A 284,647-nucleotide genomic window follows, 5' to 3' on the forward strand; every position below is an offset into this window, starting at 1 on the left:
GGGTTATTTGCATTTTAATGACCAGGGAAAAAACCACTTCAGTCCAAGGGGTGATGCAGATGGGGTGAGACAGTAAGCCCTTGTGTGAGGCTCTTTAGGTGTTTAGAGAGAGGGTCTCTGGGTAAGGAGGACTTGATAGTTGATGTCCCACTGGCAGGTTTGTGGGCCATACAGCTTCACTCCCCACCCCCTATTCCCAACATGTACTGTTCCAGAAACGTTCTTTATTTCCAGAATGGAGCTGGATTCTCCATGGTGGGCATCATGGCAGCTTTTCCTAACCCAGCTGCAGGCTCCCCTTTCCTTGCCTTCCCCAGGCGAGGAGGGTTCCTCTACCTGCCCAGGCCACCCAGCCTGGCTGGAAGCACCCCATTCAGCTCCTCCCAGAGATGTACTCCTGCATAGGGTCTGCAGCTTTTGCAGAGATGGGACTGGAACAGCCAGGCTGCTGCGAAGCCAGAAGTGGGTTTGCAGCAGCCCCCAGCCCCTCCGTGTAATTAGGCAGGCACTGTTGGGAAGGAGGAGGGGAGCGAGAGCAGACAAGCGGCACCAGGCACCAGAAAAACAATCGCATGAAGTGCCTGCGGCTTCTCAATTTAAACAGTCTCCCAGAAGGCCCAGATGGCTATCAGTGACCCCACAGAGAACCTTGGGGTGGGGAGAGGGTGGGTGGAGGTGGGTTGAGAGGAAAGGGGCCTTTTCCCAGCCAACCCCGGGTGGGGAAATGGTCTCCCAGGAAAGCAGACCCACTTTTGCCTAAGTGGCTGGTCTGGGTAGCACATTCATCCGGTATTCATGAGCCTGGCATTAACTCTAATGGCAAGGCACCATGGGCTCTGGCTGTGATACTCAGCGTGGCCTTGTCGCTCCCTTCTTCAGCCACTCTGTGATTTCCATTAGTGAAATGCATACACAGAACTCAGATGACAGTAGTCTGGACTTCCAGACATGGACACACACACACACACACACACACACACGCACACATGTCTGCACATGCACGCACACTGGCCTGACTTCTGACCCCATGCCTGGATGAGGGTGGCTGGAAAGGCACCTCCAAACCCAGCTAAACATCCTCAAGGACCTGCTCAGGACCTGCTGCGTCCCAGAAAGCTAGAGTACCACACACGGAGAGCACCGGACCTGAAGTCAAGAGAACGGGGTTCAAGTCCCAGCTAAGAGCTAAGATTTGCCGAGTATTTCTCTACCCCTAGCGCTATGCCGTGTGCAAGGTGTGCCTTATCTCCTCAAATTCTCGAGACAACTGCTCGAGTAGCTACCATTTTCCCCTTCTACAGATGAGGCAACTGGGATCAAGTAACTTGCTTGACCTCCCACAGCCAAGAGGCAAAGCTGGAATTCAAATCCAATCTGTCAGATGCCAGTGCCACGCAAGCTGGTGCTGTCACTTGGCTGCTTACTCACCGACGACACTCTTCCTGGAGTCCCCAGTTCCCTCATCTGCAAAACAGAGGCTCACACCTCTCCTGCTTCCTGCGCAGGATTGTTACGAAGCTCGCAGGTTACACACATCCCTACATACTCACCGAGATCTTTAAGCCTCTCGATGCACGTTGAATTCTAGGCCAGACATTCAGCCTGTCTGAGATAGCGGAGAGCATTTTTACGATGAAAGCCCTACTCTAATGATTCGAGAAATGTCCTTTTCCTCGTGAAAAACAATGGAACTGACGTGTTGTGGGAGAAGGACCCCGAGCCAGACTTGGCAATGGCTGAGAAGACCCAAGGTGATGAATTTCTGTGAACTTGCACTTTGGCCTCTCCGAGTCATTGTCCTGAGGGCAGAAGAAAGGGCCGGTGGGAGGGGGTCTGAGGCAGCTGACCCTTCAGCACCCCCGCCCCCGCTCTTGCCCACAGAGAAAGTAGAGGAACCACCCCAACCTTCCTGCGTCTAGTCACCTTTGTCTTGTGCTGTCCCCCAGGCCGGTTTTCCCAGACCCTAGAGCAAAGGATGTTTACTCTGTTCCTACCTGAATCCGCGACCATCAAGGAAGCATGAGTGGGCTTTCCGGGGAGGGGGACTGGACAGCCAGCGGGCTGATTTTCCTGTGTCTTGGAGAGCTAGACACATGATGGCTGAGGCCACCGGGTCTAGGTTGACCTGCTAAGACTGAGGCAGCAGAATCCGTTCCAAACAGCAGGCTTCTCCTTCCATCATCCTAAGCATGAGCAAAGCCACCACCACCTACATGGTGGAGTTGGAGGGGCGCCCAGCTTGCCAGTCTGGCACCTCCACACTGAAATGTCCCAGTTATAGGCACACGAGACACACACATTCCAAGTGAGAAAGGCACTGGGAGACACTGTCGTGTGATGAAGCCGCTCTTCTGGGTTCTTTGGACCAGAACCAGGGGAGGCCACAGGCACGGTGAGTGCGGGGCCTTGGAGAAAGATGAGGTCGCTGGGAGCCATCGCCTGCTGGCTGCTCCCTTAGCTTTTTCTGTTCAGGCCCCAGAGCCGAGACAGGAGTCTCCTTCCCTCCCTTCATCCGCAAGCCTCTTCTCACCTCGCTTTGCAAGAGATTCTGCCCCAGACACTCATCTGGCCACATCTGGTTGTATGAGTCATTGTACACTTATGAAGACGTGTGGATCCGTATCTGTATGTGCGTGTGTGTATACGCACGTGTGGGCATGTTGATGTGTACATAACACAGCGTGTGTGTGCGCGCACGCACGAGGGTTTCATAAAAGCACAAACCCGTGTGTTTGCCCGTGTATGTGCATTCTCAGCCCGCCTGCCTCCAGATTCTTTTCCCTGCCTGGGTAACGGTACCTCCGGGCTGCTTCTCTACTGAGTCTATACTCGTATAGGGATTTCATTCTGATTCATAGCTTCTTTTCTTCCCCCGTGAGGATAAAACTCTCAGATCTATACCTCCAACCTCCGATCTCTTTTCCAGGCTCTAAAGCTTTGTTTCTGATGGATCACTTGTGTGCCTCTCAAACCCGATGGTCCCAAATTGTCCCTTATCACCCCTTTCCCCAAACCCGTTTTCCCTCCAGCCCTAAGTATGCTAGAGACTGGTATGGCTGCCCTCCCAGCCTCCTTCACCCCTCACACCTTGTGACAGTGGCTTGTGGCTCCTTCCTGTGAAATGTCGCCTTCTGTTTTCACCACCGCCATCCTCGGCCAAGGCTTTATCGCCACACACCTGTTCCACTCATGAGCCCCTAACTGGTCTCCCGGGATCCAGGCTCTCTGGCCCCGGCTCACCCAGTCCTGGGAGAGTGGAGCCCTTTCTAAAAGCATGAGCTAGATCTCATCACTTCCTATTAAAAACCTTTTTGCTGGGTTCCTGTGGCCTTCAAAGTCAGCTCTACCAGAACCTAAATATACCCTCTGATGCTTGCTACCTATGAGACCCTGTCCACGTTACCAGGCCTCTCTGAAACCACACTACGGTTTTCAGAGTTATGGCCCAAACTAAGCAAGGCAACACGTGGAAGTCCTGCAAAATGTCTTTTCTGTAATATATATGCTATATAAATGTGCTTATATATGTATACAGTATAAATATGTGTGAGTATTGTATGAAATATGTATTTTCTTAATTCTAGTTCCTTGGTTTGGGGGGAGAGGTTGTGTGTGTGTGTGTGTGTGTGTGTGTGTGTCCATGTGTCAGTTTGCAAATATGTTAGAAAACGAAGGTTGTATATAACTACATGCACAGAAATGCTTTTATTTGTCTATCTTGTCATTCATTCATTCATTCATTCATTCAGCATGCAAGCAAGCAAACGTTTGTTGACCCTACTATGTACCATGCATTGTAGAAAGACCTACGTTCTAGGCCTTAAGGATTTGGCTTCATATCTGAACTTCCTCTCAAGTCATATGCCCTGAGCAAAGTCCAGATTCATCTGTCAAATCCTACTTCCCTTGTCGAGTCCGAGCTCACGGAGGTGTGATGATCTTTTCAGGGAGGGCTGGCTGGCCCTGTCTCTCCATCTCTGAAGGCCCCTCACCTGGAATTATTTGTCTTGGAAACCGCCAGGCTCCACGGAGCCCTTCTGCATCGTGGCAGGCCTGTCTTCTGCCCTGCTTTGCTCTGCCGAGCAGGAGGCCCTGGGCAGTGCAGGCGGTGGCCTGTGCAGAGGGGCAGAGGGCGGGCGAGGCCCCTGAAAACCCTTCCTGGGAAAGCCATGCTTGCCTTTGTGGGGGGCAGGGAGGTGGAGGTCGGCCAGACTCCATCAAACGGAAGGCTCTCCAATTTACTTTCAGGAAGGAGCTCCATTAACGCGAGCGTTTGGGGAAAAAAACAAAAACACTAATCACCATCCGAAATGTACATGCTATTTCCCATCTGGTGTGCGGAATTGGATCGTCTCGGGAGTCTCGGGAAAATGCAGCAGATGGGCTGGGTTTGGAGCCCGTCTCCCCACAGGCAGTGGGGAGAGGAGGAAGAGGCTTGGCACAGGCAAGCCAGCCTGCGTGAGGAATGGTGGGCCCCGCCGGGTCCCCATCAACCGGGTCCTGGAGGAGCCCTCCCCGCCATCAGATGCCTGATGCAGCCAGAGCAGCTGTGTTGGCTGCCCCTGTGGCTCCTGGTCCGTTCTGGGAAGCGGTGGCTCATGCTCTCAGTTTGCAGGAACTCTACAGCAGCTCAGGCTGCAGTGGTGCCAGGGAAAGATTTGAGGGGCTCAGACGCTGGCTGGGACTACCCCTTGGCTGTGCAGTATGGGGCCAGTCTCTCACCAAGGCTCATGGTCAGTGTCTCCCAGAGCGGCCGAGAGGCTCAATGAGGCCAGTGGGAAACACCTCCCACGGTGCCTGTGCACCTGATCACTTGGTTGGGATGCCCCCAGGCAGGGGATTTAGGGGTGCTCCAGAGAGGATGGGGGCATAATGATAGACCTCTGCTGTGGAGGAGGCCTCACCCGCGAGCTCACGGTCAGGCCGAGGGAAGAGGTGCCCAGGCCCCCCCACTGTACCACGGCAAAGGGGTGCGTGTGTCACAGACAACAGCTCATCCTGTGACCTCCGAGTAGAGTCAGGAGGGACAGGGGCATGTGCGGGCAGAAGACTGGAACAGCTCCCAGCAGGTGGACAGAGAGAAACTGGAAGAGAAAGAGTGGGGCGGGAAAACAGAGCTCCTGCAGAGGACGAGGGAGACACGGCAAAGAGTAAACAATGCATGATGGCCGTCCCTTCTGGAGATGGGATGCCCCCCACCTCCATCTGACCCCCACCGATGACTGCTGTCCTATCAGGTGGCAGGATGCTGCCAACACCTTTCTTGTCTGCAGTGACTTTCAGACCCCCTCCCTGGGGCACCCCTCCCCTCCACATCTAATTAAAGGGAGGAAAGTAATTAAGGAAGGGCATGTAACATTCCTTGTTACACTGAACTTAATAACACCCCCCCGCCCCTCCCCCACCTCCGATCCATAAATATGACACGCAGAACAACTCACTGCAACACCAAATTGTTTATTGCTTGCTAAGCTGGAAAGCACTTGAATTAACCTCCTGCATAAGAGGAGTTAGGAAAGATCCAGGCATCTTGAAATGGAAAGAGGACATGAGCCAGACAGAGTCCTTGTCTGGGAACCCAGAGGATGAGGCTTCACTCACTCTCTCACGCACGCACTCTTTCATACAAGCATTTGAGTGCCCACCGTGTAATAGAGCATTTGGTAGTGCTCAGGACAGAGAGGAGGCTAAGCCAGCATCGCCTCTGCAGTTTGACACGCGTTGTCCTTTGCAGCTTTAAAAGGGGCGGCTCTGAGCCAGTGAGGGGAGGGCCTGTTGCATCGGGGAGAGGACCCTCCTCAGGCTGGGGCTGAACGGAGATGGTGGGACAGCTGCTCGGTCCTGGCTGGGCCATTGCTGTTCACCGGGCCCTCCCTTCACATACGCAGGCGCAGTGGGGTTATGGAGATGAAGCAGCCACTGCGCCCCCCCCCCCCCCCCCCCGCTCCGGCCCTAGAGAAGCTCACAGTCAAGTTGGGGAGAGGGACGGGGACACAGCACGAGTCGCAGCATTAAGAGTGCCAGTCCTTAATTGAGATGTGTACCAAGTGCAGGGAAAACACGGGCGGCAGCCATCAACTTTGTCTGGGGGAACACTAGAAAGGATCACAGAGGAGCTGACACTGAAGGCGGGTTTTGAAGCGTAACTGGGAATTCCCAGTGGAGAGAAGGGTACGGGAAGATCTAGGTATGAGAAAAGCTTGTGCGGAGACTCAAAGGCATGAAAGGGGAGGTGGCCTGCTTGGGCTGGAGTAGGGAGGGGTGGGGACCGGTGGGGGAGCGGGAAGGCATGGGGGTAATCTCAGGGAGGAAGATACTCTCTTCTATGAAGAGCAGTGTGATACGGTCTAACGGGTGAGCTGCCTGGATTCAAAACCTGGTTCCACCACCTCCTAACCGTGTCCCAGTCTCCTCATCAGCAGAGTGGAAAGAACAGCAGCACCCACTTTATAGGGGAATTGTGTGGATTAAGGGCGTTAACACTTGCAAAGTGCCAGGAGCCGTGCCTGGCACGTAGCGTGCACAGATAATGCCTGGGATTACTATCTGTTTCTTGTCACCACTCCACCCTGGCACGCTGGTCTAGGAGCCATCGGAGGGCTCTCTTTGCGTGTTGCATTTTGGAAAGGTCCCTCCAGCGGTGGTTTAGATTCAATATGTCCCCGAACGTCCCTGTCCCAGAATCCCCTAGGAAACTTGTTCAAACATACATTCCCAGACCCTGCCCCAGAATGACTGAGTCAAAGCCCCTCAGATGAATGGGCATCAGGAACATTTGGGGGTGATGGAAATGTTCTAAAATTAGATTGTAGTGATGGCTGCATGACCCTGTACATTTAGTAAAAGTCATGGAATTGTACACTTAAAATGGATGAAGTTTATGGTATGTAAATGACACCTCAATAAAGGCATTACGAAGTTTTCCCCAGGTGATTCTGTAAGCCGGCTCTGCCTTGAAGGTAGGGGCAGGCCGGTGGGGGGACTCAGAGCCTGACTGCAGGCTTGATGGGCAAGGTGGGGGGAAGGGACAGGGAGGTCACAGAAATCCTGCTGGCGATTTGTGCAGGGCTCGCCTGGATTTGAGGCTGCTTCGCTGGGTTTAAATGCTCTCTCATCTTTACCAGGGAAGCCATTGGATTTCGCCCAGGGCTCTCTCTCCTCAGGGCTCCTACAGCACCAGCGTCTGGCGGCCTGCCATTAGCAAGTGGCCCCACCCGCGGGATGCTCGGCGTCCAGGCTGGCTCCCCACCAGTCCTGGGAGCTCCTCAAGGGCAGGTCCACAGGGGCTCAGAGTAGGTGGTTTCCTAGCACACAGTGGGCCTCTGTGCACTCACCACTCCTGGCTTCCTCTGCGCGGGTGTGGATGGGGCTTCAGAACCTAGGAGGAGCAGGTGTTCAACTTGGCCTTCAAGGCCTGGTTGCTCAGAAGCCACCTTGAGATGATATGTCTTCATCTTTTCCTCCTCCTCTGGCCATCAGCTTCATCTGTGGCTTTTCTGTTCTTCAAGGCTGAGAGCTCCTTATAGGGGTGATTTGTCCTCTTGGGTTCCCAACTTTGTCCCCTCCGGGTTTCCCTGGGCCGTCACGACTCCTACCTGTCTTTCTCCAACTCTCGCCTGGGTTCCAAGACTTTGGATGTGACTACTTTGGATATGACCCCCTCGTTTGTCCCTCTGTCCCCCCTGTGGGCTCTCAAGTTCTCATCCGTCCCCTCAAACTCTCCAAATGTTACCCTTGTCCATTTCTGTGACCCCACGCCCCCTACCTGCCTCCTTCCTGTCACTATCTGTGCCCCTTGGCCTCTGCCATTTATCCCCATGGATCCCCCCTGTGACCCTATGGCCCTCCCCATGTCACCTCAGCCCTTCCTGGTCTCCCTATGACAGCGGGTCGCCAGGGAAAAAGAATAAAGGCATGGATGAGGGGAACAGCTGGGCAGGTATTGGAACGAGCTGCAAGTACGGTTGGCATAAAAGTCTTTTCCCTTGAATTATCTGGAAAGTTGTTTCTATTTTTTGCTCAGTGGTATGTATGTTGATGCAGGCATGGGCCTCAATGCCACACCATGGGCTGTGGAACTTGTGTCCATGCCCCCTGCCCTTCAGTCCTGACCGTTAAAGACCCAAGTCCCCTGACCCAACACATAGGGACCCTTTTGCACTTGACATGGAGATCCCGCGGGCCATGTCAGATGCCCTCATAGCCCAGGAGAACGGGCATCAGAACCTTGTTCTCTGGTTCCCATCTGTCCTCAAGCTGCTCGGAGTTTCTCTGGGCTTCTCTGGGTATCTCTGAGCATCCTGGTTCTTGCAAGGGACACGCGTGCCTGCTTGAGAGCAAAGGGACCCGGCAGGCAGAGTCCACAGAATGACATAAAGCCAAAGCGGAGAAATGAGGCTGTGGCCACTGGCACCTGTTCCTGCCCAGCCTGTCTATTCAACCCAACCAAACCCAGGCGGAGGGTGGGAGACTGGGATTAACTGATTGGCAGAACCCAGCTCTCCATCACACAGACCTCCTGGTGCCTCGAGATAACACAGAGCAGGAGGCTGGCTCCTGCAGCCAGCACCCCCTCCCCATCCCAGGTCCAGGCTACTGCCCAAATCTGCCTGCCGCCTCCCTTAGCTGCATCCCTTTTCCTCTGGGAGGCACAGCAGCATTAGCAGCTAGGCCACTAGGCTTCGGGGTTTTTGAGACAGCCTGGGGACCCGAGCCCTCCCTGACGCTTCCGAAGGCTCCCAGCTTCTGATGGGGAGGGAGGGGCAGGTGTTCTCTTCCCAGATAGGATTTCCTGAACTGTTTAATCCTGCAACAACCTTGCACGGCAGATGGTATGATTATCTCCATTTTACAGACAGGAAAGCGAGGCAAAGAAAATTTGGTAAATGGCCAGCAGCACTCAGCTGGTAAGAGACAGGGCAGATGTGAAGTCAGTCTGCCTGGTTCCAGAGTTCGTACTTTCCAGAGAAGCAGGCCTGCCCAGCTCTGTTCAATGAAATCTTGAGGAATCTGTCTCTTCTCCTTCCCCCAGAGAAGCCTGCGGCTCTCCTCTGCCCAGGCTGCCTCTGCCTCTGCCCAGCTCCCCGAGGCTGGTGCTCACCACCTCTGCGCCCTTGCGGTCCATGGACGAGGCATCAGGAACAGCAACAAAGCCAAGGCACGCTTGAGCCCTGACAGCTTGGATGTGGGGTGGGTTTGATTTCTAGCACCTGCCTGCGGCTGGAATTTGGGCCACCCCCAGCCCTACTTGGGACACAGACACCAATCAATATTTCTTCCACATTAGGCAGTTGCTAGAGGAACATGTCTCGCTAGAACCAGGTGGAGTAGGGACCATATTACTGGGGGATCTCCTGCACCAAGAGGCGGGGGCTGGGAGTGTCCGCATCAGAGCCGAGGTCTGGCATCATGGAGAGGTGAGGACCACTCCCCTCTGGACCTGAAGCAGGGAGGCAGCATCGCATTCCCACAGCCTGTTGTCCCCATCTCCCTCTGGGTCCTCCCCACGAGTGTGAGGGCACGTGCTCCTCTCCGCTCCCAGCCTGGCTGCCTGCCGCCTTGTCTGTCTTGCGGGCAGAGAAGTGCCATACCTGTGTGCCAAAGAGACACAGGTGTGCCTGCGACGCTCACACAGTGCACCACCTGCTGGAATCTTGGCGGAGGGTGGACCTGGGACGGGATCCATGCGAGAGACAGTCTGCGGCATAATTAAGAGGGAGCAAAACACAAAACAAAACAATGTTTTCCTGCCTCTCTCTTTTCTACCACTTGCTCTAATTATTTTCCCACTTTAAAATTCTACATCAACTTTAATTAAGCTGGCCTCGGGCAGGGAAGTCTGGCAAACTTGGAGAAGTTCACTTGTTTATTTTCTTATCACTCAGTGATTGGATTTTCGCGGCTCTCTCTCTCTCTCTCTCTCTCTTTTTAAGGAAGGATGATGGCAGCCTCCTGCCCGTGGGAGGGACAGGTGCAGACAAGAATGGCTCCGTGCAGCCTCTGAGGGACACACTCCTCCAGAAAACTCTACTTCGTGCTCTGCGTTTGCCTCACCTCCCCCTCCAGCCCCTGCCTCTTGCTATACCCTGCAAGGTCAAGGTGTGGTAGAGGGGAGCAATTGTTAAACAAGGGAGAGAGCACTGGGCTTGGAGTCCAGAAATTTGGGTCAGAAGCTTAGTTTAGCCTCTTATTTGTTGGGCGCACGTCATTCATTCATGCATTCATTTGCTCATTCTCTCATTTATTCGTTCATACACACGTCCACTCCCTCATGTATCATTTAGTTTCTCATTCATCCCTCTCTCCCTATCACATTGAGCCAAGGCACATGCTTGCTTCTGCCATCCGTGCCCCCAGCAAGTTATTCATGGGAAAGTTATTTGACCCCTCGAAGCCCATTTCCTCCCGCTGGGTTGTTTCAGGGACAAAGAGATCATGCAAATGGAAGCCAAGGTGGCTCCTGGCACAGTGTGGTGGCACCAAATGGCACCTCTAATATTACGTCCATCATCAGCCCTGGGCTCTGAGTCTCTGTGGGCCTTTGATTTGCTAGCACGTCAACTGCCCAGACCATCTCCAGGGTCAGAGGCGAGAGCTGAATTCTGAAGGTGGCTGAATTTCGTGATCCAGTGAAAGAAATGAGCACTGGGGGGCTCTGAAGGGGCCACGAAGCCTGGGGAGCTGACTGGGGACTCAGCACACTGCTGGGGTACACTGGGCTGTACCATGAGGTTGGACGGTGTCTGAGGCTCCGCCTGCAAAGTGGCCGAGGACAGGAGAAGCAAGCAGGTGTCTGCCAGCTCTGGTGGGGGCCCAGTGCGTGAATGACTGAGTGATGGAGGGAATGAGTGTGGATGTGGATGCGAGTAACGGAGCGAGGGGGTGACGGAGCAATGGGCTGAATACGTGAGTGAATGTGCGGACAGCTGACTGTTTGAAGCAAAGGGTAGATGACTAAGTAAATGAATGAGTGAATGTCTAAGTGAGTCATTAGTGATGGAATGAATGAATGAATGGGGAATGGCTGAATGGATGGATGAGTGGATGAATGGGTAAAGAACTGCGTAAGTAAATTAATGAATGGGCCAATGACTGAGAGCATAAATAAATTAGGGAATGACTGAGTGACTTCAGTGAGCGAGTGAATCTCATCTGCACACCCAGAACCAGGCCCACGGGACCCAGGAGGTGACAGTTTCCTGTGGGCAGTTGTCCCCTCCTCCCCTCTCCCTCTAGCAGCAGAACCCCATGGGCACCCAGCCCAGAAGCGGGGCCACTCCGTTATGTATAAATACAAACAGGATCCCCGTGTGTCATTTACCCTCTGCCACAACTGCATCCCGACTACTGAAATGCACACGTCAGTAAAATAACATATCTCTGGTGGCTTGTCTACCTGTCTCCCTCACTGCTGAGAAATAACTCGCAGCAGCGGGTTAAGCTGACAATAAACACAGGAATTGACTTCACTGGGAATGAACTTGCTTGACTGTTGACAAAAATCTAAGGTGATACAACCTTTGCGGGGCTTGTGGCTTGCTCAGGGGGCTCGGGTAGCTGCTGTGCTCCTTCCTTCTTGGGATAGGGATGAAGGATGCAGGCCCCAGGGTGGTGAGAGGGTCTTCTGTCCCTGGGCCCAGAGGCAAGTCTCCGTGTCCCTTGAAGGGCTTTTGTGGTCTCACCAACTTTGCCGTGGAGAGAATGCTGCGAAGTAAAGACCGGGTATAAGGAAGGCATCTCCCTCCTCCTCCCTGCTCTAGCGGTCGGCAAAGATCAGGGGAGGCTGGCAGTGACCAGCTAATGGTCCAGGCCCCCTCCAGGGTGAGATGGTGGGAGGTAGCCCGTCCCCTCACGCTCACCAAGGCACCCAGGCTGCCGGTGCAGGTCTGCACAGCCGCGGGGGGGGGGGGGGGGGCCGGTAGTGGGAACTTGGAGGAGGGGCTGGAGCCCGGGCTTCAGCAACCAGCACCCCCCCCCCCCACCCCCAGCCGGCAGCCTGCCCGCCGCTGGGCAGCCTGAAGGGAGATGAAGGTAGGCAGGCTTCAGCAGAGGGCACTCCAGTGCTAGGAATCTGTACTCAGCAACCACAAGCCTGTGCTCCGTGGTTTCCCTGGGAAGCGGAGATCATGAATCTCGGTAACTCGAGCCCAGGGCCTCATCACTCACCGTGATTGTGGGGGGATTGAGGGCTGGAGTGGATCGGTCTAAACAAAATGCTCACACAGGGGACTCGTCCAAATGAGCCCGCCTGGCCACCCCTGGGAGGCTCCTCCCGCCCCGGCAGAAGCGGGGAGGGGCCGGGAGGGGCCGGAGGTCTGGGGTTTCTTCCTTCCCAACCCCCACCTGGGAGCCAGTGGGAGACATGAATCTCGCTGGCAGCGACTTGGGCCAGCTCAGCCATTTTCGGGGATGTTAATGAAATGCGGGAGCACTTGTCCTTTCAGACAGCGGCCCCTTTTATTTTGGAATGAAAAGCTGCATTAGTCTGAATGAGGTTTGGAGGCCTCATAAATCCGGCGCTGGCTGCCTCGTGGGGGAGTGAGGAGCCGAGGCCTGGCTGGTGGGTAGACTTGTTTACCAACAATTCGAAAAGCCTGGATTGGCGGCTCCCAATCCCAGGAGATGCAGCTTGAGATCCTGCCAGCTCTGGTGCCTGCTGGTGGCAGGACAGCCTGGAGAGGCGCCCCACCACGGGGAGAGAGGGCTGCAGGTTTGGGGGCGCCACGGTTTGCTCTAGTAAAGGGCCCCGATCCTATTCTACTCTTAGCCTTTCTACAAGCAGCCGGAAGCCCCAGTGGGCCTCCAGCAGAGGTGATGAGGACCTTTTGCTAGAGCCTATCCCCTGCTGAGTCCAAGCAGGACAGGATAAGGGTCGAGCCTGCAAGCTTAAGAGGCAGATAGGACTGTGTGGAAGCCCCAGTGGGCCTCCAGCAGAGGTGATGAGGACCTTTTGCTAGAGCCTATCCCCTGCTGAGTCCAAGCAGGACAGGATAAGGGTCGAGCCTGCAAGCTTAAGAGGCAGATAGGACTGTGTGCGGATCCTGGGTCCTCACCCACAGTGCCTGGCAGTGATGGCCAACAAGTATTACAGGAAGGAAGGAAGACGGAGGCAAGGAGGAAGGAAAGAAGGGAAGGAAGAAGGAAGGAGGAACGAAGGGAGGGAGGGAAGGAGGAAAAGAGGAGGGAGGGAGGAGGGAGGAAGGAAGGAGGGAAGGAAGGGGGAAGAGAGGAAGAGAAGAGGAAGGAGGGAGGAAGGCAGGGAGGAGGGAAGAGGGGAAAGGAGGAAAGGAAGGAGGGAGGAAGGGAGGGAGGAGGGAAAGGAGGAAGGAGGGAGCAGAGGAGGAGGAAGAGGAAGGGGAGAGAAAAGGAAAAGGAAAGGAGGGAAGGAGGAAGGGAGGAGGGAAAAAGAGGAATGGAGGAGGGAGGAAGGGGGAAGGAGGAAGGTCACACACTAGCTTTGTGACTTTGAACCTCTTAACCTCCCCGAGGCTCAGAGTCTTTACGGTAAAATGTAAAAATCCCAGGGATCCTATCCTGGCAGGCTGTGGAGAGGGCTAGAGGAAGTGATGCATGTAAGGTACATTGAGTAAGTACATCGTCTGGAATATAGAAAACATGTAATAAATACTAGCAGTCATTATTATCATTGCTGTTGGTTTTGTTGACGTAATGCGTCCCACCCTTCCCCAGCCTGGAAGGGAGCGGGCTCCTGTCAGTTTGGGGAGACCTCTGTGGTACAAAATGGCTTGCAGCGAGGTCCAGAATAAGGCCCAGTTCTGGGCTCGCGTCAGCCCGCTTCCCTCTGACCCCGGGGGCTCCCGAGGGGCTGCGGGCCCGGTGACCTGAGCCCCACAGCCTCTGCAGCTGGGGGCTGTTTTCCACCGCAGCCAACGTGGCAGCAGAGGGAAGCCTCCTTCTGCAGCGCTGGCTAACACCCGCCCACTCTGGGATGCGGCAGGAAGCCTGGCCCAGCTTGTGCTGCTTCCCTGGACCTGGCCAGGGGGCTGCAGGGGACAGGGCCACAGCGTGCCCTGGGGGCCTCAGATTCCCCCTCCACCTTCATCCATTCACTTCTCTAGTACCTCTCCTCTTGTGCTGGCTTTCTTGAAGGCTACTCCTTCTTCTCCTGCCCCCCATCTTTCATGCCTCACTCTCACTGTCCCGGCATAGGGTTCTGGTCTAGGGTCCAGATCTGCTCATCCCCTGGAGTCGTACCTCTTCCCTTCTGCTTCCGCAGTTTCCTTGCCAGGCCATTTGTTCCCTGAACCCTACCCCTCTCCTGGCAAGAGGCTGCCTGCAGGATAACCAGACAGAATTAGCATCCAGGCTCTTGCCTCCTCCCCCACCTCCCAACCATGCTTGGGCACTGTTGGCGAGGCTTTTTTAGCCCTGCATCCATTGCCTTGAGTTCAGGTCCTGCCAACCCCCTTTCCGTTCCCCATCTGGGCACCGGAATTTCCTTTCTTAGAGACCGGTCCTGGGCTTTCTGGCCTCTTGGAGCAACTAAACCAGGGGACAGGGACGGGTGTCCACCTTCATCCTGGAGGGTGGGGCCTCTGGCTCCCCTCTCCCGCGCTTCCTCCTTGCTGGTGCCCACTGGGGCCCATTGCTCTCTATCAAGAGGTGGCAGTTGCTGTCTCTTTGGCTCTGGTCTGCATGTCCTTCCCTCTGGTCTCTTGGGCAACATTTTCCAGTGGCTGCTGGGGAAACCAGCCGCTGCTGCGCACGGGTGAGGAAGGCCGAAGTTCGGGCAAAGACGGAAGCCGGTAACCTCTCTTTGCTGTTGGGTCTTTGAGGATGGCACACCTCTTCCCCTTCTTAGAAGAAGAGCCCTGGGAATCCTCCTCCCTGCTCCCTGGCTGCCTTCCCTTCAGGTGGGAGGGAGTCCCCTTCCAAGTGGCACGATTGGCCACGCTGCAGTGTCACATCTCCACACAATGCCAACGTGCCCTACTCCCAGAACGGAAGGGAAAGAAAAGCCAGGGAAATTAACGGGCTGGATAGAACTGGACTCATAGTCTATTTGTAAGAAAATCAAAGATTTGCTTTTCAGATGTTGGGGGCCATGCTCTTACCAGACAGCTGGCAAATGGGAGGTATTGGGAATGATGGAATAGATCAAGTTATTTAAATGAGAAAAATAAATTCACACACAGCCTAGCCGCTGCCCGGTGACAGATCCGTTTATTTATCTACTGTATCGGCACCGCTTTGTCTCTGTCAAAAAGGTCATTAAACTCGCCTAACTGCGTAATTCCCAGCCTCCTGCTCTAGACTCGCTCCACAGCCCTTCCTTTCCCTCGACACCCAGCGCCACTTGAAAAAAAATTTATTATTGCTAATAAACAAGGTTTTTTTTTTTAACCCTTTCTAGCTTGTCCCCCCCCATGGGTCTCGCTGTATCCCACAGAAAATGACAGTTTCTCTTTATTCGTTCTCAGGAGGAAAGGGGAAGGGAACTAGCCCCTCCTGCACGGTTGGGGAGTTGGGGGAAGACGGGTGGGAAGTAGGTACCAGGGTGCATCTCAGATGCCCTCCGAGTCTAAGGATTTAGCCATCTGCCTCCGAAACCCCTGTGGTTGCCGGGCGTCGTCAAGTCCTGCCTTCCAAGGCACAGGGTCTGGCATGGGCCGTCCCACCGCCACCAGCTCCCGCTGCTCCCCTAGCCCAGCGTGGTCGATTCTGTCTTCCCGGAGCCCCAGCCCCAACTCTGCCTCCCCGAGACATGGGCTTAGGGAGGGAAACCGGTTCCCGGGTCCGTCTCCCGCCGCCGCCGTCCAGCCTGCGCCCGCTGCGTGGGAGCTGGAAGGCGAGACTCCGCAGACGGCGGGCTCCGCGTCCCTCTGCTCCGGCGGGCGCGTCTCCTCCAGCTGGTCGGGCCGCTAGGCTGCCGCCGTCGCCCAGCTCGCGGTGCCAGCTCCCTTGCTCCACGCCCGGCTCCCAGGCTCCGTGCCCTCGCAGTTGAAGGGACTGGGGGCGGCAGGGCGGATGGGGACATCTGGGAAGCGAGGAGAATCCTCGTTCTCCGGGCGTCCCCCTAAACCGGGTCCAGGGTCCCCTTCCCCGCCCCCTGCGCAGGTGTGAGAGCGCGAGTGTACGCCTCGGCGGGCGTGAGTGTGAAGTGTGTGTGCGCGGGGGAGTGCGCGGAGGGAGCGCGGGCGGCGGGCGGCGCGGGAGGCGGGAGGCAGGGCGCGGGGAGGGGGCTGGGAGGGAGTGTGTGCGCGCGTGCAACTCCACTCCGGGGCTTTGTGCGAGCCCGGGCGATAGCATTGGCGGCGGCTGGAGGAGGAGCGGCCGGAGACGCGTGCAGCCCGCCCGCCAGCGCCCGGCAGCCGGGGCAGGTGGGAGCCCGCGCGGGAGCCGAGCCGACGCGAGCCGGAGCGGAGTCCGAGCGGAGCCCGAGCGCAGCCCGGGCGGAGCCCAGGAGCCTCGCTCGCGGGCGACCCGTGGGCGGCAGCCGGGCGGGGCGGGCGCCGGCGGGGCGGCCCCCCAGTAAGATGTGCGCGGCGCCGCGGGGCGCCCCCCACTCGCAGCGGCGCTCAGGAGCCGGGCAGCTGGGCCAGGCGGCGCCTCGGGGGCTGCTGCGCGCCCGCGCCTAGAGCTGCCGCCCCAGGGAGCCCGCCACGGCCGCGCCCCGGGCACGCTCGGCGGCGCCCAACGATGACCGCTCCCTGGCGGCGCCTCCGGAGTCTGGTTTGGGAATACTGGGCCGGGCTCCTCGTGTGCGCCTTCTGGATCCCGGACTCGCGCGGGATGCCCCACGTCATCCGGATCGGTAAGGGCTCCCCGGAGCCGGGGGTCTCTGTGCGCCCGGGCGGGGGCGGCCATGGGGAGCCAACGAACGCGATCCCAAGAGATTTTTCCCGATCTCTCCGGGCCGCCGGGGCCGGGTGACCACCGGGAGCTCGTCCCGGTCAGGGCAAAGTTCCAGAGCCGGGGGTCACGGGCCCTACTTAGTGGGGAGGAGACAGCCGGGCCGCGGCGGGCGAGGGGCCCTTGGAGCGCTCGTGAGAGGCCAGACCTGGCGGAGAGGAGCGAAGCGTTCCAGCCCCAGCCCGAGTGGAGGGCTCATTTCCCGGCCACTGCCGGCACGACCGGCCACAGACCGAGTTGTGGGAGCGGGCTTCTCCGCGGAGCGGGAACCCTGGGGGAAGGCGCCAACTTCTCTTTCCTCCTCGCTCCCGGCAGGCCCCCGCCCCCACCTGGGGAACAGCTCCAGCGGCCGCGGCGGGGACGCGAGGGACGGCTTCGCAGGACGGAGGGGAGGGGGGCTGGCGGCGGGTCTTTCCTCCCGGCCGCCGCCCTCGGCCTCGGGGGTGCCCCATCCAGCCCGGTGGCTTGGGGGAGGGGAGGGGCAGCCCCGGCCGGTTGCTCTTGCGTTCCCTCGCGGCTGGGGGGAAGGGGGGCGGGGAAGGAAGCCACGGAGGCTGCCCGCCGCGGCCGGGAACGTGGCGGGAGGGATGCGAGCGGTTTGTAAAGTTAGCCGAAATCCCTCCGCAGCTGGCGGCGGCTGGCGGGGTTGCGCGCGGCTTTCCGGGGCTGCCGCGTCTCCGCTCTCTTCTCGCCGGAGACTCCTACTCCGGGCTTTAACTTTGTTGTGGCCGCCCCAGGCACCCTGTAAGCAGCGCTCTGGGCAGTGCGGGAGACCCTGCGGGGCTCAGGCCCGCGCCCGCCAGGGCTGGGCCCGGCCTGGCCACGCGGGAGCCTGCCGCCAGGCCGGAGACTTGGGCCTCCTGGGTTCGCGAGGCGCCACCACCAGCATCAGGCACAGGGCGGGCAGAGAGCTCTGCTGAGCCAGGGCCACCTTCCCCCCTTGTGGCTCTTCTCCAGGAGAGGACTGCTAGAGGCTTGAGGGGATGCAGAGAACCGAGGTCGGGCTTGGTTTCCGTACTTGAGGTTTTCCTAGGAGGTGGTCAGGAATCGGGGGGTTGAGGGGTACATCTTCGTGGTTCGCTCCTGGATACCACAACCTCTGGAACTCAATATCCGGGTGGGGGTAGTGCGCGGTGCTCAGCGCTGCCCACGCTGGGGTCTTTGAGTCCATGCCCGGGACCCTGGCAGACTCACACCCGAGGCACAAGAGGCACAGGAGGCAGAGGAGTCCAGGCACGGGACTCTAGGGACATCCCTCACGGTCAGGCTTAACCCTTTGCAGCCCAGGCTGCTCTTGGCAAGCCAAGCAACGTCTTGTATCTGCTTTTTTGCCTGCCCCAGCTCCCTGTTTGGTTAGCATTCCAGGGGCGGGCACAACCTTAGTACTGGGCCAGCACTTCTTTCATTCCCTCCTTCCTTCCCTGCTTTTTGGGGGCCTACGTGGTAGAGTGCCCTTGAGAGAAAGGAGAGGGGCCCCAAAAGGTGCTCTGCGCGCGTCCCACGCGTTGCACTTTCCTTCCGTCTGCACGCGGGGAGCTGGGTATGCTCCCAGCCTAGCTTCAGGGGTGGAGGTTTTTGGGGCCCCAGGAAGTCAGGAGAAGGTGAGGACAGCCCCAGAAGGATGAGCTAAGGAGGGGCAGGATGGTGTGTCCTTACCTGCCCCCTCTTATTGTGAAATTGACTTCACTGGGGGCTCTTCACTGCTCTGAGGGGAAGCCCCAGCCTGCCTGCCCTTTCTTGGGTTCATGTTGTAATAATGCAATTAAGGATGGCAAAGCCCTCCTCTCTTCTAATCTTCTTTGTATTAAGCCCCAGGATTAATTAGCACGTCGGCCCAAGCCATTTATATCAGAGAGCCCTGCCCCATTTGATTCCCAGCCCGAGGACTGGGGTGCTGTGTGGATGCCAAACGTGACCGCCGGAGCTGTGCCAGCTTAGATGGAAGATGGGAAGGCTCCGAGGCCTCTGGGCTTCTCTGGAGCTTCCTAGGGAGCTGAACTTCCATCCTTGGGAGTCCGGGCTGGAGCCTTAGCTGGGGCCAGGGAAGCACAGTGGACATGGGCGGGCCCATGCGCGCGGGAGCGCACACACACACACGCGCGCGTGCGTGCACACACACACACTTATGCAGAACCTAAACACACTGCCTTGGCTGGGTCCCCCACCATCTCCCTTTTCTGATCCACCCGTGGGATTCCAGGGTTTTCTGCCTGAGGCTGCAGGAATTGAGGTCCTGGAAATGGGGTTCGGGAGTATGCTGGGTGCTTTGTGGTTCCCGAGATTCGTGCCTGAGCTGGCTGTTCCTGGAGCCGAATTCTCCAGCAGGCAGGCATCCTCAAACACCAGCTTGGGAGAGGGTTTTCCTGCAGGTGTGTGAGGGGCTCTCTGGGCTGGGAGCAGTGTACCCGCCCCCTCTCTTTGTGCCTTTTTTGGGGGCTGAAATTTCCTCTTAGACAAGGAGATGGATAGCTCAGCGGTGTGACAGAGTGTTCAAACAATCCGTCTTGAATAGATGAATTGCATTGCTCTGTCTTTTTGTAATTGTGTCTATCAGAGGGAGAGGTCAAGGCATTGATTGCTTGGATGGTTTGCAAGTAACAAAGGAGAGCGAGGGAGAGAGCGAGGGAGAGAGAGTAATTGGATTGTAGTCTGCGGGAAAAAATGATCATTGATTATTTTATATGAATATGTGAAAGATGTATCTGCGTGTGATTATCAAGTGTTGCTCATTGAAGGTTTTCAAGGCATATTGTTCGGCATTTTATTATTACTCTTATCATCGTTATTATTGTTGGGATGGAGTCCGGTCTTAACTCATGGGAAGCAGTTTAATGCATGGATCATCTCAGCCAGATGAGCTTCAGTGACCTTTTGTGGGAACCTGGATTTCCTGGTTATATGACCTAGAAGCTGAAGTGGAGGAGCCCTAGGCTGGGAGCTAGGAGGCCTGGGTTTTCTGCTCTCTCTTCTGCCCGTTTACTGAGCCATTGTGGTCAAATCCCACTGTTCCCCCCAACCTTGAGCCTCTGTTTCCCCATCTGTAAACCACCGTTGGATTGGCTGTGATGGTTTGGGATATTCTGTGGCTTCAAAGTTCCTTTTAGTGCAGACGGTGGGGACTGTCTGTGCCACTGTAGGTTTCATGGTTACACGAGGCTCCCTCATATTACATGCATATGGTAGGATCGAGGGCCAGCTTGGAACTTGAAAAGGGAACCAGACAGTGGTGGCGGCAGCTGGGGAGCCCTGGTGGATGGTGATGATCTCTAGCCAGCCAGGGGGGGGTTGGGAGCCAAATGACTGCAGAGACATAAAGCAGGTGTATGTGTTGGGGATGGGGGTGGGGTAGAGAGGGAAGGACTGGCTCAGCTCTGGACTCTCTGAGCATCTACAGACAGCAGAACAGATGAGCCTCAAGACCCAGAACCTGGGCCGGGGGCGGGCAGGGGTGGCCAGCGGGCAGTCACAGCAGTCTCTCCCTGGGGAACGAGATCCCCCTCCCCCAGAGTTCCCCAACCAGCCTCGTCTTCATTGTCTCCGATCAGTTCACCCAAACGGTCCTGACCATTCGTCTCCTGAGTTTGGGAGCCGTGTGTAAAACAATGAGGAATTTCTTACAGTGACTGGTGATGCGCTGAAACATTGCCGCCTTGTAGGAGCAGACAGGAGCTGAATGAAGATCAATAGGGCTTTCCCCCCTGGAAGTAAATAGCTTCAGACAAGACCTGGGAGTGGCCCGAGGGGCCTTGGAAGGCATTAACTTGAGCAATTTCTGCCTCCACTTTCCAGCCCAGCCGCTCCTGTCAGCCCGGGCTTCCCTCTTCCTCAAAGCTGGAGTTTAATTTCTTCGTGATGCCTGCCTCGCACTGCGCTAAACAGTCTTTTGACATCAGGATGAGCTGGGGGTTTTAGAGGTGACTTATGCAGGGTGAGCCAGGCACTGTGTCCTGACTAGGCTCTTCCAAGGTCATTTGCATTCCCCTGTTGCTGGCCTGACAGCCAGTCCAGCCTGATGTGCTATTTTGAAAGGGCTTTGAGGGGCGGCCCTTTATCCCCCCCCACCCTTTCAGGAATGCAAGGTTGTTTGGCTGCTTTTAGGGTCCTTTCTGGGGCCTGGGAGCCTCCCTGAGTCCTCCTGTTCCGGCAGGCACTCTCTGTCCCTGCTCTAGGAAACAACCCCCTCGCAGTGGGGGGACGCAAGGGGGCAGGAAGCACAGATTCTTCTGTGGACATCACAGCGCTCCCTCCTCTTGGGGGAGGCACGAGGCCATGTACAGGGAAGGTGGTAGAGGCTGCTTGGGGTGTGCTTGTCAGAGGAGACTTGGTGGTACTCAGCAGCTGGGTTTGTTTCTGATCTGCTGAGGCCAAGCCTCCTCCATTCTGCGAGAGACTGCTGCCCCTGCCTCCTGTGGCTTCAGCCCGAGCCATGGACCCTCCAGAGGGAATGCAGAGAGGCGAGAGCCAGTGCTCCATCTGGCTGGGCAGCAGCAGAGAGGACTGAAGTTCTGGGGACAGGGCTGGTCCTCCCGAGGCTGGTGTGATGGGGCTGGAGCTTTGGATGCATGGATGGGCCCAGGGCCTAGTGCAGACGGGGCTGGGGCTTGTTCGCCAGAATAGCTGTTCTCCCAGGTGGCCGTTCCCCGACAGCAGCACCAGGGGGCAGTGTGCCTGTGTTGAGGTATCCCTGTGTCTCCTGCCTGGGACCCCACCTGGGTCGGGAGTGACATCAAAATAATGCACAGCAATGCGACAATAACAATGACCCCCACTTAAGAAGTGCTTACTAGGTGCCAGGCACCGCGGTGTTTCACACGCTGACTAGTAATGCGGGCGCATAGTAAGTGCTCAGTAAATGCCGCTGCATTTCCCTCCCCCATCTTATTTAACCTTCACTGCCGTGCGGGCATCATTTCCATTTTGCAGTTGAGGAAACTAAGCTTGGCAAAGTCACTTGCACAAGCTCACACGAGCAGTGAGTGGTAGACGGATAAGAACTCCTGTCAGCCTGACTGCAGGGGTCCTGCGTGTTTGACGGTCCGTGAGGGCGGAGGACGAGGAAGCACCACCAGTTTGCACAGGTGCTGAATGGAGCACCCCCACCCCCACGGCTCTGGGCGCTGAGTGTGTCCTCACAGGGCCGGGCTGTGTTTGGCCCTGTGTTGGAGGTGGCTCTGTAAGTTCTGTGACATTTAACCCTGCCAGTGCCAGTTTTCAGAAGCAGATAGCCCTTGTTGATGAGCTGTGTGGCAGATACGCTTCCTGGACAGGAAAGGATGGATGGTCTTTCCCACCCTCCCACCAATAGACACTTACACTGACTACATCTCACTTTGTCTGGGCTTCTGGACTCTGCCCAGTGCTTCCCTGGAAGCCTGAAATAAAGGATGGACTCTCCCTTGGCTATGGCTGGTCCACCCATAGGAATCCTTCTGCTCCGGGGACTCCAGCCTACATGTCCCCCTGGAAACCACCGAGCTGTCCTCAAAGACATCGTCAGAGCCATGAGGGAAGGGCTCCATGTCTGTGCCTCGTCTTCGCCTCTGTCCTCATCAGCTAGTGACCTGACCAGAGAAGGTGGTCGCGAATTGTTCTCTGTTCTTCTTTTTCCCCTCACCTCCCTTTCCCCTCCCCAATCCCATCCCCTCTCCCTTCCGACATCCTTTCCAGGCTAATAGGTTTTATGGTCATTTTATTTTTAAGCAAGAGTCACATTCTGCCCTTCCGAATAGAGCCTGTCTTGCCAGTCACTGAGATAGGTGGACAATCCGAGGCCACTGACGCTGGGCCCTGGAATATTTGTTGCTGTCTCAGACACTGTGGTAGGGTGTGGGGACGTCGGTGCAGGAGCTGCTCAGTCCACCCTTCCCCATGCCACCTCTGGAAGAGCAAAGGCAAAATCAAATTTACTCTCCTTGTCCCTCATGTTCCTTCTTCTGGGGGACCCAGGAGGCTGGAATAATGGTGGCTTCCAGGGACGGAACTGTTTTGGAAGTGGGGGGAAACTGCATGCTGAGAGCCCCTAAAGAGGTGACAGATTTGGGATAAGCACAATCAGAGGGCTCATGGTATTTTCCAGGACCTCAGTTTCCCCTTCTGTAAAAATGGGGACGATACTGTCTGCCTCACAGAGCCAAAGAGGTACGACATCTTTCCAGAAAAACTTAAATGCTGTCCAAAGATCAGCATTTCTTCTTGTTGTTGTTTGAGGGGTCTGACACCAGCACAGGGCCAGCACCGGGGTGAGGTGAGCGAGGCAGCTAGGGAGCAGAGTTGAAGCAGGCTCTCTAGTGGTGACCCTGCATTCGCACGACTGACCATGAGAGTGGGCGCTTCCTTAAATGTTGTGCCCCTAAGTGCCTCATTGGCCTGGACCAGTACCTGTGTTTGCTCATGGAGTCACCGTTTTCGTCTGCTTCTCTTTGTGCCCCAGAGACGAAATCCTACCTGAGTGTGATTGGGAGTGGGGACACTGGGTCGAGGGCCAAGGGGTTGGGTTTGAGGACCACAGGTCATTCTGATTTGGCTTTCGTTCCCTGTCGGCCACCTTTTATAGGCAGCACAGAGCACTCTGCCCCGCCTTGCCTCATTCTATTTCCTTTGGAGTTATGTCCAGGGTCCCACTGCCTTTTACTCAAACCTGGCTCTCCCCTCTCCCCAAAGCTCACTTTCCCATGTCGCCCTCCTTGTTTCCTTGGACCTCTGTGCCTTGTTTGCTAATGCTGATTGGCCTTGGCTGTAGTTATGCTTTGTGGGTTTGTCTAGGGCTTTCTCTAGTGCGTGCGTGTCCTGCCTCCCCCGTTAGGCCAGAAGCTGCTCCAGAGTGTGTAAGGCCAGCTCCCCCCGCATCATTACCAAGAGGCAGAATGAATTTTTGCGGGGGAACCAAATAATATATTTCATTGATTCTAGGATGGACTTTCCTCCTCTCCCTTCTCCCTTCTCTGAAGTCAGTACGTGTCTCACGTGTCAAAGCTGGGGTTGCCTACAGGATGTTTTCTTTTTTGGCACCTCAACACGTAATGGCATGGCTTGGGTTTGATGAACTGTGGTGGACCTGAGTTAGACCGTGCGTCTCACATGTCTGTGCCGCGTGACCTTGGACGCGTCACTTTACCCCTGGGTCTCCGTTTTTTCATTTTAAGATAGAAGTATTACGATTAAGTGAGACTACATTCAGATGTTTTTGACCTGCAAAAATTTCCTGTGGCCGAACCTTAGAGTATCGTCTTCACAGAGTCAGTGCGAGGATTAAAGATGATAAAGTGTATGAAGCTCTTTGCTCAGTGCTTGATGTTTAATAAATGCTGGGAGAGAAAGGATTCTCCAAGGTTGGAGGCCATGTTCCTGCCATCAGACTGTGAGCTCTGAGGCTGTCTGCTTCCTGCGTACCCTGTGCCAACCCTGGTGCCCAGTACTCCGTGCCGCTCAATACCTGGCATTTATTTACCCATTGCCCACACACCCACATGCCCCGTAGTGGAAATGGTAGGGTCCGGCTGCCTGTGACAATTATCTACCACGTTAGGGGGAGAGAGAGGTGCCCTTTGGGATGCTTCTGTGTGTCAGCTCCCAGACTCCTCCTGACCTGCTATTTATCACATACCTGCAGCCCATGGGGTGCTGGTTCTTCCTCCCAGGTGCAGTGTTTTAGCTGAAATGCATTTTGCATGTATTCAGGACCGAGGACACCCTGGTTGTGGGATGCTCTTTAGGGACTGATCCAGAGAATCCTTGTCAGTCCTTCTTGGATGTAGAGTTCAGTCTTGCTTCTTGGGCAGGCTAGTATGGCCCAGAGAGGGTCTGCGGCTAGAGGCTGGGCCCCAGGGGATAGAGACCGCTGGCTCTGCTGGGAGACATCAAGTAATGAGGCCACGGCAAGAGCTGGGGAGGAGAGAGTCCCCATGGTGATCATACAGATCGGAGATAATGAGATGGAGTGAGATCCGGGGGGAGTGGCAGCTTCGACTCCAAATCCTTTGGTGCCATGCTGAATGGTGGTTAAGGAAGGCAGGGGAAAAAAGGGAGCGAGAAGGAGCTAAGATTCCAGTTTGTGTGAAGAGGGTTCCGATCCATAGGAGACAATTAAGCCTTGCGCTATTAAAGGGACTGATGCAGACAGGCTGCCGATGGAAGGGGGTTTATAGAGTTCTCAGAACAACTGCAGGGATGAGCTCTTTAAATATGGGAACGAGGGAGACTTCTGCAAAGCCTTCCTGCATCTGCTTTGCAGAACTGAAATATGCTATTCCAAAAAGCCTGCCCAATTGGGCGGAAAAGCAGGAGCAGGGAGCCAAGGACTTCCCAGGGCTCCACGCATCACATTTCCTATCTGTGGTGGAGAATCACAGAATCTAGGCTGAAAAGGACCCCAGGGGTCATTCTTAGGCCTCTGGTTCTCAACCGGAGCCTTGCACCAAAATCACCTGGAATGCTCATTAAACTACAGATTGCCGGGCACCCGCAGAGCTTCTCATTTGATAGGTCTGGGGTGAGACCTGGGATTTTACACTTTTGACAGGTCCCCAGATAATGCTGATGCTGCTCCTCTGGGCACTACCCTTTGAGGACCACTGTTCTCAGTCACTGGAGGGACCTTCCCCTAACCCCCCTTATAGGTGGATATCTGGTCTCTGATGGAACATCACCCGAGATAGGAAGCTTACTACTTTTGACCCTCTTTTGTTCTTTACTGCGAATGTTTCGGCTGACTCCAATCTTTGTTGCAAATACCCCCCCCCCCCAAAACTTGTCTCCCTGCAGTCCCAGGGAAGGCGATAGAACTTGGATGTTGGGAGTATAGGTTCTGAGATCCATCTGTCTGAACTTAAACCTTTTCCCCCGTCCAGGCTCTGGCCCTTGGGATAAGTCACTTAGCCTTCGATTTCCTCATCTGCAAAATGGGGATAATAATAGATTTGGCCGCATGGGCTCATTGTGAGAATTAGTATGCCTCGCACAAGAGCAGCTTTCAATGCACTTTTACAATCTAGCATGTGGATAAGTTCACAGGTTCTGGAATCTTCTGGCCCGAGTTTGAGGCCTGCCTCCATCACTTCCCACCTGTGTGATCATGGGCAAATTTATCTAATAATAATAACGATGATGATGACGATGATGATGATGATGATAATGGTATCTGCCTCACAGGGTTGTTATAAGGATTAAATGAATTAATGCTTATGAAGTGTTTAGACCACAACCATGGGAAGCACTCAACAAATGGTGTCCATTACTCTTATGGTACAATAGCCATGCTCACTGGTTCTGGTTCTGGTCTGCTCCCTATCCTCCCATGCAACCCTACGGAAATGTAAAGGCATTTCTCCCAATTAGAGATGCTCAGTTCTTCCCACCAGGCGTTGAGAGCTAAGCTAACCCCAGTGCTGCTTGTGTGTTACACCCAGTGAGCACCTGGCTTCCTCGGACCTCAGCTTCGGTGTCTCCTTGTACAGCCCAGGCCAGTTCAGCCTTCTCAGCAGCTACTTCACTTTGCCGAGTTAGACTGAGCTGGCGGTCTCTTGAGATCCCCTGGTCTTTTTCACAGGCATCGCTGCTGATCTATAACTTCTCTCATCTTCCCTTTGGCAGTTGATCTTTTGAGCCTAAAGGCAGGACCTGTCATTTATCCTCAGTAAATCCCACCATGGAACCTTCAGGCAGTTATTCTTGCTCGTTGTTCCTGGACCACCAGAGCCTGCTTCTGGTTCAGCATCCTCAGGAAGTAGGCATGGATTTCACCTGGCCTCCCTCTGGGGGGTCTGTGGTGGACAGGTTAAGTGGTTATTGGCCTACACTACGGTGGGGGCTGGGAATTGCTGCTCTGGACAGTGTAGCTTTTGTGGCTCCTCTTCCATTGTTTGCCTTGCTCCGTGCCATCTGAGCCTGAGATGAGCCCGCCTTCCCTCCCTTCAGCTATTTCTGCCATCGACGCATTAGGCAGGAAATGACCAACGTCAGAGTCTGTTGACTTAATTCAGTAATCATGGATCCACGATCCTATACTTTAACCCGCTTCAAAACCCCACTAGCTTCCTTATACCTTCAGGCCCTTTAGGACATGCCCCGGTTGGCAGACCTATACTGCATCCCTCCTTGCCTCATACACACTCTGCGCTCCACTATACTGAACACCCAAGTCCGCAGGAGGCACCGTGCCTTCCCTCACACCCTGGGGCCTCCACTCTTGTTATTCTTTGCAGACAATTTCTAGTCATCCTTCAGGTTTCAGCAAACGTGTCTTTTCCTCCAGGAAGCTTTTCTTCATGTCTGCCCACTTCTTTGGGCCCCCACAGCACCCTGTATTTCCCTTATTGTAGCACTTATTATATAAGCAGGGACCCCGATGACTTATTCACCACTTCATCTGGTGCGCCTAGCACAGTGGATGGCACATAGTAGGTGATTAATAACTGTTGAATAAATGAATGCATTGATGAATACAGTCATTTGAGTAGAAGTCCGCACTCCTGCCCTGTTACTCAGCTCAACATTTTTTCCATCTGGTCAACAAGATTTCATGAAAGGCATTATTAGAGCCTTCTACAAAGTCAGAGTTCTAATGATGTCTGTGGTGTTCTGACACATGAATTCAACACCTTCTATACCAAGACTTTTCCCACGTAGTAGCTTGGGCAGAACTGGGATATTCAGGGGAGTGGATCCTTCGTTCCCGGGACTAGATTGGTCTTCATATCCATTGTTTGGTTCATACCGTGATGATTCTCCTCGTGAGAGACACAAGGTGTCTGTTTCCAGAAGAAATTGAAGAAGGGCTCATGATCCTCCTGTCTTCCTGACCTCATCTGTTTCTCCTTCCCACTTGCCCCTAATCATCCCTGCTGCTCCCTTGGGTTGTTGAACCCAGCAAGAGAACTTCTGCTACTCATCCTTAATAGGCTGGCCACTTAAGACAGCTGCTAGACAGGGATGTTGTACCGCTTACACTGTGGCCAATTATAGGTCAGGCCTCTCTGTTTTCCGTCTTCACCACATCACTTACTCCTGCAAGGATGTCTAGACAACAGGTCTACATGCCAGCTTTGTGTAAAGCAGAGGTGTTCAGGCTATATGGACAGTCAGCCTGGGGCATTTAGCCCTGGGGTTGAGTGCATCATCTGCACTGGGTTCTTGAGAGTGTGAATGTGTATATTTCTATGTGTTTGTGTTATTTTAAGAAATGACCAGTTGGAGGTTTGCTTCTCTAGCACAGGCTTCCCAGATTGTGGCTCACCAGCCATTCTTTACCCCAAGCCTGTTAAATGGATCAGTGGGAAACTGAAGACTTAAGTGTTGAAGTGACGGTCCCAATTCCTGACTGTGCTGATTGGTCTGCTGTATTTGTGTAGCTGAGAGTGAGGCCAGGGCAGGTTTGAAGTGAGGCCCTGGGCTTCCCCTCTTGAGCATGACAGAACCGGGCTCTGCCCTGAGGCCATGCCCTCCCTTCCTTGCTTCCCTCCCCAAGGAAACAGATGACACATTATGGGCAGAAAGAGCCTGTTGCCTACATGGCCATTTTTCCTGCCCAGTTTAATAGAGGTGACAGCCGTCTATTTTACTTGTCTCGTAACATTGAATCAGTAAATAAAATATGGGTGAACTCTCAGGTTTAGCTGAATTATGGCTGGTCCCTGGGGGTTGAGGGCTGGGGGAGAGCTGAGCAGAGAGGTTGAATCCCTGGCTTGTTGCAAGAGAACCTGAGCCTTGTGTCCTCCTGTGGCTCCAGGAAATCTTTCAGTGCTGAAGAAGGCCAGGCAAGGTCACCTTGTTGGACTATTTCTGAGTCCATGGAAGAACCAGAACACAACTGGGGGTCCCCCAAGTGTTGGAACTACAGGAGTACAGTACCTGTCCCTATTCTTTTCCTATCACAGATTAGGATACTGAGGACCAAATGGGGGACATGATTTGTGCCACATCCCTTGGGAAGCCATGGGAAAATCAGATGAAAACATGAGTCTCTGACCTCCACTATATTAAGAAAACTCAGTATCTCTCTCTCTCTCTCTCTCTCTCTCTCTCTCTCTCTCTGTCTCTCTCTCTCTCTCTCTCTCACACACACACACACACACACACACACGCACACACACACATACACTTGAAGCTTTACATTTTCAGTCTTGAGATAGAGACTAAATTTTTGTAATACTGAAAAACAGACTGATAAAACATTTTTCCACATTGAGGGAGAAGTACAAACCAGATTCGTGTGTGTTTAGAAAGGCTTGTAGATAACGGATCCACCCTATGAAGTTCCCACGAGGCCGGGGAGATTAAGGTTCACCCCTAACCTCTGTGTTCAGCACCACGGAGAGCAGTCAGGCGCTGGGGTAGTGAGTGGGCGCCATCTGCCCGCTGACTCTTCTGGCAGGGGTGATGTGGTTATTGCAAGGTCTTGCTAAACAGGCATTCTTTTTCAGAATGCTATTCCTCTAGGATTCTGGTGTGCGTAAACTGGACTGAGGTGTTTAGCAGGCACACGGTAGGCTAGTGAGAACTATCGTTTGTGGTCGTTCAAATCAAGCAATTCACAGTAAAAAAAAATGAAGGCAACAGATAGAATTTGCTCATCCCCCCCCCCCCCCACACACACACATAAATTGTGCCTAAGCCTTTGGTGCCTTGTACAGCTTGTCTGCTAGGGAGCAGTAGCAGATGACAAAATGAGCGAACATTTCTATTGTCAAATATCACACCCGATACCAAGCATCTTTGCTCAGCTTGTCAACATCATCTTTCACATTGCATTTGGTAAGTAGGCTTGTGTTATGTATTTTTATCCTGCTAAATGTGATTTCTTAAAAGTATTTTGTGTGTTATTATTTCCTGAGTTGTGGAACCCTGCATACCTATAATAGAGCCGTATTTCCTGCTAGTAAATAAAACGACTCTTCGTTCAGGTGATGGGAATGGAATGTGTCACGGCTTTGTGGTTTTCCCCAAAGAACCCCAGCAATACCAGGTGCTGTACCACCTGGATGTGTCTGGGAAGCCTTGTGATTGGCCTGGGTATTGACAAAGGTCTCTCCTAGATAGAAAGTCACTCCGAGTGGCCTCAGCATACCTCTGAGAGAGGGGTAGCTTGTGTCCATTACCGAGGCACTCTGGGTTGGCTGGAACACCTGGTCTAGAAGCCAAAGAGCATAGGAACCTAAGAGTATTTGGATGATAGACTCCGAGGAACTGACACGTGCCTCTGAACACGGAGCGACATTTAAGTAAATAGGCTCCGAGGATGTAGGAGACAAGATGGCACCTTTCAGTCATACAGCAGAAAGATCTGGAATGGGCAGAGGGGAAGTGCGCTATGATACCAACAAAGCAGGGCTCTTCAGGAGCCCTGGCTTGAGAGATCTCAGGAAGAAAGGATTGGTTTCTTTGCTGCTCCTGCTTGGGTTCAGAGAATCAGAAAAATCTGCTTTGAAAATGTGGCTAATTTTATGCTGTTTGTAATTTAGTGTTTATTTCCTGTCGTTTTCACATGGACTCTGGGCTGACTCACTGATTCACCAAACATGGGTGGCGCGTCCACTCTGTGTACTGCAGAGTGCACAGGCAAGGGACTTGTGGAGGGCCTGGGGGCGTGAAGCAGCCTCCCTGGACCTGGTGGTCACTCAGTGGCCTCCTGCTAGGTCCATGTAGGTGACCTTCAGTGATAGCCATGGTTCCTTGAACAATCAGATACGTGCAGTTTGGACCAGAGCCCCACACTTGGATCTTTCTCATTCTCCTGGGTGCTGGGGAGGGGCACTGAGGCTCAGAGAGGAGAAGAAACAAGCTAAAAATCACACAGCAGAGCCAGCTGGGAAGCCATGTCTGTTCCCTTTCACCCTCTACTCCTCTGTTCTACTTGCCTTGCTGCTAAACCATATCACTCCTTCCACTGTTCTGAGAGCCCCCTCCTCCGGAGCTGTCACACCCTATCCTCGGGCCCCCGTCAGGGTTCATTTTGGCCAGTTGTCTGTCTCTTGTCAGAATGGAACCTTATGTTTTCTGGATGGGGCAGGTGAGTAAGTGTAAGTACGGAGGAAAGGTGGGGGTAGGGACTAGTATCTGATTTTTGTCTCTGAAGAAGTGAGTCTGTCTCCTTTGGTGGAAGTTTTTCTCTCTGGCTGACTCACCTTCTTCCTGCTGCAGTGTAAATCCATCTTGTCCGTGACATGACATGGCCATTTGTGGAGTTTGGGAAGGAACATCTAGATTGGGAAACAGTAGCTTCGGGGACTTCCTTTTCTAGGGCTGTAGCAAAGAAACTCTCAAACAATTAAGCTGAAATGGCTACACTGTCCCTCACATGGGCTCAGGCAGATTTATAAGATTTTCTTTTTTAAAAAATTGGGATTTTTTTCCCTGGAGACAATGATTTATGGAATAATCAATTTCTTTATCTACCTAATACATTGGAGCGATCCGTCCACGCAGGCATCAATCTCCCCCAGAGGCCGGAGAGGGCCGACAGCCTTTTGAGCCTGACTCACCCGGCAGAAGGTGGCTTTTTCTGTGAGCGACTTTGATCCCAGAGTCTGGCTCTGAGGCCCGCAGTAAGGAAGGTCTGGGGCTCCCGCAGCCCCGCTCTTTGAGCAGAAATGCTAATGCTTTCTCCTGCTTGGTGTCAGCCCCACCTGGAGAGGAGTCAGGTCCAGCACTTGCTGGCCCTGTGGTACAGGTATGGAGGCTGAGATGAAGGTCAAAATCCAGAGCTTGGAGATGTGAAGGTAAGGGCTGTCATTCTCTTCATCTCTGAAGGCTGTAGTGTAGAAGGGGGAGCAAACCTGGCGTTAGAAGTCCCAGCGGAGAGAATTGGAGCCAGTGGGATGATGGTCCAAGGAGGCAGAATTTGGTTCAATGCCAGCCATCTCGTATTCAGTGCTATTTGAAGATTAAGTAAGATACGTCGGGAGTAGTGATCTTCCTGGTACGGGAGATAATCAAGAACACGTTGGCCAAGGATGTTCCCAGGGGACTCCGGGTTCCTTTCACCGTGAAACTCCAGGCATCCCCAGCCGTGATGCTACAAAACCCCAGACTTTCTAAGCTCCCCGAAAGGAGCGCACCCGCCCTGGTTACACAAACTCCACGAACTCACAAACTCTGAGTTCAGAGTGGTGGCTGCAGCCAGCCCCAGGAAGGACCTGTCGATATTTTTGAGCAGCGTAATTCCAAATACACGGGCACTCCTGATGTCGCGTAATTGGCACATCTCTCTGAGGTAGGTACGATTACCTTCTCGTGCAGTTGTAGAAACCGATGTGTAAAGGAGAATGGGTGGGTCCAAGGTCACACAGCTGGTTGGGGTAGAGCTTTGGCTCATTCACACCAGCACGTCTTTACTCCGTGAGCCTTTAGTGAGCACATACTGTGAGCACATACAGCCCTGTGCCAGGTGCTAGGACTACAAGGGGGAGCAAGACAGATAGGCTTCTGGCCCTTACGGAGCTTGCATTCTGGCAGGACAGACCTCAAGGAGTCACTACCAGTTCAAAGCGTGTTATAGAAGGGAAGCGCAGGCTGCCTGGGGGAACACCAGGAAGGGCTTCCCTGAAGAAGTGACATTTGGGCTGACACCCCGGGGGAGAAGAAAGGGACAGTGAGGTGAAGGTGCTGGGGAGGAGGGAGGCACGGGTTCTAGGTAGAGGGAGCAGCATGTTAAGACGCCCAAGGGGCAGACAGTTGTGTTAAGTTAAACCAGAAGAAACTGCCAGCTTTGTAGGTCAAACGTGGCCAAATACCAGCAGAATTGTATTTAAAAAAGCAAAAACAAAACAAAACTCAAGGAAGTCCAGTGTGAATAGAGCAGAGAGAGGGGGTATGGCAAGATAAGGCCTGAGGAGGGGGCCTCGAGCCAAGGTAAGGAGGCTGGACTTCATCCCAAGGGCACTGGGGAGACATGGAGGACTGTAGAAAGGGAGCAACCTTTGAAACGTCATCCTGGTGGCTGTGTGGTGTGACTACATGGGGGTGAAAGTGGAAGCTGGGGACCCATCAGGAAGCTGTTGAAGTAGTCCAGGTGAGAAAGGACAGCGAGACGGGCAAATGGCAGGTTAGTTGGGGACCAAGTGTCCAGGGTCCTTCTCAGAAGCCTGGCTCTTCCCTCTGCCCCAGGCCTGAGCACTGGAGGCCAGGCCATGATACCTGTGAGTGGACCGTCCCCAGAGCCATGTGCCTGTTTTCTGAGCCCTCTGTCGATGGGTACCACATCTGGTCGTCTGAGAGCTCAGCTGGGCCTCCGGCCACATTTCATGGTTTCCTGGGTTGGCCGGGGAACCCTAGGGGAGTTCCGTCTCCTGCTGTACAAGGCAATGAGCCCTCCTTGGCAGGTGGGCTGCTCTCAGTCTCCTTCAGCAGGCAGGCGGGGCTTGCGGGTCAGACCTTCTGCAAGTGCTGGGTCTTTGTGACAACCTGTCCGAGAGGCTTCAGAAAGGAGCTCTTTGGGGGCGCCTGGGTGGCTCAGTCGGTTAAGCGTCCGACTTCAGCTCAGGTCATGATCTCACGGCTCGTGAGTTCGAGCCCCGCGTCGGGCTGTGTGCTGACAGCTCAGAGCCTGGAGCCTGTTTCAGATTCTGTGTCTCCCTCTCTCTCTCTGACCCTCTCCCGTTCATGCTCTGTCTCTCTCTGTCTCAAAAGTAAATAAACGTTAAAAAAAGAAAGGAGCTCTGTGGCTGAGCTGAAACCCCTTCTCCCACTGAGGAGGGAACCCTCCTTCTCCTTGGCAGAAGGTGGGAGGAGGGAGACCTCTGACCTGCAGGGCAGGCGCAGGGGTCGCTGCTGCCTAGGACTGCAGCATTAGGGGCGGGAGTGACAGCCCCACACAGATCTGGCTGGGCTGGGCTTCCCCTTGTGGTTTCAATTTCCAGCCCCCTGTGCTAACACAGTGTTACTGTGCTCATAGACGTAACAGTCGTGATGTGTTAGAGGCTTGCAGTGTGTCAGACACCGCAAAGAGTATCTTCCTGACATTCATTCACTTAATACAGCAAATCTGAGCAGTAGGAACTTTATCCCCACCTTATAGATGAGGAAAAGAACCTGGCGTCACGCATGCGGCAAAAGCATTCAGAGATGGTAATTGACATCATCGCTGTCATCCATCATCATGGTCGCTGTTGGTTTTAATAATGGATGCAAAGACCTATCCCAGTACCTGGCGCAAAGTGGGTGCTCAGGGAGTATTTGTTGAACCTGTTTGTACAGATTCAGGCAGAAAATGGGGTGAGTGGCCTGGGTCAGGAGAGGGGAAAAGCTTGGGAGAGGGGAAAAGCTTGGGAGAGGGCTCTTGCCAGCTTCCTGGATCCCCGAGGATCTCTTGCTTCCATTCCCCTGGCTAGGCCTTTCTTAGCCTGGTCCCTCCCCTGTCGCCTGCTCCTCGCCCACCCCCCATTCTTCTAGCGAGGGCACCGGATTCTCTGATGCCATTTCTTGGCAGCTGCAAGGGAAGCAGGGACAGCCTCCAGTGTCCCCCTGTCTTGGGAGGGAGTCGGTTGCAAGACCCTCCCACCGTATAGGGCTTCACCCTCCGGTTGGCTCTGCTCTGTCCTCAGCCACTGGCAGCGGCTTCCCTCAGCCAGTCCAGTCAGGACTCCACAGAAACACCTCTTCACACACAGACCCGTTGTCAGCTCGAGGCAGGTGGTGAGGCTGTTTCTGACCCCGTGCTTCTGCATTCTGTGTTTTCCACCTGAATGCCCTCCCCTCTTCTCCTGCTGCATTTCTTTCTCATACTTCATGTTCTGTCATAGGCTCACCTCCTCCAGGAAGCCTCCTCTGATACACCCAGGCAGTGGTACAACCTTCCCTGAGCCTCCCGGAGCCTTGCTGCACCGTCCGTTGTTAAAACACTTCTTGCGGGTGCAGAAATGATCTTCTTCCCCATCATCCCTCTGGTGACCCCAGAGCTCACGCTGAAGCTTGTGGAACCTGTTGTGTTTGCCTCCAACTAGTTGTTAATATTTTTTTATCCTGTTATTAAAACAACACCCATGACAACATCTTTTGATGGTTTACTCTCTTGGAGACAGACTTCTTAGCCTAGAATTTAAGGGATTCTCCTTCTGATCTCTTTTTCTAGGTTCTGCCCTCTCCCCCCCCTCCCCCCCATCAATTTAATTTTAAGTTGAATTAGTTTCTTAGGTTGAGTTAGCCAACATACCCAAATTGGGATGTTTTATATAAAGTTTTGGGTTTCCGGCTTCCTTTCCCACATTCCCACATGCCACAGCCCCCACCTGTCTTTATAGAGCTTCCGCCAAGATGGGGCGATTTACTGTTATGCAGTAAAAGCATAAGTACTCTTCTTGCTGTGGAGTTAAGAGGGAAAGGTGAAATGTTTTGTGTGGCTGTGTTTTATTATCAGGAGTGAAGAAGACGCAGACCAGGAGGGCCGTTTATTTCAAACATTTGTTCCTCACCGGTCCTGCTTCCCCGTTGGGTTCCTGTTGGCTCCTGCAGGCACCGAGTCCCTGACCCCCACGGGGGCCAGGAGCTTCTCAAAGGCAAGGCCCTCATCTCATTCTTATTTACTGTGATGATAAGACCTAGTGCTCGCTGAGCCCTTTTCCCATCTCCTTTAACCCTTACAATGTCCCGAAGATGGGAGCCCTTATCCCCTCTTCCCAGAGGAGGGATCTAAGCCCTAGCCAGGGGGAGGACCCCTTCGGTAAGTGACGGTGTCTCCCAGATTTGAACACCGGTCTGCCTGGCCCCATCTTGATTCCCCTGTGTATTTCCAGCAGCCATGCCAAACGAGGCCCAGAGCAGACCATTCATAAGTGCTTGACAAATCAGACTGAATCCCGGAGTCACAGATGGGATGGAGTTCTGGGAGACGTCCTCCGGCACTGGACAGTGGCATGCTTGGGATGTTCCTGGCCCTTTTCCTTCTTTTGGTGCCTGGATGGCTCTGAGTGATGCTGTGTATCTCTAGGGCAGCATCACGCACAATTAGGCTAATGTGTGCTGGGCAGAGAATTTGCTGTGAGTCCCTTCGCATTACCGTGTCTTTGAGGCACTAGGATGTGGTGGGGGCATCAGAGCTCTGCAGGAGCATTTAAAAACATTTTTTAAAAGTTTATCCACTTTTGAGAGAGAGAGAGAGAGAGAGACAGAGCATGAGCAGGGGAGGGGCAGAGAGAGAGAGAGAGGGAGACACAGAATCCAAAGCAGGCTCCGAGCTGTCAGCACAGAGCCCGACGCGGGACTCGAACTTTCGAACCGTGAGATCATGAACTGAGCTGAAGGCGGATGCTCAACCCACCGAGCCACCCAGGCGCCCCTGCAGGAGCATTTTAACAACCTCTGTCTGTGCTGGCTCCCTCTGGTGCTGGCTTCCTCTGGTGCTGGCTTCCTCTGGTGCTTCCTCTGGTGCTGGCTTCCTCTGGTGATGGGCCGTGGCCGCAGGCCCATCATGCTGACACAGTCCCGGCAACTAATCAGGCCTGGATAATAGGCCACACGGACACACGCCCTTTTCCCGCCTGCCTCTGAGCTCTGGGGATGCAGAGGAGGAGGGTTGCACAGTCTCCATTTCTGCTTGGCCGGGGTTGGGGGAGAATGGGGAGGGCAGGGAGAGGCTGTGCCCGCACTCCAGCAGGCATGAGGTGCTGGGCGCCCTTGCCTTGGCTAGGCTGCGGCTGAGGGGCACCTACAGTGAGAGGGCGGGTTGTCTGGTGTCAGTCAGGACTCAGGAGGTGGCCGCAGAGGGAAGACTTAGCAAAGAATGAATCAGCGGCTGTGTCTAGAATAGTGTCTGTAAATGCCGCCTCTCCCGGACGCAGCCGGTTTAAGATTCTAGACATCTGGCCTCTCTGGGTCTGGAAGAGGGTCTCTTCCCGGGGAGAATATCCTTGGCTGATGGTGGTAGGTATCGTGGCAAAGACAAGGCATGAGTGACTTTCTCCTGACACCATCTGGGAGCTGGCACCCGCTGGAGGTCTCCCAGGCCCATGGTTCAGGGCCACCTCCCGGGGCTGGGCTCAGACCCGCCCCACTGTGGGAACCAGAGGTCTTGACTTTTGGAAAGTGCGGTGGTCCTCACGGTTATTGGAGGCATAGCTCTTGTGACAGTCTGTTGGAGTAGCCTTCGTTCTTCCCAGTCCTGAGTAGGTCATGCTGAGGATGTCAGCCCCACCCCCATATTAGCGGATCTAGGGTCATCCACCTTCTGGGAGCTTGGAACCCAAAGAGGGGGAGTAAGAGGCCCCATGCAACACGCCATATCCCTTGGGCTCGGTGCTTCCTGCGCCAGCTGGAATTGACTTTGCACGGTCCCCTTGCCGGGGTAGATGCCAGCCCCTCCAGGGGTGGCAAAGAGAAGGCTTCCTCTGTGTCCCACTCAGGGTGGACAGCACTACCTCTCCTCATTGTCCCTGCAGGCAGGCTCACACTTAAAGCAAATAAACAAGATGAGAACTAATAGACCCAGACCGGGGAAAAACTCCCACTAGGACTTACTGGGCACTTACAATGCCAGACAGTATGGAAGCAATTCTGGGTATTCACTCTTTAGTCCTCGCAGCGACCCTGTGAAATGGTCCAGTCATCCCCATCTTCAGATGAAGAAATTGTGTGTGGCTCGGGACATGAGAGCACTGACCGGGTCACTCAGCCAGTAGGTGGCAGAACCCGGGTTCCCGGGGGGGGGGGGGGGGGGGGGAGGTCGGCTTCAGAGCCCTTAGCCATTCGCTCTAGGATGTGTCTGCATACTTAGAGAAAACACGAGTTACTGCTGAGTATGGATTTTTCCAGATTTCTGAACCTAGAATCCTGATAGAATCTGGGCAGGATCTTCCTGGGCTTCAGGATCCCTTGATGCTAAGACAGGAACAGGATGTTTAGACTCTATTTTGAGCCCACTGTTTTCATCCTTGAATGAACCAATGTGGATGAATTCCTATTGAGAGACAAAGAGTGAGTCAGGAAGAGGAAGCCAGTGATTGAGACAGAGGCACTCAGAACAGAGGAGATGGGGAGGGACAAAGAGATGGGACAGAGAGAGGAGAAAGGGAGCTTAAGTGTGTTTGGTACTGGGATAAAGAAGCTCTCAAACACCTGGTGGGGTCAGAACGACTTCACAGAGTGGCAGGTTCAGATATCCTAGACGCCCACCTGGGATTGCTTCACTCTGGTGCCCACCAGGCTTTCTACCCCCCACCCCCCCACTTACCTCCAGCTGCTCAGCAAAGAGGCCATCCGGTGTGGTTTACCTCCTGTAGGTGGATGGGCACCATATGTAAAATACTGAAAGTTGTGCTAGCCTGGCCCAGAGTGGGGTTCAGTGAGTTACTGGATGGAGTCTTCCTAGAGGAACCAGATCATCTAAATGGGATCCATGTGAAGAGACGTCTGAGAATCTGCCAGAAAAGGAACACCTTAGCTTAGAGTACACCCATCCTGGTTGATTCTCAGGAGCCGGTCTGCAGTTCACCTTGCTTGCCTGGCTTCTTCCGCCCCTCCCCCCCCCCCATCTCTCCTTCCCTCAATAAATGCTGGTCGAGCCCCTACTATGCGCCCGGAGTTTCAGGTGCTGGCTCTAGGGATGAGATTCCCTTCTTCATGGGATCCTGTCTAATGTGTTCGGGATGACAAACAGTAAGCAAGTGAAAAAGCCAGTACACGCACAGTTAGGGATTAGAGCAAATGCTAGGCATGAACATAATTGAGAGGCTACTCTGTGCTTTTTGGGAGCAGGGCGAGCCTCTCTGAGGAGGTAGCATTCAGGCCGAGGCCTGAAGAAGGGGGAGGAATTGCCATGTGAAGCATGTAGGAGCGTTCCAGGCAGAGGGAGCAGCATGTGTGAGGGCCTTGAGGGTCGGAAAGATTGTAGGATGGTCAAAGGAGAGAACGAAGTTCTCTGTAGCACGGGGGCTTGGTGTGCAGGGGTGGGGGTGTGGCATGGCATAAGATGGTGTGCAGGGGTGGGGGTGAGGCATGGCTTTGCAGGGTCCTGTTCCGGTGTCGTCTCTGGGCTTTCCCAAGCTGGCACAGGTTCTGGTCTGAGGCACGGGCCAGCTTCATACCACAGACCATTGGTTCCTGTGGCCCGTTTAGGCTTTGGGGGTCAGCCGTTACTCTTCTGTACATTCTCGCGTGGAGCTGCTCTTGGCCAGTGACGCCTCCTCCCAGCCCGGGGCGGTGGGGGGGGCTCCCCCAAGCCTGTCCCAAGCACATGCTGGATGCAGCAATGGAAAAGCCAGCGCGACCCCACACCCCACGGAGGGGCAGGCTCCCTATGGGGGCGGGGCTTCTCTTCCAGGGAGATTCATGTCTCCTGGCAAATCCCCAGCATCTAGGGGAGTGAACTCCAGGTGGAGGTCTTTAGGAGTCTAATGGTTCTGGGGGACACAGGTGGGCGTTAAACAGCAAAGGTTCTGATTGGCTCCTTCCATGGAGCATGTGACAAGAGGTTTTTTTTTTTTTAATGTTTATTTTTGAGAGAGAGACAGAGTGCGAGCAGGGGAGGGGCAGAGGGAGAGGGGGAGACACAGCATCCGAAGCAGGCTCCAGGCTCGGAGGTGTCAGCACAGAGTCCGACGCGGGGCTCGAACTCACAAACGGTGAGATCATGACCTGAGCCGAAGTCGGACACTTAACCGACTGAGCCACCCAGGCGCCCCACGGGTGCCGGGCTGTGTGCCACCTACGCGTGGCCCACACTTCTCGAGGAAGAGCACACACACACTGTTCCAGGCATCCAGGTATCGCGAGGATGGGACACCAGGCCATCTGGTTCCATCCACTGATAGATTATTCAGCATATGTGAGTGTGTGGGTCCAGGCTGGGTGCTCTGGGGGAACCCTAGGAGGAGAGTCCGTCGTTTCCGTTAGCAGAATTCTCTCCAGTTGGCTGAGTGTGCACGTCTGTGTCCTGTTCCATGCTCCCAGCAGTGAGTTCGGCAGGCAGGGCAGGACGGAGGCTCCCCGGTTGGCGCTGAAAAGACTGAGGTTCGCTGAGGCCAGGTCACTACTTCACAGTCACACCGGGGGTGTCTAGAAAGCCCTGACTGAGGTCCGAATGCGGATCACTCCTTCACCATGCTCTGCCAACTCACTCTGCCAACTCAAGAACACAAGGCCAGCCCCCTTTTTCTCGTCTGTAAATGTGGGGTAACGTGCTAAATGTTGAAGCGCTTGGCTGGGGGCCTGGGAAAGAGTCCGTGGCCAGTAAGCTCCGTTTCCCTCTGGCCTTCTGACCCGACTCTGGGCCTGGGCATCTCCTAGCCCATCCCCTTCCTCCCCGCCTCGAGAGTTTCACGTGCGTTGTCCTGACCTTGCACAGAAATGTCTTGATAGCTGCTGCCGGGTAGACAAAACATCTGGAAGATTGGTCCATCCTTTTTCTCTCCGTCCCACTGTTTTGGTGTCATGAAGATAAAGCCACAGACACGGAACTGCCAGGGCCCAGTTCCCAGAAGGCCATAAAACACGGGCGATGCTGCCTGGCCCCACTCGCCGCAATCCAGTAAAGTGCTCCTTGCATCCAACACACGGTTATTTTTTACAAAATCGCTGAACTAGCCATGTTAGCTGTGCTGATCAATAAATTACTTTGATGAAAACTCAGTAGGCGGCGTGCCCCCGGCGCTCATTCCCGCACAAAGGAAGAGCTCCACACTCTTCCCTTCTCGGTGCCACTTCTTGGTGCCATTTCCTGTCTCCTTTTTCTTCCCGGCGTACCGTTCCCGGGGCCACTGTCCGAGCCAGAACCCCCCCGGACAGGATGTGGAGAATTCCGGGACCACCGGCAGGGCTTCCGGCCCAGGGCATGGGAGCTCCGTGGGGGGAGAGAGTTGATCCATCTACCGAAGCCTCCAAGAAGAGACTTGCTTTCCAGGGCACCCTGTACCCATGGCCACCTGCTGCTGGGTGTCCTCCCATCTGTGAGACTCCTGATTAGCAGCCCTGCTGGGGGGAGTGACAGCCAGTCACAGCACCGGCCTCCTTGCTTAGAAGAACCAGGAGCCACAACAGATCCATGGTCTTCCCTTCAAGTCACTCATTCATTCGTTTGCATGACGTGTTTTGAGACCTTGCTGTGGGCTCGGAACTTTCCGTGTGCAGTCTTACTGAGTCCTTGCCAAAAGGCAGGTGTCGGGAGTTGACTTTTCACCACTGCCTCCCTTAGTTATAACAATACCTTTATTGCATATGCTTAGGGAAGGCAGGTTCCTGCATTCGATGAAGCGGCAGCTCATGCTAATGGTAAGTCCAGACACGGGGCTTCGGTGCCTGGGTTCAAATCCTGCCTCGTGACCTTGGACCAGCTCTCAACTTCTCCGTGCTTCAGTTTTTCCTTCTGTAAAATATGGATGAAAAAGTGTTTACCTCATCGGGTTGTAGCATAGATTGAGTTACTGAGGGCGAGCACCCCATGCCTAGAATTTTCGAACACCATACGAGTGTTGGCTGCTTTAAGCTGGTGAGGATTAAGTGGGCTCCTATGTGGGGGCGCCTGGGTGGCTGAGTCAGTTAAGTGTCTGACTCTTGCTTTTGGCTCAGGTCATGATCTCACGGTTTGTGAGTTCGAGCCCCGTGTCAGGCTCTGCCCTGACAGTGCGGAGCCTGCTGGGGATTCTGCCTCTTCCCCTCTCTCTGCCCCTCCCCTGCTTGCGCACACATGCTTGCACTCTCTCTGTCTCAAAATAGGCAAATAAAAAAACGTGAAAAGCTATGTGTAAAGTGCTCAGGATAGCACCTGCTGCATCCTGAGAGCTCGAAGAATGTAAGCTAATGGCCTTGCCCCATCCAATTGTCACAACACTGCTGAAGCAAGAACTGTTAACCACCCCATGTTACAGATGAGGAAACTGAGGCCAAGCAGCTCACCCAGGATTTCAGAGCAGAAATCTGACCATGGCTTGTCTGGCTGCAGCCCCCGGCAGTCTTCTGTAGTGCTGGGCTGCCTGTGACTGTACTGCTTTGGAGTTGGAAAGCCCCCGGGAGATGCTTGGATGGGACAGGTGGGGAATCTGCCTCCCAGAGGGGTCACATGACTCACCTGAGAGCACACCGTTAGGTGGGTGACTCCTGGGTGCTTCCTACACGCGTTGTAGCCAGGGATCGTGTGTCCTGAAGTGGCCTGGGCTGTCTCCTGGCCACGTGTGCTGTCCTGTGCAAGGATGACCTTGTCCCCTTCACTCCAGGAGCATCTTAAGAGCTCCTCGCACAGGTGCTAAATGAGTAGCAGGGACTTGAGTCGGACTCGCCAGGTTTGGATCCTGGATCCACCATTTCCCGTCTGCCATGCTTTCTGTGCCTCAGTTTCCCTGGGTTGTAGACAGGACTGGGTGGGAGAAGGTGCCTGGCGTGCCGCGGGCACTCAGTAGACGTTCGCTTCTATTTATTCTCCTCAAGAATAAACACTGGAATAAAAAGAATAAACGTCCTTTGTACAGCTCTAAACATTTACAGCTCGTTCTGACCCTCAGACAGCTCTGGAAGATAGAACGGCTGGCGTCCGGTCTTCGCTAATTTGTAGCTGAGCAAAGAGAGGTCCCGCTTAGGTGATGGGTCTGGGTCACACAGCTGGCCGGTGAGGGAGGCAGGACGCAAAGTCATATCTGTGGGTCAGCAGAGCAGGCTTCTCCCCCAGCTGCAGCTGCCCCCTTTATGAAGGCCCCGCAGTGGGGAAACCTGGCCGCCCCCACGGAAGCCAGTACAGAGCTTGCTGGCCGCTCAGGCCGCCTCTCCCCCTCCCCAGGGTAGGTACGCTATCGGGGAGCCCAGCGCTGCTAGTCCCTGGGGGTGGCCCCGATCAGTAGCCTCAATACTTGCCTCCTCTTCTTCATTATTGGGACATTGGCTGCCCCCTCCAGGCTCTGTCTCTCCCCTGTCCCCTGCCCCCGCCAGTCCACATCCTGGGGACCGTGGCTGCAGGCCAGGGGACATTTTTCCCAATTACAGCAATCACCCAAGTTCCTGATTCAGCCTGGCCCGGCCCAGCCCCATTTGCATACCATTAGCTATGATGCCATGCATTATGGATTCATATTTAATTTTAGGACTTTTTGGAGGCAACTCTAACCTAATTAAAATCTCCTTCTCCAAGAACCTGACATTTCCCCGAACTCTGGTAACATGGGCTCTGCACGAATGGACCCCACACGCATACACACACACACACACACACACACACACACCCCTCCAGCCATAGACACACACTGCCATTTCAGCCCCGGTTCCTGTGGATTCTTTTTTTAAATGAAAAGGAAAAAAAATGAAAAAAAAGTCTTTTTCCTCCAAGTTGATTTGTATGCAGACTTATCTCTGCAAGCCCCCTGGGGCTTGTGCCTGGAGAGGCTGCCAGAGCTGGGCTCCACAGAGAATCCGGGGCCGGGGGAGTGTGGGGACCCAGGCTCTGCCTCAGCCTCGACCTGCCTCCCTCTGGGAGGCACTCAGCCTGCCCGCGCCTCAGTTTCCCCTCCTCCTTGCGATCATTGTGTGATAAGAATCTCAAGTCCACATCATGCCATTATCTTCAGCCCGTTTCAACTCAGGCAATCTGAAATGAAGTATGTGGAAATCTTTTTCCTTAATCAAATGAAAATAAGATAGCGGGGGTGGGGGGATGGAGGGAGAGATGAAAAGGTGGTGCACAGGGGATTTTTAAGACAGTGGAACTCTTCTGGATGATACTATAATGGTGGATCCGTGTCATTACACATTTGTCAAAACCCACAGAATATACAACACCAAGTCTGATGTCTGTGTAGGCTCATGGGTTGTAACAAATGTACCACTCTGGCAGGGGGTTGTTGATAGTGGGGGAGGCTGTACATGTGTGGGGCCAGGGCTATATGAAAACCCTCTCTGTTTGCTGCTTATTTTTTTCTTCTGTGAACCTAAAACTTCCCTAAAAAATAATAAATTGCTCAATATTTCTCGAGCGCTCACGTCCATCTAGCATTTCGCATGCATTAACTAATTCTCACGGCAACGACTTGAGGTCACTATTATGATCGTAGCATCCCCACTTGACGGAGGAGGAAACTGAGGCTCAGAGGGATAAGTAGCTTGCCCAAGGTCACACGGCAAGCAAGAGGAGGAGACTGGATTTATTCCTGGATGTTCTGGCTTCAGAGCCCATGGTCTTAACTATAACACTGACCATGCTGCACTAGAAATGCTGGAACTCAGACCGCACCTAAGCAAGCGGGGCCCTCTCTTGTCTGGGGAGGGTGAGGTGAGAGCACAGAGCTGCCCAGGGAGCGGGCGGGGGACGTTGGCCCAACACCATTCCCAGGCCCTCATCGTGACCTGCCCACACGCCTGTGTCTTTCCACGCGTGGAATAGCCAGAAAGCTGCACCTAGGTGGGTGGCTTTGTCTGGGGTTGATCCTAGGTTTGCAGTGCCAGGAGAAAAAATACGGCATTTATTTGCCCCAACACTGAATTATGAAAAAATGTAAATGCCTAGGAAAGCTGACAAGAATTTTACTGGGAATACCCATACACTCACATGGTATTTCTTTAGTCATCGTCTGCCTTGTGCTCTGGCAGAGTCCTGGCTGATCTCCTCACACGCGCATTTCAGCCCTCACGCAGGGCCAGTGGAGTGGTCATTTTACAGACGAGGATACTGAGGCTCAGGCAGATGAAGATACTTGTCCAGTGCTGCCCGGCTTGGTAAGGGGGAGAGCCGGGAGTTGTACCCAGAGCTCTCTGACCCTCAAGGCTGATCTTTCTCACTTTTCTCTGTTATCCTCGTGAGATTCTGAAGTCCCTTTTCTAATAATGGCAGGCAAAGCATCCTTACCTCGGCCCCTCTGGGTACCAGGAGGAGATGTGCGTGGCGGTCAGAGGATAGAACGAGAGTGGAGGTGAGATACAGGGTGTTTCTCTCAGGCGGGCTTGTGCTGGGCACATCACCCTTTATGACAGTGGCTCCCTCTTCTGAGGCTCCTGGCCCATGAGGGACCCAGAGCTCTAAAGAGCAGTTGGGCCCTCAGGCGGCTGCATGGGTCCCGGGGCTCCGGGGTCCTCCCACCTTCCCACTCTGCCTGCTTCGCTTGCCACACGGTGAAGCCCGGATTAGTGCTGTGATCCATCGGCGCCCTCCTCAGAAGCCTGAGCGGGCTTCCTGGCTCCCACGGCGCTCAGCCCCCTCCCTGGTCCGGGCCACTTCACTTCTCCCGTGGGACAGCCATTTTTCAACTGTGATGTGAAAAAGTAATTGTTGGACCAACCACTCGTGGTTGACGGTGCTGAGAAAAGGCGCACAGTATACACACAGTATGGGGACTGTTCTTGTGACCTCCAGCTGGATTTGTACTCCCGTCTCCAGCCGGGGCCTGATGGCATCCAAATGCCACTGCACACTCGGACCTCCTCGCCTTCACTCCTTTGGTCCTCTCTGCCTAGAATGCCCTTCCCAACATCCTCCAGTGTCAGATCTCCTCTCCTCCGGAAGGCTTTCCAGTGTCCCCTGTACGAATGACTTCCCTCTTCTCCCTCTCGCTGCCACCTGAACTCCGTGATTAGAGGCACGGTCGGGCGCCGGGCTGTGTGGTTTGACTCGCCGCTCTGTCACTTGTTGGCTACCTGACCTTGTAAGTTACCGGTCTGCTCTCTGCCTCAGCGGGCTCATCTGCTAAATGGGCGCGATGGAAGTAGCTCCCTCCTTGTGAGACCTGCGTGAGTTATGACATGAGGGAGCACTGGCATGGCGTCTGCCACAAGCATTTCAGAGCCTGCCGAGTTGAGACGACTCTGTTCTCAGCCTCCAAGGGTGAGACTCGGCAAGGGGGAGGCCCCGCAGGCGGACGGGATCGCTCCCCAAGGCAAAACTCGGGGCGGCTCGTAGCCTGGGGTGGAGAGTGGGCATGCCGCTGGGCTGAAGCAGGGGCCTCCGCCCTGTACGGGATCATCTCGGTGAGGACGTGGGCTTTCCCGTGCCCCAGTGCCAGTGGCACAGGGCTGGGGAACAGCCCCTTGGTTGTAAGAAGTCGCTGTGGTGACAGACCTGAGTTCAAATGCTGCCTGCACCACCGGTTTGCTGTGTGGCCTGGGGCAAGTTCCTGGGCTCCTCCCCGGCCTCAGTTTCCTCTCCTGCGAAGCGGACAAGCGTCGTGCCGCCTCCAAGCGTCCTCAGCGCGGCAGAGCCGTGGCCCTTCTGGCATTCGTTCCACCGCCCGTGGACGTGCAGCTCAGGCCTGCCTCGCCTGCCCGCCTCCTTCGCCTGAAGTCCCTGCTGGTGACTGGGAACAGAGCGCCGACGTGTAACCCACGTGCCTGGTTTGCATGGAGGCTGCCCTTTGTCCAGAGGGATTTCGATTTTTAGATTTTTCGTGAATAAGTTCACCTGAGTCCTGCGGGGCATTGACCAGGAAGGTCTTTGACTCGAACCTCCATTAGCTGCCGCCTCCTCTCATGCTGAGGCTTTTGCAGAAAAATCATTTAATGTTTTCTCTGTGTTTAAAGAAATCTCCGAGGACCCATCAGGCTCAGCCTGGCTGGCGTGATCCTGAAACAAAGTGCAGTCCCCAGTGGAACAGGCCAACCTCTGCTCTTAAGTAAATTCAGGGGAGCATTTCTGCACGTGGCCTGCCTGGCTATATTTAGGCCTCGCCAGGCCTTTGAGTTCCTCCCCACTGCATTATTAAAGTTGCTCTGAGCTAAGGCTGACAGGGCGGGGGTGGGGAGAAGCCCCCCCACCCCCACCCCATGAACACAGCTGGAGTTTGCCCTTCGAGGTCTGGGATTCATGCTTAGCTCTGTCATGTGTGCGTTTAGAGGCAGGAGAGAGGGCCACAGACTCCCAAGGGAACAGATGGCTTTCCAGAGGAGGCTCCCCCAGCCTCAGGCCTCCTGAGTCCCCATGTCACTGCCCACTCACTCACATCCTCGCCCTTCTCTTCATCTCTACCGTGACGCAGGTGACCTTCCGTGTCAGGGATTCTCAGTCTCTGGCATGTCTCTGCAGGTCATATTATCCTCTTCAGAAACCCTTAAGGGCTTCGCGTTGCCTGCACAATAAAGCCTAACCCCCTCAGCCTAGCATTCAAGGCCTTCCGTGATCTGGCCTCTGCTTACCTTTTCATCCTCACCCAGCAGGCATAAACCGCCTTGAGTGTAAATGCCATGCGAACAGGGGCTTTCATCTGCTTTATTTATCACAATATGCCTAGTGCCTTGAGGATTACCTAGAATACTGTAGGTGCTCCATAAATATTTGCTGAATGAATGAATGAATGAATGATGCAGTGATCTGCAGTTTCCCAACCCTTGTGGTGTTTTTGCTCTGCCAGCCATCTGCTGCCAGGCAGGCCTTCCCACCTCTTTGCCCACCTGCGTTCTACCCTGTAAAGCCCCAGCTCAGGTCCTGCCTCGTCTGGTGGCCCAGCCCCTGTGATCCCTCCTGGCCTACCACTTTGACACCATCTGTTGTTAGACACCCAGCGTCTTCCTTGTTAGCTGGCTTTCTGGAGGCCCCATCTGCTCTTATACTTGGCTGCACACCCTTGAGGTCTAGGACGGGTGAACATGGCCTCCCAGGGCTTCACAGACTTCCCATGTGGCCAGAAAGTGACCGAGCTCAGAGGAGTAGTCCCAGAAGCAGGTGAGGTTCAAGGCAGCAGGCAAAGTGGGCCAGGACTAGGGGGTGCTGTCATTGGAGAGACGGTCCTTAGAGGGAAGAGACTGTTAGGCAGGTGTCTGAGACTGGCACCGAAGGCCAGGAAATAAGGCAGCAACCCTGTGTGATGCCCAGAGACCAGGGTTAGGGCTCCAGCTGCCAAAGGACCAGCTCCATCAGGGGCTCACTCTAGTGCTGGGTTGGTTGGGAAGGACGTCCAGAGATACAGAGAGCCGAGATCCATGGGGGGCAATCCAGGGGTCTCAGTGGGGAAGGGAAATGAAGAGACTCCAGTTCAACACAGTAGGTGTGTTGTAAATGTGGGCTTCAGCCAGTGCAGATAATGGTTGTCCCCACCGTGGTCACCACGCCTGAGTCGCTTGTAGAAATCACCATTGGAAGTCTTCAGAGGACGCGCAGATGCACACACACGTGCGTGCATATTCACAGATACACACACACGCACACACACAGAGACACAGCCCCCCCTCTACAGCTCAGTGACAGCAAAAAGACACCAGGCATGGAGCATGGGGAGGAACCAGATGACTGTCCGTGACCTCTGGAGGCCCCTTCTCTAAAGACCAAGCTTGTGGATTCAAGGGTACACATGTGAACAGAGGGAGTGGAGATGTGTAGGGGGGGAGGGGAGGGGAGGGAGAGTGGGAGCTGGGAGCCCTGGCCAGAGCCCAGACCCCGGTTCCGCTCCAGATCCTGAAACTCAGTGTTCCTCTGGTTTTTCTGGGGTCACTTAGCTCTCAGAGGGAACAATTCTCCACTTCTTTGTGTGATTCTTTATCCTTTTCAAAGCCCTTTTGTGCACAGTTTTCAATTTGATACCCACCCCGTGAGGGAGAACGGTATTCTTATCTCTGCTTTATAGATAAGGAAATGGAGCCTCAGAGAAGGTGCCTGGCTTGACCAAGCCGCTCAGAGGGTGGGTCGTGAAGCGGGGATTAGAACCAGGAGCGTGTGACTCTGCCCCGTTGCATTTGCCTGTGCCCCCTCTGATGAGTGCTTATTTTGGAAAGCAGCTTCCTTTGGCCTGCAGGCGTCCATACTGAGGCTTCCTGGTGTGTGTGTGTGTGTGTGTGTGTGTGTGTGTGTGTGTGTGTGTGTGTGTTTGAGGGGGTGCGGAAAGCAGCGGATGGGCCAAGCCCTCCGGTATTTCATCCACCCCCTTCCTTCAAGTTGGCTTTGGGGGTTCTGATGGCAGCAGGCACCAATGCCGGTTCCCTCCCCCCCGCCTCCCCTGCCCACTGGGGGCAGCCCTGGGCAGAAGAGAGTGGGAGCTGGGGAACCCAGCGGGGCCCCAGTGGGGGTCCAGTGGGTGGCCCTCTCATCCCAGAAGGGTGGCAGCTGGTGGAGCCTGACTCAGGAGTCAGAATTTGTCAGCTTGGAGGGAGCAGAGAAGCGGAAGAGCCCAGGTCACCAGGAGCCACCGAAGGGGTCTATTTGAGACCCAAAAGGACAAATTCCAGGAGAAGTTCAAAGAGGAGGTTAAGAGGCATTTGGAGAGACATGTGGGTTCCTAGTTGCTCAGAAACACCAGGAATTGATTCAAGGTACAAATGAAAACAGAGTGGTGATTCTGTTTGGGGGAGGGGCAATGAGCTGGGGGCTGGGAGCCTCTTGGCCAGACCCCAGACCCCCGCTGCTCCAGATCCTGAAGCTCAGCCCTTTCTCCTGTTGATGCTGATATTATGAACATAAAGGAAGCAAAAGACCTTTTTCTCTTTCTCATGTGCAAGGCAGACTCGGTGTCTGAAATTTCATGGCACTGATGCAGGAGGGCGTTATTGATGTTTTATGTTTATGTCCAAAAGTGCAGTTGGGGGGCATCAGCTGGGATTAATTTTTATTTTTTACGTATTTTATTTTTTTAAAACGTTTATTTATTTATTTCGAGAGAGAGGTGGAGGGAGCTCATTTGAGGGAGGGGCGGAGAGAGAGGGAGAGAGGGAGACAGAGAATCCTAAGCAGGCTCCGTGCCGTCAGCTCGGAGCCTGATGTGGGGCTTGATCTCACAAACCACGGGATCATGACCTGAGCCGAAATCAAGAGTTGGACGCTTAACGGACGGAGCCACCCAGGTGCCCCAGAATTAATTTTTAATTAATGAATCAGTAACTTACTCCATCTCATTCCACGGAAATAATTTGAGGCTGTAAGACTTACATTAAATAAGGTGGCTAACTTATTTTTCTAAGTATTTAGAGTAAGGAAAAATATAAATTAGAAATAAAGTGTTTTCTTGGAAGCATGCTAAAATACTCTTGTTAAGTCATAATGTCCATTGCAGTTGCTGTAATGGGGCCGTGTATTTTTAACTCTGTGCTTTCTAGTGGCCAACACTTAGTTATAGAAGTTTTACCTTTTCTTTGAGGAAAGGTCACCTAAGTATCTCTGGGGCAAAATAAACCTTTTATTAACCCCTCATTAAAAAATTTTTTTAATATTTATTTATTTCTGAGACAGGGAGAGACAGAGGATGTGTGGGGGAGGGGCAGAGAGAGAGGGGGACACAGAATCCGAAGCAGGCTCCAGGCTCCGAGCTGTCAGCACAGAGCCCGACGCGGGGCTCGAACCCACGAACCGTGAGATCATGACCTGAGCTGATCAAGAGTGGATGCTTAACCCGCTGAGCCACCGAGGTGCCCCGTCATCCAGGGCTTTAGATGGAACATGCTGAGGATGCAAAGTCTTTCTAACAGACAGCAGTAGCAGATTTCCTTAACCAACCGAGCCACCCAGGTGCCCCCAGCAGTAACAGATTTCCTAAGACTGGGTCTGTTATTGTCTGCTCTTCATGTTACCTGAAGCCATAAAGACAAAACTCATGAAGACAAAACCAAGCCAGGAGCTTAAAGATGCTCCAAGTGCACAGCTTGATCAAGGACAGATCCTGGAATGGCTGCAGGAATAGGCGGCTGGCCTCCCCTTCTGCCCATTCTCCGAAATGTTATTTTTCTCCATCAGACTTTGGGTTTGTGTTGGGCGAGAGATGGCTGATGGGACCGTCTCTGGCAAGATCTGACATTCAGGTGGCTCTTTGGTTGAAGGCCGCTCCGTGTAATCGAGAGCAGTGATCACCAGGCTTTTCTCTGATTGATAATGATTCCCCACTACTAACAAAGTATAGCATGCACCCTGATCAATGTGGCTTATTCTTTATGTGTCGTATGCAGATACACCCAGGTCCATCTACTATGTACCTTATACCTCATATGCGGGAAGAAGTAATTAAAATCGGTGAAATTCAGATCAATATAGGTAGAAGATAGTATTTTGTTCCTCTTCCTGGTGGGTTGTCTTATGCCCTCCCTAGGCTGTGCCCTCCCTCCACCTTCTTCTTTGGTTCCTCTGCAAGCCCGGGCTGCTTACTAATTCCTGCTGCTCTGACTGGGAGCTGGAGGGCAGAGCGAACCTTCCTCCAATGGCAGGAGATCACTACCCCTGCTCCCTCTCCCCTCCGCTGGGATAGCTCCGAGGCAGGTTCCCCACCGTCTCCCAGAGGTCCCCCCGTGGTGGCTGGCTTGAGCCCAGCTGATAAAGCATCCATTATTAGCTACCCCTTTCCCTCACTTTTCTCTCCCCTACCATTGTAGCCCGAGATCACCTCCCAAGTAAACTATGGGCACTCAACTCTCGGTCCTGGACTCTGCCTCTGGAGAGATTCAAATTCCCCCAAAGCCTTTTTCTGAGGGGCTGAGGAACCTATCCAGATTCTCATAGCTTCTTACTTTAACGTGAAGAGGGGCCTTGGTTTTTTTCTTCAAATCCAGTCCTGTGTCTCTTCCCACAAATGAACCAATGGACAGTTCTGTACCCGGTGTAGGGTCCAGGCCTGGGAGATTTCCTTACCAATCTTCCCAGGCCCCCTCTGTGAGCAGGGAGAAATTCTGTAATGCTCCTGGGGCGAGCCAGCGCTAGAGCCCCGTGGCTTCCTGCCCGGGGAGTCAGGTGCAGGACATCCCCCCGGCCCCCACCAAGTAAGGACATTGAGCTCCCTGCTGTATGGAGTTATTGAATATACACTCGTTAAATTTGAGAGGACAACTGCCAAATGCAATTGATTTTTTGCTTTAGAACAATTGATCTCAGACAATTCTTTCTGACAATAGGCAGATGAAGGACCACTTGGCCATCACAGCCACTCCTGGTTTGTGACGATAAAATGGAGCCCTGGGCCCGCGGGAGCTCCTCTTTCTGAGTACTGTGGGCAGCGGGGGTGGGAGACACAGAACATACATTTGCAGCATCTCAAGGTATTTTGATTCTTTACGTTGGGAATGAATGTTACTCGCTGGTAATCCCAAGAATCCCCTTGGATGGTTATGGACAGAATCGAAGGAGGTGGTGCGACAGCCATATGCAATTTACTCCTTGACCTCTGCAGCCAGGATGTGCTCCCGGCTTCCCTGGCTGGGGATTAAGTGAAATCAGGGCCTAGCACAGTGCTTCCTTCCGTGTGGGCTGGTGGATGATCGCGGACTGTGGGTTTCAGGGATGGAAGAACTCCCCGCAGGCATTTTGACCCAAGAAAGGAATTGGGATCTAGGCCATCGTTTTCAAGGCTTACCTTCTTGCATGCTCTGATTTAAAAAAAATAATAATTAATGTTTATTTACTTTTGAGACAATGCAAGAGACAGAGTGCAAGCAGTGGAGGGGCAGAGGGAGACACAGAATCAGAAGTGGGCTCCAGGCTCTGAGTTGTCAGCCCAGAGCCCAATGCAGGGCTCGAACTCACGATCCATGAGATCATGACCCGAGCCGAAGTCGGACGCTCAACTGACTGAGCCACTCAGGCGCCCCTTGCCCACTCTGATTTCACGTCCCTCTGAATGCCCACTTCTGCTGCGAAGCTTCCTGCCCAGGTGGACATGGGGGAAAGGAGGCTGAATTTGGATTCAGACAGATGTGTGTGTGTACCTTGCTACCCGGGTGACCTTTGACAGGTCACTGCCTTTATCTTGGCCTCAGTTTCCTATTCCATAAAATAGAGTTATTGCCTTGTAAGAGCGTGGTAAGCATTAAATGATGTAATCCACGTGGAGCACCCAGCATGGTACAGGGCACATGGCTGTGTGACCTCGGGCAAGTTACCTTACTTCTCTGAGGTCCATTTTCCCCAGCTGTCAAATTGAGTTAATAGCACTTAGCCTCCTAGAGTCGTGAAAATTAAATTGATTAGATTTATGCATGTGGAGCTATATCACAGGCCCTGGCACATAGGAAGTGCTCAATAAAGTGAGCTATGAGCACTCTAATTATTATTCACTCATATATATGATAGCAGTAATAAAAGGAACACCTGTCTTGCCAACCTTAATGATAGGAAGGCTGAGAGATCAAGTGGGTGGTTTCTGAAGGTCATTGGCTCAGCAGGTATTTCTGGAGTGCTCACTGTGTGCCAGGCACTGTCCTGAGCACTGGAGAGTGAGCAAAGAGCAGAACAGCAAAACTCCTTGCCCTCCCAGAGCCTACATTCCAGCAGGGACATTAACCACAAGCCTTGTAATTAAAGTAAACTATAGAGTGTGCTTCGTAATATGAGGTGTTTAGGAGACAAAATAATACAGGGATGAGGACCAGGAGGTGGAAGGAAGGGGTCATGTGAAATCGAGGTCCGGGTTCCCCGGGACCTAGGTGAGAAGTCTGTTTGAGCAAAGACCTGAAGCCGTGCCTTAAAGCGGAGACAGTCGAGGGACTGAGGTGGGCCCGTCCCTGCAGATGCCTTCTGCTGGGTGTGGGCCAAGTGTGCCTTCTGGAGGCCCAGCCAAGGGACGGTGCCCTGGACTGGTGGGGGGGGGGGGCGCACGCTTCTGCGGGAGGGAGCTGGAAACTCTAGGCTGGGTGGGACAGGTGAAGCGAGCACTCCCTAAGGCCCCTCTCCAGCTGCCTCAGGCCCCTTTGGGTGCAGAATGGGGAAACTGACTTAGATTTGGGGCCTCAGGGTGCTTTCCAGAAAGGACCTTTTCTGAAAGCATCTCTGAAGGTCAGACGCTGAGCGCTTTGCTCTCTACCTGCCCCCTTGCTCACCAGCCCCTCACACCTGGCTCCTGACTTGCAGTTTCCTTCCTTCTGAGACAGGGACGTTTGGTCCCGGTCTGGGAGAGTGACCCACTCTTCCATCTGCCCTTGCAGCTGCCTCTCTGCCTCGGTGCACCTGGGCCCCTCCCCCGGACCATGCACCTCGGCCCCCCAACTCTGTGTTCCCAAGCCTCCCTCCACGATTCCTGGGTCCCTCTGTGTGTACCTGACTCTCCCTCCCCCCCCCACAACCTTTATGCACCCAGGCCCCCAAATGCAGGCACCTGAGCCTTCCACTCTGTACCCCATGTCCTATCTATTCCCCAGAGCAGCCTTCATCCCTGCTCCTCCCCTCCCCACCCCCAGCACACACACACACACACACACACACACACACACACACACACACACCCTCCACACCTGAAGTTCAGCAGAAGTGGGCAGGGCTGTGATGGGAAACACAAACGCTGCAGGTGGACGTCCGAGGACATGGCAGGGGTCTCAGAAGCCCCTTAGGCGTCAGCAGGAGGGGTCTTTCATGGATTCCGGGGGTGTAGGGACTTGCCTTGCCCTGATTACTGCTTTGGAAACTGACATTCAAGCTGCCTTTCACAGGTTGGGAGAGGGGCTCCCTTCACCACCAGCCCAATGGGGAGCTTTGGGAAGAGCAGCAGAGGGGGAAGAGGAATTTCTCTGTAAAATGGAGATAATAAGCACCCATCACAAAGCCGTCGGGACAGCCGGGTGAGACGGTGCAAGGGAAGCTCTGAGCACAGGCTTGGCACGTGGTGGCGAGTCCAGCCAGTGACCGGTGCGGTGAGGATGCTGCTGGTCGTGCACCCCCACCACCTGGTCATTTATGGGTCCCCCTAACAGATGCTAAGCACCGTCTGCATCTGGGTCCTTGCTGATACTGGAGAATAAAGTAGACATGGGGCTGATTCTCAGGGAGACCACAGGCTTACTGGGGAGGCAGTATTAGGCTCCAAGGCCCCGTGGTCAGGCTCTAACAGGTGTGAGATGGAGTGCTGGCTTGTCCACGGGGCACAGTCAAGGAAGGGTTCCTGTGTTAAGCCAATGGGGAGGGCCCCTCGTGTTGGGGTGTTGGGCCACTTTATAAGTAGGAGGGCCTTCCATCCCCAGATGCGGATCAGGTTCACAGCCACCTGTTTGCTTGTTTGTTTTAGTGTTTATTTATTTATTTATTTATTTAGAGAGAAACTATGAGTGTGAGAGGGGCATAGAGAGAGGGAGAAAGAGAATCCCTAGCAGGCTCCATGTTGTCAGCAGGGATCGGGACACGGGGCTCGATCCCACGAACTGTGAGATCATGACCTGAGCCGAAATCAAGAATCGGTCATGCAACCGACTGAGCCACCCAGGGCTCAAGGGTGACTGAGCCACCCTTGGGTCCTCCAGTCAGAAACCTGGGCTTAAGGGAGTGGCACGGCCAGCTTTGGTCCCCACAAGATGGGCCTGGACACCGTTGCTTCCTCCCACCTGTGCCTACTGTAGGCCAGGTGTTGCTTTATGCTCTGAAGTTACAACAGAGAACCGAGCAGATCCTGGTCTTTGGATTAATAGTCCCCTCTAGTTGGGGGAGCGATGGCCAGTCAATGGGCGCAGTCACCCCTGGCCCCTCCCAGGCAGGGTCTGGCCACTCTTGTTTTCCCTAGAAGTAGCTTGAGAGGCAGGACTCCGCAAGGGCTCTGGACGGAGCCCCCCTGCGCAGGGGTACCTCCATGGCTCCCGTATGGTTGCGGCCGGCTCCCCCTCGCTGCGCGTGGCGTTGAGCTCTGGAATTATATTTCCTGATTTAACAACTGCAAGTGTTTGCTGCAGCTTTACTGCCTTAAAAATGTTTTCTAATAATCCCCAGGTGTTTCTCTCGCATACAATAGCCTGGCTTGTTACAACCCAATTAAATCCTTATTTGAGACGCTTAATTAAAACTCTGAACGGAACAAGCCATAAAGCTTGCTCCTTGCCAGCCTCGTGCCAAAAGTGCCTATCCCTGCCCCCGACCCCCACCCCTTTCCCAGGCCAGCCGCTGACATTTGCCACTTCCGGTTTTGCGTGGTGGAGGGGGGCACTCCGTTTCCTGCTTGGGGGGAGGCTCAGATGCTGAGCTCGGTTACCTAGAGACACAGGGATGGGCTCCTTGAACTCTGGGTACCCGGTTCCCCACCCAGAATCCGCCTCTCCCGGCTGCCACAGAACAGGGTTTCTCAGCCTCCGAACTGTCTGCATTTGGGGCCAGATACTTTATTGTGGGTTGGTCTGTGCATTGAAGGGTGTTTAGCGGCATCCCTAGCCTCTCCCTCCAAGATGCCAGCAGCACACTCCCCCCAGATGTGACAGCTAAAAATGTCTCCCGACGTGGCCCAGTGTCCCCTTGGGGGGCAAAATGGCCCCCCACCATTGAGGACCCCTGTCCTAGAGGGAGGCGCCACCCCAACACCACTGACAGCCAGGAGCCCGGGCACAGTTGGGCGGCCACTGGCAATTCACTTTCACCCCCTCCTCAAACCAAGTTCTTACAAAATAGGGAGCTACAGGCAATAGACTGTGTTCTCCGTCCGGGGCACCGGGAAAGTGTCTCACGGGGAAACTGAGAGAGGAAGAGGGCCCTGCCTTGGAGCCCGCAGACACACACCTCTGCCTGAACAACCGACTCGTCTTCACATCTTCTTGGCCTTCTTCTTTTCTCCCACTCCATGCTCGGCTTAGGACAAAATGGAGCCAGATCTCTTTGAGTAGAACCTGAAGGTAGGGTGACCCACTTGTCCTGCTTTGCTGAGACTTCTCCAGGTTTAGCACTAGAAGTCCCAGGTCCCGGGAGACTCTGTGGAGCAAAGTGGGATGGTGGGGAAGGCCTGTTCGTTGCTCATCCCACCCACCAAGTGGTCCCTGAGGGGCTAAGAGAGCAGCCCTGGAAGAAGGAGTTGTTATTGAGAATCTATGGGCCCCGTGGGCATCATCTCACTTCCTCCCACAAGCTGGTGGGCCATTAGCTTCACCTTATGGGTGAAGAAACCAAGGCCCAGGAAGACTGGCCCACAGTGACGCTGTACAAGTGAAGATCCAGGATTTGAACCCGACCTGTCTTGCACATGCCATTCTCATGTACCTTTTCCCTAAGATCCTGGAAAGGGAGGACTTGGACACACGGGTTCTGACGTGAAGAATCTCTCTTTGGCCTTGGCCTGGCCATGGAGAAAGAAGGGCTGCTTTCCTGGTACCTACTGCCTGCTGATGCGGAGTCAGGGGTTGTGATGGCAGGAGAGCCTGACCTCCCAACATCAGCTTAGGAGTAGCCTCAGTCCTGCACGGGGCTCCTGGTCAGTTCTAGACTTGCCTGGTGACAGTTCCAGCACCCAGAACAAAAAGAACGTGACCGGAGGAGCCGCTCGGGACCAAACTGTCACCAACAAGAAAACGGCTGGTGAAGGGGCATGATGGGGACCAGCTCTATATTTGTGGTGTCCAGGGAAGATGCAGCCCGCACTTTAGAAAGTGACATATGGAAGCTCAGAAGACACAGGAGCAGGTGTCCATGGCCTGAGCTGATTGGTGGCAGGGTGGGAGGTGCTCAGAGAATTGGGACAATTGCAGACTCCTGTTTCTGACAGTGTAGTTGCAAATCGACCCAAGGAAATAGAAGGGGTGTGGGGGGGGTGGCTCCTAAGGAAACGTGTGATTGTGTAAGGAGCTCTCTGGATGGGCTGGATTTATAGTGGTTGTATTCCAAGGGTGGCAAGAAGGCACATCAGAAGGGATGTGATTCCTGGACCGCATCATCCCCAGGAGGAGTGTCAAATGCTGAGACTTCAAGGCAGTGTGTATAGCATATGTGTAGAAAAACATAACTGTGAGTCTTAACAATGGCTGTTATTTATTGAGTGTTTACTACGTGCCAAACGTGGCGTTAAACATTTTCCATGTAACGGCTCGAATAGCCCTCAAAACAGCCCATGAGGCAGGAAGTGTTGGCCACCCTTGGCTTTTCAGATGAGGAAACTGAGGCAGATAGTGGCACCTGCCCAAAGGCACACACATAGTCTGTGCTGGAGGCAGGATTGAGGACCGGCAGACCTGGGTTCACGTAATGGTTTGGCCACTTCCTTACTCGCTGTGTGGCCTTGAGTTGGTTGTCAGTGGCTGTTTCCTAGATGGAAGTTCGTGAGGCTTGGGAGAGTTCATCCACGTGACATGTCAACACAGAGATGGGTCCACGGCCGGTGTCCAATAAACGGGAATTCCCGTCTATCTAAGGGACCGGCCATCATAATGTAATAACTGTGGAGGGGGAGCCCCGGGGTGGCAGGGACTCATTTCACACCATTTTTTTTTTTCAACTTTTTTTTTTTTTTTTTTTTTGGGACAGAGAGAGACAGAGCATGAACGGGGGAGGGGCAGAGAGAGAGGGAGACACAGAATCGGAAACAGGCTCCAGGCTCCGAGCCATCAGCCCAGAGCCTGACACGGGGCTCGAACTCACGGACCGCGAGATCGTGACCTGGCTGAAGTCGGACGCTTAACCGACTGCGCCACCCAGGCGCCCCATCATTTCACACCATTAAGGGGGACGATGGTCAGCCCAAAAGGGGAAGCCCAGACCTTGGGGACAGACAGACCCAGGGTGGCCCAGGCACCGTGGACATCCCTGAACTGCTGGAAAACAGAGGACAACAGAGCCCTGGGGGAGTGGGGAGGGGCAGATCCCAAGAGGGAGACTGGTTTTCAGAAACCACAGGTCGGGGAGCTTGCTTAAAGCTGAGGTTTGTGAACGCCCATAAACCAAAAGCCAAGCTTCCTTGAAGACCTGTCATGTGTCCCATGTCATGTTAGGTGTGAGGCCAAATTCTGCTAGACTGGACTTGCTTTCCTGGACAGTCATTAAACTTCAGACCAGGGGCCTGCATTTGCCTGAATTCAGCAGTGATTTGGGTTCGCTCCTCAACTCTCCTTGTGGACAAGATGGAGAAGCCAGGTATTAAGAAGGACAGTTAGGTGGGTGGGTAACTGGCCCAATGGTTGCATCCCAAAGGTGCTTACTTATTAACGGTTCTGTCCACAGGCAGAGAGGTTTCTGCTGGAGTGCCACGGGGCTTTGCCATTGGGTTGCAGATGTAAGGTACGGGTTGCTAGGTTCCTATGCACAGGGCCCAGTAAAAGAGAAAGAACTGGGGTTCGCTAGGACAGGGCCAACGGTGAGGAGTGGTTCGGATCTAGGACCAAAGTCTGGGGACCTCAGCCACAGGAGTGCCCCAGAGACAGCACTTGGATTCCCTGGCTTCTGCTCCATCTTCCTGATTGCCCGTTGCCTCCTCACCCTATTCTCTGAGCTCTCGGAGCTTGTGTTCACACATAGTTCCTGGTCCCCCGTGCCTGTCACTTGCACATGGTTGTTCGTGACCTCTCCCTCCTATCTAACCTGGTGGCCTTTCAGCTCCCACTGGCAACAGCTTTGTGCTCAGCATTGTGTAGTTTACATTCGTTTGTGAAGGGATCTGATGGGACCTCCAACTGTTCACATAAGGCCATTGTCGTGGGCCTTGGTCAAGCTGTGGATAGGCTTCTAGCCACAGTCAAGCATTTGCAGCCCCCGGGATGAGGGCTGGCGGGGTCACAAGATGCAAAACAGAGGGGCCCGATGGCTGCTCTTCCTGTAGAAATGGTGGATTGAACGAAACCACCATGAACAATGATGATTAATTGTTATTACCGATGGTGTGGCAGGCATAAGGATGTTAATTTCACGTTGTAACGTGAAATCGTGGGGAATTGCAATTACGGATGACAACAGCAACATTCATGACTCTCTTGATGGCTCTGGGGTTTTCGCAAACCCACTCCTCCCTCCAGTGGGCATCTGCCCCGCCCGTCTCCGGCAGCTCATTCTCCATTCCCACCGCTCTGCTGAGGTCACTGGCAGTGTCTGTCCGGCTCATTTGTGGGTTCTCTCCCCCCTTCTGTTTGTGAAGGGCTTTCACCGGCAGAACCAAACGGAACAAGTCTAACTGAGCGAAAGGTGGCGCCTTGCACACAGGTGCAGAATCCCACCTGAGTCAAAAGGCACAGACGTGCCGGGAAAGCGTGCGTGCACATTTCACAGGCGGTTCTGTGTTTGTTTTTGTGTTCTGCCGGGAATCTCAGGATGATGCTCGGTGTGTGTGATGGCTTAAAAGACCCATTCTGTAAAAATTCTGGTCAGCGTCATTCAAAGCAAAGGATCTGCCAGGGAGGTGATAGGGCCACTCTGCTCTGCGCTGGAGACACCATAGCCAATGGTACTGCATTTAGTTCTGGGCACCCACTGATGAAAGAGCTCTGAAGATAATAGCTGGCATGTATCGAGAACCTACTGCACACAAGGCACTGTTCGAGTGTTCTGTGGATTAAATGGCTCTAGGAGATTTGGTGCCACTCCACAAATCATAAAACAGAGAGATTGGGTAACTTGCTTAAGGTTGCGCAGCTTAAAATAACTTGAAACCTGGATATTTTTTTAAACGCTTATTTATTTTTGACAGACAGAGAGAGACAGAGCACAAGCGGGGGAGGAACAGAGAGAGAGGGAGACACAGACTCTGAAGCAGGCTCCAGGCTCTGAGCTGTCAGCCCAGAGCCCCACGCAGGGCTCCAACTCACGAACCGTGAGATCATGACCTGAGCTGAAGTCGGACGTTTAACTGACTGTGCTGCCCAGCCCCCCACCCCACCCGGGCGCCCTGAAACCTGGACATTTGTATAATTATCTGAGAGATTGGGAATGAGAAAGTTTAGTGGCCAGTGGTTTGAGGGCACAGCCCATGTTACATCCTAGGCTGTGCACGAATATCTTAAGAAACACTTAACAGTTGTGCAAAGTAGGGGTTACCATGTCTACTTGATGGAGGAGGAGACCGAGGCTCAGGAGGAGTGAACTAACATGTTCAAGGTCCCAGAGCTAAGAAATGGAAAAGGGGGTGGCCCTGATTGGTGTTGACCACCCAGCTGGGCGATGTGTGGGACCCTGAGAGCTATCAAAGCAGCTGCCTGCCAGGAGAGCCTGGTAATGGCTGGCACAGTCCACTGATGGGCTAGGCCACCCAGGGAGATAGAGTCTCTGTCACTGAGGGTGTGTAGGTGTGGGCTTGGCGATCTCCCGGAGGGGTGCTTCTTAGGGAGGGTGCTTGGGCCCCACAAACCCCACACGGTGCTGTGGAGCTAGGGTGGCCCTCCGGTGGCCCGTACACCCCTGTGCCGATCAGTTACTCTACACAGGCCACCACTGGAGGCGTGACCTTGGGTAGGGCCGTTTTCTACAGCAGGGGTGATCCCCAAAGCGGGCCACAGGCTGAGGGCCGCTCTGGCGGAGGGGGGGTAATCCTTCTTATTTCTAATCATCCCAACGGCCACCACACCCCCTCCCTGTCTCTCACGTGTCGTCTGGAGACACCTTGCCAAGACTCTCTCATCACATCACCGTTACTGTGAGGGTGCTTATTAATATCTATCAGATTTCCTGCTAACAAAAGGCTCTTAAATGTTCTGTTGCATTTTATCCTCCCAAATGCCCTCTGAACGGAGGATGATTAACGCCCCCACTTGATAGAAGATGGGCTCAAATGCTCAGAATTAAGCTACTGGTTCAAGGCTGCATACCCAGCAGGAGGTAATGTGGGGACTGACCACATCGGCCTCCTGCCCCCAGCTAGAGGCCCTGGGCGTCTTCTGTGACACCCATGGAGATGGCACCTTGGATTTGCCACACTTGGTCACCTTCCTGGCTTTCCCCTATGACCGATCCATTGACTCTCCCCTCTCCCTCCCCCTCCCTCCCCAGGGCTTCATCTCTCCCTTCTGTGCTGATGCCTCCAGAACTCCCATTGCCCCTGAAATTCAGGCCCATGTTTGTTTGTTTTTTTTCTCCCCGTTAGCCCACCCAGATGTCCCAGGGACACCTCGGACTTGCCATGTGTAGCACTGACCTTACCCTCTGAACTCAGGGCTGCAGGGCAGTGAGGTGGCATGAGCTCAGGCCCTGGGATTAGACTGGGTTCGAATCCTGGCTCGCCACCTGCTGGCCATGGCCTTGAGATGCTGCTTAGCCTTTGTGCCTCAGTATTCTCATCTGTAAAATGAGGATGAACATGGTGTACGCCCGCCTCATGCCGTCGTGAGGGTCAGCTGAGCTAATGCACGTCGAGTGTTCAGAGCAGGGCCTGGCACATAGCGGTCTGCAAATGTGAGCCGTTTGGGTTATTGCTCGTGATGGTGCTTACAAGGACTGCCATCCACCGAGTCCCGGGTAGGAGCGTGTGCTACCTCGCCCTTGACACCTGACTGGTCTCTGCTTCCCCGTGTCTGGGGCACACGTGCCTCCTTGCCTTCCCTGTCACCACTGCCTCGGCTTCCGCCGGGACCAGTATTTCAGTATTTCCTAGGAGGGCCACCCGATTCGTCCACTGCTCTTCAGTCACCGAAATTGGACTTCCCCAATGTGAATGTTTGATCGTGGTTCTCTTCTGCTGCCAGTCCTTCCATGGCTTCCTATCGCCCGCAGGGTAAGGTCCAGCTTCTTGAGGCGGGTGTTCAGGGCCCCCTAGCATCCCACCCACAGCCCCTTCTCCAGCCTCTCACTGCCCACGAAGGCCCCTGGATCCTGCCTCACTAAATGCCCGGCATCTATTCTGCCTTCCGACCTCTCTCCCCTGGGTGCTGTTCCTAGCACACCGCCCTCCACTAAGCCTCTGCCGTCACACCGGGATATGTACACAAAGCCTCTGTACAGGGGCTTTCCCTGGTCCCAGGCCCTCCCTGCCACCTGGCTGATAACCTTTGCTGCTGTGTTTATCCTTTTGCTTCCTGGACCTTGGCTGAGCCTTTGACTGATGCCGTAAGAGGCAAACGGCCTGAAACTACAACCCTCAGGGACCTTCAGTTTCAGCCGGGAAAAGGCAGATTCCCGGGAAGAGCTCCTTTTGGAACCTGAGAGACTGGAGTTCGAATGCCAGCCTTTCCCCTTGCTGGTGGTGTGGCCAGTGATCGGCACACCACTTCTTCTGCAGGGCCCGGTTTTGCCATCTGTAAGGTGAGGGCTGTTGCCGGCAGGCTGCTAAAGCCCTTTCTTATGGAGCCGAGCCCAGCGGGGCAGCTGAGGGAAGATTGGGACCTGGGTTTGCATCTGGCCTCCACCATTGACTACTGTGTGTTTGAGGCTGCTCACTGCCTCTCTCGGGGCCTGTCAAATGCAGGACTGAAGCTGATGGTTTCTGTGGCCCCTTCAAGTCCTGGCCTGTGATGATTTAGGACTCCTGTGAAGGGGAGTCCGAGAGAGAACGGTGGAAGTTCATGTTTATGAAGCTACTATGCGGTTCCAGCGCTGGACTAAGTGCCTTATATGCATGAGCACCTCGGTGAGGTGAGGGCTGTTATTATTTCTAGTTTACAGATGAGAAGACGGGCTCAGAGAAGTAAAGTGATTTGCCCGAGGTCACACAGCAAGTAAGTGGTGGTGCTGACTCTGGCGCCCTTGCACTTGCCTCGGGCAGCTCAGGGTAGTCTATAGTCCCCTTTCCCCCACCTCACACACCAAGGAAGGGGCAGCTGGGGAGCAGGTGGATAGACAGGTGGGTCGGGACTCAGGACCCAGGGCCCAGTCTCCACCCCCATGTAGACTATGGAGGCCAGATCGTTGCCCCTTTTGAGAAGGCTCCTGGCCCCGGCACGGCCCAAACTTGAGTCTCCAGCTAAGCACCTTGCCTTCTCATCTGATCCCAGTGACCCTGGGGATCGCCTTCCCCACTCCCTGGAACTCTGGCTACCACCGGCAGCCAGAGTCCTGGGCCCAGATGTTCGCAGCTCCTCAACCGCAGCCCCTTGTGACTGTATCCACACTCACAAGGGAATGGTGTCTTTCATTCCCTTAACAGAGCGGAAGATCCTGTCAATGTCCGTATTTGCCATTAGAGAAAATGAAGTTTGTTTTGCTTTCCCCCTTTTAAAGTGGGACCCCAACCCAGGCAGTTCCTTGGAACTCAGATACTAAAAACAGCAAATTGACAGGAATTTGTCTGGGTGGAGCCCGTCACGAGTCCAAATGCTTCTCTGGGACTTCTCATCAGTCCTCCCGACAGCCTTTGTCTGGAGCCAGCAACTCCTGGACTTCTCCCAGCACCCCCTGGGGTGTGAGCACATTGCTGGCCCAGGTGCAGGCGTACGGGCCCTTCCAAGCTGGGAAGTCAAGCAGGATCCGGTGCTGGGAGACCCGGATGGTATAGATGCGGCTGTGCGGAGAAGGGCTGACCTGGAGGACACAGCAGCATGGGGTGAGGATAGGCATGACTCAGGGTTGGCTCGTATCTCAGAAACTGGACCTCAAGCTGAAGAGGGCTGAGCAGGGCTCGGGGCTGGGCACCACGGGTCTGAGCACTGGAGGGCTATAGTCATGACAGGGACCTGGCAGGCGAGCAGTGAGAGCCTTGTGCTGGAGTGTACTGGTCCAAGGTGTGTGCTCTAAAGCTAGGCTGTCGGGGTCAAGCCCTTACTTTCTGCTACTTGGTCTAAGATCTTAGAGGAGTTAGTAGCCTACCTGTATGTCAGTGGCTCCCTCTGGAAATTCAGGATGAGTGTAAATGCTTCATAGAACTTCAGTGAGGCTTAGGGGGAAATGGTATCCTGAAGAAGTCAGAGGGGTGTGTGGTTGTTGTTGTGTCGTGGGTTTCACGAGGGGGAGGTTGTGAGTTAGAGCACGGTCGGGACGAACTCTGGTTCCCACAGGACCCGCGGGAAGAGAAGTGGACCCCAAACTGTGTGGGTGCGAGGGCGGCCAAGCTTTCTTGGGCCGGGCAGGGATCTGGCCTGTGTCCACCGCATGGTGGGTGAGGCCTGGCTGGAAAGTGGTGGGGGGCCCATGCTTGGTCTCCCCAGGAGGATCCCAGAGATCGGAGCATGTGATTCAGAGGGGCCGTTTTCGCTGACAGCTCCCTCTGCCACACCAGACTCCAAGCAATTAACCAGCCAGGCCCCTGGGAGGAGCGCTCGGCGGCAGTCAGAGGCTAACCTTGACCTCCTTTGCACACTGCTGCAGCCGCCTCCTGCCTCCCATCTCCAAGGTGCTCCAGCGTTGTTGAAGGGCAGCCCCTCCCTGGCATACGGAGCGCTCATGCGTCTCTGCCAGCAGAATAGCGGGCGAGGGCTCCCGGGCCACGAACACTGGCTCTTGGGTCTCCCACTGAGACAACGGGCCTCCCTGGGTCTTTAACCCCGGGCACCCTTTCTTGGAGACGCACAACATCCTCAGTTGTGTGTGTGTGTGTGTGTGTGTGTGTGTGTGTGTGTGTGTACGCGCGCGCGCGCACACCAAGGGGAGAAGGGCTGGAGGATGTGCGTACGAGGGCAGGGGTGGAGACACCTGTATGCATGTGCGTGAAGGGAGAGGATGCGTGTGCACGCGTGTGCTCGGCTGGAGGAATGCGGACGAAGCGAGCGGAAGTGCGAAGCGGGGAGAGGGGATGTGTCTGTGGGGGGCGGGCGGGTGGGAGTGGGGGACGTGTTGAGGGGATGTGAGCTGCGGCGGGGAGGAGGGGGAGTGTGTCTGAGCGTCGCGTGCGTTGAGGCTCCGGGATGGGTAGAGGGGCGTGGAGGGATGTGGTGACACTACATTCCCCGCCACCCCCTCTCCACCAGCTCGGGGCCTGTACGTTTCAAATACTTCATTGTCAGTCCTGGTAAAGCCTTTATTTATAAAGCGCGGGTGTCTCATTCAGCTTAACTGAAAAGGCCTTTAAATCACCGCAGCTGGGAAGGGCTAATTGCAGTTAGTTGTCAAGGACTCTCTTGTCTGCTTTTGCCATCTGTGACATAGTGAATGCAAAGATCATTTTAAACATAGGCGGTTAATGTAGAGAATAATTTGAGAGCTTTAGATATTTATGGTAAATTATTTAACTTTATAGTTGAGTTTTATTGCCTCATTATTCTATGTGTGAGGAATCTTGGCGTTTTCTGTGACTCGGCACTTTGTGGAGTTTCTCTTTGCAACACTCGAGAGTGAAGTTATTCGGCCCTCACGCGAGGTCCGGGCTCATTGCTAGTCCTCTCACGGAAGGGGCTCTCTGATCTTTGCCCAGCTGGCCACGGCTTCTACTCGCCCTGCCGTCAGGGTTTCTGGGCGGGCTTGGGTGCTCAGCAAAGCTTCTGGGTGCTTCCTGCTGCCCCGTGGGTGGGATGCAACTCTGTGGAGCACAGCACTGCTCTGCTGCGGTCCCTCTGTGGGCTCCACGGCGATGCTGGCGGGGTGGGGAGGAGGGAGGGGCAGGCAGGAGGCTCCCGTTCTGGGATGGTCCCCAGGCTTGGGTTTTCATTTGCGCTGAGGCTCTTTGGCACCGCTCTCCTGGCGCCTCTCGTGCCTGCCTGAGTTCTGTTAGGGCAGACCCTTGTCATCTGGATGTCATTTATCTGCTTGCGTTGTCACTGATCACTGTTCAGAGTTGAAGCTTACTTAGATCTCTTTTGGGTGTCTGAAATGGAAGACTTCCCTCCTCCTGGAAGGTAGCCTGTCTCTCCTTGCCGTGATCAGAAGGGGTCCTGGCCCAGGCACTGCGGCACAAGCTCTTGGTGCCCCTGCCTGTGTCCCTTGGTCACTCACCATTCCAGTGCTGCTGGCAGCCTTTTGCTGCGAGCACCCGAGACTCCTCCCCCAGGCCAACGTGCTGGGGTGCTGGTGCCTCAGGAGCAGCCCTCAGCCAGGGGTGGACAGGAATGGGAAGAGAAGTACCCCAGCCTCTTTGCTGCTCTAGTGGATGATGCTGGGGTGTAGCCTGTTCTGTCCCCCATAACAACCCGGTGAGATTGAGCTCAAGTTGTCCTTGGCCATAATCTACTCATCAGCACACCCTTTTTTGGCTTCCTTCCCTTCCCTGCCTCACTGCCCTATTCTTCCCCCGTATTTCCTGGTATCACCTCCCAAAGAAACTACTTAAACTCCTTGTCTTAGGGGCAGATTTTAGGAGAAACTTTATTAGGCACCTGTGTAGTTGAACTTTACCACTGCCCACTTGATAAACTGGGAGCTGTGATCCTTGAACTCTGCTTCTCCAACCCACTGGCTTGGCTTGGTCTTTGGACGTGGCATGCGCATTGCTTCGGGCTGTGCTCTTGACCAAGTTCAACCTTGATCAGGATTTCTGTGAGAGGGAGGGAGTGCTCAGCTAGCCAGAGCTCCATGAGCACAGCTTCCTGAATGAAGGGGCTGGGATTTCCAGGGGAAGATTATGTCCTTGGGAAGGGTGAGTGATTCTTTTCTGTGAGGCTCCGACTCCTAGTTCAAGGTCTCAAATGAGTGCATCAGGTCCGAGTTCAATGGCTGGGGAGGATTTAGTTTGAACCCCAGAGTTATTAGTTGTGGAGCTAAAACTGTCACAAGATACTTGTGAGGAATGTCAGAACGAGCTCTCCCCCACATCTCCTGCTACAAGACTGCCACTCATTCTTCAAGACTCAGCTGAAATGTCACCTCTTCTGCCAAGCCTTCCCCAACTCCTGCAGGCTTTGGCCGGTGTGTTTCCACAGCTCTCTGTTCATAGCTTGGTATTTGTATTTATCACATTGCTTTGCCATTTATCTGTCTCCACATCTGATCCCTGACCAGGCTGTGAGCTCCTTGACGGCAGGGGCTGTGTTGATTCATCTTTTCATCTTTCTTGTCTGCAGAGCCCAGGGTATGGCACAACTATAGGCCGAGAAACATGATCTGAATTCATGGATGGATGTGGATGGGTGAATGGATGGATAGATGGATGGACAGATGGACTAAGGGAGAGAGGGAGGGAGGGAGGGAGGGAGGGAGGGATAAATGAATGGTTTGACAGGCAGACTGAGGGATGGATGGATGGATGGATGGATGGATGGATGGATGGACTGAGGAAGGGATGAATGGATGGGTGGATACATGGATGGACTGACAGGGATGGAGGGAGGGAGAGTGGGGGATGGGCTGGTGGGTAAGTGGGTGGACGGAAGGGTGGGCAGATTGTTGGGAGGATGTTGAAGAATTGTGGCATTCTGTGTTCAAGTCGAAATTCAGAACCAAGAAACGGCTGCCTTCTCCAATGTCTCTGCATTCTTGGGCAGTAGACAAACACCTCAGGATTTTCCCTGGAAGCTCAGAGAGGAGAAGATAGTGAGTCTGGGTCCCTGGAGGTAGGTGTGGGCTCCTCTCAGCTGGAGGATGGGGGCCTTTCGCTTGGGCTGGGAGCTGTGGTTCAGGGGGACTTCCTCCTCCACCTTCTCCTGGAGCCAGGGCATTTCTCCACCTCCCTGCCCCCACAGCTTTGTGGAGACACCACAGGGAGGAGCAGGGAGGAAACTCAGTTGGGAGGGGCTGCCAACACCCTTCACTGAGGTCCTACTTTGGAGGGAGAGCTGATGAGGAGGGACCCAAGTAGGACATGCTCAGCAGGTGGAGAGGGAGCCCATGCATGACTCCAGCTGTGTGGCAGGAGGTCTGGGGTCAGGGGCAGGACAACAGCCTAGAAGGCAGGAAGCAAGAGTACGTTTGAAGTTCAGTGACAGTAGCTGGGGACTTTGGGTGCAGCCTCTGACAAGCCGCCTTTTGCCATTTGATGGGAGGAAGCCAAGATCCCAAAGCCTTCCTCTGGCCCTGAGCTGTCCCAGCAGGAAAGCTCATCCCACTGCCACACCTGAGACCCATCCCTGCCACCTTGGGCATGGACAACACCCACCCCTTTCATCAGCAGCGACAAAGGAGGCCGAAGGAGATGCGAGGCACTTGGACCCATGTGCATGCCCAGTCTCTGCAAGGCATTGTGCCCGTGCATATCAAATTCACCACGCCTGCCCCTGCTTTCTCCACCCCAGACGTCCAGGTGCTTTCCATGAGGACAGTGCTCTGAGGCCCCTGTCAATGATGGCAGCCCCTGGGAGGCAGGCAGACGTGAGGGGGTCGTGGCTGGTAGAGAGGGTGCACCAGGAGCCCCAACTGCAGGGTAATAGCAGGTTTTCAGCACTTCGGACAGCTTTATTAGGGATGGGCAGGGACACCCCGGCCGGCCTTGGAGCCTGAGGCAACAAGGCAGAGCAAGAGAGGCACCCCACCCCACCCCCATTCTCCTCCCCAGAGCTCTGAAGACAAGGCCCTGCCTGCTGTCATCCTGGCCCTGCTTTCCCTCCTCTTCTCCTTGTGGATTCCAGTCTTTTCTCTGCCCCCTCTGGCTGTCCGCATGGTCTCCAGAGCCTGAAGCTGCCTGTGCCCCCAGCACTGCTAGATGTCCACCGTGGGGGCGATCCTGTTTGGGGCTGCTCTGAGTGTCCATGCCCAGCATGTTCCTTCTGCCCTTGCTTCGTGGAGCCTGTGGCCACAGTGCTTGTTCTGGCCTCCTGTCCAGCTGTCCTGCACCCCCTCCTCTGCCCATTCTGCATGTGCCAGACTCTCCCTGAGATGTCCCTGAGGCCTGGAGCACCCTGATTAATCCTTGTCTGCTCCCCATGTGTGCTATGTAGCCCTCCTGGCCTGGGCCCCACTCCCTGGCTGCGCACACGGGGCTGGATTATTCTGGCACGGAGATGCCACCATTTCAGCTGGGCTGAAGAGGGGACGCCATGGAATGGAGAGGTTTTGTCCTTACCCCTGGGCAGACCCCAGCAGCCACTCACTGCCTCCTCCCTTCCCTTCTAGCTGCCACCCCCCCCCCCACCGCTCTTTCCACCCCTCACCCACTCGCAAACACCTCATTACCCACACTGGCCCATCTTCGTGATTCCCAGAGCCCATATGTCCAGGAGTCTGGGCAAACAGGGAGTAGCCATTTAGAGAGCTGGGGGCGAGATCTCTGGCTGCCTGAGAGGGTCACTTCCTGAGGCCAGGTGCCCTGAGCTACAACTTTCCTCTCTGTCAGCTATTGAAGCTTCTGGAGTCACACCTCTGTCCCCACCTGTGTGGGGGTGGATGGGTGTGTCTATGCATGTGACCGTGAGCCTGTGAGGATGCGGGTGGGGTGATGGCATGTGGGTGCTGAGGCTGAGGGTGGCGCTGCCAGCGTGCGAGGCTTGGAACCCCAGCTCTTCGCCCGTGTGCACGTGTGTGCAGATGCCACAGTGTGTGGCTGCTATGTTGTCTGTCTTTCTAGCTAATTCTGTTCTTATCCAGTGCCTGCTCTGTGGAAGGCACCCTGCAGGGTGGGGTAGACAGTGGCGGGAGAGACCGAGACCTCCCCGGTTAGAGTGCCTGGCATCTGGTAGGTGCTCAGTCAGCATTTGTCGAGCGAACAAGTGAAAGTTAAACAATCCCATAAATACATCATTAACTGATCATTGACTTCAAGGAATAGCCCAGTGTGCCCCCAGACCATATGTTGGAGCAATCTAATTTAAACTGGGGGTCAAGGAGGGCCTCAGTTTTGAAGGTTTCTTGCTGTGAGTATCATGGATGGAGCAGTTAGACCAAGAGCTCGGATTTGAGGCCCAGCTCTGCTCTGTATCAGCCATGTGATGGGAGTAAATGCCTTGACCTCTCTGTGTCTCCACCCACATCCTATGAAATGAGCATGATCAGGGCCCCTACCTCCTAGGGTTGCAGTGAGGAGTAAAGCCGGGAAGAGCACTAAGGACGGTGCCTGGCACATAGGAAACTCTCAGGGCTCCCTGGAATTGCTGTGTCCCCCACCCCTGGTGCTGGAAGGGATGTGCAAGCGTGTGCCATGTGTACATGCGGGTATGAGCCAAAGCGGGCACGTGAAACGGTATATGTGGCCCAGCAGGTGTCGGGGTGTGGATCCATACATCCTAGCTGTGTGTGTGTGCAGGAACTCTCTCGTGTGTGTGGGCCAGTGTGGATGTGATATGCGCGGGGAGGGGGCTCTGTGTGTGTGTGTGTGTGTGTGTGTGTGTGTGCGCGCGCGCGCGCGCGTGAGCATGCGCATACCAGAGCAGAAGAGGCAGCCATTCTGGGAGTGCCGGCAGCCATCAGCGTACGGGTGGGGGAGAGCACGCCTGCTCCTCGGTGCGCACATGCATGGGTGCACACTGATGTGTGCTGTAAGGGTTGCAGGGAGTGAGTGTCTGTGTGACAGTGTGAGAGAGCAGGAGTGAGCAGGACCAGGAGAGGGCTGGAGCCAGAGCCGGCACAGCAGCAGGTGGCCCGGGGCCGCCAGGGCTCACTCCGAGACAGCCGGGTTTTAATTGTCCGTGGAGAGGATGGGGCTCTGGGGAGTTGTCAGCAGCCCTCTGAGAGCTGCAGTTGGGCTCCTTGCCCTACTTGTGGGCCAGCATCCTTCAGCTCAGCTGGCAGCCGCTCCTCTCCTTCCCCTCCTCCCCCGCTTCCTGCTCCCTTCCCAGCTCCCTCCCTCTGCCAGCCTCGAAGCTCTGTGACTGACCCCCCTCCCCACCTCTTCTCCCCCTCCCCTTCACCTTCCTACTGCTTCAAGACCCTTGGCCCTGGGGCTGCCCCTTCCATCTCCCTGACCAGTGATTTGCCTGGTCCTCCCTCTAGAAACTTGGATGGATGGGCCCAGGAACAGAGCACTGTTCCCTCCTGCCTGCTCCCTGAAGACCCTTTTCTTCAGAAAGTGACCTCAGGCAGTTTTCTCCCAATTCAACACATGGATTCCTCTTTTTTTTTCCTTAAGTTTATTTATTTTGAGAGAGAGAGAAAGAAGGCACAAATGGGGGAGGGGCAGAGAAAGGGAGAGAGAGAATCCCAAGCAGGCCCCCCACCGCCAGCGTGGAGCCTGATGCGGGGCTCGAACTCATGAACCGTGAGATCACGACCTGAGCCCAAGTCAGTGTTGCACCGACTGAGCCAACCAGGTGCCCAATCACTTGGATTACTTTTATGCAGATCTGAGGGTCTGGGTTATGAATAGAACCTGAGGTTCTGCATTCCCTATAAACCCCTAGGGTGGTGCAGGCGCCCCGTCTGGTCTGAGTTCCACACTTGGAGTGAGGAAGACGTGAGGCCTTCAGGGATCAGCTGTAGACAAGCGGCCTTTCTCAAGGACTCCATATGCTTCCCACTCATCCTCTCTGAGTGGTGGCCCGAGCCAGGCCGCCTCCCTTGGATGCTGCAGGAGCAGCAGCCACACTCGAGACCCCGGCCCTGGGGGACCACAGCCACAGCACACGTGTGCTTCTGGCCGGCCAGCCTGGGAACCAACCACAGGAGTCCTCTCCCAGGGAGCTGCCCCTCGCTGGCGCCACCTGCCCACTCCACCCGCCCCACCCAGTTCAGCTGGACAGGTTGGGGACGCCGCCCTGAAGGTCTGTAGGAAACATGCCTTCTGGGGTACCCTAAGCTGTGACAGCTGGCTGAGATGGTGACAGCAAGGGTGGGATCTAGGAGCTGGGGGCAGTGGGAGGACTTAGGAGTATGTCAGGGACCCTGGGGAGGTGGGGAGGACTCCCTCCTCACCACCTGCAGTGCCCCCTCCAGCACCCCCCGGCCCCGGTTTGCAGCATACCCCTCCCCCCGAGGGAGACGCAGACATGCTACTCCCTTACACCTTGGCTTAGTGTCATTGGCTACTTGACATTACGTTCTCCCATTTGTTGGTTTATTGTCTGACCCTTCTATAAGACTCGAGGCTCCGAGGGGACTTTGTTCAATGTCATGTCTTCACTGCCCAGAGCAATGCTTGGTGCATAGTAGGTGCTCAAAAGCATTCACTGCACGAATGCCCTAGGCAGCCTGTATACCCTCCTAGAAAGAATGAACAAGAGTACTCAGTTCAAGCCTGACTTGCCCCTCACCCCCCATTATCTCTTGGAGGAATGACTAGGCTGGCTTCTGGGAGGTAGAATGGAGCAGGTGGCAAGCTGACTCTAGTCAGATGAGCCTGGCTGCACTCCCTAGCTTGGCCACTTACAAGCTGGGTGCTGTTAGGCAGATTGTCTCGATGGCTCCATTTTCTCAACTGTGAAATGGGAGCGATAATCCCCCACTCACTGTGGCCATGAGGAGTCTCAAAGCATCGTTGAAACGGAGCTCTGACGATGGTTCCCTGTACCTTCCCTTCTGTCACCCCTGACCTGTCTGGCTGCCCCACCACCCCACCTCCCTGGTCACCCCACCTCCCTAGAATCCCGTAGCCTCTGGAAGCAGCCTCTGTCTCGATCTGGGTCCCTTTCCCCCCCCTCCCACCCCATCTCAGGCAGTGTGGCTTCAGCCCTGTGATGTATGAGTCCTCTTTGTTCTCCCTCTTTCTCCACCCTCTGCAGTCCAGAGGTCCTGCTCCCCGTGGAGCACTTGGCTTCTGTGGCCCGTCATACCCGCTCTGGCCTGACTGCACGTTATCGTCTCTCGTCTGCAGCTCCTGCCACCGCCCAGCAAATCTTGTCTGTGTTTCTTAGTTCAGATTCCCAAGAGAAAGAAATCTGATTGGATCAACTCTTCCTTATGAGTCAGGTCATACATTGTTTGTCTTTGGGTCAGGTGCCTGCCCATTTGTCTGATGGGTTATGTCCAAGGAAGACATGATCCAAAACACAGTCTCCAAGGCAGCAAACGCTATGAACGGGGCACCTCCCCCTTGGAGAGGGTGCGCCTGGGACGGGCACATCACCAGCTTATTCCAAACCTAGAGAATTCCTGCACCAGAGCTCCAAACTTGAGGCCTTCTGGATCGGACTGCTTAATCGGTTGTGCTGAGAAGCCAAAACCTGTGAGCTCTGGGTGACCAGAGCTGAACATAGATCTCCAGCCAAAGTAAGACCTAATTCTGGCCTGTTGGCTGACTAGCCCATGCCACTGGTTCCAGCAAGGGAGTGTGACTGGTTCCTTGCAGGCCAACCTCCTGGTCAGAGTACATTTTGTAGTGAGGGCTGGTGGATCTGGGCCCTTTTCTGTCTCAATGACTGGCCCATTAGACTAGGGCTGGATACCACACTTAGAGGGGAAATAGAGTTAATAGAAGTCACCATAACCAATAACAGTTCATCTGTCCTTGACCCATCCAGACATCTCCTGCAGTAGCTTGATGGCAAGTGGCTATACATTTTTTCATTCCTCTCTGTATCCCTGATCTACATAAGGTGACTGCAGCATCTCCCATCAAGAGGTGGTCTATTTTGGGCCAGTAGAGTTCGACAGAAAGGACATTGTGCCAACTCTAAGCCTAGACTTTAAGACTCTTTGCATGCTTTTACTCTCTCTCCATTGGAGTCCTGCTACTGCCCTGTGGATGATGAGAGATGGGTGGCCAAGTCACCCCACGGCCGCTGTTGACAGTGAGCCAACCACCAGTCATCAAACGAGACCATCCTGGGCCAGCTAGCCCCTACCCACCACTGACACACAAGCAAGCCCAGCCTGGGTTTGTCTAGGTTGGCCCATATCAGTAGAACCACCCACATGATCTTGCTTGTTGCTTTTAGAGTGGTTTGTTATACAGCAGTCGCTGACTGATACACCTCCTTGCTGGGAGACCTCCAAGGATGTGTTAATAAGCGCTGACTAATTCAGTCTCTGAGCCTGGGAAGTTCACTCCTTGAAGGCAGGACATAAAATGTGGTTGGACTCAAGTTGCAACGATGACTCTGTACGTTGATAGATGCCCCGTAATCTGGGTGGGGTGTGTGCACCAGGCAGCTGCACTTCCTGCCACTTACAGAGAATTTGCTGTAATGCATTGTGATGCATTAGCATAATAATTGCTAAGCATTCGCAAATGAATAGCTCACTGACTGATGGATTTTGTACAGAATCTGTGAAGGTTACATCGAGGGTGAAAACATTTCACTGTGTCAATGAACATACTTAATTTTTCTGGAAGTGCTATTTAAATTGCGTTGTGCTGTGACATTAGCATAACAAAGACATAATGCATTCGTTTATGCTGTAGTAGGGAACACTGCCTTAATCAGCGGACACCATGGAGGGAGGAGGCGGGACGTGCCGAGAGTGGCCCGGGAGCTCCGAAGAGCAGCCCCATTGGGTCCCTGTGGCCGTGCAAGGGAGGTCCTGCCTGTGCAGGTCCCGCCCCAGACGCGACTCCAGGGGCCCTGGGGGCTCTGGCAGTGGGTGGACTCTTTTTATTGGCTTGTTTCCTTTTCACTGATTTTTCTCTTCTCACTATACTGGGCACGGAGTCCTGCTAATGGCTGGGTGGGTCTTGGCTGTCAAAAGAGAAATCCTCAGAACAGTTAGGAAGCGTTCAAATCTGACAGCAGTCACCCTCCCCCCTCAGAGGGTAGTGTGGCCTCCCCAGAATCCACCAGCTGGTCCCAGGAAGCTGTGCCTTGGGGCCTTGGTCTCTCTAGCCCCCTCCCCTGAAAGGGCCTTCAGAGCTGTCACAGAAAACCTCACGAGGGAGGGTGGCTCGTTATACATTTTCTCCGTATCTGGCTCTTCAAGGGGGAAGTGTTTGGGGAGGAGAGAAAGAGCCTGCTAATTGAGAATCTACTGCCTGCCAGGGAGTGAACTGTCTTTATATGCACCATCTCAGAGCTTCTCTGCCAGCTGTGCACAGATGCGGCGTTTCATGGTCCAGTCCTGGGTTAACCAGAGTGGGACAGACTTCTTTTTTCTTTTGCAGGACTTCTCAGGACCTTTAGTATAATAATGAATCTTAAGTATGTCCAAGAGGGAGATATAAGGGTACCAGACATTTAAAACAGTGGAACCTGGTTTGAGAGAGGCAAACACAGTTTCATTTGTTGCTTTATAGGGGCTCCATGAGAATAGGATTGTTAACCTCATCTCAAAGCTAAGGAAGTGGAGGGTTCACAAGGAAGTAATTGACACAGAACTGGCAGATGGCCCAGGTGGGATTTTAAACCACGTCTCCCTGATTCTCACACCAGAGGGATGGTGTGGACTGGCTTCCTGAGCGAAGGAGGGTACTGAGAGCCAGCCTTTGGAGGGAGAGACCAAACTGAGGATGACCCACATTTACTGCTGGTCACACCCACTCAGACCCTTAAGACCCTGGCTGCCTGAGGGAGCCCATTCTGGAGATGCAGGGCTGAGGTCAGGACAGAGAGATGTCTGTCGTGTGTCCTGTGGCCAGGGGCCCTTCTGGCAAAAGGTACATAGTTGAGAAATGTGAGTCTCTGGGGAGGAGGTTGGCTAGCTCTCCTGCCTCCTGACGTGGGGCTTGCAGAAGAGGTCATTTGAGTGTCTTGGTGCTTTGGGACTGGGCTAATATGGAGTGAGGGGGTGGTTGTGATTGAGTCCAGGAAGGAAGGAGGAACCATGGGGAGGGGAGGGGGATCAGTACCCTGTCATCCCATCCACCAACAGTGTACCCTTGAGATGCAGTTGATTTCACATTGAGTCCCAGTCCTCAATCCAGATGGCCATGAGGTCTGGATAGTGGCTGAGCTCACTGGGCGAGCTCCTCCACCGTCGCCTGCTGAAATCTAAGGCCCATGGGGATGAGGGACAAGTTGTGTGGGACCCTACCCAATTGACTTTTACCCAGAGGTCTTTGAGGTATCACAAAGTCCTTTTAGAATCTGATGGAAGCTATGGACCCTTTCCTCAGAAAACTGCACATTCATATAATGAGTTGCTTACAGTATGAAGGGTCACAGATGCCCTGAAGACCATCCTCTGGTAGGATCTTCTGTCTTGGGGAGAAAGTAGTTGAGACTTGAGACTCTGGCAAAAGGGAAAAGGCAGGGAGCCCTCCCACTGGCTTCTAAGGACTCATCCCAACTGCCCTAGGTTGGCGTTCAAGGGCTCATTTCGCCTTCCATCCTCCTCGCCCACTAACCACCCCAGCTCACACTCCCTCCCAGCACCACCACCCCCACCTGTCCTCTGCCAGCCCAGCGTGACCGCTCACCATCCACAGAGGACACTGCAGGTCTCCCTACTTTGTTTGGGTTTCTGCTTGGGATGCTCTTCTGCCTCTGCTCCCAGAGCGAATCTTGTCCACTTTTGGAGTCTCTCTTCTCCTAGGAGACCCTCGTCTAATTCCGTCCCTTTCAGTTGAGCATTTATTTTATTAAACACTTTGCACATGCTACATTCCAGGATACAGAAAGGAGCAGGAGGGACAGATCACTGCTCTCACATAACCTATAGGCCAGTGGGGGAATCAGAGGAAATAAGCATTTACAGGTGTAATGGGTGTTTTGAAAAGGAGAAAGTGGGAGAGTGCTCTGCGACCACGTGGCAGTGGGGATTTCATTTCCTCTAGGGTAGAGTTTCCCAAACAGTGATCATTGAAGTTCCATTTTTACAATTTTTGCCATATCCGCTTGCCATCTATACTATAGTTTACTTCTCATTTAAGGAAATAAACATTAAAAAGTCTTACCTTCTTAGCGTTGTCCTCAGCAATATTATCTGTGAAATCATGGGTCTTCATGGGTTATTTATGTATTTAAAAAAATTGTAAAGCTTTCTTATTGTGATAAAATATGCATAACATAAAATGTATTATTTTAACCATCTTTAAAGGTATGGTTCAGTAACATTCAGTACATTCACAATGTTGTGTAACTATTACCACTATGCATTTCCAGAAATTTCTCATCATCCCAAATAAAAACTCTATACCCATGAAACAACAGTTCTCCATTATTTAAAAAAATCTCTATTATCACCCCCTCCCAGCTCTTGGTAACTTCTGTTCTGCTTCCTGTCTCTATGAATTTGCTTATTTTAGATAGCTCACATAGATGGCATAATACGATATTGTCCTTTTGTGCCTGGCTTATTTCACTGAGCATAATGTCCTCAAGGTTCATCTGTTTTGTAGTCTGTATCTGAATTTTCTTCCTTTTTAAGGCTGGATAATATTCCATTGAGTGGATATACCACATTGTTTATGTATTCATCTGTGATGGATGTTCGGGTTGTTTCCACCTTTGGGCTGTATGATGTGTGTTTTTTGTAAGTTAATATATGTTAAAACATATACATAAATATTAAAGTAAAAAAGATAGTTGTCTGTGATTTTTTTTTTTTTGTCCTGAGAGCAGAGCCCAAGATAAGGACCTGAGTGCAGGCAGTTTATTTGGGAAGTACTTCTAGTAAACAAGAGTGAAGGAGCAGAGAACATGAAAGAGGGAGGGGATAGAATCCAATGAAATAATGAACTGGTTTTTGTGGGCAGTTGGGGCTCAGTTCCATTATGGCCTTTTGAAGAAACAAGTAGAACACCCCTCAGAATTACCCCATTGGAGGACAGGAAAGCTGGGCACATAACTGCGACTTCAACACCCACTGCTTTATCTCCCACCCCACACTTCCTGGTGGTTGCCGAGGGGTTCAGCAACCTTCCCAAAGCTCAAGAAAATAGACTCAGAGACAAGTGCTTGGCAATCCCTATAAAAATAACACCAGCATTCTTCACAGAGCTAGAACAAACAATCCTAAAATTTGTATGGAACCAGAAAAGACCCTGAATAGCTAAAGCAATCTTGAAAAAGAAAACCAAAGCTGGAGGCATCACAATCCTGGACTTCAAGCTGTATTACAAAACTGTAATCATCAAGACAGTACGGTACTGGCACAAAAACAGACATTCAGATCAATAGAACAGAATAGAGAACCCAGAAATGGACTCACAAATGAATGGCCAACTATTCTTTGACAAAGCAGGAAAGAATATCCAGTGGAATAAAGACAGTCTCTTCAGCACATGGTGCTGGGAAAACTGGACAGCAACATGCAGAAAAATGAACCTGGACCACTTTCTTACACCATACACAAAAATAAACTCAAAATGGATGAAAGACCTAAATGTAAAACAGAAAGCCATCAACACCCTACAGGAGAAAGCAGGCAAAAACCTCTTTGACCTCGGCCGCAGCAAATTCTTACTCAACACATCTCCAGAGGCAAGGGAAACAAAAGCAAAAATGAACTATTGGGACCTCACCTCATGAAAATAAAAACTTCTGCACAGTGAAGGAAACAATCAACAAAACTAAAAGGCACCCGACAGAATGGGAGAAGATATTTGCAAATGACATATCAGATAAAGGGTTAGTATCCAAAATCTATAAAGAATTTATCAAACTCAACACCCAAAAAACAAATAATCCAGTGAAGAAATGGGCAAAAGACATGAGTAGACACTTCTCCAAAGAAGACATCCAGATGGCCAACCAACACATGAAAAAATGCTCTACATCACTCATCATCAGGGAAATACAAACCAAAACCACAATGAGATACCACCTCACACCTGTCAGAATGGCTGCTATTAACAACTCTGGCAACAACAGATGTTGGTGAGAATGCTGAGAAAGAGGATCTCTTCTGCACTGCTGGTAGGAATGCAAACTGGTGCAGGCACTCTGGAAAACAGTGTGGAAGTTCCTCAAAAAATTAAAAATAGAACTACCCTACGACACAGCAATTACACCACTAGGTATTTATCCAGGGGATACAGGTGTGCTGTTTTGAAGGAGCACATGCACCCCAATGTTTATAGCAGTGCTATCGACAATAGCCAAATTATGGAAAGAGCCCAAATGTCCATAGACAGATGAGTGGGTAAATAGGATGTGGTGTATATATATACAGTGGAGTATTACTCGTCATTCAAAAGAATGAATGAAATATTGCCATTTGCAACTACATAGATGGAACCAGAGGGTATTATGCTAAGCGAAATTAGTCAGAGAAAGACAAATATATGACTTCACTCATGTGAAGACTTTAAGATACAAAACAGATGAACATAAGGGAAGGGAAGCAAAAATAATATAAAAACACGGAGGGGCACAAAACGTAAGAGACTCTTAAATATAGAGAACAAACAGAGAGGGTTGCTGGAGGGGTTGTGGGAGGGGGGATGGGCTAAATTCCTAAGGGGCATTAAGGAATATACTCCTGAAATCATTGTTGGACTATATGCTAACTAACGTGGATGTAAATAAATAAATAAATAAATAATAAAAAAGAAGCGGGGGGGGGGGAAGCCCAGTGCTTGAAGTGGGATGTGGGCAGGGAACTGTCCACTACAGTGGTGCTGAAATCAGGTGTGCCAAAGGATGGGGCACACTGCATTGTAAATGTCTGCTGCGTTATCTAAAAACATTCCTTATACTTCATTTTATGCTTTGAGAGGGTTGGCCCCTAAAGAAAGTGATCTCTAAACTCTCAGCTGAAGAGACATTAGGAGCTAGTCAGGCAGACACCATGGGAAGGGTGTTCATGGTGGAAGGACCAGCTCAGATAAAGGCCTGGAGTACGGACATCGCAAGGCCATGTTTCCAGAAGGTCAGACTGCTGGAGCAGGGAGGAGGAACAGAAATTTGGCTTTAGGGAGGCGGGCAGGGACAGACTGTGGAGAGTCCTGAGTGTGCCCCCAGTGACGTTAGTATGCTTTCCTAAGACCCATGGGAAACCTAGGAAGGATTTAAACAAGGTTGGGGTGTGTGTGATACCCTGGGCCTGAGACCACCTGAGCAGGTCAGACCCCTGTGTGGTTCTCTCAGTGTCAGCATATCTTTCTCTGGATACATGTGTGCAGCCATATCCTTTGTCTTCCAGTGTAGCAGAGAGGAAAGAGTTCCATGGGACTGGGTCCCACCTCTGCTACCAGCTAGCTGAAGAACCCTGGGAAAATCACTTTTTTTCTCTGCTAGTCTCAGTTTCCTAGTCTGTTAGGTGGGAATAATCATAATGTCCGTCTTTCATGGTTATTGGGCAGATTCCATGAGGAGACTTTACCAAGAGCATAGCAAAGTGCTCGGAAACATAATAAATGTCCAAGACATGAGGGTTTCCTTTCCTAGTATCCAACACACATCTTGGTTCCATGAACATAACCAGGCCCAACTTGCCTGAGAGAAAGGTCGCTTAACAGTGGCAGAAGGAAACCCTGGAGGTAGTGAGAGCCCTCATTAGGGTAGGATCCACCTCATTTCTCAAGAGTATACTCCTGTCCCTTTCATCTTCCTTGTTAGTGGGCATTATATCCTCATCCAGGAACTGGCTGAGGTCGGATGGACCTGGTACTTTGTTCCAAAGGTGCTGAAGTCAGGAAAGGCTAGGCCACTCCAGCAGGATCTGTCTGCTTCCAGCTTGGGCTGGGTCTTTGGTGGGGTTCTTAGGGGTTCCACGGTGGCTCTAGCCCCAGTGAGGTTCTTATAGGCAATTCCCAGGGCTCCCAGGCCCTGTAAATTCCCCTTCAAAAATAATGGCCTCGTTGGGATGCTGAGCACGTGGTGGAGCCCATGCCAAAGATGTATCAGGAGCCTCTGCGTGTGGCCCGGCTGGGATGATTACTGCTGCTAAGTAAATTGCCAGCGCCTCCTCAAGCCCCCTCCTGCCTGGCTCTGTGATTCATTTCCGTTCAGAGAAGTTTAATAATTAGCAAAGGGGATTTCTAACAACAGATGGTGCCTGGCCCTGGGGAGTGGTTCTGCCGCAGACATACTTTGCAGAGAGGTAAGCTGGAGATGTTCTCCTGCTCCTTCCAAACGGGTGTCTCCAGGGCTCTGTGACGACTGAGTCTATTTGCATAATGAGGCTGCAAGAAGAACAGAAGGAAAGGAGGGTGTCAGCTAGGGGCATATGGGTGGTGGTGACTCTGCTGGAGAGGGGGCACCAGGCAATGGTCTCCTTTGCTCTGCTACCCTTGTGGAGGTCTACAAAGATAGAAGAGAAGAGCTGCCAAGTGTCATGAGAGGCCACTTAAGAGCCTGCCTGGGACCGGGGAAAGAGAGAATGAGTGGGCTAGGAGCCTCCAAGGGCCTCAGGAGGCTTCTCGTACCGACGCATAAACTTTCTCCCAGACCCCTTCTGAAAGCTGAGCAATTTGCTCGTCTTCTATCTCCCTCCTGGTACAGAGGGAGAGCTCAGATCTACCTTGGACTGTCCTGATTTTAGAAGCCAAACTCAAAGTATCTTAGGTAAAAGAGGAATTGGCAGCCCCTCCACATTGGACAATCTCAGGATAGACTGGCTTCAGACATGGGTAGACCTAGGGGATCATTCCTTGATTTTGCTTCTGGGAGGCCTAGTGGTGGCCTCATTCTCTTTATAGCATAAGCTTTCTTCTTCCATTTGTGCGGGAAAGATGTTGCCCTGCTAGCTCTAGCTTAAACCCCCTACGCTGGCCCGAACTCGTGTGCCCATCCTGTAGTTGATCTCTGTGGCCATGACAGTGCTGATTGGCCAGTTTGGACACTTAATCATTTTCTGTGCCTGAAAGAGAGCACTGTGGTTGACGACCCCACCAGAACCACAAGGAGCAGGGGGTTCTCCAAATGAAGAGCTGCAGAAGAGCCAGAGCAAACATGTCCTGGAGGTGGCCAGCCAAGATCATGCAGCAGCAGAGCTTGGGTTAGGCAAATTATACTTTGCTTGACTAGTGGCATCTCAGGGCTCAGCATGGCTCCCCAGCGAGGGCCTGGTATGTTCATATTACCACCTAGTGAGTTCCTACTGGGACTTTCCCAATGATCCGGGACTGTCCTGGGATAACACAGGGTATTACCTTTGTGATAGTGGTAGGCTACTTGGAGGACAGACATAAAAAATGGTTGCAAGACGAAGAAGAACGTAAGACATTTCAGGGGCACTCTGCAGAATCAAGGCATGATTTATATCCCACCGAGCATGGCAGACCCATTATCAGAAGTTAAGAGAGACAAGAAACCACTGTGTGATCAGATGAGCTGGGTGAGGGAAGGGTCCTGGAGGATAAATCTTATGAGCCAGTTGTTCAAGGGTAAGCTGGTTTGGGTTAAGAGTTCCAGGCAGAGCAAGTGGCATGGTGGTAGGACCTATCCAACCATTCGTCCATCCATTCACCCTTTTATTCACTATATAGGATACATATTGAGTACAATTTATGTGCTGGAATTGAGCTAAGTTCTGTGTTGATCAGAACAGTATATCATGTGACGGGAATGGTGAATAGAACATCCCAGCTAGATTAGAGAGTAATCTAGTGGACGAAAAGACTTGAAATGTATTTTGGCTCAGAGTATGGGGGCCTCAAAAACCAGACTCAGGTGTGGAAGGAGTTTCCTGAGAGAAGCCAGTCCTTATATGGGGAGTTGATTCCACTCACTACCCAAGGACATTGTGGGGACAGTCTCCTAGGTCAGGATAGGGGTTTCGTGAACAGAGAGTGCCTCCACTGGTCTAAACATAGTGCTCTTTTCCCAAGTCATGGACACTGTGCAGTTAGTTGATATTCTGAATCACCACAACTCTTGTGCATTTTTTATTAAATCTTCGGTGCCTGCCAACACTGATTTCCAGCAAGTAGTACTAGATGACATGAACAGAGGCTGTTCAGTTTTGAGATATTGCACCTTCTTCAGCCTGTTGACCTCCCCCTTCACACTGCTGTTGGTGAGATTGGTATTATGTGTTTTCCCCTGTCAAGATGGAGTTTCTTAACACTACTTCATAGTGTTAGTTTCTATATGATCATGTCTGTTAGCTGAATTGTTCTTAGCTCATGCAATAGAGTTCTACTCATCCACGTTTTCATGGTGTTCCCAGGAAAGTGCTATGATTTCTGGGTGTGCAATGCCCTAGATGCGTTTAAGACCTATGTAGCGGCCTGAAGCTGGGACCCATGATTTTATTGAATTCTGTGAGCTTCCTGCCTCCCCTTGATGAATTCTTGCTTATCCATCTAGTGCCTGGGCCTGTGTCCCTCAGCTATGAAGTCCTCTCTGATATCCTCAAGAAGTGGTGAATCTTTCCCCACCAGAGGCTTCCAGGGCACCTTGCATGTAGCTCCACCCTAAGACTAATTCCATCATTAGGGCTTTCATTTCTATACCTCCAAGGCCTAGCCTCAGAGCCTGGCACATGGTTGGTGCCAGAAAATGTTGAATGGATGAATGAATGAAACTATCTATTAGTGATTGTGTGTGAGGGGGTCAATCTGTCAAGATCACAACTCTGCAAACTGTTCCAAAAAAAAAAAAAACTAACAAAACAAAAGCCAAGTCTGTTCCCAGGCGATAGATTCAAACACAAGTCCCATGCTCCTTGTTAACACCTTCCACTGATCTCCCCAGAGATGTATAGGGTGAAGATGATGGGATACAACCTCCTGTGCTAGTTGCCAAAGACAGGGGTGATCTCTCTGAGTTCTTTGGGTTCACTCCTCCCCTTTATCCCTGGCTATCTTGTCAGGTGTCTGCCATTGGTGGATACCCAATCCACTCAGCTCCCAAGGAGACTCTTGGTGAGGGAATCAGTAAGGGCTGATTGAGGAGATGAGCAGGGGGATGCTTACCTGTTTTTCTGGAAAGGACACTTTGTCTTGGGAGCCAGAATAATTTGGGGGAAGCAAAGGTGGCGTTTTCAGCCAATTCCATTAATCTGGCCTCCTCTTGGGGAACAGAGGGAGTGGAGAGTGGGGGCTGACTCCACAGTGGGCACTCTGATGAGGCCATTTAATTAGTTTGCTTCCCTTGGGAGAGGGTTGGAAAGGCTCTCTGTCTTGGTTTTGTCTTCAGGATGAGTCATTCTGTTTGCTCAAATTGTCAATTGTCAAACTACAGTCAAGAGTGCATTCTGGGTAGAGGTGTTGGTGCTGTACTTTTCCTGAAACACCCACTCCTGGGAAAGGGGGGCATGTTGCTACCAAGCTACTGGCTTGAATGTCTTGGCAAGGGCTCCAGAAGGGCCCGGCCAGCCCCATATGGAGCTACAGTTGGGGAGATAGGGAGGTGGGGGTTTCAGGCTGAAAGGAGGATGCACCTACTGTGTCCATGTCCCAGGACTAGTAGACTCATGGGATGTCTATGTGTATGTAAGAGGGGGGAGGGTCTATACATCAGAGGCCTTTAAAAAGGCAGCTGAAGATATTTTCTGAGCTGTCTAAACCTTGACTAGAAACAGGTTAAAATGTTCTTTGCTCTTGGGGGAGTATCAATACTTGGGGGAAGAATACCCCATTGTCACCCTTAACAGAGAGCTTCTGACTTGCCTTATGGAAACGTGCATCAATCTCAATGGCCACCAATTATCCTGCCCTGCAGGACAGTGGTAATTAGGGGGATGTGGGAGAAGAGAAATAAAGAGAGAGGGAGAAAAATAAAGGTAGAGAGAGCATGAACAGAAGGAGACAAAACAGAAAACACAGGGTCATAGAGAGAGATGGAGAGAAAGACGTAAGAGCAGGTGATACTGTGGGGAAGTGAGTAATAGAGCTCCCATGGATCATGGTGGAAGCTTCTGAGGATGCTCCTACCTACAAGAGACAGATATAGATGGGGTGTCTGGGGCCGTGAGGGGTCTGTACAATCACAGAATGCCTGCACTCTTTGAGCTCAGCTTTTCAGTGCAATAGAGAGACTGGAAGTGAATCTAGGCATCTGTTCCCAGGATCCTGGGAGCCAGGTCCTTCAGAACAAGCTCAGTGGATAAGTATGTCATTTTTATCAATAGTCTCACTGTCATTAATTGAGTGCTTACTGTGGACTATAGATCTGTTATCTCCGTTAATTCTCACAAGAAGGGTATATTTTTGCTCTTATTAGCTGCATTTTACAGATGGTAAAACTGGGCCTTTCAGAGTTTAAGTAACCTGCCAGTAAGTGGTAGAGTTGGGCATCTAACCCAGGCCCATCCAGTACCAAAGTGCATTTTCTTGACCCTCTGTCCTTCACTATTCATCATATACCTTCTATAGGCACTGCCTAAGGAACCTTCCCGTTGCTTACACCACTGTGTCGCTCTCGCTGGACTTCTTTCTTGGTTTTCTATCCTGCTTCCTCTTTACTTCCTCTTCTGTCACCTCCCACTTTCCCAGATCATCAGCTGTGGCTCGATGTCCTAGTGTTGGCTTTTCCCAGCTAGCCACAGATGACCCCGGAGTCTTTGCTCTCTCATTTCTAATTACATTCTCAAGGGGTTTGAGTTCTGCATTGTGGAGTGATCCCTGGAAGGGGACAGTGAGGTCCTGCTGGGCATGGAGATGGGAGCAGAAAGCCAGGACAGACCAGAGGAAAGCAACCGAGTCAGAAGCACTTCTCAGGACTTTGTCGATCCCAGCAGAAAGGATTCAGGCCTGAGTGGAGAAGGAGGATCAGGGGTTGGGGAAGAGAACTAAGGACCAGAAAGGCTCTTCTACGAACCCAAAGGCCTCTTCCATTCTATCACTGTGCAGATTAAAACTGTATTGTCATTGTCTAGAGGTTAAAACCCTGGAGACAGGCTGCCTGAGTTCAAATACTAGCTCCTCCTCTTTCTAGCTGTGTGACCAGATGATAATGACACCTCCTTCGTAGGGTTTCTTAGAAAATTAAATGAGATACTGTGTATGGAGTGTTCAACACAAGTCTTGATACTTAGAGTTCAATAAACATTAGTGATAATTATCATCAACTTATTTGTCCTCTTCCCTCTTAGGAAAACCAAAATTCTATACATTTTTAAATACTTGTATCTTCAGAAACAAGAACATTCCCTGGCAAGCAGTGAGTCTTAGACAATTTGTTGAATGAATGAATGAATGAATGGGAGACTCACTACATCCGGATCTCTTATTATTCCTTCCTTTCCTGGGCCCACGTCTAGAGGTCAGAATCCCTATGAAGGGGAGAGTACCAGGGGTGGCTGGGCAGGGTTGTCTCTACCCAGGAAGAAGGTTCTGATGAGGAAGATTCTGGGAAATAAGCTGCCACTGAATCCATGAGGGATCAGTGGTGTCCAGAGTGGTCCATGAGTGTCTACAGACACCCAGCTTTGTGAGGGAGAGAAGGTTCTTGGTGTGGATGAGGATGAACCGTCTCCACAAAGATCAGGATCTGTATTCTCAGTCCTGGCCTTTCAAGCTAGGAATTTCTCTCCTCTGCTGTCCCAGGTGGGCCTAATCTGAACTGTGTGGGCAGTCAAAAGGCTGCAGTCAGCCCCAGTCTCAGCCAAGCCTACTTGTTGGGAGCTGTCCCTGGTCCTGACCCACCAGCCCCACCTTGGTTCTGGCAAAGAGGCTGTGGTCCAGACCGACCCAGCCCAAGCAGGCCTGTTCTGCTGAACCTTCCAAGGGCCCTATTGGCTTGGCAAAGTCTTTAGGCTCAGTCCAGGCCAAACACTGGCCTGTAAGACACTCGTCTGGTAGCCTGTCTGGTCTCATCTCCTGTTTCAGACATCACAAATCTGCCACAAGCTGCCTCAGCTGAGGCAGACTGGGTCTGCGGAGAGCAGACTGGGAAAATGAAGGGAAAACTCACTGGTTTTCCTCTTGTCCTCTACCCTCAGTGCTTGACTTCTGAAAGCAAATTTGGGAGTTTTTCCTCCGCACCAAACAATTCTTCTGTTCTCTGCAGATATTAACTGGGAGTCCTACAATTTCACTTGATTCTGACACTGTCTTGCTGGAGTTAGCATCATCTCCCACAGATTAAGGGCCCAGTTCCACACAAGACTACCCACACTCCAGATACCAATCTCAAACAATGGGTCCCCAGGTTACTCATGCTTGTGTCTGACTTGGTTATAAGTTAGGGTTCCTCTAAGCCCCTCCTCGCGTTCAGTAATTTGCTGTAACAACTCACAGAACCCAAAGAAACACCTTTGTTTACTGGTTTAGTTTAACATAAAGCATATGATAAAGGTTGTAGATAAACAGCAAGATAAAGAGGTACATAAGGCAGGGTCTGGAAGGATCCCCAGTGCAGGAGCTTCTGTCCCCGTGGAGCTGGTGACCACCCTTCCAGCACATGGAAGTTTTCATCAACCGGGAAGTTTTGTGAGCCTTATTCTTCAGGAATTTTAATGAAGGCTTAATCATGTAGATATGATAGACTATTAACTCAGTCTTTTTAGCCCCTGAAGTGGGGCTGAGAGCTCCAAGCTGGGGTGGTCTTTCTGGTGACCAGCTCCCATCCAGGAACCAGCCCAAAGTCACCTCATTAGAACAAAAGATGCTCTTATCGCCCAGGAAATTCCAAAGGATTTAAGGGCTATGTGTAATATGCTCCTATCACCCCATCACTGCAGAAGTTACAAGGATTTTAGGAACTCTGTGCCAGGAACCAGGCTCAAAGACTAAATATTAGCAGGAACTGGAGGCAGAGAGACCAAATACTATATTTCTTACTGTGTCACAGGTGACCCTTGAGGACAAAAGATATGGTGCATCCACGTACAGCTAGCTGGACCTGCCCCCTTGGCTGGCACCTCTCACTGGCCAGCGTGCCCTGTGGGCCAGAGTCTCTTGGGACCATGGGTCGTATTTCTTTTCCACAGCAAAACTTGTGTTGTGGGTGGGGCTGAGAAGTGCCATCTCAGCATGATGCTTCCCGGCTAATATAGCAGTGTGAAGGCTCATCTCTGGAAGGGCAGATTAATCATTTCTGCCCCGAGTCACCATCCAGGCCAGATTTATGGTGGCAGGAGCATGGGAGCCCCCGACTTTATGGTCTTGTAAATTACAGAGCTGCTTGTGCAAGAGGCAGGCTAGACTGTAAATCATGTGTAATTGCTTGTAAATCGGGAAACAAATAGTATTTTTGCTTAAATTACCCTGTTTGCAGTGTTTCTTAGGGAATTGTGGGTCCATAGAGGACCTTTAACCTCTCTGGGGCCAAAATTCCCTTTGGGAATCCATATAAACCATCTCAGAGTCTCTCAGTGCCAGCCCAGCAAGTCTGGAGGCCTTTGGGTCAAATGGAGAAGAATTGACTGCGGTTGTCATAAATTCCCCTTTCAGGCAGGCTTAATCCACATTCTCCTGGGACCTCCCTCCCCCTCTCCCTCCATTTTGAATTAACCCCAAGGGTCCCACCTCCCCCGTGGCTATGGCCAGTCCTCTCCAAGGCTCTGGGAGGACAAGCCCACGTGAGCTCCAGAGAATCCCAATTTCATTCCTCCTTAACCCCCCACGCAAAGGCAGTGACTCACTTGTATGCTGGTAAGCGTGGCCTCTGTGTTAAGAAGCTATTTGCTGGCTTTTTCTCATTTTTTCCTCATTTCAATGAAATTACATTTATAATCTTTTTGCCTGCCTTGGTCAACTTTGAAGAGTCATTAAATTCGCTGATAGGCAGCCTGGTAAACTTTAATTGAATCACGAATCACAGGCTCCTAGAAGGTTCAGCCTTCAGGGGATCTTGGGGACCACATAATTCAGCTCCTTCATTTGACAGATGAGGAAATAGAAGTCTAGTGTGGTTAAGTGACTTGCCCAAGGTCACACTCTGAATGAGGGCGGCTCTGGGATGAGAACTGAGTCTCTGTCTTGAGTGCATGCCTTCCCCTCCACCACATGGGCCCTCAGATTCAGCTGTCACTCCTACAGCTCTGCTATGGGATAAATCTTAATCGGGTCAACAAGCATGTGTCTTATAACTGCGGGAATGAGCAGTATTTCCTTCCCTAGGAAACTGAGTCAGCCGGAGGGCTTGGGCTATGATGGTGGTTCTGGCAGCTCGGAGACATTCCTTATGGGCTCCGACGTAGGATCCCTCTGGGACTTCACTTTTCAAAGTGGCACTTGAGGCTTGAGTTTGATGCTGTTGGTTGGGCCTGCACTAGTCATGTTGCATGGGGTAGTTGCGGGGTGTAGCGGGAAAGACATGAATAGTCTCGGATTCCAGGCTACGCTACTCACTGTGGGTGGGGTCTTGGTGAAGTCACCTCACCAAACCTCAGTTTCCTCATCTGCCAAATGGGCATCAGTAGATTTCCCTTGCAGGGTTTCTGTGGAGACGATAAAGGTGGGGCATGGGAGAAGTCACCTAGACCACGGCCTGGCACGTGGGGATCCCCCCATCCATGCTGGTTATATCAGAAGGGCAGAGATGTGGGGCTCTTGGTTAAAGTGACCTGAACTTGTCTGTGGATTCTCTGTGTACAGAGAAGTGGGGGAGAGATCACTGTGTGGGGGCCAGCCCTGGGTCACAAGGAGCCTGTGGTCTGATTTCCTGTCTTTGGGGTCTTTATCAGCCGCACTAATCGAGGCTGCCAGGCCAGAGCTCACGGGCACCCTCCAGGAGAGGTTACCTGAGCTCTGACAAATCCTGAACCCTCACCCAGCACCTCTCTCTGGGCAAGACAAGAGGGTACTGTCTGGGGAAGGACTTCAGTGCCGTCCAGAAGGCTGAGGTACAGCAGCCTGACTCTCCCCCATCTGTCTTGGGCCTCACTTGGCTTTGCGAACAGACTCGCAAGGGGTAGCTCTCCTCCTGCCCAGGCCGAGCCCACAGCTTCTCTGCACCTCCTGCATCCACATACTTCGTTTGACCCATGGGGCCTCCCTGGTTAAGGGTGTGCTGAGAGAAGGGCGGTGGGCTTCTGCTTAGGAGGAGAAGCCTTCTGACTCTACACCATCTCTTCACTGTCACCAGCCAGTTCCTCGTCCCTGGGGCTGACTGGGGCTGACAGGCAATCTGGGACCAGTTGGACACACTGACTGAATGCTTTGGGATGCCCTTGTCAATGACAGCCATTCAAAGCCGAAATGCCTCTAGCGGCTATACCGATCCGAAGACTAGGAAGGAGACTGAAGGGGCCTCTCGTGAAGGATCATTTCCTAAAGGACTCTGAACCTCAGGAGGTGGGGAGCTCGCACAGAGGCCGGCACCCTCTGGCTCCTCTTTACAGGTAACAAGAAATAGGAACTCAAAGCAGGGGCTCAGATCCTGCTCCACCACTGACTTCCTGGCTGTGCCACTTTGGGCGAGTTCCCGAACCTCTCTGGGCCTCAGGTGTTCAAAAGTGGGGGTTAAAGGCACATGGTTCAGAGGGTCTTGATGAGGACTCCATGAAATCATGCATAGAAAGAGCTCAGCACAGGGGCGCCTGGGTGGCTCAGTCGGTTGAGCGCCCGACTTCAGCTCAGGTCGTGATCTCACGGTCCATGGGTTCGAGCCCCACGTCAGGCTCTGTGCTGACAGCTCGGAGCCTGGAGCCTGCTTCGGATTCTGTGTCTCCCTCTCTCTCTGCCCCTCCCCGGTCACGCTCTATCTCTCTCTCTCTGTCTCAAAAATAAATAAACATTAAAAAAATATAAAAAAAAAAATAAAAAAGAAAGAGCTCAGCACAGTGCCTGCCACGTAGAAAGTGTTCCTCGACATTGTGGTTACTAATGTGACTCCTAAGCCTCCTTCCAGGCCTGCAGGAGACCGTCAGGAAGCGTGACGGGTGTGACTTTCATGTTCAGCCTGGCGTCCTGAGTGTCCTGGTCTCAGGAGGCTGAGCAAGATTGTTTATTCCCGGAGCTGTTTTCTCCACTGCCCGCCTCCCCCAGACATACTCGAGGAGCCAAGTGGGCAGGAGGCACGAGGGAGACCTGCCAGGCTGACGGAGTGGAAGACTGTGGTCTAGCTCCTGTGGACAGACAGATGGAGTAGAGGACGCTGGGCACGTGGCCTCCCTGCCTGGGACTCTGACCCCAGGCTTGGCCTGGCCTGGATAGAGACTCTCCTCCTTCTCTTCCCTTTTGCTGGTTCTGTCTCCTTCCTGGCACTCGCTGGTCCTGTCTCCCTCCGTCCCTCTCTCTCCTTGCTGTTGTACTCCCCCCCACCCCTCCCCCCCCACTCGTCACCTTCAAACACCCTGGATAATCTTTGGCCACTTATCTATCGCCCTCTCTTTTTCTGCTCCTCTGCCTCTCTGGCTTTTTTCTTTCCTTCCTTCCTTTGTATTGCCTTTTCTCCATCTGACTTGGTCCCTGTCTTTGCGCCTCGAAATCTCCCCCTCTCTCGGAACTTGTGTTCACCTTCTGCCTCTCTCTGTCACGTAACCTCTCTGCCTCTGTGTGTGCGCATCCCTCTCACTCTTCGGTTGTCCTGTTCATTCTTTTTCTTTCTCTCCATTTCCTATTCTCTCCCTTCCCCCTGCCCCCACCCCTCTGCGCTGAGGCTGTCTCCAGCTCCCCCTGCTTCCCTTCAGGGTTAATCACCCTCTACTCAGGTGAGCCCAGGGCTCTGCTCAGGACTCTTTAGTTTTCCTAGAACAGGTGGTTTGTATGGCTCTCCTTCTCCTTCCCTGCTCCTTCCCCAGAAGCTGAAGCATCAGTTTGATTCTTTCCTGGAAGGTGAGATCGGGGCTGGGACTGACCTCCTGCAGCACATACCTGGGAGTCCCTGAATCTCTTGGAGGAGAGAGTGGGAGGGAACAGAGGCCTGAGCCTACGACCCCACCCGCCACCTGCAGCCCTTTTCTAGCATGGCCAGAGCTTCCATGCAGTGAGGATTTTTTTTAAGTTTGTTTGTTTTGGGAGAGACAGAGAAAGTGCAGGTGGGGGAGGGGCAGAGAGAGAGGGAGAACCCCAAACAGGCTCCGCACAGCCGGCCAGTGCATAGAGCCCGAGGCGGAACTTGAACCCACAAAACCAGGAGATCCTGAGCCTGGTCGACCTCAAAGGTCGGACGCTTAACCGACTGAGCCACCCAGGTGTCCCATGAAGTGAGGATTTGTTAAGCCCACTGTGTGCCCAGGGCTGTGGAGGGTGTAGGGGGCAAAGGGGAGAGGGCCTGCTCGTAGAGATCTTTCTATCTGGTTGTGGAGGAGAAGCTAATAGGCGTGAACTGGTTCAGAGGCGGGTAGTAAGCGGTGAGGGAGCAGTAGTTATTCATCATGATATCCGGAATTGTCAGGGCCAGGGCTGATGTTCCCACCACCACCCGCCATCCCACCCCCCACTCTCTGCTTCCTTAGGCCTCCCTTCCTTTAGACACCTTTCTGTGCCTTCCTGTGACAGCCTGGACCCCGTGTCCATCTACAGACTCTCAGACCAGCCATCACAGTGTATTGAGCTCATCTGGCCGGGTCTCTCTGTCCTCCTCTGTCAGGCTGGGAGCTCTCCAAGAGCAAAGGCTTTCCTGGTCCTTGCCGAGTCTAGCTGGGCCTGGCACGGAGGAGGGGGCACATTCCGGCCTCTTCCTAGGAGAGGTTGGGAAGTAAGGAGGTGTGACGTGAATTCAAGCAGGACAACCTTGATGCAAGGGTTTTTGCATCCTTTGGCAAAATGGTTCTGTCTGGCACATCCCAGCTCTCCCGAGGCACGAGTGTCAGGGCTGGCAGGCACCTTAGAGAAGACTCTGTCCAGCCCTTTCTGTTTACAGATGGGCCCCTGAAGCCCACCCTCAGCCTGGCCTGCCTGGGAGCGGAGGAGGGAAAGGGCCCCTCAGGGCTCCTCCTGGGGCCGGCGGCCCGGCTCACTCTTTCGGGCAGCTGTTTCCACTAACGTGCCACCTCTCTTGGTACCGGTGCCTGTTGCTGTCTTTGTCTGCCCCGAGCTGTCTCTCTGTCTGCCACTGTCCTCATCCTCTCTCTCCTGTTTTTCTTTCCTCTGATGGGATAATTATGCTAATCAGCCTGTCAGAACAAAGATAATTGTGGTGGGCTATTTCAGACTTTGGAATTCAGGCCGGGGCCCCTTTCCTGCTTGCTTCTGCACGCCCTTTAACCCCCCCCCCCCCCCCACCCAGGTCTAGGCCGGGCAGGTCTGTTGTGGGAACGGTGGGGGACACTCGGGAGCAGCGGCAGGGTGCGAGCGTGGATGAGCGCATAGGTGTGCCCACGCATGCACACATGCACGCACACACGCACTGCACAGGGCCCACCTCTGTGCACAGGCACACGCTGCACCAAATGTCTGCAGAAAACGGCGGAACACGAGGAGGATAATCGGAGAGCTGGTATCCCGGGCGTAGGATTGCTGAGGGCAGTTCATCTCTGCGTGGCCGGCTCCAGCCCTGGGGTGACCCCTGACCTGCCCCAAAGCTGCAGTGGTAGTGACGTGTGTGTGGTAGGTATAAAGGCCAAATCAGCACCCTCTCTTCTTTGGGGACTGTGCCCCATCCCCAGCCAGGCCTGGCTCTACTCCCTGGGCACAGTTGGTCATCACTGGGTGGGGGCAGAGGGGGGCTGCTGTGACAGGCGGCAGGGCTGGCCAAGCGGGGCCAGAGGGGCAGTTCTGTGTCCCGGGGGTCTCCAGGGGGGTGAAGGGAGTGATCCCTGAGGAGCCAGGCTCAGCAGTAGGAATCCTGGAGGTAGTCGTGGGGAGGGGAGGGGGGCCGGCAGGAGGTTCTGGACCACCCTCCCTGCTCTCCTGTTTCTCAGATTCTGATGTGTTCCAGAGGAGCTTGGGCTCAGCCCAGGAGTGGATCCAGAGTCCCCGAGGCCACTGTGCAGCCAGCCAAGCCCCTTCACACACCTCCCTCTTGTCCTTAGCGTCCCCTCATTCTCCAGGGACCCCCAAGTCCCCTCACCCGCCTTTCACCTGCACGCACTCGACAGTATTTATCAAGCATCGAGCAGATGCCAGGCACTGGGGTCCCCGCCTTCACGGAGCGCTCTGAGTCACCGCTGCCCCCCAGACAGTTCCCTGAAATGTCACCGTCTCCTCTTTGGTCAGAGTACAAGCCCCAATCAGTACCCCCGGATTCAGGAGCTGACCCAGCTTTGTTCTGGGCCCTATTTGTCGGAGGCTCAGTTTCTACACCTGTCGTTGGGCATCCTCACGCTCGCTGCCTCCGGGAATGTCAATGAGGTGGGGGAGGGGTGGTGTCTGTCATGGAGCCTTGCACACTGCGTGGTGCTCAAAGCGTAATGGTTCCCCTGCCCTCCTCCCTCCCCTGCCCCCTCCCGCCATCCTTCCCCCTGCCCTGTGCCAAGCGCCCAGACCTTTTAAGGGACCCAGCCAGCAATTTACCTTTAAAAGACCAGCCTCCCCTGTGCCGGCCAGCCCCCTGCCCACTGCATCTCACTGCTCCCTCACCTCCATTCTGGCAAATGGCAGCCAGTCCCCAAGGGAGCCAGGCTGACGCTCTGGATGTGAAGCTGTCCCCACCCCCGCGCTCTTCAGGTGTGGCCCACCCGGCACCCCAGACCAGCTCAAAGCCTCCAGCTCCAGCATAGGGCGGGGGGGGGGGTGTCTTTCTTCTTGTGCCCGGAGTGAGGCAGGTGAGTCTGCTCACAGGACGGTTCCCCCGCTGGACATGCAGCTCCCCGAGGGCAGGGCCCCCGAGCAGCTGACAGAGGGAATGAATGTGTGATTATGGGAATGAGTGATGAACGAGTATTATCTCTAAGAGAGGAGATCCAAAGCCTTTATTTTAGAAAATTTCAAAATACACCGAAGTGGAGAGAATGGAAGTCACGCGCTCCTCGGCCGCCCTTGTCATCCGTTGCCAGCTGGGGCCAGAGCTGTTTTCAGCCGTCCCTGCTCACCTGAGTGCCAGCTCTGCTCTGCGCTCCCTCTACCTGCCCACAGATGCTGGTGCTCAGGGCCGGGCTCCCGTAGGAATCTTTCAAAGATGGCAATACAGATGCCTTGCAAAGGTGGCAATACAGCGTGCTGGTGGGGGAGTGGTGCGGGGGTGGACATGGCCCTGGGCAGCCCTTTCCCCAAAGACAGAAGCCTGTCTGCCTACAGGCCGGCGCGGAAGGAGTTAGCGGCATTTCCTCCCCTCTCTGGTGTGCGTTTGGAGCGTCGCCGTCTCAGTAAATTGTGGCCATTTCACAATCGAGCCTTTGAGTCATTTAAATGGCTGTTGGTGAGATGCTACACTGACTCATTTAATCTTCCTAAGTAACTTTCCTCCTCTGGGCTTGTGCTTACGCAGCACCTCTGCCCAGTCTGGAGCCAAGGCGGCTGCTGGCTCCAGGGATCACACCCGCCAACGCCTGCCCCAGCCCTCTCCTCCTCGGGCTTCTCCCCAGCTCGGCCGCCCCAGCTCAGCTCAGCCGAGTGCTGACTTACGTGGGGAGAGGAGAGGCTGATGGTGGAAAGGGCGAGTGTCAGAGCTCCTTGGGGCTCTGCTCCCCAGGGAAGACTGGCAGCTTGGGAGAGGAGGAGACTCCTTGGAATCTGGTTCCTGGCACTCTTACTTCCCATTTTGGAGCAGTCAGTCTGGATGCTGAGCCTTCATCCTGGGGGCCTTGGACTTGGCCATGTTTATCCCACATGGGTGACACTGGATCCTGGCCTTGTTGGCCAGGAGGGAGGAGTGGGGAGGGGGACCCTCAAGCAGGAGGTCAGCGAACACTCTGTGGATGCATGTGTGAGTGCCTGTGTGTACATGTGCAAGGTGTGTATGCGCGTGTGTGTGTGTGTGTGTGTGTGTGTCTTTAGTCCTAAATGTCTTGGTGTATTTGATGCATCTGTGTCTATACAGCATGTGCCAGGGTGTTTATGAGCCTTCTGCTGTTGTGCCCACGTACATGAGTGCTTCAGTATGGCGTGTTCGGTGTATATTTGGGTACGGGTGCAGCCTATGTGCCTGTTACCCATGTCTCTGTGTATCTGGGCAGCATGTGTATGTATGTATGTATGTGCATGTGCGTGTGTGTGCATCTTCTGGAGGTCTGTCTGTGTGCAAGTGTGTGTGCCGTGAGTCTGTGCCTCTGTGTGTGGGTGACTCAAAGATCTCTAATGACTTGGCGGTTGTGTTTCTGTGTATTTTGGTGCCGTGTGTGTTCCATGCCTCTGTCCGCCTTTGTGCACCTGTCCACATGTCTGTGTGCTGCTCAGGGATGGGGAAGCACGGCCAAGGCCGGGTCGGGTCGGGCCGCGCCCCCGTGTCCCATGCCTGCCCCTCCCGATCCTGCTGGCAAGGTTGATGCCGGCTGTGCCAGGCCCTGCCATTAGCCCGGTGGGCGGTCACTCACCCACTGCTGCTGTTTTAGGAGAAGAAGCCGCTGGCTGGTGGGCTGACACATTCACCCAAGTCTCAACAAGTCGACGAGCTTGAGGCCCGTTGTGTGCGCTTCCGTGTCTGTCTGGCTCCGGCTGTGATGTGTATATGCACGTGCGTGTCCTCGTCGGTACGCAGATGTACACACGTGTGCCTCTGCGTACGTGTGTGCTTGGACCTGTGTGTGGAGGTGAGGGGAGCCCGCTCCCAGCCTCCTCACGCTGATCAAGGTGAGCCTGGGGGACCTGTCTTTGGGAACACAGACGGGTTCTCCTACCTGTTTTCCCGCTCTCCAGCCTCAGGCCCTCTCCCTACCCCTGAGCGTCCTGGAGGTCCCCACATACCACTCAGTGTCGCGCTGCTCAAAACCCTCGCAGTTCCCCACTGCTTACTCAGAAACAACCACCTGCCTTCAGGGAGAGGCTGTCCAGGCGTCCCTCCCACTCCCCCCTCAGATGAGCTGTGTGGTTTCTGCCTTCACTTGTGGCTCCCTGAACAGAAGGGCACCCATGAACCTCTTTGGAGCAGGTCCTTGGCTACGTGCTGGGCCCTGGGAGACGTGGGCAGGAGGAGGTCCAGCCTTGCACCCCAGGGCCTGTCGGACTGGTGCAGTAGCAAGCCCAGAGCCGGGATCTAAGGATGTAAGGCGTGCCAGACACACGAGTGCCCGGCCACGGCCAGGTCTTCCCAGCGGGCACTCCCTCCCTCCACGTCAGTGTGGAGAGGCCCTCTGGCTTTGAGAGTTCTTTCGGAGCCCCTCTTCCCAGATTCTCTTCTGATTCCCCAGCTGAAGGTGCATGCTTCGCCCTCCTCATGTCCACACAGCAGCATCAGACTTCGCCCTCTTGGACATCCTCGGGACGGTAGGTTTCCCGAAGCAGAGCTGGGCCTGGCAGCCAGCGCAGAAGAGGGAGGCCAGGGGCTGACTGACAGCCCCCTGGGGAAAGGGAGGCCCTGCGGTGGCTCCCAGGTGTCCTCAGCACCGTCCCTGGCGTCCTCTAGCCTCTGGATGTGCTCCCCCACCCTGGGCAGCATTCCTTACTCAAGCTGTTCTCTCTCTTTGTACTTTCCCTTCAGGGAAGCTCTTCCAGGGCCACACTTGGTTGTTAAGCCAATAAAACCCATGTGAATATCTACTCCTGTAGACCTGTGGGTCCCAGTCCTCGCTCTGTGTCTCTACTTGGACGCCTCGAAAGCCCCCAGCTCGCATTGAATGGCACCTTTAGGTGCCCAGGTCCACAAGCTGGGAGCCCGCGGGATCACCGCTGACTCCTGCCCGTCTCCTCTGCCCCGGCCGGTCTATCACTCTGTCTTGTAGGTTTCATCTTCTAAGTGTGCCTAGATCAGTTTCCTTCTCTACGCCCCCCCCCCCCACCCCCGAACCATTGTCAGTGCCATCTAGGCCATTCTCCTTGCATCTGCTCTGGCCCCTACTCCTCCCTCTGCTCTACATGTGGTATCTACTGATTCAGTGTTGGAGCTCCACCCCCAAAAGCCGTCAACAGCTCATCATCGCTCTGAGAATAAGCCCCAAAATCTCTGCTCAGTCCACCAGGCGACCGCTGGACCCACTGACTTCTCTTCCTACACAGATCTCAACTCGACCTCGTCTCTTCAGGTCGGCCTCTCCTGATCTCCCTCCCCTCTGCCCCCAGATGTGCCTGGTGGGGTCCTCCTGCCACCTGCTTTGATCATGCCAGGCACCCCTCAGCACTTCCAGAAGCCGGGTGGCCTGCTTACTGTAGATGATCTATCTCATTGGTGTCCAGTGAGACCTCCTCCTCTCCAAGGGCTGTGGGGCTGCGGCTGTGTCAGGGGTTGGCCCCCACCGTGTCCCCAGTGCTGGCAGGGAGGTACAGAGTCTGCATAGTCGGGGAGCTCGGCAAACGTGTCCTGAATGAATGGATGCGTAGAGGGCACTCAATCACCATCTCTTCCTCCTTTTTCCTCTCCTCCTCCAGGCGGTCCTGGGCCAGGCTGCTTGCTCCCGCAGAGGACACAGTGCGGACACTTCGGTGGTGACACTGATGCTCCCTGTCATCTGCCTTGTACAGTGTGCCGCTCATGTTGCTCCCTTAGCCTGGAGGACTTTTCCCCGTTACCTGGCTGGGTTCCTTCCGGGCCTTCAGATCTTGGCTTTAAACGGTCCCTCTTTGAAGAGGCCTTCCCTGATGGCCACATGCAAATTAGGCTCCCCAGCTCCCCACTCTGTATCATTACACCTTGGCTTTTTCCTTCCTGGCACTTCTGTAGTCAAATAGTTGTTCATTCGTACACTTTTTGTTGCTTGTTTGCCCCTGCCAAACCGTAACCCCTAGGAGGGCGTGGACCACGTCTGTTGATTCCCTGTCAGTTGCCCAGTGCCCATCACAGAGCCTGCTTGGCATGCAGTAGGTGCTCAATAAGTGTATAAATGAATGAATGAGGGATTGCATTGTGTAACTGATTTTCCAACCCTGTGAAGGATCCATTTTAGAGATGAGAAAACTGAGGGGTTTTTTTTAAGTGTTTTATTTAATTTGAGAGAGAGAGAAGAGTGAGCAGGGGAGGGGCAGACAGACAGGGAGAGAGAGAGAATCCCAAGGAGGCTCCACGCTGGCTTAAAGTCACGATCTGTAAGATCATGACCTGAGCTGAAATCAAGAGTCAGACGCTCAACCGCCTGAGCTACCCAAGCGCCTGGAGAAAACGGAGTTTCACAGAGGCTTAGCAACTCACCAGTGGTCACAGCTAATGAGAGGTGAAGTGGGGATTCAAACCCAGGTCTTGTCTGCCTTGAAAGCCTAACTCCATTCATTCATTCACTCGTTCATTCATTCACTTTGTCCATCGCTCATTCTATGCTGGGAAGCAGGACACAGAGGGGATGAATCGTGCTGTCTGGGAGATGTCTCAGACCTGCAGGGGAGAGGACTTCGGGGGCCTGAGGAGACTGCCTGGAAGAGGGGCCCTCTGAGTAGGATTTTGTGGGAGGAGTAGGCTTTCCTCACTGGGTGGTCCATGCTGCACAGCAGGAAGAGCACTGGACAGGGAGTCAAGAGGCCTGGGCTCTACTGTGTACCACTGCCTGCCCCCATGACTTCAGGAAACCTGCTTCCACACTTGTAAAGTGAAGGGCCTGGTCCTGTTCTGACAGCACATCCGCCGAGGTAGCTAATTGGCAGGACATTTATTTTCCTTTCCTTTCCTTCCCTTTCCTCTCCTTTCCCCCTCACAAGAGAGGTCACCTTACCAAGATCCTAGACGGGCTGTCTGGTAGAGTGGGAGGAGCAGGGGCCTTCGCAGGCTTCCTGCCCCGGGACACCGCTCTCCTGCACCCCCGCCTCCTGCCCCCTTACTTCCCTCTCCTCCCGCCCTCAGTGTCTCCCCAGTTCTCCCTTCTCCTCCCCTCCTTCATCCCCCCCTCCTCCTCCCTGTCCCCTTCCTTATATCCCTTCCTCTTCTTCCTCTTCCTCCCTTTCTCCGCCTCCTCCCTTTTACTTCTCTTCCCACCCTGCCAAGGGGGAGAGCACAAAGGGTAGTCAAAGTTAATTTAGGCTCAAGCGCCTGGTCACCTAGAAACAAGGCCAGTCCCCTGGTGCAGGGCCTCAGCCGTGGCCTCATTAATCTGCGAGAGACCAGCATCGGCGGTGCCGACGTAAGTAAGTAGGACAGAGGCATGCTGCGGTGGAGGGGGGCCTTGGGCTCTGGCCACTTGGCCCCCCAGCAGTCACATGGCCACCCCCAGGTGTGCAGTGGGAAGAAGACAAAGGAGAAAGAAGGAGAAACAAAGACCCCCGGGTGTCTGCTGTCCCTTCCTCCATGTGTCCTTGCTTTTGGCCCAAGGACCCTCGGGTTTTTGCTGTCCCTTTCCTGCATGCGTCCTTGATTGTGGTCCACTCTTCCTGACCCTGAACGCAGGGCTGCATTGGTAGAGACCCACCTTCAGAAGGTGTTGCAGAGCCCGGAGTCCCCTGTCCTGCTCTCTGCTTGCATGCACTGACCCTCAAAGGACTCCTGTGTCCAGCCTCACAGCTGTGAGCTTCGACAGCGGGAGTGCTGGGTGAGCCCGAGCAGTTTGGCCTCCTGGGCCAGCCACTTCCTTCGTAAAGCCACCTCCTCCCAGCCACATGCTCCGTACCTTCTTTCCTGGGCCCTGCCCTGGGACGTCTTCTTTCTGGGTCTGAGTACATCTGTTCTGTTCTGCGCTGGCTAATGTTGAGAAAAACCTCTGACCCCAGCCCGAACCGAGGCTCCGCCATACCCCAGCCCAGACCTTCTGCAGTCACTGTAGCGTTAACGGGCCCCTGATATCCCAGGGGGATAAGTGTGTAATTGGTAGGTGAGAGTGCACAATCATTCATGAGAACCTGCTCCCGCAAGTTGTGACCCCAAAGCCCCAGTTGTGTTTTGCAGTGGGGCTAACATCAAGTTTTCATCAAGAGAGTTCGTAGAATAGGGGTGCCTGCCTGGGTGGCTAAGTTGGTTGAGCGTCCGACTTCAGCTCAGGTCATGATCTCAGTCTGTGGGTTCGAGCCCCGCGTCGGGCTCTGTGCTGACAGCTTGGAGCCTGGAGCCTGCTTTGGATTCTGTGTCTCCCCCTCTCTCTGCCCTTCCCCCGCACATGCTCTGTCTCTCTCTCTGTCTCAAAAATAAATGAAAACATTTAAAAAAAGATAGTTCGTAGAATAAACAGGCAAATCTCATGGAGGCCCTCGCCTTTACCAGAGCAAATTGTATAGCGGGAGGAAGGGTACCAGCTGGGCCAAGCATCTTCTGCATGGCATGCCCCTGCTCTGTGCTATCTGCTGGCCGCACAGCCAGACTGACTCAGCCAAGCCCATTCTAGTTTGGTCTTCTGGAAATCTTATCTATCTGGGAGTATGGGAGGATGGGCTTAAACACCTAGGGGCCCAATTGTTAGGATTTGTCAAGGAAATCATGCAGCACCCACATTTTGGGGGGGGGGAATACTTTACTGGAAAAATATTATGTTTATCGATGGGAAAAAGACTGGAAGGACCTGTACCAAAATACGAACAGTGAATTTTTGGATGGAAGGGCAATTGGAAGTATCGCTAGTTTTTCTTCTTTCTGTTATGCGGTGTGCACGTATTTTGTAAGCAGGGATGAATATATTTAAAAATCTGAATTTGAATGCCAACTTGATCGGGTCTCAGCTGAGCTATCTTTGGCAAGCCAGTTCTCCTTACAGAGTTCCAACTTCTACGTCACTAGGATTGGGGTAATAAAACCCATTCTGTAGCATTGTTCTGAAAAAGAAAACAAGATTGTGTGTGTGTGTGTGTGTGTGTGTGTGTGCGCACGCGCACGTGTGAATACTGAAGCCAGAGCTAGCGCACGTTTAGAACAACTCCAGGATCATGGGGGCACACGCAGGTGCCCTAGTGTCGGGTGGCTTGGATTCGAATCCTGACTCTGGTACTTACAAGCTCTGCGTCTTTGGGAAGGTTGCTTAACCACTGTGTGTCTCTCTTTTTTGTCTGTAAAATGGGGTTGTTATAACGAATAAAGGCATTAATACGTGCAAAGCACTTAAAATGGTGCCGATACACAACAAGTGGTCAATAAATGCTGGTAGTGGGAGTAGTAGTATTTTATTGTTGAATACATGTTCTTTCACTTTCTTTCTAGACCATTAGGATTCAAAGCCCTGTGTGGCTCATGGGGTCGTTTTATTCCAGGAGGATTCCATCTGCCTGCCTATTTCAGAGTCAAGGGAGACAGAGGTCCCCCAGGAGCCTCAGCCAAGGCAAATTGGGGCTCAGTGTAGAGCTGGGATCAAAGGTCAGAATGGGGTTAAAGTCAAGGTTCAGTCTGATGTGAGAATCAAGACTAATCTGAAGGAAGATTTAGGTCTCCGGGGCAGGAGCGCAGATTCGTCTCTTGCTTTCCAGTGGAAGCCGGCAGGCTCTGGGGCCTGCTCTGTGCTGCTGGCTGGACATCCAGAAAAGATCTTTCCCTGGGTCCCAAGCTCACCCCTCAGTGAACTCATCCTTGGGCCTGTTGCAGCCTCCCCAGAGGCCAGACCTTCCTTCCTAAACAGTCTGAGCCGCCCAGCAGTGCCCTGACCCATCCTCAAGGAATCCCTGGGAGCTACCCTCTGTGTCCTGGTCCCTGGTCATCTTCCAGCTCAGGGATCGGTCACCTCAGCTCTGGCGGGAGGGAGGAGCACCCTTATCACGCCTGCGCCGGACCTCGGCTGTATTTTTAGAATCGCTCTGGGCCCGTCCACCTGGTGGCAGTGGGCTGGACAGCTGGACAAGGAGGCCGGGTGCCTCTTGTCCCAGGCAGTGACGAGTTGATGGAAGGCCAGGCTGTCCCCCAGAGCCGAGCTGGGCTCCTGTGCTGGGCCGTGCTGATGATGAGCGGGCATGGAGCTGTGTGCACAGATGGCCCTACATGCACTCATAATTTGCCAGAATAAATAGTTGTTATTAATCTCCCCTGTGCTTTCCTCCTTCCCCTGCCTCCCCCATTTGCTGCTCGCCTCGGGCTGATTGAGAGGCACTTGAAGGCAGGGGCTGAGTTTTACTTATCTTGCTGCCTCCGGTGCCTGGTTCAGGGCCTAGCACACAGTAGGTGCACTCTCAGCATGAAACCAGGTACATATGTGCCCCTACCTTCCATCACAGGAGTACATCCAAACCAGATCTATACGCAGTAGGGTTTCAGCCGACTCAGACTGGCCCACAGGAGGTGATTTCTTGGCACAGAACCTGGCACATGAGAGGTCCCTCCTCGTATGGGACCTGGCACACAGTAGAAGTCATGCAGCATGGTGTTTGGCACATAGTAGGGCCTCGGCCAACCCAGAGTTTGGCTGGGAGTAGGTAAATTTCAGAAAAATGCTTGCTGAGTCGAATCTTCTCTCTCTATACCACACTCAAGAAATAATTACTGAGTACCTAGGAGGTACCTGATTTGGTACTAGGTATTGTGGGGGGGAAGAGGGTGGGTAAGACACAGGCCTTTCATTCTTATTTAAGGAACCTACAGCCAAGTGATGAAATATTAGCCCTTCAGAAATACTCTATCACATGGCTGACCGAGTGAGGTCGGTTAAAGGAGGGGGGCTGCCTGGAGGAAGAGGCATGGGAGATGGATCAAGTGTCCCACTTGAGCTTTAGTATGAAGGCGACTGATAGAGCATGGGTTGGGCCTGTGAGGACAGCTGCGGTGTCGTGAATTGCTGTAGCAGAGAGTACGAAGTGTGGGGGGACAGGGCTGTCATTCGTTTGTTCAGCAAGCACCAGTCCCTGGGACAGACTGGCACTGCCCTGAGCCCTGATATTGTGGCTACGGATTAAACCATCCCTGCTTTCGGCGGGGCAGGAGGGTCAAAACTCCAATAGGCTCAGGTCATGATCTCGCGGTTCATGAGTTCGAGCCCCCGCCTCGGGCACGCTGCTGTCAGCATAGAGCCTGCTTCAGATTCTCTGTCTCCCTGTCTCTCTGCTCCTCCCCTGCTCTCTCTCTCTCTCTCTCTCTCTCTCTCTCAAAAATAGGTAAGAACGTTTTTAAAAACTTAAAAAGAAATCCAGTATACTGGTTGTCAGCTGTTGATAGTGTTTTGAGGGAAACCTAAAGCTTTAGGGTGAGGGCGTGAAAGACCGGACCAGACGGGTGGGCTCCTTTGGACGGTAGCCTGATATGATATGTTGACATTTGAGCCAAAACCCGAATCCCAGAAGGGAGAGCGCACGTGGGTGTCAGGGAGAGAACCCAGTAAGTAGACAGAAGGGAGGGAGCGCAGGGGGTGGGAGCCAGACTGGGAAGGGCCTTGAACACCAGTATAAGGAACTTGGACTTGACTCTGTAGCCAGTGGCCTGCCTTTGAAGGCTTTTGAACAGAGGAGGGACGTAATCAGAGCCTCGGAAGGAAGAAGCCGGCAGAGCTGGGGCTGCGGTGGGGGGCGGGTTGGGGGGGCACCGGAACTGGAGGCCAGTGATGGGGGGGGGCAGCTCCAGGTGGAGGAGGACAGAGCTGGGAGGCAGGTGCTATAGGCATTTAACAGCGGAATTGTCTGGTTGTCTGAGGTTGAAGGAAGAGGAAAAGCAAAAAGGCGGATGAGGGTGAGTGGGGACCCCTCGACGAGAAACAGAAACACCAGGCCCTGGAGTGGGTTGAGGGAGCAGGTCCCTTCTGAAACGGATGTTCCTCCTGCTTCTCTCCCCCACCCCCCCACCCCCATCCAAACCCTCTTCTCTCCTCCTCCAGTGCCTTTCCCTACAGTCTGGAGACTCCACAATCCAAATCCTGAGGAGTATCTTGCCGTTGGCCTTACATGTGTCTCTTTCTCCTTCTCCTCTGTCCTCCTTAGCCCTTCTGAACCAACCTTGGAGGAGATCCTGAAAATCAACTAGTCCGGGTCTTTGTGGGGCCCCTGACCGCCCGATGGGTTCTGGGCAATATCAGGAGAAGCTAAGTGCTCTGGGTTTTGTGCTGGACAAAAATGGGGTTGGAGTCCCCGCTCCTCTGTTTACAAGCAGTGTGACGTTGGGTGAGTTACTTAACGTCTCTGAGCCTCCGATTCCTCCCCTGTAAATGAGAACATACATGTGCTAGCATGGGGCCTGGCACAGAATAAGGCTTCAGAGAGCATTGGCTGTTGCTGTTATTGTTGTTGTTATTATTATTGCTGTGACTTGTTAGCCACGCGTGAGGCCGTTCACCCCGGCAGGTCCTTCGAGTCCCAGAGCCGCCTTCGGGAAGGTGTGTGTGGTTTGGAATCAGGCCGATCTGCTCAAGTCATTCCTGAGGAGCTGCTCATCCCGGTGTCTATTTGGGCCACCCGGTAGGGGAGACGGTAGGCAGCCAGTGCCCCTTCCATAGCGTGCAGCAGGCTCTGGGCCCGAGTCTCCCCGCAGCAAGCCCAGCGGGCACTCGCAGACTCCTTGCTGTGTGCGCTGCGTAATCCCAAGGCCGTGCCCTCAGCCTGCAGTGTATTGCCCCCAGGGCCCATGTCCCCTCGGGCAAAGGACAGGTGTCCCATTTTTACTGTCAGGGCGCAGCCCTGCCTCTCAGCCCCAGGCCACAGGTGTCAGGGTTTCCCAGGGAGGCAGATCTGGCTTCTGTCCCTGGCCTGGCCTGGGCTATCATGATGGGGATTTTGGCTCCCCACTGCCCGCAGGCCCGGCCAATATCCTGGCTGCATCCCAAAGCTCTGCCCTCCCCTCTCACTCTCTGGCCTCCTCAGACCTATACCTGGCTTTTCACCTCTGCCTCTGCCACCCGCCAGGAGCTTCTTAGGGTCCAGGAGTTTGTCACCCTGGGGAAACCAGGGTACTCCATAACGTAAGACTCTTTGGGGCACAGGGCTTCATCCACAGGGACCCAGGGGAATGAGACACCCATCCTCATCCAGCACGGAGTGGTAAGAAGAACAGAACATCCAAAGCTGCCACTCAGCTGTGTGACCTTGGGCAAGTCCCCTAACGTCTCTGAGCTTCTGTTTCCTCAACTCTGAAGTGAGAAGAGAAATTCCATCCTTTCAGAGCCAGTGTGTGGATTAAATGAGATTTTAAACCCCAAAAGCACCTTTGGAGCTACAACATGCTTGGGAATGTGGGTTGTGTATTAAATACCTGAGTCAGGAGCCCAGGCCCTGATGACAACGTTGAGCCATCCACAACGTCTCTCGGGTCCCCCGTGTCCTCCTATCTGTTGCATAAAGTCTCAGTCTAAATGATGTTGCAGGATCAGTTTTCATGATACCACAAGTCCCTGCCGGCTCAGAAAGCCTGGGATGGGCACCTGGACTTTTCCATTCCCTGTTGGGGACCTTGAGGACCGAGAGCGCACCCCTGCCCAGGCCGAGGGCTCAGACCCGCCCCCCGCCCCAGCTGCCCCATCTCAGTCCGCTCGCACCAGCCCCTCTCCGCTCTGCTGCCCCTTGTCCCCTAACCTGGAGCCCTGTCCAGAAAACTAATTGCTGTGACTCCAGTGTTTATTTGGAGACAATACAAGTCAATTGAAACTGCCGCATCAGGAGAAATATGTTCCACTTAGATCTTTAAATTAGCTCAGCGCCTGCCTTTGATGAGGCCGACTTGGGAGAGGCGTCCGCCCTCGTGCTCCACTGATCATTGGCCATTGTGGGCCATTTGCGTAATGAACAGTGTGGCCAGCGGCCAGGGGGTGGGGACAGCCAGGCACACCTGCCCATAGGCTGGCGAGGCTGGGTGGCCTTGCCGTCGTGCCATTTGCCTTGGCCCTCGGCTCCGCAGCCGACCCTTCTGGTTGGAGGGGACACTGAGGTCGGCTCAAGCTGTTGCTAATGGCCAGAACAGAAAGGTGGTGCCAGCCACGGATTACGAGGCGCTTCCCGTGTCCCCTGCCAGGCACAGGCTGAGCCCTCTGCAGACGTTACCTCACTGCCAATTGGAGCAGCCTTAAGAGGTCAAGGCCGTTGTTCTCCCATTTTACGGACACGAGACTGATTACAGCCACATGTCTCTGACTCAGAAGCCCGTGGAAGTCAGCGGAAGAGGATGGGAGGAAAGGGGGCTGCGGCGGAGGATGAGGTGCGATGCACTGGAGACTTCCGGCCAGAAACTTCGGAGGCCCCATCTGTCTTCCCTTTTGTTTTGTGGACTCAGGCCTGCATCCTGGGAGCAGATGCTCTGCAGCCTGAGAACACTCCTTCCCCTCCTGCTCCCCTTCCTCCTTTCTTCCCCCTGCCCCCCTCCCTCCCTCCCCCTGCCCTGACATCCTGCAACCCTCAATTTCCTGCTTCGCCCCCAGATCCCTAAGTGTGGGGGTGTTGCAGAGATCCAGGGGAGACCTGTGACCCTTTCGGCCTGCAGGGCCTTCCAACAAGGACGCCTCTCTGCCGTCTCTAATGTTGCCTTCTAGATGATCCTCAGGTGTCCCGACTCACCCGTGCCTTCCAGAGGTTCTGTTCCCTAGCAGAGCTATAGCCCTGGGAAAGTTGTTCTTTACTCCCGTCTTTGTCCCAGGCCTTCCTTCCGGGGTGGGGGAGTGGATTTAGAAGTCATGATTGCAGACCTTTGAGGAGCTCCCAGTCTGGAGCAGCTGTGTGTGTCCCGGGTAGAAAAGGATACGGTCCTAAGCCGCCGCGGCAGTCCCCAGGTTTGCTCGGATGCCCGGTGTGAGATGTGAGACCCGACCCGGCCCAGAGCCTGGTGAGGAGGCCCTGGAGGGCAATGACCTCACCTTCCCCAGAACCCCGCCACACCTACAGGCCCAGCTCGGCTCTCTGTCTGCGAGTGAAGCATTTCCCTGCAGCCAGGGACCTGGCAGGTACCTGCAGGGCCAGTCAGACTGGGTGGGTCCGGTGCCTGAACCAGACCAGCCCCTGGCTGGGCAGCACAAGCCAGAGATGGGCATTGCTGGCTCCACCCTAGGATGATGGTAGGCCCCTTGAGGACAGGGCACGTGCCTTCTCCTCCTAGAGCCCGACAACTCTTGTCCTGTACGGGCCTGCCTGGCGAGACTAGACCATGAATGAGTAAACAGTAGCTATTGTTAATGCGGCTACTAGTCATTCATTTTTCCTTTATTCATTTGCTCATTTACCGTCTACTCTTGCCAGGAAGTTTCTGGTCCAGATTCTTAACATGTAATTATCTCCAGGGCCCGGACTGGGGAGAGACTTAATGAGGTGCCTCGGGCACAAAATTTAAGGAGCCCCTCGCTCTCAGGGTCATGGGAGTGCCTGATTATCTCAGCTCCTGAAAATAACCTTGCTGGTAGGTATCGTAATTTCCATTTCAGAGATGAGGAAATGAAGTCAGAGAAAGGCTAATTCGTTTCCCCTGGTCACCTGGCTGGGAGATATTTATTCCCAGATCTGTGGGACTCCAGTGCCTTTGTTCTTCCCTCTGAACGGTCCTCAGTTTCCCTGCCTCTCCTGACCTCCCGGGTGGGGCCCCGGCTCGAGGCAGGGAGGGTGAGTTACCGTCGTTTACTTTCCGTGTGTGTTAGCTCCGCTTGGCTCCCTCTCCTGTGTCCTGAGCACAGACTGAGCGCCTAGGGTCCGGTCCTGTCTCCTCTGCTTAGCAGAGGACAGTGAACTCTCAGCGCCTCCATGTTGATCTGCAAACAGGGACAAAATAATAGTCCCTATTTCGTGGGTTGCCATGAGCACTTGACGAGAAGGGATGTGTAATACGCACAGCACTTAGAACAGCGCCTGCTACGCAGCTTCATGGAATTGTTAGCTGTTAACTTTCATAGCTGGGTAACCTGTTGTCACCCCAAGGTAGGTGGGGTCTGCAGTGAGCCCCAAACCCTCAGCCCACTGAGACTTCAAGATTCAGTCTCCACCTCCCTCTCAGGAGAGCTGCCCTCCAGGCTAACAGTTCCCAGCCTGTCTCCTCAAGGCTTCTGGGATGGCAAGTGCCCCTTCAATGCCTCCCCCCCAGGTGGAATGATGGGGATAGGGTTTGGTCCCCGCCATCCCTGTTCGCCCTCTGCCTCCAGGCAGGGGAGCAGCCTCCCTGGCTCCTTCCAGCTTGAGGTCTCCTGGAACTCACACTGGAGCTTTGGAGAGCGAGAATTCACACCTCACTGAAAATTCGTTTCAAACAATTAGCAGGTCTTTATTGGAGGAGCCTTTGAAGTGGGAGCCCAGACCCATCTCCGTGAAGGATTTCCCCCCAAATGACAGGCTGGCAGACGCTGCCACCAGCTTGGCCCTTCCCTGAGTGCCAGGGGCTCCTGGCTCTGGGATGGCACCATGGGGGCTCCTGTGCTCCTCTCTACTGTAGCCCCTCAGTGTCCTCCTGTCTGGCACAGAGGACTGCTGAGACTGTAGATAATGCGTGGAGCTGGGGTCCCCCCGGGGTGGGGGGCGCTTTATCAAGTCTGTGGGGTTTTTCTGTTTTCCAAATCTGTCAACCCACAGGCTAGGGCAGCTGAAGCCCTTGACTGTGAACTTGGAGCTCATGCATCCTTGAACAGTGCCTAAAACTGTGTAATTATCAGTCGAATGAATGTACGGATTCCTCCAATGATTGGCCCTGTGGCCGTAAGCCGGCCTCCATTTCCATGGGCAAACTGGAGGCAGGGTGGGTGAGAGGGGAGTGGGCTGTCTGGTCTCCAGGGCTCTGAGCCAAACCTACTTTTCTTAGAAGGGCTTCTATTGCAGTGGAGTGAAGACTGGGTTCTGACTCTGCTCCCCTTCTAGCTACGTGATCTTGAGCCAGGCCGCCAGGTGCATCTCGGTTTCTCCATCTGTAAAATGGGTAAACTTCTGCTTCGGATTCTGTATCTCCCTCTCAGCCCCTCCCTTGCTCACACCGTGTCTCTCTCGGTCTCTCAAAATTGAATAGACGTGAAAAAAAAAATTTTTTTTCTAATGGGTAAACTAATCTCTATGTTGCAGAGCAAGTGTACAGATTAAATGAAGTCATACCTGGAAAGTGCCAGGCCCGATAAGTGCTCGCGATTGATCGGCTACAGCCTATGCCCCTTACCGTGACTTTTCTGACCTCTTCCTCCACAGCCAAAGTAGCCTGTTCGTTAGCTATGGCGGGAAGGGCCCTTTCTGCATCATCCTAACCCCGCAGAACTGAGGCGGGGAGAAGGGGGGCAGGGAGAGCCAGGAAGGATGGGAGCTGAAAGGACCCTATCCGCACGCTCCTGCCCCACGAGGCAGCCCCCAGCCTGGGCCTCCAGGCTGCTGTTTGATTCCCTTTCTTTGACATTCCATCCATCATCATAATTGCTTCTCCCGAAAAATGAATTTGTAGTTGATTTCTTCAAAAGAGGGAATCAGCCAACAGATAAAAAGGTTGTTTTATTTAATTTGCATGAAGAGGCCGCCTGCTGCCCCCCAGCTGTGCCAGCTGGGCTGTGGGGAGGGGGCCTGGCGGCAGGTACTGTGTTTACACAGGTAGGCACGGCTGTTCCCCGGCTCAGGACCTCCCTCCCAGGTTGTGGAGATCCTGGCCCCAGAGGGGGGGGGGGGTCTTTGGTGTCCCCGCTGGGCTGAAATCATTCTATCCCAAGAGACCTGCACCTGCCCCACACCTGTCATTGCTGGGGCAGGATGAGGCTTCTAGCTCTGAGGGCCGAGGGTCACGAAGCCAGATGCTCCTGAGGGCAAAACTCGGGACATCAGGGGCTCTATTAGGCCAGGGTCTGATACACATACCAGATATCACTGAGTTTTCTCAGGAGGAAGGGGCATTTATTTTTAAAAAAATTTTTTTTTCAACATTTATTTATTTTTGGGACAGAGAGAGACAGAGCATGAACGGGGGAGGGGCAGAGAGAGAGGGAGACACAGAATCGGAAACAGGCTCCAGGCTCTGAGCCGTCAGCCCAGAGCCCGACGCGGGGCTCGAACTCACGGACCGCGAGATCGTGACCTGGCTGAAGTCGGACGCTTAACCGACTGCGCCACCTAGGCGCCCCTGGAAGGGGCATTTAAATGGCACGTATGGGGTACCTAGAGGGCATAGTTGGTTAAGCATCCGACTTTGGCTCAGGTCATGATCTCACGGTTTGTGAGTTCGAGCCCCATGTCAGGCTTCGTGCTGACAGCTAGGAGCCTGGAGCCTGCTTTGGATTCTTTGCTCCCCCCCCCCGTCCCTCCCCCACTGTGCACTCTCTCTCTCTCTCAAAAGTAAATAAACATTTAAAAAAATAATAAATTGCATGTATGTTTGGGTCAAATTGAGAACTCCAGATTCCTCTGTGAGATATATTTCACCCAAGGGTGTTGTGTTTCCTCTCAGTTTAGCAAACACTTGATGATGCTCCCGTGCTCCCAGAGCATGGCTGATTCTCTCCAGAAGCTTCTCTTGCGGTCAATGTGAGCCCTGTCTTTAGGAGAAATTCTTGGCAGGGGCGAGGGTTAATGGACAAGGCAGAGCATAGCCGGGGGTAGGAGTGGGACCAGACAGGGAAGGCCGACTGAAGAGATGCCTCAAAGGTTGAGTGATATCCAGGAAGGTGGGCACCAAGGTTTCCTGGGGCAGAATTCGGCAGAGCTCCTCGCTTTGTCCAACATCTGGAGAAAGTGCCAAACACTTAGACGGTTCTCCACCAAGACGCTTCAAAGATTCAGAGGCTTAGGTACGCCACAGATGGGGGTGGGGTGGGGTGTGCGTATAATTTGTTGTTGAAACCTGGACGCTTCTGCACGTGAAAATGGGCTGTGTTCATAATTACTCCAGGACAACAGGTGTAACTGAGACTGTCCCTGGCAAAGCAAATGTGTGTCTTCAGGTCGACCGTGTGCCAGATGCACTGGGGACTTAGGCCAGCAGGGCGTGCTCCCAAGAACTGCCAAAAAGAGCATCGGACATTTCTGGATAGAATGACGGGGCATCCGTGGGGCGACCGGGGCCACAGAATGGAGGTGGGGCAGTAGCTGGGAGACTGCAGTTGGCGGGGGTGGGGGGTGGGGGGGTAGGTTTCATCCCCTGGGGCTGTTGCTTAGGGCAAGTCTCATACCCTCTCTAGGCCGGTGTTTCCTCTGCAGGAGTTGCTGAATGTGAGAGGGTCTCACACGTTTATTACATCTGTAATTGCCTTGCTCCTTCATTTGTCCCCTTTCTTAGTGCGTGTGCTCCTGCCTGTCACGTAAGTCTATGAGGACAGAGGCCTTGTGCGTCTTACTCGCTGCGATGTGCACAGCTTCTAGAACAGTCTAGCGGGGGTAGATACTCCGCAAGTGGGATGCGGTCATGGGGGGTCTGCGAGGGGCCTCGCTTGCACACGCTTCCGGGTGCGGCAAGGATGACCGCGTCGGGATGGCCCGCGACGGCTTTGGTAGAGGCTGGTGGCGCAGGTTCTTCTGCAGGAGTTCCTGCTTGGTCTCTGCTCTTGTGTTTTTGTCCCTTTTTCTGAGTCGCATGCAATTCTTCTACCCCTGACCACCCCCCACCCCCCATCCGTAAGAAGAAGCGACATTCCGGGCGCAGAATCCTCGTTGCAATTATTAGGCTTTTTTTAGAAGATTGCAATTTAAAAAAAAAATTTTGTTTCAACGTTTATTTATTTTTGGGACAGAGAGAGACAGAGCATGAATGGGGGAGGGGCAGAGAGAGAGGGAGACAGAATCGGAAACAGGCTCCAGGCTCCGAGCCATCAGCCCAGAGCCCGACGCGGGGCTCGAACTCACGGACCGCGAGATCGTGACCTGGCTGAAGTCGGACGCTCAACCGACTGCGCCACCCAGGCGCCCCAAGATTGCAATTTTTAAAAAAATTTTTTTAACGTTTATTTATTTTTGAGACAGAGAGAGACAGAGCATGAACGGGGGAGGGTCAGAGAGAGGGACACACAGAATCCGAAACAGGCTCCAGGCTCCATGCTGTCAGCACAGAGCCGGACGTGGGGCTCGAACCCGTGAACTGCAAGATCATGACCTGAGCCGAAGTCCGACGCTTCACGACGGAGCCACCCAGGTGCCCCAGAAGATTGCAGTTTTTTAAGTTGATGTACTTATCTTGAGAGAGACACAGCACGAGAGGGAGAGGCGCAGAAAGAAAGAGGATACCTTCTCCGTGCTGCCAGCCGCAGAGCCCAACACAGGGCTCGATCCCAGAAACTCTGAGATCATGACCACCAGAAGGGAGACGCTCAACCGACTGAGCCCCCCGGGCGCCCCACCCCCCGCCCCCCTTTGCAATTGTTAAGGCAGGTTTGGGGGTGGGATGGGGCAAGGGGCTCCCTGGCTTTACGAAGACGGCAGTGATTACCTTAAAAAGCATTATGAACAGCAACTATGGCTGACGGAGGTAGGGGTGGGGCTGCATCTTCTTTTCTTCTTCCGCGAGGGGTGGGTGCGAACTCCCACCGGAGACACCGCGTCCGACCATCTGAGTCGCTCCTCCTGCCCGTCTTCCCTCCCGCGTGGACTCTCTGTTCTCCATGTGGCTGTGGTTGTGTCTGTGGTTGTGCCTCGTCTGAGCTGGGATGGAGCTGCCGCGTGTCGCATGCCCCCCCCCCCCCCCGCTTGGCTATGAGCAGGAGTGGTTTGTCCTCGCCTGGCAAATGCACGAAGCCAAGGGCAGGATCTTTTCCGTGGTTTCGTTGGGAGAGACTTTCTTCCATGGTAGCTCCCTGTTGTGACTGTGAACGTCGCCACTTGGGTCACGTTCTCCCTTGGGGGGGTGTGCCTCCCCCCACAGGCTCCCCTCACAGGTGCACGATCAGCATTTCATGCCCCCCTCGCGTGTGCGCTGTGTGTTACAGGGACGCCTGGCCTTGACGGCCACTGGCAGCAACATGCCAGGCAGGTGACATGCCAGGAGGGGCGTATTTGGCTCCTGTAGCCACGTGCGGGAAGGCGGGGTTGGCTTAACCTTAGGGACAGCCAGAAGCCTTAGGGACAGCCAGAATCTCTCTGCCCTCCCCTCTCCCCTGCCATCTTGCGCTGGCTCCCATCCCACTCTTCTGAGTCAACTTTATTCTCTCAGGTTGGCTTCTCCACGAGGTCAGAACCCTAGCTTCTGGAAACTCCAGGCTTCTCTTCATTAGCGTGTTATGTCAGGAGAAAAAACTGCCTTTTCTCGTCACCTCCCATTCGAAAGACCCCAGGAAAGGACGCAGTTGGCTAAGCTTGGATTGGCTGCTGACCCCTCAAGCAGTTACTCTTCAGGTCAGAGGACAGCAGTCCCCATTCGGAGACAGGCCACGAGTGGGGTGGGGGCTACACGGAGGATGGCTGTCCTAAAAGAGGAGGCAGGTGGGGGTGACACAGACCTGGCTGCTGGGAGAATGGGGTGAGGCAGGTGAAATTATTCCAGTTTGTGACTGACACAGGAGGACCGTTTCTCATCTCCCGGCCTTTCTGCAGGAAGAACTTCGAGAGTCAGTCCCAGGCTAAAAACACATTTCTCCAATGAACAGAAACGCAGGCACCACGGAGCTCCTGACTGACATGATCAATTCCTTCCCTGGCAGCAGCAAGCCCCGGTTTTACTGTTTAATCACTTCCAAACCCTGCTTCGTGGCCAGTGATGCAGCTCAGGGCTTTGGAGGGGCCGGAGTGGGCAATGCTCTTTCTGGGAAAGGAAAACAGTGCAGTGCATTGCCCCGTTGTCTGGCACAGAACGGGTCTCGTCTCCCCGTCCTCGCCCTCCGCCTGGTCTGGGCTAGAGGCAGCCACGGAGGACCCAGGAGATGGTGCCCACCACTTTCCACTTCACGGGGCCACCCTCTGCTTCCTGCCCTGTCCTCCAGTCTCGGCCAGCACCCTCTGCCTCCACACTGCCTGCCGTGCAGTTCTAGATTGTCCTGTGCACCTGCTCTTCTCTCCTTCCAGTCCATGTTACTTACTAGTAAAAGAATGTGTATACACTTGGAAGGCCTGCGGGGACATTAGGTTGGCAGAGGGCGGAGGTGTCTTTTGGGGACCACTCAATGCAGCCTGACCAGCCTTTATCTGAGGGCCCTCCAAGTTGACTGCATAAGGGCGTTGTCCTCCAGCCGGGTTAGTTCATGGGTGTAGTGGCCCCTGGGTGGCAATGAATAGCTGTGGAACTTGGCTGGTCATTATAAACCTGAAGTGATAGCAATTGGAAGAGGCTGCTTTGGAGAACCCCTCCCTCCCTTCCCTCCTTTCTTCCCTTCCTTCCTTCCTTCCTTCCTTCCTTCCTTCCTTTCTTCCTTCCTTCCTTCCTCCACTCCTTTGCCCCCTCCCTCTTCCCCCCCTTCTGCCCTCCCCCTCTCTCTTCCCCTCCTCCTCCTTCTCTCTCCCTCCCTCCCTTCCTTCTTTCTTCCCTTCCTCGGACTCTGTGGGACTGTCCTCCGAGGAACTGGGCCTCGATCATCTCTGCTCCCCACCTCTACCCCAACTGTAATCATGTAAGGATGTGAAGGGTAGGGCATGTCTCGGGTCCTTTTTCCCCACCAAGATTTCTGTTTCATTGAGTCACAGCCAACTCAGACGGAGTTTATCAGTGAGGCCTGAGACAGTCCTCTCACGATGAGGAATAACTCACAAGGTCTGATAACGTCTGTATCTTCCAGCATCCACTTTAGGATCTCAAAACTGAGCCCGGTTCTGTCTGTGCACGCAGAGTGGAGCAAGATAGCACCCTCCACCTTCTAGAGTCCCTGCTTGCATTAACGTGGCAACCGATGTCCTTAGCCTCCTGGGGAGCTGATTCATACTGGGCCTGTTGAGCACTTGAGGGCGTGTCACTAAGCTGTGTCCCCATCCTGCCCTGTGCTCTAGGAATGTGGCTTCAGTGTACTCCTGGGACAGTTCGTCTTTTTAGAGTTAGTCCATTGTTCGAGCTCGCTCACATTCTTCCATCCGATTCACAGTGCGACGCCTCTGGCTTTGTGACATGCCCCTCATCTGGTGACAGGATGGGGGAGAAACAGAAAGTCCCCCCTTAGGTGTCTCAGGCCAGTTATATTGTTCAGTATAACACTTGCAGGGAAGGTATAGAGAGGGGAAGCAATAGGGGTGCACAGGACGCTTACTGACAAAGCAGCACTTGCTCTCTCATTTGACTTCCTGCTCGTGCACACACTCCCTTCACTGGGAATCCTGCTGCTTCGTGCACTCCTGACCCAAGGCCCTGTCTGCTCTCTCACCCGGTCTGTGCATTCTGACCCTGCCCTGCCCTCCACACTGGCATGGTTGTCTCTTGCAAGCACACAAGTGGTGCGAAAGCCAGGCTCTTTTACCCTGGGCCAGAGTCTGTATCCAGCCTGTAGGGCTGCCCCTCCGCTCCCTTCCTGGCACTGCCCCGGGCTTGGGGGAGCCTTCCTTTCCTGGTGCGCAACCTGAACACATGTCCACAAGGCCTTTCTGCCTGCCCTGCCTCAGGGCCTCTGCTCTCCTGCTTGCAGACTCCCAGGACCTTGATTGCTCTCTTTTCCCAGCCACCCAGACACTTTTCTGACTCTCACCTTCTACCTTCCTGAGCCCGCGGGGTTTTTTTCCTGCCCCTGCCGTGATGGCTGTTTCAGTTCTTGAACAAGCTGATAATGTCTGTATCTTCCAGCATCAACTTTTGGATCTCAAAACTGAGTCCAGTTCTGTCCGTGCACACAAAGTGGAGCAAGATAACACCTTCTGCCGTCTAGAGTCCCTGCTGCCATTAACGCAGCAGCTGATGTCCTGTCTCAGGGGGTTCACAGAGCTCTTCCCTCTGATGGAATGTTCTTCCATCCATTCATCCCGACTAGCCCTTGTCCTTTGGGTCTCAACGCAAATGTCATGTCTTCAGATAAAGCCTTCCTCCACCTCCATTCCTGGCTATTTTTTCTTTCAGAGAATGTCACAGACTGTGAGTCTGGAGTTCTCTCTTGTCCAGCAAGAGCACGGATGCAGAATTGAATACGAGAGAGGCTAATGTCCAGGAGGAAACAAGAGCCCCTGAACGGGTTTCATCCCATATTTTGAGCGCTCAAGATCTTACACACGTGGTGAACGTGAGGAAAACAATCAGACAGTAATTATTAACATTTGTGTTTAAGAAGCAAAGAGTCTGGGAGGCAAATAGATTTTGTGATCACAGCACAATAGGATATAGGCGTCAAATGGAAAGTAATTTCCTGCAGGTGATATAACAAGTTATTTGTGGTCCCATTATAATATCTCGCTAGCCCACCTCGGGCGCTTTTGCCCTGTGGTGTCAGCTTTCCGCCCTAAGCTTGTTCCTAACCCATTTATATAACTATAAGGAATTCTTGAACCTATTTCCCCACGAGAGAATTTATTACAAATTGTAACTACACGTGAAAGCTGCAGAGGCAACAGATCTGACCCAGTGCCACGCCGATGCCCTGCAGCCTCTCCTATCGTTGTGCTAAGCTGCACGTGTGCACCACACGCTGAACGAGGGGGAGCAGAACAGAAATCCAGCGGTCTGTCACCCAGCAAAAACTTGCAAAGTGTCTCCTCCTCGGCATCACTCTGTCCCCAGAGCTCCGACCCTACGGCAGCTGCCGCTTCTCTCTTCTCCCTCCTCTTGGGCTGCCATTCTCCTGCCTCCCCTTCCGGGCTCCTGCACCTCCTTTTTTTCTCTTCCTTATCTGGAACCTTCCCTTCAAGGTCTTGATTTCCCTAGCTTATTTAGAGTAACTTGACCCTACATACACATAGGTATATTTGATGCCTGTCCCCACTACCGTATTGCAAGCTCCACGACACTCACGTGTCTTCACAGATGCTTTGTTTGCCACTGTATGCCCAGTGCCTAACATGGTGCCTGGCACATAGTAGGGGAGGTCCATAAATACTGAGAAAATGAATGAATACCACATTTCTCTAAAGAAACTTATTATTCATTTCACGTTGAATGTCCAGAGCCCCTGGATATCTAATCCTGGGCACTCATCTACCTGGTTAGAAAGTCACTGTGGCTTAATAAGAAAGATATTTGTTCTTTGTCCCCAGTGCCTAGCAGAGAGTTCCTATAAGCTCTTGAAGTTTCTTGAGTGGTAAGGGTGGTACGTGAGCATCTTTCGGTCTAACAAGGTGCCTCTTGGTGGACCTACATAGCTTCAGGATGGGGACTGGTTGCCAGAAAGATTAAGCCTTTATTAGAGGCTTAGAGCTTTCAGTCCCACCTCCCAACCTCCTGGGAAGGGAGAGGAGCTGGAGATTGAGTTCAGTCGCCAATGGCCAGTGATTCAGTTAATCATGCCCACATAAAATGAGTCCTCCATGAAACCCCCAATGATGAGGTTGACAAGAAATTCCAGGTTGGTGAACGCATTGGGTGCTGGGAGAATGGTGTGCCCAGGAAGAGCATGGCAGCTCCCTCCCCTCCCCTGTACCTTGCCCAGTGTGGCTCTTCCATTTGGCTGTTCCTGAGTTGTAGTCTTTGTAATGAACCAGGAAATGTAAGTAACCGGTTCTCCAAGCCATTCTAGCAAATTATGGCACCTGAGCGGGGGTTGTGGGAATGCCCAATGTATCGCCAATGGGTTAAAAGTTCAGGTGGCCTAGGACTTGGAACTGTCATCTGAAGTGGGGACAGCCTTGTGGGACGGAGCCCTTAACCTGTAGCGTCTGTACTAACTCTGGGTAGTTACTGCCAGAACTGCACTGAATTGTGGGAGATCCGGTTGGCATTGGAGAATCAGAGAACGGGTTGGGTAGAGAAGAAACTCTTCAGAATCACCATAGACCTTGGGCACATTTTGTGGTCTTCATCTCCTGGGGCAGACAGGAGCATTCAGCACTCTCAACCTCATTTGGATTACAGTCAGGGGGTCCTCTGAATCCAGGATGAACTGGAGCGCCTGCGGCAGCTCTGGGTCTGAGGAAGACCCCCTCCCCTCCCTCAGCCCCTCCCCCACCTTCTCTCCCTGGCCCTGCCCCCACACCCGGTAAAGATGAGAGTGACTGAACAAGCATGAAAGATATGGAAACTTCCCTCCTGAATGATCACGCTAATGGTAAATTGATGGGATTGAATACATTCAAGTCGGAAATGATCCAAATATATGCTAATGAAGCTGAATATGCATTATTTAGACTAAAACAAACTAACTGCGAGTCAGGAAATAAAGTAGGTGAATTATTAGTTTGGCAACTCAAAGAATCGGGGAACTCAAGCACCGTTCCAGAGACAGGCAGAGGCAGGCAGGAAAATGTGGTTAATGAATTCTAAACCAATTAACCGCAAATTGATGGTGTGCTCTGAGACCCGCCACCCCCGACTCCCTCGGATTGCTTTCTGGAAATTCAAAAGGAAAACGCTGTTGCCTTGTGCTTTTCTTGTTTTCACTTCCTAAGTGTGCTCTCCTGGCAACTTGAGTCTCGGGGAAAAAATATTAAAAACTACAAACAGATCCCAGACACGGGAATGGGGCTATTTTGGCCACAGGGAGAGATAAATAATGCAAAGAGGAACCTCTCTATTCTTCTTTGTCAAAGGGAATCATCCTCAGACTGAAGAGAGGAAAGCGAGCCTTGATGAGAGGGAGCTAAAGCCTGAGATGGGTGAAGAAAATACGAGAACATACCATGCTTGTCTGGACCAGAACAACTCAACTGTCCTGGCTGAATTCTGCCCCAGGGCACGGAAGATCACAGATGAGGTCCCCATGAGACTGACGAGTCACTAGGAAGGGGTTAGAACCCAGGAGGTGGCATTGTGCTTTCCAAAGATAGAGTCTGTACATTCCAAGGCATTTGATGGTGATCATAGAAAAATCTCAGGTTCGGTTCATAAAATGTTACAGTTTCCGAGTTACAGTTACCGAGATCTTAGGAAAAGTAAGTAGCGATCAGTTGGAGCCAGCATGGGTTCACCATGAACTAGATCTTTGCTGAAAGGGCACCTTTGTTGATGAATGCTTTCCTGGTCTCTCTATAGAAACAGTCCTGCCCCTCCCCCACTTTCCCCATTCCCATCCCCACATATATATGTACTTGCTATTTCCTTCTCCTCCCGCTGGACTATAAGCTCCACAAGGACTGGGACTTTGCCTGGTACATGGTGAGGGCTCAGTACATATCTGTTGAATGAGTGAGACTTCCCCCTCATTTCGCATTCACCAAATATGGCCAGGCCTTCAAGGAAGACCTGTCCCTCCCTCCCTCCCTATCCACTCACAGACAGAGACACTGGAAATGAGAACCAGAGAGCAGTTCTGGGCCCTTACTGTTCAGGTCTTGACCCCTAAGGCATATATCCCTGCCCACTTGGAAGTAGGGCCCAGTGGACTTGGAATACTCAGATTAGCATTTTTTTTTCCTTTTTAAAATGTGTATCTAGGGGCACCTGGGTGGCGCAGTCGGTTAAGCGTCCGACTTCAGCCAGGTCACGATCTCGCGGTCCGTGAGTTCGAGCCCCGCGTCAGGCTCTGGGCTGATGGCTCGGAGCCTGGAGCCTGTTTCCGATTCTGTGTCTCCCTCTCTCTCTGCCCCTCCCCCGTTCATGCTCTGTCTCTCTCTGTCCCAAAAATAAATAAAAACGTTGAAAAAAAATTTTTTTAAATAAAATGTGTATCTATTCATTTTTGAAAGAGAGTGTGTGCATGCAGGGAGAAAGAGAAGCCCAACTGACAGCGTGGAGCCCGATGCGGGGCTTGATCCCATGAACCATGAGATCACAACCCAAGCCAAAATCAAGAGTCATCTGCTTAACCGACTGAGCCACCCAGGCACCCCTACTCAGATTAACAATTTCCCATCCCACAGTGGGGTGTCCGGAGTGGGCAGAGGAGGGCCAGAAGCCCCAGTGGAAGAAGCTCCTGCTTCCTCTGGGAGAAAGCAGAAGCACGAGGGGAGGAGTCGCTGTGGCCCCTCCACACAGTCAGGACTCACCTCCTCTACTCAGTCTCGGAAACAGAGGAGAAGGCATGGCTGGTGAGCTCTGACTCATGGCTGGTGAGCTGTGACTCTCAGTCCTGTGCCCCTTGTCCTATACTTGGCTGCCTCTGAACTTGGAAGTAATGTGGGAGAAAAGTGTAAGACACGCGAAGGCCTTCTGCCTCGAGCCAGCCAAAGCATGCGGAGACAGATGTTTGACCTTTGATTACGGTGTCATCACTCGGTTATCTGTGGGTGGGTTCACCGGCTTGCAGGTGAACCGTGGAAAAACACGTAATAGTAAGGGAAACGATGGGGTAAAATAATCAGACTGATAGCCTATCAGTAATAGCATCTCTCTTAGACACCTACTGTTGGGAGCTACGTAGATCTCTTTAGGTCCACATTGTGTTCTCCGCAACAAGGCAACATCCCGCCACCAGCAGCCCGTTCAGGCAGCACGCGGTTGGAAGGGGAGCAGTGGGCACATTGATGCAAATACAGTCATGAGTGGCTCGCTGCAATACCTCCGGATTGAGAGGTCTGACAGCCTTGAGTAAAGTCAGCTCACCCGGCAGAGAGGTGGGGGAACAGCACTGGCGGCGGAGGGGCCGCCCCCCAAAATCAAGCCCCAGAAGCTGCTGGGCTTAGTCGCTTCGGCCTGTGCCGGCTGCCAGACTGTTTAGAAAGCAAATAGCTCAGCCTGCTCGGTGACAAACCACGTTAGTGTAGGCTTTGTTCTCTATTCCCACACAAAAAAGATAGCTCAGATAGAAACAGACAATGTAACAGACTGCGGAATGAATGGTAAATGTGTTTCTACATATTGGACGGGATTGTAACCGAATCAGCTGACGCTAAGTGTGCTGTTTGGCACGTTTTGGTGATTAGTGTTAGCAGTGATTTGGGGATCTCCGTGACCTCTTCCCCCCTCCGTTATCCCAGTACGTTCATTCCGCATAGATTTATGTGCCAGGCACCGGGCTAGCCATGCAATGGTGAGCACACAGACGAGGTGCCTGGCCTCAGGGTGTTCACAGGCAGGCGCTGCCTGCAGGTAGGTGTACCTGCAAGGGTGACCAGATGTACCTGCCTCTCTTCTTCAAAAACGTTCAGAATGAAAAGAAAAGGAGAGTGCCTTTAGGGAGGGGGAGTGGGTAGATGCAAAGTGGCAGTTTGGGAAACAGTATGCATCTTCTTTTAGCCAAGAAACTTCTTTTTAAAAAATTTTTTTCAGTTTATTTATTTTGAGAGAGAGTGCGTGTGAGTGGAGGAGGGCCAGAGAGAGAGAGAGAGAGAGAGAGAGAGAGACAGGGAGAGAGAGCATCAGAAGCAGGCTCTGCACTGTCAGCACAGAGCCCGACGTGGGGCTTGAACTCCCAAACGGTGAGATCACAATCGAAGCCAAAACCAAGAGTCGGAAGCTTAACCGACTGAACCACTCAGGCTCCCCTAAGCCAAGAAACTTCTTAATGCCTCTGGCCGTAAAGTGGTCACCATGGTTGCTGACCCTTTGTTGGAAAGAAAGACCCTGGGAATGTTGCCTCCATGTGCTCTGACTCTGACCCCAGAAAGGAAAGGACATGAGCTCCAAGTGTCTCTGGTACCAATGGATAAAGAAAAGCAAGGAAGGCTTCAGGAGTGCTCGGGTGTCTTCTAACCCCTTCCCCTGGTGGAGGAGGGGACAGTGATATAATCCAAGTCCCAAGGGCCAGAGCAGACCACAAACTTCACTTGTTTAGGAGTGGCATTCACCGAGCTTCTAGAGATTGGGCACCACCCAAAACCCAGGGTCAACTTTCTATACCTGCTAAAAATGAAAACAAGAATTAGATTATCATATAGAAACTATTATAAGTCAAATTAGAGTGAAGGTCGATTATGAGAAATTGTCAGCATCAGGAATTCACAGCCCATGGGCCTTCTGTGCCCCGGAGAAGGGGGGAGGAACCCACTGAGAGGTCAGTAGGTATGTGGGATGTTGGCTCCCAAGGAAGTCCCAAGCATAGAACAGGTTTGTCCAGGAAAGGGAGAGAGTGATGAATCCAGGCTGTCCCAGCAAGCATCGATGTCTGAGATGGGTCCTGTCTCAGGGGGATAGAGAGGGAGGAGAAGGCTGGCAGAAGGGTTGATGCAGAAATTCTGGATGATCCAACTGGGACAAGACAGGATGAATATGAGATGGGCAGCCCACTCCGAGATATGGGGGCTGGCGAGACCAGGGTCAGCAAGTTGGGCTTCAGCGGGTCAGCTGGGGAACAGGCAGGGCTCCTTGTCAAATGCCAGAGACACAGCATCTGAGACCCTGAGAGAAGGGGATGCACAGTCTCTCTATGGGAGTGAGTTGGAGAAGCTCTCATCTGGTCCCAATGACCAGGAAGATGGCCTCTCCTCCAGATGTCTCAGCCGTCCTGCATACGGCAAAGGGAAACACTCTTCTCTCGAGTCCAGAACAATCATTTGCAGAGTGCCAGCTTTGTGCTGGACATTGAAGACAGAGTGGGGAACCAAACAGTCATTGTCATGTCCCCGTGATCCTTGCAGTCTTGTAAGGGAGATAGACAACCAATAAGTAAATACATACGTGGATGAGCACACCATGTATTAAGTACTGTGAAGGAACAAACAGGACCCACCATGAGGAAGAAAACGGTGATGAAACCTCAGAGAAGGGAGTCAGAGGAAGCTCTCTGAGGAGGGTGAGGTTTTGAGCTAGAGCCTCTGTCTAGCGGGGATGGGAGCCGAGATGGAGCTTATTTGACCAGTGAAGGCAGGCAGGTGTCTCCGTTTTGATTCAGTCTTGCTCCTTATTGACTTTTCTCCGTGTATCCTGCATTTATTGAGTCATCTCAAGAACATGCTTGTGGAAACTTGTGACAGGTACCTGGAGTCCCAACAGCTGGGTGGAGGGGAGACCCTGCTGAACCAGCTCAACCAACCACTTGGGACTGACCAGAAGGGCAGGCCCATGCCTAGAAGGACCTCATCCTTGGCAGTCTGCTGTGCATATCCAAGCCATGACAAAGATACAGGGTCAGCAAGCATGTCACATGTTCACGCTCCGTTCTTCCTGGTTCTACAGCCTGGATGGTTGGCTGAGCTTGGGTTTGGAGAGAAGGGTGGGCCTCAAGAGGTAGGCTTTGAAGAGAAAGCTCCTAGTTCCTGTCATTCCCTTGGATGGTGATAGTGGAGTTGCTCAGAAATCAGGTGTACCCCCACCTCCGTAAAGCCTCCACTCACACCATCCCTGGCCTGGAGCTCCCTGGACCCTTGGCCCATGTGGTCAGGTGCACAGAAATGTCAAGGCTTTCAGTACGGATGGGGAGCACCCCTGGAATTTCTGGCCGGTGGATTTACATTTGCATCTTGTCAAGCATGTGTGATGGAGAAGGAACACAAAACTTGCAAGCCATGGGTTGCCACTAACTTTCTCTGTGACCCTGGACAATTTCTTTGCTTTTATCGGCCTCCGTTTCCCTACGCGTGAATTGAGTTAGGACTGGATGGCTTCTAGCTCTGACACGTGGGATTTATGATTCCACAAGGTCAAGAGATTTAGGAGGTCAAGAGAGGCAGCTCATGGCAGCAGAGTGTAAAAACCAACTGGTCAATGGGCATGGCTGTGTGAGTTGAAAATAGATCTGTGTTTACCTGCAGACCTGAAGGAGGAGACACATGCCTATCACCAGGCTCCAGAAGCTTAGGTCAGAAGGCCATCTGGACAGCGGGCCTCCAAGAAGGCCCCACAGTAATCCTTGCATCCTGGTGTTCATGCCCTTATGTATTCCTTTCCCACATTGTATCAGGGATGCCCTGTGAGACCAATAAAATGTGGTGGTCCCAATAGTCTGTGACTCCTAAGGCGAGGCCATAAAACACATTGTCGCTTTTATTTTGCTCTCTGGGACCATTCTTTCTTGAGAAACCATAGCCTGGGGACACTTGAGCAAGCCCCATGGGGGATCCGTATGGTGAGGAACTGAGGCCCCATGCCAGCAGCCAGCACCAACTTGCCTGCCCCATGAGTGTGCCGTGTTGGGTCTTCGGGCCTCCGTCAAGCGTTCAGATGACTTGGCTGACATCCGGACTACAGCTCACGCAAGAACCTTAGCCAGAATCATGCAACTAAGTTGCTTCTGAATTCCTAACTCATCGAAACTGTGTGAGATCATACTGATTGTTGTTTTAAGTTGCCGAGTTTTGGGGAATATTTCTTACACGGCAATAAATAACGAATACACCCTCCCTTGTAGTCCAAAACATGTGACTCAAGGGTGGTGCTTCCCAAATTTTGTTTGCTGGGGCTCTGGTCCCAGGAGATGCTCACCAACCAAAAGAACTTAAGAAGGCCTAAAGTAAAGAAGCCTGTTTAGCTTTGTTTAACCTAGAGCCCTCCAAACTCGCATGGCTATGGGTACCATTTTGTGCCTGTATTTCCAGGAATTCGTGCCCCCTGGAATGTTTTCCGGGAACTACTGTTCTAGGACAAATGGAAGGTTTGATGTACTAATGTACTAAAGTACTAATGTGCTGTAATCTTACGTATTTGTTACCTCAGGGTCTATTTGTGTTCTGATTACATCTGAATTCATTCACTGCTCCATCATTTCATCCATCCATTCATTCATTCATCCATCCAGCAACATTCAGGGATACCTCATCTCTCCTGGAACCCATTCTATGTACCAGGAGTGCAGAAACAAATCCTACAGCCCCTGTCTTCAAAGGCTCAGTCTAGTGGGGTTTAGCAGAGAGGTTAGAGGGAGGGCTCAGATGTCATAATGCCTGATTCGGAAGCCCAGTTCTGTCCCTTACAAGCTGGATAACCTTGGGCAGGTTTTCTTCACCTCTCTGATTTAGTTTCTTAGTTTGCAAGTTCAAACTAATACTGGTTGTGTCTATCCCATAGGGAATATTTTAAGGAGTAAGTGGCATAACGTAGGTAAAGCACTGATTTGGTTCCTGGCACGTAGTAGGTGTTGAATGAACGTGAGCTGTCATCATTATGTTTATTATTCATTCCCTAAAGTTCAACACAGGTGCATTTCCTCTGGGGAGAATTCTCTGACACCTGTACCCCCCAAGCTGACCAAGGTGCCCCTAGTATCTGCTTCCTTGATAATATCCTGCCCTTACTTCCATCAGAGCATTTTCCTATTATATAACTGGAGACAGTGAGTGACCTACTATAGCCAAAGCAGAGACTATAAGGGAATGGGGCTGAAGAGGTGGGTTTGGGGTATTTTTTTTCACCAGCATGAAGTCTAGGCTAGATTTCTTGGGTGATAGGAAACCAGAGAGGGTTGGGAGAAAGGCTGTGGCTGGGCTCGGCCTGCCGTTGGAATGATGTCTCACAAGGCTGTCCCTACACGCACAGGAACAGATGGCTGTACTAAGCCTTGGGTCGGTAGCCTGTGTTTTGGGTGGCAGGCGGTGACCTCATCACTCCTGCCACTCCATGCCACTGCCATGTTGGTTCAGACGCATCTGGAATATACCAAGTAACGCCCTTCTTTGTTCACCTGGGGAGCCACAGTGCAAGGTTTGAGTGATGATAGGGAAGCTGCTTAGGTCTCTGGAGTCTGCATCCCTGAGGTGGGGGGAACTGTGGGCTAGACTGTGGCTGTGGGAGTTTCTTGTCTTGTGCCAGCTGCATTGCATACTCAGAGGGGTTTTGCAGAGAACAGCTGGCAAATTCACTTCAGTATCTGCTTCCCCCAGCCCTTGCCTCCACTCACCTCTTCCTTCCCCACCACAAGTGGGTGGCTGCCTCTCCTCTCAGCCATGGCTCTGAAGGAGTCTCGGGGATGACTCCGAGGCCTTCCCGGTCTCCAGAGGCAGTTTCCAACCAGCAGCCTGGCTCGGGGGTGCCCGAACCTCCCTCCCAGCCTGCTGGCTTTGAGCAGGACAGCGGCCATGTGCCAGCAGCTCCCGGGGTTCCAGGCGAGGCCTGGTGCCCCCACCTTTGCTCTCTCTCCCTCTCACACGCAATTCTGGAGGCAGAATGCTAGACAATCTCTTTTTCTTTTTAAATCCGTGAAATCAGGAACCAGAGGGCAAACTGGGGCTCCGGGTCTCCAATTATCTCTCTCCCCCTGCCTCTCGGGGAGCCTATACTCTCCCACTCCGCTTCAAGCAGTCAACAGCCTCTCGGAACCTGTTGAAATCTATTACCGACCTTTGGTCTCATCACCACAAAGGAGTTTTCTGCAGCGCGGAGGTGGATTAAACAGAAATGAATTGGCCGATGGAGACTTTACGACCCTCTCCATTCTTGCCTCCCACTTTCCCCTTCTCTTTCTTGATCTCACTCTTTATTTTTTTTTATAGACGCCAGCTGGGCAGAGCTGAGACAAGGTGATGGGGCCCGAGCGGACTGAGGTCACAAATACCTCGACAAATTCGTTTCATTCGTTTTGCAAACTAGGGCACCCGCAGTTCCGTGGCACGGGGCCTGTTTGTGCTAAATCATCGTGTCTGGCAAAAAAGAAAATAAAACAAAATGAAAAGCCCATAAAGTTGAACCATTAAATATTTAGGGCTCGTGATGAACAGCATGTCATAATATTTGTTGACTTGCATTTGCTATTCAATGCATCTTTTCCACTTAAGGCCCCAGTTTGGGGAGGTAGAGGGAGAAAATCAGAAGAATTGGGTTGCGTCAAAAATGAAACGTGGGCTTTAATTTAACCTCAAAAGACAAGTCTGTCTGTGTGCCCTGGGCCGTGTGGCTGTTAGCACTCATGAATGGGGGTCTTTGCTTCCCCAGAGCCTGTCTCTTGGTGTTCAAACACAGCTCTGTGTGTAATTAGCAGATTCTCTTCAACATTCGACTTGAATTATCAAACGTCGGGACATGACACTTTATTTGTGTATGTTTTCCTTGCTTAGCAATTCAGGCGGTACCTAGGGAAGGGAGATGTGTCTGCTGAGCTCTAGGAAGGAGCTTTTCCTTACAGTTCCCTGTCTCAAAGTCTCCTGTTACAGGTTCTCTTTTTTGGCTTATGACCTCTCTTCACGCAAATTCCCCAGGAGAACCCATGGAACTCAGTTCCTCACCTCATCAGGGGGTGGGTTAATAAGATAGTTTCTTGAGAATGAAAAATGAGTGAATATAAAAACCTAGGGAGTCTGAGAGGTGGGGAGACCCTGGCTCTGGCCTGGGAAATGATAATAGATTCCTTCTCGACAGGCCTGGGGGATCCTGCTCCATAGAAGGGGGTGGCAGAGGAGAAGACAGAGGAGAGAGAGGGAAGGAAGGAGGGGCACCAAGTGTGTGCATTGCATGCATATTACCAAGTTCAGGTGAGGCACATACCACCATCTCTACCGTGACCACCCCCCATTCCCACTCTGTGATGCTAACCATCCAGTTTGGAAGTTTACGCTGCTCATAGGGCTTGCCTTTCTGTCAGGAGCCCAAAGGGCCAGGGCAGACAGCAGAGCTGGGTCTTCCTAAAGTAGAAGTGGGCCCTCAGAATGCTTGGGGCTGGCCCTAGGAATCACTGTGATCTCAGGAATCCACATGGTCTTCCAGATCTCTGCCCACTGACCAGCCAAATCATTGTGCAATGACCTTGGGAATCAGAGTAGAGATCTGGTGAATCCGAGAGTGCTCAGGGAGACTGGAGGCAACAGGTCAGGCCTGGGGTTCCTGAGTGGACCAAGCCAGTGTGGACTGAGACTGTGGGCGATGCTTAGGGTTCCTTAGCCAGGCTCCTGCCACACCAGCACTGAACACCCTTTTTCTCCCCGGGGCTACTAGGACCCAAGTGATGTTTTGCTAAGCTGCCCAGAGCTCTGGAGAAGTCCAGACTGCAAAGCTGAGCCCTCCCCATATGTCACCAGGCTCTTATGCCAGGCTTGGCCTATAGTAGTAGCCACACCGACTGCACCTTCAGCAGAGCTCCTGCCTCTGGGAGACCGCTGTGCAGGGCCAGGCTGAAGCTGAGCTCCCAATTTCAGCAGGCTTGTTTGTTTCCATACAACATCTGGGGCTTACCGCCACCATCTGGACTTGCTCCCAATCAAAGCCCACTCTCTCGATGGCTGCCAGTACTGTTCTCGACATGAGCCAGCTCACCCTACCAGAATCTGGACAGCTTATGGGAGAAGGGCTCAGAAGGCACGAACTGGCTCTCTCGAGCAGCGTGTCCAGGCCCTGAGGGGCGCTGAGGCAGAGGATACGTGAGCTTGGGGGAAGACGGTTGTGCTGTGTGTGCGTGCGTGTGCGTGTATACATGCATATGTACAGGCGAGTTCGTTTCTGTGAATGTACACGTGTAGCCCAAGTTTGCCTCTGTGTGTGCCTGTGTGTCCATGTCTATGGGTGAGTGTGTCTGATGCACATGTACCTCGGGTGGGCAGGTGTGTATCAGCACAGTGGATGGTAAGAGCCCTAGCCGTGGGGTTGGCCTGCTGGAGCCTCGATTTTGTCATCTGAAAAATAGGAGTGTGATAATGCGAACACTGAGGGTTGTCAGGAGAGTCAAATAGGATAATGCATACTCATTGCCTGAAAACAGTGTTTGTGGTAGGTTCTCAATACCTACGGGGTTATCTTATTACCCCGAGGATGTGGGTTTGTGTGTGTAGGTCTACATGTGGGTATCTGTTTGTGTATTGATGGTAAGCGTGCCTCTAGGTTTCTGTATGTGTCTGGGGAATAAGTCTGTGTGGATGTTTGTATCTGTGTGTTGGCATGCTGTGCCCTGTGCGAGTCGGTGTGTGCACGTGTGCTCCAGAGCCAGGCGCCTACTAAATATTTGTTTTGCCGGGCCCTGGGGAGTGCAGTTGGCAGAGCTGCGAGCGCTGCGTGCAGTGTTTCTGACAGCTCGAGCGCGGCCTCCGAGAAGTGTGAACTTTCTCAGGGTAAACAGTTAATGATACCGCGATGCCAGCGCTGACCCCCTTGGCAGGCCTCCTCTCATGCTGGGAGTCATTAGGAGGCTTCTGGCTCATGCCTCCCTCCCGCTCCCCCAGTGTGGCATCTGGAGGCCGGGTGAGTGATAGGACAGTGGGGCTCCGCACCCAACCCACACCCCCACCACCCTCCCCCACCCTTCCCTGAAGCTGGCAGGTGCCAGGGAGGAGAAAAACAACTTCTCTCAGCCAATCTCCCCAAGCCTCAGCCATCAGCACCTCGGAGAGCTCCTGATGAATGCATGCGAGGTGGGGCGGTGGGGGGAGGCACATTACCAGCTCCCCCACCCCCTTCATTCCAGGTGCAGCCAGGACTGGGGCTGTGGGTCTCCAGCTGCTCCAGGTCTCTGGATCTGGGGAAGCCCTAGTAGGGATGTGATTACCTGGTTAATTTACACAAAACCTCACTCTTGTCTGAATTGGGTCATGGCCTCTGGGAACTCCTGAAACCCTGGCATGAAACCTATTTGGTTGATGAGAAAAGTGGCCCTTGGTCCTCCACCCCAGCAATGCCGTCCCTGCCCCTCACCCCCAGTGCTATTTCTGAAATGTGCCCAAGCCACGTGTGCCCGAGACCCTCCTGTCCGTGCAGGACTATGACAAGGCTTCACCTTTAATGCAACTGTGTGTCCACATGTATGCACTCATGTGTGGGAGCTCTGAGCATGTATGTGTCTGTGTGCACACTTGTTTGCATGCGTAGGTCCTAGATGCCGACATATGCCTGAATGGGGCAGCCAGCGCATGTGTGTGCGTGTATGTATATGCATGTGCACGTTACCAGCTATGTAGACATATGAGTACCCTTTTGTGCTTGTGTCAAAAAACGGATTTTCCAAAAGCCATTCAAGGGTTGGGATGTCCAGGTGCACCCCACGTGGGGCTCAGCTCTCCACTAGGTTATCTGCTGAGGGTGAGGGCAAGGTGAACATTGGGATTTATTCTAGAAGCCCATGATATGAAAGAAGCTGAGCTGGAAGAGAGCATCGAAGAAGGTTTCATTCTCCTCCCCAATTGACAGGTGAGGAAACTGAGGCCCTGCCAGGAAGTTGGCTTGTGTAAAGTCTCTAGGGGCAGAGCTGGAGTCCCATCCCATGGTCCTGCTTCCCAGGCAGTGTTCTCCACCTTTGCAGCCCCCTATCCTTGGAGTGGCCCACTGCTTCTGCCTTGATTCCTTCCCCTCCGAGGCTCCAGCAAATCAGGGGTCAAAAAGTCTATGTTTTTCAGGTTTCCTGTGAGCCAGTGGAAGCCCCCTTGGGTCTCTCCCCTCCCTGCTGCCCCTGTGCCAATCAGCTGAGGTCCCTTTAACAGATGGATCAGGCCTCCCACCCCCCACCCCCTGCTGCTGCTGCTGAAGAGAGAGAACCTTTCCAGACATCCCCTGTCTGTGTTTCATTACAAAGACGCAGCCATATTCCATTAATTCCTCATTTGCTGTGGGCAAAGCCCTGATACGTACATTTTTACCTGGGGTGGTTTTAATCAGTTAATTTAACCAGAAACATTAATAATGTATTTCTTTGCCACTCGACTGCCCATCTGTTGAACAACTTACCTGTTGGAGAGCAATGTCACCTCCCGTGACTCAGAGCCCTCGGCTGCCCAGGAACAAGATGAGATTCTGCATATTTAATGGCTTTGCAGGCCAAGGGTGAGGGCTGGGGGTGCTGCTCCGTGCCTGGCATGGGCTCCCAGGCTGCAGCGGGCAGCATGGCCTTCCTTTTACCCCAGGCTCCAGAGAAACATCATCTCTCTGCCTTTGATCATCGCTTTGTTGGTAGATTCTGGGTTACGGGAGAGGTTGGATCTCTGCTTACTGTTGAGTGTATGTTGGGAGATGCCAACAGACAGAGCTGAGCTTTTAAGTGCAGCTTAGCTGCTTCCCAGGCAAGCAGCTGCTCCTCCCAAGCCTCAGTTTCCCCGACCACCTCTTGGATCTGTTGGAAGGATTCAGTGGGAAAGTCTGTGTGACCAGGCACAGGGCCAAGCATAGAGCGGGTGCTCCATATAAGGTTTCCTTCCTTGAGTCTAAGTAAGCTCATGGTGCCGAGCATCAGGACCAATCCCAAAAAGGCTGAAAGCCTGAATTACCTTGGGGGAGTCAGGAGTGATGTTCAAAATAAATACCTACCAGGCTGGGAGGGGAGGAGCAGCAGCCAATCAGAGCTTCCTGTGGGGCCGGAGGCTAAGCATATAGTTACTGGGTCATGGAAAGTTCAAGAAGGGGGTGGGAGCTATTGAGGCAGCCGTGCAACTTTAGATGCTTGGGATTGCTGGTTGGCTGAGGAGGTTGGCAGCGGGGCGGCGGGGGGGCCTGCCAGCCATAGGACAGACCCACCACCTGACCTCCCCTGCATCTTGGCTTTCCTGGGTTCTCGGCTTTCTCCTCCTTCCTCAGAAACCATGATGCAGCCAGAGCTCTGGGCGTGCTGTCCCGCTTCTGAACCTGCATCTCTGGGACTAGTACTCAGCCCGCTCAGGTCTGTGTCTCGTCTACCCACGGTGCTGGGGACCCTGAGGGTGGCAAAGCCACTGTGTTCCCTCCTAGTGGGCCTGACCAGCCAGCTCTTGCCTGCAGCCTGGTGCTGGGAAAACAGGCCTCACCCTCTTACAGAGCCCAGAAGGACACTGACCTCACTCCAAGAAGAAAGAGTGGGCAGATGTAAGGAAGAAGTCGAAGGGTGGGCTGAGGGGGAACACTAGCCCCAGGTGACCAGAGAGATTTGTCCCTGGGAGCCTGGAGGGGCCAGGGCAGGTGGGATACCCTCAGGAACAGCAGGGCCAGGTCCTCAGAACTTTCCTTCTTGCCTCGGTCTGCCCCGATTTCATCAATTCTAAAACACCACTGACTGTAAGATACATAATTTTATGTACTTCCCTAAGAAAGAAAAAAAAAATGCCACCAATTAAACTATGACACAGTGCTTTCTTATCGTCTATTGCAAACCCATCTCCATTTCATGGATGTTAAAATGTGGAGGGAAAAAAAGTGTGACTTGGAATCAATGAAATATGGTAATTAAAGAAAAAAAACAACAACAAAGTCGCTGCTGTTTATCCAGGGCTCTCTGTGCACCAGGCTCTCTGCTGAGGGGCATACCAGCCGCACCTTGTTGCGTCTTCACAAAGCCTGGAAATCGAGACACCGCTCAGAGAGGCTAAGTAACGTCACAAGGTCACAGACAATCCTGTTAGCAGAGTATCTGACCGTGCTTATGTGCCAGCAAGATCCGCTTCCACATCTGTAGTAAGGACTCGGAGACCCACAGAGCTTGACAGACTTGTCTGAGGTCCTGCAGCCTGTGCGTGGCAGAGCGGCTGGGTTTGAGTGACCACTCTACTGTCCTGTAATCAGCTAGCAGGGGCGGAGCTCAAACCCCGCTCCAGCCACCCCCACCCTGTGCTCCCAATCGCTAGCTAGCGGACATGGCCTCTTTTCAAGAGCAGAGGGTGGGTGCCAGAGCGGGTGGTTCTGCATCGGTGTCTCCCTACAGGACTCAGCCTCTCTCTGGCCTCCCAGTGCCCTGGAGGTTCCCCCCTTCCCCTCCCCCCCTCCAATGGGCACTTGCTTCCTCCACTGGCTGGCCAGCCGAGGGTGAGTCCCACCTCTCTGGCCTCCTTCGGATTCCTACCAGCCAGCGGAGCGAGTGGGGGCAGCAGGCAGGCGGAGATGAGGCAGAAATGGGAGAGCTAGAGCTGCTGCCGAAAACTCACAAATTGGTCCCAGAGAGAAATGGAGCCTCTTTTTTGCCCATCAGCTCACTTCCCCAACCATTACCAGGCAAGCAGCATGAGGGCCTTGGCTGGAGCAAAACTCAGGCACGGGCATGGGGAATGGCTTTGGGACAGCCGGAGCTCCCTTTTAGAAGTCAGCCTGGGCTCGGCCTCCCCAGGGAACTGGCCTGGAGCTGGGGAGACTTGGCCCCCGCCCCGTGCCCTCAGGTGGATGGGAGGGCCCAGGCCCACCTGATGCAAGGAGAAGGGGTGGGTGCTAGATGGGCCGAAGGACCCAAAGTCTATCCCAAGAGCAGACGGCAGCTCCGGAGGATTGGACATGGCCAAAGGTGGGGCTGACCCAGGGACTGTAAATTCAGGAGCTGGCCTTGTTCCAAGTTTTGGGCAGAGAACAGCAGAGAGGGAGAATCAGAGGCCACAGGTGCGTCTATTGTGTCCCAGGCACTGGGCCGAGGGCTTTATATATACCATCTCCTCTCACCTGTTCATCCTTACCAGTTGATAGGCAGAGGAGGTGAGCTGGTTAGTGGCTGTGAGGGGTGTGAACTGCACTTGGCAAACTGACTCCAGACCACTGTGGTCCTGTCCTTCTGGGGAAATTGAGGCATTCGACAAGTGAGCCAGGCAGGGCAAGATGAGCTCCTGGAGCTGGGGCACACAGCGGCACAGGAGAGCTTCAGGGACTATGGTGCCTCAGCTCCCTGATTCCCCCCAGCGCTGTTCAGCTGTGGTCCTATAGGCCTGTGCAGGGTTGAGTGGGGTCTGGCGGCGTGGGGGTGGAGGCAGGGGGACATAGGCCTTGCCTTTGAGAACTGGGAGCCAAGCTGCATCCACTGGGCATCGGTGCTGCAGCCTGCATGCTTCTGCTGCTGGCCAGGGCAGAGCTGGCTGTCCAGCTAGAGGGGGTGTTCAGTCCTTTGCCTTGTGCCGGGTGCCTCCCTCCTAAAGATGAGGGTGCTCCCAGCAGCAGGCAGGACCCGGGAGGCCCTGGGTGCTGTGCTTTCCCACTGAACTCTCCAGTCCTCCAGTGCTGGGCTCCCTGGCCGACCCAGCACCTACTGGGAGATGCAGTGTTCAGCTGGCAACAGAGCACAGCAGTGCTAGAGAAAGGAGCAGTGGTTCCTCGAGGCAGTGTGGCTTTCCGAGGCAGGGACTGAGAAAACCTGATGCCGGGGGGGAGATGGCCTGCCAGCCGGGGGCCCGTGCATGACCACACTAGCCCCTGCCCACTTGCTGAAATCACCAGGCTCTGTCATGCTCCGCCCCTGCTGTCCTGCTGCCCGTTCCATCTGCTTCTACTCATTCTTCAGGGCCCAGGCTAAACATCACCTCCTCCAGGAAGCCTACTGGGATTTCTCCTGGCCATTTTCATTCCTGATGCACTCTGTATTTACCACAACAGAGCAGGCATCATCCATCCTGTTAATTATTTAATTGATCCTTTCCCCCTTTACCGAACCCAGGGAGAGCAACCCAGGGAGACAATGGACTTATCCATTCTTCTGTTCCCCTACACTAAGAAGGTACCAGTGACCTTCTCTGGGAGAGTCTTAAAAACCAGTACCCCGTAGGCACTGGTATGATCTCACCCTGTTTTTTCCTTTCGTGGTTTTTATGACAAGAAAGTTGGCACCCCAAAGGCAGGGACCTTGTTCGCTTAGATCATCACTGTATCCCCAGTGCCTGGAATGGTCCTTTAGCACATAGTAGGTGTGCATGGGATCAGTGAGTTGGAGAAGGGCCGCTCTGAGCTCTCAGTCACCAGGGCCAAAGATGTGGGCTTTATTCCCGCCTGCTCAGTATCTGGGCACTGCACTGGGCACTGGACGACACGTCCCCTGGAGGTCCTATGGTCCAGTTGGGGGACCAACATGGAAAGAGTGACAGGTAAACGCAAACTCCAGGTCAAGACCAATCAGTGTGGTGTATGGGGAGGACATACCTGGGGGCACCTGGGTTTCAGGTGTGAGCTGCAGGGAAGTTATACTCTCTCTGAGCCTCAATTTCCTGATTAGTTATGTAGTGAGAATCTAACATTTAGGGATGTTGATTAAACAAGGTGAGGCTCATAAAGTATTTGGCCTAGTATCTGGTGCACGAGAAAGGATCAAGTGCTTTGTCACCAGTAATGAGAAGCTCAATGTTAGGAGCGAAGGCATAAAGATGTGGCAGTTCTTGGGGCGTGCTGAGAAACTGATGTGCCAAACTACGCATTGCAGAGAGGGGTTTAGTGGGAGATGAGGTGGAAAGATATATGGGGCCAGATTTATGAAGACATCGAAAATCAGAAAGAAAGCTGGGGCCCCGAGCCTCAGGGCAGGAGGAAGCCAGGGAGGGTGTGAGGCAGAGCTCTGGCACCATTGAGTTTGGGCTTTGAGGGCCACTGGGCAGATGAAAGGAGGGGGAACTGGGAAGAGAGAGGGCGGGGGAAGGGAGGGCCTGGGGAGGCTGGTGCCCTGGTGCAGGGCATGAGCTGGAAGGTGGCATTGAAGATGGCAGTGCCAGACAGACCCCAGAGTCATCTGGGGACTGAAGGGTGAGGAGGGGGTCGGGGTGGGAGGGGAAGACACCAAGGTTTCTAGTCTGGACCACTGAAGGGCACTGATGCCTTTCCTGGAGGTAAGAAGCCAGGGAAAGAGCAGATTTGGGGAGAAGGTGCTGTGTTTGATTTCGGTGACGTTGGGTTAGAGATACCATGGCGGACTTGAAGGCAGGTCACAGGACAGAGATCCTTGCGTTACAAAAGCCTGTTCCTCGACCACAGCCTGGAGGCTACCAGCCTCTCATCAAAAGTGACAGAATTTGGGACCGGTGCAGAGCACCCCTCTCCTGGGTGAGGACAACAGGCAGCCCACCTGGCCAGGGACAGGGTCTGCTCTGGAAGGGGCCATTTACTTGATCTTTTTGGAAGACAGGAGTGCACTGTTTTATTCCCGTGGCCTAATTCCCTCTGCTTGGAAATACTTGAAGTTTGTTGTTGTTGCTGTTAATTATAACCTTTTAAGCATTGCCCTAAGAAAGAATTAGTTGGAAATGACTGAACCCGTACTGTAGAATGAGAACCACACAGTGTTTCCTAAATAGTTAAACATAAATCTAGCAATGCTAAGCTCCAGATTTAAGGACTCTGTGGGCACTGATGTTAACTACCACGGGAGATCCTTTCTCAGATGAGGCTCGGAGGAGATTGTACCTTGGCTCTGAGCTAGATGCCCAATTTCACCACCTGTGTGCCGTTTGCAGTCTTAAGCTCCTGACTCAAACCAGAAGAGATCATAACTCCTGGATATGCAGAAGCTGTGTAGTTTTGGACTAATCCCTGACTTCTCTGAGCTTCCATTTCCTCCTCTGAAAACAATGAGAATAACAGTAGAATCCCTGTCATGGGGTTTTTGTGAGGATTAAATGAGCTAATGAGTGGAGAAGGCATAGAACACAGGCTCAGTAGCTATTAGTGATTCTCCTTCCTGTTAGTAAGTCCAACTCCTGAACTGCTTTTGGTCCCCCAGCTAATCCACACCAGATGGTTATGCAGAAAGTTCTGTCTTTGCATTTGTTCAAAGTGTGGAGTTTTGTGGATGGTGTCTTTAAACCTGTAGTTTTAAAATTCAAGCTCCTTTCTTTCCCCACGAGTGCTGACAGTCCATGCAGATTTTAAGATTGCAACTTTGCTCCAGCTCCCGAATGCACCTGCTGTCCCGCCTGTTGGGACTGCCTTGGGCTTTCTGAGTCGTTGTGACCAGAGGGGATTCTACATCTTTCTGGCTCTTGGAAAGAAGTGCTCAGCTTTCTGATTCAGATGCACCTGTAAGCTTTCTTACTTTTTTGTGGCATCCCCTTCTGCCACCTGAGGCAGCAGCCCTGGTTAAAAGCCACTGTCCATGTGTTATCCCTGTGGAGTTTTGTTGGCCAGTCATTTCATGCTTGCTTAGACTTGTATGTTTCACATACATTCAGTAATAGTTGAGAAGCGTTTGCTGAGTGCCTACTATGTAGCAGGCACTGTTTTAGGCACTGGAGAGAAAGTGAGATATTGGCTCAGTGTGCTCAGAGAGCTGATGTTCTGGTGGTGGCATCCTATAAACTAGATGACAAATACTGGAGATCAGTTTCTTTTATTTTAATGTTTTTATTTATTTTTGAGAGAGAGAGAGGGTGCATGAGCAGGAGAGGGAGACACAAAATCTGAGCAGGCTCCAGACTCTGAGCTGTCAGGATAGAGCCGGACACGGGGCTCAAACTCCTGAACCATGAGATCATGACCCGAGTCAAAGTCAGACACCTAACCCACTGAGCCACTCAGGTGCCCCTGGAGATCAGTTGCAACTTGCATTAAGAGCTTTGGGGAAATAAACAAGGTGCTGCAGAGGTAAAGGTCCCCCTTACTGTTTAGCTTCTGTATATCCGGTGCCTGACATACAGAGGGTGCTCTCTGAGTGTTGAATGAAGGGAGGGCGGAGCGGATGAACGGCTCTATCTGTCAAGTCAAGTTGGTGGAGGGCAAGGTCATTTGGAATTCCTTTGTATGAGCCTGGAATTTCTTTGCACAAGCCAAGAGCTTGTGAAGATGCAGGCAGCCTCATTTGCTAATGATCATAATTCAGACAATCTCTTATCTCAACCCCTTGGGGAGAGAGGCACGAAGCACTGGGTTGATGAATTGGCTCTATGTGCTTCCCTCCCTGCTGTGTCCCCGCCCAGGTGAGATGTGTGCTCACACACAGACACATGCTCATTACCTGGCAGGGTAGTCACACCTCCAAGCTCTGTTAAAACAACCAGTTGCTAGTGTCCCGGAAGCAGTCCGGTTAAAAAAAAAAAAAAGTGTCACACTGGGCCCCTGGTGTTAAGCAGACTGAACGCTTTCACTGTCATACTTTGTCATACTTTCTTCATTCTCTCTGTGTGTCTGTGGTGCTCAGGGCCAGGTATGTGGGGCAGACTGAGTTGTGAAGCGTCTGGCTCTGGATGTCAAATAGCTCACATCTCGGAGAGGGGGAATAAAGACCACTTTTGCCCAAAGCAGCGTAACGCAGCGATTCCCAAAGCGTGTTTTCAGTGAGATGCTCTGCCAAGACAGGTTTCCACAGTTGTCAAGTAAGTTTGGGAAATGTTGCTTATGCTACTGCCCCCGTCTCTGAGGCTGCACATGAGCAGAATAAATGCCCAGAGAAGTCCTGCAGAAAAGGAAACTTCTCCATCTCGTTTAACTTCCAGCTTCCCTGTGCACCGTGATTTCCTGATTCACTGAAATAGCAGGGACATAATCTGCCCTCCAGCCAAGCCAGAAGTACCCATTCTCTACCCATAGCAGCACTGTGGTTGGAGTCAGAACCCGGGCAGGGGGAGAGAGAGCGAAAGGAAGCCCAGGCTGGCACGCTCTCACAAGGTCCAGGCACCCTGGGTCCCCAACACAGATGAGCAGGGAGCCCCGAGAGGGACCTGAGGGGTGCCAGGCCAAAGCTGCTCTGTACCATCTAGTTCTAGGAGGCCAGCAAGACGTCGGGAGCCAGGAGCCCAGATGAAGTCAGAGTCTCTGAGCAAGAAGTGGCTCTGAAATCGCTTTGGCAGCATTTGTGTTGGGTTTTTTATTTTGGGGGTGTTGTGGGGGGAGGGCCTATAGGGTAGGTGGGTTGAGGGTGGACAACTTTATTGGATTCCAGCCAATGGCAGGTGAAGTATACTGGTATTTTCAGCATCTTAAGGTCCTACCTTGGAGAGCTCCTACCTGGCTCTGGCAGAGGTGTAGCCAGGAGGCTGGCCTGGGAGAGCTCACCCCAGAGTCTGGGGCCACACGTGCGCACATGTGTGTGTGTGTGTGTGTCCCTTTGTGTGCGTCCGTGTGTGTGTGTGTGTGTGTGTGTGTGTGCATCCACGTGTATGTGAGTGTACATGGGCGTGTGTGTGCGTCCGTGTGTGAATGCCCATATGTGCGCGTCTGTGTGTGTGTGTGCCTGCGCGTGTGCATCCATGTGTGTGCGCCCGTATGCATGTGCGTGTGTGTGCATGCGTGTGTGTGCATGCGTATGTGCACGTGTGAGTCTGTGTGTGCATTCGTGTGTGGGTGTGTGTGCATGCATCCATGTATGTGTGCATCCGTGTGTGCATGCATCCGTGCGTGCGTGCATGCACGTGTGTATGTATTCATGTATGTGTAGATGTGCACGTATGTGCATCCATGTGTGTGCACGCTCATGTGTATATGTGCACGTCCGTGTGTGCATGCGTGTGTGTATGCGTCCATGTGTGTATGCATGCACGTGTGTGCATCTTTGTGTGTGTGCGTGTGTATGTGCGCATGAGTCTGTGTGTGCATCTGTGTGTGCGTGTGTGTGCATGCATCCAGGTATGTGTGCGTCCGTGTGTGCATGCATCCGTGTGTGCGTGCATGCACATGTGTGTGTGCATGCACATGTGTGTGTGCATCTATGTATGTGTACATGTGAGCGTGTGTGCATCCATGTGTGTGTGCACGCTCGTGCGTGTGTGCGTCTGTGTGTGTGCATGCGTGTGTGTATGCGTCCGTGTGTATGCATGCATGTGTGTGTGTCTGTGTGTGCATGCATATGTGCGCGTGTGAGTCTGTGTGTGTGTGCATGCACCCATGTATGTGTGCGTCCATGTGTGCGTGCATGCACATGTGTGTGCATCTATGTATGTGTACATGTGAGCGTGTGTGCATCCGTGTGTGCATGCTCATGTGCGTGTGTGCATGCGTGTGTGTATGCGTCCACGTGTGTATGCATGCACGGGTGTGTCCGTGCGTGTGCATGCATGTGTGCATGCGCGGGTGTGTGTGTGTGTGTGTGTGTGTGTGTAGTGGCTGTGGGGCAATGTTCGCTGTTGCAGCCTAATGAAAACAGCATGCATTCTTGCCCCACCAGGCCCCTGTCACTCCTACAGCCATCGTCAGAGAAGAAACAAAACAAAATAGAGAAGTGGAAGTTGATTCTATAATTAGTGCAGTTTCTTCACTGTTCATTCAGGATCTCCAGAGATCAATTAGCTTGCTTTTAAGCTAAAAGGCATCTGAATAAGTATTTAACCTGCATAGCAATTGATATTTAAAACAGATGAGGATGGGAGTAATAATGCAGAACGGGCTGCTCCTTTCTCCTCCACTAATCTCCCGGCCTCTGCTCCTCCTGCCCCTCACCTCTGCCCACTCCACATCCAGAGCGGCCTTCAGTTGGGCCTCCTGGTATTCTCCGTGCAGGGCTGTGGGTGTGTAGGCCGGCGCTGAGGGGCCGCTGGAGGTGGGGCTGTCATTCATAGGCTGACACCACCGCGGAGCAGGTGGCCGGGGGTGGGGGTGCCCAGCCAGGGAGAGCCAGGTTCCCTCTCTGCTGCCACCAGCCATGCCTCCAGCCACAGGGCACCTGGCCATCCACGCAGGGGGCAGGGGCCTGGAAGGATGCGTCCTGAGAACACCTCAGCTGAAGCTTCCTCATCTAGTAGGAGCCAATCATTGCCAGGCTGGGGTGGGAGCAGCTGGGAAATTGTGGGACCCGGGTGGCCTCCTGGCTGAGCCTCTTTTGGCAGGTGGTCTGAAGGATATTTGCATGTTTTCTGCTTTGTCACTGAACTGTATTAACATCCTGAACTAGAATTAGCTTTTAAAATGAGCTCTGTGTGTGTGTGTGTGTGTGTGTGTGTGTGTGTGATGTGCATTGACAAATGCATTTATTTAACAAATGGGTCTTGATATCCTCTCTGTGATAGATATGTGCTGGGGACTGGGGGAGGGAAAGGGATGCCAGGATGACTGAGATGTGTCCCCCTCCTTCCAGATGACCACAGCCTAACAGGGAGAGGGAGAGGAGCCTATGACGCATTGTAACACGTGTGAGCCTACTTACAGAGGATGACTTCAGAGCTCAGGGAGGATGTCTTAGTAGGGGACCCCAAAATCAGGCCCTGCAACAAAGGTTCTCGCGTGAGCAGTTTTATCTGGGAGCTGATCCCAGGCATGTGGGACGAGGGGCACTGTGGACGACTGGCGCTTAGCCCTGCCGGGGCCCTTTGAGAAACTATAGAAGTGGGCCTCAGAATTGCACCCCCAAGGGGCAAGGGAACGAGTTCATTCATCTGCCCCATGTCTTCTGGGCAGAGGTTCTGCAGCGTTCCTAACGCCCTGGCTCTTATGGCCTGCACTGGCCATGCCTGCACCATTGCCAGAGGGATATCCTGGATACAGAAAGCCCAGACCTCTGCCCAGAAAGCAGAGGAAGTGTCTACAGGTGGCCCTTGGGTGGGACAAGGGCATAGGGACCGCGTCTGCTCCTCAGGCTCAGAAGAGAAATGTGGGAGCCAGGTTTGGAGGGATGAAACGGAGGAAGAAGGGAAGGTGACCCAGGCGGAGGAAGAGCACACTGGAACGGACAGGTGCGGACAGACCGGCAGGCTCCGTGATGTGGACAGAGGACGTGCTGTGTGGAGGGGCTGAGGCTGGGGGAGGTCGGACTGGGCCGGGATGCCAGCTAGGGGCCGGTCTTTGTGCTGTGGGCATGGGTGCGCGAGGGTGGGCTGTGTCACGGCTCAGCGCCTCCGGGAGGCAGGCTGGCCCCACCAGCCTCTCAAGGATTCTAGGTCTTTGTTCCTTTGGCTCCTCCGGCAAGGGCACTGTCTGCTCACCGCACCCCTCTGCAGCAGCCCCCTTCCCAGCCCTGTCCCCAGCAGCTCTAGCTCCTGTTCCTCTGCCTGATGACAGCCCATCGGTCATCAGGGTCTCTGGGCGGCACTGGAGCCTTCCAGCCATCCTCCCCACACGGTCGATTCTGCAATATTTGACTTGCGTGTCCCTGAGTTGTACAGACAAAGCTCCGCATATCACCGGATCAATTAAAACAACTGCCACCAGGCCCCGGAACTCAATCAGGAGCCCCTCCCCCGGGACCCTATGGGCCTTGCACATCCTGTTGTCCAATCTGTTGCTTCTCTGGATGCCTCTGTCTCAGCTAAGTGCTCCCCGGCTTCCTTGTCACCTCGTGAGAGTAACTTCCTGCCCCTCTCGAGGGCTTACGGCGTGCCTTTGATGATTTATGCCATTTAGGCCTCAGAATGGCTCTGTGTTACAAGTGCTGTTAATATCCCTGTTTTCAGAAGGTGAAACAGAGACCCAGAGGGGTGAGGGACCCACCCAGGGTCACACAGCCAGGAAGCGGTGGGGTCCTCTGAAACCCAGCTATCTGGCTGTAGCACCTACGCACCTGACTGTACTTCTGTCCTCATCCAGACTCTGGGGGTGTCTTTGGCGCACTCTGTCCCAGACCCTGCCTCCCTCTGGCCCCTCCTCACTGACCAGTCCTCCCTTCCTGCCTGGGTCCCACCCGCCCTAGCACTCTCTCATGCCCACGGTGCCCGCCCCAGGCCAGTCTCCCTACCTGCTGCGGCCTGCCACACTCCCTCCACAGCTCAGCTCGAGCAGGTCAGATGCTGCCTCCTCCGTGAAGACCTCCATGGCACCCTTCTGAGCCTCACCAGCTCTCTGACCATTCTTATCACATGGAGAGTTTTTACCCATGTAGTGTTTTTATGGGTGTTCCTCCTCTCACCCCTTGGAGGAACACCCTGGAGGGTTGGAAGTGTGTCCAGCCATGGGCTGACTCACACAGTGACCGGCACACAGCCGTGTTCCCACTTGTAGCCAATAAACTGCTTGAGGAACGAAAGAATGAATGAACGAATGAACGATCGAACGAATGAAAGGGGAGACACGCCTATTCCTTGCCCCCTCCCCCCTTGCCCACGACCTCAGAAAGCCCATCATTGGGCCTTTTATGCTGGGCACTGCTTGCCTATTGCAAACCACATATTAGGCCCAGCGGGGAAAGCCAGCCAACGTGTCCCCTGACTCCTCCTGCTGAGACAACAGCACAGAGAGGCCCAAAAGCAAGTTCAGAAGCACTGTCAGGGTCCCCTAAGGGCTGGCCAAGGTACAGCAGAGAACAGAGCCTGGTTATTCCAACCCACAGGCTGCACAGAGCCGCAGGGGCCCTGGCAGGGAGAAGAGAAAGCCCTGATCAGAACAGACAGGGAGGCGGGCCCCAGGAAGAGGCTGTTAGCAACAATCTCGCTGATCAGCGTCTCAATTAATCTCCACGACACCTTGGAAACTTCAGAAAAAGAACAAAGCACACTAGAAAAAAAAAGAGCAGACTCAGGCCCCAGAGGACAGACAGTGCCTGGGCCTGGTGCTGGGAACATGAGTGTCTCCTGGGACTCAGCTGCCAGACAGACGGGGGAGGCAAGCACAGGCTCTGCTGAGTCTCCCAGGCTCACCGCACTCAGGGCTGGGCTGCTTTTGCAAGGGCCAAATTCAGGAGCACAAAGTTGTTCAAGAGAAAGGAAAATCTCAACAGTTTCCAGACCAGCCCTAGACCGTCATGAGGTCATGGGCTTGACCAAAGGGACTCAGCCTTGTGCTATCGTTTGCCCTAAGACCTGTGCCTCAGGGTATTTCTAGGTCCATCTGACCAGAAAGAATATGTGTTAGGGGGGTGGGGGTGCCTCCGGGGCCCTTGCCCTTAATGTTGTAAGGATGAGGCCTGGCAAGGAAGCCATGACAATCCTTGTTCCTGGTTTTTGAGGTCCCATTCAGCTTGACACAGGCCACCATAGCAGGCTCACCTGGGAGGCAGGAAAATTCCACCATTTGAGCACGTTTTCAGAGACAGAAAAAGCAATCTTAAAAACATGGGCATTTCTGGGACGCCTGGGCGGCTCAGTTGGTTGAACGTCTGGCTTCAGCTCAGGTCGTGATCTCACAGCTCTTGGGTCCGAGCCCTGCGCCGGGCTCTGTGTTGACAGCTCAGAGCCTGGAGCCTGCTTCCAATTCTGTCTCCCTGTCTCTCTGTCCCTCCCCCACTTGTTCTCTGTCTCTCTGATTCTCAAAAATAAATACACATTGAAACAACTTTTAATATGGGCATTTTTGCTTAGGGTATCCAGAGTGTTTCTCAAAACTCAAGAGCCCATTGTTGTAGAAGGAGCCAGAAGGAGGTTCATTCCGGTGGGCACAGCTCACTTCAACCCCCCCCCCTCCCTCACCCCTGGCCCTGACTTTCACTCCGCAGACGAGGGTAGATTTGAGCAGTGGTTTTTGTGCTGTGCTTGGTGGAGCCTTGGGGGCTATAGAGCCTTCTCCAGAACCATGGCACCAAGTCTTTAAATGCCCAGATGATGGGAATAGGCTTGGGCAGCGGTGTGCTAGGAAGCACACTTTCCAGAAAAAAAAGTCCTAATTTGTAGCATCTGCTTATTTCCGTGGTGTAAATACTTTCACCATGGCTGATTTCAAGCTGCCAGCTCACTTACAAATTCTGAAAATTTCACAGTTGGCTCTAACAAGCTGGCTTTGGTTGTAGAAGAGAAGTTATTGCACAGTAGTTAATAACAGCATCCTGAACCTCCCTGGGCCTCAGTTTTCTCTTGTGTGAAATGGAACAGTAATAGCTTCTATATAATGGGTTGTAGAGGTTCTTGTGAATATTAAATGGAGAGTGCGGAAGGCACTCAGCATCATCCCTGACATATTAGTTGTTGTTGTTATTATTATTATTATTATTATTTTTACCCAGTAGGTTTCCATTCAAGATCTTGTTTAAAGAAAATGTTCCAGTTCCAGCTGTGCTCCACCCCTGCTTACATCTTCTGGAACCCATCTCTCCTCTCTCTCTCTCTCTCTCTCTCTCTCTCACACACACACACACACACCCCATTTTCTCAGCAGCCCTGGTGTCTCTGCTCCATTTTATTAAAGCAGAAAGCAGTGACAATTATTTTCATAATGAACTGGCTCTTCAAATTAATGCCAATTACACTATGCAATCATGATTAAGATTATGCATTAATCAACGGTGCCAACCTACTTATTAGCCTCTTTAAATAACGATCATGAGGAATGTATGGGAAGGGAGAAAATGGAGGGGAGCCAATTGAATGGGGGAACTGCATCTAAGTGGGGCAGGGTGCTCTTTCCAGAAGCCAGGACCCAAAGCAGCCTTTCTTCCATGGGGTGGAGCTTGAGTCAGGGCCCCTACCCTATCAGACCCTGAGCTCCCAAAGCTCCCTGGTCTGTAGAAGCCCCCTGCACAAAAGGGAAAGGGGTCAAGAGGACCCAGTAGGGAGAGGGTAGAAGAACCCTTGATGGTTTATCAATTGATGAGGTTCGGTGCCCCCTTTCCCTTCCTTCAAAAGCATGGAAAGGTAAAGTGTGGTTGATACTTCTTCTGGAGTAATGTCACCCCCATCTTAGATCAGGTCTCCCAGACGCAGAGCCTGAGGCAGGGATTGGGATGCATGAGGTTGATAGAGGGGAAGAGAGCTCTTTAGGAAAATTCTGTAGGGGGATAGGCAAATCAGGGTAGAGAAGCAGACCGGGCTAGGCAAAGATACGGCCCCGGGTAAGATCTGGCCTTTGCCAGACGCAATATGGAGGTGCTTCAGCGGGGGGCGGGGGGAGGGGGGCGGGCTCTTGCATACATGCATACAGCTATTCCCATCTTGAGGCAAGGGGACCACACTTTTGAGCCCCAGTGTTCATGAGTTATCAGTGGCTGCAGACTGTCCCCGGGGCCAAGATGAGTGGTGGAACCTCTTGGGCAAGGTGGCTCCCTTCAACTGAGAACAGTTCTCTAGAGAAAAGGGCACCCTACGAAGGGAAAATTCAAACCCGGGTCTGCCACGTCCAGGACCTGCTCTCTCAACCTCTGTGTTGTACCCAAATACGTACTGCCTTGGTGTCCCAAGACATTCAACTTTAGGGATCACCTTGCCCTTACATGTTCAAATAGAATGACGCCCATCCTTGCACCCTGCTTGGGAGCAGGGGAGGGGCCGCCTCTTCCAGGCCGTGTCTCTGAGGATCCTCCAGGGCTTCCGGTTTCTCCGAACCTCTCCTGTTCCAACTTCTCTTCTCTCTCTCCCACCTTCTCTACTTCTTATCTTCTTTCTGCCCAATTCACCTTGTGCCGGGCGCTGCCCACCTTTCGTCACTTCCCCCAAAGAGCACAAGCTGGTGTCCACTTTCTGCGGGCAACTCTACTAAATGTCAGGGCTCCTGTAAGGAAGGGAGGTGACAGCACAGTGCAGGCGCACAGAAAACTAAGCACCGGGCATCACGGTACTACCACAACTCCTTCCTGCCGTGAAGGATTTCATACTGGTCTCCTCTGGTTTTGGCCATGAGTCATATTCTTTTCCTGTCTCCCTTTTTTGGGTCCACAGCATGCCTGTTCCCTTCCTCTTGGGCCCTTCTCCCATCCTCCTCGTTCAGAACTCAACTTTGCATCTTTCCTTTTCTTTGCCCGGCAATTTAGTACTATCACAGTGTTCTCTTCTCCATCCGGGCCCTAAAGTCCTTTTACCTCTAAGATAAAGGCTGCCCTTCCCTAGAAGAGGGGATGAACTACATACAGCCCACCAGCCAAATCCAGGCAGCTAGCTGTTTTTGTAAATAAAGTTTTATTGAAACACACCTGCACCTGTTTGTTTACATACTGTCCATCACTTTCATGTTACAGTGGGAAAGTTGAGTAGACCATCGTGCCCACAAAACCAAAAATATTTACTATCTGATCCTTTACAGAAAAAGTTTGCCACCCCCTGCCCTAAAACGTGGAAGTTTAAAATTCATTTTGTTTTTATAAATGGCATTGTTTGGGGGCACCTAGGAGGCTCAGTCAGTTAAGCGGCTGGCTTCAGCTCAGGTCACGATCTTGCGGTTCGTGAGTTCGAGCCCCGCGTCAGACTCTGTCCTGACAGCTCAGAGCCTGGAGCCTCCTCGGATTCTGGGCCTCCCTCTCTCTCTCTGCCCTTCCTCCACTCACACTCTGTCTCTGTGTGTCTCTCAAAAATAAATAAAACGTTAAAAGAATTAAAAATTAAAAAATAAATAAATGGCATTGTTTGTGTCTTCCTTTAAGAATTACCATGAGGGGCGCCTGGGTGGCTCAGTCAGTTGAGCGTCCGACTTGGGCTCAGGTCACGATCTTGCGGTTCGTGAGTTCGAGCACCGCGTCAGGCTCTGTGTTGACAGCTCAGAGCCTGGAGCCTGCCTCGGATTCTGTGTCTCCCTCTCTCTCTGCCCCTCCCCTGCTCATGCTCTGTCTTTCTCTGTCTCAAAAATAAATAGAACATTAAAAAAATAAAAAAAATAAAGAATTACCATAAGCTAAATTCTCTCCATGTGACCTGCATTTAGTTACATCATTTTCTTCCTTGCCATGGTCAACCCTTGGTAGTATGTACCCATTTTCCAGATGGAGAAACTGAGTCTCAGAGAGATCAAGCGTAAAGGGCTTGGGTTTAGACTGAGCCATAACTGTCACCAGAGTTTAAATTGGGAACCTTTCTACTTTTGCATCCAACAGCTAAGCACCACACAGGTGCTGGGTATTTTCTGCTTATTGTTGCCTAAGCACTCCTTGAGAAGCAGGAGCCTGGTGGCAACTTCTCTTGATGTCCTAGGACCCGGTGACAGGTTGGCATGTGGTAGAGGTTGGTGGTTGTTTATGGAACTGAATCACATATCCCCTAGGCTGGGGTCTCAGTGCCTGAGATGTGTCACCACCCTTGTAAGATATCAACCTCTCTCCTTTCCTCCCCACCAGGATGTGAGAGGCCGGGAAGACGTGAAGCCCTAGGAAATGGCTCCTTGTCCCATGACCTTTGACCCTCATTTGGGATGGGATCTATAGTGACCGGACTTCTTCCCAGGCTCTCTTTGATACATTTTTTTTTTATTTTTACATGTTCAAATACAAAAAAAAATGCATATTTATTGTGAATAACCTAGAAAAATCAAGATAATACAAGGAGCAAGGGAAACGTATCCATAAGCCCCTTCTGTCCAGAGATGTGCATTGATCAGATGTTGGTACAAATCTTTCCAGTCTTTTTTCTGTAAATATAGATAATGTGCTTTTACCTTGATAAATAGATTTCAAACTGTAATATAATTTTGTTGCTTTGGTGGGGTGGGGGGCGAAGAACGAGCATTTTCTATAACATTAAGTATTCCTTAAGAGCATTCTTTTAAAGCTTTTTCCTTATTACCAAAGCTCTTGCTTGGTGCAGAGGACTTGGGGAAAAAAAGCACTAAGCAAAAGCAATCCATTATCTTTTTACTTTCTAGAAAGAACCTCTGTTAACATTTTCGTGTATGCCCTTCTGGTATGTCCTTTTTGATTTTAATTGGAGTTGCATTAAATTTATAAATTAATTTGAAGAGAACTGACATCTTTACAATATTGAGCCTTCTCTTCCAGGAGAAAGTTATGCCTCTCCATTTATTCCAGTTTTTTATGTCCCCCAGTAAAGTTTTGTGGTTTCCTTGGTATAAGAATTGCACATTTATTGTAAAGTATTTTATTTTCTTATTGTTGCCTTTGTGAATAGGGTCTCTCTTTTTCCTTATAATTCCTCACGGTTTATTGCTGATATATAGGAAGGCTATATGTTTGTCTCTATTTGTACGCTGGCTCCTTGATGAGCTGTTTAATTTCTACTAGGTTTCCGTCTGAGTCTTGTGAGTTTTTACGAGAACAGTAATAAGCATCTGCAGACACCATCCGGCCCCAGTGATCAGCAACTCCTCACCTTTATGCCCCATTTGTATCCTTTTCACACACACTCACCCTTCCCCTTTTGTTTTGCAGCAAATGCTGGGCACCATATCATGCCATCCTATACCCTGACTCTTTATTTTTTATTTTTTATTTTTTATTTTTAGTGTTTTATTTATTCTTGAGAGAGAGAGACAGAGCACCAGCAGGGGAGGGGCAGAGAGAGAGGGAGACACAGAATCCGAAGGGGGCTCCAGGCTCGGAGCTGTCAGCACAGCTCGAACTCACAAACCGCGAGACCATGATCTGAGTCGAAGTTGGACGCTTAACTGACTGAGCCACCGCCCAGGCACCCCTGACTCTTTCTTTCTTTTTTTTTTTTTTTTAATTTTTTTCAACGTTTTTTAATTTATTTTTGGGACAGAGAGAAACAGAGCATGAACGGGGGAGGGGCAGAGAGAGAGGGAGACACAGCATCGGAAACAGGCTCCAGGCTCCGAGCCATCAGCCCAGAGCCCGACGCGGGGCTCGAACTCACAGACCGCGAGATCGTGACCTGGCTGAAGTCGGACGCTTAACCGACTGCGCCACCCAGGCGCCCCATGACTCTTTCTTTTTTAATGTTTATTTATTTATTTTGAGAGAGCGCATGCGAGCAAGAGCAGGGGTTGAGAGAGAGAATCCCAAGCAGTCTCCACGCTCTGCACGGAGCCCTATGTGGGGCTTGATCTCACGACGGTGAGATCATGACCTGAGTTGAAATCAAGAGTCAGGTGTTTAACCAACTGAACCGCTCAGGCGCCCCTACCCTGACTCTTAATGCCTGCAAGTTGTTCTGCCATATGGGTGGCTTTTAATATATTGAGTAATTTCCTACTTTGGGACATTAAATTGTTTCTATTTTTTTCAATATCATAGTCAAGAAGATCCTCATACATAAATGTGTTTATGTGTCTCTAACTTACTCTAAATTTATATCCCTAGAAATGCTGACTCCCCAGCATTAAATTGAAATCCCTAGAATTACCAGATCATATGGTATTTTGATCATTTATTTTCCTTTAAACACATACACACCGTCACATGATGGCTTTTCTGATTAGAAATATAACACATGTTCACTGTAGAACTTTTGGAAAGTACAGAAAAACACAAAGAAGGGAATTAAAGTCACCCATAATCCTGTCACTCAGAGAGAACCCCTCTTGACGGTTTGGGGTACAGTTCTTCTCGTCTTGTTTTATGCGTGCGCCCAGCCCGTTTATGCACACCCACACACACTCATGTGCATACACACTACATGTTACAAATTGTAAGCCTGCTGGAGGCCTGAGGCAGGGGCGCAGGTTTATTTATCCACTTTTTAAAATACTCACTTCATTTTTTTTAATATAATTTATTGTCAAACTGGCTTACATACAACACCCGCTCGCATCCCAGCAGGTGCCCTCCTCAATGCCCATCCCCCATTTTCCCCTCTCCCCCGCCCCCATCAACCCTCAGTTTGTTCTCTGTATTTAAGAGTCTCTTGTGCTTTGCTTCCCTCCCTCTCTGTAACGATTTTTTTCCCCTTCGCTTCCCCCCTGGACTTCTGTTAAGTTTCTCAAGACCCACATATGAGTGAAAACATACGATATCTGTCTTTTTCTGACTGACTTATTTCACTCAGCATAATACCTTCCAGTTCCATCCACGTTGCTGCAAATGGCATGATTTCATTCTTTTTCATTGTTAGTAGTATTCCATTGTATATATAAACCACATCTTCTTTATCTGTTCATCCGTTGATGGACATTTAGGCTTGTTCCATAATTTGGCTGTTGTGGAAAGCCCTGCTTTAAACATTGGGGTACATGTGCCCCTATGCATCAACACTCCTGTTTCCCTTGGGTAAATTCCTAGCGGTGCTATTGCTGGGTCATAGGGTGGTTCTGTTTTTAATTTTTTGAGGAACCTCCATATTGTTTTCCAGAGTGGTTGCACCAGTTTGCATTCCCACCAACAGTGCAAGAGGGTTCCCGCTTCTCCACATCCTCACCAATATGTATAGTTTCCGGATATGTTCATTTTAGACATTCTGACCGGTGTGAGGTGGTATCTCAGTGTGGCTTTGATTTGTATTTTCCTGATGATGAATGACATTAAGCATCTTTTCATAAAATACTCACGTAAAAAATTTTTTTAATTTTATTTATTTTTTGGAAGAGACAGAGTGCGAGCAGGAAAGGGGCAGAGAGAGGGAGACACAGAATCGGAAGCAGACTCCAGGCCCTGAGCTGTCAGCACGGAGCCCGACTCGGGGCTTGAACTCACAAACCGTGAGATCGTACCATGAACTGAAGTTGGATGCTTAACCAACTGAGCCATCCGGCACCCCTTAAAATACTCACTTAAAAATTTTGTTTTCAGGGGCGCCTGGGTGGCTCAGTCGGTTGAGCAGCCGACTTTGGCTCAGGTCACAATCTCGCGGTCCGTGAGTTCGAGCCCCACGTCGGGCTCTGTGCTGACGGCTCGGAGCCTGGAGCCTGTTTCGGATTCTGTGTATCCCTCTCCCTGACCCTCCCCTGTTCATGCTCTGTCTCAAAAATAAATTTAAAAAGTCGAAAGTTTAAAAAAAAACAAAAAACAAAAAAACAAAACAAAAAAAAATTTGTTTTTCAGGAGCTCCTGGCTGGCTCAGTCGGTTAAGCTCAGGCTTCGACTTCAGGTCAGGTCATGATCCCACAGCTCATGTGTTCGAGCCCCGGGTCGGGATCTGTGCTACCAGCTCAGAGTCTGGAGACTGCTTCGGGTTCTGTGTCTCTGTCTCTCTGCCCCTCCCCCACTAGTGCGCGCACGCGCTCTCTCTCTTTCTCTCTCAAAATGAATAAACATTAAGAAAAACTTAAAAAAATTTTTTCAAAATGATGGAAATAACCCAAATGAAGAAACTGTGCCACATCTGTAGAAAGTAATATTATTTAACGGTCAAAAGGAATGAGGTACTGAGACACGCTACAACATGGGTAAGGCTCAAAAATACATTAAGTGAAAAAAGCCAGACACAGAAGACCACCTATTTCTTCTTCCATTTATAGGATTCCATTTACAGGAAATGTCCAGAAAAGAGGAATCTCTAGAGACAGAGAGTAAATTAGTGCCTGCCTGTGGCTGGGGGCAGAAACTATGATTGACTGTAAATGGGCACAAAGGATCTTACTGGGGTGATGGGAATGTTCAGGATTGTGACGGTAGCCACCCAAGTCAGTGCATTCACCACAAGTCACCATGCACTTAAAACAAGGCACATGTTGTGGGATTTCTCAATGTAAATCATACCTTGATAAAGTTGATTCCTTAAAGGAGTGAAGAAAGAAAACATAAAAACTTCATTTGGAAAATAAAGAAAAGCACAAAGAACAACATAAGAAATCTACCTCATGGGACCGTTCACCTGTGCGGTTTTGAAAACATCTCCTATTTTTATGTCAGTGGTAGAAATTCCTCATCTTCTTTCCATTCCTTCCTTCCTTCCGTTCTTCCTCTACCGACATGGAATCACACCGCACCTTATAACCTTTGCGTTTCACTTAAAACTCGTGGGAGGTTCCAAATCATTAAATTTTTGCTATGACATGGAAATATACAGCTTACTGTGGCTTATTGACTCTGTCCCTGGTGTTGGACGTCCCTAGACCCCCTGCCCCACGCGTGATTGGTGTGTCCACCATTGCCGTCAGAGTCAATTCCTAGAAACCGAAGAAATTGAGTCAAAAAGTATTGAGTCAAAGACCTGAGCATTTTTAAGGCTTTTGATATTTTCTGGTAGCCACCGGGAAGGCGGGGTGTACCAGTTCTCACTTCCATCAAAAGCTAGGCAGGCATCTGTTTCTAAACACACTCAGCAAAGCTGGGTGTTATAATTTGTTTTGTGTTTGCCCACGGGATGGGGAAAACATGGTATCTCACTGATGGTTGAAATGGAGTTTATTTGATGTTTAGGGACGATACACATTTCTTAATACGTTAACAGCTCCTTTGTATTATTTAGAAGAAATTTTTCAATGTTTATTTATTTTTGAGAGAGGCAGAGAGAGACAGAGCATGAGTGGGGGAGGGGCAGAGAGAGAGAGAGGGAGGCACAGAATCTGAAGCAGGCTTCGGGCTCTGAGCTGTCAGCACAGAGCCCGACGCGGGGCTCGAACTCACAGACCACAAGATCGTGACCTGAGCTGAAGTCAGATGCTCAACCGACTGAACCACCCAGGCGCCCCGTGTCATTTTTTTTTCTTTAGGGAACTATCCTTTGCACATTTTTCTATTGGAGTATTTGGGTTTTTTTCATTAAGTGTTTATTTTTTTTTAATAAGATCACCAACTTTTATACGGCCAAGTAAGTTACAAATATTTTTCCAAGTTCGATGTTTGCCATTTAATTTTGTTTATGGTAGTTTTGATAGATCATTATTTGATATATATTATTTCTGTAGAGTTATCCATGTTTCTCCTATGATTTCTGACTTTACTGTAATTCCTGGAAAGGCCTCCTCCACCTCAATATTGTGTAACATTCACCTATATTTTCTTTTTTGGTACTTTTATACTGTCTTCTTTCCTCCTTCCTTCCCTGACTTTCTTGCTATTTAATCTTTAATCCACTTGGAACTTATTTTGATATATGGCTTAAGATTGGAATCTAACTTAAATTTCTCCCAAATAATGGAATAATTGTCTCAGCACAATTAATGAATAATTTATATTTTACCTACTGATTGGAAATGGCCACCTTTGTCGTGTCTTAAATACTCATCTCTACTTAAATCTCTCTCTGGGGGCTTTTTATCTCATTCCGTTGATCTGTCTGTATTTTCATATGCCATTAGGACATGTTTTTAATTATTTTGGCTTTTATGATCCGTTTTAAATCTGGCAGTGTAGATCACCTTCTTCTCTTCAGGCTGTTACCTCCCGGTTAGTCTTCCAGATGCATTTGACAGTCATCTTGTCAAGTAAAAGAAGAACCCTTCTATGATTCTGATAGGAATTGCATTAAATTAACTGAAAAATTAATTTGGAATAAACTGACACCTCCATTCTTGGGCCTGACCATCCTGGAACAGAACATGCCTTGTCATTTAAACTTTCTGTTATATCTCCCTACTGTAGTGTTGTTGTCATTTTTAATGCTGAAATTGCATACTTCCTATTTGCTCTATTACTAGCTATTTAATGTTTTTGTCGATGTTATAAAGGAGATCTTTTGCAATTAGGTTTTCTTACTGATTGTTGGTGACATAGAGAAATGGTGTTAGTTTATGCTAACTGATCATCTAACTCGACCCTCCTACTAGTTCTTAACCAGTGTTTGTTTTGGGGGATTAAGGGATTGTAGGAAGTCATTTATAACATTTGCAAGCATTTTTTTTCTTTCCAAGAAGTGTGCCTCTAAATTCTTTTTCTTATTTTGTTGGTTAATGGTGTGGCGTGGATCTTTATCCCTCCTTTATTTCTTTAATGGGAATGTCTCTAGTGTTCACCATTAGTGTGATATTGAAGGCAGATTTGAGCTAAAGATGTTTCAAGGTGGTGACTTTTCTGGTGCTAGTTTATTAAGCATTCTTAACAGCAGTGTATATTGGATTTTATCAAATGCCTTTCTGCATCTCGTGAGTTGATCATGTGTTATTTTTTTTCCTTTGAACTATTGATGTAATGGAATGATATTCATAGATTTCTTTATGTTGAACCACCCTTTCTTTATATTGACTATAACTCTACCTGGTCATATTATCCTTGTCACATTCTAATAGATTCTACTGGCAAGCACTCTGTTGAAAATTTTCATAGCGATGTTAATAAGTTGGTCATTTTAGGGGCGCCTGGGTGGCGCAGTCGGTTAAGCATCCGACTTCAGCCAGGTCACGATCTCGCGGTCCGTGAGTTCGAGCCCCGCGTCAGGCTCTGGGCTGATGGCTCAGAGCCTGGAGCCTGTTTCTGATTCTGTGTCTCCCTCTCTCTCTGCCCCTCGCCCGTTCATGCTCTGTCTCTCTCTGTCCCAAAAATAAATAAATAAAAAAAAAAACGTTGAAAAAAAAAATAAGTTGGTCATTTTATTTGGCTCTGTTTGCCAGTCCCTGGCTGAGTGAAATGAACTAGGAGAATTTTCCTATTTCTTATGCTCTGGCACAATTTCTACGTATAGGAATTATCTAGGATATTGTTGAACATTTTTTTAGGGGAAAATCTCGCCCATAAAACCTTCTGAGCCAAGCATCTTTGTTGGCATGCCCCTCCTTCCCCAGCACACATGATTTTACCTCTCTCTCGCAGGAGGAATCTTTGAGTATGCAGATGGCCCCAACGCCCAGGTCATGAATGCTGAGGAGCATGCCTTTCGATTTTCTGCCAACATCATCAACAGGAACAGGACTCTGCTGCCCAACACAACCTTGACCTATGATATCCAGAGGATTCACTTTCACGACAGCTTCGAGGCCACCAAAAAGGGTGAGTATGCAGCCTTGACTATTGTCTTCCAGGTTTGGGGATAAAGGAGGAGCCTGTTTGCTATCCAGGGTCCTGAAAATAGGCCAGAGCTCTTGGTGGGCTTGAAGCTTAGAGTCTATTCTGTCTGGGTTGGGGTCCTGCCTCATTCCCAGCTCAGCTTAGGCTGTGTCATCCCCTAGGTTGTCCATCAGGAATTTCCAGGCCACTGGCAGGTGCCATGAGGGAATGAGGGGCCATGGGAGCAGGGGGAGGATGAGGGACGGGGGTCTGAGATGGGACTGGAGAGGTCGCATCAGATCCCCAACATCTTTGAACCGAAGCTGGCATTTTCAAACTTGTTTTTTTTTCAATTGAAATCTTATCCAGATAACAATACTTAAAATACCTATAAAACAGATAATGTATAAGTTCAAATATGCAACATTTCCTTGCCATAAAAAGACCTACTGAAAACAATGAAGTTGCTTCTATGGCTACAATGATTTCACCCCAGAGGCTGTGGGTAACACTTTAAGTTTGACGTTCAATACATTTCCATGCTTTATTTTAGCTTCACAGTAACAAGAAAATTATAAGTCATAAAAATAGGTCTTAGTAAATCCAATCAGCTTTCCCCACACCTGAGTTTTAAGAAACAAAATAAATGTTGGGTTGCAGCCTTCCTTATTAGTGACACACTCACAATAAGTCCCTGTAACTGCACAGAAATGACTGGAGAACTTTATTCCAACATTGTCAGGTGAAAAAAAACCAAAAAACAAAAACAAGGCAACTTGCCAATACCTGAATGAGCTCACAGTTCCCAGTGTGTCGTATAGCACATTTGAGTATACACATACGCTTTTCTTGTTACAGTTTTAAAAATATAGTTTATACACACACACTCACACACACGTATTTAACTGAAATGAACTTAGAGGCTCAAACAACTCTAGAAATAGCTTCCGTATATCCCTAGATGTCCACGGAACTCTATTTATAAAATCTCAGGCCTAAGGAATCCCATTCCCAGGAAAGACAAGGTCATCCTTCCTATAATTTGTCATCGTAGCCCTTTGCTTTTCTTCTTCAAGGCCCTTATCACAATTTGTAGCTAAATGATGGTGTGTGTTTGATGTGTTTCCCCTTCTCTCCAACACTACTGAAAGGAAAGCTCTCTCTTGTTAGCTGATGTAGCCCTGGCACCTAAAAGACTGGTGTGTAGTGTAAGTGCTCAATGAAATAATTATTGAGTGAATAGATGAATGAATGATGTGAGAATGGAGCGTGGAAGTCTGAGCATCGTTACCCAGGCCCCCTGTCAGCTAAGCTTAAGGACAGCATCATTCATGTATCTTGGGAAGATCTCCTTGGTCTTCCTAAGGGGTTACCAATAGCTAATCATGGTCTCCTGGGTTCCCAGGTATAAATCTGCCAAGGTGCTTCCTGATGCTCGTTCTGTTTTCCAAAGCCTCATCGTGGGTAGACATCTTAACACAGAAAGGCAGTGTAGCGTGAGTTTGGAGCCAGAGTGCCTAGCCTTACACCTTGCCCATGCTGATACTAGTTGCGACCTTGAACAAAATACCCGGTGCCTCAGTTTTCTCATCTGCAAAGTGGACACGCTTCTGTGAAGCACCTAGAACAGTATCTAGCACGACTTGGCTCTTATTACATTGGCTGTCTTGCTCTCTACTCACCGAGTCGTCAGGTTAAGGGGCCTCACATCTACAGGCACCTTCTCCACTCCTGGCTCCTGTCCCGCCTCCCTGCTCTTCCGTGCCTTGTGAGCTGAAGGGCCCAGGGTTCCTGACATTGAGCACGATTCCCTGACATTTTTGAGACTGCTGCCTTGAGTCTCAGAGCCAACTTGCAGACAGACTAGAGCATCCCCATGCTGTTAGTCTCGAAGAGTGGTTCTTTGCCCATCACCCTTCTCCCTGTGCTGGTATGCCCCCCTCCCTACCTGTGTCCTCCCAGCTCTCTATCCGCATGCCCTGTGGCCAACGCCCTGCAGTCAGATATCCACCTCCCTACTGAGAGTTCCTGCTGGCATCCTCTGCCTGGCCTCGTCCAGCTAGAAAGTAACTGAACTCAACCAAAACTCCTCAGTGAAAAGGTGAGGACATAGAACAAACGCTTGGAATCAGAACAGAGTTTCACGTGGGCACGATGACCCCAAAGGGCTAGGCTGGGTATTCTGTTCATTTTTTTTTTCTAAAAATCACTAAAATAATATGACAGCTCTTTAGCGGCACACTTGTGAGTCAGCATAGGGACCTTCCCCAGCCAGCACTGAGCTCGGGGCAGAACTCCAGAGCCTTCTGAGGCACTTCCTCCAGCAGGAACTTAGAGTCCCAAACTATGTGGAACTGCCAAGTGGTGGGTGACTAGGCCTGAGACAGAACCACCCAGCTCTGGAAGTCCAGTCAGAACGATCCAAGTGACCAAAGCCACACACACACACACACACACACACACCCCATCCCCCACCACATGCCTTGTTGGCTTAAGCCTGAATGGTGTGTCCTGTTTTTCTTCCCCCAAATCATCAGAGCCCAAGGGGGTCTGTCCAGTCTAGCCCAAATGTGACCTTCCAGCCACTCTTGTGGCATATGCTCCCTCGGCCTCTGGGTTCCAGCCCTACCTGCCATCCTCCGGGTGCCATGCTTCCTCCTACCTCACGGATTTTGCACATGCTGTTCTCTTTGCTTGTAATGCCCTTCCCCTGTCCCACCTCTGCCCTGCCATTCGTCTAGGTCCTCGGGGGAGCCTTCCCCAAGTCCCCAAACCAGGTCAAGTCTTCACCTCATAAAGCTCTGGACTTTTCTTTCACAACCTTGATCCATGGATATGCGTGTGTGTGTGTGTGTGTGTGTGTGTGTGTGTAATTATGTGACCATTGTCCATATCTTCTGCTAGATTACCCACCTTTTCGTCTTTTCACTGCTGTGCTAAAGAACCATTGTTCTGACGGCTGGTGCCATACATCGTTTTGCCTGTTTTTGAACTCTACGTAAATAGAACACCAGTGTGTCCCTTCCGCGTGTATAATATACCTGTGAGATTCATCTAGGATGTTGAATGTAGCAGGAGTCTCTTCTTCATTGTTGTATAGTGTCCCATTATATGAACATACCACAATTTTGAAAACTCAATTTATTGTCGGACATTCGAGTTACTTCCACTTGGGCCCACAGGGTAGCGCTGCCCCGATCGTTCTGGTAGATGTCTTGCGGCACACAAGTGTGCACATGGTTTGGTGGGGAGACACCCAGGAGTTAGAAGTACGAGGTCACAGGATGCCATATGGTCAGCGAGACAGCTTTCCAAGTTACAGCACCAACCCCTTGGGCATCCGATGGCAGTGGCAATCGCTCCACGTCGTCACAAACACTACGGGTAAAGTCACTTTTGTTTCTGGTGGTTCATGCGATGGATATCTCATTATAGTTGTACTTTGTATTTCCCTGGTGCCCGGAGATGTGGAGCATCTTTTCATATGCTAATAGGGCATCTGAAGTTTCTCTTTCCCGGAGTGATTTTTGAGGCTTTCAACCACTTTTAAAATGGAGTTGCTTGTCATTTTCTTATTGACTTGTAGGAGTCTTTCACATAGGGCGGGTAGGAGTCCTTTGTGGGACTTAACACATCGCGTAGAGGTTCCACAGGTGAGCTTGCCTTTTTACTGTCTCTTGAGGAACAAAGTTCTTAATTTGAAGAAGTCTGATTTATCCATATTTTCCATTACATCTAATGGCTTTGGGTTCTATATGTCCTAAAGTTATGAAGGTTTTCTCCTGTGTTCTAGAAGCTCTGTTGTTTTGTCTTTCAGAGTTGGCTCTATGATCTGTCTTACATCGATTTTCTGTGCATGGTGAGAGGTAGGAGCTGAGGTTTATTTTTTCGACGCAGTGTTGGTGAGAGTGAAAACTGGTGGAGCCTCTCAGGGGAGCTGTTTGGAAGTGTTCCTGGCCACTTTATTGATAATAGCCAAACGTGGGAAATAAAGGTCCATCGACGGAAGAATGGACAGATTGGGGTATAGTTATACGATGGAATTTGAACGAGCAATAAAAAAAAGAAAAGAAAACATTTCTTCCTACACAAAACATCATGGATGAGCCTCGCAGATATAACGTTGAGTGAATGAACAGTGGTCCCCTCTGGGGGAGGGAGGAGTAGGAAGCGTGTGTTCTGGAAAAGAGAAGAGATAACCTTCTTAGGTGTTGGAAATGTTTTATATTTTGATCCAGGCAGTAGTTACATGAGTGCAGTTCCATATAAAACTTCATAGGAGTCTGTGCCTTGACTCTACTTTGCTGTATTGTGTTATATCTCAATAAAATTTTTTTTTAATTTTTTAACGTTTATTTATCATTGAGAGACAGAGAGACACGGAGTGTGAGTGGGGAGGGTCAGAGAGAGAGGGAGACAAAGCATCCAAAACAGGCTCCAGGCTCCGAGCTGTCGGCACAGAGCCCGACGCGGGGCTCGAGCTCACAAACTGCGAGATCGTGACCTGAGCCGAAGTCGGTCGCTTAACCAACTGAGCCACCCAGGCGCCCCTCAATAAAAACATTTTTGAAGAGGACCCTCTCTGCCATCACTTTCCCTTAATGCCCCTCCGATAATGTACCTAAGATAGACCCCTGCTGTGGTTGGAACCACCCCTGTCTGACCCTGAGGGCATTTCTGCGGTTGGACCGTGCTCCCCTTTAGTCACTCTCCATTCCTCAGGGAACCCCTGATTTCCGTGATCTTTATTTTTTCTTTTGATCTTTGGTTTTCAAAAAGGTAGTCCTCAGGAGCATCGTTAGGACTCTTCTGGGGGATGACCTTGGGCTTCGTTCTAACTCACCCATTGGTAATGATAAACTCTGCCATCACAGCTGGATCCAGCCACCTTGGGCCCCGCGGGGTGAGCGGGCGCAGAGGCTCAGAGCCTGGCATTGTGTGCCCGCCAGCTCTGTTTGAATTAGTCCTTCCCTCCGCATGAGGCCCAAGAGGCCTTTTCCCCATTAAGAGGGACTTTCACGTATTGTCTTTATTTTTAAATGTTTTGTGGAAAATTAAAAGATGAGTGACTGCCAAACGGTGCCCGAGCCAGCAGCCCAGAGAGCGCCTGTGTTTTCTTCCAAGCCTGACCGGAGCGGGCCTGGAATCGACCCAGCACTCCCCAGGCTCCTCTGCCGTCACTTATTCTCTGGGCTGCTCAATTCCTTTTAAGACACAAATTGATTGGGATAATTTGTGCTATAACTACAATTGCCATGGAAAGAGGGGGAGGGGGGCTGCATTCGGGCTGTGGACTCCCGCAATGACTGTGAACCACTGAGTTACTGTAAAATGACCAGAAAATGGATTCCAAATTGAAGCTACAAATAATGTAATTACTACAGTGGGTGCTCAGGGCTGCCAGAACAAGCTGCTGCCGCCGCCGCTGCTGTAACCCCTGCCCTGGGCCCTCGGGGGCAGCAGTGCTCTTCCAGGCTGGAAGATCCTCAGAAGCTGAAAGGAACGTGGAGAGGACAGAAAAAGGGATGCGGAGAGAGGCCAAAGAGAAGCAATGGGTGAAAGGCAGAACTGATGCTTACTGCCACGCAGCAGTGACATGTAATCACCGCATCTCTGGCAGGATGGAGCCCCGTGTAGCCATTGTCTTCCTATCACCACCATTGTCACCACTACAGATGCCAGTGAGCCTTCACCACAACGACTATGATCACCATCAGTGATACAGCGGTTTCACCTCCACTCTTGACGTCATCAGCACCTGCCATCACCACCAATCACTGCCAGACAGCAACATCTTCGTCAGCACCAATCGCATCGGTGCCCGCATCATCGCCATCATTCCTACCATTGTCACAATCATGACGTTGACATCTTCGTCAGAACCAATCGCATCGGTGCCCGCATCATCGCCATCATTCTTACTACCATCGTCACAGTCATGACATTGACATCTTCATCAGCACCAATCTCATCAGTGCCAGTATCATCACCATCATTCCTACCATTGTCACAGTCATGATGTTGACATCTTCGTCAGAACCAATCGCATCAGTGCCAGCATCATCACCATCATTCCTACTACCATCGTCACAGTCATGACGTTGACATCTTCTTCAGAACCAATCTCATGAGTGCCCGCATCATCGCCATCATTCCTACCATTGTCACAGTCATGATGTTGACATCTTCATCAGAACCAATCTCATGAGTGCCCGCATCATTGCCATCATTCCTACCATCGTCACAGTCATGACGTTGACATCTTCGTCAGAGCCAGTCTCGTCAGTGCCCACATCATCGCCATCATTCCTACCATCGTCACAGTCATGACGTTGACATCTTCGTCAGAGCCAGTCTCGTCAGTGCCCACATCATCGCCATCATTCCTACCATCGTCACAGTCATGACGTTGACATCTTCGTCAGAACCAATGTCATCGGTGCCCGCATCATTGCCATCATTCTTACTACCATCGTCACAGTCATGACATTGACATCTTCATCAGCACCAATCTCATCAGTGCCAGCATCATCACCATCATTCTTACCATTGTCACAGTCATGACGTTGACATCTTCGTCAGCACCAATCTTATCAGAATTGTTATCGCCTCCATTCGCACCCTTGACAACATCACCACCCCTACTGTCATCCTTCTCCTCATCTTCATCCCTGTCGTGGCGTCAGCATCTTCGTCATCGCCAGTCTTGTCAATACCAACATCATCACCACAATTAGTGTCATCACCGTCAAATTGTCATCACCTCTTGTCTCAGCAACACTTGTATCACCGTCATTATTCCTACCATCGTCATCGCCATTACTGCCACAGCACTGGCATTTTTATCATCATCAATCCTGTCGTCATCCTCTCGCCATCATGTGACAATATCAACATTATCATCCTTTCCATCTTCGCCACTGCCATCGCCACGATCACCAACAGCCACACAGTATGGTCTTCACCATCACAACTCTCATTGCTATTACCTTTATCATTGTCTTCACAATTGATGTCGAAATCAGAATCCCCTCCTTCAAGATTGCTCTTTTTTTTAATTTAATTTTTTTTTAAGATCGCTCTTATAATCCTCTGCAGAATCATAACTTGCATTATAACACTCTCCCCTGCCTCAGTCAAACAGGATACCTAGACCTTGGGCCTGGGCAGGGGGCCATGACCTAAGAGGTTGGGCTGGGTGAGGGTGAGGGTTTAGGAAGTATCAGGCACAGATCAAAGGGGGAAATCCAAAAGGCAGATTCTTGGAGGTGGTAGTGAGGCAATGAAACATACTAGTCATGTGACCAAATTATCAACTAGAGGGTCCCAGAGACAAGAGGAAAAGAGTAGAGACAGGTGGAAACCAGGGACTTCATAGGACAGCTAGAAGGTTCAAAACTGGGGTGAGAGGCAGAGCATGAGAGAAACCAACAGATTTTATAGAGTGCTCACAGCCTCAAGCTGTGGGCCAGAGGGGGTGACCAGGCCTGGACAGCTGTCATCATCTCCTTCATGTTGTATCCAGCCTCCATGGCTACAAAGGGACTCCTAGATGGTCTCTTCCTTCAGGGAGCACCTGCTCTCAGGGGGACAGAGTGGCCGAAGAGACACTCAATACACCCAGAGAGCAGAGGAACAGCATGAATCAGCAGTGAGTGTATAGGACAGAGCATGGCCTCCTTGGGGCGAAAGCCCTTTTCAAAAGGAGAACTTCCTGAAATTGGACACCAGCAAACCCGGGTTCCTGCTTTTGAAGCATTTATTATCCCTGGGGTTAATCTCACACAGAGCGCCACTCAAGGTCTCTTGACTGTAGGGTGGGAACAGCAGTGTTTTCCCAACTTGGTCCCCAGTCCTACAACTGGGGGGGGGGGGTACTGGGAAGGTGCCACGTGCCCCACTGGGCATCTTTTCCTGCACCTGGCATTGGCCATGAGGAGCCCTGATCACCCAGGAGATGTTCTCTGTGCTGGCCCTGCTGCTTCCCATCCAAGGCTGCCATGTCCCACATTCCAGGTGGTTCCAGCAGACTCCTGACAATAACTGGCTCACCCTCTCCCGCCCCCCCCCCCCCCCCCCCGCAGAGTGCTGTATCTTTCACCTGGGCCATAAGTGGCATTCTCCAGTGTTCCTGAGGGAAATACAAATCTCAGGGGAATAAGTACCTTATATAATACATCCCGGTCCCAGGAGGCAGAGAGGGAGAAGGGAGTGGATGTTCGTGAAGAGGAAAAAGTACCCTGAAGACCACCCATTCTGATCAATTCAAAACCTCCCTAGGGATGGACACCTGGCTGATTCAGTCACTAGAACATGCAACTCTCGATCTCAGCGTTGTGAATTCATGCCCCACGTGGAGTGTGGAGCCTACTTCAAAAAACAAAAACAAAAACAAAAAACCACGCCCTGTATCTTTGGACCCACTTGTACCACCCTTAGCCCAGGCAAGAGGCCCCTTTCTCTGGGTCCCTGGGTCTGTGCTTTGGAGGGGCTGCCCTCACCCCCCTCTTGTCAGTGTCTCCTTCCAGAACAAAAGGTTAGTGGGACCAAGCGCACTTGCCTGCCAGAAGCCTGTGCCCTGCCCTTCCAGTCCTAGAAGTATCTAGAACGCTGAATTTCCTACCCACTTGATCCTGAGCCCATGTCCAGGCCTGCATGAGCCTCTTCCTGGGGCTGTCCTCCAGAGGGACAGCCATACTGCCACGGTCACACGCCTGGGCCCTTTCCAGGGGTGAGCAAAGGGCAGCTGTTTGCACAGATGTGGACGGAGCTTGGACATGGGAGTGGGGTGTGCACATGGAGAGTGCAGGACCCCTTATGGTTCACGGTGGAGCCGACAATGAAAGAGAGGGGGCAGGGTGGGAGCTGCCCCCCCTTTCCCCACATCACTGCCTATGGGAAGTCTCCATTCTCACTTGACTTTCCAGGTTGTTATGAAGGTGTACTTGTCAAGGTAGGAGGAAAGGGTGTGTTTTATGTGACAGTTTGTTAGCTTGACTTACATACGGCATTTAAATATTTGGCCACATAGTATGTGGACCTCCATTTGTACTCTCGTCTGGGACTCTGCAAATCCCAGGGGTGGCCTGAGCACAGTAGGTCATTCCCAGAGGCCCTTGGGGCAGCCAGGACATGTCTGAGCCCCCTGTGCACCGATGCTTAGGCGCTGTGTCTCGCCTCCCGCATGTACCACACGTTCATACGCGTGCATGCAGTATCGGTCCTGTGGCTGCAGGCTTGGGGATGCTCTCTTGATGGATTGGTTAGGGCTCCTCTGGTTCCAAGTGACAGAAAACCAAATCCTAAGTGGCTTGAGCAAGAAGAGAGCGTATTGGTTCATATAACCAAAGCCCAAGATTCCACTTGATCAGGGGCTCTTATTTCGTCCTCTCTGGCTCTGCTCACCACCACTGATGACTCTGTCCCCAGATAAGCACTGTACTTGCTTTGTGAGCACAGGGTGGCTGCTGCACCTCCAGATCTTACCCCCCTCTCCCCGCCTCCCCGCCCAACCATGTCCCATTGCAGAAGGAGAGTGCTACCTTCTCAGCGTGAGGTCTCATGGCATCCCATTAGCTCTGACTGGTCACATGACCATTAAAACCAACGACTGTGGCCTGAAGGAGGCCAGTGTCTAAGGCACTTGCCTTAACCCTCGTGGCTTGGGAGTGGAAAAGGCAGTGCAACCCAAAGAAAAATCAGAGACAGTTGCCAGAAGAAAGGGCAATGGCTCCTGGGGAGCCCTCTCCCTGACTGCCCCTGACAGTTCCCACTTTAGGGATCTTTTCGAGACAATCCCTATGTGAGCCTATGCCCTCTTTTGAGCCTGCAGCTGCCCTGAGGCTGCTCATTTAATGCTCTGCTGTGCCCACCAATGTTTGCCCTCCCCAGAAGCATCGACCGTCTGGCCTGCCTGAGCTCTTGGCCCCCCGCCCAAGAAAGCAAACTGTTTGAAGGCAGGAATTCAACACACATTCACTCAGCAGATGCTGGGAAGCACGTACTCAGACCAAGTACTGTGTTCAGCACTGTTTAGGTACTATGAAGGTACTGTTTATTGTTGAGACAGCGCTGAACAACATAGATCAAGCCCTTGCTGCCTTGTGCTTACATTCTGGTGGGAGGAGAAAGTCAACAAATGAGTGAGACTTCTGGTGGTCATTTACTAAAGAAAGAAACAAAGCAGGGTATGGGGTTTAAGGACCATGGCTGAATTCGTATTACAGGTTGGGCAAGTGATGCTTCTTTAATAAGGCCACACAGATGGAAAGACCTGAGGGGGGGTGAGGGGAAGTCATATAGTCATATGGGTATCTGAAAGAAGAACACTGCATCCAGAAAGGACAGCAAGTGCAAAGGCTCTGAGGCAGGAGTGTGTTTGGCGTGTCTGAGGAACATCATGGAAGCCAGTGGGGCTTGAGTGTTGTGAGGGAGGAAGAGAAGGATGGGAGATGAAGTCAGGAAAGCGGGGGTGGTAATGGGGGCCGGGGTGGGTCAGGGATGGGGAGGAAGTGCAGCAAGCAGGCCCTCATCAGTCACTGGAAGGACTTTGGCTTTAGACTGGGTGAGACTAGAGCCTTTGGACTCAAAGAGCGATGTAAACACCTTAGGTTGTGAGAGGAAGGAAGGCAGGGCGGGCCCCTGAGGAGGCTGGGGCCGGCGAGGAGGCTCCTACAGTAACCCAAGCCGAAGCGGATAGTAGCAGTGGTGAGAGGCGGTCAGATTCTGAAACATCCCCATGATGCAGCCGCAAGATCGGGATGAACTGGGATGTGGGATAGGAGAGAACAACGGGAGTTGGGGCAAAACCAGGGTTCGGGCCATAAGGCACTGGGGTGGTGGAGCTGGGAGGCTGGGAGGAGAGGAGGAGTCGCGTTTGGGACACGTCAGGTCTGAGATGCATCTTGGACACTCACGTGGCCGTGTCCAGGGAGAGGTGAGACGCGCACGTTTGGACTTCGGGGAACAGGCTGGGGCTGGAGGCTTAACAGCCCCCGGCGGGGAGGGGTTTCGTCCTACCTGTTTCTCAGCCTTCGCCCACCCCCCAGGACAGGACCAGGTATGGAGCTGGGGGTGCTCAACAGAGTGACGATAACGTCAAAAGGAATCACCATCTCTGTTTCACAAGCCGTGCTGAGGGTCTTGTGCGCGTGATCTCGCCCCGCCTTCCTGTGATCCCCTGAGCCCGGACGATTGCAACCCCGGCTTCCAGATGAGGAGACAGGTTCAGAGAGAGCCTCGGTCATCCGCCCTCGAGGGCTCCAGTGTGTTCATGGGATCATGAAAATCACTGCGTCCCCATGCCCGCAGCCCCCCCACCACCACCCCCCGCAGCCTGACGAGCCCGGCACTGACCCCTGCTCCCTGTCTCTCCTCCTCCCTCCACCGTAGCCTGTGACCAGCTGGCGCTGGGGGTGGTGGCCATCTTCGGGCCATCTCAGGGCTCCTGCACCAACGCAGTCCAGTCCATCTGCAATGCCCTGGAGGTGCCCCACATTCAGCTACGCTGGAAGCACCACCCACTGGACAACAAGGACACCTTCTACGTGAACCTCTACCCCGACTACGCCTCTCTCAGCCACGCCATCCTCGACCTGGTCCAGTACCTCAAGTGGCGATCGGCCACCGTGGTCTATGACGACAGTACAGGTGGGTAGCCGGGCCCGGCTGGGCTGAGGGCGGGGAGGGAGGGGGGCGGAGCCCCAGGGTCAGGTTCATGTCTGCTCGCCCAACTCAGCTGTCCCCGGAGGAGGATCCACACTCACACCTAAGCCTTATCTAGTCACCCGGACACTCCCCCCTGCACTCCCCCCGCAGCCTCGGGCTCACCAGCCACACTCCCACCTTCCCCACGCTCCTGCCTCCACCCCTGCAGCCTGCTCAGGTCTGCACTCAGCAGCCACCAACCAGCTGCACTCACCCCTGCCCAGCCATGTCCGACCTGCCGCGCGCTAACGGCTCACATTCCCGCCTGCAGCAAACATACCCGGCTCGGGACTCGGACCGGCCCGTGTGTGCGTGCCGGCTCTGACGCTCACTAGCTGTTCCCCCGCTTCCTCTTTCATTGCAAAGACTTGAGTCCCGAGACATTTCTTAGCCTGGCCTCTTAAGAGAGAGTGACCTTGGCAAGTCACTTAACCCATCTGGCCCTTCTCTGCCCACGTGTCAAGTCGAGAGCTATCGCATCCAGCCTGGAAAGAGCCCTCCAGCTCTCTGCTGCCTGTGATTCTATGTCAGCTCTTGATTACCTCCTAATGGGGTGTGGGAATCATAGGGAGAGAATCCCTCAGAAAAGCTGTCTATTTAACTCGGGATTCTACGAGCATCTGTTGAGTCCCTGCTATGCCCAAAGTACCAGACAGGAGATCCTGGAGGGCAGGGCACCCCACCCCGGCTCAGTGCCCCCAGCATGAGGCGTCTGCCTTTAAGGGGCACTGGCACCTGGCTCCGGGTCCCCGCCAATGTTTTGGGCAGCCCTGTAGACGATCGGTCTTGGCACACTGCTGGGAATGATAGTGTGGCTTCGAGCCTGCTTCCTTGTCCGGACATGAGCCTTGCGTGCCTCCGGGGCTTAGCACAGGGCCTGGTACAACATAAGTGTTTTTAAGTGCTTGTTGAACTGAACTGAACTAAATCGAATTGAAAAATCAAGAGGAAATAAGTTATAATTAAGTTCTGCAGGAAGAGAGTAGTGGGCACCGGTAAGGAAGAAGAATGAGGATGTGGTGATCCCATCTTCTTTCGAGGAGTTAATCATATCATAGGGGCATGAGTCCGTACCCAGAGGTCATTGGTCATTCCAGGCCATCAGAGCTAAGAATCCGGCGACGGGTACATACGGTCAGCGCCAAGGCCCCTGGGGAGAGGAGGCCCTGTGGCCTTGGCTAATCCGTGCTGACTTACTAGAGAAAGAGAGACGTGAGCTAGGCCTTGAGGGTGGATGGACGGGGAGAGCAGTCGTGAGGGCAATCACAGGAGGCGGGGGCAGCACCAGGAAAAATGAGGAAGCGGGACGTGCACCGCAGCTTTCTCGAGAGCAGGGCCTGGCGGGGGGGAGAAGATTCACGTGTGGAGGCTGGGAGGAAAAGGTCAGATAAACGGAGCCTGTCAGGCCGTGCCAGGTCTCTGCTGTCTAGCTTCAGAGTTCAGACTTTATCTTGGAAGCAGCCAAGACCCCATTGAGCGTTGTTGCGCCAAGAAGTAGAATAATGAAAGCAGGGTTTTAGGAGGCGGCTGTGACGGCCATGCTCAGGGAGGATTGCAGGGAGAGCCCGGAAAACAAGAAGGCAAGCAGAGGTGGCCGGACTGATCCAGGCAGGAACAAAGGAGGCCTGGATTCGAGGGGCCGCTTGGAAGAGAGCTTGGGGCCCGTGCGGGAAGGGAAGAACTGAATGTGAACGGAGTGATGTTGAAAAGGTGTAGCTGGAGTGTCACGGACACAGAGCGGTCAGAGCAGCCTAGCTGAGTTCAACTTGATTTTCAATTTGGTTCCATTCAGCTTAACAAACATCTCAAAACGTGGGGGAGTCCGTGGCGTAGCTGGTTCAGTCAAGAACACAATGGGTACTAGGGGTTCGGTCAAAGAGTGATCTGACTTTGACGATGACCAGTGGGTGGTAAGAGGTATGCTCCCAGAATCAGGATATTTCAAAACGTCAGCTTGCGGGTCATCAAAGCCCCAGAGTGGGAAGCACTTAAGAGCAGGGTTTGGCTATATCTGCTCTGGGGGCTTTGTGCTTTCCGATGTCTTGGCTGGAGTAACAGACAACTCAACTCAAACTGACTCAAGCCATAGGCACTTCGTTATCTGACTGACAGGAGGTCTAGAGATGGGCCGGTTTAACAGCTCAACAGAGTCAGGACCCTGGGTCAGTATCCCTGCAGTTCTCCTGGCTTTCCCTCTCATAGTCACAAGAGGGCTGCCGCAGCTCCTGCCATCACATCCTCATGTGATGATACCCCAGGAAGTAGAAGGAAAGAGGTAGGAGCCAACGGGATTTTCCTTAATGTGACTCATGCCTCTTACCAAGAAGGAAAATCTGTCTCAGAACCTTCCAACAGACCATCTGTCCAGCTCGCTGAGTCTGTGCCTACTACCCTAAGCATGTTCAAATAGGAAACAGATTGCCACTAACTGGCTTTTTTTTTTTTTAAATGTTTATTTATCTTTGAGAAAGAGAGAGGGAGCATGAGTGGCAGAGGGGGTGAGGAGCAGAAGGGATCTGAATCAGGCTCTGTGCTGACAGCACAGAGCCTGATGCAGGGCTCAAACTCACTAACTGTGAGATCATGACCCGGGCTGAAATTGGATGCTTAACCTACTGAGCCACCCAGGCGCCCCAGCCACTGACTGGCTCTTAACCAATCACCAGTCACCTCTTGGGACTGGCGCACTGCCCCCTGAACAAAATCATGGCTCTCTTCGCCCACCTAGAAGGGGGCACAGTGCACCAGTTTCTACAGTATTTCTACAATAACACTGTGTAAGAAACCGCCCCCAAAACGGAGCGGCTTAACACAGTATTTGTTTAGTTCACGAGTCTTCAGGGTCAGTGGTTGGCTGAGTTAGCTAGGTGGCCTCAGCTGGATCACTCGCATGCCTGCGGGTCATTTGGCGGTGGGTTGATATAAACCGGCCTTGGCGGAGATGACAGGGGCAACGGGCCCCTCCTCCACCAGCAGGCCAGCCCAGACATGTCATGACGGTGGCAGAGATGCGAGAGACCAAACCCAGAGTGCAGTTCCATTTCGAGCGGCTGGTGTCCAATGCCTGCTAATACCCCGTTGGCCAACACAGGTGACATGGTTGGGTCCAGTGTCATTAGTGGGGCAGGTCACCTGCCCACATTTGGAGGTCACTGCAAAGTTACGTGGCCAGAGGTGTGCCTCTAGGGAGGGGTGAAGAACCAGGGTCACCAATGCAATCTACTGCAGGGAGAACCCTTTTTTTTTTTTTAATGTTTATTTATTTTTGAGAGAGAGACAGAGAGACAGAGCATGAGCGGGGGAGGGTCAGAGAGAGGGAGACACAGAATCCGAAACAGGCTCCAGGCTCCGAGCTGTCAGCACAGCGCCCGACGCGGGGCTCGAACTCACGGACCGCGAGATGGTGACCTGAACCGAAGTCAGCCGCCTAACTGAGCCACCCAGGCGCCCCTAATGTTTATTTTTGAGAGAGAGACAGAGAGACAGAGCATGAGCGGGAGAGGGGCAGAGAGAGAGGGAGACAGAGAATCCGAAGCAGGCTCCAGGCTCTGAGCTGTCAGCACAGAACCTGATGCGGGGCTCGAACTCACAAACCATGCGATCATGACCTGAGCCGAAGTTGAGCGCTCAACCGACTGAGCCACCCAGGCTCCCTAAGGGAGAACACTTTTTAAATGTACCCGGGGACCCCATAGATGCGGACGACCAACTGATGACGCAGAGAGGTCCATGCCATTGAGAGAAGAGTTCTTACAGTTGCCTAGAAGCGGGAGGGGGCACGTCGTGGCACGCAGAGCCTCATGGAGAAGCACCGGGATCCGTCAGGAGGCAGGGGCAAGCGGAAAGCTTGGGCACGAGCCTTTTTTACTCCGGAGACTTTAATTATTTTATTATCCTAATGTAGCCTATAGTACGACAGGTGGGATTTGTTAGGCGGAGACATCCTCTGTGGGGCAGGAAGCAAAACACAGATGTTGGGGGTTATAACGGGAGCCTTGTGTACTCAGAAACAGAGGGAGAGTAGGAACATAGACAAGCGCGGCCATTAGTTTGGCGCATGATCTCGGGATGCCAGATCCTCAGTTACGGAATATTCGAGAGTGATTATTCCAGGAACCAACAGGGTTGGCCTGTGACCTTTGACAGGTGGTCGCCTTCACAACCTGATCTGCACCCAGAGACAAACTGGTGTCGAGAATGAAAGGAAGGGTCTTGGAAAAACCTGGGGTGGAGGGAAGGGCCCCACTGTAGGAGCCAGCCAACAGGTTGAGTCTCAAATCTTGATCCCGTTGCTAGCATGCTGCGAAACCTTGGCAGACCACGTGACCTCTGTGAGCCTCAGTTTCTTCGTCTGTAACGTTGGGAAGAAAAGTCTCTATTCTACATGCCTTCTAGGACAGGGAGATGGTTAAATAGGGTAATGAATATGCAGAAGTGCTTTGTAAGTGAAAAGCAGGAGTCCAACAACCATGATTCACTGCAGATATTTTGAGAGAGATTGATTAGGGAGGCAGCCAGGAAGAAAAGCTCATCTCGGGCAAGCCAAGAGCCTCATCCTCTGTTGTGGGGGGCGCTGAGACGAGCCTCTGGTCTCCTTTGGGAATACGCTGATGAGAAGGAGGTCTGACATTTGCTGCTGGAGAATGTGGGTCACTGTGTATTACACGGGGCAATGCACTTGGCTGACAGGTAGACCCTGGTGGCCTCTGCTCCAGCATGCAGGCTGTCCCCGTCCTCATGTCCTGGATCCCCAAAGCCCACGTGCCTGCCTACCGAAGCTGGGCATGACTCTGAACACTGAGCGAGCAGGAGGCGCAAAGTGAAAACTAGGAGCCTTGCAGGGTAACAGGTGTGAGCGGGCAGCGGCATTCACCCAAACTGAGAATTTCTGGGGCTAGTTGGGGAGGGAGGGTAAGGCTGGGTGTGTGTTCCAGAGGGGCTCGAGGCCCCTCCCTTTTCTGCGAGGGTCGACTGATACCCTTGTTCCTGTGCCCCATCAAGTTTAGGAAGCACTGTGACCCCTGTTTGATCCAGATCATTCCAGGATGCCAGAGCCCTCTGCCAGCCCATGCACCTGGGCCTGAGGCCTTCCAGGAGACCGGGGGTTCCTGATGACCGTGGCCGTGGCAATGCTTGTTTGGGAGCTCCTTGGGAGGCCTAGGTCACCAGGATATATCTCTGTCCTTTCCAGCAGAGGGGAACGATGGATACCATTCAAACTGCTTTCCTGGTGACCAGCCATCACGAATGGAAAGGAGAGGCTGACCAGATCTAGGCATTTGTATCAGAAATGCATTTGGAAACCCAGATGCTCTGTTGGAAGGCTCTCAAAGTAGGCTGTCTGTGTGGGGGGACTCTGTCCAGACAAGGGACACTGAAATAGTTGATTGCAAACTTTAATCCAGAGAAAACAAACAAACAAACAAACAAACAAGGAGGAGTGGATTTTGTTGGCTGTGTTTACTGGAGAGTTGAGGAGTAATTTTAGCTTCAGGTACTATTTGATCCAGAGGCTCAAATGGGTATCATTAGGACTTACTTGTCCTGACTTCTGTGGTTTTGGAATCCTTCTCAGGTTCTGTGTGGTGATGCCCAGAGTTACTTCCTCCCTCTTTGGAGTGAAGTGGAAAAGGGGGCGTAGCTCTTACCAGTGGCTGAGGCACCATTTCTGGAAGTCATCTGATAGGACCAGCTCGTGTCACATACCCATCTCTAAGCCCGTACCTATGCCTGGAGGAATGTGTGTGCTGATTGGCCAGGCTGGGGCCGCATGCTGTGCCCCTAGAGCTGGGGATAGATCCCTCCTGAGTCATGTGGTGCAAGCATGGAGGTGGAGTTGCTCCCCAGAGGAGAACCCGAGTACTGTCGAGGGAGAATGGCCTGTGGCCGGTGGACAGCACAATTAGGACACAGACGCTAAGCCCTGACTGTGGGCGGGGAGCCTAGTGGGCAGGAGGGGATGGCCCACTTGGGACCCTGGCCCCTGCTGGCTCAGCCCCTCCCTGCAGTGGGGAGAGGTACGGAGGGCAGCAAGCAGGCTTGCTCCCAGGCTAAACAGAGGGGAGTCAGCAAGAACGGACCTTGAAATAGCTAAGGAAATGAACTTAATTAGACCTAAGTAAGCCATTTGTCTCCAGGAGGTGACATTCAGTTTTCCCTGAAAGTCCCCAGATTAAGTGGTTTCGCAAAATGCCAAGGTGGAGGATGGATTTTTCAGTGTGGGGAGAAAAAAAAAAAAACAAAACAGTAAGTCAATTCAATTACGGAAATTTGCGTGGAGCACCACCTAAGCACCAGGCCCTGTGCTCGAGGCTGCGGGGACCCAGGGTGGGGGGTGAGACGAGGGGCTGAGGGCGAGGCCACCGGGTTGGAGGAGGGGGTGTTTTGTTTGGACAGAGCAGTAGGGGTAGGCTTCACGGAGGAAGCGATTCCATTGAGCCTGGAAAAAATGGGTCGGGTTTACTGAGGTAGCCTGTCCTTGGGTTGGGGGACACAAATACCACGTAGGCTTATACAGTCCCAACAGTAGTTGGTACAGAGGAGCCTGGAGCCTCCACTTGTGCCACATCCTGGAGGCAGGTCCCACGCTTCCCAGTGTTGCAGGTGGGGTGATGAAGAGGGGTGGCCTCGGGAATGGGCTCCGTAAATCTGTGTACCCCCTTCTAGTTTAGAGGGGAGCGGGGAGGTGTGGTCAGTGGGGACTTGCTGTCTCTCTGTGCCTACTTTTGGATCTGCACGTGTTGTATGTGTTTCTGTGTCTGCACACGCCCTTATTTACATATGTGAACAAGCCCAGGCATGTGTCCGTATCAAAGTACGCATGTCCATGTAAACATGTGTTTGCGCGTGCACAGCCCGGTGCCTGTGTCCGGACACATAACTGAGTCCGTGCACGTGCACGTGTCTCTGTGGGCCACGCGTCCACATCTGTGTGTGTCTCCAGACCTGTGGCCGCAGGCGTGTGTGGACACCCGAGATGCCCGCAGCTGTGTATACCTGTGTGCACACATGTGTCTTTTGCACCCCGGGGCCTCCCAGGGCTCATCCGACTGCAGGAGCTCATCATGGCCCCATCGAGGTACAACATTCGCCTGAAGATCCGCCAGCTGCCCCTTGACTCCGATGACTCACGCCCCCTACTCAAGGAGATGAAGCGGGGCCGTGAATTCCGCATCATCTTCGACTGCAGCCACACCATGGCCGCCCAGATCCTCAAGCAGGTGCGTGAATGCGGGCCAGCCGGAGGGACGGAAGGCATGGTCGGGATCTGCCTGCCACGTCCCCCCGCCTTCCCTTTCCCACACTCGGGCGTGACACCGGCCAGAGTTCAGCTGGACCCCAGCTCCGCTTCCTTCTGGCGATGGGAACCGGCCTCTGCGAGCCCGTTCGAGCAGCAGCAAAATGGACGCAGTGCGGTCTTTAAGCCCTGGCTTGGTGTGAGGATGGAATGAGACCAGGGTTGAGCCGAGCCTGGCACCCGGAGGGTGCTGTGAGAATGCTAGCTTCGGTGCCATCACTGCAGGTGGGGGTCAGGGGGTGCCGCGCAGGGCCCGAAGCCACACAGGACAGAACATTTCAGGAGGCCCGGAGAGGCCTCGGGGTCGCGGGAAGAGCCCCAGGAGTGCCTCACCGCCTCTTCCGTGATGAGTTCCCCGTAGCCCACAGCACTTGGTGTTACTCTTCCTATTACTAGGTTTATTGAAGTTCCCCGCACCATCTGCTCCACTTTGCAGTGACAGTGGGGGAGGAAAGTGGCTCTCGGTCCCGGATGGGCCTCTGTTCCTTCCCAGACGCAGCCTGGCATGGCATGCTGGGAACAAGAGCAGTGTCTGCCAGCTGCCTAAGAAATAAACAACGAAATCGCCTACAACCCCCTTGGAGGGTGCTGCCGCGGAAACCCAAAACACTGAAATTTGAGCCAGTGCTCTGTGTAAAAGGCGATTATATGGTCCCAGAAAGCGTCCCTGGTGATAGAAGGAGGCATTCCGTGGGGCTCTATACTCATGACCCTGCGAGAGGCAGGTGGGGGGTCGGGGGGAGACACGGAGTGCAGGGAGACGGGCGCTGAGCTGGGGACGGGGCATTTTCAAGTCCGTGGGGGGGGGGTGGGGGGTTTCCGGTCTCAGCCTCCAGTTGGGCCTTGCCAAGGGGGTGCCCAAGCCTCCTGGCCGCCTCTGTCCTCCCCCAGGCTCCCTCACACAGCGGTTAGATAGCTCGTTTGGGGGTTTGGATCTTGCTTCTGCCCTTGGGTGTTGTGCGCCCAAGAGCGAGGGACCCCAGGGTCGTCCCCTCCTCTGTCCGTGGAGCCAATGATCCCTACCTCAGCCGGTGATGGAGGATTCTGTTGAGACAAGGCAAGGAAAGAGTCTAGCCCAGGGTCCGGTGCACAGTCGGCACCTGGTGTGGGGCATCTTTAAAGTCACAATGGAGGAGACCCACACTCCCCAGAAGTCCCTTAACCCTCCTCCCGGGGCACCTGCCAGCGCTTCCTTCTGTCACGGAGTAATAGAGACAGTCACGACCCCGGTTCGCCGAGTTACTATGTGCTGTGTCCATGTAGCCCCTCACTGCCACCCTGGGAGGTGGCAAGGATTATCACGCCCAGTTTACAGGTGAGGAAACTGAGGCTCAGGGGGAAAGGAATGGACCCAAGGTCATCCAGCCAGAAAGTCGAAATTTACTCCCCACGTAATTTACTCCCCACGAAATTTACTCCCATTTACTCTGCCTAACTTGAAAACATCCAGAATTAAAAGTGGAGATTTTGTGCTCCGCAGCTATACACTGCACCCCACAAAGGTAAATACATCCATTTACTGAAGCCTTTTCTGAGCCTTGAACCTGCTGAAGCAGGCTGTGAATCTCCAAGAGGGCGAGAGAATGAGTGACATTTTCCGAGTGGACTTGAGCCCGTGACATTTATTCCTCCGGAGCACTTTGTGGGCCCAGAAGATCTTTGCAGAAAATGCATTATGGTAATTATTATAGATGATAGGTTTCTAATAAAATACATAAATGTGTACAAGGCAGGCTTCATGATGGTACATGGTAATAATTCCAGCCGTGCGGGCTGCTTCGTGGTCAGATGGACGAGGGAAGCCTGGCTGTCTAGGCCCCCTGGGAGGCTCTCAGCCTGACCACAGCCTCTCCTCCTCAGGCCTGGCTGGAGGCTGGTGGGGGCTGGGCTTTCCCACACCTCTCTCTGGAGCCAGGACGGTGAGCTCTGCCGGGTGGAGTCAGGGCGCTGGCAGAGGCGGTCTGGGGCTGATCCCGGCGGCATTTCTCTGAAGTGTGGCAGGCCCGGAGATGCTTACTGAAAAGCCAGACTCCCGGGCCCAGCCCAGCCCAGCCCTGCGGAATTCGGAATCTTTGCAGAGTATGGGCTCAGGATTCTGCGTTTTAATCTGTCCCAGGTGACTTTCCCGGACACTCCCGTGTGAAACCCTCCGCTGTCTACCAGCCGGTCGTTGTCGCTTTGGGGAGGTGGTCTCAGAGAACAGCCCCCTCCCTGCGAGGAGCCAGACCCTCCCAACCCCCACCCCCAACCCCCCACCACCACTCCGTCCAGTCCTCACCACTGGAGCGGAAGTGGGGAGGGAGGCTGCTTCTCGGGCACTCCCTGCAAGTTGCTAATGTTCTGCTTTCCCGCAGGCCATGGCCATGGGCATGATGACAGAATACTACCACTTTATCTTCACCACTCTGGTAACGTACCGCTGGGTCATGGCACGGGTCGGGGTGGGACCCCCTCGGAGCAAGGTCAGCCTGGTGGGGACAGTTGCTGCAGCTAGAGAAGATTCGCGCTGGCCTTGCTTCCTGAGGCTCTAGGTGTGGGGCCAGGCAGGGGCCCAGGGATATGTTTGTGGCCCGCCCACTTTGAGAAGTGACATCGTGTTGTGACCGAGGGCAGTGAGTCTAGACCTGCCCACGCGACCACAAGCCCCTCTGATTACCAGCCACGGCCTTGCCTCGGTTTCTTCATCTGCGAAATGGGCACGATCATGGCCTCTACCCCCCTAGGATGGTGGTGAGGACTAAATGTGCTGATTAAGTAGAACACTGAGAGCGCTGCCTGGCTCGTGCAAAGAGCTGTGGAAGTATTAGCTGTTCTTACTATGGTGACCCCGGCCTCCCAGCCCACACGCTTCGCCTCGAATGTCTCAGGCCTCGCACAACAACAGGCATTGCTACTTTGGATTTCCGCAGCATCCCCGCCGAAGTCTCCCCACTCACTGTCAGCCGGCCCAGCCCACCTGCAGGCTCCAGATGGGTCCTGTCCAAACTCTGAGAGCATTTAGGGCCATTTAAACCCATTAGGATAATTAGTTGTGGCCTGAAATCAGCAGAATGAAGAGATCCCCGTGCCAAAGGGGCACCAGCACCCAGCCGCCCTGCGTGGAGCCAGACACCCTTGCACCTCCCGGGGGCCCTGGGGGGACTGTTCCATCCAGCCTTGTTCTGGGGCAAGTGACAGCACGGCTAACCGTTCTGTCACTGAAACGAGCTTCTGCCACATCTGCATCAGCCCGGCAGGCTTCTGTGTTCCTTCACCCATCTGGGACCCAGATAACATTCCTTACCCAGCACCTGGGCTCCGCTGAGTATCTCCTGACGACTGGCACTGAGGCCCTGGCCTCAAGGAGCTCCCCTCCTGTGCGGTCTGCACCTCCGTGTCTAGGTCGTTCGGCAGGCTCGTGCCATCACAGGCCTGGACAGATGGCCGTGGGGCACAGGGCAAGGAGACACCAGGTACGGAGGGGCCGGTGGAAGGTGGGAAATTCGAGGCAAGAAAGCAGATGCTTACGTTGTTCTTGAAGGATCAGTAGGAGTTCACCAAGGAGAGAGGGGAAGGGGATTCCACACGAGAGAACAGCATAAGCAAAAGGCAAGAGGCACGTTAGCGCTTCCCCGGATTGCTTGGGGCTGGCTCGCTCTGGCTGATTGCCAGACCCCGTTGTGTTCGTCTCTTCGCAAATCCACGTTCAGCGATAGCACGTAGGTGGCTTGAAGTCAGCCATGGTGGAAGGAATATTCGTGCCACAGGAGTTGGCAAATACTACAAATGACGGTTTTTAGCCTCCCCTCCCCTGAGAGCTGGTTATTAAGCGTTTGCCAGCACGCCATTTCTTATTCCCCTCCCTGCACCCCCACATACCCTGTGCCCATGGCAGAGCTCAGGGGCCACCCTGCACATTCTCTTGATCCAGAGCTCAGACCTGGGGACGTGCCATGAGTCACGCTGGGAGAATGGGATCCTGGAAACTGGAGACCGAGATCAGGCTCCTTCTCCCGCAAGTCCCTGCTGGATTTCTGCCCACCCAAGCTGACTTTTCCATGCCATGCTATATGCTGGAAAGTCATTGCAGGCTGGAGGATGAGGCCACCAGGTCTCCCATGTTTTCACCTCTGTTTGGAGCCCGGAGCGAGGCAGAGGAGGAAGGCTGGGAAGGTGTGGTGGGCACATTCCAGGGGCCCAAGGCCCTGTCCCCTGGCATGGCAGCCCCGTGCACCCCTTCCTGGGCTCCTGGGGTGCGGAGACCAACGTCCGGGCCCTTTGCCCTCTGGCCTGACTCCACCTTTCAGGCAACACTCTGGAGACGGCACCTCCCTAGTGACCCCAGTTTCCTTACGTTAATGCCATTGCCCTCCTGGGGGCAAGGCTAGAGGTCTTAGAGGGAGGCTCAGGGCAGGGAGTGCCCTGGGGTTTCCTCTGGCCCCGGACAGTGTCCACTTTTTTTTTTCATTTCCTTAATTCAAGCGTCCCTTTACTCCCTTGTCCAGCAGCCACGTACAGATGCTCTCAAAGCCCCACGGACTGAGCAGGGCACTTGGGTGGGAGACAGTGTGCAGAGGTGGCCCCAACACAAAGCCCACCAGCTGGCAGGCTCCCTTCATGCACGGAAGGATCAAGCACTGCGACCCGTTCACTTGTACATCTCCGGTGCCCAGATAGTGCCTGGCCAGGCAGCAGGTGGCCATTAATGCCTGAATGAACGAATAATGACAGTACAATGTAGAAAGTAATCAGTCAAGTTACCAAGACCCTTGTCATAGCCACGGTGAAGACCGTGGACTCTGGGGCCAGCCTGCCTGACTTAGAAGTCGAGATTCTTCCGCTTCCCTGGGCAAGTTACTTCACCTCTCTGTGCCTCATTTTCCCGTCCACAAAACGGCCACAGCAACCGCATCACCTCATGGCATTGTTACGCAGAGCATTGAGTATGTTGAGTGCCTGATGTTTAATGAAGTACTACGTAAGTGTTAAATTGCTCGTGTTTTCTCTATATTCAGCATCGCCCATCTCATGCAAAATTCAGAACAACTCTCCAAGGGAGGAACGATGTCCCGATTTTACAGGAGAGTAGAAACCAAGGCTCAGAGCGGCCACTCGCGAGAAAGGGAGCGGAGCCTGGACCTTTACCAGCTGGGGGCTGTCTAGCTCCAAAGGTCCCTGTGGAGACCTGTCGCCCTGAAAACCCGCACAACGTCATGGCTGGCCTCCCCTGGCCGCACACGGCAGCCATGGTCCAGGCACGGTGGTCGACACTAACGAGGGCAAATGGAGCCTCCACAAATCCCAGCCTTGCCCACACCTCACAGGTTCCAAAGCCCTTTCTCCGCATCGCTGGTTTTCCTCTTTCCACGGCAGAGTTTTTGCTCCCCGTCGATGGATGGGCAAACCTGGGACCGGAGAGGTTGAGTGGCTTGCCCAGAGTCTCACAGTGGATCGGTGGTGGAGGCCGTGGCTCCTGACTTCCGGTCTGGTGCACGGTCTCTCCAGCCCACTGCCCGTGCTCCCCGGGGCCTCTCTGAGGAGCAGGGAGAGTGGATCTTTCCAGGGAGGAACCCTGCCGCACAAAGAGTTCTGCAATTTGCAGCCGAGTAGGTGCGCGCGTGTGTATCAGGGGCTCGAACCAGCGTGTCTCCCGACTGCCCCTGGCCGCCTGCCTGCCAGGGCATCAGCCGTGTCCCTTGGGTCCCTCCGCTCCAGCCCACGTCCTGCTTCAGCTCCGGCTCCAGCCCCAGGATCCTCCTCCCGGCCCCGCTGGCTTCAGAGTCGGCCTCGTGATTCCGCCTCTTTGCTGCCCATTGGTCAGTCGAGGCTGTATCGGGGAGGGCGGTGGCATTTGCCATTTCTCTCCTTCCCCTTAGCAAACCCACGTCACCAACTCCTCGCCTCTAAAACATTCTCCAAACTCGCTTCTTTCACGCAGAAGACATTTTAATTACCCCAGCGGCCAGTATCTGTGCCAGCCAGCTTTGAGCCATTCCCAGATAACCCCGCGTTAATCAGCCCCAGCTGAGCCCCTGGTACATGTCGTGTGTAGGTAAAAGCCTGGAGGTGGAAGAAGAATTATAATAAATTAATAGATAAGCAATCACAATTAATGCCACTTCCCGGCAATAACAGTTATATCATGGGAAAGATATTTTCATCTGTCATTCCTTAAGGCAATGTTTTCCGAGCTTCAGCTTCTACCCAGTCAGACCCATGGGGTGCTAATGAATTAGTCTATTATGTTATGCTGAATGTTTCTAAAAGGTCCCTCGTCGACACTGAATTCGGCGTGTCAACATTTGGCATCGAGAACAGCAACTTTTTGCCAAGCGGCAAGGTTGCGCTCGGTTCGCCGTGCGTGGCACCTGGGGTCTCGGCGCGGGGCAGTTTGGACCAAAAATCGGAGCCGGACAAAGAGGCCTCTTCAGCAGCGCCCCGTCGTCACTCGTGCCCTCGTGTCACAGGAGCGGGGACATTTGGTGCCACGGGTCCTACCGCACTTTGTACCCCGGGCTCAGGGTGACAGGGAGGGAGGTGACCCCAGCAGTGACCCCAGCTTGCTCCCTCCCAGGCTCAGCGTGTCAGCAGACCACATGCTACGTCTTGTAGGCTTGGAAGGCCCGATGCCACCAGCATCCAGGCCCCCACAGGGCCAGAGATGCCCCCTTCCCGCTGAGTCACGGAGGCCCTAGGCTGATGCTTTGGCAATCCTTCAGGCCTTTGATATTAGGTTAGCGCCGCATCAGAGAGGAGGCTGTGCCTTGCCCCCACAGGAGCCTGTGCAGGGGCGGCGTGAGGAGGGCGCCCCCTGGGGGCAGAGCTCAGCTTCTCTCCGGGGGCCCCAGCAGTTCAGCTCTGGCCCCAAACTCCCCGTTCTCCACTCTGCAAAACAAAAGTGCTTCATCTTCCCTTACCTGCCTTCTTCAGAGGCGACTTGGGGAAGATCTCTTGATACTGAAGCAGTCTCCTTAAGGGTCTGTCCCTCCTCCCCAGGCAATTTGCCAAACTGCTCCTAACCTCCAGCGTCACTGAGAGCTCCCCCTGAGAGGTGGATGTGAAACACTAGTCTTGATCCCAGGCTCTTCCCAGTGCTGTTTGGGTGTCCAGAGAGCGGCTCAGCTGGCCGACCCTTCTTTCCACTTCGGGTGACAGGTGCACGGGGGAGACAGACATAGACACTGATAGTTGTCATCAGAGGGCTGAAAGCCGAGAGGTCCCAGGGTAAGGGCGGAAGCACCCCTGACCCACTCTGTTGTGCATGTGTAAAGGAGTAGTCAGGGGAGGCTTCCTGGAAGAGGTGCCCCTTGAGTTGGATCTCAGAGAACAGCCCACCCAAGAGGGTTGAGAAGAGAGACATGCCGGCACAGGGAGGAGGAGATGTGTGATGGGGGCCAGCGAGGAAAGGAAAAGGGGAGCGAAAGTGGTCTGGCTCCTGAAACAAACATGGGAGGGGGTGGGAAGAAAAGTGGGGCTGGCGGGGTGGAGAGCTTTGTAAACTAAAGAATTGCACTTTCTTCTGAGAAGGTAGCAAGGATCCATAAACACAGGAGTGAGGGGGGTGGATTGATCCATCAGAAAGACCCCTCTGTGTGCTGTGTGGACCGAGGGCTGGTCACAGGTCAGAGGGAGGGCTCGGGAGCTAGACTTCCTGGGTTTGACTGCACCGCTCCCCAGCAGTGAAACCTAACCTCTCTGTGCCTCAGTTCCTTCCTCTAAAATGGGGTGCCAACCACACCCTCCTTGTGTGAGGTGGAGATGCGAATTAAGTGGTGCCTGAGGTGTAAGATTGACAGGTGCTCATGGCTATTAGCTCGTCGTGATTGTTTCTCTATTGCCAAGATGGGTAAGGCGGGAAGGACCGGACTCCTGTCTGCCCCTCACCTCCCAACAACCAGGGGCCACACCCCAGACTGTCCATGGCTTATACGTCCCCCCCCCCAAAAGCTCCAGAACCCATCCTGATGCATGTTGTGGGTTTGGCAACCACTGGGGACAGTAAAGCCCGGGAATTTTTGAATAAGACAGACAAAAATGTACAACCAGCTCTCAGAGGGGAGGGCGGATGCCCCTGGACTTGTAGCGCCTCTGATTTCCGTGGGGTGAATACTTCCACTGTGGCTGGTATTAAGCTACCAATGTGATGTCACTGGACGCGCACAGGGACAGGAGGAAGTGCGAACAGTTAGCTCCCACGGGCCCGTGGGAGCCGGCTCCAACACACCACTGAAACGGCCCCGGGTCCGAATTCTGCTCCGCCCTGTAGGAACTTCGTGACCGCAGGCGAGTCGCCTGATGCCCCTGCTTCCTCATCTGTAAAAGAGAAGACGATTAAACAGCTACTTCGCAGGGGGTTACTGAGATGGGACAATGTCTTCCACATCAGGGCTGAGCGCGGTGCCCACCCTGGGCTCCCCACTGAGACTGGGGCAGGCACCCTCTGGCCGGCCCAGCGAGACCCCCTCGTCTGCTGAAGACCCAGCTTCGTGCTCCCACCCGACCCCTTCCCCATCCCAAGTCCTGGCCGAGAATCAGCACCCTATTTGTTTGGGCAAGGCTAGGACTGACTTTTCTTGCTCGGTTCAAGTCTGAGCCAAACCTCCCCGCTACTCCCTACTCCTTAAGCCTTCAAAGGGGAAACCAACAGAGTGCACCCCAGAAGAAGCCCATTCTGGGGGTGCAGCGGGAGCAGCAGGAGTTTAGCATCAATTAGGGAGACGGGAGGGCGCCAGCACCATGTGCATAACCTGCTCCGTGGGCTCATTGTTCCTCGAGCCACCACTGAGTTAACCGAAGCGTGGACTGTGACGGGCTGGGGTGTTATTCCCGACGGCTGTGGCCATGCAGAGAAGAGTACAGCCCACGGGGTGCCCTGCCGCTCTCCCAGCACAGGATGGAGGGTCTGAGTCGAGGGACCCAGGAAAGAGGATGGACCGGGGGCCGGGACGGAAGGCAGCTTGATGAGGGCAGAGCATGGAAAAGGATAGGCAGTTGGCCAGGAGGACCTTAGGACGCCGTTTCTCTACTAGTAGGAAGGGGCCAATCCAGAGGATCATAGTGTGTTACATTTTCAAAAAGTAAAAAAATGACTCATGCAAATATAGGATAAACACGTATCAACGACGGATTCCGTTCACTAACAAGGGAACCAGTAGGATGGCAACACTGTCTCCAAGAGCTTTTGAGGGATTGAGTTGTTATTTGGAGGGGAAAACACAGAGTAAGCAATAAACCACAACATTGGGGTTTATCTTTCCAGTTGGCAAAGATCTCCAAGTTAACCTTGAGTCTGGGCCTTTAATCAGTAGCTGAGAGTGAAGTCAGGCCCAGGTGCGTTCTCCCAGAGCATCACAGAATCCAGGACGGGCCTGGTCAGCGATGCTTCCCTACGACATTCCCTTCCGCCTTATTTCCGAGTTTGGGGAGTTTTGCTTAACAGGACGGAACTCTGCTCTGCTCCTCTAGCTACCACCTGCCACCTCCCTGCCCCTGCCACCTGCCACTTTTTCTTAATGCCTGGCTTGCCCCCCCCCTTCCCCTCCCAACCCCTCTGCCTCCTCGCCTCACCGGCCCACCTTGCCACAGAGCTGGAGTGCAGGGAGGGGCCGGAGCTGGGCCGCTCCAGGCATGGAGGCTTGTCTTCCTGGCCCTTCGGCCAGGGCCTACCTGTTGCACCAGACCGGATGTGGCCTGGCCACGGACAGACGGGCTGACTGTCGGCCAGCTGCTCCTAGGAGGCGAAGGGTGACAGGCCTGGCTTGTGAAATAGGCAAGGGTGAGAGGCCTGGCTTGTGAGAAGAAGACAGCGGTATTTCTTGAGTCCCAAGCAGAAAGACTCTTCTTTTGTATTGAATTACAACTGACCTACGATATTATGTTCATTTCAGGGGTACAAGATAGCAATTCAATATTTTTATACATTACAAAACGGTCCCCACAGTAGGTTTGGTGACCGTCTGTCACCATACGAAGTCATGACCGTATAACTGACTGCATTCTCCGTGCTGCACATTACGTCCCCGTGACTTACTTATTTTATAGCTGCAAGTTCGTACCTCTCAATCCTCTTGACCTATTTTGCCCGTCCCCCCACCCCCACCCCTCTCCCCTTCTGGCATCCACCAGTTTGTTCTCTGTGTCTGTGAGTTTGTTTTGTTTTGCTTTTTAGATTCCACACGTAAGTGACATCATACGGTATTTGTCTTCCTCTGTTTGACTTGCTTCACTTAGCATAATGCCCTCTAGGTCCAGACACATTGTTACAAACGGCAGGATTTTGTCTTTTTTCTGTTTGTTTGTTTTTTTATGGCTGACTTACATTCCTCTGTGTGTACACACCACATCTTCCTTATCCGTTCAGCTGTCGATGGACACGTAGGTTGCTTCCACATCGTGGCTACTATAAGTCATGCTGGAGTGAACACAGGAGTGCACGTGTGTTTTCAAATTAGATTTTTTGTTTGCTTCAGATAAATGCCCAGAAGTGGAACCCCTGGATCATAGAGTAGTCCTGGTTGTAATTTTTTGAGGAGACTCCATACTGTCTTCCACAGTGGCTGCGCCTGTTTGCATTCCCACCAACAGTGCACGAGGGTTCCTTCCTCTCTGCGTCCTCGCCAACACTTGTGGTTCCTTATCTTTTTGGTTCTAGCCATTCTGACAGGTGCCAGGTGAGGGCTTGTGGTGGTTTTGATTTGCATTTCCCTGATGATGAGTGATGCTGAGCACCTTTGCGTGTGTCTGTTGGCCATCTGGATGTCTTCTTTAGAAAAATGTGTTTTCAGGTTCACTGCCCATTTTTTAATCTGGTTTTGGCTTTTGGTGGTGGCGTTGTTACTGAGTTGTAGGAGTTCTTTATATATCTCGGGTATCAACGCCTTGTCAGATATATAGTTTGCAAGTACTTCTCCGGCTCAGTGTTTTCATTTTGTTGATGGTTTTCTTCACTGTGCAAAAGCTAGAGAGGACTAGTCTATTTTTTATTATTTTTTTAATTAACATTTATTCATTTTTGAGAGTGAGAGAGACAGAGCATGAGCAGGGGCGGGGCAGAGAGAGAGGGAGGCACAGAATCCGAAGCAGGCTCCAGGCTCTGAGCTGGCAGCCCAGAGCCCGACGCGGGGCTCGAACTCACGGACCGCGAGACCGTGACCTGAGCTGAAGTCGGATGCTTAACCGACTGAGCCACCCAGGCACCTCTAGAAAGGACTGTTTTCAACTAGTCTTTTGGGGGCAGATAGAATAATTCCCTTGGGCTTCCCTCTGGGTAACTTGAAGATGCCCAGACCCAGTGCTCCAAGCTCCTGTGATGTTCCGGGCTGGGCCTTTATGTGACCTGTGGCACCGGGTCCTATAAAAGAGCCACAGTCCCCATTCCGTAGATGAAGAAATTGGTTGAGCCACCTGCCAGAGGTCCGGCCGTGAGTATGTGAGGGTCCGGCCAGCAGGCAGAGGGTGTTCCCGTCAATTCCACATCAGTGCTCCTGCAGGTGCTCCGTCACCGTCACCGTTGAGCCTCCCCCCTGCAGAGCAGGGCTCTGCTGGGAGATGCAGCCTTGGGCGGTGGGGCTCTGAGTGTGGGATGGTGGGGGGGGGGGGGGCAGGGGGGTGGAGCTTACAGCAGCCACACCGTTATTTACTCGAACCTCTCTCCGTCAAGGATCTATATGCATTAGACCTGGAGCCCTACCGCTACTCAGGGGTGAACCTGACAGGGTTCCGGATCCTCAACGTGGACAACCCCCATGTCTCGGCCATCGTGGAGAAGTGGTCCATGGAGAGGCTGCAGGCGGCTCCCCGGGCAGAGTCCGGCCTGTTGGACGGAGTGATGATGGTATTCCAGCCAGGCGGGTCAGATCCGGGGTCTCCCCTTTCCCTGTCCTTCTCTCTCCTTTCCCTCGTCTATCTTTTCTTCCTTCCTCCCATCCTTCTTCCCTTCCCTCCATCCTCCCTATCTCTTCTCCCCTCCCACCACTTCCCTCCCTCAGACCTAAGACTAGGCTCTGGGAACACAAAGGAATCAGACACAGTCCCACACCAAAGGTGGTAGTGGAGGCTTGTAAACGGATTGTTTCGGAGCGCGGGGTTAAGGACCCTCGGCTGTGACCAGCCGAAGGCTGGGGAGCGGGAAGGGAGAAGGTGTGGGCAGGGCCTAGGGGAGCAGCAGGAGCGGTGGGATGGGGTGAGAGGGCCTAGAGGGAGAAGGTCTGAGCTGCAGAGGGTGGGAGTTGAGTGTCTGTGGAACAGCAGGGACACCCAAGTCTGGCCTCCGCTGGGGGCGTGGACGGGGTCACCGTGGGCCTTTCCCTCACCCGGACCCCTCGTGTCTGGCGAGGGAGGGGAAAAGGGACAGAGCAGATTGGGCCGAGGACTCTCGGGGCTTGGGATCTGTTCTCAGGCAGGCCCCGGGCCCTCCCCTGCAGACTGACGCGGCCTTACTGTATGATGCCGTCCACATCGTGTCTGTGTGCTACCAGCGGGCACCCCAGATGACCGTGAACTCCCTGCAGTGCCATCGGCACAAGGCCTGGCGCTTTGGCGGCCGCTTCATGAACTTCATCAAGGAGGTGAGTGTTCCCCTGCACCTCCCCCAGCCAGGGCCTCCCCCCACTGCCCCTGGGGATCAGCATGGGGTCAGCAGAGCTGCAGAGCAAAGGCCCGGGTGTGGGAGTCAGGCAGAACCCGTTTCCAGTCCGCACAAACCCGGGCTCAGTGCTTCTCCTCTCTGAGCCTCAGTTTCCTTGGGGGGAAAATGGGCCTGACGGGCTCGTTCTTACAGGGGGATTGAGAGGCAGAGGCCCTGGCGTGTAGGAGGTTCTCCGTGGGCGGTCAGCACGGTCAGCAGGACCTGCGTGGGCTTTCTGATGCAAGACATGAGGGTCTCTGCCTCGGGCTGTGTGACCTTGGGCAAGCTAGAGAACCTTGCTGAGCCTTGATTGGCTCATCTGCAAAATGGGGTACGAAGCATGCCCCGTCACAGGGATGCTGTGAAGCGGAGAGGAGACCCCGTGCGGAAAGGGCTCAGGGAGGTGCCAGGGCAGAGGAGGCTGGGTAGATCATAATCAGCCCTCCAAACTCCTCTTCGTGTCGTGGGCCCCCTGGGACTCCGCTCTCCTGGCATCACAGCGGCTGTGAAGAAGTCCCATCCGTGGGGGTGATCCAGAGGAACCAGAGAGCAGAAATCCATCCTGCTATTCAGATGACCATTGAAACACTCGGTGCCAACGGATAATTTTCGAAGCACTGGGATCCAGTGGGGCTGAGACAGACGAGCCCCCGCATTCCCAGAGCTCCCAGCCTAGGGAGGGGGCAGACACGAAGCAAGCCCTTGCATTCAGGAATGTAATCCCACGTGCAAAGGCAGGCAGCTCCAGGAGGGCCAGTAACAGACCTACCACTTTATTCTCAGTGGACAGTTAGCTTTCCCCCAAGTCCCGAGGTCACCACCACCACTTGGGAACAGCACTAAAAGGAATGGGGACGGGACACGGGCTGTAGTTTGACGTACGTGCCTGTGGAGTTGTCTCTGCCTCTCCCAGCTGTGTGGCTTCACGCATGGTCCTAGATATCCCCAAGTGTCCGTTTCCTCTCCTGGCAGATGTCACCTCACCATCATGGTGAGGGAGGCACGAAGTCCTTGGGACCAGCTCCCTCACGCCTCGAAGGGGCTCCATCCAATGTCGGATATTTTGGTATAAGAAGACCATGATGGTCCCTTCTCATCCAGCCCCTCAAAACCGCAGAGGAAGTCTGATTGTCCAGTGCCCTGAGCAGGCCTGCTTGGCCTGAGCGATCACCGGCTTGTTCTCGGGGAACTCTGAGACCCGACTCTCAGCCCCCTGTGCCTCCTTCCTCGGCAGGCCTCCGACGGAGCGGTCAGAGGCCAGCGTGAGGGGGTTGGTGACCCGAGCCACGACCCTGGGACCCTTACGAGCCAAGCAAAAGTGGCTTTGAAGCTTAACCACTTTTTAGCTGTGTGACCTTAGACAAGCTACTGAATGTCTCTGTGCCTCAGCTCTGTCTCTGTACCCTGGAGATTTTCCTAGGGTTGTTGCAGGATGGGGTGGGTGATGGTGTGGGTGAAGCACTCAGGACAGAGCGTGGCACAGAGCAGATGCTGAACAGATTGGCTGCAGTTACTGTCCTCACAACTGCCATGACTATGGCTTCTTCTCCATGCTGGGTTTCCAGCTCACGAGGATCTCTGGGCCACATAGCTTCGGGGACCCCCACCCTGTCTACCCCTCACCCGTTGGAATTTTTGAGGCTCAGTGACAAAACCCTACAGGGAGCAGATTCGTCACCGCCCGCCCCGTAGAAAGGGGCCCCTTCTCCCTCCTGGGGCTGACTGGCCCACACCGGTGTACCTCCTGTTTCCTGGCCGCTGGCCCAGTGAGTGGCCCTCACCACTCACACTCTTACGGAGCCCTTTCAGAAACACGTTTGTGCCACCTGCATTTGAGGGCGGTGGAGACGGAGGCCCCGAGCAGCCGCGTGGCTGGCCCACAGTGCCACCTCTGCCCGGGACCGGGACCCCAGTGCCCTGCCTGAGCCCAGCACAAGTCTTCCCTCAGACCATTTCCAAGTTGCCCGTCTCCTTCTCTGACTGCGTGACAGTAAATCATTTTAAAGACTTGGCATTTCCGAGAGGAGCTGGAAAATACCAGGCCGGAGTTCAGAGCGTGTGAAGCATCTTTCATTTAGCGAGTCTTGAGCGGTGGCTGGAAGGGGCGGGCAGGCCGGGAAATGTCACGGGGAGGAGCTGGCAGTGGCTCCTTGCCCCGGCCCTGCCCACCCGCCCACAGACAGTCCGTGCCCCCCTGCTGGCATTTAATTCCTCCAGAGCTGACAAGGGGGAAGCTTTGTCCGCTCCCAGTGCAGGTTGAAGGCACCTGCTGTGATTTCCCCCGGGGGCCAGGAGATAGCCTGAGGGTGCAGAGGAAGGGGGAGCCAGCCAGCCAGAGGGGAGCTGAGCCTCCCTGTGAAGTTATAAACAGTGGTCTTTACCTTGTCTGATATTTTAGTCTCTGTCCCCAACCCCGTTTCCAGCCCCCCCAGGCTCTGTAAGCCTCCCCCACTGAACTTGGGCATGGTGACCCCACGCTCTTCAACTCTGTTCCTGCAGACCCGGATTCTGCCCTGCAGCACCATCCCGTGCAGCTTTCTATAGCTCAGCCCCTCTTTGAGCCTCTGTGTCTATGATCCTAAAATGGGGGCGACAGTGACACCCACCTGGCAGGATTGTGATGAGACAAAGCACATTCAGGAAAGGGGGTTAGTTAGCCCTCTATGACAGGATTTCTACTGAGGCCTCAGGCCCTGGCCCAAGCCCCCAGCCTTCCTCCCAGCTAAGCACCAGCCCTGTAATCCAAGGGAGAAATAATACCTTATAGCACTTAGCTGGGATCGTAGATGGCAGGCACTGTGCTAAGCACTTTGTACATCTTTTTGAACACCTGTGAAATAGATCATTTTCCCCTTGCTGAAGCTCAGAGAGGTTGGATCACTTGTGCAAAGCCCGCATTCTGTCCAACTTGTCTTAGAGCTTCCCGTTCCCCTTCCAGGCCCCGCCCCTCTGCCTCGGTCGGTCTACCGGCTGGCTCATCTGCACACTTACCTTGGGGCCTTAGAGCTGCCCAAATGCTTGGAGAGCCCACGGGTTTTATTTTGGACTCCTGGGATCCATGGTCCCACGAACTTGGGCGTCCAGTTCTGAGTGTCAGTGTGCGCCAGGGACATTCAGCCAGGGAGAGGCCCTGGGGCCATTTTCAGAGCCTGCAGGGGGTCATGACCCCAGTGTGGTTGGGAACCACCTTGGCAAAGCAAACATTTCCATAATCAGACCTTCCCCCGCCCCCATGTTCTCTGGCGCCTCCTTCCCCAGCCTCCTCCAGCCCAGTGGACTGTGTGAGCTCCAGATTTCCTCCCCCACCTCCAGCCTGCAGCCTCCCTTGGTTCCCAGGGCCTCCAGGGTGAGTGGGTTTGTTCTCCCAGACACAGAAAGGCCGTGGGTATTGGGGCGTTTACGCGTGTGGTGGCTGCCTCCTACCTCCTTGGAGAAGGGAGAGAAAGGACGGGGCTCCAGCCTGAGGGGTGGGGCCCTGGGACCCCAGCTGCAGCGCGGAGCTCTGACCCCCTCTGCGAGCTTGGGTGATGCGCCCGGCCCTCCTGGCCTGCTTCCTGGTCTGTAAAGTGGGAATCCACCTGGCCCACCTGCAGGGCTGCCGTGGAGGTTACATGCTCTGAGTGGTGTGAAGTACTTTGCAGGGATGCATTGGGTCCACAGGAAAGGTATTTTCTAGAACGGAGTCAGCAAACCTTTCCTGCAACGGGCTGGATAGTAAATATTTGGGCTTTGTGGGCCAGATGGTCTCTTTGTAACTATCCAGGCCTGAGGCAGTGGCTCCAAAGCGGCCAAAGACAGTAAGTAAACACATGGGTGTGGCTGTGTTCTAATCAGCTGTTTCCAAAACAGGCAGCAGGCCTATAGGGGCACCAGCTGTAGCTTGCTCGCCCCTCATCTAGAAGAGTGGGACTTTCTCAGCTTGGGTCCTGCATGTTCTCTGCATCTCTCTCCGTGTTAATGATGTTAATGACAATACACAAAAGTGACCATGAGCTCAAGGGCTCGGGTGGCACCACGCACTGTCCTAAGTATTTTATGGGCTTTATCTCCATTCACCCCCCGTGGCGTTTTGGCACAATTATGAATCCCGTTTTGTAGATGAGGAAACTGAGGCAGAGAGGTGACCTAGAATTCCTAAGTTTGCACAGCTGACTGCGGTTGGACCCGGCATTCTGACCCCAGAGTTCTTAACCTTGACCCTCGTGGAGCCGGGGCCGGGGGGCGGTGGGGGTGACTTCTCGGTCTCCTCCTGCTCGACTCCACGCGTCTGGTCTTACCTCCAGGGCTGGCTCGGCCCCTTGGCTTTTCCGGCCTCTGGGTAGGTGTCACCGGCCCCAAGCCGCCCGCCTGCCTCCTCCTTGCCCCTCTCTGGGGACCTGACACGGGCTTCCCCTCCTCTTTGGCTTCAAGGCGGGGGCTCATTTGAGTGCGTCTGAGATCGATGTTGTACACGAGGAGGTGCAAATGTAAAGCTGGCTAAAGAGCATAATAGAATTTATGGAAATCGCTGGCTCGCACCACAGCCCGAGCAATGATGGAGGTGATTATTAATTCATCATGGTCTTGGGGGAACAGTATCAGTGCAAAGAGTAATTAACATGAAGCATCGTACAGTTGTACCGAATGATGATTTATGAGCCCGAGGAATTGCCGCCCTGCCCTCTCCCTTCCGGCAGGCTCAATGGGAAGGATTAACTGGACGGATTGTTTTCAACAAAACCAGTGGCTTACGGACGGATTTTGATCTGGACATCATCAGCCTGAAGGAGGACGGCCTGGAGAAGGTGCGTGGGCTCAGGAGAGGGAGGGGACAAGACCTTGGGGGCTCGACATGACCTGGCATGGCCTGCGCCCTGGCCCTTCGGAGAACACGGAGGCCTGGTCAGACTGGAAGGCTACGGAACCCAGTGGCCTGGCCGTGGCAGACACCCAGGCTATCGCCCGGTGAGCAAGGGCCACCGGGGATGCTTAACTGGGAAAAGTCATGAAAGGCTGGGGCGGTGGGGGGGGGGGGGGGGGGGGGTGCGGCGCGCAGAGGGACAGACCCGACTTTGGGTAACAGAAACTCTAACCACCAGGGGGTGGCTGCCTGGGGAGTAGTGAGCTCACTGTCACTGGAGGCATTTAAGCAAAGATTAAGCAATATGATTGCTTGTCTGGGAAATGCAGTTGGTTCTTATCCTTAGAGAGAAGTTGAAGCACATGAATTCTGATCTCACTCTCGGTTTCTAAGGTCTCAATGATTTCAGGGGGTTTTGATGAGAAAGCAAGCCCTTCTGGGGCCTCCATCTGGCTACCATCAGACGTTTGTAAATGAGGCCAATTCTCCCTGGGAGCCTTCTGCATATTCTGTCCAGTCAGGCTGCTGGCCTGGGGAGGAGATTCAACATTAGCCCTAATTCTCCGAATTCCTGGGACCTCAGGACCAGGGGGTCAGCCACACCCTCTCCCACCAGCCTGGGAGTAGGGTGAACAAAAACCCGGAAGTTGGGGAGGGGCCAGCTTGGATGCCTCTGAGACTTCAGGATGGCTTGATTCCTCTCCTCTCCACCTCTGTCTGCCATTGATCAGGCCTCCCACCCTTGGATTGTTCTAGCACTCAGCCCTGGCCTCTCCACCTCCACCCCTGAGCCTGCAGCCATGCTCAGTGTATACACACACACACACACACACACACACACACACACACAGCTTCCCAAAGCACAGCATGGTCTCCCCCACCAGTGCCGAGTTAAGCTCCAGCCCCTGACTTGGACTTTTATGGCTCTCCCCAGAACATTCCCTGTGGCGCAGTCACACCCACTCCCTCTGGCCCCTCCTTTGGCTGAGTGATCGCCCTGGCTGTGGAGGTGGCCTCTGTCTCCTGGGGTCGCTCCCTCAGGCACAGACGTGGCTCTGGCTGGGTTGCAACTTGTGGCCAAGTTTACTCCGCCCACTCCTGAGTGTCCCACAGACTAATGGGGGCTCCTGTGCAGGGGTGGCCAGGGAAACGCCACCTTTCCTCTGCATACAGCGTCAGTCCCTTAGGGACAGGCGCTGTGGCCTCTGCTCCTAAGATCAGGGAGACCGGTTGGTCCAACCTACTCCCACCACAAGGTCTCGCCGGGCAGTATGCCAGCTCCTGTTTAAACTCCAGCAGTGCCTGGGGGTGGGAGGGTGGGGGGTGGACCTTCCTTCTCCAGCAGGATTGCTGCAGTGGTTTTCGCTCAAGTGGCATCTCCTTTCTGCTCTCTCAACTGTCCATCTCTGGAGATGGCCTAAAATTCTAAGGATGGCAGTTAGACACACGTATGCCCGTGCGACCCGCTCCCGTGCCCGCAGCAGACGCGGGTAATGGGATCATGAGAGCACTTTCCATCTGAGCCTTCTATCACAGCATCCCTCTCCCAAGGACAGAGTGACGATAGCTAACACCCAAGAAAAGCCCTCCTACTATATACCCGGACAGAGGTTGACCTGCCTCCTCCAGAGGCTCCCGGTCACAGCCACAGGGAGTGGTGGGCAGACAGCCTGTAGAGGCTGGGTCCTCCTCCGTCCTAAGTGTTCTCGCCTCCCCAGGACCCCCCGGGATCTAGCCAGGCATGCAGTGGGAAGTCAGTAGGTGCTTTCTGGGGTGAGGGTTCCAGCTGCTCAGGAACCACTGGACAGATGTGTATGGGGCACCCGGGTGTACTGCTAGGGACCCCTCATGGGCTGGGCCCACTTTGAGGCGGTCTGCCTGTCTCTTCTCTTGGCTCTAGGGGGTCTGCGTAGACAGAAATCCTGCCTGGAGAGGGTGCTAAGCCCCCACACAGCCGCCCTGCCTCTTGTATCATCATTTCTGTTTGCTAAGCCGGGTCATAGCTGATCCAGCCAGCTCCAGCCGGTGGCTCTGGGAGGATTAAGGCAGAATTACCCAGGCATAATTACATGTCTGTCTGCTATCTGCTTTGCACAGCTCTCTTAATGGGATGTTTGCATTTGGCCTCTCTGTTTAATTGATTAAGTTTCCCGAGTGCCCCCCAGCTAGGCCAAGGACAGAATGGGCATGCCAAAACCTTCCTTGAGGGAGGGGACCTGAAGGGGAGTCGGGGGAGCTGGGCAGAGTGGGACCTTCATGAGGCCCGAGGCAATGATTGGTAAACTTGATCTTCCCTGGCGTCCTCCAGCCTCAGGCCTGATAGCAACTAGGGCACCGTGGAGAGACAGATTATGCCACCTTGGCCAGGATATCCGCCAACTTTAGAAGTAAAACCACAAAGCAAACTGCCTTCAAACCCAGCAGCAACCAGGCCCGCAGTGAGGGCCCTCCACTCTCTGGTCTGCCAAAGACCAGCTCCTGCCCAGCCTGCCTTCCTGCATGGGACACATCTCATCACCCATTAACCCAGTCCGCGAATGTTGGGTGAACATCCCCCTTGCTCCAGACCCTGTTCCGGGCTTTGGAGGGTGTCCTGGCCCCGGGAAGTGGCACCAGGGCAGAGACCCAGTGAGTGAGCAGTTGGGTGCCCAGCGTCTTCCCTAGGAGGAGGGAGGCCCACCAGGCTCAGAGTGGCTCTGTCCTGGGGTAAGACTGGCCCTGACCCAGGACCCCTGATTTCTTAGTGTATCTGTTCCACCCCAGGCTGAGGTCCCTGGGCTGTTTTTACACTCCCCTTCTCCTCTGCATTTTCCCCTCCAGCCAGCAAGGGGGAGGTGATGGAATTCAAGAGACTCCACACCTTGGGCGCCTCCTCCAAGAAGAAGGGAGGCAGCAAGGTTGTCAGGAGTTAGCTCACAGCCTGTCAGCCGTGACGACGATGCTCACCAAGAATGGGAAGGAGATGATGGCCTTGTTGGCCGTCTGAGGACTCAGCCCCTTTTCTCCGTCTGTCTGTCCATCCAGGTTGGGGTGTGGAGTCCTGCGGAGGGGCTCAACATCACGGAGGTCGCCAAAGGCCGAGGCCCGAATGTCACCGACTCTCTGACGAACAGGTCCCTCATCGTCACCACCGTGCTGGTAAGAGCCTGCAGCCCTGTGGGAGGGACTGTGTGAGCCAGGGACGGGCTGAAGAGGCCCCTCCGTCGCCCCACCCAGCCCAGACCGGGCACCGCTCAGGGGGTTGCTGCTAGGCTGGAAGATGGGGGAGGTGGAAGCGCTGAGGGTCCCTCAGAAAGCCCTTGGCAGTTGGAGCACAGCAGATCTGCTTGTGGCCACAGGCCAAAGAACCCAGGGGGTGGCTTTCAGAGGCCTCTTCCCAAAGGCAGAGGGGGCTGGTCCTCGTGCCCGTCTGAGAACTGCTTGGAAGCCGATCTTCGGAGACCTGTGTGTTTGCATTTATCCCCCCGCCCCCATCCATCCCTGGGCCCAAGCACGAACCACGAAGGGGTAGAAGGAAAGAGGTTAGCCTGCCCTCTGCACCAGGACTGAGGGTCCACCTCTTTACCTCAGTTCCCAAGGAAAAGGTCCTTCTCAGTGGTCCCCCCAGCTCTGATGGGTACTGTGGCCACACCCAGAGAGCCCAGTGGGTGCCGGGAGCCCACACACATGCCACGGTCCACGGTGTCCCATCCTGAGAGCTCTCCTCTGTGGCCACTCTACCTGTCACCCTCCCTCCATTCACCAGGACTGAATAGCGCCTCCTTCTTCTGACCCAAGGAGTGGCTCTTGGCGTCTCCCAGGCTCTCTGCACCTTAGAGCTCAGGGTGGGCAGGAGGGCATACCCCGCCACTGGCCTCTTGACTGGCCAGTGCTGTGCCCTCTCCACTGCACTGGCTCCTTCTGGAAGGCCTCCAGAGCAGCCACAGACTCAGGGCCCACCCTTTCAGAGACACAGCACTGCTCTTGGGGACCCAGGCTGGGCCACACTGGGGACAGGTAGCCTGATCACAGCCTGGTGGATCCTGACCAAAGACCTTTTGAGGACGATTCAGGGAGCTTCTCCTTATATTAAAGCACATAGGATACGATACAATAAATACAATATGAGAAAAGCAAATTCTCTACAAAAAAGAGGGCTCAACCTGGTTTGAAGGGCTTGGATAAAATGAGGCTGCCCCAGGATGGAACCTGGGAGCGGGGCTGGGCACTAGGACCTTCCATGATGCCGAGATGGGGTTGCCCCACCTGCTTCCCGTGGGAGGCAGCTGAGCCAGGCCCCGATGAACGGTCCTGTGTCCTCTCTCTAGTGTGATTCACCAGACGTATGCTTGGTGGCCAAATGGTGGACACCCCCAGGCAGGAAGGGACATAGGAGTTCAGCCCCATTCTCCCAGTGAGCAGCAGACACGGGGACACCAGCAGCTTCTAGAGAGCAACTATAGCCTGTGGGTCTCACCTCCAGCCTTCAGGGTCATGACCGTTGACAGGATCCATGTTAAAGGTGATGGAGTACTAACCTTGGTTCTGGACCTACTGCCGACAGAGCCGGATCCAAGATGAGAGGGCTGGGGAGACACCTGCCCCGCAGGTTTGGGGATGAACTCCCCTGCCCCAGGCATCTTCCCCAACACCGTACATCCTGCCTGCCTTTATTGATTAAATTGTTGTTGACTAAAAAAATATAAAAATCGGGGCGCCTGGGTGGCTCAGTGGGTTAAGCTTCGACTTTGGCTCAGGTCATGATCTCACGCTCCGTGAGTTCGAGCCCCGAGACGGGCTCTGTGCTGACCGCTCAGAGCCTGGAGCCTGTTTCAGATTCTGTGTCTCCCTCTCTCTCTGCCCCTCCCCCGTTCATGCTCTGTCTCTCTCTGTCTCAAAAATAAGTAAACGTTAAAAAAGAAATATTTTGGGGCGCCTGGGTGGCGCAGTCGGTTAAGCGTCCGACTTCAGCCAGGTCACGATCTCGCGGTCCGGGAGTTCGAGCCCCGCGTCAGGCTCTGGGCTGATGGCTCAGCTCCTGGAGCCTGTTTCCGATTCTGTGTCTCCCTCTCTCTCTGCCCCTCCCCCGTTCATGCTCTGTCTCTCTCTGTCCCAAAAATAAATAAACGTTGAAAAAAAAAAAAAAAAAAAAAAAGTAAGCTATTACCATGGGCCAGACATGTATTTAAAAAAAAAAAAAAAAAAAGAAATATTTTTTAAATATAAAAATCAGACTGCTGAGACCAGGAAGCCAAAAGATTCGATCAGGAATGAGGGAAAATTATATTAAATATATATATATGTATATATAAAAGATTAAAAAGAAAAATAAAAAAGAACAACAAAGGTATTAAAGACAGATGAGCAATTGAAGGGATACTGATGGGAAGGAAAATAGAAAAGGAGAGAGTTGAAAGGGAACAAAACACAAAGGTTAAAAGGAAAATAATAATGAGAAAAATGAAAATAAGGAACGAGATGAAAAGGAAAGCCATCAGGAAGGACGAGAAATTAACATAAATAATTAACGGCTCCAGCTAGACAAGGTAAAAAATGTAAAACCACATGTCAGAAAGCAAAAGGATACGAGTGTGACAAAGCTAAAATTTAAAAGGGGGAAAATAAAATAATAAAAAGGTGGTAAAAGATTAAAAACAGAACTGCATAAAATGTGAGATATAAATAAAACACTTTTCACAAGGCAAGATTAAAAAAGGTAAAACCAGTGTGCTCTAAGAGATTGGGAAGAAGGGTGATTAAGTGAGCCGAGGTGATTCAGCCACAAAACAATGCCCTCAAGTGAGCGACCAGCTAGAGGTAATCTACCAGCAGGATACAGGATACACACACCTTGAAAGACCACAGGCGTGAATTTTATTAAAATGGCAGCGGCCTGATTTCAAGGGCATAAGACCCTTCCGCAAAGGTGCACAGGATTTGTCTACACCAGCAGAGGCAGGATCCAGCAGACATCCTAGGCCCTTCTCTGTCCGCACTCACAGCTTCTTGCAAAGCCCCCTACCTGATGCACTCAGTCCCTTGCCGGAAGTCCCACCCGCAGGGTCGCACTGGCCTTCAGGCACCCCGGAAGATAGGGAAGGAGAGAAGCCCGTCTCGGCCCCTAGCCTGCACGCAGCTCCATTTGGCCCACCGTCTGTCGTCTCAGGCAAACAGTAGCCCAGCAGCCGTTTGGGTCGTGCAGTGTGATCAGGATGCCAGGGCAAGACTGTGATGGCTAAGAGCTCAAACCTCCCGGTGGCCCCGGGGTGGCTCAGTCGGTGGGCGTTAGACTGCGGCTCAGGTCACGGTCTCACAGCTAGTGAGTTCGAGCCCCGCATCGGGCTCTGTACTGACATCTCAGAGCCTGGATTCTGTGTCTCCCTCTCTCTCTGCCCCTCCCCTACTCACGCTCCGTCTGTCTGTCTCTCTCTCTCCTTCAAAAATAAATAAATGTTAAAAAAAAAAAAAAAAAAAAAAAAAAGACCACAAACCTTCAGGTCTGAGCCCTGGCTTTACTGTTATCCAGCCTTGTGACACTGGAAAACTGCCTAACCGCTCCATGCCTCAGTTTCCCCACCTGAAAAAGAGAGATGGTGGTAACTGTGTCTACTCCATAGAGTTGAGAGGCAGAGTGATTCATGAAGATAAGTCAATAAATGAATAATTTATATTCTGTAATTTGTTGGTAATTAATACAAATACGTTAATACATATAAATGCATGCCAAATGGTAGCTGCTATTGTTACTAATTACTATTACCGATTCTAGATCCGGTCCCCAGAGAAAGCAGGCTTAGTACAGTATGCAGAGTGTTGTAGAGAAAACCTCTGCTTCTGTCCCCAGCTGAGCCCTGGACTTCTCTGAAGACTGACCCCTGACCATGACCACAGAGGTTATCTCCAGCACAGGGTACCCTACAGACTTGGAACTTGCATCCAATAGCACCCCACCACTCCCCACTGCTGACACTCAGCTGCCTCTCGCCTCCTTGTTCCCTGGCCGGCCCCTGGAGGCCTTAGGGTTTGTGACCTTGACCTCCGGCGTCCCTCCTAGTTCTAGTCTCCCACCGATATGTCAGACTGCAGCTCCCCACCACCACCTTCTCATCCACTCTGCCCAAGGTCTGAGCTCCTGGGCCTGACATCTTGGTAATTCCCCATCCCTGGCCCCTATTGCCTTGACCTCTGACAAAGCTACCGACCTACCCGAAGGGCATGTCCCACCAACCATCTTAACCCCATCCTGCAGTATCAGATGCTCACATGGACTGAGGCAGGGGGCGGGGTGGGGGGGGGAACCCGTGATTGCTCTCTGCATCCCCACTGCCCCGAGCTCATGGACGGTAGGGTCTGCTTCTCCCTGTGGGTCAATGAGAGAAGCCCAGTCTTTCCTGGAGGAAGAGAAATGACAGAGAGAGCCTGTGGAGTATCCCTGATGGGGACAGGGGATGATGTGACGCACGGCCTTTGCGCTAGTCTGCAAGGAAGTCTGTGTCCGGCTGAAAATGTCCCCCGAGTCTCCTGAGTGAGAGGGGCCCACTCCCAGGAGAGGACTGGCCTAGCGCCTCCTTCATGGAAACTTAGAGCTGGTCCAGATGCTCCTGAAAGTCTCAGGGTGGTCTGAGTGTCTCACAGCCCGGGGGGGCGGGGGTGCTCTCTTTGGGACAGCTACTCCAGTGGCGGAGGGTGGCCCAGCCCCAGCTGCTCTGGCTGAAAACCCAGCCCCCACCTCCACCCTGCTTGGCTGGTGAAAGCGGGGCCAGCACCTCCCGCTGAGAGCACTGATGGGTGGGGTGGGCCAGCCTGCCTGGAAGTGCGTTGTCCAGGCAACGGCACTTTGAGTGACAGGCGGGTACGGAAGCACAGTTCAGGAGCATCCAACTACTTTCCCCTTAGAGAACAGGGCTGGACCCCTATTGAGAGGGGTCTCTCTTCTTTCTTTTTCCTGGAATCTGGGTGTGGCAGAGGGGCCACAGCTCCCCGTGGGCTGCCCCTAGACCTGCCTCCTCTCCTCCCCTAGCCCGGAACCTGGAGTTAGGTGCAAAGCGCGGCTCAACCTGGACACACAGATGAACAGAGCCCTGACTCCACTCCCCCCACCCACCCCCGGCCCCTCCAAGCTGCAGATGGCCTTTCCCCGTGCCTGAGGTCAAACTGCAGCAGCAAGAGCCTGGAAGCCTGCCCTCACCCGCCCCCTCCCGCCCCCTCCTTGCCTGGCCCCGGCTTCTGCTCTGGTTCTGCTCTTGCACGGGCTCCTGAAAAATTCATCCGCCCCAACCTCAGCTCACACATGGAGAAGACGCACCTGACTCACTCCTGGGGGCCCTGCCTTTGAAGGTTCAGGGTTCTCTGGGCTGCTGAAGGAAGCAGCGGTGTCGACGTGCCTGTGGGTACGTGTGTGGGTGTGGGACTGGACCAGCTACACCCGGGTGTCTGGATACACACCGATGGGTGTATTTGTGCCTTGTGCACGCTGGGCCCTCGTAAGACTCCCAGGCAGGCGGGACCCACGGCGCCGGGCCACAGGAGAAGGAGAAAAGCAAAGGGAGGCCAGGGTGTGGGCGGGGAGAACCGTCCCAGGCCAGGGACCCCCTCCGGGCCCCACCTGCTGGGCCGGGAGGACTCCTAATGCTCTGTCCTGGTTCTAACAGGCAGAAACCGAGGGCTTGGATCCAGGGCCTTCAGCTTCTGTGTCCAAGCAGGACTAGGCAGACAGGACATCGAGAATGGGGGGTATTAGTGCCCGTGGCATTGTGTACAGGTGTGGATGCTTATACAAGTGTGTGTTAACACTGCCTGTGTCAGAAGGGGGCTTGGGAATGCTGATACCCGGCAGCTCACCCTGGATCCTTCCCCCCACCCCCTGCCCCCCCCCCCCCCCAAACGACCCCTTCCCAACTCCACAGGTCCTGCCGCCGGGAAAAACTGATCACAAGGCCCGGCTCTCACGTTGGTATAAGTGATCAGAGAGAAACCAGACTAAGTGAGCCCTGGCAACGAAAAGTCGGAAAAGGTTATTTTTCTGGACCCCTGTTTCCTGTGACTTGTTGAAGAGAAATATTACCCCGCTCCTACGGCTGTTCTCCCAGAGCAATAGAAGAGCGTGAAGTTATGAAATTGAGGGCACCTTCACTGAGCAATCGATTAGCAGCCGAGAGAGCTTGTGAATTGGCTGTCTGGACATTTCCAGTAATAAATTGTGAAATAGTCCATGAATAAGTAGTTGGCGGAGTTCAGAATTACCCCCTAGGAAATGTTGCAGGTCTAGAGACACATTACTAAGGCGAGCACCATTTTAATGCTCTGGGCTTTGGCTGTTAAATATGTATGCCATCCGCAAAGCACTTCCCGAAATTAATGGCATTTTACAGCTGCTCCGAAGGCAGCGTATTTATATGGAGATGTATAGATTCTGGGGCTGTGGTGGCTTCACAAATGAAGTGCTAATTTTAGAGAATAGGCCCAGGGAGGGGCGTGGAGGGAGGGTCAGGAAGTGAGCTATCTCGGGGACCTTTTCCGAAATGGTTTTCGGCTGCCAGCTATGATTTTTAACCTTTGCTGACCTTGGGCATGGTCTCTAGGCTGGAAAGGGCACTGCAGTAATGGACTACCCGGCACACAGAGAGAAGGTAATGATATTAATATAAATAAATAAATAAGTCATATTGGCAGCTTACATTTGCCAGGCACCGTTGTAAGTGCTTTTCGCAGATTGACTCGTTTATCCTCACAACGACCCTGTCTGGTAGGTTCCATTATTATCCCCATTTTACAGAAGGAGGAAAATTGTGCCCAGGATTCAGTGTGTGGTTGGTGATTCCCCTGGGGGAGATAGTACCTTCTCTCCAGTTCTTTCCTTGAGCTAAGATCAAGGCACCGCCAGGTACAGTGGTGCACGTTGTTCACTGCACAAGAACGGCCAAGCACAAGGAGAGGTTAGGACTGAAACTCTCACTCACTAGGCCCCCCGCCAGGGTTCGGGCAGCACCTTCCCAGAGACGGATTTGCACAATGGCAATGTGTGCCCAAACCAAAGCCCCCTCCTCTCCAAGTAGCCCCAGAACCTTCCCCGCCCCCACCTGGGCTCTCTTCTCCGACCTTGTGAGCTGCCTACTTGGTTGTAGGGTGGGATAGGAGGCACAGAGATTCGGAGATTCAGCATGGAGTCTAGCTGAAGGACCCAGTGTTCACCCAGTTAGGCTATGAGGTGGTTTTCTCAGAATCCCTGGAGAGGCGGGAACCCTTTGGGGCTTCCCACGCTCCCCCCATCCTTTCTGTGAGGCATCCCGAAGGACTGTTGAAAATTTAGAGTAAATGAGTCCTGGGGTGGGGTTTTTGAAAGGTAGCAGTGCTGGGGGAACGGGGCCAGAGAATCGGGGCCACCTGAACCCACGGGAGCCCGGTAAGAGGCTGCTGGTGGGTTCCTGCTTCTGAGACTCTCCGGTGAGGGTGTCCTCTGGGGACTTCATTGCTCACCCTGCCCCACGGGCCCACAGTGTCAAAGGAATAGCCACTCTGGTTGACAAAATGGTAAGACACCTCCATAATCGGGCGTGTGCCTTCTCGTGGGCATGTGCACATGGGATTGCCAGGACGCGTGCCCTCTGTCAGCTACTGTGTCACCTGTCAGCTAAAGACCTGAGGCATTCTGACACGGGGGTGGGGATGCTGAGGTGGCTTTAGGGAAGATTAAGGCCCAACAAGAGGCCACAGGCATGAAGGACTGGAGCTAGCCTCTATCAGACTGCAGTTCGGTCAAGGTGGGAGGAGGCAATGCCAGCCGCTGTCTGTCGAGCACTCCCTTGCTGGGCTGCGTGCTAGGCTCTCCACGGCAAATCCTAATGCTGGAGACTGAGATCCTCTGAAGGAGAGAGAGGTATCGGGGGGCTTGAGAAGGTATTTGGGGGAGAAGTCGGAGGATACTGGACGGAGAGCCTTGTGGCGCAGGGTGAGCAGACATCAGAATCCCCTGGAGGGGAGCGTCTTAAAATAGATTCCTGGGCTCCACCCCCACAAGGCTTCTTAGACGCACAAGCCGAAGTTCCAGCCTGAGCTCTCCCCCCGACCCACTCAGCCTTGGTCAGCCCCTCTCCCATCTGTCCCTGCAGGAGGAGCCCTTTGTCATGTTCCGGAAGTCCGACCGGACGCTGTTCGGAATGACCGCTTCGAGGGCTACTGCATCGACCTGCTGAAGGAGCTGGCCCACATCCTCGGCTTCTCCTATGAGATCCGGCTGGTGGAGGACGGGAAGTACGGGGCACAGGACGACAAGGGCCAGTGGAACGGCATGATCAAGGAGCTCATCGACCATGTAAGCGGGAGGGCACCCCCTGGGAGGCTTGGCCAAGTCCATACACATCGGGATGGGGCATCCTGGCAGGTGGGGGCTCCGGGGAGCAGGAAAGATGGAGACAAAGGTTGTGACCTTGGGGAGGACCCAACTGCCTTGGGCCTGCCTTGCTCATGCTCCCCGGGTCCCAGACGTTGCCCTGCACCAGTGTATTGCCCCCCATCTGACCGAGCCTTCCCCACGTTGGTGACTTTGGTGAGCTCGCTCTGGAGGGATGCCTCAGCTCCCCACTGCCTCCTGCTCCCCGAAGAGTGACCAGAGGATGCCCCAGCCATGTAGGCAAGGTGCCCATGCAAGACACTTTCCCACACTCTAGGGCACAGAGTTAGATTCATCGGTGCCTGAACAGTTTTGCGCCCCGTGGGGAGACAGGTGGTGCAGGGAGCTGAGGGCTGTATGAAGGGACAGGCAAGGCCCAGGTGGGCAGTTCTGTGCCCGAACGGGGAAGTGACCCAGGGAAGCAGACAGGCAGAGCTTTGGGGGGCAAAGGAGCAGCTGGTAGGAGGGGCCTGGGGTTCATGGGACCCTGGGAGGAAGACAGAAGCCACAGTGTAGGGTCACCACAAGGTAGGGAGGTGGGGGGAAGTCAGGGGCCCCAGGGTCGAGTGCCGTTTCTCATCAGCTGTGTGAACAGGGGCAGGTCAGGGGACCTCTGTAAGTGGTTTCCTCATCCGTCAAATGGGCGTTAATCCTCCCTTCCTCGTAGGATTATTGTGACACGGGATGGGAGGTACAAGGCACGGGGTGCGGCCCACGGCAAGCCCTCAGTAAGAGGAAGGCTTGTCAGAGGCAGTAAGTCGGGAGCCCGGGCTGCAGTCGGATAGAACAGGTTCAGATCCCCACTCTACCACCTGATAGGTGTGGGATGAGAAAGTTCATCACCCTCGCCGAGTCTCAGTGTCTTCACGTCTAAAATAGGAGTAAGCCACAGCTACCAAAGCTCTGCATTTGTTGCAGGAATTCAGTGAGGAGCCGTTAGCACAGGCTCAGCTGGCACGTAAGAAACATTGCCTGCCTTCCAGCCGGGGGCCCTCAGCTTTCCAGAGGCATTGCTCATCAAGGACCTGCTAACGTATGCAAGGCCCTAACCTATGCCAGACCCCCTTCTATCCCTTCTCTCAGTTCTCCTCGCAACAAGCCCGTGAGGTGGGTACTGTTATCACCACCCCTTTCACAGATGAGGAAGCTGAGGCAGAGAGAGGTGAGGACCCACGGCTAGTAAGTGGGGGAGCTGGGATTTCCAAGCGGCCAAATCTTTGGAGGCTCTCTGCTTTCTGAAGCTCTGTCCAACCTCTGCAGAGAGCCATCTGTGGCAGGAGCCAGGGCAGAGAGGTAGGCTTCAGACCTTTGCCTGAAAAGTACCAGCCGCTGGGACTCTGGGACTGTTGTCACTCTTCTCCCCGCCCACCTGGCCCCTGCTGAAAGGAACGCCCAGAGGGGACTTTGGAGACTTGGAAGGGAGGGAGCTGGAGCTCAGAGTGGGAAGGCTCCCGAAGAGCTTTACCTTGGCATCATTTCCTAGGCCCCAGGAAATGGGGCTCCTGTGGAAGGCCGGTAGAGAGGCTGTAATGGGTAAAGGGCATGAACTTGGGCTGGGCTTGATTCCCACTCTGCCGCTTGCTACTGTGTGCCCTGGACAAGCGTCTTGGCCTCTCTATGTCTCGGTCTCCCTATCTGTTAAATGGGAATGATGGTAACAGAACCAGCCCCACAGGTTGTCGGGAGGGCTACGTTCACCCATGTGCATTATGTCAGTACTTGCTTTGTTTTCGTCTTTATCCTTATGGTTATTCCTTCGAGGCCGGGGGAGGGGGCTTCAGGAAGTACCTCTGTGTCCCTGAACTCCACTTTCGAACTCAACAGTGAGAATACTAATACCTGCCCTGCGTTCTTCCCAGCGTGTTGAGTGGCTGGGAGGAGAGAGCTGGTAGGGGAGCACTCCTAGATCGTGGAATTCAATATAAACGGAAGGGAGTGGTGTTGTCACCATTATTAGTAATAACTATAATTATTATGGAAATTAGTCAGCAGGCCCCAGAGGCATCTCCATTTATCAGCTCCCCCACTCCTGCTCTGTGAGTGGGGCTCTGGAACGCGGGGCCCCCGGTGGGTTCTGAGCCTGTCATTTGCAGAGGCCGGCGGGGCTGCGGGGGAAGAGGGGGTCACACGGAGAGCGGAGGCCACATGTGGAAGTGAGCTGGGCTGGTGCCAGCCTCCTCAGTCACAGCATCTCCGGCATCCAGAGCTTTGGAGAGCGTTTGCAAGGGGGTGGGTCAGAAAAACCCAGCAGCAACCAGACCTCTGTAAGCTGACCCTCAGCTGGGGAAAAGAGGGGGCCTCGTCTGTGGCCTCCGTGCAGCCCAGTATCCATCAAGGCGCGGGCCCTGACGGGACATGCAGGGGACCTTGTTAAACCCGATTCCCTACAATTGATGAGCCTATAAATCCTAGCTTGGTGCCATTTTTAATAACATCATAACCATTTATTAGTGTCGTCAGATAATTAGTCTTCTCGCTAGCTCATAGATCGCGTGGTAAAGGCTTGGCAATATTATTACTTTCTTATTAGGGATCTGAACGTAGACGTAAAAGTGATAATGCCCGCCTTTGCAAGAATCTGACCCCCGAGGCCCATTTGGAGGCCCCAGGTGGAGCCTCTGACCAGCAAGACTTCAGTCCTCCTCTGACACTCTGCTCACCTCTGTCCCGTGCCACACGGCCTTCCAGGGAGCCAGGGTTATGGGGGAAGATGGCATGTGCGGGGCGCGACCCCCTCCTGCTGACACGCTCCCCTCCCCCAGGGCCAGCAACAGACAGGATAGGACAGAGCCTGATTTCTCCATCCATCACCCCAGCTCTCCCAGACCGTCGCTCTCTCCGGTTTCACTGCCCGCTGTCTGTCATTTCCTCTTTCTTGAAGGTCTTCTGCTCCCGTCTATGCCTTAAATTGCTCCCGGGTGTTTTAATGACTCTGGAATCCGAGAGAGGTGACTTCACATTCCGAGTCTAGCACATATTCAACGTCTCTGGCCTCCGTTTCCACATCTGTAAAATGGGAATAAAAAAAAAAAAAAAAAAAGCCTTTTCTCCCCGAGTCTGTAGGAGGATTTAATGAGAGATACAGCCCAAAGATGCTTAGCAGAGTGCCTGGCGCTCTGTAAATGGGGCAGCAGCTGGGAGCTGTCCTGCTCGTCAGCGTTCCTACGGGGACAGCCCTGCTGTCTAAAGTGTGCACATGGAAGAACATGATGGTGGTGGCAGGGGCCTGCCCCTCAGCTGTGGTCATCCTGGTGGGCCACAGTGATCCGGGATCTGATAGCCTCTGGATCCAAATAGCCTCAGGAAACTGACTCACACCGATTAGACTCACGCGGAACTGAGGCCCACACGAAGGCATCCGCCCCTTACTTCACTTGGGGCATTGGCCTTTGCTGCCATCCAGAGCTTCTGTCCCGGCACCCGGTGTCCAGGATCGTGCTGGAGAGTGGAAACAGAGCTCTCAGAGTGTGGAGAGTCTGAATCCGAGAAGAGAGGCTGCTGCTGGAGAAGGGGGCAAGAGACGAGTCTTGAAGAGTCTTTTTTTTTTTTTTTTTTTTTTTTAAATTTTTTTTTCAACGTTTATTTATTTTTGGACAGAGAGAGACAGAGCATGAACGGGGAAGGGGGCAGAGAGAGAGGGAGACACAGAATCGGAAACAGGCTCCAGGCTCTGAGCCATCAGCCCAGAGCCTGACGCGGGGCTCGAACTCACGGACCGCGAGATCGTGACCTGGCTGAAGTCGGACGCTTAACCGACTGCGCCACCCAGGCGCCCCCTAAGAGTCTTGAGTGCTAAGCGGAGGGATTTGATTTCCATCCTGAGAGCTACAGGGCACGGCTGGAAGAGATAGAGTGACAGGGTCACGTGAGATTGGTACTGGAGGCTGTGACTGCGAGCTGGGTGAAGGCAAGCATGGTGATGGAAAAGGAGGGAGGTGGGTGGCACAGGATGGAGATGAGGAGGATGCATCGAGAAGATTGGCGGATGGTTGGGTGAAGGAGGTGAGGGACAGGGAGGAGTTCTGCACCAGGACGGGGTGTGAATTTCTAGGCTGGGAAGGTGGCAATGTCTTCCCTAAGTGAAGAGCCTCTTGGCAAAATAGAGGACTGCGGGAGGTACAGAGATCATTCTGGGGTTGGGGTCCCAGCAGGTGGCTGGCCAGATGGCTGGGCCCTCAGAGGACAGAGCAAGGCGGGAGGCTAAGATTTGGGGGTCATCAGCACAGCCTCGGGGGGTGAGGGGGGGACCCCAGGAGGCAGTCAGAGGCAGGACCGCTGGGGAGAGGAGAGACGGGAACCTGGGCAGGACCTAAACAGCACGGAAGTGTAAGGAGAGAGGGAAAGGACTCTATAAGACCCCGGAGCTGGGCGCCCGGGTGGCTCAGTCAGTTAAGCGTCCGACTTCGGCTCAGGTCATGACCTCACGGTTTGTGGGTTCGAGCCCCGCATCGAGCTCTGTGCTGACAGCTCGGAGCCTGGAGTCTGCTTCAGATTCTGTATTTCCCTCTCTCTTTGCCCCTCCCCTGCTTGCACTCTGTCTGTCTCCCAAAAATAAATAAATATTAAAAAAAAAAAAAAGAAGATGCCCGAGCTGCCAGAGAGGAAGAAGGAGAACCAGGGGAGCACGGGTGGCAGGGGCCAAAGGCAGAGAGGCTGCTGGAAAAGCATGGACGCAGGGGCACAAGTGGCAGGCAGGGAGGTCAAAGGAGAGGAACAAACAGCATCCGCGAGTTGACATGACTGAGATCTTCTGAGGGTGCAGGGTCAGCCCTCAGCGTGGGCTTCCTGCACGCTTCTGGCCTGACTTCCTGCAAACTCTTCTCAGAGACCCAGAAATCCTGTCCTGGCTGCCTTTCTCAGCCCTGGGTGGGGCAGAGAAGAAGCAGAGCCTGGCCTTGAGGGAACGCGTAAATGCCCTCCAGGCCACAGGGAGCCGTCAGTTCTCTTCTAAGTCTTTCCATCTCCCTACAGCAGATAAAGAGATTTCCCCGGCTCACGGATGGGGCTGGACCAAGATGGGGGATAGAACCAGATGGAGACAAGGAGCCGTCATGGGTAGCCCCGGCCTGTCATCTCTGCCCTTGTGAAAGAAATAGCATGCCCGGACAGCCCCTGTGCCCCCCTGTAGTGCTGAGTGCAGAGCGAAGAGGAGGGCATAGCCGCAAGTGCCCATTTCCCCCGCCCGACCTTTCTTCCAGACAGCGAGTGCCTGATGAACTGCTCTGGGCTGCTGCCCGAGCGCCTGGCATGGGCTGGGCACACAGAGCAGGCGCCGGCGAATGAGCACGCGGACTTGCACGCCTCCCCCAGAGACATGGCTGTGGCGTCATAACCACTGAGCTTCCCATCCTGTGCAAGCGGACGGTCAGGCGTCAGGCAAGGCTGTGACCCCATCACCCGCTGTGTCCCCTGCCTTCCAGCCAATAACCGGATTTTAGTTCTGGCTTACGTGCTTTAGTGTCAGAAGGGGCCCCGGGCCCCTGTTCGTGTGGCCAGGAAAGGCTCTGCCACACCGCCTCCTTCATTCAGGCTGGCCAGCGCAAGGCATGCTGGGAGCTCACCTGAGGCAGGTGGAATCCTGGATGGGACAGGACAGTTGAGGGCAGGGGATTTCCTGATAGAGTGCCAGGTGGACTCTTGTCAGGGCGGCCGGGTTGCCCAGAGCAATGACTGAAGACTTCTGGGGAAGCTCGGGATCTGCCTGAGAACGAGCAGGGAAACAGGCGAGGGACTCAGAAAGGACCCGGACCACAGTGAGATTCAACCGAAGGACTCTTAGCGGCCAGGACTCAGCCAGCAGAGAGCAACCTGGAAAGACCTGGAAAAGAGCCTGGCAGGAGGTCAGTGTCCAGACAGCCAGAAGCAAGAGTGGTCAAGGCACAGGTGGCCAGGGTGAGGGGGGACTGGAAGGAAACAAAAGTCAGAGGGAGCGATAGGGACATACTTGACCCCCTACTGAGGGCCACCTGCTCCTTCCTTCATTCCACAAAACCTTATGGAACACGGTCTCAGCCTGGCTGCTGGAGAGCACAGCCTGAGACGGAGGCTTCGATGCCACTACTTAGTTCAGGGCTGGGGGGCCAGGGAGAGATCGAGGGCAGAAGTGGAGCGGGAGCAGGACAGGCCATACGAGGGCTCCGCACTGAGCCGGTCAGCGCTCAGTGTGCCCAGTCTCCGAGTCGGCACCCTAGGAAGGCCTTGCCAGGGATGTCTCAGGGTGAAGGGAGAAGGGGGAACAGGTTTATCCCCAGGCTCCGGACTTCCATGCATTTCCGGGTCTGGGACAGCAGGCGTGGGAACCAGTCAGGCCCCTGCAGCAGCATCCACAGCGGGATGGTCTTGAGTGAGCCTGAGGGTCAGGAAGAGATACTGAGGAAGAGCTATCCAGGGCATGGGTGGGGTACCTACCTGGGGGGGGGGGGGCGCACTGAGGATGCCAGCGTCTCCACCCTTGGGGTCGTGCAGGGCATGGGGAAGGGGGCTTCTCTTAGAGGGGGGAATGCAGGTGTGGTTCATCCCCCACAGTGTGCCACAAAGCGGGAAACACCTACTAAGTCGTCCTAAAAGACAGATGCAAGACAGCCTTTGCTGGGAGGTGGGAATCAGGCCCTTCTCGCAGGCCCGGGAAAGGCACAGACTTCATTTCTCACTGTCAGGTGCCCAGCAGCTCCGGAGGCCTGTGTGTGAAGCATGGGTACGTGACCCCTCAGTCATGTCTACATGGCACCCGTCCCCATCTCTTTAGATGTATCTGGGTTTTCCCAGGCTATTAGTGGCCACAGTGCTGATGAAGTCCCGGGCAATGACTGGGGAGGGATGCGAAACTAAAGATGGTCACTAGGACCTACCTGAGGATGGCCATGAGGACAGGTGAGGGCTTTCAACGAATAGGCCAGAAGTAAGGGGCCCATCAAGGGCCGGGGTCCAGGGAGCAGAGTCCTAACTCTGGAAAAAGACAGGCAAGGGAGCAGGGTCCGGGCCGACTGGCATGGGTCATGTGGCTTCAGGGACAACGGGGGTACTGATTAGGGAAACTGAGGCCAGAGCTCAGCCCCTTAGGCTGGGGTAAGTGTTGGTCAGGACCCTTGGGAGGTACTTCATTGCTCCGTCTTACCAAAGAACTTTCCTGAGCTTCTTCTTAGTGTCAGGCTTTGTGCTAATGTGGGGGATACATCAGTTCAGTCCCTGCCCTCCTGGAGATTATGTACCTGCAGATGAGCGAGGTGTTAAACGGTGACTCACAAATAAGAATTTAGTTGTGCCAAGGGCACCGGGGAGCCGCATGGGAGGCTATGGGAACGCATCACTGGGACCTATCGGCATGTGGAGGGAGAGGGGCTCACTGCCCCCAATTCCTCGGGCTTTGCAGGGCAAGGCCTGTCTGGGCTGATGCCACCTTCGGGGCCCTGTGAGGTGGGGGGAGAGGAACCAGTGGTTGGAGACGGAGCTCCAGCAGTGTCCGTCCTGGGGCGCCTGTGGCTCTGAAACAGGGAAGACCCGCCCTTCCTTCCTGAGGGAGACAGAGATAGCAGTTCTCCAGGCCAGGGAGAGGCATAGGCCGCGTTCCCCACGGGCAGGCAGTGAGGCCGCCACAGGCTCAGGAAGCCTGCATGTGAATTACACGTGTAGTGGTTGACCCATCCATCGACACTCTAGAATCTGCCAGCACCGTTTGCCCTCTATTCCGATTTTGGGTTGTTGAGGCTGTTCGTCGTCAGGCTCCTGTCCGGGGCTGTTCCAGGAGCACTGTTTTCTTCAGCTTGGAATTTGGGAGCCGCCAGCAGATGCTACGGACGTGCTTGCTGGTGTCTCTCCTCTACATCCACAATCATTCGGCCCCACGACCTCAGCCATGCGCGGGGCTTTGAGCCAGGCGCTGTGCTAGGCGTGGGGCGGAGTGTGGTGCGAGGACAGAGGCTCAAGCCCTGCTCCCATGAGCTTATATGGTCCAGGAGGGGAGAAATCACCCAGTCCCTCTAAAACCCACCTGTGCTCAGTGCTAGGAGCGAAAAAAAAAAACCCACCTGATGCCATGAGAGGAGTCACCAGGGAGACCTGAGGTCATGTGAGGATTTTGTGGATGTGACATTGGAGTTGAGGTCTGAAGAAGTAGACTTCAGCAAGACAGAGAGCTTGTGGAGAAAGAAGTTCCAGGTAGAAAAACGCACAGGTGCAAAGGTCCTGGGGTGAGAGAGAGCATGTGTTGGGGGGGGGGGGGGTGGGGTTTGAAAGAAGCCAGTAGAAAGCGAACGAGGGGACATGAGGTAAGGAAAGGCCGGAGAGGCAGGGAGGACCAGGTCCACGCTTTCCAACTCAGTAGCCACCAGCCACTGGGGCTATTTAAATTTAAACTTAAGTTAATTAAAATCCATTTTTAAAATTATTTCATTCAAAATTAAATACATACAAGTATAAATTCAGTTCCTCAGTTACAGAAGCCACGTGGTGTGGCTAGTGGTTACCATATTGGACGATGTAAATGTAGAACTTTCCCACTGTTGCAGAAGATTCTCTCGGACAGAAAGTTGTCTTAGGCCACGAAAGGCTTAAGGAACCCCTGATAAGAATTTCTTTTATCCTAAGGGCCAGAGGGGAGTCTTGACATACGTTAAGTAGGATTGGGAGTGGGGAAACTCTAGATGGAGAAACATCACTTTGAGAAAAGAATGGAAGGTGAATTCTACGGATACCACATACATAGGCGGGGAGCCAACAGACCAAGCCCTGGGGGAAAGTCCTGCATGCGTAGCAGGAGCGAGACTGGTGTTCTTGGGTGGCTGTGGAAGCATCTGGAGGGAAGTGGAGGTGAATCTGCAGGTTCCTGCAGCCATAGGATTGAGAAGCCCCCACCAGCCGATGTGATATGTATCCTGGGGAGACCCAGTGCAAGCCGCATATGGTCAGGAGTCAGAGTCAAGTTCTTGTCTCTGGGAATGGAACCCGCGTTCAGGACAGGGCAGGGTGGGCCCAGCCATAGCGGAATGCTCATCTGAATGGGGAGGTGGAAGGCGCTCCGTGCATCCTGCCCGGGATCTAAGTGGCAGGTGTAGGAGTGACCCAGGGCTGTCACAGCAAATGACCACAATAGAAATTTGTTCTGAGTTCTGGAAGCCAGAAATCGGAAGTCAAGGTGTTGGTGGAATTGGTCCCTTTTTGTTTTAGTTTTTAAAAAATGTTTATTATTTTTGAGAGGGAGAGAGAGAGAGAGAGAGAGAGACAGAGTGTGAGCAGGGGAGGGGCAGAGAGAGAAGGAGACACAGAATCTGAAGCAGGCTCCAGGCTCTGAGCTGTCAGCACAGAGCCCGATGCAGGGCTCAGACCCTCAAACCACGAGATCATGACCTGAGTCAGAGTCGGACGCTTAACCGACTGAGCCACCCAGGCGCCCTGGAATTGGTCCCTTTTGAGGGAGAATGTGTCCCAGGCCTCCCCACTGGCTTCTGGTGTGGCCGGCCATCCTTGGCATTCCTTGGCTGGAAGCTGTATCACCCCGGTCTCTGCCTGCCTTGTCACGGGGCCTCCTCTGTGTGTCCCTGTGTGTCCTCTCCTCCTCTTATAAGGACACCAAGCATTGGATTTAGAGCTCACCCTAACCCGGTATTGACTTCACCTTAACTTGATTCCTTCTGCAAAGACCCTGTTTTCGGAGCTTCCAGGTCGGTGAACAGGTGGAGATATGGGGCGCATGGTGAGAGAGAGAGAGGACGTGGGAGCTTCGTGCCCCTTCCCGCTTACCTTGCCCCGTGCCTCTCTTCCATTCAGCTGTTCCTGAGTTCTGTGTTTTTCTAATGGCTGGTGACCTAAGCAGATGAACCACTTTGCATTCCTGCCAACAGTCTGGGCAGTGCGGGGGGATTCACTTGCTTTACATCCTCATCAGCACTTGTATCATCAATAATTTTTTCTGGCTATTCTGATAGGTACGCAGTGGTATTATGAGAGTTTTACACCACTTGGGGAGTGTTGCTGGGGACATCTGAACTACTATGATGCAGAGTCCGGATAAACACAGGCTCCTGCCAGGAGCCATTCCCTAATTAGCGCCCCTAGTGCCACATGCTCGAGAACGGCTGTTAGGCACACTGATGAATTTAGGGGCACCCAGCAGGAGCCGGAAACAGATCTCTGGGGAAGTGAGAGTATGTCCTTTCTTTGCACAGCCCCAGACACTCTCCCAGCAATTTATCTGATGCCGTTTAATATCAGTGGCAGTAATAAAACACTATTTTAGTGGGGGGGCGGGCGGGCGGGGAGGAAGAGCCTATCTCCAAGTAAGGTCACACTGCCAGGTACTAGGGACAAGGACCTGAACGTATTTGGAGGGCGCGTGCAATTCAACCCCTTACGCGTGACTTGCATGGTAGTGTGGTAAAGCATTGGGGTTTGAGGTCATGGTGAACAGGGTCCAGGTACTGGCTCAGCCACTCACCTGCTTGGAAGGCAGCTATGCTCTCTACTGTACCAGAAACACCACCTGTCACTCAGACCAGTAGAGCTCGAAGCAATATCTTAGCCTGATTGAGCCATAGAACCCTCATCTAGAATGTGGTAATAACATTTACCTCCAGAGGAGGCTGCTGGGGGGGTCATATATGGCAGTAAAGTATATGTGGCATGCTTCGCCATGATTGGTGTATAGGAATCATCCATGAATGGCCGTGGTCATTACTGTTTTAACTGTGGCAGGTCACAGTCTGAGTAACAAGACATCCTGGGGGATCCCAACCAAGAGGCTGAGCACAGAGGTGGGGAATCTGATGGAGACCATACTTGGGAACGCAAGGAGGCAGGTGCCAACCAGAACACCGGACACATGGAGCAAGCTGGGGCTCGGGGGGCAGATCCTTCCCTGGGGAGGACCCCTGGCTTAAGAGAAGGCTGATCAGCAATAAGTTGCCAGAGGTGGGACCACGGTCACAAGTCTGTTCCCGGAGCCGGGTTCCCCTGGTTTCACTTTCTGGTACGAGGCGAGTATCCAAGCAACAGCCAAGAGGGTGGGATGCTAAGGGCCAGACTGTGGAGCTGTAGCTGGGTAAGTGGTTCTTGCCTTCGGTTCTGGTCGTTGGACACACGGTGGAGCAAATGGCGACAAGTGGCCGCGCACAAGTATGGCGTAGAGTAGGAGAGGCTGGAGCCAGCTGCGTCCTGACAGATTCTTGGTAAGGGACAGCTGCTTATGGGGATGACGTAATGCCCAGGAAGGGTTGTCCGGCCCGTTTTAGAGGTATAGGAAAGGCATGGAAAGGTCCTCAGGCAGATGGGACCAACAGATCACTCGTAAGACCAATGAGCGTGCTGGACAAGTCAGGTTTGGTTTGGCCAAGGGCATGATTGCTGTGAATATGAGGGCAAGGCCCTTGGACCTTCTTGCAGCCTCAGTTTCCCTCCATAAGAAAGAGGTTAGAATCGAGGTTTCTGAAGGTCTCTCATCCAGCTCCGACAGCCCACGATTTTACCAACCATCCTCAAAGAAAACTGGCACGAGTGGGAAGAGCCTGCCAAGATTGGGCCTTTCGTTCTGAGTAATGAGCTGAAACAGCAGAGGCTTGACATCTGTTCCCCTCTTTCAAGGGAAGCTGGACAAAATAATGCCTTTTAGCAGCGAAATCGTAACCAACGGTGAAATGTAGTGTTTCCGGCCGCAACACCAGCTTTCCTGAAGCCCCAAGGGAGAACACACATCAAAACCCCCTTGAGGAAGGACAGGTTGACCAGCTGACTCTCTGCCGTAAGCACAGAATGCCGTGGACGCCCGCCTCCCAGCATGCAAGAGCCGGAGGACCGGAGGCTGGTGGGAAGATCCTGAAGGTTCCGTGATCCCCAGTCACTAGCCCTTTCATCCAACTTGCCATCAAAGCCAAAGGAAGACTGGCACCATCGACTTTGAGGTTCTTGCCAGGAACCCACTCCAAGCCTCAGAGGCCATTCCCAGAGGCCAGCTCCAAATGAGCAGTGACGATGATGTTGGAGTCAGAGCAGAGCCCCTCAAAGCAATGTGCTTTGAAGGGTTGGGGCCAGGGGAAGCCAAGTTCTAGAATCAGAAGCCCACTACACTCTTGTCATGCCAACATTATACAGGATCCTAGAACGAGCACCAAAAGGAACCTTCCAGCATGCCCCACCCTGGCCCCCACCCCTTTGAGTCCCAGCAGCATCCGACAGCAGGGGCTCACTTGACAGGAAGCTCCGTAAGAGCGGGAGCTGGGACTCCGGCTCAGCCTTGCATCCCAGACCGGAGCGTAGTAGGTCTTGAGAAGACACATATTATTCACTCTGCACCTTCCCTGATAGTTCTCTCCTTTCGTTGCATTCCTTTGTACACACCCTGAACTGACAGGGCTCCAGGGAGCCACTCAGCATTTCATCTTCCTCTGCCTTCCAAGCTAGGCAAGTTCCGACTCACGCGTTCAGACATTTACAAAAGGAAGGTCCCGGTATGAAACTTTCTTTGTATTAGGCTCCTCCTCCCTGTCTGTCCCAGGTTCCAAGGTTCGCTGAACCCTTGGGCTCCCAATGTCAATAATCGGCTGAGGGGGCTGCTGCTGAAAGGAAAATCATGGGGGTTGCAACGTCAGGGTTGTGTGTTCGTCAGCGCCCTCCGCCCCCAGCCCGGAGCACCTGCAGAGTCTTTTACGAGCTGGGGTTCTACCCAGATTAGCCTTCCCTTCCTTGAATCTGATTTCAACTTGGTTGTTGGTTCCTGTTCTAGGATTGGTGAAGTCAGAGTTAGTGTTAACAGTTACCATTTAGGAAACAATTTGTATAATGTCCATCTTCCCCACCAGATTGTAAGCCCAGAAACCATGTCTGTTTGGCTGAGCTCTGCATCCCTAGTGCTTGGCGGAGCTCATAAAACGAATGAATGAGCGCATGAATGAATGAATGAATGAAGCTGGGCCACGCCAGTGGGTGGCTGCCTAGACACATTGCCTTGGAAAGAGATCTCAGAAGCAGCCACCCCGCCTTTGCAAAAAGGTCTTTAGTACTGGCCTTTAGGACCCGAGCTCCCTCTCTGTTCTGCCCACACCTGAGATAGGGAAGCGATAGCTTGATTCACATTCTGATATGTAAATAGCCACAGGAGCCCTCCCAGAGGAAAACGCTATTAACTAACAAATATTCTAGAGGCTGAGATGGGGCTTGGGAATGGACAAACAAAGCAGTAAATCAGCTACAGTCCCAACTGCACTTAGGAACTCACTGGTAAATAGGCAGATAAGACAAAAAGTCACATGGCCACACATCCTGCATTCAACCTCAGCAGGTTAGGACCTTATCGTGGGGCAGAGCAAGCTTCATGGGAGTTTAGAATTGGAGGCTATCAGGGAGGGCTTCTTGGAGGAGGTAGCCTGTGCAAAGAAAAATCGTAGGTGGTAAGAGACAGCAGGGAGAGGGCATTCTCAATAGGGCACAATGTGTGCAAATCGGGGAGGTGAAAAAGGGAATGTGGTCATCAGGAAGCAGTTACATGGGGTCTCATGTAGCAGAAGAGCAGTGGGGTGGAGGCTGGAAAGGTGGGAGAATGAGGGATTATAGATTTTTAATCAGGAAAAGCTCAGACCGAAGAGACAGACCTGTAATTATTACCCTCATTAAAATTGTGGTGAGCTAAAATTGGCCAACATAGGAACATTCCTAGCCTTCCCCACCCCCTTCCTTTCTTCCTCTGCTTTGCTCTCTTCCCTCCCCTCCCCTATGGAAGAGGGCTCTGGACTTATCTCTCCTTCCAAAGAGGGTATTATTTTTGCCCAACTGGTCTTTGGGGGCTGTTAGGATGTACAGAAGATCCAGAACAGAGTGAAGCAGTCAAGATGTGGAGAGGAGAGGAAAACAGATTCAGATAAGGTTGGTTGTGGATTCATGATGTTTGAAAGTCACAGAGAAAGAGCAGGAGCTATTTTTGAAGGTTTGTGGATTGCTGAACTATATTTATTTGACAAAACCCCATTTTGAGAATGAACGCCCATGGGTTACAGCTTTAATAGGGTTCCATTCTCTGTGTGTCGATACTGCTGTCCTCTTCCTGGAGGCCAAGAGCTCTTGGAGAACGGGGGTCAAGTCTAATTCATCGTGGTCTCCCCAGCATGCTGGGCATGGCCTGGCGCAGGACAAAGGTTAATAAAAGTTGAAACTGAAGAGTGCGCAAGTGACCCAAGGCACAGACGACGGGCTCCATTCCGCTCCTTACCCTCCCTCCTCCAGGAAGAGGTGTCTGTCCCCTGCTAGTCTGAGGCTTTGCGCTTACGTCTGTCTGTGCATATCTCTCTCACTGCAGAAGGCAGATCTGGCCGTGGCCCCCCTGACCATCACCCACGTCCGCGAGAAGGCCATCGACTTCTCCAAGCCCTTCATGACACTCGGTGTGAGCATCCTGTATCGAAAACCCAATGGCACCAACCCTAGTGTCTTCTCCTTCCTCAACCCGCTGTCCCCAGACATCTGGATGTACGTGCTCCTCGCCTACCTGGGTGTCAGCTGTGTCCTCTTTGTCATTGCCAGGTAAGGGTAATGCCTTGGCCAGGGCTCTGGCCCAAGGTTGGGATTTTAGGGAGCCAGACTGGTCCCTACATCCTCAGTTCTTCACACAGAAGGCCCACGTTTAAGGCCACTGTGCTGCCTGTCCCTGTGTCCCTTACCGAGGCTCAGATCCCTTTACATCCTTCAAGCAACATTCCATAGCCCCCTGGGCATGACTCCCCCAGGCCTTACTCTAGTCCGTGTCCACGACTGGGAGGCAACTGTTGTATCCCAGGCCCTGGGAGCGGGTTAAGCCATCACCCAGAGCTGCTCACCTGGGCCAGGCACCCAGTACGACAGACTCAGGTGCACTGGATGGTCCATGGTGGTTGGTGGGAGGAGGTCACTAGGGGGCAGGTTCAGCTTGGTGTTTACTGAGCACCTGGTGTCTGCCAAGCACCGTGCTCTGGAACTTAGACCCATTGTCTTAAGTGATTCTCTCAGTCCGCCATGAAGAGGAGACGTCTGAGGCTCACAGAGGTCCCATGTTTGCCAAGGCCATCCTGGCAATAAGTGACACATCGGGCATTTGAACTCTGGTCACCCGGCGCTTTATGTGTGACCCACATCTCTGACCACCTGGACGTTTGTCCTTTGCCCCTGCCCCAAGGTGGCAGCTCCCGGGCCCTGGGCCCTCTGCCTCCTCCTTCCAGGCTCCGGCCCCAGCCCCTGCCCTGGTTCCTTTTTCTCTAAATCCTAACGAGGTGCGAAGAGGGGCTTCTCTAGAGAGGCAATTTGAGATCCAAGGACTTGGTGTTTTGGCCTTTTTTTTTCTTCCCCCTCCGGAGTCTTCTTTGAAAGCCTTCCCCCCACCCCGCTCCCTTTCGCTCCCTCCTCCCGCACAGAGAGAGACCAAAGGGAAGGATGTGAGGGATGAAATCTGCCTGCCTCGGAAGCCCTGGGCTGCCAGCTGGCCGGTGCCGCCTGCCTGCTCTGCCCAGCCCGCCTGCCACGGAGAGGCCTTTATCACGCCTCTTTCTCTAATGGCCTAACAAGCCTTTGAAAGCAGGAGCCACTCTCCAGAGCTCTTACTATAATTTTAGCAGCTCCAGCCCACTCTCGGCTCCCCACCCCCTGCAAAACAGGGCCAGTTTCTCTGGCATTCCTTCCGCCCATTCCGTGTGCGGCCAGTCCCCCTCCAGCCCCTGGCCTTTCAGCCTGCTTTTCGCCTCCTGCCTCCCGGCGAAGAAGAAAGGGGCCCCCTTGCCAAGGTTAGGCTGGGGAGACTTTCTGGAAGAGATGGGATTTCTGCAGCTGCTGGAATGACAGGACAGGAGAGGGGCAAGGGACCTGGTCACAGAGCCGTGAACAGGGTCATAGTACAGTTGGCACGTTAGGTAACACACATGTTACACCCTTCCCGTCTGATCCTTAGAAAGGTCTAGGGAAGTGGGTATAATTCTCCCCACTTTGCAGAAGTAGCCAACGAGGTTCAGAGCGGCTAAGTCGGTGCCTAAGGTCAGAAAGCTTTTTCTTGCAGAGTTGGATCCCAGAGCGAGGCCTGTCAGTTTGGAGTCGGGTGGCAAACACAGGTGCCCGTGGGGCTGGACAGGAAGCGAGAGGGAGGGAAGCAGGGAGGGGGAGAGACGGGAGCAGACTGGAGGACGCTCCCCTGGGGAGGACAGCCTCTCTGGGCTCCAGCAGACGGCACTGGGCAGGAATGCGGGGCCAGAAGGGTGGAGTTCATGGTTTTTAGAGACACATGTAGATTTTTCAAGGGACAGCTCATGACTTCTATAGGTAGCCGCTAACTTGATTTTTTTACAACACTGTCAGGGTCAAGCCCAGCACATCCATAGGCTAGAGGTGGCCCTCTGTCCCCCCTCCCATGTGGCCTGTGTCCTTTAGACCGCTCCACGTTGGCTGCTGGAAAGCTGGACACAGCTGCCCCAGAGGTGGGGTCCGTGAAGTGTGGGCAGGTCCCCAGGCCCACTTCAGGGCCGCTCTGCTGTGTCGCACGACCGTCCGTCTTGTAAAGTGGCCTGGCCTGTGTCTGTCGGGCACCAGGAGTCGAGGCATTAACCAAGGCCTTCTTCCGCCACCACAATGTTCTGCTTTATGCCTGGAGAGGCAGAAGGACAGGAAAGGAGGGAGTGTGCAATCTCACAGAGGACAGGACTGCCGGCACTCGTCAGCAGAGGGGTGGCAAAAAGCACCTATGAAGTCATTACAGGGAGTTAGGCAGATCCGGAAGAACTGATCTGGAAAGAGGCTGGTAACTTATTCAGTGGAAAATCCAAATTTTAGGGAGTACTATGGTATGATTTTTTGCGTGTTTAAAAAGTATCACAGGTACCGTGTATGTGGGCACACAGGACTGGTGGGGTCTCGTCAGAAATCATCTTTATCTCCCACCCCACCTCCCAGTGTGTTCGGAGGCGAGGCTGTCCTTGCCCCCCCGGTGAAAGTTCTTTCGGGGCCTGCCACTTTTTGGCGCACTTCCAGGTCTCAGAAACCCTAGGTCTCTCTCCAACCACAAACACTGTTTCAATTCAGGAGCTGGAAGGATGAGGGGCGCCTGGGTGGCTCCGTCGGTTAAGTGTCCGACTCTTGGTTTCGACTCAGGTCGTGATCTCGCGGTTGGTTGGTTCGAGCCCTGGGTCGGGCTCCGTGCTGATGGTGCGGAGCCTGCTTGGGGTTTTCTCTCTCTCTCTCTCCCTCTCTCTCTGCCCTTCTCACTCTCTCTCCCTCAAAAATAAATAAATACAAACTTAAAAAAAAAATCAGAAAGTTGAGTCCGGTATAGTCCTCGACATTTCTAGACATTTCTACCTTCGTTCACAAATCAGACTTCTCCCCTCGCCTGCACCTGGGCCTGCCTGGGCAGTGCCTCCTCGGTCGGCCTGCTCCCCCGCTCAGCACCCAGCCCTGCAACAGCCCAGGCCCCGTGGCTTCTCCCTGTTACAGTCCTGTTGCCCGTCTCGGATAGGACCCAAGGTGGAGCCGGGCCCATCTGGTCCAGGGAAGCCCTGTTGGCCCAGGGTCCTTACACCTGGCTGTGTCTGGGCACGCAGGCCAATGCCATGCAGCAGGGACTTGCCCTCCTGCGTGCATCCACGAGGCACACCTCAGCCACACACACATGGACCCAGGCGGTGGTCCACCTCGTTACAGAGCCGCCTGCTGGGCCCCCCCGGCAGTCCCGTGGGAACCCCTCTCCCCAGACTTCACGGGGAGATCCGAGGACCGCTGAATGCGCGGCTCTCCAGAGGTCTCTTCCCCAGAACCTTCCCACAGCAGCCTCCACCTCCACTCGCCTCGGGCTTCATTCTCTTCCTTCTGGATTTCTAGAGCCCCTAGCCAGTTTGTGGCCACTGCCTTTGAATATCCCCGTCTTGGTTGGAAGCCTCCCTTTAAAATTTCACGCGGGTAGGATCTTCCCACCTTGTGAGGACAAAATTCTCACGCGAGCTTTGGCGATCAATGTATAATTCATTAAAGCTTTTAAAGAGGGGGCTGGAAAAGTCACAACAGCATGCTTAAAGCGTATCGTACGTTAAAAAACAAAACAAAATTCCCCTGGACACGTCTCTCCTTCTGGGTCTCTCGTCTCAGCATCCTACCCCACGCCAGCCACGCCAGCCACACCAGCCTCTTGGGGACCGTCTCCACGGGCTCTCAGTCTCCCCCCAGGACTCTAGCCTCCTCCGGCTTTACACTTCCTCAACTGCAACCCTTTTGCAATAAACAAAGATCCCTCCGTAATCAGGACTTCTCTTCCTTAGAAGGCAGTGGGGGGCTTTAAGTAACAATTTTTTTTCCTGTCATACAGGTATTTGTAGATTCAGAGCGAAAAAATCTGAACACTTATGTAACACATTGTTCTCTCCGGGGGTGGGAACCCTCCAGTACTCTTCACTTTTTCACTGTATTCTTCTAGACCGTTTGAATATTTTATGAAGAGCATGTTTTGCTTCTTTTTTTTTTTTCCATTTTAAGTATATAAGTAATTGAAAAGCCGATTCTTGGGGCGCCTGAGTGGCTCAGTCGGTTCCGTGTCCGACTTCGGCTCTGGTCATGATCTCACGGTTCATGGGTTCGAGCCCCGCGTCGGGCTCTGTGCTGACAGCTCAGAGCCTGGAGCCTGTTTCAGATTCTGTGTCTGTCTCCCTCTCTGCCCCTCTCCCACTCACCTCGCTCTCTCTCTCTCTCAAAAATAAATAAATATTAAAAATAAGCATTAAAATATTTTAAAAAAAGAAAAACCAATTCTTATTTTTAAAAATTAATATAATCCATATAAGGCAACAGGCTTCCCTGAAATTCCTGCCACCATTCTGACCCCTTCCCCGGAGGGCAACACTGACATTTTTAGACAGGAATCTTTCCAGACTCTTCCAATGGGTTTGTATACACATGTATGTGAAGAGGTGTAGGGCTGTGTCTTTAGGAATCTATTTATATAAATGTGATCATATTGTTCGTATTTTTATCATCTTTTTTTTTTTTTTTTTTTTAACCCAACAGCATGTGTGGAAGGACTCTCCCTGTCGGGACATCTAGACATCTCTCATGCTCTCCCATCAGCTGTGTGACATTGCAGAGTATGGTTCTGACATAGTTTACTTAATCATTTTTCTGTTGGAGGACATTTAGGCTGTTTCCAGTTTTTGCTATTACAAACAATGCTTTGATAAACACCCTCTTTATGCTCGTGTACGGGCGTTTTTTCTAGGCTGGATAATGAGTCGCAGAATTGCTAGGTTGAAGGACATGTGCACTTTTAATTTTAAGAGATACTGCTGAATTACTTTTACAGCCGGAAAAGGGCACTAACAATAAAGAACGAGAAGCAAAATGGCCCTGAGTTCCCATTCCCTGCCTCCCCGGCAGAACGCTAAGTCGATCGGAGTTAAAGGGGCAGCGCGGCCGCGTTTGCTAAGCAAGCAGCCCCCGTGGTGGCACCGATGCCCCTTCCCCCGCGGCCGGCTCCCCACAGCTCCCCCCCAGCGCTCCCCTCTCCCTGCTGCAGGTTCAGCCCTTACGAGTGGTACGATGCACATCCCTGCAACCCTGGCTCCGAGGTGGTGGAAAACAACTTCACTCTGCTCAACAGCTTCTGGTTCGGCATGGGGTCCTTGATGCAGCAAGGTATGTGGCCTCTCCCCAGGGGCCTCCTCTCCAGGAGGGGGTACCTCCTCTCCTGAGTCCGCAGAGCCTGCCCACCTTCCAGGGCAGCCTCAGACCTGCTAAGCTGCCAGCAGGTTGGAGACACCTGGATAGTCAGGTGTGTAGCCTTGTCTCGGGTCCCTGGCCGAACTGGCTCAGGGCCTGAGGCGAAAGCAGATAAGCCAGCCCACCCGTGGCGTGCAGGGCTCATCCCTAGCCTCTCCTGCTCTAGCTGCAGTGGACATAACAGCATCCTGCTTCTGGGGGCCAGCCCCACCGATGGCCTCGCCACCTTAGACTCTGGCTGAGCAAAGCTGAGCTGAGAATGGGCCAGACTGGAGGCAGGGAGGCAGGGCGGGAGGTCACTGCAGGAATGAAAGCATGAGACCTGAACTGGAGTCATGGCCGTGGGGGTGGAGCACAAAGATGGACCGAGAGAACTTCAGGATGTCGCAGGGACAGGACTTGGTGACCACCCAGCCCTGGGGAGCCTGGGAACCGGAAGGGTCCTGGCTGAGGTGGGGACATTAGCCTGAGCGCGTCAGGGACGGTATGCACGGAAGGATACCGTTTTCTTTCGTGTTCTAGAGTGGGGGGGGGGGGTGCTGGTGTACCGCACCTGTCGCCAGCCTGGTGGCCTCCCCTTTGGCCAGATCAGCAGCTGCTCAGACGTCTCACAAAGCAGAGTACCTGCACGGGCTGCAAGGAGCGTGGTGCAGACACGCCACGGGCTGGAGCGCGCGTTCAAGGAAAGGAGCCCCCAGGCAGGAAAAGCTCCCGGGGAGGATCCCACCACCACCGCCCTACGAGCCAGCCTTGCTGGCCAGGAGCCACATGCTCCTTGCTTCTGCCTGTCGAGTCACACGTCTAAAGCCTCTTAATTCAGGGAATGAGGTGTTGCAGGGGAGTGTGGAACCAAAGTCTCTGCCTATGTTAGGGTCCCACTGTGGGAAGGTGGGGGACAAGGGGGCAAGGAAGGGAAGGAGATCCCAGGGGCAAGAATTCTCTGTTCCTCGCTCACCTGTGTGTGCTCGCGAGGCCCGCTACAAACCCTGGTCCTCAGTAGACCTCGATCAGCGAATGCCAAATGAATGGTATCATCCCAGCGTGTCCTGAGTGACCGCTACGTGCCAAGCCCTGTGCTGGGCACTAGAATGGAGGAAGAGGAGAGAGAAATCTGCCCCCGACTCGAACGATCTCCCAGCCACGACAGAGGCCAGCTCAGGGGCCCGGGTAGGGGTCCAGCAGGGCCTGGCGGAGTCCACGAAGGAAACAGGGAAAACAATTCATTCTCCCTCTTGGGGGGGCAGCCCTCGCCATAGCTGGGAGCTATCTGATGAGGCTGGGTGTGGCCGGGTGGGGAAGGGAGCCTCAGAGCTCCCAGTGGTCTCCAGAGCTGGGAAGCGACAGGCGCCTTTTGACGGAAGTGTCTCTTTCAGTCCTCGCTATTAATGAGTACCCTGAAGCCTCACCTTGCTTCTTTGTCCATCGTTATCTTTTCTCGATGACAGTTGGGAAAGACCTGGAAAGCCCCTCAATGCAGTAATAGCTTCTCTCCAGCTGCTATTCAAAGCATGGGCTCCTGATGTATTCCCCACGAGGTTTTGATTAGGAGGGAGAAAAATAGTTATGTATTTGAAAAACTCTCCTTTGAGTGATTTCTTTGAGAAAAAAAAAATCATCCATATCAAAGCAGACACTTTTCAGATTGCAGGTCCAAACATTCTGGGAAGTTCAGGAGTCACTTGCTATTTAAATCTCTTGAAAGCCGCCTCGTTAATTACTTCAGTTAGAAGGTTTCATCTAAATTGTGCTCCGCACCCAAGGTCAGGGAGGAAGAGTGATCTATTTTGGCAAAAAAGCTTCAAAAAATGTTGATTTTCTCTTCCTGCGAAGCACCACCCAGCAATCCTGTGTTTGTGTACCGCTTGTATTTCCAACACACTTTCTCCTTCAGTTCTGTCACGCTATTTGTGCGAGGCTGGGACAGAGGAAGGACGATTCTCCGTGCTTTGCAGTGTTCCAGAGGGGGAAAGCGTCTGGCATAATCACACAGAGTTAGGAGCATGATTCACTCAGGAACCCAGGGCTTTCTACTCGGAACCTGGGACCCCAGGGGGCTGACAAGCCTGTGAAATGGTGTGCGTGTGCGTGTTGTTCTAGAACAGTGGTTCTTAAATTTTAGCCTGCCCCAGGATCCCCTAGAGGGCTCACCAGACCCAGACTGCGGCGCCCCACCCCTCAATGACTGATTCAGTAGGTCCTGGGAAGGGGCCTGGGGACGTGCCTGTCTAACCAGCTCCCGGGTGACGCTGAGGCTGCTGGTCTAGGGACCACACTGAGAACCGCTGCTCAGCTCTTACTGGATTATCAGTGGAGTCTGGGCCCCAGAGGACTTGAGCAGCCCTAGACATTGTCAGGGACCGCCTGCCCTCTCCATTCTCCCAGGGTCGGAACTGATGCCCAAAGCCCTGTCCACGCGCATCATCGGCGGCATCTGGTGGTTCTTCACGCTCATCATCATCTCCTCCTATACGGCCAACCTGGCCGCCTTTCTGACCGTGGAGCGCATGGAATCTCCCATCGACTCTGCTGATGACCTGGCCAAGCAAACCAAAATCGAGTATGGGGCTGTCAAAGACGGGGCCACCATGACCTTCTTCAAGGTGAGACCCTCCCCCTCCCTTGCAGCACCACAAGCTGACCCTCCCGTGCCCTTCACTGTCCTTCCCTAACTGCACAGAATCCATGGGCCAGGAACCCCCGGGGGGGGGGGGGGGGCTCAGGCCCGGCCTGTTTGAGACCGGTTGGTTTCAGGGAGCTTGATGACGTGGCCACCTGAGTTGGTCCCGGCACAGAGAGTACATGTTGTCACCCCTGGGACAGGCAGGGTAAATGTGCTGTTCTCTTAAATCGTCACAGGTGGGAGGATGAGACTGGAAAAGGCAAAGGAGAAGTGTGGCCCGGACACCCAAACGGGGGCCGGGGCAGTGGGCTCCCTGCGCCTGGCTTAGGGTCTTCATGACCTCCATCTTCCAAGAGGCTGCCCTGCACTTGGAGGTGAGCTCTCCACCATGGAGAGCATGGCCGGGGGCACGTCCTCCAAGGAAGGGAGGAGGTTAAAACTTGAACAGGCGTCTATAAACATTTCTTAGCGTGTTACACTCTTGGAATGCCGGTGTCCAGATACAGCCCCTGCCACCTGCTACGGTCACTGTCCTGAGGGGCATCCAGCCATGGCCTCCCTGCTCCTCCGGTAGGGTGTTGGCTCAGTTCCCCCAGGGTTTCCACCTCCTACCAGAGTAGCTATGGTGGAGGAGACTGACTGACCCTGAGAACCAGTAAATGTTCTTCTGGAAATTAAAGTAAAAACAACAGCGGCCACCGCCGAGAGCTCACAGTGGGCCAGACTGGCGGCTTGGCTTCACTGAATCATCAGAACAAGGCCTGTGAGGTGGGAACCACAACTATTTCCACTTTGCACGTGTGGAAACTGAGGCTCAGAGTGATTAAGCAGGTTGTTCAAGAACTCAGAGCTGAAGGACCCAGGTCTGCCTTCCTCCAAAGCCCACGTTCCAGGCCGTTTGTTCTTAGACTGGAATATGCATCCAAATCACCTGGAAGGCTTGGGGAAAACCCAGATTCCTGGGCCCCGCCCTTGGAGTTTCTGGTTTTGTAGGTCTAGGGCAGGGCCACGAATGTGCATGTGTAAGGCATTCCCAGGTGCCACTGGTGGTGGTCCAGGGACCACACTTGGAGAACCACTACTCTAAGGGTTTCTCAGAAATGGTTAGGATTCGGGAACTCGGGGACTGTAGGTCTAGGCATCCATCCATTTATTTATTAGTCACTTGCTCTCAATCAGTCTAGAACCCTGGGCCCTGGTTCCCCATCCCCCCAGCTCTTGGGTCCTTCCACGCTAAGCCTCTGAGGGATGAGTTGAGCCTCCAGAGGGGCCTGAGGGAGGAGAGAGGAAGGAAGGAGAGGGCGGGGAGGGAAAGCCTCTACCTCCTGGAACCCCACCAGCACTGGCCCCTACCCTGGCCTCCCCTGTGTCCCTCCTTGAGGGACAGCAGATGTTTAGTGAAGAGGAAAGAGAGGAAAAGGGCTCCCCTTGTGAACATCGCTGCTGCCACCAAGAAGTGGCAAATGTGGCCTTCCTGAGAGGTCACTATCATGCATCTGGTGCGAGGAGCATATAAAAGTGTCGTCGCAGGCATGCTGGGGGCTCTCTGGGACCCCGTGTAGGTGTTCATGAGTGTGGGCAGTATGTGAGCATGTGTATGCCTGCATGTGTGTATCATAGTATATGGTACACATAAACGTGCATTTAGGCACGTATGGGTGCACACAGGTGCCCGTGTACAAAGTCTGCCTGTGCAGGTCTATGTGCATCTTGGTGCTCAGACATAAGCGTTTGCATATATCTGTGGGCGTACGGGCGAGCGTATGCGTGCGTGTATTTCTGTGGTCTGGGCATGTGGATGTGTACACAGGTGTATATGCCAGAATGTCTACGTGTGTGTGCATGGAGATTATGTGTGTGCGTGTCTGCTTACATGTCCCCGTGGGTGTGTCTAGACAAATGTGAGCATGGGGGGGTGGACCTCTGTGTCAGCCCACGCGTGTGTGTGTGTCATAGCTTGTATGTGTGCATAATGGCCCCTGCACGCATGTGTGTCTGCGTGCGTGTGTCAGCAAGTGTATGTCATGGTCCGTGCATGTGTGTGTGTGCCTCATAGCCCCTGCATGCATGTGTCTGCATGTGCGTGTGATGGTTCACACATACGTGTGTGTGTGTGTGTGTGTGTGTGTGTGTGTGTGTGCTGGTGTGAGTGTGCCTGCTCGTGCCAGTCCCCAGGCTGTGGCCCAGCCCTTTGACTGTGCCAAAGCATCTCTCATGCATTACACATGAGCCCATCTCTAAGCAGGGCTCCCGATCAAAGGGAAGCGGCATAAATAAGGCCGGTGCAGGCTCATTGCCGCTGATTGGATGCCCTTGCCTCCCTCCATGCTAAGATGCTCAGATTGGCTTCCAAGAGCCTAGTTCCAGCTCCCCGCCGAGCCTCTGTCCTCAGCATCAAGCAGCACCCCCGGCAGCCTGCTCCGCCCTCACGCACCTTCCCTGCAAACAGTGCAGCGAGGAGGGCGGGGGAGGGACACAGATGCTGTCACCCAGCTGGGATGCTGGGGCACGAGGGCCCATGCTCACAAGGGCCGCTGGCCAGAAACAGCAACTCGAATCTCCTGCGGGACCAACTCCACTTTCCTGCTCTCCTGATCACCAATTAATTCCTCTGGATGTCTGGCTACGTTGCCTCCTGCTTTTTTTTTAATGTTTATTTTTGAAAGAGAGAGAGAGAGAGAGACAGAGTGCAAGACAGGGAGGTGCAGGGAGAGAGGGAGACCCAGAATCCAAAGCAGGCTCCGGGCTCTGAGCCGTCAGCCCAGAGCCCGATGCGGGGCTCGAACCCACGAACCGCGAGATCATGACCGAGCCGAAGTCGGACGCTCAACCGACTGAGCCACCCTGGCGCCCCTACATTGCCTCCTGCTTTAATCCAAGCGCAGCTCTTCCTGCCCAGGCTCCCTTTTCTCTGGCAACAGCAGTGGGAATGCTTTCCAGGCCGAGAGGAGCTTGACCATGGGGACCCTAACCCTGCCTCGGATGATGAGGTAGAAGCCAACACCCACCCAGAAGTTTCCCGGACAAGCTTGCTTCCTCCCCTCTCCCCTGCCCATGAGTGAATATGGCGCTAGGGTCGGATGGGGATCAGCTTCAGGAGTAGACACAGGAAGCCTAGGAGACATTGGCAAGGTCGACGATAATGGTAACATTTATCAAGCACTCACTGGGTGCCGGGCAACATTCCATGCACTTGGCCTGTATCCGTGTGTGTCCTCCTCACAACTCTGGAAGGTAGAGACCATTGTGATCATCTCCCATTCTACCCCTGAGGAAAGCAGGCTCAAAAGTGGCCTGAGTTCACACGGACTTGCTTAAGATCAACAGCTAATGAAATGCAGAGCCGGGATTTGAACCCCCGCGGTCTGGCACCAGGGGCCGTGCTCTCTGTCGCTGTGTGCATGCGGCTTCTCTAAGGAGTCAGCCACGGTCTGGGATTCGGTTGGGGAGGAGCAGAGCTGCAGCCAGTGCGTATCCCCAGTCCACACGGTCCCACTGCATCCCGCGTCGTTGTTCAAGCGATACACGTTGAGCGGACGCCGTCGCTGAATTAGAGTTTGGAAAAAAAAAAAGAGGCAGAAGCCAAGTAGAGCAGGTGCAGGAGACGTGTTAAGGGCAGGAACTGAGCAGGTGGTTCCCTGAACATCCTGGGGTGCAGGGCAGGGGAACTTCGTGTGCTCCTACAGAGCGCCGCCCCCCGCCCCCCGCCCCGACTGAGAGGAGAGCTCCAGGGAGAGAACCCACTCCTATCCAAAGGCAGCAGCGGGAAGCAGAAAGCCAGGCTCTGGGGTAGGAGGGGGGGAAGGGGAGGGGGTGCGCCAGAGCCCTGCGCCCACCCTGCAGCCTGGGAGACGGGGCGGCTCAAGGCGCCCCGGCATTCCAAAGGAAATTGCATTTGAAGAGTTGTCGGGGAGCAGCAGACATCACAAACAGCGTCTCCCGTGCTGTCCTCCCTCCGTCTGGGAAGATAAAAATTAATTAGGAGATGAAAAAAGGAAGTCTTTGAAAGCACTGTTTGGCTGTAAAAATATGTAGGCAAAATGTAAAGAAGAACATTGGGGAAGCGTGTTCTTTGGGCAGCTTTGAAAGGAGAAGCTGTAGGAAAACAGCCTCTCGGAGGATTTAGCCCCCTTTGGTGCTGGCGCGAGGCAGGCACATCGCAGAGGGAGGGACTGCGTGTGAGACACAGCCGCTCAGGGCAGAGACCAGAGCTGGGGGCCAAGAATTCCAGGCTCCCTGGGGCTCTGGCACCGTCAGCCCCTCCCTCTTGTATAGCCCTGCCCTGCTGCAGCAAGGGAGCCTGGAGAGTTCCTGGAGAGGCCTCTGTCCAGCCCCCCACCCCCGGCTGGAAAGCCGCTCAGCCGACTCTTCCCTGAGCTGGAAGCCTCACCCTATCTCAGCCTCCAGTTTCTCCTGACCCACCTGCCGGCCTGTCCAGGGTCAGAGTCTTGCCTTCAAGCAGAAGGAGGGTCGGAGGGCCAAAACGCAAGGACCGGGCGAGGTTCGGTGCCGTGCAGCCTGGCCCTGTCCAGTCACATCCGTCTTAAAGTCAGACCGCCCAGGGCTTGTTGTCTCTGCTGGGGGACCTTGGGTAAGTCACTACTTCTCTGAGCCTCATTTTGTTCACCTGTACGACGTGGGTACTGATTGCCACCAGACGGCACTCAGCGAGAGGACTCAACGAGCTACCGCACGTACAGTGGTTAGCCCAGTGCTGGACGCAGAAGCACCCAAGTCAGATGCTCCGCTGGTTGGCTGACCCAGAAGACTGGGAAGCAGGCCGGACCCTTTTCTCCTTTGGCCCCGTAGTCCCCAAAGGATTTGGAGAGGGACCAGCCAGCGGACACCTGGTGAATCTCCCTTCCCCTGGGTCTGTGGGCTTTGTGAAGGACCTTGGTGCCTCTCACGGGATGGTCATATGCCTCCGCACAGAGCTAAGAACTCAGAAGGAGCCCCGAGATCCTCAGAATAGGAGAGATCCCGAGAGGGCAGGCAGAGGGGCAGGGACAGGTGCCGGGCTGGGCCAGTGATGAGGGGAAGTGACTGAAAACTACTGTTCCTGAGGCCCTCTCTGTGCCTTCGTTTTCTCATCTATGGAATGGGTATGATAATAGTACCCATCTCGCAGAGTTACTGAGATGATTAAGTGGGATAATTCACGTAAACAGCTTAAAACCGGAGCTGACACGGAGTCTACATGCCCTAAGTGCTAACTGTGTTTATTGTTTGTTGTTGAAACTGGAGATACGCAGGCCTCTTCAGCCCACAGATGCCGTTTTGGGGGCCATACATCGCTTGCATTTTCTTACGTGAGTTGCCAGCATTTTAAAATTGAGAGCTTTTTGCATTTAAAAAATTCACATTTCCAGCTTCTTGAAAACGTGAAAGATTTGGCATCACTGAGCTGCTCTCTCGCCGAGCACCAGTTGTGGGAGCCAAGAGGCAAGTATCAATCTCTCCAGTGTATCAATTCCACTCAACATTTCCTACTTATTTTACAGCGCCCTCCCTGGCCCCCGGCAGCACCGGGCTTTCCTACACCCTGCGCTTTTCGTCATTTGTTTTCCATAGAAACTCTACATTATAGCAATTATTGTCCCCGATTTCCAGATGAGAGAACTTAGCCTTAAGGAGTAATAATGATGCCATCCACTTGCCCAGCACTTCCTAGGGACCCAGCCCTGTGCTAAGCCAGCCCTCATTTGACAGAGGTGGAAGATGAGGCTCAGATTTGTGACGTCACTTGCCTGTGGTCCCAGAAGGAGCTGGCATTTGAACCCAGGTTGGCATGACACCAGAGTCCATGCAACAGAGCTGACCCCTCCTGCCGCCTCTATCCCCAGCCTGCAGCCCCCACCTTCCCAGGCAAGCCTCAGGGGGCATGTGCGGACAGCAGGGTGACCGCTAGACTGGAGGGTCCGTGAGTCTGTCCTGGTGAGGTGACATGTAATGGCGGGCAGAAGCAGCAGACTCCGGGAAGCCACCTGGTCCCTAAGGAAATAATCCAGGAGACATGATTAACTGCCAAAGCCTCCACACCCAGGGATAAGCAAGCCAATTAATTTGAGGAAAGGTCTCCTCTCCAACATGGAAAATACCCAAGGTCTCGCATGGAATCACATCGCTTCTGCCTCTCTGCACCTGTTCCCTGGGATTCAGCTCCCTTTGAAATTTATATATATATATATATATATATATATATATATATATATACATTTTTCTTGTACAGAAATGTTAAATTCTCAAGATTAAGTATCTTCAGTTGGGGAAAATCAATTTACTTCTTTGAGGAGGCTGGAATTGAAAGTCGTGAGCCTGAAACTTACTTTCTTGCCAATTTTACTGATAAAAAAAGCCTCTCCGTCCTGGCACGTCGCCCTGTATTGGCGGCTCCAAACGATTCCATTAATTGATTTGGGTGACTGGCCCTGAAGCAATGCTTATTAAGGTTCCCACTGGAGCTGGGACAGGCAGGATGACGTGGGAGCCATAGGTGTGCGGGACTCCGTTCCCTGGGGTGGTGATCATAGCTCCGACCTGAGACTCCAGGAGAGGCCCTGGCTATATCCCTCCCTGCCTCAGATGGGCCCTGCTAGAAAAGAGCTTTTCAGAGATGTGCCTTGGAATCACAGAATCCCTGGAGGACAGAAGGAAGGAATTTAAGGGGAGCCAGAGACCATGAGTGGATATGGCTGAGCATCTGAAAATGGGAGCCCCAAAATACAGAAGCACAGTCAGTGGCCATTCTAGGGAGGCAGATTTCAGAACCACCTGTTTAAAGTTTGGAGGTGAGAATTTGTTGACACTGGAACTGGGAGAGCTGAACCTCTTGAAATCAGCATCACAGCCGTCTTCACGCCTTTTTGTCACCTCTCCTCTCAAGAGGCCCTAGCTTCCTGGTGTTCTTACCAGCTCCCTCCCTGTAATCCTTCAGCTTTGAGGCTACTGGAGGCCTTCAGCCTCAACACCCCCCCCACACACACACACAACCCCCCGAAAGAAATTTCTGTCTCCATTTATGGTGGAGTGTTACTGGAAAGAACATATGTTTTGATGGCAGAACCCTGCTTCTGCTCGACTTGCTGTGGAAAGAAGGAATAAGGTGTTGGGGGAGGATGCAGGGAGGAGTTTGCAGAATGAGGATAAGTTCTCATCGCTTTCTGAGACAGAAGGAGTGGGGCAGGGCTTCCTGAGTGGTTCGTTGTCAAGTTACTTTTGCCAGCACTTGGGATTTACTGATGGATGACTGGTTTCATGGGAGAGTGGTGGGTAAGATGGGTGAGGTGGAGAAGTGGATGCATGGTTGAGTGATGGATAGATGGATAAAAGAATGGATGGATGGGTGGGTGGATGGGTGGATGGATGGATGGATGGATGGATGGATGGTTGGATGGTTGGTTGGATGGAAGGATGGATGGATGGTTGGATGGATGGATGGATGGATGGATGGATGGTTGGATGGATGGTTGGTTGGATGGAAGGATGGTTGGATGGATGGATGGATAGATGGATGGATGAATAGATGGATTCATGCATTAAGAGGTATAAGGGGAGCCCTGACAGTCTCATCAACACCTGGTTCCCACCTCTGATGGAAGGAGAATTTGGAAGCAGGAGAGACTGAGATGGAAAAGAAGCTGAGGTTCCAGAGCCACTGATGGGATAATAGTACTTAGTTATAATGACCGTGAAGACAGAGTATCTGAGGAGCATGTGTACTTGGCACTAGGGGTGATTGGACTTGGATGACCTGGTAGAGGAATCATTGGAACTGATTATCTGAAAAAAACAACGATCTGAGGAACAGCAGTAGCTTGTGTGCGTATGTGGGTGAGAGAGTGTATTTGTTACCTTTTGCTGGACAGCTGGTTACCTGAAACCGAGTGTCCTAAAACAATGGCATTACGATCTCACTGACTGTGGGTCGGGAAGCAGCACAGCTTAGCTGGGTCCTCTGCGCGGGGACTGTGACAGGCTGCGGTCGAGGTGTTGCCTAAGGCCACAGTCATCCCAAAGCTGCGCTTCCAAGCTCGCTCACGTGGTTGTTGTCAGCAGTCAGTTCCTCCCGCGCTGTTGCACTGAAGGCTTCAGCTCTGTGTTCGCTGCTGGCTGGAGGCTGCCCTCTGTTCCTGGCCACGTGGGCCTCTCCACAGGGCGACTCGCATGGCAGCCGGCTGCCATCAGAGCAGCCAGCGAGAGTGCGAGCAAGAGGGCCAGTCTCCTGGAGCCTAATCTTAGGAGTGACATCCCATCACTCGTGATGGGGGCAGGGGGAGTTCAAAGCAAATCAGTAGTCCGGTCCGCACTCAAGGGGAGGGGATTACGCAAGGGCATGAGTACCAGGGACGGGGATCTCTGGAGCTGGATAGAAACTTCCTAGCACAGTGAACCTGGGCAGAGTGAGAAAGGCCCTGTGGGATAAAAGGAGCCAGAGAAGGAGAGTCTGGATGCCAGAAATTATCTAGAAGATAAGCAATGTCTGAGGACTCAGAAAGTCTCGAAAAAGGAATGCTTTTAAGGGCAAGAATGGCTAGTTGGGAGAGGGCATGGGTGGGGGGGTGGCGCAGGAGGAGCTGAGGGGGGAGAGTAGCTGGCGAGATGGAGTAGCTGGAGAGCGCGGGGTTTGGAGACAAGGGTTGAGGAGGTCGGAGTAGCTGATGGTGGAGTAGCTGTAGGCAGGAATAGGAAGTAGGATGGCTGGGTTGCTGGGAGCAGCCAGCTTGCCACTCGAATGGAACCCATCAAGGGCCTTCAGCTTTGAGGCAGGTATATTTGCAGGTGGGATGGTGGCTGCTTCTCAGGCCCGGAGGAGTGGGGTCTTGCCTGCTGCTTTGGGGCACCCCGCTCCCCTAGGCATGCTTGGGCCTCCAGGAGCCAGTTTTGGAGAGGACAGCCCTTACCAGAGCCAGAAGGCCCCGGAGAATAGTAGATACAACTTTCCTCCCAGCCCCTGCCCCCACCGCCCTGACTCCTGACAAACACAGCTTCTTTCCCATCCCCTCCCCATCCCCCCGGCCCTGCACCAGCCTGTTCAAGCACACCCCTGCTGTCACGCACACCGGAGCTGGGCCGGGTGCCAGTGAGACAGGCTGACATCACAGACAGGCACAGCTAGACTTGGAAGCGGCAGGGCACAGTGGGGCTCACAGAGCCACCTGCTCCCCTGGGGACCCTGGAGGCAGGGCCATTCCCCCCCCCCCCCCCCCTGCCACTGGGAGCAGCTAGCTGGCTGACTGTAACTTCCTGAGAAAACTCAGGAATGCTGTGCAGCCTGATCTGCCCATTCTTCTCAGCAGCAGGGGACATTCAACCTCGGCCCCCTCCCCTGCCCCCCACACCTTCTCTGAGTCTCCCCAGCCAGCAGGGGCAAGCACAGCTGCCCACCCACCAGGCCTGATCTTAGCCATGCTAGCTGTGTTCGCACCGCAGCATCCAGCCCGGGATGCTCTGGGGACAATCACAGGAGATAAAGGACCTGCAGACCACCTGCTCTGACTGCCCCCACTTCTCGCCACCCCCCCCTCCTCAATGAAGCACAACAGACAAACCCTCGTCTTCCCCTGGAACACGGCACACAGGGGGAGCCCTCTTTGGCTGCAGTGGAAGGGGGGGGGGGAGGCCAGAACCCACCAAGCTTTGCCCTCACTGGCATCCACTTCTCCCTGTCTACCCTCACAGAGGTTTCTATGAGGCAGTGAAGCTCAGTGGTTAGGAGCATGGCCTCTAGAGCCAGATGGCCTGGGTTCGAAGCCTAAATTTGCTACTAACCTTGAGCAAGTTACTTGGCCATGCTGCCGTTTCCATAGAACGGAGCTAAGGGTAGTACCCGCCTCCTCGGATCGTCGTGGAGAATCAGCCAGTTAATGCAGATAAAGCTCTTAGAACAAGGCCTGCACATGTAGACCTTTAATACATGTCAGAGGAAGGAAACTCCTTTAAAAAACAGTCAGTCCGAAAACCACTGCGCCACGGCAAAGAGCCAGGCGTTTCTGGGTGGGGGAGGGGGGGCGGGGGGCTGAGTCTGAATCCCGGCTTCATCACTCCCCAACTGTGTGTGTCGGGACCTCCTCTCCCAGGGCCTCAGTATCCACGTCTGAGCAACGGGTCGCATTCCTTCCTCTGAGGGCCGTAGACAGGGTTCAGTGGCTAGAGCGCTGCTAAGTCGAGGGTATGGTACTTGGCCTCCGGTGTGCTCGGTGACTGTGTGCATCCCCCCCTCCCCTCGTGGCCCAGAAATCCAAGATCTCCACCTTTGAGAAGATGTGGGCCTTCATGAGCAGCAAGCCCTCGGCGTTGGTGAAGAACAACGAGGAAGGCATCCAGAGGACCCTGACGGCCGACTATGCGCTGCTCATGGAGTCCACGACCATCGAGTACGTCACCCAGAGGAACTGCAACCTTACGCAGATCGGGGGCCTCATCGATTCCAAGGGCTACGGCATTGGCACACCCATGGGTGAGCGAGGGGCTGCAGGCGGGAGTGGGGCTTGGGGGACAGAGGATGGGCAGGGCCCCCACATCCACCCACACACACAGTCTTCTGCCCCCTCTCCCAGCTCATCCAACCGAATCTGAAAAGGTGGCATTTCTTCAGCCCAGAGACCAAGGCGTACGTCCCAACCTCGCGGGGTCAGCCGGGGCCTGGGCAGAGGAGAGCTGGGGGCAACCCAGAGGCGGGGTGAGGCAGGGCGGGGTGAGGCAGGGCGGGGGTGGGGTGGGGTCCGTTCAGAGGTCATGGCTGTTCTCCCTGACTTTTCCCCTGCTGATGCAGCCCAGATACACCGTGCGTTCCAGGGGCCTGTGGAGACAGGGACTCCTAGGCAAAACTCCCCACCCCAAATCAGGACGTTTCTCCCACCCAAACACCATAGATCATTCAAAGAGGGGCTTTTGTGAGCCTATGGAGATGGTGGCCAGCACCGAGCAGGGTGCCGGCAGGGCGAACGCACACGGCACTGAACGCAGCTGCCAGCCGGACCCCTGTCCCCCACGCAGGCTCCCCGTACCGGGACAAGATCACCATTGCCATCCTGCAGCTGCAGGAGGAAGACAAGCTCCACATCATGAAGGAGAAGTGGTGGCGAGGCAGCGGGTGTCCCGAGGAGGAAAACAAAGAGGCCAGCGCCCTGGGCGTCCAGAAGATCGGGGGCATCTTCATCGTCCTGGCCGCCGGGCTGGTCCTGTCCGTGCTGGTGGCCGTGGGCGAGTTTGTGTACAAGCTCCGCAAAACAGCGGAGCGAGAGCAGGTGAGCCTTGAGGACCGCGACCTGCGCGGGGAGGGGAGGGAGAAGGGAGGACAGGGTTCCGGCTGGGTTCGTGCCTCCCAAGCGCACGGGGTATGTGAGCCCACCCTGCCTCCCCCTGCCCCCCCCCCCTCCCCGACCAGGAGGCCCGCCGGCCCCACCCCTGCTCTGACTCCGAGCACACACTCCCACCGCTGCTGTTCCGTTCCAGGACAAGCCCCCTCGCCTCCAGCTGGACCGTGCGACAGCCTCCAGTCTGGCCTTCCTGCCTCCCCGCTCCCATCCGCTCTCCATACACAGCTAGTGCCCTGTTTCACGCTTAATTCAAACTGTGTCGTTCCCCTGCACAAAACCCTCCATGGTAATTGTTGGAGCTCGGTGATGGTTACATAGGGATTCATTATACACTTCCCTCTCCTGCATATAGTTGGAAATTTCCATAATCAAAAGTTTAAAAAAGAAAAGAATGTTAAGAGGTCTGGCCCAAGTGTACATGCAGGAGAAGTCTGCTCAACCCATCTGATTAATTCAAGTGTGGTTGAGCAATGTTTCTGGGTCCTGGTAGCAAATTAGAATCACAGGGAGAGAGTTTTTTAAGTGCTAATGTCCTGGCCTCACTCCCAGAGGCGGTTTTAATTGGTCTGTGGCAGAGCCTGGCGTTGGTGTCTTAAGAAAGAGTACTTATAGGGTGATTTAAATGTGCACGTGAGTTGAGGGCTGGACAGAGGTCCCTCTCACAGAGAAGTTCAAAGGGACGTAGGGCCAGTGTGGAAGGAGACTGCAGTTAAGTCCCGTGTGGAAGGGACCATTCAAAACAGGCGCTTTTTACATCCAGCAGAAATGAAATAGGGCCCTTTATAATCAGAAAGCCAGAGTCAGCAAAGAGGAAGGGGAAAGATCATTCTTGGTGTCGCATTTCTCCTGGGCAGGAGGAAAGGGACATGTTCCCGTATTGCTGGGATCAGTCCAAGCGGATACGTTTTTGGAAGGCCACTTCGCGGTCTGGACAGAGTCTTGAAAGTGGCCACACATTTTGACAGTGAATTTCTACTTTTCGAAATGCACCCAGTGGAAGCGGCCAAGGGTAGATGCAGTTTTATTTACAAGGATGTTCACGGAAGTGTTAATTGTCACATGAAGAATGGGGTGGGGGGGACCCCTTGACGTCCGATCAAAAAGAATGGCTAAAAAAAATTACAATACATTAAAAAAGAACCACCACATTCTTTAGGAATTCCCAATATCATTGGCATGAGCTCCACATTGCACCAAAAGCCTACAAGACCTGGTCCTGGTCCACTTGTCTGACTTTCTCCCTCTCACACTGAACTCCTTTACTCTGCTCCACACACATCGGCCTTCTTTTTAGTCCTTAACACAGCAAACACAGTTCAGCCCCAGGCCATTTGCACATGCTGTTCCAGCCACCTGCAATGCTCTTGCCCCAGAGCACCCGGTGGTTGGCCTGTTCTAGCCATTCAGGTTTCAGCTCAAATGCCACCACTCAAGTAGCCTTCCCCCACCTGCCCCCACGCCCAGCCCCCGCTCTATCCCATTCCACTGGTTTATTCTCTTAAAGATAGTTACCATTCCCTGAAGTGATTTATTTGCTTGCAAGTTTATTACCTGTTTCTATCACATCCTAGACCGTAAGCTCCCTGAGGGCTGAGACCTGTCTTTTTCACGTCTGTATGCCTAACATTTAGAACAGTGCATGGAACATAGTAGGCCTGCAATAAATATTTTCAGAATGAATAAGGGAGGTAAGAGGGAGGCTATTCCGTGTTTAGTGGGTGAACAGGGGAAGCTTGGAGGGGAAGCGGGTAAGAGGCAGAGCCAGAATTCGAATTCCCCTGCACCACACCAGCCGCCCACAGGTGCCTGGGTGTGCTAATACCCTGACCACATGCAGAAGTTGAGCTATCAACAGCGCCCCCTGTCTGCCAGACAAGTCACAGGACAGCCTCCGTCTGTTGGGCTCAGAGGAGCCACTGCCCTCAGATACCTGCAGGCAAAGCTGTACCTTTGCCTTCCCTTCTGGGTGCCCATGAGGGACCCAGGCCAGAAGCCACTGCCACCCCGCTGCCTCGCAGGGACCCGCCTCCCAGTTGCGCACCTTGAGAAACATGCTGGACTTTCCCTAGTGGGAGCACAGTGATTCTCCCCTCAGTTGGAAGCCCTCCCAGGGGAAAGGTTACCCATACATTCTCCGGGTGTTTCTTAAGCTTGACTCTGGGCCAGGCCAGAGCTGGGCTCACCCGGATGAGGCTGGTTTGGTTCCTGCCCTCAGAATCTAGTGGAGAAAAACCAGACAGGTCAGCTCCTCAAACTTTAAGGTACGTGCCAATCAGAGCCTCAGTTTGCTCCTCTGTGAAATGGGGATAGGATGATACCCCCTGCCCTATCTCCCTTAGTCTCCAAACAAGAATGTAATGCTTTGTAGGCTGCCCCACAAACTGGTCATCCTGAGTGGGCAGCGGGTGGGTGGCCTGAAGGTGAGAGAGAGACAGGCAGCCTTGGCACAGCCTGGGGAGGAAAGGGAGGCACTGGCTGGGGTTGCAAGGCCAAGCCTCACCCATGTGCCCCTTGCCCTCCCACCCCACCCCAGCGCTCCTTCTGCAGCACCGTAGCCGACGAGATCCGTTTTTCCCTCACCTGCCAGCGTCGGGTCAAGCACAAGCCGCAGCCTCCCATGATGGTCAAGACTGACGCTGTCATCAACATGCACACATTCAACGATCGCCGGCTTCCGGGCAAGGACAGCATGGCCTGCAGCACACCATTGGCCCCTGTATTCCCCTAAGCACAGGTGGGGTGGGGACCGAAGGCCTGGGGGCAGGGCAGAGGAAAGCAAAGGAGACTGGAAGGCACCTCCCCCGTGCCCACACTGGGCTTGGGGACCAGGGCCGTTGCCTGCCTGCTGGGCCAGGAGCCTTCTGCCCTTACCTACCAGGAGACCAGCAGGCCCCCACTTGCCTCTCATTTCTTCTGTGGGTTTCTAAAGCTGCCAGCCGAGACAGCCAAGGCCAAAGGAAGCACATGCCTCTCAGGCCAAACTCACCTGCCCCTCAATTCTCCTCAACAGTCAGAAGTTTCTACCACGGCCCTGCAGAGGCCAAAGAAAATGAGAAACGGCTCTTATATTGCCACTCTTTCCCCATGAGCCCAGGCCTCCTGGGCCTTGACCGTGAGACCAGAGACAAACCTTGGGTACTTTAAGGGTTGTAGTGTGGCAGCCATTGGGAGCTGAAGATGGGATGGCCACCCCACACGTCTTGAGCAGAAGGAAGACCTTCACCCTCAGAGGCTGCTCACATAGTCCTGGTCTCAGGCAGCCCCCATCTTTGCAAAGTTGAAGGCAGAAAGCCCCATAGAGAAAAAGAGGAGTTTGCGGTATGGGAGAGAGGAGAATGCACAGAGGCCGCCATCTTGAATTCTTATGGACAATGTCCAGTGGCTCCCATTCCTCAAGGAGGTCCCCAGGAGTATAAAGTTGGGGGGGGGGGGAGTGGTCAGAGCAAATTTTCTTTCTGGCCTGAGGATAGAGGCCCCCCTGAATCTCTCACAAAGGATGACCAGAGATCCAGTCAGTATTTGAAGCCAGAAGAACAATGGATTCCATGGAAATCCCATAGGTCCTTGAGCCATTGGGTCTCATTTTGCTGGTCACTGGGCTGTTTTCTAAACCCTAGTGGCATTTGAGAGCTTGGGCGCTTCACCATCTACTCATCAGCAACTCTCCATTCCTGGCCAACTGACCTTGACCTCCTTCTGTCATCTCGGAAGGAGAAGAGAAGCCTAGGTTGAAGTGGACGTCGTCACTCCTCCTCAAAAGAAGGATCACAGTCCTGCTGCACAGGCTAACTTTGGGGTAGATGGGGAAAGCCAGACGGTCCCTAAAGAACTCTTGGTGTCCTGGGCTTGCCAAACCTAAAGATGCTCCCCAGTAAAAGAAAGTTTTCAGGGACAGAATATCAGAGCTCATAGAGGCCCCAAGAACGGTGAAAGAAAAGCTGCCTCCTGGATAATTAACCAAAGACCCCACACAGAGACACAGGCCATCTTGGCCCCAGTCTCTTGTCCAGAGCAGCTTGGACTTAGTGGGGTTGGGGGGTACAGCAAAGAAATAGTCGCAGATGGGCTAACAGTCGGGTGCACCAGATGATCTGTGGGTTCCAGCTAGGTAGAATGGATGCTCTAGAAGTCTTACGATTCTAGAAAAGGAATGAGACGTGGAAGGGTTAGGAGCAAAGTGTCCTTAAAGAGAACATGATGGGGCCAGCAGGGCTTCCCATTGCCGAGGGCAAAGGGCAGTCTCTGAGCAGGGGAGGGAGGGCTGGAGGTTCCGGACAGGGACCCCGAAGACACTAGTCACCACCCTTCCTCCTCTGTCTTTTTTCTGCTCGGGGAGTCTGGTTAGGGAAGACCTCCATTGAGATCTCGAGGGCCTTCTCAGTCGGGGTTAAGGGTAACCTCCAGGTCCCACCCCCCAGGGACTCCCAAAGCAGGAGAGTGCAGTTGACTCGTGATTAATACTGTTCCTCCTCCAAGCTGTGAAGCTGCAGGACCAGACCAGCTGGCTCCCGCAATCCCAGCAGCTCCAACAGGCTGTGCGCTTGGGAGGCGGGAGAAGGGAGCTGGATGTGCGGCCTCGCCAACACGTAATGACAGGAAAAGCCATGCTGTCGTGAGCTTCCATGTGTAGGAGTGTGTGTGTGCGTGCATATATGTGTATCTTTGTGTGTGCGTGAGCTTTAGGGGCTGGGGCCGAAGGACAGATTTGGACGTCTCACAGAGTCCAGGGCACGAAATGAACACAATCCCTGGGTTCTGACGTGTGTGTGCACCCATGTGTGTGCATTTGGGATGAGGGAGACAGATCTGGACAAGCAGCAGAGCCCCATACACGTAAAAACAGAAGAAGCCATGTCTTAATGGGGTTCTGGTGAGTATACATATGTGCACACGCGTGCACAAGTGGGTATGCTTATGTGTGCGCATGTGTGTGTGTGTGTGTGTGCACGTGCGTGCACATTTATGCGCCAGTGGCAGAGGTTGGAGGACAGGATAGAACCTGGAGCATCGCCAAATGTTGAAAAGGAGAAGCCATGTCATCAAGGGGTGCACGTGGGTGTGTGTGGGCTCGTGTGTGCGGCAGAGAGCAGGAGGGAGGACAGAAGCAGACAGACGGCCAGCACAGCTCAGTGCATGTACGCAAGAAGCCATGCGGAACTGGAGTTTCTCAGTGTTGGGGGGAACATGCTCGCACACGTGTGTTCACACTCACACATGTGCTCCCAGCTCACAGCAGAAGCACAGATGGACAATCAGCAAGGCAGGGAACCAGGGTCTATTTGCACTTCTGTTGTGGGGGAGAGATCGTCGGTCACAAGGATCTGTCGACATCGTGTGCTCTTGCGTATGACGCTCCGTGAACGTGCCGTGTGCTTCTGGGGCCGCGCGCATACGTGGACTGGCGGGGGGGAGAAAGAAAAGTGGCATGGGCTGGGAAGAGGCTTCATCGGTGGCGTGAACAGTCGTGGGCATCAGAGGCACCATTCCATCGGGAACCCCCCCTCCCCCAGAAAGTACTTAAGTGATTGGGGTGACAATGCTGCCCGACTCTGCCTCCCACTCAAGCCTTATGTCCGTGTGTGCGGCGAATGTGCAGACTCCGGCTGGTGCCCTCTGGCTTCGAGGCCAGCCCAGTGTTCAAACTGCAGTGGAAACCGCTTCTGCCCAAGCGTGAGCTGTCATCTCTCCCGGGGCAGACAAGGTGCCGGGTGGCACTTCTGGGGCAGAAGGTTTTACCGTGGAGGCGGACCAAGAGGAAGTCAAGACTGGGCCCGCCCTGCCAGCAGGTGCACCCCGGGGCTGCAGAGGGTGCCCGTGGGCACGCCCACACGCGGTGGCACTGAGGTTGGCCCATGGAAGCGTAAAAGCTGGCTTTGATGGCACGGAAGACGGGACTCGCGCGAGCACCTGCCGGACCGCCCTCGTCTGGCCCCACACGCCTTCCCTTCACAGAAGACTCACCCCCACCTTCCACCCGCGTCTCCCACCCGCCATGCCAGTGCCTCCTCTCAGCCTGCTCAGCCTGGCCAAACTGAGGGGCTACCCCCTCCCCAGCCACCCTGGGGATTTGGGACGATGAGCCCTCCTCCTCTCTCTCTCCCCTTGACCCGTTCCTGGTCTCTCTGCTGTGGACAGTTAAGAAAACCCTGACAGCTTTGTTGCCATCAGGCGGCCCTACTCTGCGAGCGTCTCTCCAGGGGAATAAGGCTCTCTTGGCAGGTGAGCTGACTCCGAGTCTCTGGAAGGTTGGAGGGCCTCTCCACGCCCACCTCACGGCCAAGACTGCCTCAACGAGAAGAGCACATCCCGGCTTCCTCCCCAATGCACTTGGCAGACAGACTGTGATGGCCCAGAATGGGGGAGGGGTGTGGCAGCATCGGATGAAGTCACTCCCTTCCTTACACCGGAGGCGAGCAGGGGACAGACCCAGGCACATGTTCACGGAGAACAGTCAGAGGCTCCCTCCCTGCTTTCTTTTCCAGGGGTTACTGTGTGGAGTTTTGCAAAGCTGCTGCTTCGTGGCTCAGCATGAGGCCGGTCCCTCCCCAAGCCTTTCTCAGCTGTATGCACAAACATCTGGAAGGTGGCCAAACTCTGGCCCATGTCTGGACTGGTCCAGTGTGGATAGCCATCTGGAAGGGCCGAGGGATCTGGACGAACAACTGTAAGGACCTAACATCTGGGACGGACCAACCCCTTGGACAGATGCAAGAAATGAGCCCAGTTCTGTGGACAGGTCTGGAATAGACGCATCCGGAACAGTCTCCCAGGCTGAGTGGACGCATCTGGAAGGGGCCCAGCTGCTTGCCGCCGTAGAAGGGCCCTGCCCTTGGTCCCCATGCCAGTTTGAATCGAGCTCTCATTTTTCAGTCGTGGATTTGCCCTGGAGTTAAGATTTCAGAGCTGAGGCCATATGTGACGTCACAAAACTGTTTTTGGTAGAAGGTTAATGTTCTGTACCATATATATATGAATGTAAAAAGATATATATATATATGCTGTATATATATATATGTATATATATATGCACAGTGTATATATGACCCGTAGCCCATGTGTATACGCACCCCTCCCTGCACGTCTGCACACAGAGTGTACATAACCCAGCCAGTACGGGTGGGGACCAGGTGAGGGATGGGGCGATAGCAGCCAAGTCTGGAATGGAGGCCACCTGGGGCAGGGGCCGCAGAGAGCCCCGCGGGGATGGGGAGCACACATCAGAGCTCCAAACCCTGAAGAAGAGGACCCTGTGGCTGGGAGGTGAGCCTTGCCCGGGCAGCCTCTGCTGGGGGTGGGGGCAGGGCAGGAGAGACCGACAGGCCTTGTGTCAGTCCGAGCGTGTCTACGGCCTGTGCCTGAGGAGTAATGCCCTACCGGGACCTGGCTCCTGGGACCTCACAGTGGTCACAGTGGCCGGGCATGTGTCCGGCTCCACCCGGAATACCCTCAAAGGCTGGAACATTCTAGGCGGCGAAGGCCTCTGCCTCAGATTCTCACCCCCACACAGAGACGCAGTTCACAGCTAGGGAAAAAACGCTTTTCAGAGGGAATGACCCCAGAGGCACTGTCAGCATGCCAGTGCAATGTCCCAGTGCCCTACTTATGGACCCTGTCCCCATCCCCTGCCTTCTAGAACAGAAGACCTCAAACCACCCTGCAGTATGTCTCTGTTTTACAGATCAAAACTCTGGGGCCTCCCGATACGGGGAAGCGGCTGTAGTCATGCCAGCAAGTTTGTCCCACTGCAGACAATGTCCCCAGACCCATTTGACCCAGAGACCAGCTGTTAGGGAGTGACCGAGGAGCCAGAGATGCGAACAGTGCAGTGACACCCGGTGAAAGATGAGAAGCCAGCAAGGCCCTCTGGCCCTAGCACAGCCCACGCCATCTGTCTGCCTCCTCTCCCTGTCTACACCTCCCCCGGCAGGGCGGTCGGCCGGGAGCACCGCCCCCCCACCCCCCACCATACCTACAGACCTCCGGCCCTGCCCCGCCTGGGTCTTCCTGTTCTACATAATGCCAGCCTTTTTGTTAGTGGTCCTGCCCTTGCCACCGGTCAGAGCACCTCTGGAGTCTGCAAGGGAGAAGGTACTAGAGTAGACTTCCGTGCGGTCAACAGCCCGCCTTTTGCTCGGGTCCCACGCGTCAGGCTGGTGTGCACTAATCTGCCTCTGGGGCCCCCCCCGCCAGAGCACATCTGAATCCGGCCCCCCGAGGAGGGGCCGGTCCTGGCTCCAGGGGCCCTCATGCCACTGTGCTCCAAACCCCCACCCCATCTCTGCCTGGGCCGACTTCCTGGCTGGGCCTCCCTGGTCGGGGACTTGGGCTCCCCGCCCCAGGGCTGAGCCCCCAGACAGCGCCATGTGAGACCCCTGGCCTGTCCCACCACCCAGACCAGAGTGCCTGGATGCCCCCCTCTCCCACTCAACATGGTTCCCACACACTGGTCTCTGGGCCATTCAGGGGATGCCCTTTGTGGACATGCAGAATTTCTATGAATATAGTTTTTTGTAAACATTTTGTAACGATTTGGGTTTCATAGTAACTGTGTTACTTGCCAATCATTCTAGGCTGATGTAAATAACTTTCCAAACAAATCTGATTATTTTCCTTTTTAAGACACTGTGATATATTAAAGTGCACAGTTTGCTGTATGAAGTAATATGGTTTTAAATTTTAAATAAAGACATGTTTCTAGAAAACAGGGTCCCCTCGAGGTGTGTTTTCTGCTGCTTTTCTCTCTCTTTCGAACCAGAGGGTACTGGGCAGCTATGTCTTTTTCACCCCCGACTGACTGTGTCCCGGCAGAAGCCCCTAGTGGTGAGCCGGTGGGGGGCTCCAGCCCAGGCCCCTGGTTCCTATTTCAGATATGAAGGGTGCGGTGACTGTCCTTCACGGCGTCTGACCTCTGTCTCCTTGTGGGCACATCTGTCCCGAACTCATCACCATCCACGTAGCTACCTTGGGAGTTACTGTGTCCTTATGTGACCCTGCCTCTTTGGCCACAGCTGGGGATGTTGGGAGGGCCTCTTATCCAAGCCTGACCAGTCAGAGGTCTTGCCTGAGCTTTTTCAAAGTGGAAATAATGCAGCTGTAAGTCAGTTACTCTCAGGAGATGGAAACCGTACATATAACCAGGGCTCAGGACAGGACATGTTAAGCAGGAGTGGATTGAACACAGATGTGTACAAAACCAGTGGAAGCGATGAGGGAGTAAGGGCCAGCTGGGCCCCCCCCGTGGCTCCCAGAGCAACACAGAACAGACCTATCCAGGGAGACTCTGGGACTAGAGCTGCAAGGTCACGCCCCGAGCTGTAATCCAGGGCTCAGAAAGCCTGTAATCCAGGGTCAGGAAGCTGCTGTCACCCCTGGCCCCATCACGATGCTTCTCGTCACCTGGGAAGCAATAGTGTGGAAAACTCTCACGTTTCCACGACAGAGACAGCCCATAAGGGGGCAGAAAGGTGGCCTCCACCTCTCTTCTGCCTTCCACAGCTTATGCAAATCGACTTGGTAGAGACTGATTTGCATCCAGAACCCTCCATGCTCCCCATCACAATCATAAGTCCTAATATTTATTGAGAACTTCCTACGTGGCAGGTGCTATGCGAAGCTCTTGACATATATTATTATCTCCTTTACTACTTGCCTTAGAACCTGACACAGCTCAGACCCAACCATAGATTCAGTCCGAATGTCCACCACCATTGACTCAGTATCTCGGTGTCCCCCTTCTAATTCCCTGGAGAATGACTATTATTAGACTAGCTCTGGTTCGTTGGTCGCCTGTGGCCCAATCAACTGTGGCCGGAGGGAGTGAAGGGTCTCATAATATAATCATGGTACCCAGGCTCTTTGCTTTAGGAGGACTGAGAACACCCAGAATTCCAAAGAAAGCTATGTGGGTTGAGCAGACCTCCTAAAATATCCACCCTCCTATTCCGTCAGCTGACAAAGTGCCAATCCAGTGTCCCAGAAATCCCTATAGAATGGAGAGGAGGCCAGGACCCAGTGGGCTCCTGGTCTAGCCCACAGCCACAACCCGGGAAGAAGTTTTGGGTCTAAGCCAGGTAAGAGGTAGGTAGAGGCCCTGGGTTGAAATATAAGTGTCTATCATTGGGAGACAAAGGTAAAGTCCATCGCCTAGGAGTGAATACACTGGGGTTCAGGGTAGACTCCAGGTCCAACAAGGAGTAGGATAACTTGGATAAGAGAGAGGGAAGAGACCGGGTAGGAACGAAGCCCACATTGAGGGGGAAGGAACAGGTAGATTACCCACTCATCCATCCATCCATTCATGTATCCATCTACCTACCCATCCATCCATTCCCCCATCCATCCATCCATCCACGCATCTATCCCCATTCCTGTGAACACATTTCTACCCACCTACCGATTCATCAACTACTCCATCCATCTATACATCTGCCTGCCCACCACCCTCAATCCTTCCATCCATCCATTCACAGACTTAAATATTTTGTGTGTGAGTCCCAGCTCTACCACCTACGAGCTGTGTAACCTTGAACAAGCAACTTCACATCCTTGAGCCTCAGTTTCCTCATCTAAAATGCATAGTCATGAAAACCACCCCTCATGGAATGGTCGTATAGGCTAAATGAGAAAAAGCATGGTTAGTACTTAGCACAGACATAGTACATAAGCCAACAATAAGTGACAGCAATTTTCACTAAGAAAAAGGAGGAAGGGGAGAAAAGAACTAAGGTCTACTATATGCTGAGCCTCTCAGAGCCCCCGACTCTACCTCTCAGAGCCCATCTCTACCTGGCTGGCCCTCCTGGGCACTGAGCTCTCTCCATGGCCCTGTCTCGAGGAGACAAGCAAATGATACTAGGCCTTGTCTCTCCCTCCTCACCTCAACCCCGAGAGCAGGAAGTGCTGTTTCTGTCCCTTCAGAGAGGGTTCTCGCCGCCGCTCCCTCCCCAAGGAAGGAAGAGGAGCCTGTATTACGTGATACCTGTACAACTCAACCAATGAGAGCTTTTATGGTGGAGGAAAGTAACAAATGAGCAGAGCCCTCCCCAACCTGCCAAGAGCCCAGACACAGAGGAATCAGAAAGCAAAGATGATCAAATACTCATTGCAAAGATCTGGGTCCCAGTCTAAGACCCAACACATCTGGAAAGACACATGATCCTGCTCCCCCTCCACCATTTCCCAAATTAGGCCAAAGATTCCAAGACGAGGAGGTAACCGGAAGAGGAACCACCAGACAGAAACAGAGTCAGGTGTCGGGGGACCCTCAGTTTCTGCCTGAGCGCCCACGTTCAGTTGCCAACCTGCGAGCTCCAGGGGGTGGATCCCAGGGGATCTGCAAGAGTCCAGAGCAGGGACGTGCCCCCCAGAGGTCCTTCTCAGCCCCTCCGTAAGGACACCTTCCTTAGCACCCAGGTGACTCCCACTGGCCAATTTGCGTGAGCAAAGCACCAGCTGTACCCCGTGAATTCACTCAGACCCCGTTCTCCCCACCCTCTCTGGCCACGCCCTCTCTCACTGAATCAGGACCAGGCCTCTGTCCTCAGCACTTAGAGGGAATGCGGTGGCATGGCAAGAAATCCCCCAATATACTCCTAGCCAAGTGGGACTATACAAGAATGTTCCCTCTGAGCCGGGGGAACAACCCACTTCTTCATTATTGTGTTCTTCATCACCATCATCATCATCATCGTGATTATTGTGTTGGTGGTTGTTATGTCTGCTTCTCATGCAGTCACTGCAGAGCCCTGGTGGCCTGGAGATGATGGGTCCAGATGGTCCCGAAGCAGATCCCGGGCCAAAAGCAGATCCTTTGGCCTCTATGCCTGGGAGAGTCCCATCCCAGAAAACTATATCCTGATGTTAAGGGCTCACCTTCCTTTGACCTTGGTTGTCTTGCCCTGTTTGGAGCACAGGGATCTGAGACCCATCGAGCTGGCTGCTACCAGTCCCCACCACCCTCTAGGTCACAGACCCGCTCCCTCTCCTGCCGTCTCCTGTGGCACAGGCCTCCTGTCACTCATGGCAGGACCCAGGGACTCAGAATCAGAGGCAAGCCTCAGGCCCCTCTGCCTCCTTGGTTTAAGCGGGCAGCCTTGGTTCCCAGTCCTGTGCCTCGTGTTGCTCATGGGACAAAGAAAGGAAAGGCTTCCCATGAAAGCACTCGCCAGGTGTCAGGCAACGGGCTTACTGTTTGTGGGGGTCCTTCTCTGCCTTTCGGTCACCTCCCCTTCTCCACTTCCGTCCCCTCCGGGTCCCTCTGGAGTGAGCAAGGAGCAGGAGGAGGTCAGAGCCAGGGCACTCCTCGAGCTGCAGGTTACCATTCCGAGAATCAGGCGGCAGGGACACACGGCTCCCCCGGGGGCCTTGATGGCACTTCCTTGGGAAACAGAAGCCGAGTGTTTAAGAAGCATCTGTCATTATGGAAACAAAGTTGCCAGGCCATTTTTTCTTTTACTATTTTTACTGCGGTTTCATTATCTTATGCAAATGAGGCCGCCGATGAAGCCTTTCTGCAGGGTGGCCCATGCTGGGACCAGCTCCACCGAGGGGATTTATTGCCTGCCTCGGCCTCCAGACTAGAACTGGGACGAGGAGGTCCCGTGGAGATGACTTTCAGAGCATCCGATCTGCCCCGGAATGCTCAGTGCCCGCCAAAGCAGCCCCCGCGTCCTGCCTCTATCCCCGAGCTTCCCCACTCCCTTATTTCCGAAGACCCAAGTAAGTGTCAGCTCAGCCTGGCTCCGGGCGTCTGTCCCCAGTTCCTCAACAGCAGGAGGCCCTTGAATAGTGAGTTGTAAGTACCCAGCAAGATGTAAGGGGAAAAGTGGAAGGCAACTGGGGTTTCGCCCTGCCACGGACCTCTGGGAGCAGCATGGAACATGCCTCCCAGTTTCCCATTCAAGGGGGAGAGAGCAGGAGTGTGTATATGCCAGCCTTTGGTCCAGGCTAGTCCCCTGGGGTGTCAATCCCAGGTGCTTCCGACACGCCACAGGCAGCAAGATGGGCTCTGTGGCAGCATGAAGCCTCCTGGAAAGCAATGCGGGAGACGGAGGTAGGAAACCGGGCCATTTCTGGGGAAGTGGTAAAGGCAGGAGACACATGCGAGGCACCGACCGCATGTCCTGTGACCCTCCTGTAGAGACGAGCAGCCTAAGGCTCAGAAAGGCCACGTAACTTGCCCAAGCTCCGGTGACTCAGTGGCAGCGCAGAGTTCACCCAGGGCTGTTCGCCTCGCCAGCTCAAGGAGCCCCCGGGGCCTCGCCACCTGCTGGCGCCCTGCCCTGGCCTCTCCCGTGCTCCTTGCGGCGGCTCTGGCCTCACCGAGAGCCCCGCAGTCCCTGCCCGCTCCAGCCTGTCTTCCAGGTCACTTCTCCCAGTGTGAAGTGTGTCGGGGGAGTACCCACTCTCCTCAGGACTCTGTGGGCTCCCAGATTTCCCTCCAAGAGAGCGCCCCCCTCCGCCCAGCCCCTCTGGCCCGAAACCTTTACTTGTAATCAGGTTCTCCCTCATCCAGCCTCAGGTGACTGAGGACTCGGATAGGGCATCCTCTGGGGCAGAGACAGGTCCCAGCATTTCGTAAGAGCCTCCCGCCCTATGTGGGCACCTTCCCCCTTGGGGAGGTCTGAATTGGCCCCACATTTCCGAAGGTCTGGGCAGTGGTGAGACCGAAAAAAAAAAAATGCAGAAATGTGGAAAACCAGAAGTTTCTCACCCCCACTCACCTGTGGGTGACGATGACATCGGGGCAGTTGCCATAACCCAAGTGTCACTGGCTCTGTGCCCTCTCGTAACACCCTGCCTGCGGCTCCGTGTGAAGTCCAGGGGACGGGCCAGCTCTGTCCTCCGAAGCCGTCTCTGATCAGATGACCCAAAGCCTGAGAGCTCTTAGTGCTGGTATCTTTCTTTGCTGGGAGAAGATGTCATTAATTACAAATAAAAATGAATCGATAAGAAGAAGAAGAAGAAGAATACATTCCAGCCAGCTGAGCGACAACTCCAGACCCAGCACTGTGCTAGCACTCTCCAGACCCCATGCCCATTTTACAGATGTGGAAACGGAGGCCAAGAAAAGTAGAACAACTCACCCACAGCCACCCAGAAAGCATGGGCACGAGGCCTCCGGGGCGGGACCTCTGCTGCACAGATTCGTTAAGTAGGTACGTGAATCAACGAATGAGTGAATCAGAAAATAGTCAAGAACCCGTGCTGTTTACAGACACTGGGGAACTTCTACACTTGTAGGGGGAAAAAAAAAAAAATCCAAACTTGATTGGGCCCAAAATGAGAATTACTAATTATAGTCGCTCACAGGAACGACCTACCATTTATGCCTAATTGCGGTGCAGTCCAATAACAATTATGCACATCAATAAATGTGTCAGATTAACTTGGTTGTAAGTTTTATTTGATGGCAACACTAAAGCCCTGTTGGTGGCTCCTCAGACTTGAGAGGCCGCGGCCACCCCGCCTGGGCCCGTTGGTCCCTTCTGGAAGGGAGGAGGACGTTGGTGCTGGAAGGGAAGGGAGAGACGGGAGGGGAAAGGAATGTCTCTCTCCTGTGCCGCAGTGTGTCTGCCCCGGCAAGCTCCGGGAAAGCAGTCTGGCAGGGGATCTTCGCGGGACGTGCAACGTCACGAGCCTCCCCTCCTTTCCTCAGTGCCAAAGGCAGCGTCCTAATTAGAACATCCATAACCCTCAGCATCTGCTCCAAGAGAATTCAGCTGCTCTAAGATGGAGAAGTCCATTAACTTTATTGCACAAAACGTCGGACGTGCTTTTAGACAGAGGATCACTGCCAAGTGAGACAAACTGCCAGGACCTGCCAGAGAAACAGGCCAGAACTTCCTGCAGGCCGCAGCTGGGTCGTGGGGACTCGGTCCTCTCCCCGCCCCACGCCCTGAGTGGCACCGCCTCACGCAGGGAGGCTGGAGCCGGGGGGAAGCTGTGATTTGCAAATGCAGGTGCAGCCCGAGCAGGCCGGCCTTCCTTCCTCACGCGAGCCTGCAGCCTGCTGAATGTCAGTGCCATCTGACTCCCAGAATGCATCAGGATTCCCATCCCACGGTCGGGGCACTCATTCCTACAGCAGCAGGAGCTGTGTTAGCTGGTGTCACCAGAGGCAGTGGAGCAAGGTGGCTAAAAATGAGCTTTGGAATCACATATTTCTGGGGCTGAATCTCAGCTTGGCCGCTTACGGGTCGCCGTGTGAGCTCGCGGACGTGGTTTAACATCCCCAGGCTGTTCTGCTAAAGCGGGCTGAGTAATACCCACCTCGAGGAGGGCCGGGTGAGATGATGCCGTGAATGTTTAGTGCTGTGCCCGTCACGTAGCAGGCTCGGTAAACGAGAGCACCCCTTCCAAGCCCCCAGCGTGGACATGGAGAGGGGCCAAAACCCACCACGGGTGCAGGGGAGAATAAACACCATTTTGCTCAGACAGCCCTGGCTTCTGATCGCGGTTCTGCTGCGTGCCTTGGTCCCCTGAGCCCTCAGTTTCTTCATCTGTAACATGGAGCTGGTAATCCCTGTCCCACTTTCCTCACAGGAGAATCCAGAAGATGTGGAAGTACTTGGAGACCCAGCAAGGGGATGCTCCCCGTGCAGCTTTGTTACTCTTGTGATCTGGGCTGTCAACCTAATGCCCAGTGCCTCCTGGGAAATGCTGGGCCCTCCCCAGCCCCCCGGCCCCCCAGCCCCCCAGCCGCCAATCCGTCTCCGCCTCAGCCCTCTGCACCACAGCCCTCCCACCTCATCTGGGCACCCCAGACCCCACGGGGAGCCGCCGCAGACCTCCCGGCCTTCAAACATGCCTCACCGAGTGAACCTCCCGGGTGTCCTTTCTCAGATTCAGATTCTTCCTAATATGAATAATTAGCAGAAACAGTCCGAGGGGGGAGGCAGAGGCCGTAGCAACCGACCCCGGTGATTTCCAAGCCTCGGGGAGAGCCCAATTTCGCTCCAATCCGGGTGCTGTAAATTCCCATCAAGCTAAGAAAATATAGTGCAATTTAGAAACACTGATACGGCAATAAAACACAGATCTCCGGCAAATGGAATTCAGCAACATCTAAAAATGGAGCCATACATTACTCCGCCTGCAAACTCCCTCTGGGAACATAATGCTGGGAGATGCTGGGGGTACTTTATGTTCAAGTTGATCTTTCTTTTCCAGATGAAGGCAGGGGCCACCTGCAGCTGGGCCCCAGCTGACCCTCCGGGACAGGCCTCGTCCATGGTCCAGTCTGCTGGATCCAAGGTGAGCCCCCCCACGCCAGAGAGGACCTGTGGCCTGGCCCCGGTCACCCAGGTGCTGCTGGAGGGAGCATTCTGGAAAGGGTAGGAAAGGAGGGAGGGAGAAAAAACTCACCTCATGCCAGTGAGTCCTCACAAGCAGCCTTCAAGGGAAAAGTGATGGTTCCTACTTATCAGATGAGGATATTGATGATGGAAAATATGGAGACTTTTTCAAGGTCACTCGGGGGCAAGTAGTCAAAGCTGGATTTAAACTCACATCTGTCTGCCTCTTTCTATCCTACGTGCTGTCTTCCCCCCAGCTCAGGGCTCAGGCTTCCATTCATCAGGGGCTGAAACTGAGCCACACACCGCGGCTCGCTGCCTTCCAGGGGTGGAGGTGGGGCCGCTGTCCACAGATGGGCTTGTCATGAGCCCCGCCCTGTAGTCCGAGAAACAGGAAGAAGCAGACTTGTATAGTCCCCTGCCTCCTAAACACAAGGTCGGGGTACCGGGTCCCCTTGGGAAGGATTGATGGATATAGGGCAGACCCATACCCCCCAGTAAGCCCAACGCCTTCACTTCACCAGTAGAGGCTGGGGCGGGCGGGGGGGTGGGGGGCTCCATTTGCTCTCTGGCCTGGGGCACACCCTCCCCTTCGGCACACTGCCTCCTCCGGCAGACTAGCCAGGCCAGTCTGCTCACGGAACACATCTGTCCCCCGCTCTCACGTTCACACGCGCACACACACTACTCGTCGCAGACTCCACACTTGGCATGGCTCGTGCCTCCACCAGACCTCGAGCGCCATGGGAGCAGAGACACGTGTGCGTGTGGCCCTGGACAGACCCCAGTCAGCAACGCTGCTAATGATTGCGATGCTCTGAGGACAGCTTTCTCATGCTCCCCCGGGCCCTGAGCTCGGTAAGGACAGAAGAATTACAGGGGCCTCCCTGGAACTTTCGTGTTAAGAATTCCAGATACGGAATCACACAGGGCCGGGCCTGACTTCCAACTTGCCATCTACCAGCTGTGGGACAACGTGCAGAAGTCCCTTAATCCCTCTCTGCCTCAGTTTCCTCGTCCATCGGAGGCAACTGACAACGGGGTCCTTCCTGGAGGGTGAGGTGCTGAATTTAGCGAGAGGATCCACGTCGAGCACTTACCACGTATTTGGCACACGGCAGGTGATCATAAATGTGTGAGTCAGGCCAGCCTGGGCTATGCCGGGACAACAGACAGCCCCGATGGCGTGGTGACTCGATACGACAATGTTTCTTTCTCTGTGGTCCGGCCGTCCTCTGAGACAGCTGTCCTCCCTTGTGAAAATCGCTGATCCGGGCTGACTCGATGGTGTGGCCCCACCATTACAATTAGAGAGAAGGCTTCCTTCTCTGTAATTGCTTCAACAGAGGAATGAATGGATGGAAGGGTCATTGAAGCGCTCTTGACTGCCTCAACCTAGAAGTGACACACATTCCTTCTACTGGCATCTCATAGACCAGACCCATAACTGTCCCTAACGGCCAGCAGAGTAGTAGTGTGTCCCCACCTAGCCGGGCTGAAGGGAAGAACAACTTTGGCGAGCCCCGGTAACACCTTCCGCCATACTTTTCCGCCCCCATATCCCGCTGGCTCTCCTAGACCCAGCTGACACCGTGCTCAAGACCCCACATTCCCCCCTTCGTTTCCGTCACGTGTCCTGTGAGCCACCCCGTGGCCCCTGTGGCCGCAGTTCAGCCCTGACCCAGGGGAAACGGCTCTTGCCGAGGACAGGCTATCTCTGACTCCCCAGCCCTCTCCTCCGGCCCCCTTCCGCTCACTGATTGAAGAGGCCTCGTCAGTTTGTTGACAACGCGAAATCCAGGCCTCCAGCATCTGATTACAGTCGTACCTCTGGCTGTCAGGGATAAATGTCTGTTGTCTTTAGGAAGATCTGTGTTGATGGAGGTGCCCGCAAAGACAGTGGTGACAGAAACGGATCCCTCCCCAGAGAGATGTCGTTTGCGGGCAAGTCGGGTATTTCCTGCTCCTGGCAGAACGTGGGGCTCTGGAGATAGCGGAGGTCGGAGCGGGGGGCAGATATGTGAGGCTGCACGGGGTGAAGGGCAGGGAACCAGAAACCAGCAATGAGTGGCTTCTGTGGGAGAAGACGGTGAGTGAGGAGGACGCAGCAACCCAGAGGAGAAACTATTTAGGAGATGCGAAGCCGTCGGGCTGCAGGAGATTGGGAAGGTCCCACAAAGCAGAATCTCACAGACCTAACGAGTGCAGGGACTAGAACACAGTGCCCATGTGGTCTTTGGAAACTAAATTGGAATCCTAGTTCTACCCTAGAGCGGCTGTGTGACCTTGGATTAATTGCTCAACCTCTCTGAGCCGCCTCAGCAAGCAAGTGCTCAGAAGCCGTGCCTTGTGAGCGTCTTAGAAAAATGCACCGAGACGGATATGAAATGTTCGGCACAGGGTGTGGCCCACAGCAAGACCTCCCCCGGGCATAAGCGGAAGCCTGGCGAGAGGGAGACAGAGGCCCGTTCCAGAGCTGTTGGGCCACTGTAGGTGAAGTTTCCCTGCCCGGCTCGCCTTCACCCAGAAGGTGCACTCATTCCTCTGCGTCTGTGGGTATCGGCTGGTAATGGCCTCTAGGCGTATTTTACAGGCACCTCCTCACCCAGGGGGCTACATTCCCCATCTCTCAGCACCTGGAGCCGCTCGCAGCCGGTGACCTACAACGTGGACGTGCAGAGGCCTCCCCAGGTCCTTAAGATGGGTCCAAGCCACAATGCTATCTGTGCTCCAGAGCTCGGCAGCAAGATCAGTGTGAAGCTAGGCCCCTGCTGCCTCCCTCCCCTTGCCTGGAGAGCATTTCCTCAACCCCTTATGCACCCTCAGACCCCCATCTCATGCTCTGCTTCCAAACAGGGAAGCTTGGACACCAAACAGGGGTCCAAGAAACGAGATCTAAGGTCCAGGGGTGGCCTGGAGCTGGCCAGGACCCGGGGCTGTCCCAGGCGGAGCAGCTAGACGGACCCGTGCCCAGATACAGCCATGCGCCCCGGGGTAAACCTTGATCCCTTGCCTGGAGGGATCGGCCTAGATCTGGTGGTTGTCAGGGCCCCCGGCCCAGCTTTGGGGAGAGCAAGAGGGAAAGCAGGGAAGAAGAGGAAACTCGCAACCCTTTGGATTTCTCTATTTATTGCTTCATTCATTGCAGTCTTATCCCCATGTCCTTAAAAAGGATTTGAGGAGCTTAAAACTAAATGCACTTAAAAGGGAATGGTTGTAAAAGCAAAATAGCACAAAAACCGTGTCAAAGGAGTGAAATATTTTTATTTCCTTGGAGGCTAACTGGAATAATGAAGGAAGAGCTTCTTACTGAGATCTCCAGGAAAGCTCATTGTTGGAGGCAGGGCCCTCCAAAAGTCACCAGATCCCTGAATTCCCTGGGCAGCTCCTCTGGCTTTCCGGGTCCCTCTCCGATACCCTCCCCGCCTAACCCCAGAACCAGACCTTCTGCCGGTAAACAGAGGAAGCGGAAGGTCCAGGCCATGTGCCGGCATTTTGCAGGGCCGAGGGAGGGTCCTCGTCCTGTCCAGGCCCCCAGTGTGCCCCGCTGTGCAATGAGAGGGTTGAGCCTGCAGATCTCGGGGGCGGGGAGGGGGGGGTCCTCCCTAGCTTTGATGCTCAAGGGCTCCGTCTAAGAAAAGCAGAGGTCAGGCACTCCTGGGTCTCCGGTAGGCGGAATGTGAATTTCACGTGCCCAAGTCTCAGCCTGGGGCTGGTCACTTCCAGGGAGACAGACCCGTGATGTACGCTCTCCCATGCGATCTGCCCATCGCTCTTCGAGACGGATCCCACCACCGGCTCCAGAGGAAGGGTGAGGCCGGCATTAAGAGGCTGGCCCCGGGTCACGGGCTGGTAGGAGGCAGACTCAGGCTACGCTGATGCTTGGGTCACCTCTGACCCTAAGCTAGGGCTCTGGACCCTGCTTCAGTGCCTCCCTCAGTGGGACTCAGGTCCAGTCCGGATCCTGCTTTACTAATCTCGCCCATTTTTATTTATTTATTTATTTGTTTATATTTATTTTTAATGTTTGTGCATTTTTTTTTCTTTTTTTAAAAAAAAAATTTTTTTTTCAACGTTTATTTATTTTTGGGACAGAGAGAGACAGAGCATGAACGGGGGAGGGGCAGAGAGAGAGGGAGACACAGAATCGGAAACAGGCTCCAGGCTCTGAGCCATCAGCCCAGAGCCTGATGCGGGGCTCGAACTCACGGACCGCGAGATCGTGACCTGGCTGAAGTCGGACGCTTAACCGACTGCGCCACCCAGGCGCCCCTGTTTGTGCATTTTTGAGAGAGACAGAGCAGGAGTGGGGAAGGGGCAGAGACGGACAGACAGACAGAGAGAGAGAGATTCCAGAGAGAGAGAGAGAGAGATGTCAGCACAGAGCCTGATGCGGGGCTCAAACTCACGAACCGTGAGATCATGACACGAGTTACAGTCAGATGCCCAACCGACTGAGCCACCCAGGTGCCCCTCACTCATTTTAGATACCACATTTGTATTCTGACTTGCCTTCTGGATCTCAGCCCTTTACTGGAAGGGTACACATGCAGGCGGTGGGGGACGGGGGGTGGATGCGAGACATTAGATAAGACTGGGACCGGGGAGGAATTTTGGTGAGGAGGAGCCTTTCCGTACCCGTAGATGTCAGCTTGTCGGCAGGGCCCCCTATGTGATCTAGTACCCGAGTCCCCACCTCAAGACCTTTGCCCTAAGCGTTTGCATCTCCCAGGACCACGGAGGCTGCCTCTGCACCTCGGGATGGCTGCAAGTCGGACCGTGCGCAGTCCTGGTGCCCTGTTGGCACAGGGGACACATAAACAGATGTGCCACTTACGAAGCATTTCTGAGAAGTGGAGGGGCGGCGGGAGCGCACAGAGAACTGTCAGTGCTCGGGGATTAGTGAGCCGGCTCTCAGGCAGCAGGCAGCCCCCCCTCCTCCTCGGTGCTCTGAGACAAACAGCACTTCACAAGGAACATCGTCCAGGCAGGCAGGCACAGAGTGGTTTTCTTGAAAGAAAACCCAGAGGAGGCCGTGGGAGACGTGTGGCTGTTCCCAGGGAATGGCATGTTCCGGGCGAGGCGAGGGGGGTCCCTGGGGACCCAGAGGCAATCGGTGCCCAGTCTGGTCTTGGCATCAAAGACTAAGAGAACAGCACCCTCATCCCCTGTCATTTCAAGAGCCCAGATCAAGTCCAGTTACCACATGCTGGGCCATGAGGTTGGTACTGTCTTTATTCCCTTTCTACAGCTGGGGAAACGGGGGCTCAAATGGGAGGAAATAGTTAAGACTGGGGTGGAGAGCATGGGCACTGTAGGACCACACTGGTGGGTTCAAATCCTGGTTCTTCTATCTTCTAGCTGTGTGTCCTTGGGCAAGTCCCATGACCTCTCTGAACCCCAATTTTCCCCCCCGTAATAAGAGGGAAATAATAGTACTTCTCCAGGAGGTCACTATAGGACTTAGACGAAAAATTAATTGACACATCAGACCTATTGGTCCTCAATACACAGTCGCCCTGGCTATTATTAGATTATTCAGGTCAATTCAGCTCAATACCTATTGACCACTTGGTTGAATTCATCACGTAGTCAAAATAAGCCACTTCTTTTCTCCTGGTTGGTGAAAACGCTGAACGTTTCCCCCTTGGACCACTTGCTCTGGTGTTAACGTGGATGCAGCCACTGGACCGTATAAACCCCCGGGAAGGCAGGGTCACCGGAAGTCATTGCCCCCTCCACCCACCTCTCGCTCTACCCTTGGAGAAGGGGTTGAGAGCCATCCACACGCAAGGCTCTGCCCATGCTGACCCGCGGGGCACCTAGGGGAGGCCCCAGGCAAGCGCAGGACGTGAGAGGCTGGAGGTCTGCCCCCAAGACCAGATGTTGGGGTAAAAATGTGGCGCTGTGGGGGCAAGTCAGAGTTTGGAAGTGGCAATCAGAGGTGCGTTTGGGGGAGTATGATGTCAGAGAGGAGCCTCAAGGATCAGAGGTCAGAAGTGAGCCTTGAGAGGGCAGAGCTGGCAGAGGGACCTAGAAGGGAGAGCTTAAATGGGATCCCTAGAGGCCAGCTGTTGGAGGTGAGCCTTTGGCGGGTCAGGCTCGGAGGCCAGAGGTGGAGGTGAGACGCTGGGTGTGTGTCTCTTATTTTCTTAATCCTGCTCTAATGAACTATCACAAACTTTGGGTCTTTAAAACCCCAAATGCATTTTCTTTCTTTATTTTTTTTTTTATTGTTTATTTTTGAGAGAGGCAGAGAGACAGAGCATGAGTGGGGGAGGGGCAGAGAGGAGAGGGAGACACAGAATCCGGAGCAGGCTCCAGGCTCCGAGCTGTCTGCACAGAGCCCGATGCGGGGCTCGAACTCACAGAGTGTGAGATCATGACCTGAGCCGAAGTTGGACGCCTAACCGACTGAGCCACCCAGGCGCCCCACCCAACGCATATTCTTACAGATTTGGAGGCTGGAAGTCGGACGGCACTTCACGGGGCTGAAGTCAAGGTCTCATCAGGGCTGGTTTGGGCCGGTGGCTCCAGGGGGAATCCACTTCCTTGTCTTCTCCAGAGGCCACCCACGTTGTTCAGCCTGTGTCCCCTTCCTCCGCCTTCAGCAGCAGGGCCTCCCCAAAGCCCTTCCCCTCTGTCCCTTTGCTCTGTCGTCATCCCCTCCTCCCTCCCTCTCGCGAGGACTGCTGTGGTTACATCAGGCCCACCCAGAGAAGCCAAGGTAATCTCCCTATCTCAACACCCTTAACGGGATCGCATCTACAGAGGCGGTTTGGGCATACAAGGCAACAGGCACAGGTTCAGGGATTAGGACGAGGCCATCCCCGAGGAGCCATTATTCACCTACTACAGGAGGTGGGGGAATGGTCGAGAGCCTCATGTTGTACAGAATTCTAACGAATGAGATCCCTCAGGAAGGAAAGAGCATGGGGCACCGAGGACACGTCCCTCGGGGGCTGGGGTCAGCTCAGGACCACAAGGTCAGGACTCTGGGGGCCGAGCCCAGCCCCGGACTCAAGCAGGGCCTGAGAGGGTGGTGGCTGAGCCCAGGAGGTGAGGAGACGGCCAGGCAGCCGCCACGGGAGGCAGGGCTGGGTCACACCCAACGGCTGCTTTAGCAGGTCCAGGCTGCAGGGACCGGCTTCTGCCCACAGCATCTCGGTGGTGCCACTGGGCCCAGGGAAGGTGGGGATGGGGCCACAGAGGCTCAGTCCACAGGGTACCAGGTCCACACCCAGCCCAGGTTGCCCACTCACTCCTGGTACCAGGAACGGCCAGTCCGCTCAGGAATCTTCTGCTGGTCCAGAAATGCTGAGCCACCCCCAGTAGTGTCTTCAAGACACCTTGGACATTAGAATATAGGGTCTGTGTGTCCCCAGAGACTTCTATCTCTCCTGCTCTGCCTAGCATCTCCAGGAGCCCAGAACGGGCTCACCTAGGGGAAGAGTGGCCCATCTGATCCAGGTGTTTGGCTTTCTTGGAAGGTCCCTGAAGTGGGCCACAATAAACTCTTTCCCTGTGTCTCCATTTCTCAATCTCTCCTCTCTCTGTCTTTCTCCGTCTCTGTCTCTTCTCCTTTCCATTCTCCTTCCCTCCCTTCTCCCTTCCTTCCTTCCTTCCTTCCTTCCTTCCTTCCTTCCTTCCTTCCCCAATCTCTCCTACCACAGTCAAATCAAGAATCCAAGGCGGCTTCAAACAATATATACACTGAATGAACATTGAGGGAAAGAGAAATGAGAACAGGCAAATTCAGAGCAGGGTCGGGATAGAAACTACAAACCATAAGTTACTAGAAGGAATTTGGTTCCAGGCCAAAGCAGAAGGAGACGGGATCTGTTGCTGGATTTGGCGGGTTGGGGTGGGGGTGGGGGTCCACAAAACAAAAGCAAACAGGTTGCACATGTACTCTTGGTCTGGAGACGCACAGATATCAGAATGCTCTCAACGACAGCCAGCCTGAAAAGCCCACCCTCAGAACCCCGCCCAGACTCTGTAGACCGGCAGTGCTCTCTGGGCCCGAAGTCCCACCCCCTCACTGGACAGATGGCGGGGATCCAGAGCCCGGGCCCTGTCCCCGGAGATTCAGCTTCCCTCCCTGGCCCTTCTAGCTGGTGCCCAGCTGATAGGGCTGGTGCCTCCTGTCCGGGGAAGTCTCTGTCCTGCCCCCTGGGACTCACTGAGAATCAGAATCGGGGAGGAGGGCAAGGGAGGCATGTGTACTGAGCTCCTCCCGTATGCCAGGCATCCGCAATACCGATTTAGACCTCCCAACCACTCTTGCCCACCTGGGTCTTTGCTGCTCCCTCTGCCTGGAATGTTCCTCCACCCCTTTGCCATTGGACAAGCTCCCAACATCCCGCATGCTGTTCCCTCGCTAGAGGTCCCTGACCACCTCTACACCATGCTCCCCCCCGGTTCTGTCTCATAAACCATTCCCTTTCCTTCTGTAGCATGATCACAATTTATGATGCTTTATAAACGGTTGCTAAGTACACGTGTCTGCCTTTTCTTTTGTGCTCTGCTCTTGAGTGCCTGCAGCACTCATGGGAGCGCCTGGCACCTAGTAGGTGCTCAATAAATATTTGTTGAAGGAAGAAGAGATTATTTCTGTTCATCTGATGATGCGTCTCGGGGAAATCATCAACCTGTTCAAGGTCACGCGGCAGGAAGGAGCTGGGGCCCGGATTTGAGCCCCAGCGATCTGGCTCCCAAGTCCACTCTCTTTCCATAGCGTTAGCTGCCCTGAGGGGAGCCGACCCCAGCCAAGGACGGGGGTGCGGGAGGAGAGGAGGGGATAGCTGCTGAGGTCTCCCGACAGCTCCAGGATGGAGGAGAGAAGAGTTATTTGGCTTTGAATCAGTCCTGCCACTGCGAAACGCATTGCAAGGAACATTTCCTGCCACCTGTTATTCGTAAATTCTGGAATCATTTACTGAGCGCCAAACACTGAGCTCGGTGGCAGGGATCCGACAGTGAGCAACACCAAGACCCAAGACGCCGTGGTCGTGCCTCGAGACTTTGCGATCCCGGTGGGCGCTCCCAGACCGGCTCCCTGCGGGGTGCGGCAGAGGGCTCGAGCCGGCCGGCAAGGGCCCATAGTTAATTCTTCTCAAATGTTCAAGCCGGCTGTTAAACCGAGCCATCATTAAAAACTGACTTCTGTAAACCAACAACTAAACAAACTATATTATGAACGAAGGTAATAAATGCTCAACCGTCATCAAGGCTTTGTTTTTTGACCGTCATCCGTGACCATGAGCTTATTCACATCTACCGAACCCGGAAACACTGTATAAGGGTGTGTCGCTGAGGGTCTCTTCCCAATTCTGAGGGCAGTGACATCACATCGGTGCTTCAACATGGGGCGTATTTATACCATGGAACTCGGCAAATATACCTGTACCTCATCAGTGGTTGGTTGGGTTGAGTTGGGTTTGGGAACCAGTCGCGAAACACAGCATCCCCACTGCCCACTCCCTGTTGCATAGACTGTCTTACGCTCTCTTGGCCCTTAGCTGGCAGCCGATGGGCTGTGGTGGTGGGAGGTGGGGACCTTGGCTATCGCCTCCTCCTTGGCCTCTAGGTGAGCGTGCGGCCATGCAGGAACCTCGGTTCTCTGCCTCCTCACCTCCTCTGAATAAAGTCTAAGCCTGGCTGCTCTGTCCCCAAACAGCTGTTCCCGCAAAGCTTTCAGGGCTTAATTTCCGATCATAGACACAGCTGGACCGCAGCTCCCAGGCCGACATGTAACTAACTTTCACTTTACTCACATTCTCAGGAAAATTGACGATTTTCTGCCGTTTTATTACACTTGACGATAATTTAAAAGGCAGGTTTAGTGCATCCATAAAACCGACTTTGCAACAAGCTTGTGGCGGTAGAAAAATATAGTTGGCCGGGGCCTCCCGTTCGGAGTCGCCCTCCTCAGAGCCTGGAACCCCAGCCCGCCGCTGTCCCACGTCCGGGAGGTGGCGGGCCGGCCTGGGTCTTTACACGGCAGTCCCTGTCTCAGCCCCAGCAGGCCGCCCCCTGTCTCCCTCCCTGACCACCTTCTCGCTGACCATCACTGCTGGGCAACTTGACCCAAGTTCTAGGGCACGCATGCCCTGAACGCTCTGCTGAGGCCCTCCAAGGGCCGTGCTGGCTTCCGAAAGGGAATTTATAGCTGGCTAATCAAAGCTTAATTACAGCAACTCAGCAGGCTCCAGCAGGAACTCAGGCCGGAATGGTTTTGCTGGGAAACTTTTTACGAGCTTAAGCAGAAGCAGCAAATTAGCAGGAATGAGAGGAAAATCGTCTTACCTTAACCGTGTCCCCGAGCTGGGACTCTGCAGTCACCCTGCAGAACGTGGCTCCGGGAGGATCAGGGAAGGGGAATGGGGGTGTGGGGGCAGCCTGGGTGTGGTCCCCTACGGTCAACGGGCTGGACCCATGTGACTCTCGCTTCTGCCACTTTCGAGGTGAGGAACACGAGGTGGCCCAACACCCCGTCTCCTCGCGGCTGTCCACACCCCTCTATCTCTGAGGCTACTGGTGGCTCACCATACCGCCATGTGACCTAGAGCCTCTCCTGATTCCTAGGCACCTCACTCACCTCCACTCTCGATGCCTTCTACGTGCTGCTGATCAAGAAATTCTCCTCTCCTTCCCCACCCCACCCCACCCCACATGTTAAAACACCTCTGCTCTCCGCAAATCTCTAATCCATCATTCAACCAACTCCTTCTCTCTTGCTCAGCCAAGGACCGGCCTCCCAGTTCCCAGAAAAACCAAGTGTTAGGAGTGCCTCCAAATCTTCACTCTCCTCTGTAGCCGTGTACCCCCACCTTCCTGCGTGCACATCCCTCCCTCTAAGGCAAAGCTACTTAGAACCAGTAAGAACCAGAGAAACTGGGTTTGAATCTTGTGACTGCCAGCAACTAAAATGTACTTCCTAAGGCAAGTAAGTTAGTAAGTAAGTAAGTTAGTCTCTCTGAGCCTTAGTGTCCTTGTCTGTAAAATGTGAACAATTAAAATCTTCAACACAAGGTGGTGAATCCATGTACATTTAAATTTTTTTTTTACATTTATTTATTTTTGAGAGACAGAGAGAGACAGAGCACAAGTGGGGGAGGGGCAGAGAGAGAAGGAGAGAGAGAAGGAGACAGAGAATCCAAAGCAGGATCCAGGCTCTAAGCTGTCAGCACAGAGCCCGACGTGGGGCTTGAACCACGAACTGTGAGATCATGACCTGAGTCGAAGTCGGACTCTTAACCGACTGAGCCACCCAGGCGCCCCAATCCATGTACATTTAAACACCACCAACACACGGCAACATTCAATAAATGAAGGGTATTAATTTAACTACAAAACGGTCAGCAGATATCTATGGAGATTCGAGTTGCCCCCCCGAAAAGAGAGTCTGGGGTTCTAGAGCTTTTAGGTCCTTGTGTCTGTCATTAGCAGTCAAACCCAAAAGGTGTTGGCTCTGAGGCCAAACTGGGGACAGGGTAACCCAAGGGTACCAAGGTGACGGCAGAATCAACAAAGAACACAGGGCGCCTGGGTGGTTCAGTCAGTTGAGCGTCCGACTTCGGCTCAGGTCATGATCTCACCGCTTGTGAGTTCGAGCCCCGTGTCGGGCTTTGTGCTGACAGCTCGGAGCCTGGAGCCTGCTTCCGATTCTGTGTCTCCCTCTCTGTCTCCGTCCCTCCCCGACTCGTGCTCTGTACCTCTCTCTCTCTCTCTTTCAAAAAAAATAAATAAACATTAAAAAAATTTTTTTTAATTAAAAAAAAAAAAAAGACAAGGAACGCAGAAGTTGGAGGCCTCGGGACAAAGAAAAGCAGGGGCCCCGGAGGTGGCTGTGGACAAGCAAGGCAGGGGCTTCCCATAGACGCTGGGTGACAGCTAGTAACTCCCTGGGGTACAAAGCAGGAGGGAGCAGCTGTACAGGGCTTACTTCACTCGTCCGTTAAAATAGGCTTCAGGAATTAATCATCTTATTCAGAAATTGAGAAAGGACGAAACACGCTTTGTGCTGCCCTCGCCCACGTGGATGCTTCTTTCAACTTTATGAACTTCTCTGACAATGAATAAAACCACTCTGGCATGACAGGCGCCCGTATTATTCTGTGCGCATTCCTTATTCCTAATGTCATCAATTACAATAATCAGATAACTGTAACACCGGGCTGGAGCAGGGATGCTGCTGAGGGGCAGACGTGCGAGACCACGGCTCTCCAGAACCACTCGCTCGTGCTTTTAAAGCACCAGAAGATGGCTGGGAAATGTGATTGCCCTTAAGTTTTAAATTACCCTGCCATCATTAAAATAATCTAGTTCATATTCATAAGGCTGTGATTATATTTTACATACCCAGTAAACACTTGGTGAGAAAAACCCACAGTGCTGCAAGCAAATAAAGAGGTTCGATCGGGTGGTGTCAAAATGTCGAGACAGGGACGCCTGGGTGGCTCAGTCGGTTAAGCGTCTGACTTTGACTCAGGTCACGATCCCGCGGTCCGTGAGTTCGAGCCCCGCGTCGGGCTCTGGGCTGATGGCTCGGAGCCTGGAGTCTGCTTCCGATTCTGTGTCTCCCTCTCTCTCTGCCCCTCCCCCGTTCATGCTTTGTCTCTCTCTGTCTCAAAAATGAATAAAAAAGTTAAAAAAAATTAAAAAAAACCAAAACACCGAGACAGGTTGACCTGAAATCACCCGGGAACAGAGGTGGAGGTGGGTCACTCTCCATGGAATGTATCCTGTGCCTCCGCGGTGGGTGGTGGCGTGAGTTTTTGAAAGGATGCTAAGCAGATAAGGAAGAGAAAGGATAGGGTAGGGGAAGACAAGCCCATCTCTAAAGGCTCCAGAATGGTCCGTGGCCCGTGTCTCTGGGTTACCTCCACCCATCTGCCCCCTCGAAGGTCACCACCCATCACAGGGCGCGCCTAGCCCCACGAGCCGCGTGCCGGGATCCCCCTGAGGAGTTCTTTTTGCTCTCATCTGACAGATAGGGAAACTGAGGCTCAGAGAGGTTAAGCGATTTTTCCGAGATCACACCGTGCATAGGGAAGTCACGCTCCAACCCCAGGTTTGTGTGACACAAAGTCCACGTCCCGCTCTTCTGTTTAGGTGCTTAGTCCAAGGTCACATGGTCGTGAGTGGCAAGCTGTGTGACATGTCTGGCCTCACCACATTCAGGCACCTCTTACTGCGCCCTGTCACGTCGTGATAAAATATCCTTGGCATTCGGGGGGGTGTCTTCTGTGAAGCGCCAAGGGCATCGGGCACGAGATCTGCAACCCAGCATTTTGTAAAACTCCCTGACTTGAAAAACATACATATCTGTTTCCTTTTTGAAAGTTTTGGGGCGCCTGGGTGGCTCAGTCGGTTAAGCGTCCGTTCAGCTCAGGTCATGATCTCACGGTCCGTGAGTTCGAGCCCCGCGTTGGGCTCTGTGCCGACAGCTCAGAGCCTGGAGCCTGCTTTGGACTCTGTGTCTCCCTCTCTGTCTCCATCCCTCCCCCGCTCATGCTCTCTCTCTCTCTCTCTCTCTCAAAAATAAATATTCAAAAACAATTTTTTTTTTAAATTTTTAACAGGATGCTTTTGGGGATGCTACCGAGGCTCCAGAAAGCATACATGACAACACTCTCTTCCCACCGGGATGAGACAAATGGGGGTCAGAACGCCAGCTTGAGTACACAGAGAAGGCGGTGTAGACAGAAGAGCCTATCTGTAGACAGACGGTGGCCTATCAAGACGAACCGCCTGCCCTGAACCTGCATTTTTGGGACTCATCTGTGCCCCCCTACACCCCGTGCACCAACAAGTCCTGTTGATTCCACCTCCCGATACCACACTCAGGCTCACCACCTCTCCCCATCCCCGCGGCCTCCCCCTGCCCAGGTCACCACGCTCACCTGCCCAGACACCCGCCTGTCCCAAGCCCCCCGAAGCACAGATTCCTGATTCCCGATTCCTCCAATCCATTCTCCTTCCCGAAGGACGTTTGAAAACACAAATATGATCATGTTGGAAAACCCTCACCATGGTTACAAGGCTGAGCAGAGTCTGACCCCTGTCCACCCGCCCCTTTGCCCTTATCTCCGCTACCTGCTCCCCTGGCACTGGGCCATCTCGTCAAACACACCGCTGAGGTTTGAGGGAAGGACGTATAGGTCCTTCTTTCCTCCCACGTCCAGACTCAGATTCCTGTGTGAGTCCGGTGAGAGGGGAAAGGGCCGAATGGAGCAAGTTCCGGGCTCCCAAACACGAGAGTGTCTCCTGCTCCCTCGATCGGAGCCGGGAGGAAGGAGCAAGGGACAAAGGACAAGGTTGCTCTCTCTGGGGTAGACGGTTCCTCTCCCTTTCCTAGCGGGGGAGGAAGGTTCTCCCTGAGACCTCAGGAGGGTCACACATGCTGTTCCCAAGACCAACAAAGTGCTTCCACCCCGATCCCCTTACCTGCCTCCTTCCCCCTAGTGCGGGCACCCAGCTTAAGAATCTCTTGCTCTGCGGAGACTTCCTGATTCCCCAGGTAAAGTATCTCATTGCTCCTCACATTCTTCTTAAATTTTTTTTAACATGTATTTATTCTCGAGAGAAAGAGAGGGACAGAGCGTGAGTGAGGGAAGGGCAGAGAGGGAGGGAGACACAGAATCCAAAGCAGGCTCCAGGCTCTGATCTGTCAGCACAGAGCCCGACGCGGGGCTCGAACCCACGAACCGTGGGATCACGACATGAGCCGAAGTCAGACGCTTAACCGACGGAGCCACCCAGGCGCCCCCCTCACGTTCCTCTTAGATTGTGGGTCTCAATTCTTACCAGACACATACCTGCGAAAGCTGTTCTTTAATGCCTGGGTCCCCTTGGAGGGCAGGGTCCTTGCTTGACTGCGTCTCTGTGGCACCCCCAGGCCCTCGGCTTTAGGAAGCACTCATTCAACGTTGCCGGGTGATGGGCGAATAAAGTCTTCCGTACCTCCATCCATCGGTGCCAGCAAGGACTGGCCAGGACACGAGGCAGTAACGAACAACCCCAGGGTGTCAGGGCCTCAACAGAAAAATCTACTTCTTGCTCATGCCGGTGTGGGGGGGGGGGGGCTCTTGACAAATCATCTGGGTCCTTGGCCTTTCACTCTGAGGCTCAGGTTGACAGGGCAGCCACCGGTGATCTGGAGCATTGTTGGTCACTGCAGCAGAGGACAGGAAAGCAGGGCAAGTTGCACACTGGCTCTTAAAGCTTCTGCCTGGAGATTACGGGTCCCACATCCACTCAGCTCCACGGGCCAAAGCAAGTCACGTGACCGCCTCTACCCTTACGGGCTGGACGAGTCCCGTCCTATCCTGTGCCCAGAACTGGAAATATCTGACAGACAACGTAATGACCGCTGTCCGCTCAGTCCCCCATTCCCTCCCTGGGCCTGGCTCTTTGTTGGCACTGGGCACAGACGTGAATCCCATTCAGTGCTCTCTAGACCTGAGCCGTCCAACCCGGTGGCCACGTGTGACTTTCGGGCGCTTGAAACGTGGCGAGGTTCAAAGACCTCCTGTGACAGAAAAAAATTGAAAATGCCTCATTCCCGGTTTTTAATTTTGATTACATGCTGAGACCTGGGATCTACTGAGCTAACTGAAATATAGTATCAAATTCAGTTGTGTCTGTTTCTTTTTACCCTTTGCAACACAGCTACCAGAGAATTTGAAGCTACACACGTGGCTGACCTTTGTGGCTCATATATCTGTTGGACAGCGCTGCTCTAGAATGTCTGATCCCAGCTACGACGTGGCCAGGAGCAGGACTGAGCTTACAAATGGAGTCAAGTGGCCCAGCCAAGGGAGAGGAGGGAGCCAAGGAGGCGCTCTTGCCCGCGGAGAAGTGTTAATAAATATTTACCGAGCCCTTTGACAGTACCGAGGGAGAATACAAATCAGCCCCAGCAGGCGCTGAGACGAGCCCCCCCCTCCACCCAAGGGCTGGGGGCCACAGGCTACGGCAGTGCGGGGCCGGCCAGCCTGCACCTACCCCTGAGTGGCCCGCCAGCCCCGTTTACAGAAGCCACGAAATACGACAATCTCTCACTATTGATTTTGTGCCTCTCCCTGCGACCGCCGCCCTGGATAACTCACATCGTATGGATTTTTCTATAAACCCCCAAATTAATATCTGCAGCGGGAGGGAATATACTGCTGCCGGATGAGGTCAAGCCTCCTGGTGCGCAGCCTGTGGCTGCCCCTCCTGGACCTGGGGCCACAGCCTGCCTGACCTCTGCTTTGGAGCGGTTGACAGGCTAGGTGCACAGAGGCGAGGTGGCTGGGCCACTCACCCATCCCCCAGGGATCCCCAGGATGCCGGGCTGGAATGACGTTGTGTATGCGCGTGTCACCCCAGGACCCTATGTTCACTAAGAAGAGAGTCCGTGGGAAGGGCGGGGAAAGGGTAATATCTCTGCCGTCACCGAACTCAGGTTCCACCACCAACCTCCTGTGTGACCTTGGGAAGTTACTTAACCTCTCTGTGCCTCTGTTTCCCAAGCAGTTGAATGGGGATGAGAATGACCATTACAGGCTTGTCATGAGGATTCTTTTACTTATCCGAGAAATGCAAAACCACATAATTTCCACCTGGATAAGAGCTATGAATAAGCAGAGTGATGATCGAAAGAATAACTTGGGAGGGGCACCTGGGTGGCTCGGTCCGTTAAGCGTCCGACTCTCGATTTCGGCTCAGTCATGATCTCATGGTTTCATGAGCCACATCAGGCTCTGTGCTGACAGCGTGGAATCTGCTTGGGATTCTCTCTCTCTCTCTCTCTCTCTCTCTCTCTCTTCACCCCCACCCGTGCATTCCTCTGTCTCTCTCTCTCTCTCTTTCTCATTCTCTCAAAAAACAAAACAACAACCTGGGGAGGTCACTTGAGGTAGGGTGGTCAGGGAGGGTCTCTCTGAAGAGGTGACATATGAGCTTAGACCTGAAAGGTAAGAAGGAGCCGTGCAAAGAGCTGGGGAAGAAGCCTCCAGGCAGAAGGATCAGCAAGTACGAAAGCCCAGAGGGAATAATACAGGAGACGTGGTCATGTGCACGGCACATTTCCCTGCAGGGAGCAGGGGCCCCAGCGTGTGAAGTCCCCTCTCTGCTTCAAGGGTAATGGAGGAGGCCTGGGGACAGTGGAGAGAGTTCAGTCCCGCAGGCTCCCCCGTCCTGGGCCCAGCCCCAGACTGGCCGGGAGCCCTCTCTGCTGGTTGGGGGCCCAGGGAGGCAAGGTGCTGTCCTGGGGAGCTGGAGAGGAGCAGCGGGGAAAGTGGGAGGCAGGAGAGGAGGTGAGGTGAGGTGAGGTGAGAGGAGAGAGGCAGCCAGGGCGGGTGTCCAGCCAGCCAGCTCCAAGGACCGACAGTGGAGCAGGGAGCAGACACGCTAATGAAAAATGAATAAACTCCCCCAGCTCAAGCCAAGCAAACGCTGGCTGCAGACGTGTCTAATCCAATTGTCCTTAATAAAACTGCTAATTGGGTTTCGGAGTCTCCGTGGGGCCTGGCGGAGCCGGTGGGCTGCTTAGTGCTCCCCCGCTGCTCCTCGCACACAGCCCCTGCTCTGCTTCCACGAATTCACCCAGCGTGACACTTCAGGGATATGGAGGAGGGGGGTGAGTTAGGGCCAAAGGAATTCTCGCGACTGGGCAGGTGTGAGCATGTGCTTGGGTCTGGGTGTGCACGCGTCGGGGGCCCCCCGGTGTGCCTGTGTGCCACGTGAACAGGACGCGGCTAAGGGTCCAGGTTCTGGAGCCACGCCGCCTGGGTTCCCAGCTGGGCTCCCCACAGCCCTACACCACTTCCTTAACCTCTTGGGTCTCAGTTCCCTCATCTGTAATGTGGGATGAGAATCACAGTGCAAGCCTCAAACCACTGCCCTGGGCGCTCAGTCCAAGCACCGTGCTCGTGGTCTCAAGCACCCGCACTCTGATCTGCCCTGCTGGCCCTGCCCCGACCTGGTATTGGGCTTCCGTTTTCCGTCAAGCACTTTTGTGCCTTCTCTGCTGGGCCTGAGCCAGCCCGCTGGGTCACACGCCCTTGGACCTGTGGAGTGTGCACCTGCAGCCCGGCTGGGGGCAGGAGCCAGCGCAGGCACTGGGAGAAACACTTTGTGCTCATTAACACGCTCGCTGCTGCCTTGCTCTGCAGGGCAGGGATCAGTAGATCCATTCCAGAGGTAAGGAAAAGGAGCTCAGAGAGGGCAAGTGACTTCCCCGGGATCACACAGCTAATCAGCTAATTCCACTGAATTACTGAAAAGGACACCGAAAGACTAGGAGGCTGTAGAAAGACACGGGGTAGAGCAGATACGACTGCATCTGCTTTGTTTTTTATTTTTTTTAATGTTTATTTATTTTTGAGAGACAGATAGAGTGTGAGCAGGGGCAGGGGAGGGGCAGAGAGAGAGGGAGACACAGAATCCGAAGCGGGCTCCAGGCTCTGAGCTGTCAGCACAGAGCCCGACGCGGGGCTCCAACTCACGGACTGGGAGGTCGTGACCTGAGCCAAAGTCGAACGCTTAACGCACTGAGCCACCCAGGCGCGCCTTAACTGCATCTGCTTTGAGCAATGAGAGGACCCGAGGCACAGCCCCTATGACAGAGGCCAGGTGCTGGACTGCTTGTCCATGTGGCCGCTGAGCCCCCAGGACGGTAGCAGAACTTGCAAAAGAGGAAGATGAGAGTCAGATGCAAAGTCATCAGGAGGCCTCCCCCCGCCCTTCCAGCCTCTTTAGCTTCCTTTCTTTCATCCTTTCTTTCTTTCCATAACCTAACATGTACTGAGCACTGGGGTTCCAGCAGAGAACTAGATAAATCAGCCCCTCCCCTGGAGGGACTTACATTCTGGTGGGGGAGCGACTATTTTATGAAGCAAATAAATAAAGAGAACTCCAATTAGCGGCAAGTCCATGAAGAAAAGAAGGAAGGGATTGGACTGGGTGTCTAGGAAATAGCTCCCTGCACAGGAAGCCGGTGATGGGAAAGAGCCAGCCATGGAGGGAACTGGAGGAAGAGCGGTCCAGGCAGAGGGTGCAGGCAGGACAGCGTGCCCGAGCGAGAAGGAAGACTTGGGAGGTTGCCAGGGTTAGAGCATGAAGGGCCTGGAAGGGGCTGGAATCTATTCTAGTTACAATGGGAGTCCACGGGAGGCTTTTAATCAGGGGAAAATGTATACCTTGATTCGTATTTTAAGAAATCCACTCCAACTGCTGTGTGGACGACGGACTCTACGGGGACAGAGAAAGAGGAAGGGCCAGGGGGAGGGAGGAAAAAGTTAGGACACACGTGAACAAAGCAGGGTCCCCAAGAGTGTGGAAGTTCCAACATCTCCCTGCGAGCCGTGTTTATATCCATCACTCATTCATTCGTATTTACATTTAGTGAAGGCCTTTGGACCAGCTGCTCCCCTGGGTGCTGGCGAGACAAAACTCCCTGCCCCCAGGCAGATTCCATTCTAGAGGGAGGGAGCAATCAGCTCTTGTGAATACATAGGCTGTCAGGTGGTGGCAGGTGCTGGGGAGGAAAACAAAGTAGACAGGCGCGTGGGGAATGGGCGCAGGGAGAGGTTGTCATTTGAGATCAGGTGGCTGGGAAAAGCTTCACGGAGATGGTGACACGTGGTGAAGCTCTGCATCGGCCGAAGGAGATCTGGGGAAAGGCATTCTAGGCAGAGAAAACAGCAAGTGCAAAGGCCCTGAGGTAGGAGTGAACATTCTAGGCAGAGAAAACAGCAAGTGCGAAGGCCCTGAGGTAGGAGTGAACTTGGTGTGTTTGAGGACTAGGGAGGCCAGAGTGGCTGGCTCAGCGTGAGCAGGGGGAGAAGAGGAAATGAGGTCTTACAAGTGATGGTGTCTCTCACAGTCCCGTCTCCTGCACTGCAAAGTACTTACCGTTAGGACCACTCCACAGATGAGGTATGGGAGAAGTGGATGAATGAAGTGTTGGGCCTACGGTCAGGTTACAGGATCCCGGACTTCAACTCTGGCTGGTTCCAAAGTCGGCGCGCTTAACGAGGATATGCCACGGCCATCGCTGGCTGTCATACCCAGGGAGGGACAAGATGGGGGATGGCCCTCCGGTCACCCAGCACACAGAATATCAGCCAGCTGCCATTACTTTACTATTGGCCCCATTTTATAGGTAAGGGGACTGAGGCAGAGAGCAGTGGTCAGCTGCCTGAGGCTGTGCTGCCGGAAAGTGCTGGAACTGGGCTTCAGACCCACCTGTCTGATTCTGGTGCCACATTCCTGCCAGCTGCTGTAGAGCTTGATCCCTGAACGTGGGCCAGGGTGGCGCTCAGTCCAGGCAGAGGGGGGCTAATAGGGACAGAATGAAGCACAGACTCCAGCGTGTTAGGATTCAGCCTGCGACCCCACCCCCCCCCCCCCGCCCGCCCCGGACTGTTCGTCTGTCTGTCCGTCCAGCCTTCTATCCGACATGTTTAGCTGGCTCTGTATCTCTGTAATGCGCCTCTGCTCTGAGCCACAAGGGCTTCCTCCCAGCTCGGGGGCTGGCACTAGGGCTGACCCCTCGGGTCACCTCCCTGCCACACTCCTCCCTCCAGAGCCAGCCAGGCAGCCCCGCCCACCGGCCGCCCTTCAGAATGACACATCCTGGGACTTCTTGTCATTTCCCATCCAAGATTCCATTACGAGGTGTGATTGCTGAAGTAATAGACAGATAACGGATCTGTCCGAGCCCCGCCTGGCACACCGGGCAGCTGCCGGGTTTTTCCCATTAGCCACAGGGCTTGACGGACAGTAATGGATTTCATACCGATGCCGGAGCCTGCGGCGGATAATTCCATGATAACGGTTTATCAGGCACTGACGGGAGGTAATGGGTAATCACCAGGCAGAAAGCAAACCCGTCAGGGAGCCCTGGCCTCCGCCCAGCCTGGCCCCACTTCTGTTGTGCCGACTGCCATCTTCCCAGCTCATGGGCCACCTCCCCTCTGTGTCCTGAAGGATGGCAGAGTGCCGGTCAACTGGGCACGTGTGTGTATGTCCAGGCCCAGCCTGGATCCTGGCTGGGCTCCCCAGGGCTGTTCGCAAGGAGACGCCGGTGAGTAAGAGCCCCCAGCAAACCCCAGCCACCGTCTTGCCCGCCGGGACTTGGAGCAAACTTGGGAGAAGGACAAACGGGGGCTTCAAGGACTGTGTCCCCCAAGTTCCAGCCTTCCTGCCACGCAGAGCCCTGGGTCCTAGTTCCGGATGTCAAAGGGGAATGAGTCTGAGCCGGGACATGCAGACCTTAAATGGGGGGCCCCCCACTGCCAGCTGAGCAGGGAAGGGGGAGCAGTCGGGCATAGGGTTCAGCCTCGCCAGGGGGAATCAGAAGAGCCAAGTTCCCCGTTGGGCCCGGAAGACATCAGCCTGAGGCTCAGCTGGGCCGGATCAGACTGCGTGCCCAGGTTCCTGTGACAGTGGCGGGAGGGAGCGGCTCATACAGCTTCTGAGCGCTGGCAGCGGGCATCCCTCCTGACTCCGCTTCCAGCGAAGCTGGCCGTGGTGGGCACGTTTCCGGAAATCAGCAGATGCCACCAATCAGACCTTCCTTCCCCCCCTCTGAAGAGCCCACTGGTAAACGCTTGCCAGGCCACCACTTCCCAGGGGCTGGGGGAGATGACAGATGTCTGTGTAGGGTCCGTGACTGAAGAAAGGGAGAAGTGGGTAAATCTGGGGGCCCGAGCTTGGTTGGAACTGTCTTTACTCATTGTAGAGCCAAGACTTCCTTCTTTCCTCCCTCCCTTCCTTCCTTCCTTCCTTCCTTCCGTCGTTCATTCATTCCTTCCTCATTTATCTCCCACAGAGGTGGGCACTGAAAAGACAGACCAAGTCCAAAAGGAGCGTAGACGTGGCAAGAAACAGCAGCCTGCAGCCTCTGTGGTGGGTGAAGACAGGGGGAGGGCAGAGCCAAGCTGGCTCTAAATGAGCTCTCCCCACCCCAGGGTAAAGTGGGTGGGGCGGCATCCCAGGCAGCCGGGAGGGAGGTGTCCACACTGCAGCCGGCACCATCTTTTAAAGGTGTAAGCCCCGTGCACCTGCCTGAAGCCCGCAAGGGTCCCCCAGCTTTTTGGGTCAGAGACTGGGGTGGCCGCCCTGCTTCCTGTTCCCACCTCCTCTTGGCCTGAGTCACTCCCCATCCGCGGACACATGGGCCTTCTTTCAGGAGCACAAGGATGTGATGCTCCCTCCCCTGGGGAACTGGGCGCCCAGTGTTTGGAATACCACGGGCCCCGGGGCACGCTCACACTCATCCCCCTCACCTGGCTGACTCCCCACGGCCCTTCGGCCCTTCGAGTCTCAGCTCCAATGCCATTTCCCCGGGAGCCTCGCCTCACCCCTGCCGACCGCAGCGAGCCCCAACGCCGCCCGCCTCTCTCCGAGCACATCTCACAGGCGACGACTGAATACTCGTCTGTGTGATCGCTTGGCCGGTATCTGTTACCCCCCTCTAGACTAAAACTCCAGGAGGCAGAGCCTTCCCCTCTTCTGTGCCCAGAACAGAGCCTGGCGAGCAGTAGGTGTTCAGTGCTCTTCTGACAGATGCGTGAAAGGGTGAGCGGACGAGCCGAGAGGCGTGCACATGGGCCCAGGTGAACGCGGACGGCCAGGGAAGGGACATCAGGGTGGTCCCCGCGGCCGGACCGGCGAGGTCTTGCGTTCTTCCCACCTCGCGCCTGTCTTTTGACTCTTGAGGGCCCAGGGCAGTGACAGAAGGGGCTAGGACAGATAGACAGAGGCGAGCCCGGCTGCTGCCTCCGAGAGGCCAGCAGCTAACGTAGAAGATGCTACCACCCACCCCCACCACACCCTCCCACCCCAAACTGTCCCCACCCCTGCTGGCTGAGCACCCGATAATTAAACTGAGTTTGCTCAGCCAAGCCCTGGAGGGGCCGGCTCCAAGCACTCCAGATGGGCTTTATTTGTCAATTTGAAAACTAATCTCTGACTATTTAAACAGCAGCTTACCGAGGCCCAGACCAGGATTAGCATTTGGCACCCGGGCTGAAGAGGGTGGGCAGCACGCCCCAGATGTGAGGGAAGGATTTGGGGTGAATTTCCATCCAGCAAGAGGAAGAGCCCGGAGCCCTCCTACTCGCCTGCTCCCCTCCCCGCCCCCCTCCCCAGGCCAGGCCTGGCCAGCAGCTGGCTCCGTGGAGCCTTCCAGCTTCCTCCAGCCCCATCCCTCTGTCTCACACCCCGCCCTGGGGCCCAGGGAGACTGTACTTGTCTCTACCCTCACCCTGGGGAGGCAGCTCACACCTTAGCAGCCCTAGGCTTGCTCCAGGAGAGTTTGGAAACCCATGGTCTGAGGGTCCCTGGGGATGCCCAGATGCTCTTGACTATTCCTTGAGGTCTGTTACCCTTGACTGTCAGCACCCTGGGAGCAGGTCCTGAAGGTCAGATCGCTTGAAAACGGGCAGACGTTGTGCAAAACGGCCAGCTGGCCTTGCCTACTCTGCTCTCGGTTGGGGTGTCAGCCCTCAGCCTTCCCAGCCTCCACCTCTGGCATCCATTAAAAATGTTACAGAGCCTCTGTCATGTGCCAGGCCTTGAAGGAGGCCCTGAGAATCCAGGACTGTTCAAGACAGACATAGTTCCTGCCCCTCTGGAAGTCTCGGTCTGGTAGGGGAGGTAGGCATCTACAAATAACTCTGTAGTTCTGGGCATGGGACCAAGGGACAGTGAAGGCTGCTTTATGAGCATATAATGGGCCCTGGGTGACCTCCATGGGCCAAAGCTACTGGTCAGTTCCGAGGCTTCATCCTGACCCCTCTGCAGCACCGGACCCAGTCAGTCATTCCCTCTTTCCCCCGCAAATCTTCTCTGCTTGCTTCTCAGAAGTCACTCTCACTTCTTTTCCCCTATCTGGCCACCTCTATCCCTCTGCTCATGCCCCTGGAGTAGGTTGAAGGGTGGCCCCCCGAAAGATGTGTCCACCTTCCAGAAGCTGTGAATGTGAACTTACTTGGAAACAGGGTCTTTGCAGATGAAAGTAAGGATCGCGAGAGGAGATAATCCTGGATTATCCAATGGGCCCTAAATCCAGGAAGTGTCCTGAGGAGAGACGGAATGGGAGACACAGGGCAGGAAGAGGGAAGGCCCCATGAAGAGGGAGGCAGACATGGGGCCAAGCAGCCTTAAGCCAAGGAACGCCTGAGCCCCCAGAGGCAAGCGACGATTCTCCCAACAGACCATCTGGGAGGAGCTCGGCCTTGCAGACATCCTGACTTTGAACTTGTGCCCATGAGAGAATGTTTCTGTTGTTTTAAGGCACCCGGGAAACTATCACACGCCCCCGCTAGTCCTGACCTTCAACACTGGTGGGTCCCAGGGCTCGGACCTTGGACCTTTCCTCTCCTCTCTCCACCCTCTCTCCCTCGGCAACCTCACCCAAGGATGTGGCCCCAGATGCCTTCTGTAAACTGAGGGTGCCCAAATGCATGTGTCCAGAGCTACCCCCATCCTTGAACTTCAAACGCATATACGTAACTGCCTACTGGACCTCCCCGTTTGCCCGAGAGGCGTTCCAAATTTTAGATAGCCCCCGGCTTCCCCGAAAACCTGTCTTCCTAAGTCTTCTTCATCTCACTGGCATTACCCAGTTGCTCAGGCCAAAACCACTGCCTGCTTTTCTCACGCCCCGTGTCCAGTTTGTTGGCAAATCCTGCCGGCTCTACCTCGAAACCGTATCCAGAATCCAACCGCTGCTGCTATTATCCCAGCCCCAGCAGCCATCATACCTGCCTAGACCACGGTGTGACCCCTGCCAGTCTCCTGCTCTCATGCTCCCAGATCACTTTCCCTGAAAAATGAGAAAGAGAGAGGAAAGCAAAAAGGGGAGGGTAGAAAGAGCTTTCCACACAGATGGAACAGCACGTGCAAAGGCCCTGATACAAAATCTGATGGCACATTCCAAAACCTGAGCAGGCCAGTGTGGCCGGACTACAGTGAGTTAAACAAGCAAATGTGGTGTCCACACCACGTCATCAGGGCTCAGCCTTGTGGCTCTCCAGCCTCCTGCGCCGACCAGAAGTCCAGAGACCTCAGTCCCTGTTTGTGTGATCTTGCCTCTCTGGACCTCGGGTTCCCATTTCTACAGGGCAGAGCTGGGGCTTTCCAGCCCAGACAGTCAAATTCTATGCTCTTTCCCCAGAGGAGAGGGGCATTACCATTACGCAGGCCTGAATATCCAAGCTAATCCTCTGCAAAGCCACCATCACTGGGGCTCTTTTGTCGCAAATGACAGAAACTCCAGCCGAAATTGGCTTAAACGCATAAGGGAATACACTGGTTCGTGTGGCTGAGGAGCGGGATGAATCTGGTAAAGCTTCAGGTATGACTGGATCCAGATCTCAGACAGTTGTCCTGGTTCTCTCTCTCCCCGTCTCCCTCTCTCTCCCCTCTCCTTCGACTTCCCCCTACCCTCCCCTTCTCCTCTCATCCTCTTTCCCCCTCTTTCTCCACTCTCCTCCCCTGCTTTCTATGCATCTCCCCCCCCCCCCACTTTCTCCTGAGCAGCAGCTCCCCTCCCAGGCTTCTCACGGTTTTAAGACGGCCACAGTTGCCCCAAGCCCTAGAGCCTCCCAGGTAAAAGGAAGTGCGGCCGGCCAAAGTACGAGGTGGGGGTGCGGAGGGGTGAGGTGCAGAGTAGGCACCTCGGGTCTTGCAGGACTTTAGCCTGAGGCAGACGGGGATGACGAGGACCTGACCGGAGTGGAGTTTCCCAAGCCAGCAGCAGCGCTGACCCAGGCTGGCTCTGTCCCCCAGCCGAACAGCCCTATCCTGGAGGCCACTCTCAGAGGTCTGGAGGCCGAGGAGAGTCTGCTGGCCGACCAGTGTCCTAAAATGAAGGAATCACAGGGAACGGAGAAGCAAGATAAGGAAGGCAGGAAGATGTGGGAGATAGACAGACTCACTCCCCGTGGGAGATGTAGGTGGCAGGAAATTCTCTGGCCCGCCTCCCATGGGGGTGTCCAAGTCCCCTCCCCCTGGCATCTGGGTGAGCTGCGATGGATCTGACCAATGGAGAACATTGGAAGTTTCCAGGCCCAGGCCTTGGGCGGCTTCCACTTCCTGCCTCCTGGAACACTTATTCTTGAGCCCAAGCTGCCACATAAGGGGTGCACCTGGCTGTGTGGAGGGGCCAGGGAGGCTTTAGGGCCAGCTAAGGGGGCCAGCTGAGCCTCCCAACACATCGGACAAATGAGAGAAACCACCTTGGACCCTCTAGCCCAGCCCAGCAGTCAGCTGAATGCCTTCAAGGGACTCCAGTCCATGCCACGTGGAGCAGAAGAATCACCCAGCTGAAGCCTGCCTGAGTGCCTCACCCACAAAATAGTCAGATACAAAAAAAAAAAAAAAAAGGTGGCTCTTTTAAGCCACCAATTTTGTGAGAGTCTTTTACCCAGAAGTAAGCAACCAGAACTTACTTCTGTAGTAAGTAACCCAGCAGTTTTGTGACCTTGGGTAAGTGACAGTCATCTATAGAACGAGGATAATAAGAATGACTACTTCATAGGATTGTGAAAATAATCAAAGAGGTGACAAAGGCGAAGCAGTTAGCGTGATGTCTGATAACAGGGTTAGTCCCTGCAAATCGCACCCCTTATATTTTAAAAATAATAGTATTTTTTAAATTGTTTTTAACGTTTATTCATTTCTTGAGAGACAGAGCGCGAGTGGGGGAGGGGCAGAGAGAGAGGGAGACACAGAATCGGAAACAGGCTCCAGGCTCCGAGCCATCAGCCCAGAGCCTGACGCGGGGCTCGAACTCACGGACCGCGAGATCGTGACCTGGCTGAAGTCGGACGCTTAACCGACTGCGCCACCCAGGCGCCCCACGTTTATTCATTTCTTGAGAGACAGAGCGCGAGTGGGGGAGGGGCAGAGAGAGAGGGAGACACAGAATCGGAAGCAGGCTCCAAGCTCTGAGCTGTCAGCACGGAGCCCGACAGGGGGCTCAAACCCATGAACCGTGAAATCATGACCTGAGCTGAAGTCGGACAATTCACCGACTGAGCCACGCAGGCGCCCCTAAAAATAATATTACTATTAAAGGCTGCAGGAACAGCACTGCCAGCAGGAACAGACTAAGTCTGAATTTATACGGCAATCCCAGTCTAGTGGTGTCATTGCTCAGTGGGTAAGAGCACAAGTTCTGGAAGCAAACTATTTGGGTTTGTATCCTTATTTTATTGCCTTCATTTTACTGTGACCTTTAGCAGATTCTTAACCTCTCTGGGCTTCAGTTTCTGCAATGGTATAGAGTGATCACTGTACCTACCCCTGGGATGGTTGGAAGCATACACTGATTTGTTACATGTAGAGCACTTAGAACAGTGCCTGGACACCAACTAGAAAGTTCTCTACAAATGTCAACTGTTACTAATTTTTAATTCTTTTAATTATCCGAGTTGAAGATAGTCTGGGACTCCCAGACTAGAGGAAGGAAAAAATAATCGCCACGAGAAAAGCAAAAGAATATCTTACTTAAAAAATCTGCTGGGGCATCTGGGTGGCTCGGTCGTTTAAGCTCCGACTTCAGCTCGGGTCACGATCTTGTGGGTCATGGGTTCGAGCCCTGCATCCGGCTCTGTGCTGGAGCCTGCTTCGGATTCTGTGTCTCCCTCTCTCTCTGCCCCTCCCCTGCTCGTGCTCTCTCTCCCTTTCTCTCAGAAATAAATAAACATTGAAAAACAATTTTGTTTTAAATCTGCTAATCCCGGGGCACCTGGGTGGCTCAGTCGGTTAAGTGTCCCCAACTTCAGAGAGTTCGAGCCCCATGTCAGGCTCTCTGCTGTCAGCACGGAGCCTGCTTGGGTCTGGAGGAGCCCTCCTGAGCTCTTAAAGGTGGCAGTGGCTCACCCCATTGACAGCAACGGGCAGATCATCCAGACAGAAAATCAACAAGGCAACAGTGGCTTTGAATGACACACTGGACAAGATGGACAGAACAGACACATTCAGAACATTCCATCCCAAAACAGCGGAACACTCATTCTTTTTCAAGTGCACATGGAACATTCTCCAGAATAGATCATATGTTAGGCCACAAAACAGATCTCAATAAATTCAAAAAGATCAAAATCATATCATGTACCTTTTCTGACTGCAACAATATTAAACTGGAAATCAATCGTAAGGGAAAAAACACGGGAAGAACACGAATACATGGAGGTTAAATAACACGCTGCTAAACAGTGAACGAGCTAACCAAGAAATCAAAGAGGAAATCAAAAAATAAAATATATGGAGACAAACGAAAATGAAAACACAGTAGTCCAAAATCTTTGGGATGCAGCAAAAGCTGTCCTGAGAGGGAAGATTATAGCAATACAAGCCTACCTCAAGAAACAAAATAAAGAAATCTCAAACAACCTGACCTTACACCTAAAAGCTGGAAAAAGAAGAGCAATCAGAACACAAAGCCAGTAGAAGGAAGGAAGCAATAATGATCAGAGCAGAAATAAATGAAATCGAGATTTAAAAAAACTATAGAACAGATGAATGAAACCAGGAGCTGGTTCTTTGAAAAGAGAAACGAAACGGATAAACCTTTAGATAAACGAAACGGATAAACGGTTAAATGGCTCACAGCCAAGTCCCTCTCCAGAAACTGATCTCAGCCAAAGGGAGTCACCTTGCCCACAGTTAAGTCCCCTCCTTGGAGATAGCCTTCATCCACTGAGATACAAAGGTCCAGCCCCTGTGCCACAGAAGCAGGACAACTCAGTGACATAGGATGACCGGTGTGTCCCAGTTCACCTAGGACTTTTTCAGTTTTAGTCCTGTAACCTGGGAACCCTGTAGATCCTGGGCGAGTCTATCGTAGCTCCCTGCGAGCCAAGGCCTTGTTGCAAGCGCATCACTCCCCAGCTCCTTCTTCTGCCCAGTCCAGGGTCCTTCCTCCCCACAGCCCCAACTGAACTCCCCGCATACAACTCCCCATTTCAGAGTGTGCCTCCCCAAGACCCACCTCAGAAAGCACCTCGCCTGTGCGGAGCACCATGCTGCCATGTGGCTCGTCCTGTTCGGTCCTCATCGACAACATTGGAGGTGGGCACTGCTGTCCCCTGAGAAGACGGAGGCTCACACACACTGACTGGTTCAAGTTCCCGCGGCTAGTCGAAACCCCTCCCACTGCCCCCACGGTAAACTCAATGTCTTTGTTCTCTGATTTCATTCCCCCTCTGTATCCCTCTGATTGTGCCTTATCTGTTTGAAAATAAATCAAACCACTCTGGGGATGCGGCTCCTCTCTTTGGGCCCCTTTACCCACACAACAAGCAAGGAAAACAAGAATTTGTACGACGTGCAGGAGAGAGCGCTGTGTCTGCCTGGTGTTGCCTGCAGGGGGAGGCACAGACTGGGGAGGAGCGGCTGTGGGCTGGTAGCCAATTCCGCTTACTTGCAAGGCTCCTGTAAACCCGGAGCCTTCTCCGTTGCCTCCTGAGTCCTGTTCCTTTCTTCCTTTCTTCCAACAGATGATGCTCGCAGCTTTCAGCTGCAAATAAGTTCCCTGCTTTTCATTTTCTCTAAGAGGCAGCTGCCCTCATTCACCTCTCCCACTTGCTCGTGGACCGTCCCTGCACTTATCCCCGCATACCTCCCCGACTCCCGTCTCCCCTGAAGATCTAGGGCCAGCTTGAGCTCAGAGGCAGAAGAGAGTACCTCTTCCTCTCTCCTCTCTTGGTTCATGCCTTGCCTCCCTCCCTGGATCTGTTTTATCCTCATGCACCCTGGAAAGGCCAAAGGCTTAGGGCCAAACACGTCGGGCTCAAACCCCGGTTCCCAGGCTAGGCGTTCTTCTTCTTGCCTATAAAATGGGGCAAATAAGACCTACTTCTCAGGGCTATTGTGAAAATGCAATGCGATCGTGTAGATGGCGGTGCCTGCCCTGGGACGCGGCACACAGGAGGAGAACCGTCTATTTTTAGTCCCACCTCCCCAAGGGATATAACACAGATTGGAGTTTCCTCCGAGAGGGAGATGACCCAGAAAGCCCCCCCCCCCACCCCGTTCTCATTAGCACTTCTCAATTTGCTGAGGGTGAGGTTGCCCCTAGGACTCCGTGCCACCCCCTCCCGGCACCCCCAACCCTTCTCCCGGGGTGGGGAGTGACGTCTGGCACGGGTTCCTCCAACACCAGCCATCAAAATGCCACCACACCATCTGGTCTGCCCACATCCTCAGGCGGGATTTATTACCTATTCCCTTCCATTAGCATAAATAATATGGAGCTTGGGTTTCATGATGGTTTACATAATAAATAAAACAGGTCAATTGCCCACAAAACTAGTCTCTGTGAACAGTAACAGATTTAATTAGATTTATTTTACCGGGGGTTTTCTGGAGTGAGGCAAATGTCTCTCACGCCAAGGATAAACTTCCCCATAAACTTCTATTTCTGGGAAGGCAGCTCCCCCGTCCTCCAAGGAGACAAAGGGAAGAGGGAAAATGAGAGAGGGGGGGAGGAAGAGTGGGAGGGGGTGGGGACAGGACAGACACAGGAGGGGGAAAGTGGGGGAATTCAGGGGTGTGACCCTGTATTACTCTTCAGCTTCCACAGGACACCAGTCCCTCCACGCCTGCCCCAACCATCTGTTATGGACTGAATGTTTGTGTGCCCCTAAAATTCAGATGTCGAAGCCCCCGCTCCCCGCACCATGACGGTATTTGACGGCGGGGCTTGTGGGAGGTAATTAGGAGTAGGTTGGGGTGGGGCCCCCCGCGATGGGATTAGTGGCCTTACAAGAACGTGAGAGAGAGACTTCGGTCTCCTTGTGCCCACACCTAGGTGCCCACACCTAGGCGAGCCAGGAAGAAGGCTCTCATCAGAACCCGCATTGGCTGCACCCTGATGTTGAACTTCCCAGTCTCCTGAACTGCAAGAAACTCTCCGCTGTTTAAACAGCCGGGCTGGCTTGTCGTGGCAGCCTGAGCAGGCTGACACACGTCTGGGAGATTCACTCTCCGGCTCGGAGTCTTGACTGCCTTCCCGTGGCCCCAGGTCAAGTCCAAGCCCCTTGGCAAGGCCCTCCCTCCTCATTCTTTCCCTTTGTCTCGACCCCTCCAGCCTTCAGCCACACTCAGCCACCTGGAGTTACTGTGCATTTTTTCTCCTGGTCTCCAGGGCTTTGCTCAGCTCCCTCCAAACAGCTCCCCTCCCGTCTTATCCGTCTTCCTTCAAGTCTCAAGCCCCACCTTCCCCGCAAGCCCCCCTGCCCCTCCCCACCAAGGCCCACTGTGACCCCCTGACTCTGATGGAAGTTCTCTGCCGGTAGTGAGAAGGGTGTCTGGCCACACTCCTGCCACGCAGTGGTTTTCCATCCACGTGGAGCGAAGGATTCTCTCCAGGATTCCCGGCCTTCCTTGGTCCTCTGCTCCAACGGTTTCTCCACGGCCATTGAGGGATTGCTTAAAATAAATTTTGACGAAATATTGAGAGGGTTAGCAATGCCCCTGCTCATGGTGGACACCTGTGGGGCTTGCTGTCATCTTTTCCTGTTATCTTTTGGTAATAGGATCCCAACTTGCCTTTGGGAAGCCCCCTTCCCTCACTCTGGGTCCACCCTGGGTTTGGGTGGACAATACCTCCAGCGCCCAGGAATAGGCGCGCCACCCAAGACTCAGGGCAGCTGAGACACTGTGTCATGTCCCCGCCTTTTGTGTCTGATTCAGGGACACCAATGAGACTCAGCCCAGGACTTGCGAGGACCGAAAAGGAAAGAGACATTCTCGTTTTGCGCCAATGGCTGAGCTGGCGGGATACGAGCCGGAGTTTCAGGGCTGGTCCTGGGAGAGAAATTAGCTAGAGGCAAAGGGAGAGAGAACGAGCCCCCAGTGACATGGACTGAGACCCGGACGGCACCATGACGGAAGCCATGTCTACCCTCTGGGCTTTTGCACTGAGGTGAGTTACTACACCGCCCGCCCACACTTGTTTAGTCTAGATACACCAGCCGGAAGGGC

At 53.6% G+C, this 284,647-nt stretch overlaps 1 protein-coding gene across 1 annotated transcript; it reads left to right on the plus strand.

The window, feature by feature from the left end:
- The first annotated feature begins 16,659 nt into the window (after positions 1-16,659).
- Positions 16,660-239,539, plus strand: GRIK3 (glutamate ionotropic receptor kainate type subunit 3). Its single transcript, XM_047870978.1, is given in 17 exon segments — positions 16,660-16,774; positions 154,739-154,915; positions 166,304-166,561; positions 173,657-173,838; positions 176,270-176,323; positions 185,554-185,727; positions 186,317-186,460; positions 191,196-191,303; positions 194,384-194,497; positions 202,447-202,489; positions 202,492-202,649; positions 217,003-217,226; positions 222,217-222,335; positions 224,802-225,019; positions 235,273-235,495; positions 236,035-236,285; positions 238,891-239,539. Coding segments are annotated over 17 exon segments (2,757 nt in total). The 3' UTR covers positions 239,086-239,539.
- Positions 239,540-284,647: the final 45,108 nt, after the last annotated feature.

This window comes from Prionailurus viverrinus, chromosome C1 (assembly GCF_022837055.1).
Source record: "Prionailurus viverrinus isolate Anna chromosome C1, UM_Priviv_1.0, whole genome shotgun sequence".
Classification (NCBI taxonomy): Eukaryota; Metazoa; Chordata; class Mammalia; order Carnivora; family Felidae; genus Prionailurus; species Prionailurus viverrinus.